At 42.4% G+C, this 249,388-nt stretch overlaps 1 protein-coding gene across 1 annotated transcript; it reads left to right on the plus strand.

Annotated features, from left to right (window-relative positions):
- Positions 1–128,900: 128,900 nt before the first annotated feature.
- HS3ST2 (heparan sulfate-glucosamine 3-sulfotransferase 2) lies at positions 128,901–236,762 on the plus strand. Its single transcript, XM_032157108.2, has 2 exons — positions 128,901–129,834; positions 235,369–236,762. The coding sequence occupies exons 1-2, from the start codon at positions 129,350–129,352 to the stop codon at positions 235,985–235,987; spliced, it is 1,104 nt and encodes a 367-aa protein (XP_032012999.1). The 5' UTR covers positions 128,901–129,349; the 3' UTR covers positions 235,988–236,762.
- The last annotated feature ends 12,626 nt before the right edge of the window (positions 236,763–249,388 follow it).

Consider the following 249,388-nt stretch of genomic DNA (forward strand, 5'->3'; position numbering starts at 1 on the left):
TGATTGAGTCTCTTTTCATGTACATATGTCCCATATGTATGTCTCCTTTGGTGAAGTGTCTGTTCAAATATTTTGGCCATTTTAAAAATTGGCTTGTTTTCTTAAATTTTGGGAGTTCTTTATATATTTGAGATATAAATTTTTTATAAACTATATGATTGATCAGACATATGATTCTCTAACTCTGTAGCTTGTCTTATATTCTCTTCACAGTGTCTTTTAAAGAGTAAAAATTTTTTAATTTGATGAAGTCCAGTTTATCAGTTTGTTCCTTTTTGGGTCATACTTTTGATGATGAATCTAAAAAATCTTTGCCTAGATGAAGATTAAATTTTTCAATGCCCTAAATGTTTTATAATTTTAGGATTTATATTTAGATCTACAATCCATTTTGAATTAAGTTTTATATATGATGTGAGGTATGGATAGGAGTTTGTTTTTCTTTTTGCATGTGGGTATCTAATTTTCTCAGTACATTTTTGAAGGAATTTTAATTTCTCCACTGAATTGCCTTTGCATTTTTGTTAAAAATCAGCTGTCCATATATGTGGGGCTATTTATGGATTTTTGTATGCTATTTCATTGGTCTATTTATCTTCTTTTATGCCAGTATTACACTGTCTTGATTATTATAGCTTTGTAATAAGTCTTGGATGGTGTTAGCATTACAACTTTGTTCCTTTTTTTTTTCCAGAGGTATTTTGGCTATTTTAGGTCCTTTGCAGTACCATATACATTTTAGAATGCATCAATTTCTACAAAAAAATGCTTCCTGGAGATTTCTGTTTGGATTTCATTGAATCTATACATCAAGTTGGGAAAATTTACATAATCTTAAGAATATTGAGTTTTCTTGAACTTATAAACATAGGTTCAAGACCAACATTTTATTTATTTATTTATTTATTTATTTATTTATTTATTTATTTATTTATTTTTTGAGATGGAGTCTCTGTTGCCAAGGCTGGAGTGCAGTGGTGCACTCCATCTGGGCTCACTTCAACCTCTGCCTCCCAGGTTAAAGCGATTCTCCTGCCTCAGCCTCCTGAGTAGCTGGGATTACAGGCATGCACCACCACACTCAGCTACTTTTTGTATTTTTAGTAGAGATGGGGTTTCTCTACGTTGGCCAGGCTGGTCTTGAACTCCTGACTTCAAGTAATCCACCTGTCTCGGTCTCCCAAAGTGCTGGGTTTACAGGCATGAGCCACCATGCCTGGCCTATGTTGGTCTTTAACTTCTCTTGGCAGTAGTTAGTAATTTTCATAGTATAAATTTTTCACATCTTTTGTCAGATTTATCTCTAAGTATTTAATATTTTTGATGTTATTGTGAATGGTATTGTTTACTAATTTCAATTTCTGGTTGTTTATTGGCATCATATGGATATCTAATAGGTTTTTGTATCTTGAGATTGTATCCTGCAACTTCACTAAACTCAATTATTGGTCCTAGGAGCTTATTTGTTGCTTCTATCAGATATTCTGCATAGACGACCACGTCATCTGTGAATAAAGAGAGTTTTACTTTTTCCTATCTGAATGCGACTTTTTTCTTTGCACTATTGCACTAGTTAGAACCTTTGGCACAATGTTGAATAGAAGCAGTGATAGTGAACATACTTGTCTTGTTCCTGTCCTCAGAGGAAAGCATTTATTCTTTCATTATGATGTTTGCTATAGGTTATTTGAAGATGCTACATAGTTGAAAATGTTCTCTTCAGGTTCTACATTGCTGAAAATTTTTATTAGAAATGAATGTTGTTAAATATTTACAAATGAGTTTTTTTGCATCTATTGAGATAATCTTTTTTTTCTTTTTTAGTTTGTGAATTTGGTAAATTACTTGAGTTGTTTTCGAATGTTAAACCAGCCTTGCATCTCTGGGATGAAGCACTACTCGTCATAATGTATTATCCTTTTTATGTATTGTTGGATTCAATGTGCTAATATTTTGTTTTGCAGTTTTACATGTATAATTATGAAGAATATCCATCTGCAGCCTTCTTTTCCTGTAATATCTTTGTCTGATTTTAATGGTAGGGTGATAGTGGTCTTATAGAGTCAGTTGGGGAGTATTCTTCCCTGTTCTATTTTCTGGACGACCTTATGCAGAATTGGAACTTACCAAGTATGTGAGCTTGGGGAACATGCATCTGAAAAACTGAGGAATAACAATGCAGTAGTGCCTACATAATAAAATTGTTGTGAGAATTAAATGAGATGATGTATATATTCAATAACTTTTACTTGTTATGATTATTACCATGAGCCAGTGTCTCCGAGACAAGACTAAACTGGAGAATAGGATAGAAAAGGGTTTCAAGGAAGGGTATGGACTGTTTTAATCTCCAGATACGGTCTTACTTGGGCCTTCATGTCCCTTACTCCTTAAGGTCATTGGAAAGAAAAAAACTGGCCCCCCTACTTAATCTCTGCCCACATTAATTAACTTCTGCTAGCCTTGTTTTCTTCATTCACAAGGAAGGGATATTATTAATAGCAAATATTTGTTGGGCACTTTCTAGATGCCAGACACTGTCCTGAGCACTATCCATGTGTCATCACTTAATCTTCACAACAGCTTATGAGGTAGGTACTATTATGATCCCCAATTTTGGTGATGGGAAACTGAGGCAGAGAGCTGTTAGTAACATTTAAAGTCACACAGCTAATAAATGGCAGAACTGGGATATGAACCCAGGCAGTTTGGCTCTAGAGTGCACTTTCTTACCCCTTCTCTCTTCTTACCTTATAGATGTTGTTGTCATTGGTGGTGGTGGTGGTGGTGGTGTGTGTGCATGTTGATTGAGATAACCTGGAACACATGAAAGATGTCAATAAATGTCACTTTACTTTCCACAAGTTCTACAAAACTCTGGAAGGAATAGCACACTGATTATTTTGTCTTCTCTCAACTTCCATCCCCATGCCAGCCCCAATCCAGGGCTGACTCCAATTAGAAGAGGCTCTGTTTCAGCAGAGAGGATAAGCTCCAGCCCCAGAAGAAGCCTGACTCTCAGGGTAGAGTGCAATGCCAAGGCCCTCTGGCCCTTTGCTACTCAAAGTGTGGTCCTGGGACCAGCAGCATTAGTATCATCTGGGAGCTTGTTAGAAATGCGTGATCTCAGGCTTCACTATGACCTACTGCACCAGAATTTGTATTTTAACAAGATCCCAGGTGATTTGTGTGCACATTAAGTCTAGGAATCACTGCCCAAAATCAATACTTTTTCTGCTTGATCCTTCCAAGTGGTCACTCATTTGCTGAGGTGATGGGGGGTTCACCAATGCATCCCTTCACAGATGTGATGTTTATATTGAGTACACATTTATCTTCCCTGTGCAGGAGATGCAAAGTCAAATCCCTTCAGTTGGCCAGATGGGAACTCTGGTAGAGTGTGCATGTTCTGTCTAAAAGGGACAGCTACCATTTCACTCCAGCCAACTGCTACATGGAAACACAATCCCAGTGTTTAGATCTTCTGCTATTTTCTTTTAAGATGGGCCTCACTCTGTTGCTCAGGTTGGAATGCAGTGGCATGATCACAGCTCACTGCAGCCTCAACTTCCCAGGCTCAAGTGATTCTCCTGAGTCAGCCTTCAGAGTAGTTGGGACTATAGGCATGCACCACCATGCCTGGCTTATTATTATTATTATTATTTTTAGTAGAGACAAGATCTTGCTATGTTGCCCAGGCTGTTCTTGAACTCCTGAGCTCAAATGAGGTGTGATCCCCACACCTGTTGGGATCTTCTGATATTTTAATCAAAGCTGGAAATGTGGATCTTCATCTGAAATCTCTTATTTGTTATATGTTAATAACTGATTCAAACTAGTAAAATAACTTTGAGGGCCAAAGAAGCATGTGTGCTGGCCATATTCTCCAAGGGATGCCAGCTTATGACCTCTGGCATAAAAATGACTTCTAAAGAGTGCAGCTTCTCAAATAAATCAAGTATGTATTGTACATGACAGTCTTTTGAATGTTCAGAGGTTTTTGCAAAGCATGCAAGACTTTCCATTACTTGGTTGTCTCTACTGTCAGCTACACTCAACCACAAATATTTAATTGCTGTTTCATCTTCTGTACTTTGGCATGTATCTGTTCTCTTTGCTTTGACTATCCATTCCCCTTCATCCATCTAGCTAGCTTTGATTCATCCTTCAAGATGCAAACCAAATTTCACCTCCTCTGTGAATATTTTCTGGTTTCCCTCTATTACAGTTGACCACTAGTGCAATTCTCCACCCTGGGCCATGTTGTGCTGGAATCATTTGTTTATATCATTGTTTCCCCTATAAATGCTCAGATGTCAGGGACCAAGTCTTATTCCCAACATCTAGGAAGTGTTAGGCACAGAATAGATGCACTCACTAACTATTGCAGCATAACCAATCACTCCACAACTTAGCAGCTTGGAACAGAAAACATTTATTATCTCAGTTTCTGTGGGTTAGGAATTTGGGCATGGCTTTCCTGTGTATCTCTGGCTTGAGGTTGCTTACCAGGTTGCAGTCATACCTCAAAGTATCTCACCAGGGTTGCAGTCAGAGTACAGGCTGGAGCTGTGGTCTCATGTGAAGGCTCAGCTGGGAAGAATCTGTTTCTAGGCTCCCTCCCATGGTTTTTGGAAGGTTTCAGTTATTTGTAGGCTGTTGGAGCTAAGGGTCTAGGGTCTCGGTTTCTTGCTGACTGCTGGCCAGAGGACTTCCTCAGTTCTTTGTTACTGGGATCCCTGGACAGCTCACAACATGGCAGCTGGCTTCCCTTGGAGTGAGAGTGAGAGAGTGCTCCAGATGGAAGATGCCATCTCTTTGTAATCTAATCCCAGAAGTGATATCTCTCCTCTTCTGCATTCTGCTTGCTAGAAGTCAGCCACTAAATAAAGCCCACACACAAGTGGGGAGGGAATTACACAAGAATGGGGCTACCAGGAGGGCATCCAAGAAGCTGCCTACCGAAATGCCCTACGCGCAGTTATGTGCTGTGGTTACTCAGCCTTGGGATTCAGATTGCCCAGTTTCAAATCTTAGTCCTGTTACTCTGCAAAAGTTTACTTAACTGTAATGGGCATCAAGGGCTTCTTGACCCATAGAATTGATATGGGGACTGTGTTTAACAGAATGCCTGCTTGCCTCTAAAAAGGTGACCTATAATTAATGTTGTTTTAAGAAATGATGATGATGATTTTTTTTTTTTTTTGAGATAGGTTCTCTCTCTGCCACCCAGGCTGGAGTGTAGTGCCATGAACATGACTCACTGCAGCCTGAACCTTCTGGACTTAAGTGGCCTCCTGAGTAGCTGGGACCACACATGAATGCTACCACGCTCGGGTAATTTTTAAAATTTTTATAAAGACAGGGTCTCACCGTGTTGCCCAGGCTGATCTTGAACTCCTAGGCTCAAGGAATCCTCCTGCTTTGGGCTCCCTAAGAGTTGGGATTTCAGGTGTAAGCCACCGTGTCTGGCCAAAGAAATGATTATTGAATGTATCATAGGTATCTAGGTAAGAGAGTGACCATACGAAAAAATGGAAGAAGCATGGCTGGTTATATGCTCAGTTCTCTGAATCACCCCCTCTGACTCAAGTTCCTCATTTCTAGATTTTTTCCTTCCCTTCCTACAAATTAGCTTTATCTTTCCCTGGTATGACTCCTACAACTCTGCCCCGGCCTCCAAGTCTAAGTGAGCTCTCCTTATTGTGCTCAAATCCTGTCCTTTTCCCACACCAGATTGTTTTAACCCTTGCCATTCTTCAAGCCAACAATTTTCCCAACAATTTATTTCTTCCGCTCCCACCTCTCCAGTGCTCAGTCAGTGAGTGATTCTGGGAAGAGTGGCCTGGCTGGGTTGGATGGCCAGGTCTATTTCAAGTTCATCTCAGCCGTCTGGTCATTTAAAAAAAACAAAAAAAAAGCTTTGGGAAGTAGTCTATTTAAACACAGATAAGCAGCTGTTCCTCCCTTTCCACCTGCTTGCATCCCTTTCTCAGCAGATGGGATCATCATCTATTTTATTGAAATAATAATAATACCCCCAAGTTTTGTTTTGTTTTGTTTTGTTTTGTTTTTGAGACAGAATCTCACTCTGTCGCCCAGGCTGGAGTGCAGTGGCACGATCTTGGCTCACTGCAACCTCCGCCTCCTGGGTTCAAGCGATTCTCCCAGCTCAGCCTCCTGAGTAGCTGGGATTACAGATTCACGCCACCATGCCCGGCTAATTTTTGTATTTTTAGTAGAGACGGGGTTTCACCATGTTGCCCAGGCTGGTCTTGAACTCCGACCTTAAGTGATCCACCAGCCTTGGCCTCCCAAAGTGCTGGGATTACAGGCGTGAGCCACCGTGCCCGGTCAATACCCCCAAGTTTACTGACCTCTTAACTATGTTAGATGACAATCTAAGCCCCTTTAGTGGATTATCTCCATTGTCACAATAACTCCTACGAAGATAGTACTGGTATTATCCTATTTTACATATAAGGAAAGTTAGGCTCAGAGATATGGAATGATTGACAAATGTCCAACAGTAGAGCTGAGATATGAATCCATGTCAACCTGATCCCCAAGTTTAAGCTCTTATCCACTTTTACTGAAAAGCCATTTGGATTCTTTAGTCCACCTACTTTCTATCTCTGCTTAATGGGCTGCAAGATGCCCATTTCACTGAACTTGTTTCTCTTAAGGACCTGCATTGCTGAATGCTCCTCCTCCTCCTTGATCCTGCTTTGGCATTCCAAACTGCTGGGTTTGTGATCCTTTTTGGATCTCTTCTCTAGTTTGTGGGGCTCTGCATGCTCCTGGCTCTCCAACAACCACTAGAACTTTTTACTGACTGGCTGTTTTCATTCCATCCCTTAAATGTCAGCATGTTCTGAGGTTCTGTCTCAGCCTTCCTTGCAGGCTACACATTCTCCCTGGGTGACCTCATGTCCTCTTGTAGCTCCAGAATCATTGCTTCATAAACAATCTCTCTGTTAATTTTTTAGTCCCTGCTTTTATTTGAAGCTTCTGATCTGCCTTTCTAACCAGTGGGTGTTCTGAGAGTGCTTCAAAATCAGTTTGACTCAACTCAATGTCATCTTTCCCGAAATGCTCCCTTCACCCTTGTTCCTCAGCCTAGTAGTAAAACCAGTCTACCCAGTCCGGACTTTAGTTAACAAATTCTGTTTATTTCTCTAAAACAGTACCAGTGATTATTCCTCTGGAAGGACCTCTGTCTCAGCTCGGTTTCCCATTACCATTTGACGGGACTGTTGCAATAATTTCCTAAGGGTCTCTCTGCCTTCAGAATCTTCACTGCTACCCATCTCCAAAGACATAGACCTATTTATGTTGTTTGGCATCTTGAATTTTTCCCGCTATATATTTCATAAATACCAGATTTCTTGGACTAGCATTCCATGACCTTCTCATATTGCCCAAACTGACTTTGCTAAGTTTGTTTAATTATTAAAAGTACTATGTGGGGCTGGGTGCAGTGGCTCACTCCTATAATACTAGCAATTTGGGAGGCTGACGCTGGAGGATTACTCGAGCCAGGAGTTTGAGACCAGCCTGGGCAACATGGAGAAACCTCGTCTCTATGAAGAAAAATGCAAAAATTAGCTGGATGTGGTGGCTCGCCTGTAGTCCCAGCTACTTAGGAGGCTGAGGTGGGAGGATCGCATGAGCCCAGGATATGGAGGATGCAGTGAGCTGTGACTGCACCACTGCACTACAGCCTGGGCAACAGAGCGAGATCTTGTATCAAAAAAATAAATAAATAAAATAAAAAGTACTATGTGATAATTACTGGTAGAAAAGCTCTTCATTTTTATAGGTTTATCTTACAACCATACAGCATCTGAAATTTCTACTTTAAGTGGTAGATATAATGGATCACAGTGATAGATTCTCCTGCATCAGCCTCCCAAGTAGCTGGAATTACAGGTGCCCACCATGATGCCCAGCTATGATGTTAAGCCATTCTTGTGCTCCTAATATAAGTGTATTATTCTTTTGATGAACTGATGGGCTTAATTTTCTAATATTTATTTACAACTATGTGTCCGTATTCATAAATGAATTTGTCTGTGGCTTTCTGTTTTTGTGCTTTCTTCATCAGGCTTAACTAATAAGGTGATTCTAATTTCATAAAAGTAGTAATATCAAACATGTATGCATGTGGGCCTTAATACGCACCAGACACTATTCTAAGCAGTTATTGTTATAAACTTACTTAATCTTCACAACAATCTCTATGAAGTAGAGTTTCCTCATCATTTAACAGATAAGGGAGCAGAGAAAGGAAGAGAATAAATAATTTGCCCAAGGTCACACAGCCAGTAAGTATTATAGCCATGACTTGAACGAGGCAGAATGGTTCTAAGAGCTTTGTGCAAAGTGCTTTGCTAACTTCTTCGAAGTCATAGTCAACTTGGGGAGTTTCATTTTTTTCTGTAGTCTAAGATACTTTAATAATATAGGAAGAATTATCTTTTTTTTAAAGGCTTGATAAACTTGGATGTAAATCTATGCAAGTGTGGTGATTTTTAAAATGGTAGATCTTTACCTTTCCAATCGTTCATGTTATTGATCTGTTTAGGTTTTCTTCTTCTTTGGTCAATTACTTAAGTTTTAATTTTGTTAGACTTTCTTCAATTTCTCTTAGATATTTAAATCTGCTGCCATGGACTTGCACAGATTTGAAGATATTGCTCCGTTGTTTTCCAGTTAATGTTTGTTATTAATTAAAAATGTGATGCCAATCAGATTATTGTCTCCCCTATACTTTCTATATTGGTTTCTTTCTTTTTCTTTCTTTCTTTTCTTCTTCTTCTTCTTCTTCTTCTTCTTCTTCTTCTTCTTCTTCTCCTTCTCCTTCTCCTTCTCCTTCTCCTTCTCCTTCTCCTTCTCCTTCTTCTTCTTCTTCTTCTTCTTCTTCTTCGAGTTTTCCTCTGTTGCCTAGGCTGTGATCTTGGCTCACTGCAACCTCCACCTCGAAGGTTCAAGCAATTCTCCTACCTCAGCCTCCCGAGTAGCTGGGATTACAGGTGTGTGCCACCATGCTTGGGTAATTTTTGTATTTTGTATTTTTTTTATGGAGTCTAGCTCTGTTGCCCAGGCTGGAGTGCAGTGGCGTGATCTCGGCTCACTGCAACCTCTGCCTCCCAGGTTCAAGTGATTCTCCTGCCTCAGCCTACTGAGTAGCTGGGATTACAGGCACCCACCATGATGCCCAGGTAATTTTTGTATTTTTAGTAGAGATGGGGTTTCACCATGTTAGCCAGCTGGTCTTGAACTCCTGACCTCAAGTGATCCTCCTGCCTTGGCCTCCCAAAGTGCTGGGATTGCAGATGTGAGCCACTGTGCCTGGCCTAATTTTTGTATTTTTGGTAGAGATGGGATTTTTCCATGTTGGCCAGGTTGGTCTTGAACTCCTGGCCTCAAGTGATCCACCCACCTCGGCCTCCCAAAGTGCTGGGATTACAGGCATGAGCCACTGCATCTGGTTTCTTATATTGGTTTCATGTTGATGCTGTAGCAAATTACCACAAATTTAGTGACTTGAAACAACACAAATGAATAGGTGTGTAAAAGTCTGAAGTGGGTCTCACTGGGCTGAAGCCGACAGGTAGGTAGGGCTGCATTCCTTCTGGGGGCTTTAAGGAGAATACATTTATTTGCCTTGGTCAGTTGTAGAGGTGATGTATCTCCAGCCCAGAAATAGGGCTTTATAGACAGGGAGTTACCCTCTCTGTCTCTCTCTTTTTTTTTTTTTGAGACAGAGTCTTGCTCTGTCACCCAGGCTGGAGTGCAATGGTGCGATCTCAGCTCACTGCAACCTCCTCCACCTCCCAGATTCAAGCGAATTCTCCTGCCTTAGCCTCCTAAGTATCTGGGATTACAGGCACCCACCCCGACTCCTGGCTAATTTTTGTATTTTTAGTAGGGACAGGTTTTCACCATGTTTGTCAGGCTAGTCTCAATCTCTTGACCTCAAGTGATTGGCCCACCTTGGCCTCCCAAAGTGCTGGGATTACAGGCATGAGCTACCGTGCCCAGCCTATCTCTTAATCTCCATTACTCTCTAGGGCAAATGATACGAACTTGGTCTTCTCTTCAGGGTTCATGCAGTTATTTCCGTAATCAACTTATCCCATAAATCACATGACCTATTTCAGAGACCAAATAATTACAAATAAAAGATTCCCCCCAAACCATAGATTCTTGTTGGCAATGAGCATCAGTTGAGCTCAGATTCGGTAAAAAGTAAAAATGAAAAAAGATCCATAGCTATAGATTTCTGTTAGCCTTTTTCCTATGGTTTTTGATAACCACCGTCCAAAATACCAATAATGTAAGTATAAACCCTTCCCAATGCAAAAAGACCAGTCTTTTTTGTTTCAAAAGCCAATTTCTACCTGGTGGGATTTTTTTTTTTTTTAAACAAAATCTAAAGTCTTCTCTTTTAAATATTTCTGACTTGGAAAACTGGTAGGTAGAATAGCTGCTGGCAGCCCAAATGCTCAAAATCACTTCTTCATTCTTTCAATGGTTGCTTTGTTCATTTAAAACACTAACAACCACTGCAAACCATGATGGAGTGCCCACTGTGTTCCATGTGCTGAGGTTACAGAGACGATGAAGCCTGAAGGCCTTGAAATGCCTATAATCATGCATGACTTCCCCTTCCACCTTTCTCTCTGCCACTGCCTTCCTTTGGAGCTATTATACATTGGTCTCCTCTGAGTTCCTCGAAGCATCTAGATCCCTTTTGCCCAAGGCCTTTGCATGGAGAAGGTCTATTTTCTTGAAAATCCTTTTCCTTTCTCCTGTCATCCAGGCCTCTTTCTTAGGAAAGCCTTTCCTGAGCCTCCAGTACCCTACACTTTACTCACTGGGCACCCTGTACTTCTCCTTCCAGGCATGTAGCTCAAGTGTAATTAACAATGTAAATAACTTTGGTTTGTTGTGTGTTCCCTCCTGAACCCAAGTTTCATGCAAGCAGAGGCCATTATGTCTTTTTTGCTACTGTGTCTCCAGTGCTTAGCACAGGGCAGACCATTGGTGCTCAATAAATGCTTGACAGGGAAGGAATGTGGCCAGTTTCCCTACCCTTGGGATGTCCCCAATCCCGTGGGTTTGCTTGTCATCACCTGAGTGACTGTAGATACTTTACCTCCTTCTCTGTGCCTCAGTTTCCCCTTCTGTGAAAGGGATGATAACAGTACTGGTCATAGAGTTGTGGTGAGAATTCAATGAAATAATGCACGTGAGCTTCTTAGAAAGTGTGTCATGCGTAGGAAGTGAAATGTTCAACTAATCTTAGTAATTATGATGATGATGGCAAATACACAGAGTTCTGTACATCTGTGAGGAAGAAGCGATCTGAGTCAACTTTGGGTTGGGTCTCGGAGGATTCACTAACAAATACACGTCCAAAAATCTAATCCTAATCCAAAAATCTGAAATTAGAAATGCTCCGAAATTCAAAACTTTTGGAGCACCAACATGATGCCACAAGTGGAAAATTCCACACCTGACCTCAGGGGATGGGAGCACAAAATTACTAAAAATATTGCATAAAATTACAATAAAAATTGTATAAAATTTAAATATTGTATATTTTATCTGATATACAATTGTATCAGGTATGTATATAAAACAGATGAATTTCATATTGAGACTTGGGTCCCATTTCCAAGGTATCTTAGTATGCATGTGCGAATGTTTCAAAATCCGAATTATCTGGAATCGGAAACAGTTCTGGTCCTAAGCATTTCGGTTGGATATTCAACCTGAAACATTAGACTGGGTGGTCAGGGGAAGGCCGCTTTGAGGAGAGGACTTTTGGGCTGAGACCTGAGTGGCAAGAAGGAAGGAGCCATGGGTAGGGCTTGGGGATGAGCCTCCCAGGAAGAGAGAACTGGAGGTGCCGTGGACTTTATGAGGAACCATGTTGGGTTTGCTCAAGGAGTGGCAAGGAGGCCAGGGTGGCTGCAGCAGAGCAAGTGAAGGGGAGAGTGGCAGGAGAGGAGGTCAGGTCAGGTCATTCAAGATTCTTCAGGTCATGGCAAAGAGTTGGGATCTTATATTGGAGAGTTTTAAGAAGGGGCATAACACAATCCAATTTTAAAAGGGTCATTCTGATCACTCTATGAAGATTGCACTGCAGGGACAGGCTTGGAAATGTGAACAGAATATGCCAGCCAGAGAAGGGCATCTCAGGGGGAGAAAATGGCATAGTCAAAGCCCCTGAGTTGGGAATCAACATAGCTTGTTTTGGGGGACTGAGAAATTTCAGGGGGGCAGGAGATTAGTGTCCCTAGAGGAAGATATGTCTACAAATGTGACCCAGTCCTGCGTTGCAATAGGCCTGAAGGACATTCCAAGGTGTTTGAATGCAATCATGGAGAATATCAGTTGCTCAAGATCCAAGAAGAAAAACATAAACCTCCCTAGATACTTCTAACAGAGGCCATTTAAGGGAGGGAATTAGCTACGCAGGTGAAGGAAGAACTGAGAAACCAGCCAGGGCATGTGAAGCAACTCATAGATTATTATCACCAGTAGGAAGCCAGTACCACTGTTTGGGCTGGGGGAATGATGAGGGAGGAGGTGGTGTTAGTAGAATCTAGGAGCTGGGGCTGGTCAGTGGGATTAGATTCACTTGGGGGCTGTCCAGAAGGAACCATTAGAAACTAGATATATGATGAGGGCTGTCCAGTAGGCGTTAGTAGGAACTAGAACCGCAGTGGGGACTGTCCAGTTGAGCTTAAACCATGGGAAAGATGCTGCAGCTTCCAGAGTCACTGCCTGGTGCACTGAGACTGGGAGATAAATGCCCTGACTTCTTCCTTTCCCACCGTGACTCTCCCACTCATGCCTCCCAATGGCCAAACCCGGCCATAAGTCAGAGATCAGGAAGCCGGAGAAACCCAGCTCCAGGAGAAGGACAAGCATGGGTCTGTAAGCAGCAGGACATGGCTGGCCCACAGGACCAGGTCTGTTTTCTAGGGAGATCCCAGTACTGACTGTGTGGGAAGGGCTGGCTGGCCTCAAGGAGTCAAATTGGTTTTGAAGGATCCATAATGAGAATAGGGCATGAGCTCTACCATGAACTTGGGCAAAGGCAGTGGAGATGGAGAGGAGGGGTGGATTGAAAAGACCTGCCTAAGTCTAGGTGACCACCTAAATGTAGAGAGGGAGAGGGAGGAAAGAGAGCTGGTGTTGGATGTTTCATGTTTGGGCAGCTGCACAGAATCCAGGTGCAGAGTGGGAGGAATGATGAGTAAAGAAGTCCATTTCAATGTTGTAAGTTTGAGGTTCCTACAGGTCACCCACATGAAGGGGAAGCCCGTGTGCTTCTCTTCAGACCTCTGCTTAATGATGATGAGTAATAGTAGATAACATTAATTAATGTTTATTATGTGCCAGACATGACTCTAAGCACTTTATGTGTAGTAACTGATCTTTACAATACCCTTATGAGGTTGATAATATTGCTTCCCCCATTTTACTCATGGGGCAACTGAGACACAAAGGGATGGTGATGCCTGACTACACTTACCTAGCTTGTAAGGGTGATGATTTAAACCCAGGCAACCTGGATTCAGCCTCCTAGTGCTGTTGTGAGAATTAATTGAGATAATGTAGATCACTTGTTTTTTTGTTTTGAGACAGGGCATCACTCTGTTGCTAAGGCTGGAATAGTACAGTGGCTATGATCATAGCTCACTGCAGTCTTGAATTCCTGAGCTAGAGCGATTCTTCCACCTCAGCCTCCCAAGTAGCTTGGACTATAGGCACATGCCACTGTGCCCAGCTAAATTTCAAAGTTTTTTTTTTGTGTAGATATGGGGTCTTGCTATGTTGCCCAGGCTTGTCTTGAACTCCTGGCCTCAAACAATCCTACTGTCTTGACCTCCCAAAGTACTAGGATTACAGGTGTGAGCCACCACACCCTGCCACTTGTTTTTGTTTTAATATTATTATTGGAATATGTTAGTGTTTGTGAGAATTTTTGGCCCATACAACTTGACATTTAAGATCGTGTTAACATCACACTGAGAGAGGGATCGGGTGTGAGGACGGAAATAACAGAGTATTAAAAGTTTGATAGACTTGAATTGAAATATGGTTACCTTTCTTGACATCTTGGTGATCTGGACAAGTTGACTTGAACTCTTTGAGCCTTAGTTTATTTATTGGTTAAAGAGAGCACGATAACACCTCACTTGGCTATTGAGAGGGTTTAGCAAGGTTAAGTATGTGCAGTGCCTAGCTGGTGCATGGTACATAGTAGGTGGGCAGCAATGTAAAGGTCTCCTTTCCTGGGAAATCTCCTGGTTTAATGGAGCAAGGGAATATGGGGTCTAATCCAGCCTCACTAGGGACTTGTCTTTGGTGAGTCCCTCCTATACTTGATCTTGGTTCCTCAACATCAAAAGAGTTGGACGGATCTCCAAGGCTCCAGCTCTGGAAGCCCAGTAAGTAACCTGTGATTTCATGTCCCCAACATTCCATGCTGTCAAGTGGAACTATAACATCAATCTCCAAAGCAGACTGAGTGCTGGGGGCCAGGTAGAGGACACATGGTCTTTGGGGACAGTGGTTTGTTCTCTGAGGGCATGGATTTGACATCATGAGAGCATCCTGAATCTATTCAAGGTGAAGGAAGAAGGCTTGGGGCAGGATCAGCGCGGGGATAACATCTGTAGGAGGTTTTTTTGTTTTTTTGTTTCACATGGAGTCTCGCTCTGTTGCCTAGGCTGGAGTGCAGTGGCATGATCTCAGCTTAGTCCAACCTCCACCTCCCAGTTTCAAGCAATTCTCCTGCCTCAGCCTCCTGAGTACCTGGGGTTACAGGTGCACACCACCACTTCAGCTAATTTTTGTATTTTTAGTAAAGATGGGGTTTCACCATGTTGGCCAGGCTGGTCTCAAACTCCCGACCTCAGGTGATCTGCCCACCTCAGCCTCCCAAAGTGCTGGGATTACAGCTGTGAGCCACTGTGCCCAGCCACATCTGTAGGAGTTTTAAGCATTTTTGAGAAGAGTGTTCTGTTCATAAAATGTCATATTAATACTCTGTTAATTTGGGCATGGGCCAATAAATCAAATTGCTTTTGCCTTTCTTTATTTGCTCATGGAAAAATGATTGAGGACCTATTATGTTGCCATGCATAGCAAAAGGGGCTGCAGCTACAGCAGCAAACAGGAGTCCTCCTGGATCTTATAGTCTAGTAGGAGAAGCAGTGAACAAATCAACACATAAGACAATTTAGCTTGACAAGAAGTGTTATGCAGAAAATGAAATAGAGACAAGGAATTGTGGTCAGAAAGGAGTGGTCAGGGAGTCCTTTCTGAGAAGGTAATGTCTGAGCTGAGACCTGAACAGTGAGGGGAAGAGAATTCCAGGCAGAGGGAACAGCAAGAGCTAAAACCCCAAGGCAGAATAAGCTGGAAGCCTGTGATAAAAAGGGAGTGAGTAGGAGCCAGATTCTTGACGTCTCCTAAGTAGAGTTTTGCTTTTATTCCAGGTGTACTGATCGCCACTGGAATGCTTTTAGCATGGAAGGGGCAGTCTAGGTTGAGACTTCATTTACGTTTTAAGAGTGTTCAGAAATCTTTGGAAGCTATTTTCTCTGCTGACTTAGGAGAATTAATTAGCTAATATCTGCACAACACTTGATAATCTTGGAGGAACAGAGATACATTATGATTATTTCCCCATTGAGATTTTCTAAATGGAGGTCTGAATACCTGGGATTCTCACCCTTAGGAGACTGAATGAGAAATGGCACGCCGTTCCCTGCTAAAGAAAACATTTCTTTCTCCTGCCCTGCAGGGAAATCTCACTTCCATTTTTATGAGGCCAAAAAGGGACTTGAAAACAGGGCCAGTTCTGACTCTGTAATTAATTTCAAAGAAAGTCTTTTACCTTTTCTGCCTATAAAGATATTACAAAATAATTTTTGTTTAGGTAATCCCTTTCTCTAGAGAGCTCACACAAGGAGTTTGATCTTCTCACCTTGCTGTGAAGTAGGCAGGAAACTTACTGCCTTTCAATTTTTACTTTTAAAACGGGCAGAAAAATTACACAAAAGGGTTCCCGGCAACCTAGGGAAATCCAGATCTCAGAAGCTCCACCCTTCACTGTATCCCAGATCCTTGTCCCTGACTCCATTTCATTTCTTTTGAGAATTTGGATTTTTGCTGATTTGCATCCAGTTAATCTCTCTCCCTGCCTTTTCCTAATAACAGCTAAGGCTGATGGTGCTCTTGCCCTAAGCCACACACGCTGCATGCATCCTCTCATTTAATTGAAAATTTACGGAGGTAAATTTTGTTGATACCACCAATGTCACAGATGCAGAAACTGAGGCTCACAGGAGCCAAGCAACATCCTGAAATCACATTATTTGTAAGAGTCAGGGTTGGGGCTTGGACCCAGGCAATTTGACGCCAGAGTGCACATGCTGAAACATTACCATCTATTGCATCCTTAGACTTAAAACCCTAAGAATAACTTGGATGTCTTTGCAGATTCTTTGTGCAGTACCATATTCAGGGCACTGAAGGCATACTCTTTATTGTTTATTTACTTATGTTTTGGGCAGCAATATCATTTTATTCTTTTTCTTTTTTTAAATGTGAAGTGCTGGAGGTGGGAGGTGGGTGGGTACCAAGTGGAAAAAAAATGCCTTTTATGGATTGTCTGTTAAGCCTTGTGAAGTTGGAGCTATGTCTCAGTGCCAGACAACTGTGCCTGCTGACTTAATGGCTCCGAAAGATGACAAGGCTTAAAAAATCGACTGTCACTGCAGCACTTGGAACAGATTGAAATAGAGCACTTGAGTCATCTGTTAAAGATGCCACTCTGGGCCCCTGTCATGCAATGCCCAGTTAGAGGCAGGAATGCATTTTAAAAAAACTTTTATTCAATTCTGATGGCTAAGGTGCTCTGTCCCAGGTGAGGGGACTGTGGGATGGACACTGCTGCTTGGCAAATACCCCACTTCCAGTAGCTGCTTGCAGCTGAAGGGTGCAGCTGAGTTGCTGTGGTTAGTAAACAGTGATGTTCCCAGTAGAGCTCATGACAAGGGCTAGGAGATACATACTGTATTGTCTGCAATGCCCCTGTATCTACTCTGTTTGAAATAATCCTATAATCCTTGGCATGCCACATAGCCCAGTGCCCACATGTGTTCCCAATGCTTGTACATCTGTACCCACAGCCCCACCCACACTCAGCCTCCTGCCAGACTATCTCTAACCCAAACTTCACACCAAGCCTTGTCTAGAACTCACCTCCAGTGTTATGGAAATTATTAAGAGCATGGTGTTTAGAATCAGAGGAGCTCTAAATGGAAAGTCCCCACTGTTCCAAAGGTACATAAAACAAACCCATACAAACTGAAGAATGCTTGACTGCATCGAATCAGGATGTCAGCGGAAGCCAGTATAGCTCAGATGGTATATTTGGGTTCCTTAAGTGTTATTGTGTAAGGGGTGCAGTGTGCATTTTGTTGAACAAGGTGGACGAGGGCCTTTGGGAGGTAGAGGTGGGTTTACAGATATGATGGCAGGTAGGGCTGGAGGGCAAATGTATGAGAAGACCAACTGGCTTTGAATCCAGCTCCATTAACTACCAGCTGTGTGACCTTGGACAAGTTACTACCTAACCTCTCTGTCCTTCTATTTCCCCACCAGCTCTAAAATGTCGAGATGAATAATAGTATCTAACTTTTGAGTTGTCATAAAGATTAGATCAGTCAGAAGTGCAAGTGTCTGGCACTGTGTAGTGCTTAGAGAACTTTAGTTAAAAAAAGAAAACCAATAAACGGAATGTAGGATCTTATTTTCAACCCGGGAAGATGGAGAGAATTGGTACAAGTGGAGGTAGCTAGATGATATGGAATAGAAAGTCCCATGAGCTTCTATAGCCATTAGCCTGGGGGAATTGATAGCCTTGTCTTATATGAAGTATCATGACAGCCCCAATGGGTATTATTGACCAGAAGGAAAATCTATAATACTGGAAGAGGGAAATGCAGTAGGGAAAATAATATGTTTTTTTTTTTTTTGAGACGGAGTCTCACTCTTTCACCCAGGTTGGAGTGCAGTGGCGCAATCTCAGCTCACTGCAAGCTCTCCGCCTCCCGGGTTCACGCCATTCTCCTGCCTCAGCCTCTCCGAGTAGCTGGGACTACAGGCGCCCACCACCACGCCTGGCTAATTTTTTGTATTTTTAGTGGAGACGGGGTTTCACCATGGTCTCGATCTCCTGACCTCGTGATCCGCCCGCCTCGGCCTCCCAAAGTGCTGGGATTACAAGCGTGAGCCACCGCGCCCGGCGGAAAATAATATGTTTGTAAAAAGCAATTTATACAAGGTTTGATGATTTGGCAGTGCCACTTGAGGAATGTTCTGCATGTTATCTGGGTTTCTACTGTGGAAGTATAGTAATATTAGTGGGTTTGAGAGGACAAGTCTTGATTGGAAGGAGAGTTGAAGACTACCATGAGATGAAGAGGAAGCTCTGGGGAATTTCTTTCTATAATCATAAGAATGAGGTAAGCCAAGGACACGGCTGAAGTTCATCCATATGGAACAGAAGGCCCGGGTCTTGTCAAGTTGTGTGGATACCACTCCTGGATTACAAAGCCCGGCTTCCCGTTAATGAAATTATACTGACACGTGTCACAAGCTAATGAAGAAAATGTTAACAACAGGCAGGAAAAAATGTGGACTTGCCTGAGCCACTGTGAGAGAGGGTCTGCAGGGAAATTTGAGAGGAGCTCATAGGGAACAGTGAGATCACAAGCAGAAGGCTAGCGCCATGCATAGTGGATATGGAATGGGCGGCAGCATTCTGTAGAGCATCTTGGAGGGTATGTTTAACTGGCATCATATTTTGAACCCAATAGTATAGTAATTTGGGGAAAATTAATAGAAGAACCCATACATATACAGACACACACACACACACACACACACACACACATGCAAAGATATGTAATTAGATATTTTGATCAACACACTTTTTTTGTTGTTGTTGTTGTTGCTGTTGTTTTTCTGAGACAGGGTCTCGCACTGTTGCCCAGGCTGGAGTGCAGTGGTGCAATCACAGCTCACTGCAGCCTCGACCTCCTAGGCCGAAGCTAGCCTCCCACCTCAGCCTCTTGAGTAGCTAGGACTACAGGTTCATGCCACCACACCTGGCTAAGTTTTTTTTTTTCTTTAATTTTTAGTAGAGACAGGGTCTCATTATGTTGGCTAGGTTTTTCTCAAATTCCTAGGCTTAAGTGATCCACCAGCCTCAGCCTCCCTAAGTGCTGGGATTACAGGCACGAGGCACTGTGTCTGGCTGATCAACACACTTTTTAATCAAGTATATTTAGTATTTTGTTGAAGCTTCTAGAATCTTATGGGAGAGAAGTAAAACCATTAATAAAGTCTTGGTACTTAATCAGACTTTTAAGCAAGTACATGGTCAATAAACAATAATTTGTGCAAATAGCAATAAGGCCTGGCCGGGTGCAGTGGCTCACGTCTGTAATCCCAGCATTGTGCCAAGGCAGGTGGATCACCTGAGGTCAGGAGTTTGAGACCAGCCTGACCAACATGGTGAAACCCTGTCTCTACTAAAAATACAAAAATTAGCTGGGTATGGTGCTGTGTGCCTGTAATGCCAGCTACTCAGGAGGCCGAGGCAGGAGAATTGCTTGAACCTGGGAGGCAGAGGTTGCAGTGAATGGAGATCACGCCATTGCACTCCAGCCTGGGTGACAGAGCGAGGCTCTGTCTCAAAAAAACAAAACAAAACAAAGCAATAAGGCCTAAATTGAAAACAGTGAAGTTGAGGATGAAGAGAACTTGGATGGCAAAACAAACAGAATCCAAATCGGACCTTGATAAAACCAGCACTAGGTAATGTTTGTTGAGTCCTGTGCACGGGATGAGCCTTTTACATGTATCAATCCTCATAGCGTCCAATGACATAGGAATTGTCCCCAGCATATCAGCTGGGGAACCAAGGCACAATAGCTGCCAAGTGGTAGAGTCAGAATTGGAAAAAAAGCCTGGGGGGCTGAGTATGCCACCATCTTATCCTTTACTATTTCTTTTATAGAAACAAAAATCAGAACTGCAGGTGTAAATCATTCATACTTTTGTTGTTTTTGGTTATTTCCCCATTTGGAGTAAAATGTATATAGTTCTCATTCCTTGGTGGAGACTATATAATTCTAAATAAATCTTTTTGTGGTCTTCGTAAAGTCTTGCACTGAAAAATCCCTCCAGGTATAGTAATCGGTGGAAATATTGGCAGAGTGGACCCTATTTATTCTGCTGTTGTAGTGAAAATTCTGTTGCCCAAGCAATATATCTGAACAGCCTACTTCACAGATCCATCAAGATGTCTCAGGCACATCAGAATAATATGTCCAAGGCTGTACTGAAATGTGTTCTGAAGCTTTTTTTTTTTTTCAATCGGTGGCACCACTGTCCTTCTGGTCACTCAGGATATGAGCCTGGGATCCTTGATGTCTTCTCTCTCTTTCAATTTCCACACCTATGTCCAGTTGGGCATCAAGTCATTGGGTGCTAGTTCTTAAAGGGCCTCAGACAGGGCTTTAGTTCCATCCCTACTGCCTCCACCTCAGTTCTGGCCCTCTCAGACTCATGACAATTGGAACAGCCATTTTCTAACTGGTGATCCAACTTGTGTTTTGTCATCTTGTTTTTAATGCTTCTTTTTTTTTTTTTGAGTCAGGGTCTCACTCTGTCACTCAGACTGAAGTGCAGTGGCATGATCACAACTCACTGCAGCCTCCAATTTCTGAGCTCAAGCAATCCTCCTGACTCAGCTTCCTGAATAGCTGGGCCTACAGGTGCACACCACCATGCCTGGCTAATTTTTTTTCTTAATATTGTAGAGATGGTGCATCTTACTATGTTGCCCAGGCTGGTCTTGAACTCCTGGCCTCAAGTGGTCCTCTGGCCTCAGCCTCCCAAAGTGCTGGGATTACAGCCATGAGCCACTTCACCTGGCCAATGTTCTCTTTCTTTTTCTTTTTCATTTAATTGTTTTCTTCAATTAACTGTTTTGATTTCTGTTACCTTTTGAAAAACCTTGGGAGGCATGCACTTTGATTGTAATCCCATCAATAGATACCTTTAAGATTTAAAAATAAAAAATTAAACCTATAAAATGATCAAAATCAATTTCAGAACCACAACTTAGGGGGTCTCCTTTCTGTAGAAGATAAGAAACTAGTTTTGAGACTTTTCCCTTCCCCAGTCTCTGTGAATTTAATTCCATCACTTTTTTTAATTATTAAAAAAACCATTTGGAGGAAAATCAACCTTGTATCCATACTAAAACAATATTCTAGAGTTATGTCTATTCCACTGTATCCACACTGAAACAGTATTTTGGAGTCATTGGGTCTATTCTATTAAACTTGGCTTCAGTACTCACAACATGTTCTTTTTGGCCACTGTTTCCTCATTCTTGAGTATTTATCTTTGATTGCTATTTCATTTTTCTGGCGTGGGTCTTCAAGAACTTTATTCAGGATGGATCTTTGCATGTCAGTGTTTCAGAAAACTCTTTGGTGACTTCTCCCCAAATGACAACTTGGCTGGACATAGAAATCTTTGGTCATAACTCTTTAGTGCTTTGTAAATGATGCTTCATTTTTTTTTGTTTTACCATTTAGTATTGCAGAATGCAAGTCTGAAGCCAACATGATATTTCTCCCTGAATACTAACTTTTTCCCAATTATTTCTATGTGTGGATCTTATTTGCCTAAGCAAAGTCCAGTCTTCATTTCCAAGCTATTGTCTTCATTTAGATCCAGAGTTCCTCTTCTTTTATTTGGCAGTGTGTTTGCTCCTTTTGAGATTTCTGTTACTTGTTTTTGGGTTTGCTCATACTTTTTGTCACTTTGCTATTTCCTCTGAGTTCAGTGCGAGAGGGGAGTGAGTTTTCTCAAGTGTATCTTCACTGATTCTGTCTTCTGTGTGGCCTTCTCTCCTATGTGCAACCTCCAAAGTGGCTTCTAATTAGATTATTGTGCTTTTCATCTTTAGATAATCCTTCCTGACCTACAATTAATTTCTCATTATGACTACACACTCCAGTTCCATAGATTAAAAAGACTTATTGGATCTTGTTGAGATCACACATCAAATATTAAAAAGGTGCTTTTCTCTTCCCCTTCTGCTCTCTCACCTTTATCTTCCTCTTCTTCCTCTTTCTTTTTCTTCTCACTTCTTTCGGGCAGTAAGTTAGTTTTCCTTGACTCTATAGAGAGGTTTCCTTCCTTTGAACTGCAAAATGTTTTTCTATGCCTCATACTTCTCTTATTTGCCCAGATGGTTATAAGAGGAACCTTCCAGTCCACACTTAAGGAGAAAAGGCAAAACAAAACCCAAAGGAATTCAGAAGCTTAGGAGGTATTCAGTCTGGTGGGAAGAGAAGACTTAAGAATAATGGAAGGAACAGAGTCTTTGGGAGACCTCTGTATGGGGCTTTGTCATAGATGCTACAGACGAAACCCAAGTCTCTCTATGCTACATCCTGGACCCAGAGGTGTCATGTGTATAACACAAGGTATAAAAGATGACAGAGGTTTTCCCCAACAATATAAAAGGATCTCACCAAACATGGATCTGCAAAGGAAAGGTTTTACTTCATCAATCACCAGTTGAGAGTTGGTTCAGCCAGGAAGTCCTGAGTTTGGGTTTTGAAACCCACTCTCCCATCCCTGCTCATCTAGGGAAGCTGGATTCTAAGCTTAGTCTTCAGCCCTTTTAAGTATACCCCAAAATATGTTCAGTGACACTGCTGTAGGTGCCAGGGCTACAGTGGTGAGTCTTTGCTCTCAAGGAGATTACAATTTATGGGGTAGTAATTGGATGTTAATCTAAGAATGATACTAATAAATGCAAATAAAGGCTAATTACAAATTAAGAGTGTGTAACTGGGAGTGGGCAAGGAGCTCTGGGATGCTTCATAGAAGAAGTGATATTTGAGCTGTGATCTGAAGGGTGAGTAGGAATTAAGTGAGCTAAGTGGATGGGGATGGGGAGGGAAGGGCACACAAGGCAGAGGATGTTTGCATGCTAAGTATTCCCGGTGGGAGGAAGTGGGGACTATCTGAGGACTCTGAATACACAGCTCCTGTGGTTGGAGTGCAGGTGCGGAAGGAAGGCTGCAGGGTAGGTGGAGGGGAGGCAGAGGTTCAGATGCTGTGTCATAGTTATGGGCCTAGGTTTCCTCTTGAGAGTAAGGGGGGCCCCTGGAAGGGCTTCCTTGAAGGGTGGAGCTGGAAGGGAGAAATGACTCATTCAGATTCTGCCTTTTGGTAAAGTTAATTCTGGAATCAGAGACTCTCCTGGCTAGGGGAGCAGGTAATGAGGGGGAGGAGGAATAGATTAAGAAACACCTAACAGCACATGAGCATCAGCTGTGCCCTTGTAGAAGGGAGTGATGTTTTTTGTTTTGTTTTGTTTTGTTTTTTTAACTTTCTTTGTGAAAACCAGGTGGTTTGTCCAAGCATGGGTCAGGATGGGTTGGGGAAATTGGTTACTTATTTGGGCTTCTTATCCACCCCGTCTTCGTAGGGTGGGGGAGGACAACCTCCCCTGCTGAATCCACAGAATTGAGTCCATGGGCTGGTCACAGCCCAAGGAAGCCTGTGCTACAGGTGTAACCACCCAAAGGGTTCATTTTGCCCACTGCCCACACAGGGCCAATTTCTCAAGACAGGTGAATTGCAATAGAGAAAGAGTTTAATTCATGCCGAGTAGGCTGAATAGGAGACTGGGGTTTTATTATTACTCAAATCAGTCTCCCTGAAAATTTGGAGACTGACCAGAGTTTTTAAAGGATGATTTGGTGAGTAGGGGTCCAGGGAGTGGGGAGTGCTGATGCCAATTGGTATGGTCAGGTGAAATCAGCTGAGTTGAAGCTGTCTTCTTGCGCTGAGTTGGTTCCTGGATGGGGGCCACAAGACCAGATGAGCCATTTCGTTGATCTGGGTGGCACCAGCTAATTCATTGAGTGGAGGGTCTGAAAAATATCTTGAGTACCAATCTTAGGTTTTACAATAGTGATGTTATCCCTAGGAGCAATTGGGGAATTTCAAAATCTTGTGGCCTCCAGCTGTATGACTCCTAAACCATAATTTCTAATTTTGTGGCTAATTTGTTACCCTACAAAGGCAGTTTGGTCCCCAAGCAAGAAGGGTGTTTGTTTCGGGAAAGGGCTGCTATACTCTTTGTTTCAAAGTTAAAGTATAATAAGTTCAACCCAAAGTTAATTTGGCCTATGCCCAGGAGTGAACAAGGGCAGCTTGGAGGTTAGAAACAAAATGGAGTCAGGTCAGATCTTTTTCACTGTCATAATTTTCTGACTGTGAAAGTTTTTGCAAAGGTGGTTTCACAGGAACCAAGCCTCTCACCCTGCCCTTGCCTGCAGCCCAAACCCTTCCAACTTAGAAGATACTTCAGGGACTGGGGGGTGGATGGATGTTTCTAGCAGGTTCTCTCCATTATGCCCCCAGTACACCACCTTTTCCAGAAGGGTAATGGCATATCAGACTTCAAAGAACTCTTTTAGTCTGGTTTTGCCCACACTGCGCTGTGCAGAAATTCTTTGAAATTCCTGCTATGTCACTTGCATCCCATCTGTGTCTTCTATTAACCACTGGTGAGTGGAGGAGCTAGAAAGCTGTGCTCACACACACAAAATAGATCTTTTGAAATGAACCTCTAAATAGCCTTTCCCAGACCAGTCTGGGCAACATAGCAAGACTCTCTCTCTACAAAAAATTTTTAAAAATTAGCCAGGCATGGTGTCCTGTGGCTGTAGTCCCAGCTACTCAGGAGTCAGAGGCAGGAGGATCACTTGAGCCCAGGAGTTCAAGGCTGCAGGGAGCTGTGCTTGTGCCAGTGCACATCATCCTGGGCAACAGAGCAAAACTCAAACAACAACAACAACCAAAAAACACCACAACTACCACCAACAAAAAACCTTTCCAAAAAAGTAAACCAGTTTACATTGCTCAAAACAATAAGCAAGAATGCCTGCTCTGTTCCTTTGCTGGGTATTTTCGGGATGTCTGCTACTTTTTGGGATGAAAATATTGTGTCTTCTTCCTTGGATTTGCGCTTCCTTCTGTGAGCTTGCATGTGAATCCTATTTTCTCTTTCATCAATGTCTGTTCGGGCTGCAAAGGGTTAATTTAAAATGGCAGGTCTCCCTGCAGGGGAGAACTGCCTTTGAGATACAACTAATTACACTGGCTCTGGGAGATCTCTGAGCTCATTCCAAGGTAGATCAGAGATGACTTTTGAAAATGTATTCATTGCTGGGTGGCTTTTGCAGGAGAAATGAGGGAGGGACCTGTTCTTCTTCCGGACTAATTGGTTGGCCATGTGCAATGTGAAAAGTAGTTCTTGGAATCTGTTCTGTTGTAGGTTTTTATGTTTTATTCTATAGCTGAGAGACTTATCACTAGAAAATTCGATAAATTAATGGACTCTGCAAATCAATAAAATAATTAATAGGACATTTCTGGGTGAAAAGAATTTTTTAAAATCGGAAGTTAATATAATTGATGACAGGGGTTAAGCAGGTGACAGAGTGAGGCCAGCCGGGTCACGGAAGGGAATAGTCAAGGTGTGACTGAGGAGAATCCGAAAGTGGATTTCCTGATAATGGGATTGCTGGGTTGAATCGTAGCTCTCTTTTAAGTTCTTTGAGATATCCTCACATTGCTTTTCACAATGGTGAACTAATTTACATTCCCATCAGCAGTGTAGAAGCATTCCCTTTTTTCCACAACCTTGCCAGCATCTGTTATTTTTTGACTTTTTAAAAACCGTTCTGACTGATGTGAGATAGTATCTCACTGTGGTTTTGATTTGCATTTCTCTAATAATTAGTGATGTTGAACAGTTTTTCATATGTGTAGGAAAATAAATCATTCTACCAGAAAGACAGATGCGTGCGTATATTCGTCGCAGCACTAGTCACAGTAGCAAAGACAAGGAATCAACCTAAATGCCCATTAGTGGTAGACTGGATAAAGAGAATGTGGTACGTATATGCCATGGAATATTATGCAGCCATTGAAAAGAATGAGATCATGTTGTTTGCGGCAACATGGTTGGAGCTGGAGGCCATTATCCTAAGCAAACTAATGCAGGAACAGAAAACCAAATACCACATATTCTCACTTAGAAGTGGGAGCTAAATGTTGAGAACACATGGACACAAAGAAGAGAACAACAGACACCAGGGCCTACTTGTGGATAGAGAGTAGGAGGAGGATTAGAATGGAAAAACTATTTATGTGGTACTATGCTTATTACCTAGATGATGAAATAATGTGTACACCAAATACCCGTGACATGTGATTTACCTATATAACAAACCTGTGGGCCGGGTGTGGTGGCTCACACCTGTAATCCCAGCACTTTGGAAGCCAAGGTGGGCAGATCATGAGGTCAGGAGTTCGAGACCAGCCTAGCCCACATGGTGAAACCCTATCTCTACTAAAAATACAAAAATTAGCTGGGCATGGTGGCGGGCACCTGTAATCCCAGCTACTCGGGAGGCTGAGGTGGGAGAACTGCTTGTGAACCCAGGAGGCAGAGGTTGCAGTGAGCCGAGATTGCGCCATTGCACTCCAGACTGGGTGACAAGAGCACAACTCTGTCTAAAGCAAAAAGCAAAAAACAAGCAAACAAAAAAAAACAAAAAAACAAAACCCGTGCACGTAACCCTGGACCTAAAATAAGAGTGTTTTAAAACAGAAAGCATATTTCCTGTCAGCTGCAGCTGACTCTAGCCATGATGGAATGTGGGCCCAGTGTTGTCTTGTCTTTCAGTTTTTTTCCAATGAAGCTGAAATTCTGGATATTTATGTGAAATTAGTTGGCAGCCAAATTCAAAATATGTATGAAGGCCAATCAAAACACACACATTATAGCCCACCAATTTGCAGCATAGAGTCTAGATTGCAGAGTGAAGAAACGATTACTATTATTTTATTTTTATTTTTATTTTTGGAGACAGGGTCTCACTCTGTCAGATCACTGCAACCCCTGCCTCCCGGGTTCAAGTGATTCTTCTGCCTCAGCCTCCCGAGTAGCTGGGACCATAGGCAGCCACCACCATGCTCGGCTAATTTTTGTATTTTTAGTAGAGACGGGATTTCACCACATTGGCCAGGCTGGTCTCAGACTCCTGACCTCAGGTGTTCCACCTGCCTTGACCTCCCAAAGTGCTGGGATTACAGGCATGAACCACTGTGCCCGGCAAAGAATATATTTTATCTCAGTGATTTACATCTACTTGGTACCCTCACAAAAGGAGGGAAGATTAAATATTGGGCCCCTCAACCTCAGGGCTTTGTTTTTCTTTTGTTATTGGGAGAAGACTGGTATTTTCAGAGCTCTGTTCCTGAAGGACTTGATAAGTAAGTGTGGAAACATAATCTATGTTTAACCCATCAACCTAACAGGGAGTGACCACTGGGGAAACCACCATGTGAGCCATCGGGGTGACAGCTCCAGCCTATCATTTTCTTAGCTGTACATGGGGTCCAGTGGAAGAAGCCATGTAAGGTTGTATAGGTTGTGTACTGTTCAACTGTAGAGAGTCTAATTTATACTGCAGATTATGTAAATGACAACCTGGGGGGTTGTGCAATGAAATCACACAAACCTTGTCAGACACCAGAATTCCCGTATTTAAGAATGGACAGTGATGTATATGTTTGGATGTATGCTTAGTATAACTGAAGATATTTAGATTTAACTTTTTCACTTTATTGTGAGCTTCTTGAGAGGAGGAAATTTGCCTCATTCATCCTTCTATTACTAGGATTTCACACAGTGTTTGGCACACAGTAGATGTGACAGTTTTTTTTCTGCATAAAATGTCCAGCAAGCAATTGAAAGTGTGCTGTTGGAGATTGGGAAAAAGTTAGATTTGGAGGTAGAGATCCGTGAGTCATCAGTGACTTCTTCAAGATATTGGAGTAACTGGCATTGGTAGGAGAACATGGGACACAGGAACCTGGGGTGATGGAGGAAGAGAAAATGTATTCATTAAGGAGATTGAGGAGGAAGGGTGTGAGGTGTGCAATCAGGAGATATGTGGTCACAAAAAGCAAAAAATAAAAAACAACAAACAACCCCCCCATTACTGCATCCTCATGGTCAGCACATAATATTCTCAATAAATATCTGGCAAATAAATAAATGAACAAAATAGTGAACAATGGACATTGCCAAGTCCTGCAGAGAAATCATGTAGAATGCAGATTGATGCAAGGTCATTGGGTTAAAGAGAGTCATTTATAGAGTTGTGGGTGACTTTGAGAAGAGCAGTAGCGGTCTCACTAGAGTGATAGGGGCAGAACTTTTACTTGAGTGGGTTAAAAGAATGAGCTTAGCTGTCTCTTCTTCCAGAGAGCTGTGTATGACTGCCTTAGTTGCCCTGTGACCTCCTGATTGAATTTATGTTCATATATGCCCTGCCATAACACTCTGTATTCAACACCTAATGAAATAATTATTACTCAGTATTACATTTGTTGGCACTTCTCTGTAGGCTTCATGAATCTGTAAGCTATGTGAGCACTGAGACTCTAACCTGATTCCTTTTACATCAGCCCTCATGGTTTAAGTAATGGTGTATAGTTAAGGTGTTCATAGATATTTTTTGAATAGCAATAACTAAGAAAACAGAGAAAAGTAACTGGCATACCATATAATAAATGTAGGCTTGAGAAACACACAAACCTAAATGGATGTAGAGTGGAAGGAGAAGTTGATTATTCCTGGTAGGGACATTACTAAGATTTCACAAGGAGATTCACAGAGATCATTCACAGCAGGAACAGCTGAGAGAACAAAGTATCCATTTTGGACTTCTTAAAATGCCACTTAAAACACAGGGGCATGTTTTTCTACCTTTTTCAGACCTAAGAAGTGAGAAGAATAACTTTCTCAGCAGTAAGAGTTTCTGAGGTAAGGGCAATCAGGGAGGTTTGGTAAGTCTGACCTTCAATAAAATAAAACTGGAGGTTAGAATCCAACAGGGCTTCCAGCCAGCATACAAATATTTATCAAACATAGAAAAGTGTTCAAAATATATTGCTAAATAAACAGCAGGCTACAAAATAATATGTACCTTTTTTTAAATGCATTTTTCTTTTCCTTTCTGAGAACATGAGTATTTCTTAGAAATAAACAGATGTGTAGAAAATAAAAGATTGCAAGGGCATTCACTAAAATGTTTACCTGGTTACAGTTTACTTTGGTGCTTTGTTGTTTTTTTTCTGGGGGCTCTGTGTTAAGAATTATTACTTGTGGAAGAAACCCATAATGTATTCAATGAAGTCTTTGAATAACATGCTTAATAACATGGAAAACGATGATCATATTTGTTAAGTGAAAAATGTAGGTTGAAAAATTTGTTACATGTGAAATAATGCCATGGTTATAGCAATTTATGGGTCTGCACATCTGTGCACAAGAAAAGATAGTGGTTATCTCTAGTTTTTGAGCCTAGGGGTGACTTTTGTTTTCTTCTTTTCTGCATTTTTTTGTTATAACAGGTATAATTATTGCTGTAATAAAAATCATCTAAATTAATAAAATTTTGTTATAATATTGATGTGTTACTTTGAAATTAAAATGACTAATAAACATAAATACCCACTAGGATGTCAGGAGAGGCAGAGATCAGAAAGTATATCTGTCAATATCCTGTAAGATGTTACAGCTCTAAAAATTAACATTTGTTAGCTGTTTGTGTTTTCTGACTATTTGTTTTTATTTTTTTTGTAGAGACAGGATCTTGCTCTGTCACTCAGGCCAGAGTGTAGTAGTGTGATTACAGCTCATTGCAGCCTCAAACTTCTGGGTTCAAGCAATTCTCTCACTTCAACCTCTGGAGTAGCTGAGACTACAGGTGCACGCCGTCATTCCCGACTATTTTAAAGAAATTTTTTGTAGAGACAATCTGGTCTGTGTTATGCAAGCTGGTCTTGATCTCCTTGGGCTCAAATAATCCTTCTGTCTCAGCCTTCTGAATAGGAGGGACTATAGGCTCATGCCACCATTCCCAGCTAATTTTTTTATTTTGTTTTATTTTTTTGTAGAAGCAGGGTCTCACTTTGTTGTCCAAGTTAGTCTTGAACTCCTGACTTCAAGTGATCCTCCTGCTTTGGCCTCCCTAAATGCTGGGATTACAGGCATGAGCTCCCATCCTTGGCTTATTCCTGACTATTTTTATGTGGTAATTACCATAAAACATGAAAAAATATAGTAATGAGAAAGGAATATTTTGATCATGTCACTCCCCTGCTTTAAATCCCTCCATAGCTTTCCATTGCTTTGGAATAAGGTCCAAACTGCTTAGGCAGATTTATTAGGTTGGTGCAAAAGTAATTGTGGTTTTGCCATTGCTTTTTTAAACACTTATTTATATTTTATTTTATAATTATATATATATATATATATATTACAATGTATTCACTAAATAAGGAGTGCTCTGTCCTGCTATAGATTTCTTTCTTTCTTTCTTTTTAAATTTTACCTCAAGTTCTGGGATACATGTGCAGAACGTGCAGGTCTGTTACATAGGTATACATGTGCCATGATGGTTTGCTACGCCTATCAACCCGTCATCTAGGTTTTAAGCCCCGCATGCATTAGGTATTTGTCCTAATGCTCTCCCTCCCCTTGCCCCTCAGCCCTCAACAGGCCCCAGTTTGTGATGTTCCCCTCCCTGTGTCCATGTGTTCTCACCATCCAACTCTCACTTATGAGTGAGAACGTGTGGTGTTTGGTTTTCTCTTTCTGCGTTAGTTTGCTGAGGATGATGGCTTCCAGCTTCATCCATGTCACTGCAAAGGACATGAACTCATTCTTTTTTACGGCTGCATAGTATTCCATGGTGTATATGTGCCACATTTCTTACCCAGTCTATCATTGACGGGCCAGAATCCAGCAGCACATCAAAAAGCTTATCCACCACAATCAAGTCAGTTTCATCCCTGGGATGCAAGGCTGATTCAACATATGCAAATCAATAAATGTAATTCATCACATAAACAGAACCAATGCCATTGCTTTTAAAAGTAATGGCAAAAACCGCGATTACTTTTGCACCAACTTAATACAAGCCCTTTGATGACCTGGCTTTGCTTGTCTCTCTGCCATCTCCTGACCCTGCTTCCTCACCCCTGCACCACTCTGATCATACACCCACTCTTCCTCCAGCCATGCTGGACTTCTGCACATGCTCTACTGTTCTGGGACAGTCTTTTTTCTCCCTCCCCCACTGGCCTCCCAAATTCTTACACAAAGTTGAGATACCAGCTAAAATGTCACTTCCTTTCAACTCTCTCAGCTTCTCTGTTTAGTCATTCTGATTTATATATTCTCTCAGCACATGGTACATCTTCTGCTTAAGTTCCCATGACACTGTTGTCATTTCTCCTTTAGCATCCACCTTGCTCATTAGATTGTGTTTTTAGCAACTTGCTCACTATGGTATCTTAATGCTTAGCACGGTGCCTGCAAAACCATAGGTGCTCCATAAAGATTTATAGAATGAATGAATGAATGCATGAATGCATTCAGGGGCATCACAGAAAGGGAGAGCTCAAGGGTCCCATTCATTGGTCAGCCTTTGGGGATGGAATAGGTGGTGACAGTTATAAAGGGACCCAAGGGTCTAAAGCCTGACAGAAGAAAAGCCCAGGGAACCAGCCTGGGCTGGGAACAGTGGCACTAAGCTTCACACTAAAAGGCTGACCCCCAACAAGGTGATGTTTCAGTTAGGCCTTGAATGAAGAGATTGCCTGGGGAACTTGCACAGGTAAAGCCTATAGGGTGGAAAGTGCTTACTGTCCAGAGTGACAAAGGGCTTAGGGTGAGCAGAAATGGAGGAGAAGGGTATGACTGGTAAAGTGACATAGGACAAGATTGTAGGTCCAGATTGCAAAAGCCATTTAGCCAGTCACTTTGGGCTTTAGGAAACACAGAGCCATCCAATATTAGTTTTGTTTTGTATGAATATTTAACAAGCAGCTTAATAATTGGAAACAATGCCAATTAGTTCTCTGTCATCGTTTCCATGTCACGTTTGCAAATTCAGCACACACAGACATGCCATGAGCTATGTCAAATAAAACCCAAAACATGCAAACAGCTCATCTGATCTGAAACTCTAAGCTCTTCTATTCAAAAAATGTTACAGGAAACAAGCTTATAAACGGTATTTACAGGCAGTGTCATTTGGGAGCTAAAGCATTTCTGTTTTGCTGAAGCTCTTTAAAAAATTTATGGCAAGATCAACATTATAATGACAATAAAGGGAATTTTAAAAAGGCTGAATAAATAAAGAAATGTGACCACTGGTTAAACACAGGAGAACATGACAAGACTTGGGCTGAAGAATTGTTAGACTAGAAGAGCTTTTAAAAATTTTTAAATGAAAATAATATATGTTCATTGTAAAAAAGAGGGGGGGAGGGGAAGAAACAAAACAATACAAAATACTTATTTTTTTTGTTTTTGTTTTTGAGATGTAGCCTTGCTCTGTCACCCAGGTTGGAGTGCAGAGGCGTGATCTTGGCTCACTGCAACCTCTGCCCCAGGTTCAAGTGATCCTCCCACCTTAGCCTCCTGAGTAGCTGGCATTACAGGGACATGCCACCATGCCCGGCTAATTTTTGTATTTTTAGTACAGACGGGATTTCACTGTGTTGGGCAGGCTAGTCTTGAACTCTTGACCTCATGTGCTCTGCCCGCCTTGGCCTCCCAAAGTGCTGGGATTACAGATGTGAGCCACTGCACCTGGCCAAAATATTTCTTCTAGTAGTTACCTCCATATCTCTACATAATATGCAAAAACTGTTGTTTCTTGATTTATCAATTGTGGACATTATGTATTGACTGCCAGCCGTGATGGATGGGGATTTAACTGATTTTTCACTACATTCCTTTTTGTTTTTTTTGAGACAGAGTTTCACTCTTGTTTTCCAGGCTAGAGTGCAATGGCAGGATCTTAGCTCACTGCAACCTCTGCCTCCCGGTTTCAAGTGATTCTCCTGCCTCAGCCTCTCCAGTAGCTGGAATTACAGGCATGTACCACCACGCCCGGCTAATTTTGTATTTTTAGTAGAGACAGGGTTTCACCATGTTGGCCACGGTGATCTCAAACTCCTGACCTCAGGTGATCCGCCTGCCTTGGCCTCCTAAAGTGCTGGGATTACAGGCATGAGCCACTGTGCCCGGCCACATTTTTTTTTCTCTTCCCTCTCTTCCAATGATTATCTTATTTTATACATTTACCTTTGCAATTTTAGGGACAAATTTAGGCTAGAGTTGTACATTTTAGGCTGTTATAAAAGCAACACTTATGACAGCCCTGGGGAAGGAGGCCAGGTGGCCGCAGGATGGGTAGATGGCAGGTGAGGAAGGACAAAGCCTTGGGGGCATCCTTCATGTTTCTCTTTCTTGGACAGTCCATGTCCATAGAACCAGATGATTCTCTTGGCTCTGCCTTCAAAATATATCCAGTTCGACTGCATCTCTCGATGCCTGCGATGCTTCCATTCTGGTCTAAGCCCTGTCTTCTCTTGCCTGCGTTATTGTAATTGCCTTCTGATGGGTCTCCCTGTTTCTGCTATTGCCTCTCTGCCAAAGGAGACATTTAAAATGTAAGTCAGAGCACACCACTTCTATTCTAGCCACACACCTCCCCCATCGCCCCCATAGCTCTCCACTTCATTCAGAGTCAAAGCCAACTCCCTGCTGCCACATCTGGACCACAGCTGCTGCCTGGGTTTCACTGCCAACACGCTCCTCCTTTCTCACTCTGTTCCACACTGGCCTGGATGTTTGTGACTCAACCAATCCAAGCACACTCCCACCTCCGAGCCTGTGCATTTTGATCCCTCTGTCTAGAATATTCCAACTCCAGCAATCTGCATGGCTCATTTCCTTTCATAAGCTGCTCTGGAGGGAGTGGCAGTAAATCCATGAAATGGCAGGTGTAGATCAGCGTTTGAGAGAGCTTGACAGGTGGGGTAGGAGGAGAATCGGCCACCAGGAAGAGGTAGGACCCAGCTATGTCTCTAACAATATGATGGCCTCAGGCCTCATTTTTGGTTGAGGTACAAGGAGCAATGGGAAAGAGAGAGGCTAGAACCCGAAAAAGAAGGAAAAGTGGACCGCGCACGGTGGTTCACGCCTGTAATCCCCGTGTGTCCGGAATTGGTGGGTTCTTGGTCTCACTGACTTCAAGAATGCAGCCGTGGACCCTCGCGGTGTTACAGTTCTTAAAGATGATGTGTCCGGAGTTTGTTCCTTCTGATGCTCGGATATGTTCGGAATTTTTTTCTTCTGGTGGGTTCGTGATCTCGCTGGTTTCAGGAGTGAAGCTTCAGACCTTCACGGTGTTACAACTCTAAAACCAGCGCGTCCAGAGTTGTTCATTCCTCCCGGTGGGTTCGTGGTCTTGCTGGCCTCAAGAGTGAAGCTACAGACCTTCGCAGTGAGTGTTACAGTTCATAAAGGCAGTGCAGACCCGAATAGTGAGCAACAGCAAGATATATTACGAAGAGCAAAACGACAGCGTCGAAACAAACCTAAGCACGTAGCTAGGGCTGGCTCTGGCAGCTACTGCTGGCTGCTTTTATTCCCTTATCTGGCCCCATCCACATCCTGCTGATTGGTCCATTTTACAGAGAACTGATTGGTCTGTTTTACAGAGAGCTGATTGGTCTGTTTTGACAGGGTGCTGATTGGTGTGTTTACAATCCCTGAGCTACACACTAAAGTTCTCCAAGTCCCGCTAGATTAGCTAGACACAGAACACTGATTGGTGCATTCACAAACCCTGAGCTAGACACAGGGTGCTGATTGGTGCATTTACAATCCTTGAGCTAGACACAGAGTGCTGACTGGTGTATCTACAATCCCGTAGCTAGACATAAAGGTTCTCCAAGTCCCCACTAGACTCAGGAGCCCAGCTGGCTTCACCCAGTGGATCCCGCACCGGGGCTGCCAGTGGAGCTGCCCACCAGTCCCGCGCCTAGCCTGTGCCCGCACTCCTCAGCCCTTGGGCGGTGGATGGGACCGGGTGCCTCGGGGCAGGGGGTGGAGCTTGTCAGGGAGGCTCTGCGGCACAGGAGCCCACGGCGGAGAGGTGGGGGTAGGCTCGGGCATGGCGGGGTGGCAGCTGAGGCTCAGCGAGAATTTGAGAGCAGTGTCGGCCGGCGGGCACTCCTGGGGCACCCGGCGCACCCTCCGCAGCTGCTGGCCCAGGTGCTAAGCCCCTCACCACCTGCGGCCAGTGGTGCCGCCCAGCGGCTCAGAGTGCCGGGCCGCTGAGCCCAGGCCCACCCGGAAGTCGCACTGGCCCGCAATCGCCACACGCAGCCCTGGTTCCCGCCCGCGCCTCTCCCTCCACACCTCCCTGCAAGCTGTGGGAGCCGGCTCTGGCCTTGGCCAGCCCAGAGAGGGGCCTCCACAGCACAGTGGTGGGCTGAAGGGCTCCTCGAGCATGGCCAGAGCAGACGCAGAGGCCGAGGAGGGCTGAGAGCGAGCGAGGGATGCCAGGGCTGCCAGCACGCTGTCACCTCTCACCAGCACTTTGGGAGGACAAGGCGGGTGGATCACTTGAGGTCAGGAGTTCGAGACCAGCCTGACCAACATGGTGAAACCCCATCTCTACTAAAAATACAAAAATTAACCGGGTGTAGTGGCACACACCTGTAATCCCAGCTACTCCGGAGGCCGAGGCACGAGAATTGCTTGAACCTGCATGGAAGAGGTTGCAATGAGTCAAGATTGCACTGCACTCCAGCCTGGGTGACAGAGCAAGACTCCGTGTCAAAAAGAAAAAAAAAAACCAAAAAGTTAATGGGGGAAGAATGTCCCTAAGGAGGGAGAGGGCGCAAGATGAAAGGGATAAGGGTATGAAACAAAATTAATTTACAAGTTCATGTCTGAGAGCCATACTTTTCTCTACGAAATAGAAGGCAGGGTCCAATCCAAGGGGCCTGGGGCCAACTTAGGGGACAGAGAAGTGATCACATGGGTTTCAAGCTCATCAGCTGCTGAGGGGTACAGGAGAGGGAGATGACAAGGGGAGTATAAATGGATTTCCCAGGGAGGGTTAGCATTAGGAGAAATACCTAATGTAGATGATGAGTTGATGGGTGTGGCAAACCACCATAGTACATGTATTTCTATGTAGCAAACCTGCACATCCCGCACATGTATCCCAGAACTTAAAGTACAGTAAAAAAAAAAAAAAAAAAAAGTGAAAAAAAAAAAAAAGATGACGTTTCCACAGAGACAGCACGAATTGTGAGCAAAGTAGGATCATGGATAAACATCAGCAGGTAGGTTTTGCATTCGCTCAGTGTGAGACAACTATTGTATGCCTACATAGTGCATGGCCTTGTGCTTCATGACCCATTCTTCATGATTCCCTTGCTCTATGTGTATGGCAGGTCTTCACCCCTGCAGGTAGTGTTTCCCTGGCTACCTTGTCAGCTAAATTTTGGCAGCATATGGCCCCTATTAAGAACTGGCTGGAGCTTGGAAGGCAGAATAAGGCAAAAAGGCGAGTATTTCTCCCTTTTTTTTTTTTCCTGTACTTTAAATGTGTTTTCCGTCAGCAGCTACTTCTCTTCCATGACTCCAGGTCCCTCCACGCAGTTCCGGTTTGTCCTTATTTATTCCCGTCCAGTAACTCTGCCTTCTGCTTTTCCCCCTGCAGTGAAAGGATGGCAAAAACATCTCCTCTTAGCTGAGGCTTATCAGCTCTTCTAAAATCTGTATAAACAACTTCATAAATTAAATTATCTCTATTTCAAATTAAAAAAAAAAAGGATTTCCCTGAATGCTGAGCGACCCAGCAAAACTGGAGTTGAATTTGAAGTCTCCACATTTATGCTTGTATGATGTATGCTTTCCCCTAGCAATGCTTGGCAGTATGTTGTAATAATAACAATAACAATAATGATAACTAACATTTAGTAGAGGATTATTATTTTCCCTATTTAAAAAATGAGGAAACTGAGGCACAGAGAGGTTACATAGTCAGTGAGTAGTCACTGTTAATCAGGGTTCTCCAGAGAAACAACAGAACCAATAGGATATTCATTCATTCATTCATTCATTCATTCAGAATTGGCTCATGTGATTATGGAGGCTGACAAGTCCCAAGATCTGCTGTCAGCAAGCTGGAGATCCAGGAGAGCTGATGGTGTAGTTATAGTCTGAATGCTGGTAACCTTTATAGTCAGAAAGAGCCCATGCTGCACTTTCAGTCTGAAGATAGGAAAGAACAAATGTCCCAGTTGAAAAAACTGTCAAGCAGAAGGAATTCCCTCTCACTTGTGGAAATGCCAACCTTTCTATTCTATTTCTGCCTTTAACTGATTAGACAAGGCCCATTCACATTAGGGAGGAAAATCTGCTTTACTCAGTTTGCCTATTCAAATGTCAGTCTCATCAGAAACACCCTCGTAGACACTTGTAGAATAATGCTTGACAAATGTCTGAACACCCCATAGACCAGTCAAGTAGATGCATGAAATTAACCATCACAGTGGTAGAGCCCCAATTCAAACCCAGGCAATCTGTACCCATTGGAGTCTGAGGCTCAGCAATTTTTGAGATAGTGGCTGAAATACTGTGGAGTGATTGAAGTAGTGGAAGAGTAAGCTAGGAAATACTAGTACTGATGATATTACTACTAATAATTATTGCTTTTAGAGATCAAGCCAAGATTACGGTTTGGGAGTGGGAGGTATTGGAAGTCTCCAGGGGGCTTAGGAAACAGTTGAAACAAAAGTGCTAAAAGGTATATTTTGGAAGGTATAGGAGAAGCTGCTGCAACGAAAGGACCAGAAAATACAGAGGTTTAAACAGAATGGAAGTTTATTTCTTCCCATATAACAGTTCAGAGGTGGGTGAGAAGGCTTTGCCAACCCCAATACATAGTTTCCATTTCTAGCCCAGCTCTTCCAGTTGTTAGCATCTCCCAGCCAATGAGAAGAAGGACTGCACAGAGCAGTGCATGGCTACCTTTTCAAGGATCTGCACCTGAGCTGTCTGCCATGGTGACCATCTGTGGCTATTGCACACTTGAAATATGGCAAGTGAGAATGAGGAAGTGAATTTTGTATTTAATTTCATTCTAATTAGTTTAAATTTAAGTTTTGAAAAATCATACTCTATTCAGTTATTGTAAAGCTTTTAAGTATGTTTGAATAACTTGGATATATTGAATGTGCTTTTTCAACTACAAATTTTATAAAACTGAAATACAGATCAACTTTCCCTCCCTCCCTCCCTCCCTTCCTCCCTCCCTCCCTCCCTTCCTCCCTCCCTCCCTTCCTCCCTCCCTTCCTCCTTCTTTCCTTCCTTCCTTCCCTCCCTCCCTCCTTCCTTCCTTCCTTCCTTCCTTCCTTCCTTCCTTCCTTCCTTCCTTCCTTCCTTTCTTTCCTTCTTTCTTTCTTTCTCTCTTTCTCTCTTTCTCTCTTTCTTTCTCTTTCTTTTTGAGACAGGGACTTGCTCTGTCACCCAGGCTGGAGTGCAGTGACACAATTGCAGAGCACTGCAGCTTTGACCTCCTGGGCTCAGGTGATCTTCCCATGTCAACCTCCCTAGAAGCTGGGACCACAGGTGTGCGCCACCATGCCCTGCTAATTTTTGTATTTTTTGTAGAAACGGGGTTTCCTCATGTTGCCCAGGCTGGTCTTAGACTTCTGGGCTCAGGTGATCCACCTGCCTTGGCCTCCCAAGGTTCTGGGATTACAGATGTGAGCCACTGTGCCTAGTGAAGATTTCTGATGAAAATGTGACATCTTCATTGAAATGCGCTGTGAGCGTAAAATACCCACTGGATTTTGAAGACTGAGTATGGAAGAAAACAATATAAGGTATCTGATTAATCCTTTCTTATATTGCTTACGTGTTGAAATGATAATATTTTGGATATTTTGGGTTAATAAAATATATTATTGAAGTTAATTTCCCTTGTTTCTTTTTACTTTTAAAAAATACAGCTACTGGAAAATTCAAAATTACATATGTGGCTCACGTTATATTTCTGTTGGACAGTGCTGGTCTAGACAACTGAAAAATGTACACGTCACTTGAGCTCACATCCATTGAGCAGGAATTAGTCACATGTAGGCACCAACCTGCAAGGGATGCTGGGAAGTGTAGATGTCATCTCAGCTAAGCAGCCAAGTATCTGCAGAGAATTAGCAGTGATGGACAGTCAGCATCCTCTGCTTTGGAAAGACCAGAAGTTATGATCAGAGATGGTACAGGCAAGACAAGGTCCAGTAATAGAATGTGAATAGTTAATCCAGAGGAGGAGGTTAAGCAATTGTGGATAATCATTTTGTCATTAAATGCAAGATACTTATCTTCCTATTTAGTCTAGCAAAAAGACACAAATACAATTCTTTTCAACAACTGTCTTGGACACTATTACCAAGTTGCACCTTAAATTTTAACTGAGCATTACAGTTTTATACATATCATCATATAATCCTTATAAGAGCCAGCACTCAGCACAATGCCTGGCTTATTGTAGGTCCTCAACAAACATTTGTTGAACAAATATATGAATGAATTAGGCCATTTAGATGGAGATAAAAGAAAAGGAAGTAAAAAATACATAATTCATTTATTCAACAAATATTTGAGCATTTACTGTGCTAGGCACTGGGGCTATAGCAGTGAACAAAAGAGACAAAGAATTCTCTTCTCTGGAGGAACAAGGCTTAAAATAAACAAGCAAGCATACAAATATTGTGATATGATATCAGTTCACAATAAATACAGTCATGTGCTGCATGACAATGCCTCGGTCAATGACAGACTGCATGTGTATGATGATAGTCCCATAAGATTATAATACCATATTTTTACCGCATGTTTTCTTTGGTTAGATACACAAATACTTACCATTGTGTTACAGTTGCCTACAGTATTCAGTACCACAACATGCTGTGCGGGTTTTTAGCCTAGGAGCAATCGGCTATATACCATGTAGCCTAGATGTGTAGGAGGCTCTACCATCTAGGTTTGGGTAAGTACACTCGATGATGTTTGCACAATGACAAAATCACCGGACATTGCATTTATCAGAGTGAAGTAAGGTAGAATTGGAGATGTCTGTGGGAAGAGCATGACAGGCAAGAGGAACAGCAAGTTCAAAGACCCTGAGGCCACAATGTGCTAGTGTTAGTGGAGTAATAGCCGAGAAGCCAGTGTGGCTGGCAAGGAGTGGGTTAGAGTGAGAATAACAAAAGGTGAAGTCAGAACTGGTGACAGACTACTTAGATTGTATTTGATTTTTATCTTCAGTGAGAGGGAGACCTGCAGAAGAGTGTCCTTCTTTGAACTTGTTTAAAATTGTTACTGCACCTTTTTGTAAACAATTCCTGTCACAGAAGGCAAGGAGGTGTGAACAACCTTGTGAATAAGAGCCCAGGTAGGGAGAGAGCCAAGCTTTCTCTGACTTTTGCTAAAGAGCTTTCAGAAATTGGTTTACTTAGCTGTGTTTAGCATTCCCACACTTTCTCTTTGGCAGACTGAAGAGACAGCAAAGTGTTATTTTGGGCTTTCTTCCAGACTTGGAATTAGTTTGTTTTCTGTCTTTCATCACAAACATCCTGCTGCCCTTTGACAGTATTCCTGGTAATGGAACCTTTTTGTTTTGTTATATTTTAATCTGCTTAGTGCTTGTGGCTTGTCTATCTGGCTTCACAAATCACTGGTTATCATCACAGTCAATGGTCTGTGTCCAGCCAATTTCACAGACAAACACCTCTTTCCTGGTCACAGTCCCTGATGTGGGGAAGTCTGATTTACAAAGTCAATAAAAATGCATTCAGGGAATTACTGGGCCCTGCTGGCTTAATATACGAGATTAAAATCTCCAAGTTTAGGACAATGAGAAGTCATTTAACACACGTAAGATGGCAAGTGGGTTATGGGAATGTCAGCTGGTCAGGGTCAGGCGCCACTGGGAGGGGATTTATTGGAAGATGAAGAGACTAATTGATTAATTGCCTTCAGTATTTTTCCCAGTGTGACCTGGGGAAGATATCATACTACATCACTGGTCACTTTGGAGAGTGGACAATTTTTCATAGTGGAAGGTCATCTAGACCCAAACCAGGAGGGTATTTTTAAAGAAAAACAATTTTTTAATTAACAGTTTTACTCATTGCCAAATTAGTAAGTGTTCCTTTTACATGTTGTAGTTTGGCTAACCTGGAAAGTGGACTCTAAGAGGGGAATTTGCATACAGTTTACTAGGGAGTACCCTTGGAATCACACAACTCAGGGAGGGAGGGAAGCAGGCCTGGCAGAGGAAGAAATTGGGCTGTGATGCAGTTGCAACAGAGGCTTAAGCTGATCCCGGGAAAACTCGGGAGCTGGGATTAGGGAAAGGGACCAGTTATTGGATGTAGATATCCCCAAGAAAGGTGTGTGACCCTGGGTGAGGCTGCTCTCAGCTGAGGACAATTCTTGGAAAGTGTTTCAGCTGAGAGTTGTTAGTGGCTAATGTCCCCAGCAGCTGAGGAAGGAGTTCTTCAGGCCAGCAGTGGGGATTTGGGTGGCACACCACAGCACCCACTACAATAAACATTTTAGAAAATAGAAGCAAAAGGAAGAAAATAAAAATGACTCCAGATTCCACCATGTTGAGAAGAGGATTGTTAACTTGTTGGTGTGTATCTTCTGAATCTTTTATATCATAAATATATAGATAAAGGCATGGATACCTATATCTATGTACAGATACATATATAGGTATATACATAGAAATATATGTACATATATAAATTGCGTATTATGCATTTTCTTTATACATATGCAAAAATGAATCATGTTATTTCATCTTGTTTTTTCTTAACATAAACTTTTTTTCTGTGTTAATGTAGATTAAAACAGATACATCTAGTTCTTGACCCAGAATTTCACAGCAAAGAATTTTCACTGGGGAAATAATCCGAGATGCACATACAAGATGTTTACTGCCGCATTATTTATAACACTTAAAAAATCTGGAACAACCAAATGTCCAACAGTAAGGGTCTAATGAAATTACATTATAGGATATCCCTACTGTGACCATCAAAGTTTAGAACAGGGGTCCCCAACCCCTGGGACTGATACCGGGCTGCATAGCAGGAGGTGAGCGGCGGGTGAATGAGCACTACCATCTGAGCTCTGTCCCTGTCCATCATCAGCAGAATTAGATTCTCATAGGAGGGCAAACCCTGTTGTAAACTGTGGATGCGAGGGATCTAGGTTGCACACTCCTTATGAGGATCCAATGCCTGATAATCTGAGGTGCAGTTTCATCTGAGAATCCTCCCCCAACCCTGCCCCAGTCCATGGAAAAATTGTCTTCCATGAAACTGGTCCTGGTGCCAAAAAGGTTGCGGACCACTGATTTAGAAGTTTATTTTAATGATGCGAGAAACTGTGACCAATCTATGGCTAATTTTTTAAAAATATACAAACATTAGCATTTTGTAGAAAAAAGCTTATGTGCATTGAAAAAGAAATAGTAGAAGCCAGGCACAGTGGCACATGCCTATAGTCCCAGCTACTCTGGAGGCTGAGGAAGGGTCACTTGAGTCCAGGAGTTCAAGGCCAGCCTGGGCAACATAGTGAGACCCGGTCTCAAAAAATATATATACAGAAATAGTAGAATATCAACCAAAATGTTACCAATGGTTATATCGGGTCTTGAATTCCTGGCCTCAAGTGATCTGTCTGAATCAGCCTCCCAAAGTGCTGGGATTACAGGCATAAGCCACTGAGCCTGATCCCAATGGTTCTGGCTAGTGCCTTTTCTTTTCTTGTTTTTAAAAATTGTTTTGCATTCTTTTTCTTTGTCAGAATGTGTTCTTATTATTAGAGTTTATAGATTAATGCAGTTTTGTTACATGGATACACTGTGTAGTGAAGTGTGGGCTTTTGGTGTAACCATCACCTGAATAATGTATATTGTACCCAACAGGTAATTTCTTATTCCTCACCTGCCTCCCCACTCCTCCTTTTTGAGTCTCCAATGTCTATGATTTCACTCTGTATGTCCGTGTGGACCCACTGTTTAGCCCCCACTTATGAGTGAGAACATGTGGTATTTGACTTTCTGTTTCTGAGTTATTTCACCAAGTATAATGGCTTTCAATTCCATCTTGTTGCTGCAAAAGACATGATTTCATTCCTTTTTTAGCTATATATGTATCACACTTTCTTTATCCAGTCGTCCACTGATGGACACTCAGATTGATTCTCTATCTTTGCTATTGTTAATAGTGCTGTGATAAACATATGAGTGCAGATATCTTTTTTATGTAATGATTTCTTTTCCTTTGGGTAAATATCTGGTAGTGATTGCTGGATTGCGTGGTAGTTCTATTTTTAACTCTTTGAGAAATCTACATACCGTTTTCCATAGAGGTTGCATTAATTTACATTCCCACCAATAGCATATAAGCATTTCGTTTTATCTGCATCCTCGCTGACATCTGTTGTATTTTTTGACTTTTTAATAACACTCACTCAGAATTATTATTTTGTAATTAGAAAAAAGCATTTAAAATATTTTTGGTTGGTTCCCCAATATTTTTAACACTACTTAAAAGTTAAACCAGTAATTAATGCACATGGCACAATAGTCAATAAAACAAAATGCCATACAATGAAAAGTTGTCTCTCGTTCCAGAAACCTCCTTCTTCTCCAGTTCTCTCCCCAGGAAGCAACCGCTATAAGGAGTTTCTTATCCATCCTTGTGGAAATGGCATATGTAACATATACACACACAACAGCACAGTCTTTACACTGTTCACCCCCCCCCCCCCCCGATTACTTACCTTGGAGTTAATATACCTTGGAGAACCTTCTAAATCACAAGATATACCTTGGAGAACTTTCTAAATCACAACATATAGATCAACTTTATTCTTTTATTGCCTAAATAGTATATTACTATATGGCTATATCATACTATGGATAACTTTTTATTTTTGCAAATATTGTTGTAATGACCATTATTCTACAATGTTAAAAAATACTCATGTACAGGTTTTTGTTGGATAAATTCCTAGAAGGAGAATTGCTGAGTCTGTTGGTAAGTGTATTTTAAATTCTGAGAGGTATTTTCAGACTTCTCTCCAAAGAGGCTGCCTCATTACCAGGAATGTGTATGCCTATGACTTCACACCCTTGGGATATCTTGTTCTATCAAAGTCTTTGTTTTTGTCAATCTGGTGGGTGAAATGTATAGCTTGTCAATGTTTTAGACTGCATATCTTTATAAACAATCATCTTTAAGGGAAGGACAATAAAGTAAGGTTGTGAGAGCTTTTGTATTTTAATTTTCCTTTCTTTCCTCTCTCATCTCTGCTTTCCTTCTTCCCTCCCTTTGAATTTGAGATGAGAATGTCTACAGAGGATGTAGGGTAAGGGTGGAGGAAGAAATAGAGTTAGCAAATAATGAAGAGAGAAGTCCTGTAGGTAAGGAAGGAGGGAATGGAATTTTCTCTTACCTCTGAAGTTAGCTCATTCATCCAACAAGTACTTCTTGTGCATCTACTGTGATATTAGGGAGTATCATTTACTCTCATCTGCCTCCCTCTGTTGCAAGGGAGTTTACTTTTCCACCTCATTGATGTTGAACTTGACCATGTGACTTGCCAGTGAGGAAGTAGCAGATTTGATGTAAGCTCAGGCTCTGTACTCAGTTGCACCATTGATGTGACTGCATTTGACTGTGTCCAGTGATTTACCATGACAAGAGCTTTCTCCCACATGGATGCTGCCCCTTTTTCCTGGGCCCCAGTACAAGTACGCTTGGTCAGACCTGAGCTCATGCACAGCCTGGAGCCAAGCAAGGCTGAGCTGCAGCCTGAAGCAGAGCTTCCTGGGTAACCTGAACTCCTGTTGGCCTGCAGATTCATGAGCTTGAGAATACATGTTCCTTGAATAAATCATTGAGCTTTGGGGTAGTTTGTTGTGCAATATGGTGACTGTGGCAGTAACTGACTGAAATACCCACTCTGTGCCCAATGTTCTTTTAGAATATTCCAGTAAACAAACAAAAGTAAGTAAAAAAACTTTCTTCTACCATTGAGTTTACTTTCTTGTAGGGGGAGATGGACACTAAGCAAATATGTCAGATGGTGATAGGTGTCTTGGGCCTCTGCTGTCAACACAACGTGTTCATTATTCAGGCCTCCTTAAGGTAGTCTCTGGTTTCTCTCTGAGGACATAGTTGGGCTATCCCTGCTATGGCCTCCAGGAAAGGCCCACCTTTCCACTGTGCCTTCTCCTTCCTGTGCTCCCTGTGGTCCTGCCAATTTCTCCCTGGCAACACAGGGCAAGAGCTGGCATGAATTAATAGCCACCATTCATTGAGCATCAAGTTCTATGTGCCTGGCACTGTGATAAGCATTCTATATGTTTGAATGTGCACAAACTTTTATGAGATAGCTACCATTATTATCTCCATTGTACAGATAAGGAAACTGAGAACCACAGAGAAGAGGAGGAGTCAGAATTTGAACCATGGCAGATGATCTCAGGAGTCCATAATATCTTAACTGTGATACTATAAATGCGTGTCAACAGAAAGCAAATCTTTCTGTTTCTTTTAAAAAGTTGGATATTTTGACTTTTGGAGTAAATATTCCTAGGATCACTGATTTTTCACTCACTGGCTCTTGATTTTTTGCAACAGTTAAACTCATAATCAATTAAATTATTTAGCATATAAACCTAATCTGTTCCAGGAGCTCTCTACACTTTAGGGATATAAAAATTAGGATAGACTTGGTATTCTAGTGAGTCTAGAAGTTCACAGTCTAATAATAAAGATGTTAAACAAATGACCACAGCAGGCTGCAGGTTGGATTATATAAAAATATAACAGTAATAATAACATAGCAGATAACATTTGTCGAGCACTGACAACATGCTAGACATTGTGTTAAGTACCTTACAGACATTATCTTGCATGAGATTCTACAGATGAGGAAACTAAGGCTTAAAGAACCATCCCCTGCCCATGGTAGTGCCGCCAGATGAAATTCAAATTTCAATTAAACTTGTCCCATACTTATACCGAAAAATTATTCATTGTTTATCTGAAATTCAAATTTAACTGTGTATTCTGTGTTTTTAGTTGCTGAATCTGGCAACCTATGCCCAAGGTCACCTTTGGACCCAAAGCTGTTTCACACTGGAAATGAGGCTTGCCATCCCCACCACACACTGTACCTAAAACACCCACACAACCAACAGGCAGCATGCTTTCAAATGCCCCTTGGAGGCGGGTAATCTTCAGACCTTACTGGCCTTCTAGAGTCAATGCACCAGAATGGTATAGGCAATCAGAGAAGTTAGCGGTGTGTGTGTGTGTGTGTGTGTGTGTGTGTGTGTACAGACATGGAGACAGGAGGTAAGGGGGAGTCTTGCCACCTTTGCCCTCCAGGTGCCGAGGAGACAGCAGCTAAGCAGCAAAATGAGTAGCTCATCTCTGGGCTGCTCCTTCCGGAGGGAAATCAATGATTTAGTTAAAGCCTCGTCTGCCCCGTGCTGCGGATTGGGGCCATCCCGAAGGAGCTGCTCTGCAGAGCCTTTTTATAAACCGGCATCAGTTTACACTCCAAATGAAGTCCTAATAAACTGCTGCCGCAGCCCTGCCAGGAGTAGGCCGGGTAAACACTTCCTTTTAATAAAACACATGCGCACTGGTCTCAGCAGGGCTGGAGCTTTTGTGCGCAGAGCGTCGGAGCCAGGACCCAGGGGGCTGGGAGAGGAGTCCCTGCACAGCCCATTGGTGTAAGTTCCTCTGTTCTCACTCGCCCAGGTCGCTGCTCCTGGTCTTTAGATTCCCAGGGTGGGAGAAGCCTTAGATTTCCACCAGGACAATCCCACACTGGATGCTGCTGGAACTCTAGTGTTTCCCAACAATCCGTCCACCAATTCCTCACCGCTTTCCTTGGGGGAACAGTGAAGCCATGCTTGTTAGGAACCCTGGTGTAGAGTCAGGAAGTTTGAATTCAGGTACAGATTTGATCTCTTGCTATCTGTGTGACCTTGAGTATATTTACTCAGCTTCTCTGTGCTTTATCATTTATAAAATAAAGATAATAATAGCATCTACCATTTAAAGTTGTTGCACAGTGACTGGCGTAAATACTTAATTACAACTGTTATTGTGATTTTATTACTGAACTGGCTTTATATATCATGATGTGACATTGTTAGCACATAATGAATGCTCAATAAATGGTATAGTATTTGTATTATTATATTTAGTATGATTACAAGAATTGGTAAGCCATATCAGAAAAACCTTTATAACTTTGAGACAAGGTTATGTTGCTATAAATTCTATCTGTTGTCCTAACTCATCCTCCTGAAACTAAACAAAACAAATTTAATCCTAACAACCTTCAAATATTTGCCCCACTCCCAAATGTGTCCTAAATTCTGTTTCATTTAGGCGAAAGTGCACCAATTACTTCAGCTACTGATCCAAAGATGCCCTAGTTTTTTTCCTAGGAAGCCTCATGTTTAAAATGGGGAATCAAATACTTACTTTCCAGGAGGGCCTAAGTTAGTGCACATTAAAGCTCCTAGCAAGTTTGTAGCACAAAGTAAGTACTCTTTCCTTCTGCCTCCCATGTGAAAAGAGAACGTCATAGTCCTACCTCCCGAAAGCCAGCCTAGCTAGTGATTATGACTGGGGTAAGTTTGCCTGGGTTCAAAGCTGGCTTCATCAAAGCTGTCTGACCTTGGGCAAGTTATGTAACCTCTCTTTGCTTCACATACCTCACCTGTAAGATAGCAATAATAACACTGTGTGCTTGTGTTGATTTGCTGGGACAATCTGGGTAAAGCACGTAGCACAGTGCGTGGTGTACAGTAAGTTCTCAATCCATCTTGGGCGATTATTATTCCAAGTGAGCCACACAGAACTAAAGGTAGTGCTCAAGAGGAGAGCATTGTTTCTGCCTTAGTCCATTTGTGTTGCTGAACAGGAATCCCAGAGCCTGGGTAATTGATAAAGAAAAGAGGTTTAGCCAGGCGCGGTGGCTCACACCTGTAATCCCAGCACTTTGGGAGGCTGAGGCGGGCGGATCACAAGGTCAAGAGATCAAGGCCATCCTGGCTAACACGGTGAAACCCCGTCTCTACTAAAAATACAAAAAAATTAGCCAGGCGTGGTGGCGGGCACCTGTAGTCCCAGCTACTCGGGAGGCTGAGGCAGGAGAATGGCGTGAACTCAGCAGGTGGAGCTTGCAGTGAGCTGAGATTGCGCCACTGCACTCCAGCCTGGGCGACAGAGCGAGACTCTGTCTCAAAAAAAAAAAAAAAAAAAGGAAAAGGTTTATTTGGCTCATGGCACAGGAAGCATGTACAAGAAGCATGATGCCAGCATTCGCTTCTGGTGAGAGCCTCGGACTGCTTCCACTCGTGGTGGAAGGGAAAGGGAATTGGTGTGTGCAGAGACCACATGGTGAGAGAGGAGGCAAGAGAGAGGGGAGGGAGGGCTAGGCTCTTTTTTAAGTAACCATCTTTCATGGGAACTAATAGAGCAAGAACTCACTGCCCCTCCTCCCCTGCATGGAGGCCATTCATCTATTCATGAGGGATCTGTCCCCATGACCCAAACACCTCCTGCTTCCAACATTGGAAATAAAACTTCACCCTGAGATTTGGAGGGTCCAAACATCCAAACTACAGCAGTTCCCTAACCCTTTCTTTGGTCCAGCATCAATCCACCCTCCTTGGCCATTCCAGCATCAATCTGCCCTCGTTGGCCATTCCAACATCAATCTGCCCTCCTAGGCCATCTTCTCCCACTGTTGACTTGTTTCAAGCTTATACTCTTTTCTACACAAGCCATCACTAAGTGTCAAAACTCCTACCTTATCCTCTACCACCTGTTATTTCCTTTGGGCTCAAATGTAGGCCTTCCCATTAATCTGTATTGAATTTCATCTTGTTAGCTTTGTGCCATGATTCCAATTGTTCAAGAAGCTTTTGGATGCTCCGTCTGTCACCAAACACTGGCCAGCACTCCTAGTGTCCTGGCTCACAAACAAAGTGGATGTTATAAAACCTGGAGGAAGAGCCAGAGCTTATAGTGGACTTCTGTTGCTCCTGCCTGCCCAGAATTCATGCCCAGTTTTTGCTAACTGCCCTTCAGTATTTCTTTAGTAAATCATCCCTTTCCCATGGAATGTGGTTTTGTTGGGGTTGTCAGTCAAGGTGCTGGAGAAGGGTCCAGGTCCCAAGCTGGGCCAATAAGAGTATTTCTCTGGGGTTTAACTGTTTAGAAGAATGATAGGAGGAACACTCCCAATCCCAAGGAAAAAAGAGGAGAAAAGAGGCCAGGCGTGGTGGCTCATGCCTGTAATCACAGCACTTTGGGAGGCTGAGGTAGGCAGATCACCTGAGGTCAGGAGTTTGAGACCAGCCTGGCCAACATGGTGAAACCCCGTCTCTACTAAAAATACAAAAAATTAGCCAGGTGTGGTGGCATGCACCTGTAATCCCAGCTACTCGGGAGGCTGAGGCAGGAGAATCGCTTGAACCCAGGAGACAAAGGTTGCAGTGAGCCGAGATCGCATCATCGCACTCCAGCTTGGGCAACAAGAGCAAAACTCCACCTCAAAACAAAACAACAACAACAAACAAACAAAACAAAAGAAAACGGTAGAGCTGGTTTATTCTGAGGACAGTAGACAGTGGACAGGAATTTGTTGACTAGTTCCTACCTGTGGATCCTTCGTGCTGCCTTTTTCCTGTCCTTTTGGGGGCATACTTCTTCAGTTTTGCCTTGATGTCATATATCAGTTATTTATTGCCACAAGAATGCTGTGTGACAAACCATCACCCAATCTAGTGACTTAAAACACTAGCGTTTATTTAGCTCATGAATATATGGAACACCAAGGGGGTTTTTCTGTCTTGGTTAGGTTCACTCATGAATCTGCAGTTAGCTGAAGGTCAACTAAACAACTCTACTGGTCTTGGCTGGACCCTATCACGATTGTAGGGGGTCAAATGGGAATTGGGTCAGCTGGTCTAGGATAACCTTCACTGGGACAGCTGGGGTGACTCAGCTGTGTTCAACATGGCATCCTCCAGCAACTTAGCAGGGCATGTTCTCAGGATGCAGGCAGAGGAGCAAGAGAAAGAGTGGGGAGTGCCAGGGCCTTTCCAAGCTCCTGCTTGTCTCACCACTGCTAGCATTTCATCGGCCAAAGCAAGTGAGAGAATCCACAAAGTCACAGAAACTGTGGATACAGAGAGGAGCTGGGAGTTGAACATGCTATTGGATCAACCACATGCCATGAGCTACTCCAAAACCTGAAAAGTTGATTTTACACCCAGTGTTTGTTTTTGTTGCTTGCAACTAAAGAGCCTTCAGTGATGAAGAACTGGAAGGTAAAATGGACTTACATCCACATCCTAGTCTTGGAAGCCAACAGAAGAGAATGTTTCAAAATAGAAGCCATGTCAACACTTTGGCTTCCCTTGTTCTGGGGCTCTTGGACTTGGACTGAACCACACAACCAGCATCCCAGGTCTCCAGCTTGCAGATGGCCTGTTGTGGAACTTCTCAGCCTCTAATCATGTGAGCCAGTTCCCCTAATAAACCCCCTCTTTATCTATCTATCTTCTATCTATCTATCTATCTATCTATCTATCTATCTATCTATCTATCTATCATATCCTATCATCTATCTCTCATCATCTATCATCTATCTGTAATATCATCTGTTATATCTATCTGTGTATCTATCTATAACATCATCTGTTATATCTGTCATCATCTATCTATCTGTCATCTATCCATTTAGTCCTCTATCCTCTTGGTTCTGTCTCTCTGAAGAATCCTGACTAATACACCTGGCAAACTTTGAAAATCAGACAAGGAAAACTTACCTCTTATGTAACTAAACTACATCTGGGGAGCAGCCCTTCTAGAGGGCAGAGTGGAATGAAAGCCGGTTCCAGGGAAAAGAACTAGGAAACGGAGGACAACATCTTAATTTAAGTCCTCTGTGACAGCTGGAGCCAACTTATGTAATAGGGTCATCCAGCTCTACTAGTTACTTCTGTGTGACCTTTCATGGGTGAATTGACCTCTCTGGGCTTCATCTTCAAAGGATTATGAGACTTGAATAAAATTCCACTCGTAAAGGATTTGTAAAGCATGATGTTTGCCTAGTAAATTGCCCTTTCTTTTTTCATCCACTGTGCAGCTACTAAATTACTGTCTCTTGGCTCCAAACCCAACTTTCCATATTCAGCTTTGTGATGCTGGGACTGAGACTCACATTTCTGCAGTGCCAGCTGCTCCCTGTGAGGCTCAGTCCATAAGGGGCACTAGTGGGAGACCATGAAGTGGGAAGAGGAAGTAGAGACCTGCTTCTTTCTGTTGGCTTCCTGATGCTGCAAGCGTGTTCTTAATAAGCTTCTTCATCCCGGGTCCAGCTATAGTTTTTCCTAAGCTCACAAAACCAGTCTCACTGGAGACTCCAACACTGGCACCAGCTGGCTAGCTGCTCCCTCTCCTCAGAGATTTGGGTCCCAGACCCAGAGGAACTCTCCTCTGAGTTTCTGAGTTTTTTTTTTTTTTTGACAGAGTTTCGCTCTTGTTGGCCAGGCTGGAGTGCAGTGGCACAATCTTGGCTCACTGCAACCTCTGCCTCCCGGGTTCAAGTGATTCTCCTGCCTCAGCCTCCTGAGTAGCTGGGATTACAGGCATGCACCACCATGCCTGGCTAATTTTGTGTTTTTAGTAGAGATGGAGTTTCTCTGTGTTGGTCAGGCTGGTCTCAAACTCCTGACCTCAGTTGATCCGCCTGCTTTGGCCTCCCAAAGTACTGGGATTACAGGCATGACCCACCGCACCCAGCCCGTGTCTTTTTTTTTTTTTTTTTTTAGACAGAGTCTCGCTCTGTCACCCAGGCTGGAGTGCAGTGGCGCAATCTTGGCTCACTGCAAGCTCCGCCTCCCGGGTTCAAGCCATTCTCCTGCCTCAGCCTCCCGAGTAGCTGGGACTACAGGCACCCACCACCATGCCCGGCTAATTTTTTGTATTTTTAGTAGAGACGGGGTTTCACTGTGTTAGCCAGGATGATCTTGATCTCCTGACCTCGTGATCCACCCGCCTCGGCCTCCCAAAGTGCTGGGATTACAGGCGTGAGCCACCGCGCCCGGCTGTGTCTGAGTTTTAATAATTCCAATCTCTTCTTTTGGTGCCCCAGTCTCTGGTGGCAGCTGCTTCCTGCAAAGGCTACTTCTGTGATACCTCAGAGTTTTGTTTATCATCTTGCAGTTACCTAGTTATCACCTTTATATCCTGTTAAAAATAGATCACCATGTACCCCATAAACATATACAGTTATTCTATGTCAGTATAAAAGAAAATATAGCATAAAAGATTTTTTACACTAAATTCCTCCTGTTCTAATAACTAGTATGACTCCTATCTCCTGACTGGACCCTGACTGAGAAGCCCGTTTTCTCTTTCACAGAACCTCATATGAAGTGCTACCAAAGGATCCTTTCCATTATCCTGAATGTTTCTTTCCTCCTATTTCCATTGAAACAGATTTTTGTCTTATAGTGATCACTAAACTTGGTTGTGTCAGAATCCACTGGGACCTCTGTTAAAACATTTTTGGGGATGGCACCTCTAGAGAATCAGGTGAGAATCTGGAATCTATACTTTTATTTTTATTTATTTATTTTTTGAGACAGGGTCTCACTCTGAACCCAGACTGGAGTGCAGTGGCACAATCTTGGCTCACTGCAGCCTCCACCTGCCAGGTTCAAGTGATTCTCCTGCCTCAGCCTCCCGAGTAGCTGGGACTCCAGTACATACCACCACACCCGACTAATTTTTGTATTTTCAGTAGAGACAGGGTTTCACCATGTTGACCAGGCTGATCTCTAACTCCTGATCTCAGGTGATCCTCCCACCTCAGCCTCCCAAAATGCTGGGATTACAGGCATAAGCCACTGCGCTCAGCCTGGAATCTGTATTTTTAATAAATGCTCCAGGGAACACTGAGGCATAGTTTGGTTTGGGAAGTCACTTTTCTGCAGGCAGGGACCAGGTTTTTCTGTCTTTGTTTTCAGGACTGTGGCATTGGGCAGTCCTCAACATGAGTGCTTATTGAATGAGTAGATACATGTTGTAGTTGCACGACTCTGCAGCTATTTCCTCCCCATAAAATTGAGAACCAAAAAGAACTGCAAAGGACTTTATTTTTCCCTTAATGAAAGCATGTATAATGGTGGTCAGTAGAATAGAAGATACACTCAATCCTGCTTGCTTCTAAGATAAGATGCTGGACCAAAAGACCCAGGCCTGAGTTTATTAAGAAAAAGTGTAACAAATATTTTGAGAAATTATCCTGTAAAATAACAGATCATTATTTTTTATTAGTGTTCATCTTTTTTTATTATCATACTTTAAGTTCTGGGATACATATGCAGAATGTGCAGGTTTGTTACATAGGTGTACATGTGCCATGGTGGTTTGCTGCACCCATCAACCCATCATCTACCTTAGGTATTTCTCCTAACGCTCTCCCTTCCTTTGCCTCTGACCCCCTGACAGGCCCTGGTGTGTGATGTTCCCCGCCCTGTGTCCATATGTTCTCATTGTTCAATTCCCACTTATGAGTGAGAACATGCGGTGTTTGGTTTTCTGTTCCTGTGTTAGGTTTGCTGAGAATGATGGTTTCCAGCTTCATCCATGTCCCTGCAAAGGACATGAGCTTATTCTTTCTTATGGCTTTAGGAAGTACCGAGCACTTAAATGGTGGGCTAAGCTAACCTGCTTAGTTAATTGACGTAAACAATGCTGTTGGGAAAAGGTCTTTTTTGTTTTTTGAGATTTACTTTATCCAATTTAGTGAAATCAGGTGAAAGTAGATTACTAGTCCCTTCACCAGTAAAAACTGGTTTGGAGGCAGCTGTTGGGGAAGCTCATCATGCCATGAAAGTTGGGAAGAGGAAGATGATTTTTTACTATTCACCTCTCATAGAAGGGAGAAAAACTCTGAGAGGTTAAGAATGAACCAATATACAATACTTATCCCTAAGTCAAATAGATGGTGTGTATCCAACACTTGTTTCAACTATATTACATGAATATGTAGGAAAAATGACTATTAATTGATGGATCAATATTACTTTCTCCTACAGAAATGATTCTTGGAGATATAACAACCCTCCACGTTCAGATGTCTCCAGGTAAAGCTTAGCCAATCCTGGAATGTTGGACCTCAGGTGTAATTATGAGAGTTATAAGCACACAGACAATGTAGGGGCAGAAATTATCAGTTGATAGTAGCTAGAAAGTCTCTATTTAGCAACTGTGATAGGAGGAGGAACACATGTTGAAGTATATCCATACTATTGAGGCATTGACCCAATAGGAAGAGTACATTTCCTAGCATAGTGTATAAACCTAGGAGTTCAGAACTGGATACCCTAACATTAACTGGGATTCCTTTGGTTGGCCCATTTCTCAAATATGTTTTTTCCTTACTGTCAAAGAAGAATCTTGACAGGCAATTCATTTCCTAAAACCTAGCCTTTTGCAGATGAACCTGACAGATCAATGTCTGTTTGTAAAACCTTGTCCATCTTATACATTACAAGAGAGGCTTGTGGGTCACTGGGAGGTAATATCTAGGAAGTTACCATGTCTGGAAGGAGGTTTAGGATTATAGAGCTGTCATTGCTGCCTGAAGGACACCATGGGAGTTGGGTAAGGCTCATTCTTCTGAATTAAATTAATTCCATATTGTCAACTAAGTCTTTTTGTGAGAAAATCTGCAGGCTTTTTTGGACTTGGCTACCTGCATAACGAGAAAGCTCAATGTGAAGCCAAGGAAAAAGAATGTATAGTATGCCTGAGGCAGAAGGAATAAATGGTAAGGAACAGCCTCGGGGGCCAAGCCTTTGGCAGAGGGGAAATTTGAAAGGCATCATAACTGCAAAACAAAAGAAGTAGGGAATATGATCCGTTAGTGAAAGATAGTTGGGTAGATTCCACAGGCATATGAAGGGTGGCTTAATTGGATAGCACATCATTAGGCTGTGGAATTGGCACAAAGGCCTAATCTGTTTAGATATTATTTAGCCCATGATGTAAGGACTCACATCTGCCTCAGATATTAATAATAGTCCCTGCCCCCTGAGGAGCCACACAAAGGAATATGGGTAGAAACAACTCTACTCCAAGGCAAACACAGGGGCCTAGTAACACACTCTTGTCCCCAGAAGTTGAAGCTTTTGCTCTCAGTCAGTCTTAGTCATGCTGTTTGCCTAACCTTGATAATAAGAATGTGCTGGTATTTCAGTCTTTTCAGGAGTTGCACTTTGAGGCACGGGAGAGGGCATTTCTGTTACAGAAACTATTGAACTGGTCATTGTTGGGCATTTACTTAGAACAAATGAAACAATTATGTTTGTTGCCAACAAAACACAACCAAATATGTAAGCAGTTTGATGATAGGGCATCAATGGCTTCCCAAACCTGTGCCTATGTTAATTGGCTCTTTGGACTGGCTTTGGGGCTCCTGATCACAAATGGCCCCCATGAGAATTCTCCAATGTCCTGGCATGGCACAGATCAAACCTATATAATGTGCTGTTTGTTTCTACCAGGTCAGGTACCAGACTACAGGAGTAGTTGTGACAGTTTATAGGGACCGTTGATCATGGTAAGAAAACCAAATTACCTGGTATATTAGTCTGTTCTCATGCTCCTATGAAGACATACCTAAGACTGGGTAATGTATAAAAGAAAGAGGTTTAATTGACTCACAGTTCTACAGGGCTAGGGAGGCCTCAGGAAACTTACAATCATGGTGGAAGGGGAAGCAAACACATCCTTCTTCACATGGCAGGAGGAAGAAGAAGTGCAGAGCAAAGGTGGGAAAGTCCTTTATAAAACCACCAGATCTCATGAGTACTCACTCACTATCATGAGACAGCATGGGTGAACCACCCCCATGATCTAATCACCTCCCACGAGGTCCCTCCCCCAACACATGGGACTTACAATTTGGATTATTATTCAAGATGAGATTTGGGTAGGGACACAAAGCCAGACCCTATTGCCTGGGCTAGTGAGTGATAAAAAATAATAAGTTTATACTTGTAATAGGGAATTTTTGCTAGCTAATTCTGGTAAAGAAAACATTCAATCTCTTCTTAACCACCCTCTCTCACCACTCTGTCCCCATCTGTCTATATCCATTCACACCCATAGAAGCTTGTTTTATTTTTTATAATTTCAACTTGTATTTTAGACTCAGAGGGTACATGTACATGTTTGTTACATGGGTATATTGCATGACACTGAGGTTTGGGGTATATTTAATCCCATCACCCAGGTAGTGAGCACAGTACCCAATAGGTAGTTTTTCACCCCTTGCCCTCCTCTTGCATACTCTCCTTTAGTAGTCCCCAGTATCTATTGTCATATTTATGTCATGTGCATTCAATGTTTAGCTCCCACTTATAAGTGAGGAGATGCAGTATTTGGTTTTGCGTACCTGCATTAATTCACTTAGGATAATGGCCTCTAGCTGCATCTATGTTGCTGCAAAGGATATGATCTCATTCTTTTTTATGGCTGTGTAGTATTCCATGGTGTATATGTACCACATTTTCTTTATCCAATCCATTGTTGATAGGCACCTAGGTTGAGTCTATGTCTTTGCTATTGTGAATAGTGCTGCCATGAACATATGAGTGTACATGTCTTTTGGGCAGAGCAATTTATTTTCTTTTGGATATATGCCCAGTAAAAAAAATTGTTTTAAATGGGAGGAGGGAGAAGGAGTTGATAGGGGAAAGAGATCAGAGAAAGGAAGAGGATGGAGGAAACAGAAGTCCCCCATTCTAAAGTTAGGAGTTGGATTTGGGAAGTCACAGGGCTGTGGAAATGAAATAGGTCTGGGTGACACCTGAGGTTATGCACTTCCAACAAGTCCTCAGAAGATGCCCCTTCTGCTGGTCCTTGGACAACATTTTGCATAATTCTTTTTCAAATAATTTTTTGATCACATGCCACAATAAACATATGTTTATTTATGTCTAAATTATACAAATATGATATTATGTATATCATAAAGCACACAAAAATAGGAAAAACTAAAATGAGATCATACTAAGTAGAAATAGAAATCTGCATATTTCCTTCCTATATCTCAGTTAGTCATCTTGTCATTCCTAAGGAGGTGTGCACAACACTTTGGGGAGTCACTACTCCAGAGGGGTGATGTACAAACTCACTATGGAGAGCCCTTAAATTTTCCTGACTTCTGTTCTTGCCAGGGATTAGATGTCTGAAACATCCATGAACTACCTGATATATCAGTTATTTTCCGATGGTTTCCCTACTGGGTTTTCTGTTACTTGCACCCAAAGGAACTGCAATGGACTGAATGTTTTTATTTCCTCAAAAAATTCATCTGTTGAAATTCTAACCTCCAATGTGATGGTATTTGGAAGTAGGGCCTTTGGGAGGTAATTAGCTCATAAGAGTGGAGCCCTTGTGAAAGGGATTAATGCCCTGATAAGAAGAGACACAAGAACTAGCTAGCTCTCTTTCTGACATGAGAGGATACAAGAAGATGACCCTCTGCAAACCACGAAGAGGATCCTCACCAGCCACTGGATCTGATGGCACTTTGATCTTGGACTCTCCAGCATCCAGAACTGTGAGAAATAAATGTTTGTTGTTTATGCTACCCTGTCTGTGTTAATTTGTTATAGCAACCAGAATGGACTAAGGCAGAAAACTTGACTAATAAATGGGCAATTGGAGTCGCCACACAGACAGAAGGAAAATATGAGTTATAGGCAGGGAAGAGGGCAAAAGAATGCCCAGGGTCAGGTACAAAAAGAGACATGAGGCTGTACATGGGAAATTGAGTCAGGGAGCAAAACAGGCTGTGGAGCATGAAACTGATTAGGATAGGTGATTTAGTTCTAAGGCCCTGGACAATGCAAAGATGTCAGAGATTGTTTTCCTCCTTCTGTCTGCTTAAAGAAATGGGCAGTAGCAGCAGCAACCAACAGGAGAATCTACCTCTGTTCTACAGGAAACCAATTAGCGATAATACCAGTACGGGCACAACTATCCTTAGCTTTCATAGTCAGGGAGGAGGTACGGGACTCTGAGTGTTAGGGATTCTACACTCTTACAGAATCCTCTGAAATGATGTCTGGTAGGAAGGTAAATCAATTTGATACTAATCCCACAAGAGGTGGACTGGTGTGAAAGAAATTTTGAAATTTAAAAGGTGAACAAGCATGTGAAGAGGTGCTCAAACTCATTAGTAATAAGAAATGCAATGACTGGGCATGGTGGCTCATGCCTGTAATCCTTGTATTTTGGGAGGCTGAGGCAGGAGGATCGCTTGAGACCACGAGTTTGAGACCAGCTTGGGCAATGTAGCAGACCAGACTTTGTCTCCACAAAAAATAAACAAAAAATCCAGGTATGGTGACATGCACCTGTAGTCCCAGCTACTTTGGAGGGTGAGGTGGATAGATCGCTTGAGCCCAGGAGTTTGAGGCTGCAGTGAGCCATGATCATGTTACTGCACTCCAGCCTGGGCGACAGAGTGAGACTCTGTCTTTAAAAAAAAAACAAAAAATCAAAACAAGAATTCCAGAAGATATCACTTTATACTATAGACTGGCAAAGTTAGAAAGCTGGGTTATACTAAGTTTTGGTGCAGAAGGGTGGTTTCTAGGAGCCTTAGTATGTTGAAGGAAGTACAGACTGGTCCAGCTGTTCTGCAGAGCATTCTGGCAATACTGAAGCAAACAGAATATTCACTGAACCAGTGAGCCTGCTCCTAAAGAAGGTGTCATGGATGATAATGATCCACACAGCATGAATGCTGGCAGCAGTCCTGGTGTCACTGGCAGGATGGAGAGGCAAAGCCTGGAGGTCTATACAGCAGTTAAAAGACTAGTTACACAGAAAGCAATATGGATGCATCTTAAAAAGAGTGCTATGTTGTCTATGGTGTGGAAAGGCAGTGGGGTCAAAAGGGGGTACCCCAATAAACAGGGGAAGGGACTTGCATAGATCAATGATAGTATTTCAGGCTGAAAGATTTATTTATTTTCTTATTCTTTTTGTATTTTAGAGACAAGATCTCACTCTGTCACCCAGGCTGGAGTGCAGTGGTATGATCACAGCTCATTGCAGCCTTGAATTCCCGGGCTCAAGGGATCCTTCTGCTTCAGCCTCCCAAGTAGCTCAGACTACAGGTGAGCAGCACCATGTCTGGCTTGAGATTGAAAAAATTTTTTAATCTAGAATTTTTTTTAGACTAGAAATTATTTTTGAGACCAGAAAAAAATTCTTCTATCTAATTAAGGCTTCTTTGTTGTACTTCTGCAGAATAGTGGTGGAATTCAACAACTTGACTGTTAGTTCAAACTAAACCCAGTGTGTAACATGTAAAATGGTGAGTGGGTGATCTTCCTAAAAGGATTTTCTTGGTTCCAACTTCACCACACACCACACCACACACACACACACACACACACACACACAACATTCACACACACAGGCCATTTCTCCCTCTATTTCTTGAATGCTGTTGCTTCTAACATCCCATTTTTTGTGTGTTAATACACCATGTGGACTTGTCTTCCTAGGAGAGCATTTTAACTTGTGAGTTAATTAGATCAGTAGTCCCACTGGATATTCTAACTGTCAATTCCCAAGGTCCATCCAAGACCTGTTCCGTCAGCATTTTTCATAGTTGAGGACCGTGAATCTGCACTTTTATTAAAATAGATGGTAAAATTGGTATTTCAGCACCCTATGTGATTGTGATCATCTGGCAACTTTGGATGTCAGGGTACTAGCCAGCATTTCTCAACATGGGTGGCATGGTACTGTCAGCAGGAGAGCTAAAACAAACAAAGCAACCTAAGGAACAGCTAACTAAACCAACCAACCAACCAAACAAGCAAGCAAGCAAGTAACCAAACAGCTAACCAACCAACCAACCAACCAATAAACCGACCAAGCAAACAAACATCAAAGCAACCAAGCAACTAACCAACCAACCAACCAACCAACCAACCAACCAACCAACCAACCAACCAACCAACCAACCAACCAACCAACCAACCAACCAACCAACCAACCGATCAAACAAACAAACAATAAGAACTGGCCCCAGACCAATAAACTAGAATCTTAACAAATGGGTCCTTTCTAGGGGATTCTACTGTGCAGACGGTGTTGAGAACCACTGTCTCTGGGCAATAGTCCCCAAACTTCTCTGCTGATGTGAATCACTTGGGGTGCTTGTCAAACACACAGCTTCCCAGGACTCTCTGGAGATTCCGACACCCATGCCTCTGGTTTGAAGCCCAGGAATTTGTTTTTTAACCAGTACAAGGCTTGATCTTGCCTACAATAGTGAGATAAAAATAATCATCTTCTACCAATGTGAAAAGGAATCCCCTTCACTGTCCTCTTTCTTCCCATATCTAACTCTGGGAAAATGTCTCACTCAAAACAGGTGCATTTTTGGACACATTTTTGGTAGCTTGTTTACCAGTGTTCACCACCGAGTAAAAGGTATTTAGTCTTTAGACCTGTGCCTTTTTATGCAGCGATGGCTTTGTTCACTGTCCTTAGGGGCGCCCCCCGGTATTTTTCTCCCATGTAAAATGTACATTTTAGAATGTAGCCCTACTACATTCCCGGGAGTTGATATGGTATTGACATTCCCTGTCTGTAGATCCACTAGTGTGGAGATTAGGAAAGCAACGTGACATGGAGTAACTACTGTCAACTTACAAGGAGGATCCCAAGGTGGTCTTTGAATGGCCCTCCTGGCTTATGTCAATCCTTTTTTTGAGACCAGCAGGTAAGGACTCTGGATTAATCCATTCTCATCAGCCATATCAACATATCTGGGAGATCTCCATTCTCTCTCTGGACCAGAGATTCTTCTTGAAATTCTTTTGGGGGCCATTCTCAACTCTTGGCCTTATCTGAGTTAAACTTATCAATATATTTGACAGATACTACTATCTATCCCTTCTCCCAAATGGGCAAAGGTCATAAACAAATTATAGGAGACAAACTACAAGTGACCAGTAATGATAACAAATGCAAATAAAAGGACAATAATCCACTGAGTTTTCACTTGGTCTGTCAAAGATTAAAGATTAATAATAGTATGCATTGTTGATGAGGTTGCTGTGAAAAAGGCAATTCCCACTGGTGGGAACTCTGAATTGGTCCAACAACTTTGGAGGAAAATCTGGCAGTAGCTATCAAAATTTAAAATATACATATCATTGAGAAAGCAATTCTGGCTGTAGTAATTTGCTTTATAGAGCTATGCACAAAAGTATGCAAAGATAGACAGACAGACAGACAATTTATTGCAGCACTTTTCGTAATAGGGAAACATTGAGAAGCAACATAAATGTCCAGTTAAATAATCTATCGTGCGTCCAGATACTCTGCAGCTGTTAATGTGAGTGAGGTGGATCTGTAGGTGCTGACGTGGAAAGACAACTATGCCATTCACTAAAAAAAGCAAAACTTCTACTAATTAAATAGTGAGGAATACCCAGCTTGCTTATAACTTCTTAAAAACATTTGTTCTGAAGTTATAAGAAATAAAGCTATAAAAGCAAAGGCTTAAATCTCATTTCCATCACTTATGAGCTGTGTGATTTTGGCCAAGTTACTTAACTTCTATGAACCTCTATTTCTCTATATGTAAAGTGGGAGTCATAACAGCCACTTCACAGAATTCTGATGATGTTTAAAAGAGATCATGTATAAAACCCTTGTCACGAATAACACTCAGCAAAGGTTAACTCCTATTCCTTTAAAAGCAAAAATTAAGGTGATATACATGAAGATCTGTATAAACGGTAAGAGTAGATCAGTTCCTTATTGATACAGTTTGGATATTGACCCATGCCCAAACAACATGTTGAATTGTAATTCCCAGTGATGGGGGTGGGGCCTAGAAGGAGCTGTTTGGAGCATGGAGGCAAATCCCTCATGAATGGCCATCGCACACCCCCATACTTCAAGTGAGCTCTTGCTCTGAGTTCACATGAGATCTGGTTGTTTAAAAGTGTGTGGCAACACCCACCCCACATACTCTCTGTTGCTTGCCCCTGTTTTCACTATGTGACATGCTTGCTCCCCCTTCACCTTCTGCCATGATTGGAAGCTTCCTGAGGCCTCCCTAAAAGCTGAGCACATGACAGCATCATGCTTCCTGTAAAGCCTGCAGAACTGTGAGCCAATTAAACCTCTTTTCTTTATAAATTACCCAGTCTCAGGCATTTCTTTATAGCAATGCAAGAACAGCCTAATACACTTATCAATCATAGTTATCCTCTATAAACTATGACAAAGTTTTCTAGAATTGGCCTAGCTTTTTTTTTTTCTTTTCTTGGTATCTGGGTTTCAGGGAGGCTGCAGCTCAGGGGTGGGAAAATGAGAAAATGTGGGGTATAGATGGACTTATTTTAAGACCCATGTAGCCCCCCCTTAGCCTGATTCAGTCTTAATTCGTTTATTTTCTGTCATTCTGAGCTCTCATTTGAAGCCTTTAAGACAGGGATTTACCTAAAGCTGTATTTCAAGGCCCTAAATCCAAATGCTTGCCTGAGTTTGAAAGGTAACAAAAAATGAGTGAAGTGGGCAGGAAATTCAATATTAAAAACTAAGAAAAGTCTATTTCTAAAAAGAAATCTGTTCATTCTGTCCTCTGCCTATCCCCATCTAGTTTTTATTTTCCTTTTTTTTTTTTTTTACTAGATATAGGAACAGAACATGTTTTCTTTCTTTTGTAACTCTAAGAAAAACAACACAAGTACAATGATAAATGGGAACTGAAATGCAGTCTCAATATCGAGGAGACTATAGGGAGTGGTGGAGACTGCAGCAAACAGGAAATGCTACATCCTGGCTTAGGGTGGGCAGCTGACACTCAGCTCTAGCCCAGTGATGCCATGCAGAATCATAGGCCTAGTGCTGCCAGCATTTCTACTTTTCAAGAGAAGTTGGAAATTTGTTTTTTATGTAAAAAATCTTGATTTTATTTTTTTAGTGGTGACAACTATTCTCTCAAATATAAAAGCATATGAGATCCCAACATGGAAAGCCCAACAACACATATCTGTGGGCCAGATGTGGCCTGAGGGACTGAGCTTGCAACCTTGGTTTTTGCTTCTTCACAGAGAGTATCAGAGAAAAGAGTGACGACAGTGAGTTTATTAGTCAGATTGCACTCAGAACACGGATGGAACACCCAAGTTAGCCTAATTTGAGGAGGATTTATTAAGAAGGAGACTGAGCACAAGCATGTAAGTAGGGTCATGGGGGATCTGAGGCATGGTGCAAGACCTGGGACTGGTGGTGGTGGAGTTGCCACCTCCCACACATCAAAGGGATGAGGGGAGCTGGAGTTGAGTAGAGCAAGCCTCTTTGAGAGGTACAGTGACTTTCTCAGAGATGGAACCAGAGAAATAAATATCCTGACCACCTTCCTTCCAGCCCATGGGTGTAATGCAGCCAGCTTAGCCCCTGGGGCAGAGAGGAGGATGCAAGGAAGTGGAGAGGAGATCTGGTAGGACAAATGGAGACATCCGTCATAGGGAATGCAATCAACAGATGTTTGAGAATTCCTAAGGCTTCTTGTGAGTCAGGTCCCAATTCTCAGAGTCAAATCAAGTCACAGTCAAGTCACCAGCCCTTCCCACATTTTAACTAAGGAGGAGGAGAGCCTGGGAAGAAGGCATCACTGGGGGCAGCCCAGAGGACGGCTGCAAGGGAACTTGGCTGGGGGTGGGCGGTTCAGGCCTTCTGAGAGGATCCATCCTCTGCTGGAGGAACACAGGATTGGGAGTGCATGAGGCTTGTTGGCAGCTCCACAAAACAGAGATCTGAATCTGCCTTGTTCCTTTGTTCCTCAAGCAGAGTCTGGCATAAGCAGTTGCTCAGTAAATGCTTCCTGAATAAATGAGATGTTTGGGTAAAATGTGACAGTCTGATTACATTCTCAATGTAGAACCATCCTGCTGCATTTCTGAGCAGATAGACCACCGGGGACTGTTGGGGTATCCTGGTCTTTTTAGGAACTACTCTTGGGGATACCCCAACATCAGAAGGGCCCGGATGGAGCAGCTATATCCCAGTATCACTCTGGGATTTCCTGGTTCAAGGAACAAAACCTAAAATCTCTTCTCCAGCTGCCTCCCACTCACCAGCTGGAAAGAACTCTGGGAACAAGTGGCTTGTGTCTCTGCATAGTCCTCACTTGGCAAATCAACAAACAGTTGGATTAGAGGATTAGCCATTAAATGAATGGCTAATGGCTTCTGTGAGACACTGCACAGAGGCCATAAAGCAGGTGGCAGGGCACAAGCTGAGCTGTAGGCCTGAGGCCTTCATCCTGGAGAAACTCTGAGAAGAAGGAGAACACAGGAGAAGACGGATCTGTTCCTCCTTCATAAGGCCCGGCTGAGCTGATATCTTAACCCCTGCTCTATGGATGGCTAAATCAAAACAAAGGATTTGGTTCAGAGGCTTGTTTTCCTTCAGTCAATTGATATTTTTAAAACTTATACCATGTGGTAAGCTTGTTCCAGGGTCTGAAGACATAGACATGAATAACATTGGCACTCTTCCTACCTTTACCTGAGCTTATAGTTGAGAATATATATCAGAATTGCATGGAACTTATAATGCAGAGTCCAGGGCCTCATTACTAAACTATCCTGACATAGATCTGGGGCAGGTATCAAGAACCTGCACTTAAAAAAGACAAACATCCTGGGTCCTTCTAATGCAATTGGTCCAACCATATCTTGAGAACCAACTGGTCTACCAGGAATCTTACACATTGAGAAAGAGTGCCCTGGCCAGACAATTAATACCCAGCTCCCCCAAACTGGAATTCTGCTTCACCTTAGGGACTCAAGTAAGCAGAAGAGAAAAAACATCTCAAGTAGGAAGAAAAATAAAAATAAAAACAGTTACCTTGTCAAAATTACTCTTGAAAATCACTTAGGAAGGTACCATGTTGGAGGTTGTTCTATCAATTTTAAAAAGACCAGCCCAGCCATTTTCTCTCCACTATAGGAAGAAATCTGTTTCTTCAGTTGGACACCAAATGAATGGCTAGATTAGAGGTCCTGCTGTTTTAAAAAGTTAATAAAGCTGAAAAAAAGAGCACCATTCTTTAAATACTCCATATGGTGTGGTATTCTCTTTATAAGAGGCACACAAAGAATAGCAGATTTGAAGCCCCATTTCAGGCTCACTATGGGGTGTGCACATATTGAATGAAGTGGCAGGCAGAATTGCCTGTATTATTTAAGTTATTATTTCTTTTTCTTAATTTTTTTCCCAAATCAAAGTGGTTGGATTTGCAGAAATTAAATGTGCATGTGATACAACTCCACAGTTCTAGATAGACCATGAAAAGTGCCTGCCACTTACATTTTCCCATCCTGGGAAAGCCCAGCGTGCCTCCAAGCCCATCACTGTCTTTGGAGGAATTCTTGATGACTGAGTCCCTATTCTTTGCATCACATGAACAACGGGTTATTGCACCCAGATTGTGTACTGTACAACCTTTGGGGGTGCCATTCACAAAGACTGTAGTGTGAATGGTGTCCCTGGAATTATGAAGTACACAACCTGCACAGCCTAATGTGCTGGCCCTTATTGTGCCCAAAGGCAGTCAGGAAGCCCCAAAAATCTGCTCCAGGCTTTTCACTGGGTGTGTGGAAGGTACACTTATGTTATTGTTTTCAAATAACACAGCAGTGAAAAGCCAGACAAATGAAATACCCAAGAGAATCTGAGTATCCGTATTTCCAGTTACACTGAACATGCCTTCTTCACCCACATATGTGCCAATTTGTATTATTCTAAGTTCCACTGAAATTGGCCCAAGCCCCTGGGGCACTTCTTGCCTAGTTTCACTTGTTACCCTGGGATAATTGGTTTAAAACTGATTACTGGGTCACTAATTATGGAGCCTATTGACAGTGTATTTCAGCTTAGGGAAGCAATTAAAAAGTTCACCCTAATTAATCAGGGGTAATTAACAGGTCTTAAATTTCATCAAGAGATTAATTATCAAGAAATCCAGAACAAATCAATGTGCATTCCAGGAAGGTGAGAGAGGACTTCATGATTGGAGCTGGAGGTTATTTGGATGATCCATTCATTCATTTAACAAATGTTTACTGAGCACCTACATGGTGCCAAGCACAGAGCCTAGTGGCTTTGCAGTTCCAGTAGCTTTGCTGATGTGACTTCCTGTTAGACAGGGAATGGTGGAACACGTGACCAGGCACTTTTTCAAATGGTTGCAGAGAGGCTCCCTGAAGGCATAATCACAATATTTTGAGTTAATTGTTTTGAGCACTTATTACGCGCTATGTGCAGGACTAAGAGCTTCTATCTATTATTTCATTAAACCTTCACAATGACCGTATTATGTAGAAGCTATTGGTTATCATCATTTAACAGGTAAGGAAACTCAGGCATAGCTGGATTAGGAAACTCATCCAAGAACACACAGTTAGGAAATAGTAGGGCTAGGTTTTGAATCCAAGGAGAGTGAGACTATGCTTTGGTACACCTCTCAATGTGTCAGTGTTCTGAGAAAGGATCAGGTTAGCCTTTCCCCAAGGGAGGTTAGTGGAAAGACAGTCAAATAAAGTGAAGTGTGGGGCTCTAGAGTCAGACTACCTGCGTCAAATCCTGGTGCCACTGACTAACCACATGAGCTTAGGCAAGTTCACCCCACCTCTCTGTGACCCCACTTTCCTCTTCCGTAAAATAGGCATGTAATGGTACCAACTACACCATGCTATTTTAAGGTGATGCATGTAAAGCATTTCAGATCGTTGCTGGCACCTGGGAGCTGTTGAGGCCATTTATTACTGCCTTCTTGCTGAGCCAGGAAGTTACTGTCTTAGCTCTTTTTCTACCAGCTGGCATGATTCTGCCATACAGATCCTTGTTTGGGTTTTAGGAATGATTTTCTATTTAGTTTGGGAGTGTGCTATGATCTGAATTGTGCCTACCCAAAATTATGTTGATGTCCTGATCTCCAGTGGGATGGCATTTGGAGACGGGGTCTTTGAGAAGCAATTAGGTTTAGATGAGGTCACGTGATGGAATTCATGTTCTTATAAGAAGAGACATTAGAGCATTCGCATTAATGTTCTCTTTCTCTCATTTCTGACCATGCTGGCACTCTAACCTCAGACCTCCAGCCTCCAGAACTGTGAGAAAATACAGTTTTATTGTTTAAGCCACCCATTCTAGGGCATTTTGTAGTGGCAGCCTGAACTAATACAGAATGTTTGCTAATTTTTCAGAACTGATTGCTTGGGGCCACTTCAGAGGTTAAGGTACCAGGCATCAAAGTGTCATTCCCATCACTCTAATACAAAAATTCCCTGTTTCCTGCAAGGCAGCTTTGATAACAGGGAGTATGGCAGTCCTAGAGAGTGACACCTCTGTAAATTCTATGCTTGCAACTTTTCTGGGGCTGAAAAGTCATAGGTCAGGCACTCAGAGGTGGAGGCAGTGGGCTCTTCCCAATGCAATGCTTTGGTAATGTCCAGAGACTTATAGAGGTGAGAAATACTGAAGAGGACATCTGCCATTTTTGTCTGTCTAGCGTCAATCCTAATTCCTGTAACTACACTCTGGTTTTTCTCTAATGATGTTAGAATAGTATCAGTAAGGAGATGTGGGCTGCAAATAGGGCCCAGATGTCCTTGTGTTCATCTCAACCACCAGCCTGAGACTACAAAAATAAGGATGCACTTCCTAGATCTGACCGACAGCCACAGAAAGAAGTATATAGAAGTTATGGTGGTCAGGAGTGTGGCAACTGGAGTCAGACGGCTTGGGTTCGAATCCTGTCCCTGACACTGCCTAGCTGGGTGACTGGGTAGGTTACTTAACCTTCATGACTTAGCTTCCTCCTCCATCAAATGGCGATTCAGTTTGCCAAGAGGATTCAGACGTTGAGTATGTAAAGTGAATAACTCAGTGCTTGGGACGTAGTGATCACCCCAGATAGCCTTTGTTGTTACATAACAATCCCTGGAAGCACTTGCCAAGATGAGGTGAACGTTCAATTTACTCCTGGAGTTGCTTTCCCAAAGCAGTCCTGAAGACTCTTAAGGTCTTCTCCCCACTGTTTTCTGCCTTATGTATCAGGGAATAGTCAGAAAAATACTTATGAATAGAGAAGGTCAATAAACTTAGAATGACTTTAAGTTCTGTAGTCTCTGAACTTTTCCCTTTGGTCTTGTAAAGCAGCAGTTTCCCACCTTCCCCTAACTCCTTGGTGGAAGTGCTTTATATGAATATTTTTTCCATATTGAATTAAGACATTACTACAGTGCTAAGCTTTGGTGGAAGACTTTCTGTAGGGGCAGGGAGTGTAGTTACAGGGTTTTTCCAGGGCTATGCACCTGGAAAAGAGGTATGCCTTGCAGACCAGAAGAAACTGGGAAAGAACTAAAAGGATCATTCAGGGCTGGGCTCACTTTCTCTTGTTATGTACGGTGAGGATGTCTAGCAAGATGGTCCTTGGTGAGGGAAGGAGAGTCTGAGTCGCACCAGCCTCTGTGGTCCAGAGACTATCTTGTTGTGTCAAGACAGTGTGTGAAATGCTATAAGGCTTAAGAGTTCTGGGAGCAAGCTAACTGTGGCAGGATTATACACTTTGCTTGTTTAGCTAGAGTGTTTTTCTAATTTTTCAGGGGAGTAGGGGTGGGAGTTTCTTAGTGTTTGCTTCTCTTTTGTTCTCTCTTAGCACTTGGCAATTTGAATATCCCAGCTAGCTTAGCTCTGCTACAGGGCTCGGGTGGTTATATCCATGTTGGAGCAAAGCTTTAAAAGGCAGCATGATGTTTTTTTGAGGTTAGAGGTGAAATTCTTTAATTCTTCCTTTCTTCCTTCCATCCATCCCCATGCATCCATTCATCCATCCATCCATCCATTCATCCATCCATCCATCCATTTGTGTACCCATTTGATAACCCATTTATCCTTGCATTCATCCATCCATTTACCCATTTAATAACCCATTTGTCTGTTCATTATTGCATTCATCTATCCATTTGCTCATCCTTTTATTTACCCATACATTTAGCCAACGAATATCTCTGAGCACCTGCTGTGGGCCAGGCACTGTTCTAGGCATTGGAGATACAGCAATGAACAAGACAGAGACTTGCTCTCAAGGAGCATACTTCCTACTGGTAAAAGACAAATGACAAACAAATGCAATATGTAGTATACCAGGTGGTGACAAGTGCTTTGGAAACTATAAATAAGGGAAGGGAAATAGGGAGTGTGAGTGGTGAGCAATCAGAAAAGGAATTTGGGAGGACAAAACCATGGCCACAGATTCTAGCAGTTCTTCCCTACCAAGAGACTTTTAAGAACATGTGATATTACCTTAGCGACCTCCCGAAGCTTATTATGTTATAGAAACAGAGGCAGCTCAATGGCAGGTGGTTGCCCATGCACGGAGTCATTTAGCTTGTGCACGCATACTTGAAGAGGACATCTGCCATTTTTGTCTGTCTAGCATCAATCCTAATTCCTGTAATTACACTCTGGTTTTTCCCTTGGGGAGCCAATCTGCTCCCTTTCTCATGGGCCTTGGTTTAAAGGGGGCTGATCTCCCTCCCAAGCTTTATAATGAACATGTGACCCAGGATTGGCTCAGTAGGTTCATTTTTCCTGGCCACGTGGATGGTGTCAGGCATTACCTGACCATGTAAATCTAAGGAGAATTCCCCTGGACTTTGATTGGAGCCAGTGAAGAGGAGGTTCCCTCTTTTTTGATGGTTATAATTATAATGAAATGAGTTATAATTTAAACGTCTACAATTGCCAGTGGCCACCTTTGCACCTAGGGAAGAGGCTACCTGAGAATGAAGCCAGCACAAAGGTGACCTGGGAGATGGAAAGAGATTAAATCTTGGATCTATCTGAGCCTGGTCCACCTATCCCTACATCATCAGCTTTGTGAGCCAATAATTTTTTCAATAAACTTAAATCATTTTTGTTTTTAACTTTTAAGTTCAAGGGTACGAGTGCAGGTTTGTTAACATAGGTAAACTTGGGCCATGGGGGTTTGTGGTACAGATTATTTCATCACTCAGGTATTAAGCCTGGTACCCATTAGTTATTTTTCCTGATCCTCTCCCTCCTTCCACTCTCCACTTTCCAGAAAAACCCAGTGTGTGTTGCTCCCCTCTATGTGTCCATGTGTTCTCATCATTTAGCTCCCACTTGTAAGTGAGAACATGCAGTATTTGGTTTTCCATTCCTGTGTTAGTTTGCTAAGGATAATAGCCTTCAGCTTGATCTATGTCCCTGCAAAGGTCATAATCTTGTTCTTTTTTATGGCTGCATAGTATTCCATGATGTATATGTACCACATTTTCTTTATCCAGTTTATTATTGATGGGCATTTAGGTTGATTCACTGTCTTTGCTATTGTGAATAGTGCTGCAATGAACATATCATTGCATGTGTCTTTATAGCAGAATGTTTTATATTCCTTTGGGTATATACCTAGTAATGGGATTGCTGGGTTGAGTGGTATTTCTGTCTTTAGGTCTTCAAGGAATTGCCACACTGTCTTCTACAATGGCTGAACTAACTTACACTCCCACCAACAGTGTATAAGTGCTCCTTTTTCTCCACAATGTGGCCAGCATCTGTCATTTTTTGACTCTTTAATACTAGCCATTCTGACTGGTATTAGATGGTGTCTCACTGTAGTTTTGATTTGCATTTCTCTAATGATCAGGGAATGTTGGGCTTTTATTCAAATGATTGTTGGCTGCATATATGTCTTCTTTTGAAAAGTGTCCCAAGAATTCTGATTAACATGGTGCTCAATGAATACTTATTGAATGGGTAACATCAGAACTTTGCTGGAAGGAATCTTAAGAAACTGGAACTCTGCTCACGTTGTCCCTATTTTTCACATTGAGAAGTTCAATGTGACCTCTAAGGTGACATCAACTGGCTCTTCACGGGTACCTTTAAAAAGAAGTTTGATTTATGTTCAGAATCATGATGCATAGGAATTAGACATGCCTTCTAAGTATGTTCAGGTATGATTTCAGTATATTTCAAAAGTAATACATGCTCAATACAGAAAACAGAAAAGCACAAAGAAGAAAATAAAAATTAAGTATCTAACCAGCCCCTAAATAACTTGGCACACCAAGTTTTTTCTTTGCATCCATGTTTTTAAAATAAAATTTAGAATATGCTGAATAAATCTGTATTTAAATCTGTATTTATTTTCACTGAAAATATATTTTTACTATTTTCCACGCCAGCGATTACTCTGTTATAACAACATATTTGACCACAATCTGGAAAGAATTTAAAGTTCTAGAAAAGTGCAAAGAACAACTTAATAGACATCTATACTCCCACCCTGTGCAGTTAACAACTATTAATATTTTATTATATTCACTTTCAGTCATTTTCAAAGGGAAAACATTACATAGGTAGCTAAAATCTCCTACCAGTGAGTCTTTATTTATTTTTCACCATTGTAAAGGCACTCTGAAGAATATCATTATTGAACCTGTACACAATACAAAATTATACGACCTTTGTGTACATCCACCACTCCCTCAGGGTAAAGTCTTAGAAATGGTGGAACTGCTGGATCAGTGGGTGAATTTGTACTCTTGCCTGCCATAAATGATAACTCCCCTGTCCCTATATTCTAGCCAACACTGGATCATTCTAACTCACCTTAAAAAAATTTCATTTGAGAAAGGTGACATTTTATTATTGCTTTATTTTGTATTTCTTTGATTTCTAGTCATGTGACATATACACTTAATAGGTACCAGCCAGTTTATAATTTTTCTATTATTAATTGCATTTTCACATCCTGTGTGTTTTTGTTTTTGGGTATTCATTGTTTCTTTTTGAGTTAAAGGAGCTGCTTCGATATTAAGGATATCATCATAAATGGCAAACATATATTCTGCTGTGTATCAATTGCCCTTCAGTTTTATTAATGATGGTTTTTGACATAAGTTTTTACTGTTTTTTATGTGTTATAATCAAGTTTGACAGACTTTTCCTTTATGTTTTCTGCCTTTGGTGTCATGCTTAGAAAATCCTTCTCCATCCCTAGTTTCTAAAATTGTTCACCCATGTTTTCAGTGTCCTTATGGTTTATTTTTACATAAAATTTAAAAAAACCTAGAATTAATTTTGGGGTGTGGTATGGGCTAAGATTCTTACAAACTTTTCACAAATGGGCATGATGTTGTCTCAACATAATGATGATTGATTTAAAATGCCATATACTACATTGACTTTTATAGATCTATGTCAATTTCTGGAAATTTTATTCTGTTCCATCAATGTGTATGCCTTTGCTACACATCTCTACAGTGTTTTAATTATTATGTCTTTATAATATAGTTTCCTATCTATTTTAATGAATATCTCCTCTTCTTAACAACTTTGGTCATACTTGTGTTTTTCTTTTTCTAAATGAGATTCTTAACCAAGGGTGAGCATAAAAATAATCTGTGGAGGATTTTAATTAATCTGCTCAGGGCTCACATCCCAGAAAATTCTGATTCACTGGGTCTGGTGTGGGAGCTGGGCATCTTTCAAAAATAAACAAATAACACATGCATATACACATAATATATGCATTATATATAAAAGATGCCCTAGTTGATGGGGAGGCCCCTAGATTAAGAACCACAGCTCCCACGTGAGAACACATGGACACATAGAGGGGAACAACACACACTGGGGCCTATTGGAGGGTGGAAGGTGGGAGAAGGAAGAGGATCAGGAAAAATCACTAACGACTACTAGGCTTAATACCTGGTGATGAGACAAGTTTACCTATGTAACAAACCCGTACATGTACCCTGAACTTAAAAGTTAAAGTAAATAAATAAGAAGGCAAAACCAAATAAAAAGAACCATAGCCCCAGCTTCAAAAGATTTTTATGATTTCAGAATCCTGTGTCAGAGTTCCCCTCTTCTCCCACTTCTATCCTGTTTCCAAGTGCAAGATGCTCTCTGGGGGCCACTTGGGGTGCTCTTATGTAATTGGCCTTGAGGATTTAGCTCAGGCTTTGGGGTTTTTGAAAGCTTCCTCGGTGATTCTAACGTGCAGTCAGGGTTGGTGATCACTGGTTTAGAAACTCCTTCTCCGTCCTGACCACTAAATCCTTGCTCTACTGTACAGATAGAACTCTATCTGTGAATTAGTATGGATTTCAATCCTGGTTATATATCAGAATCATCTGTGCTTCTTAAAAAACAGACTGAGCTGAATGAATACATTAAATATTGACCATCAGCATTAAAAAAATACAACTGGGTGTGGTGGCTGACACCTGTAATCCCAGAACTTTGGGAAGCTGAGGTGGGAGGATAGCTTTAGGCCAGGAGTTTCAGACCAGCCTAGGCAACATAGCACAACCCCTGCCTCTACAAAAAAAATTAAAAAATTAGCTGGGCATGGTGGCATATACCTATGGTCCCAGCTACTCGGGAGGCTGAGATGGGAGGATGGCTTGAGCCCAGGAGGTTGAGGCTGCAGCGAGCTATGATTGGACCACTGCCCTCCAGTCTGGGCAATAGAGTGAGGCCCTGTCTCCGAAAAAAAAAGAAGAAAGAAAATAAGTCCAATTTCATAGTTGATTCTGATGCACAGCAAGACTAAATAGCCATTCTCCAGGTAACGGTCCTTTTTAAATGACTAACTCTATTTTTCAGGTGAGAGACCCCCTGTTTAAATACATGCATGTAGAACTGATCCTTATTGATATAAATGTTTCATCATGTTTTAATAGAAGGTGGTTCTCAGACTTAAGCATCAGAGCCACCTGGAGAACTTGATGGGCCCCAGCTCCAGAGTTTCTGAGTTAGTTTATGTGGGCCTAAGAGTTTGCATTTAACAGGTTCCCTGATGCTGCCCCAAGGACCACACTTTGAGAAACACTGAGCTGTGGCATTCATACAAATTTTAGACTTGTTGTGTCATGGAGAGATTACTCCATAGCAATGATCTTAAGCATGCTCTCCAAGCTGTGATCTGAAGACCCCTGAGAAGTGATGGCAAGGGGTATCCAAAACTCTCTGTGCACCTATCACTGCTGAGAGTCACTGCTAAAGCATCTTATTAAACTCCTAGGGCTGTACCTTCAGTCTGACTTTATTGAGCTTCTTACACATCCCCCTCCAGTTCCAATGTTGCCATCATTATTGTGAGTGTGTAACCCCTGATGAATGACCTCAGTGATTGTGGTGTTGCATGACATGGTGTATAGGGTGAATGACAAGGTGTTCCCTAAAGGGTAAGACCTTGCCAGGATTATCTGGGGAAGGGCACATGTCTTAGAGTGGGGTGGGGACACTTAGATGGCCAGAAGAACTGCCTCTATACCCAACTCACTTGGAAGCATCATCTTCCAAACCATTATCTCCAGAGGAGCCAATTAAGTGTTCTACAACACAACTCCAATCATGTCACTCCCTTGCATAAGCCCTTCAATAGTTCCCCAGTGGCTCCTAGAATAAAATCCAAAATTCTGGACATGGCAGTATAGGTTGGGGTCCCCAGAAAACAGATGGAGTTTGGCATGAAGCATGCTCATTCTTAATCCCTTGGGACAAACACTCATGGATGCAGGAGATGGAAACACAAATGGGCAGAAAGAGTTAAGCCACGATATGGGCCCAAAGACAGCCTCAGCTGGTCCCATGGGGAGCTCTGGAGTTGGACTGGTCCATCACTGTTTTCTTGAGTTGAGTAAAGATGGTTACGCCTTTACAGTTCTACTGGATATGAATTGCCCCATAAAGGGTGTGACAATGGATGAGGCAGCCGTCTGCAGTTGAGACAATCCCTGAAGGTCCTGACCATGGACAGCTGGCCACCACAACATGCCTAGCATCTGGAGTAACAAGTTCTTCCTTAGAATAGGGCCTGAGTGGTAGCAGTGTTCACCACAGATGGCCACAACATTCTTTGCAATCTGGAAGTTGCCTACCTCTCTAGTCTCATCTTTTGTTATTTTTCCCCTTATTTTCTCCTCTTCAGGCACATTGCTTTTTCCTTCCATCTCTCAAATTCACCATGTGCCTTTCTGCCCCAGGACCTTTGCCCATGCTCACCTTCCTGCTTGGAATGTCCTCTGCATTTCTGCCCTCCTCACCTCCCATGCAGATATTCAAACTCCTTTTTCAGGTGTTTGCTCCAGAGTTGCTTTCTCTGGGGAACTTATCTGACCCTCCACCTGGGTAGGATGCTTGGTATATACTTGCAAAGCTTAGGAACCTACTGGACTTGAGCCAGGAAATGAGGGACTCGTGCAAAGCTGCCTCTTTCCTTGGGGTTCCATGTTGAGAGAGATGGGCCTGAAAGCCACGGTGAGCTGGCAAGATGGGGTACAGTTAGATTCTTTGTAAGTAGTGTGCTGACTTGCCTTAAAATTTAGCAAAACTTTTTGAAAATTCTGCCCTGTTTTCATTATGCTTTTTTGGGGCTGGAGCTGAACAGGAGAGGCAGCAAGGGCCAGAATCAGAGTGAGGGTCCTCAAATGGAAAGTGACATTTAAGAGGATCAATTCAAGGGCCCTTGATCAGGCATCCCTCTAAACCAGAGGATCCCTCTTCTTGTATTAAATTGTGGAGATTCAGAGTTTTGTGTTGTTGAATAATAGCAATATAATAACAGCAGCCATGTTGCCCTGTACTGAGCATTTACTGAGTAACACCATGCTATGTATTTGCTTGCCTTACCTCACTAATCCTCATATCAGCTCTAGGAGGAGGAAACTATCATCTGTCTCTGTTGAAGAGATGAACAGAGGTTAAGCAATTTGCTTATAAGGATCACACTAACAATTAGTGGCAGAGCTGGGCTGTGAAGCAGTGCTACTGTAGGAACAGAATCGCCCCGCCAATGCAGCATGCATCTGGCCTTTTTGACACAGGTGCCTATCTGAACCTTCTCGAGGATTTGGTGCCTGTGGCCCAAGTCCCTGGTCCTTAGCAGCCTGCGGAGACCCAGCCTCTGCTGCTGGTTCCATGTACCCATCCCCCATCGGGGCTTCCCCCTCCTGCCAGCTCAGCCCTGGCTGCTTAAGTCCCAGCATGCCTCGGGCTGTAGCCAGCCTGAGTTATGACATAACTCGCCTGAAAATTCCCCTGTAAAGGGAAAGGGGCCAATCCAATGTGAGTTATTTTTATTGTAAGCTCCCCAAAGCCAGGGACCTTATATGATTTATCTTGGTATAACCCACAGCACTGGGAACAGGGCCTGGCACACAGCACACAATAAATGTTTATGGAATTGACTGAAGTTTTCAGAGAGACGAGGGCGACACACACACACACGCACATACACACACACCCTGGCACACAAGTGGCATATGCACAAGTGCACACACACTATACCTACAAATCCTTCACACCCACATACTCTCTTTACACACAAAGACACTCTGCACACACATACACTGATTTTGTGTGCTCTCTGAGTGTGAGTTTGTGTTTGTGATCGTTCTCTTCCTGTGATATGTCATGTGTATAGCTCCGTCACTCATTTTAATTACATTATTGTGGGCTGTGTTTTGCCTTTGGCTATTTTTGAGGCCAGATTAGAAAATTTAAAAACATCCATCTTTCTTCTGGAGAAACTTATAACAGCAATTGCCCTGGGGTGGGGAATTGGGATACAAAAGTAGGGTTGGGGGAATTTACTTTTCATGGTCTTCCCTTTTGTTCTGTTTAATTTTTTTAAAAAACCATGTGCATGTGCTATCTTTTCAAAAAATAAAAATAGAAACATTTAGGAAAAAAAATAAGAAAGCTACCTTGCTTCCAAAACAACCACTCACTTACATAAAAGCTTTTTATAACTGGGTTAGAGATTACAGTTGAGACCGGTTCTGGACAGGTTCACAGGCCGCTGGAAGCAGGTCACCACCACCCATGCTGCTGACAGCCCTCTAGGGCTTGGGCTCCGGACGTTGTCCAGGATGAGCCCAGAGGGATGTTTCTTCTCCCAGGGGCTCCCCCGTGGTGACCCCCAAACACTCATTTAGTTATTCTCTTTGCTAGGTCAGTGACAAATCTGCAAGGATTAGGCGAAGTAAGCTCTGAAATCTACTCAGTAAGATGAAAATCTGTCCCCTCATTCTCAGGCTTAAGGGGAAGTGATTAAATCCGAGGAGTTGGGCTCAGGGGGCAGGGGGCTTGCTGTAGCCTTTGAGTTCGAAGTTCTGCTGCGTCCTTTCCTGTGATTTTAGAATCACTGGCATCTGGTCCCCAGACACAGTGGCAGCTGTTTGGAGCCTCAGAGTCAAACCCAGGGAGGACTGGGGCCTCCGAGGTGGACTGGATACTTAAAACCAGCTAATGAGAGAGCTGGGGCTTTCTTCTGAGTCCAAGATATTCCTGAAGGGATTAATTTTTATCAAATGACTTCTTAATGAGAGTCCGCTTACCTCCAAATTTGGAGACTTTAAAGCTCTTGAAATTTAAAACTAATCAGCAGGCTGGTCTGCTCTGAATGTGAGGAGTTCACACAATTAGAAACTCAAAAGGGAAGAGAACATGTTAGTAACAGCCAGGAGCTAGCAGAGTGGAAAATATTAGCTTGAAATTCAGCAAATGGCCTTGCTCTGTATCCTTGCAAGTTCAGGATAGGTTGCTAGGTTGGGATCTGAAATTGAGGTTCTGGGAGCTGGATCTGGCTGGCAGATATGTTTTCCTTAGCCTACAAATAATTTAAAATTTGGGGAAATTTCATGGACAAATGTGGTTTAAGGAGCTTCTTTGTAAAGTAAGAAATTCTGGCAGGAATAGGACTGCATTCCTGCATGGACAACAATCTCCTTGAGCTGCCTGGCAGCAGTCCCTTTATGATGGGCCATGTGTGGTCCAGTTTGCTGCAGTCTTCAACTTTCCTTTAAGAGGAGACCTGTATGGCTTATGTTACCTGCTCAGCCCTTGTGGATATTTGAGTCTGAGCTTCCTGCCCCAGATAAACTATACTCATGCTTAGAAGAACTTATGGGATGGACCATTTTGCAAATTTGGGGAAGATTTTTTCGACAGTGAGGCCAAGACAATGCCACTGGACTCAGTTTGGGGAATTCTCCATCCCAACCCACACCTTTGATTTGGCTTCCTCTATGACTCAGCTTCAGTGAACTAATGTTTCTCTCCTTTACCCTGTTGTGAACAGATTCTAGGATTGTTTCAAATGATCTCTGCCTCCTGGTGCCTTTGTAGAATCTTACCCCTTGCAGGATAGGAAGGACCTGTGACTTCCTTCTAACCCATATAATGGCAATGGTGACAGGATGACACTCTCATGATTATATGACAGAAGACCATAGGGTCTGTCTTGCTAGCAGACTCTCTCTCTTTCTGGCTTTGATGAAGCAAGTGAGTATGCTGTGGAGGCCCATGAGCAAGGATCTGAGAGAGGCTCCTGGCCAACAAACAGCTGAGAACTAAAAGGGACCAACAGCCAGCAAGAAACTAAGCCTGTCAGTCCAACAGCCCACAAGGACCTGAATCCTGCCAACAACCACATGAACTTGGAAGTGGCTTCTTCCCCAGTCAAGTCATCAGATGAGATCACAGAGCTGGCTGACATGTTAATTGCAGCCTTCTGAAACTCTGAAGTAGGGAACCCAGGTAAGCCATGGTCAGACACCGAACCACTGTCAGAAACTGTGAGACAATAAATGTGAGTTATTTTAAGCTGCTCAGTTGGTGGTATTATAATATTGTTATGTAGCAATAGATAATTAACACACATGCCTTTTGGTCTTGGAGTTTCAACAATTACATTACTTCTCAGTTTGATCCTATCTCTGTCCCTAAAAATTTTACTCATGGTTTAGAACTGCTAATTGCTGCTATTGATTCTTCCAAATCTGGATCACTTGCCAGGATAGACTCTTTTTTTTTTTTTTTTTTTTTTTTTGGTGGGGGAGGAGAGAATATGGCCACATTCAGTTCACACCTCTGTTGTATCATTAACCAAATGTCTCCCACAATAAAATGGCAGTTTCTTGATGGAAGGGATTGTATTCTGTTCATGTTGATGTCAGCAGTGCTGAATATTGTGTATGAGCTCAGTGAGTAGTTGTTGAGTGAATAAACATGGTTGAATGGCTGAATTGTCAATTGCAGGCACTTTTGTTCCCCTCCAGTTCCATTCTTAATGACTGGATCATCTTTTGCTGTTTGAAGGCACCAGAGTTTGATTAATACAGTTGACTAATATTCTTTTTGTATTTATCTTGTTTCTGCAGAATTTTTTGCTAATATAACTAATATAATAATAATAATTCTTCAATTCAGCATTCTAATAGCCAAATGTTTGTGCTCATTTATGATTGTTGTTGGGCCAAAACATATGTGTAATGTTATGGTTTTTAATACTTACTGGAAAGATATTTACACTCCTAAAAATATAGCATATAGGAATGTCAACTTTTCCACACATTTGCCAGTATTGGTTAGTGTTTTTTCTGGTTAACCTTTGCCAATTTAATAGGTGGGGATACTACCTTGTTGTTTTATTTGCATTTATTTGCTAGTGGGTGAGGTAGAATTTTTTATTAACTGTTTGTATTTCTTTTATAAATTTATATTTCATGTCCATTGACCATTTTTCTGTTGGGAAGGTTGATCTTTATTTTATTGATTTGTAAGAGTTCTTTATATATTAGCTCTTAAGATGAAATATTACATATTATATATTATCATATATATGTTTTGGAACACATTAAAAAATTTTATTTGGTGAAATTTACTAGTTTTTTATTTTACAGTTCCTGCCTCTGTTTTCACACTTAGTTATTTTGAGAAGCATCTGTTTATATCCTTCACCTACTTTCTGATGGGGTTGTTTGTTTTTTTTTTTTTTTCCTTGTAAATTTGTTTAAGTTCCTTGTAGATTCTGGTGAGGCTGTGGAGAAATAGGAATGCTTTTACACTGTTGGTGCGAGTGTAAATTAATTCAACCATTGTGGAAGACAGTGTGACAATTCCTCAAGGATCTAGAACCAGAAATATCATTTGACCCAGCAATCCCATTACTGGGTGTATATCCAAAGGATTATAAATCATTCTACTATAAAGACATATGCACACGTATGTTTATTGTAGCACTATTCACAATAGCAAAGATTTGGAATCAACCCAAATGTCCACTGATGATAGACTGGATAAAGAAAATGTGGAACATATTCACCATGGAATACTATGCAGCCATAAAAAAGAATGAGTTTATGTTCTTTGCAGGAGCATGAATGAAGCTGGAAACCATCATTCTCAGCAAACTAACACAGGAACAGAAAACCAAACACTGCATGTTCTCACTCATAAGTGGGAGTTGAACAATGAGAACACATGGACACAGGGAGGGGAACATCACACACCGGGGTCTGTTGGGGCATGGGGGGTAAGGGGCGGGCGAGCATTAGGACAAATACCTAAGGCATGCAGGGCTTAAAACCTAGATGATGGGTTGATAGGTGCAGTAAGCCACCATGGCACATGTATACCTATGTAATGAACCTGCACGTTCTGCACATGTATCCCAGAACTTAAAGTAAAATTTAAAAAAGAACAATAAAAAAAGAAAGTTATTTACCACCTTCAGCATTATATGCTCATTCTCCAATCTTTTTTCTTTTCTTTTTTTCTTTTTTTTTTGAGACGGAGTCTCTCTCTGTTGCTCAGGCTGAGGTACAGTGGCGCAATCTTGGCTCACTGCAACCTCCACCTCCTGGGTTCAAGCAATTCTCCTGCCTCAGCCTCCTGAGTAGCTGGGATTACAGGCACAAGCCACCATGCCCAGATAACTTTTTTGTATTTTTAGTAGAGATGGAGTTTCACCGTGTTAGCCAGGATGGTCTGGACAGGTTTACAGGCCCCCGGAAGCATGTCACCATCACCCATGCTGCGGACAGCCCTCCTGGGCTTGGGCTTCGGACGTTGTCCAGGAGGAGCCCAGTGGCTACCGTTTTAGCCAGGATCCTGATCTTGTGATTCGCTCGCCTTGGCCTCCTAAAGTACTGGGATTACAGGCGTGAGCAACCTTTTTTCTAAGGAAATGGTTGATCTTCTGAGGACTTTTTACTAAATGTTGCAACTGATACAAGGGCTTTCTCTGTATCAGTAATATTTTGACCAAGCATAATTGAAATCTACACATATAGAATCAGACTTGATCTTTCAGCAGACTCACGCTGATAGATTCTTAACAAAATCTGTTTCCTCTACCCAAGACTCCAGAGGCTCTGCATGCCTTTGCCTATCCAACTTCTTACTCCCATATTCTTCCCCTTTCAGTGGTGGAAACCACTTCATATCTTTAGCTAAGCTCTAGGAATAAAAGTTTCCTTGGAAGACAGACTCAGCAATGAGTGTTGGGAGGCAGAACATGTTATTTTGACAACAGGTGGTAGATTGAACAAGTAATCAGTGCTGGGTCCTACAGGAAATGGGAGCATCCTACAGGTGATCAGAAACATAATGGGATCAGGAATTGCTCAAGTATGGACTCAGTACCAGCAACTGTGTTAGGGTACTAATATCTATTACATAACTTAACCTTTTTAATAACTCTATGATGCAGACATTTTCAGCCATATTTTGAAAATGAGGGAACTAAGACTCAGGATCTTGATTCAGGTTTGTCTGACTTTGAGGTCTGTGCCCTTTCCACCACCCTACAATGCTGCTTCATGTTTCCCTGCATGGCAATAGGTAATATTTAGGGATTCAGGCAGCATCAGGAGCAGAATAGTCAAGCTGTGGGGCTAGGTTTCAGGTGAGGTGATGGGTGAGCACCGATTTGGTATCTGGGTGGATTATTATAAAAGAATGTGAGAGCCTCATGAACTCAGCCTTTGGCAGAAATGGACAGTCTAGTGCCTTGACCTACAAATGCCCATTTAGATACTTCTTAGAGTTTTCTAACCCTGCATTTTCTTATCTATGCATGGGCTCACCCTGTGTTAACTTGTACTCCTTGTAGCAAGTTTTCTTTCACCATCCTCCTTTATTATCTGTAAGATCCCTTGGGGGTGACCCATGTATAAGCCTAATGTTCTCCTTAGCATTGGGTGTTTGAAGTGTGCTGGTATATATGCCACTTTTCTAGTGCTTATAAGTAGGTATTTCACATCTCAAGATCATAGAGGGATAAGATAACTTCATCAGGTAGAATCACTGAGAGCAATTGTCTCTGAAACCATACTTCACTAATGTATTCCACAAATATTTATTGAGTGCTTACTATGTGCCAAGCACCATCCTAGATGCCTGAAAGATAACAAGTGAATAGAGTCTTATAATATATTAAATGGACCAAGCTGAGAAAGAACCTGCCCTCAGTGAGCTTACATTCTAGCACAGCAGAGTAGAAACAATACACACAACAAATAAACAAATTATATGGTACCTCAGCAGAAGGTAATAAGTGGTATTAAATTAAAAAGTGGAGCATGTAATTGCCAGAGATGGACAGCGGAGATGGAGAGGAGTCACAGTATTCAATAGGGAGGTCAAAGTGGGCATAACTGAGAATGTGATATTTGACCAGCTACTTAAAGAACGTATGGGACTTAAAGAAGCAGATATTTTGGGGAAAGGCGTTCCAGGCTAGAAAGAACAGCAGGAGCAAAGTCTATGAGATTGGAGTGAGCCCAGGGTGCAAGGAGACAATGTCCAGAGAAAAGGGAGTGTAAGTCAGAAGAGATGAGGCTGGAAAGATAATAGGGTGGGAGGAGCATGTAGGACCTCGTAGGACATTGTAAGTGCTTTGGTTTTTCCTTTGGATGAAATGGAGGTCCATTGTACGGCTTTGGGCAGAGATGGGACATGATCTGATCCTTAGTAGGATCTGGTGGCTGCTGTGTTGAGAATAGATTATAATTAAGCAAGAATGGAGGCAGTGAGGTCAGTAAGAAATCCATGCAAAAAACCTGAAATGATGGTGGCTCTGATCAGGGCGATAGGAGTTAAAGTGGTGAGAAGTAGTTGGATTCTAAATATACTTTGAAGGGAGAGCCAATGGGATTCCCTGGTGTAATAGACGTGGGGTAAAAGAACAAGAGTAGTCAAGGTTGACATGCTCAAGTCAAAGGATAGAGTCGCCTTTAACTCAGGCAGGGAAGGCTGTGTAGGGTGCAAGTTTTGAGGGGGAAGATAAAGATCTCTGTTTCAGACAATTGAAAGGTTATTCTTTTCATATTATCCCTTGATAATAATCATAATATCCCTTGATTAGTCACGGAATGTGGCTTGAGGTGATGGGAGTTGAGATGACTCAAAAGGGAACTGAGGAAATGTGCAAAGAAAGAGAGGGTTCTTCCCATATCATCCTTCTCTGAAAGTGTTTAATGAGTAAGTTAATAAGATTCCCCTCTAATGGGAGAGATTTCTGGTGCCCAACCTTATGTGATCCTCCTCTTCCCCTGGGCACACCAGAGGATGACACAGCCTAACCCCCATAAAGTGGGACAGGGCTATGTGGACAGTGGGCTGGAATGGGAGTGACGTGTCACCTCTAGACCAGAGCATTGAATTATCATGATGACCCTATCCCTGTCTCTTCCTCTGTCCCGGTGACCAAGGAAGGCTTCATATTCTAGATGGTCCAGCAACAAAATGTCAGAGCCTGCATCCATCATTCTGGGTAGCTCTATGGAGCAGAGTTCCCCCACTGACCTTGCTGGATATGTACCGTGAAGAGGAAATAAACCCTGTTGGATTGAAGCCACTGAGATTGTAGGGTTAATATGTTACCACAGCAAAACCTAGACTATCTTGACTAAAACAACCTTACAGACAGAAGTAAATTACAGCTTACTCTATTTCCTCTTTCATCTCTTATCCTTTTAAGAAATACAAAAGCTGCTAACACTTTCCTGATGCTCCTGATAATACATCAGTACATCAGAACCCCCACCCATCCTAAGAGACTCAGCTCCGTATGAAGCCTTCTTCACCCCCACTCCAAGCAGAGTGAGAACATGCCTCCTTTCTGTTCCCACGGCGCTCTTATCATACCTCTATTAGAGCACTTACCACATTGTATTGAAATGATTTGTGTATGTCTGTCTTTCCCACTAGACTGTAAGTATCAGAAGCCCCCTCTATTTCCCTCTTAAGAAACAGGGGAAATATACCAAAGGAAGGATAAATACAGATAAAAGGCAGCTGCCCTTAGTCTCTCCCCAGCCTTTATCTTGCACTGTTTTAGTTGAGGCTGTTTTGATTGCAGGCAACAAAAACCTAATCTTCCCAGTTTAAGTGAAAAGAAAGAAAATTTGTCGGAAGAATATAAGGATATAGTCACTCTTGGAATCCAAGGAAAAGGTGAACAATACCTCAAGAAATTACAGGAGCCAGGGCAGTCTTGGGATGTCAGTGAGGGACTTTATCAACCTTCCCTCTAAAGCTCTACCATGGCCTGACACAGCTGCCAACTCCAAGACTCTGCATCCATCAGTGACGTTTTTCAGGACCAAGAATCTGATTGGCACAATTGGGTCAAGTGTCTGTCTCTGGCCCTGTCCCCAGTGGCCAGAAGATGTGTAGTGCAGTAGAAACAGAGCCATGGCTTTAGGTATAGGGGCAATTCTCAGAGATAAGAGTCAGGCGAATCCTCTAATGGATGCTTATGTCAAGTAATATCTTGTCCAACCCTTGGTAGATGCATCTACCTGCCTCACAGCTCTCTCTTGACCTGATACTTTCCGATAAGTTTCAACCAAGGTAGACTCTCTCTTGACCTGACACTTTCCAATAAATTTCCACCAAGTGCCTTCCTGGAGCCTGCCTTAATGTCCCAAATGACCCTGACCATTTGCAGAAATTCCAGGACACGCAATCTTCTTCTGGAGACCAGAATACATCTCAGAAGTGTAGGTCACCTGACTTGCTTTTACCTGGCTGCCCTATTGCTCTGTTGCTTTTCTCCTTGATGGTTCACAGGCACTAGGCTCTGCTCGGGGGCTTTATCACCCTCCTTTGAGGCTGATTGCTCAGCCAAACTGGACTGTTAGCTGGAAACAGACAATGAGTTTACCCATATTAAGCCCATAAAATGCATATTAAATTAAATGGAAGTGGATTACTAAAAGCTAGATTGTGTCTTCTCTTACCAGCCTTCTCTGGAATGGAAAACTGGAGTCCTGCAGGGAAGAGAGTGTGTGGCATCAATTCTGGAAACAGATTACCTCAGTCCTGAGGGCTGATACTCAGATTCTCATGTATTCATTCACTCACTCATTCAGCAAACATTTCTGGGGATGCCAAGCACTTTCTTAGGACTGGGGATATTAAGATGAAAAAGATCTTATCTTGCCATTACCTCAGGTCTAGTGTAGTGGGGGATGAAGACATTTACCTTCTGGGTGATAGAACAGGCAACAAAGTCTTATTAAAGAGTATCAGTGTTTGTGGGACTGTAAATTAGTACAACCAATAGGGAAAACAACATGGAGACTTCTTAAAGAACTAAAAATAGAACTCCCATTGGACCTAGCAGTCCCACTACTGGGTATCTCCCCAAAGAAAAATAAATCATGATGTAAAAAAGACACCTGCCCTAGTATGTTTATCACAGCACTATTCACAATAGCAAAATCGTGGAATCAACCTAAGTGTCCTTCAATAGATGACTGGATAAAGAAGATGTGGGGCATATACATCATGGAATACTATGCAGGCATAAAAAAGAATCAGGCCATGTCTTTTGTAGCAACATGGATGAGCTGGAGACCATTATCCTAAGTGAAATAATTCAGAAACAGAAAATCAAATACCACATGTTCTCATTTATAAGTGAGAGCTAAACAGTGGGCACACATGGACATAAAGATGGAAATAATATACACTGAAGACTCCAAAAGTGGGGGAAGTGGAAGGAGAGTGAGGACTGAAAAATTTCCTATTGGGTGCAATTGCCTATTTGCATGATGGGCACACTAGAAATCCAAACTTCATCATTATACAATCTATCCATGTAACAAACCTGCATATGCACCCCCGAATCTATTTTTAAAAAGAGAATGTGGATTACAAAAAGACCTCAATATGAATGCTCTCTTTACCACTTCCTAGGCGCAAGACCCTGAACAAGTTACCTGACTTTCCCAGATCTTTGTTGCTTTACCACAAAAGAAGGCAAAAATAATGTCAGCTTTGCAGTGTTGTATTGAGTACTATATATAATATGTAAAGTATCTGGCATATAATAGATTGCTGGTAGATGGTAACTATTAATATGATTATGAAATCCAAGTTTTTTACATAGTTCTAATTTTGTGTAATTTCTGGTGTCTATAACAGTGTCTGGCACATAGTAAGACTTCAGTACATATTTTTTTGAATGAGTGGTCATTTCTCTGGCACTTACCCTCTATCAGGCATCTGTATGTGTGTCTGTAAAATAATTCAATTTAGAGAAAGACAATGCAGTCAATATAGAAGCTAAGACCTTCATCTCCAGTGTCAGAAACATTTGTGTTCTGAGCGTTACTATGATTTGGGCTCTGTCTTAGGTCAGGTGCCTAGAAGCAAACCTGAGAAGGGGCTTCCTGTGTAAGTGATCAGACTCTTCTTGGAAGAAACATATAAGACAGTGATGGAGACAGGTGAAAAGCTAGACAAACATGTCTGGTGGTTTCTGGTGCCTCAGTCTGGCTTCAGTCCAATCTCATAGAGAGCTGCAGACTGTGAATTGCACAAGAAAGGGGGCTCGCTCTGGTACCCCCAACATCAGTCAGCTATTGGAGGCAGGTGGCCCTGGGGAGGGGGTTTGTAATCTCTCAAGCATCTCTAGGCAGAGTGCTCCCATTGAGAGAATGCCAGTATGAACTTATAGTCATCACCACCAGAAGCTGGGCGCTGTAAAGGGGACCTGGTGGGGAACCAACAGCATGTACTATAGGCTTGTAAGCACTATCATCAAATATGGCAGCACCCCCTGCAGTTTATGACACTCCAGGGAATCGAGGGATTGAGAACTTAAAATACTCATCCAAAGTTATTTAGCTCTAAGTAAAAAGTGAATTCCAACAACTACTCGTATGTCCATAAAAAATATGGACATACACATATATGGGACAGAGAGGGAGAAAGAGAGACAGAGAAAAAGAAAGAGATAGAGAAAAAAAGTGAGACCTACAAAAAGAGACAGAGAGAGACAGAGAGAGAAAGACAGAGACAGAAAGAGACAGAGAGGGCCGGACATGGTGGCTCACACCTGTAATCCCAGCACTTCGGAAGGTTGACGTGGTTGGAGCACCTGAGGTCAGGAGTTCTAGACCAGCCTGGACAACATGGTGAAACCCCGTCTCCACTAAAAATACAAAAATCAGCCAGGCATGGTGACACACACCTGTAATCCCAGCTGCTTGGGAAGCTGAGGCAGGGGAATCGCTTGAATCTGGGAGGTGGCGGTTGCAATGAGCTGAGATCGTGCCATTGAACTCTAGCCTGGGTGAGTAGGGTGAAACTCGGTCTAAAAAAGAAGAAAAGAAAGAAAGAGACAGAGATACAGACAGAGACAGAAAAACGAGATAGTCTGACAAAAAGAGACCGAGACAGAGAGACAGAGATATATAAAGACAGAGAGAAAGGCAGAGAGAGAGAGAGAGAGAGAGAGACAGAGAGAGAGACGCAGAGGAAGGAGAGAAAGAGAAAGACAGAGACAGAGAAAAAGAGAGAGACAGACCAAAAGAGACAGAGACAGAGACAGAGAGCTAGAGGAAGAGAGAGAGAGAGAGGAAGGAAAGACAGAGACAAAGAGAGACAGACAAAAAGAGACAGGCAGAGACAGAGAGAGCATGAGAGCACTTTTTGGATCCCTCAGCAGCAGAGATCTGACTGATCCTCACTTCCCAGGAGCATGGATGGGAGCGATCACAAAACCTCAGAGAAGAAAGACATGCAGTGCTTCCAGGCAGATGAGACCCCAGGAAGGCTCACAAAAGATTCTCACTTTCTAAGCTTTACAAAGAAGCACTGAATAAATGGATGAAAAGAAGCCATGCGGACAGGGACAATGGCTGCATCCATGGCAGCTTGTGTAGACAGACGACTGAGAATCAAATTCAGCTACTCTTTGGGTGCAAAAGACATGGATGTGACATGACCCTTGGAAGAACCAAAGTTTTTTTTTTTTTCCTACAAATCAGAGGGATAGGGAACATGCAGTGAAATAATCACTTTGGGCCAGAAAAAAAGAAAATACATTTATTGCACTACTGACTTTGAAGTTTGAAATGTATACCTATAACAAATGGAAAAACAATTTCTTGGCTTCAGGGAACGGGGTGATAGTGCCCTGGGTTATGGTGACTGGGTTATAGTGGGTGGATTATGGTGGTTTTATACTGAAGTCAGCATTACTGCTCACTAAAAGGCAAATTTTATCTATTCATTTGTGTTTCTCTACTCACTGTTCCTACTAGGATGATGGAAAATATTGAAAATTGAGGTCTAGGTAAACTAAAGCTAGAACCCTGATAGGGCTATTGTCTCAGTGAAAGGGGGACTAATACATTGTGCCCACCTGTCTGGAGAAGCAAATTGAGGAATTTGTCACTCACCAGGGCTCTGGGTTGGAAAATTACAAAACGACTCATCCATGAGAAACTGAAATGCCAAGTCTGCACCACACGGTCATGTTGAAAATCAAGTTTGCACTACTGGTAAGTGCAAGGATATCTCTAATGTGATCAATTAACATTATAAGCTTGTCTTAGACTGGTAAAACACCCAAGGTTCTCTGCAGACCAAATGCAAAAACATTCTGTAAAAACATTATCAGAACACTAGGCTCCCTGGGACTCCCATGGTATAAAAAAATCCCTGATAGGATTTAGCAATCATTCAAAAACTACAAACCATGGGAAGAAATTATCAACCATAAGGAAAAGTCAGCAGACACTCAAACAGTAAAATTAGCAGTCTCAGGAACTTCAGGTAACAGAATAACAATGTGAAAGAGACTATAAGTCAGCTTAAAAATATTAAGGCAATAAAAGCAAAAGTAGACATAATCTCAAAAGAGCAGAATGATGTGAAAATAATAAGCAGAATCAAACAGAATATCTGCCAATAAAAATAAAACCTCAATAAATGTGTTAGACAACAGATTAAACACAGCTAAAATGAGAATTGTTGGTGTATAAGACGGAGCTAAGAATATTACCCAGAATAAAGGTAACAGAGAGGAAGAGGTGGACAGGATAAAAAAAGATATGGGGAACAGGATGTGAGAAAATGTTCTAGAAGGAAAGAATAGAGAGGAATATGCAATGATAGTTTCCAGAATTCAGGAGGCACACTGCATTCTAAACAGGTACATAAAATTAAATCCACAAATGGATACATCGAGGTAAAACTGAAAAACAAGAAAGACAAGGAAAATCTTAAAAGCCACCAGAGATAAAAGATAATGAAATTACCTGCAATGGAAAAACAGATTGATAGTCACAATAGACACTCAGAAGAATGAAACAGTCCCTCCAAAGTCCTGATAAAGAATACTGTCAATCTAGAATCCCACATTCAGTTTAAATATCAAGAATGAAGGTAATAAAAAGACATCTCTAGACAGAAAAGATGGAGAGGATTTAATAATCCCGGGGATGTGTTTTCGTAAAAGGATATTGAACACAGAAGGAAGGAGTGGGGGACACGGAGTATTATTGAGCTGACAAACTGGTGACATTTGTGGGTAACTCTAAGAAAGCACTTATCTTAAAAAATAGTAACTAACATTGGGGGAGGGAGTAAAAGCAAGGTGGAAATAAAATAACCAGACAACAAAAGTAAATCAGATGGGAAAAGAACAATGAGAGTTAAAACTTTCTAAGGCCCTCGTGTTGCTCTGGAGGATAGGAGAAATAGTGATTAACTACAGAGATGACCTATGCACACTAAAAACTTAAAGGAACTACTAAGAGAATAGAAATGGAATGCACAACTTCCAAACAAGTAGGGGGGAAAATACCTAATTCAATAAAAGTAGGAGATATAGGCCGGGCGTGGTGGCTTATGCCTGTAATCCCAGCCCTTTAGGAGGCTGAGGCAGGTGGATCACCTGAGGTCAGGAGTTCGAGATCAGCATGGCCAATACGGTGAAACCCTGTCTCTACTAAAAATAAAAAAATTAGCCAGGCATGGTGGCAGGTGCCTGTAATCCCAGCTACTCGGGAGGCTGAGGCAGAATTGCTTGAACCCGGGAGGCGGTTGCAGTGAGCTGAGATCGCGCCATTGCACTCCAGCCTGGGTGACCGAGCAAGACTCTGTTTCAAAAAAAAAAAAAAGTAGGAGATACAAACTATAGAAAGTATATAATATAAAATAAAAATCACAAAGCTAGATTGTCCAAATAAACCCAAAGATGCTAGTAATTACAACAAACATAAATGGATCATTGCCATTTTTTTTTTTTACGTGAATAAGTTCTTCAGTGGTGATTTCTGAGATTTCGGTGCACCCATCACCTGAGCAGAGTACACTGTACCCAACATACAGTCTTTTATCCCTCACCCACCTCCCACCCTTCCCCTCTAGTCCACAAAGTCCACTGCATCATTCTTATGCCTCTGTGTCATCATAGCTTAGCTCCCACTTATGAGTGAGAACATAGGATGTTTGGTGTTCATTCCTGAGTTACTTCACTTAGAATAATAGTCTCCAATTCCATCCAGGTTGCTGCAAATGCCATTATTTTGTTCCTTTTTATGGCTGAGTAGTATTCCATGGCATATATATATACCACAGTTTCTTTATCTGCCTGTTGATTGATGGGCATTTGGGCTGGTTCCATATTCATTACCATTAATTAATATATAGATATGCTTAAGTTGGATTAAAAACCTGAATGTACCTACATATTATTTATTAAAAATATACCTAAAAAGTAATTTTTGAAAGTAATGGAATGGAAGAAGATATCCTAGGCAAATGCCAACCAAATATGTACAATATGTACAACTATCAGCATCACATAAAATATCATTCAAGATGATAAAGGATAATTAGGGATTAAAATGATCATTATATAATTATTAAAGGGAAAATTCATCAGCTACGTTCAACTAACAACACAGCTTCAAAAATAAAAAGCAAAGATGATAGAATTACAAGAAGAATTTGACAAATCTACAATAGTAGCGGGACATTTTAATAGACATTTTTCAGAAATTGATGGATCAAGGAAATGAAAACTGAGTAAGGATATTGACGTTCTGAACATCATAGCTAATAAGCTTGGTCTAATGCACATGTTGAAGATGTACAACCTAAAAATTGAAATATATTCTTGTTAAACACACAGGGAATATTTATCAAAATATCCCAAGGCTACAAAGTGAGTCTCAACAAATACCAAAGACCCAATATTATGTAGACCACTTCCTCGAGAATGCAATAAAATTGAAAAAGAAATGCAGAAAGGAAGTCAAACCCTCTCCCCACTACATTTGGAAATGATAATACTTTTAAACAATTGATGCACCGAGAAGAAATTTAATGGAATTTAGGAAATATTTAGACAAACAACACAAACCACTGTCTATTACAGCATGAGGATCTTGATTCCAAAAATTCATGTGGAAGAGTAAAAGGTCAGGTCCAGTAGGAATTTGGGAAATACAAATGGAAACAGCAATGAGATTCTTTGATGCCTATCAGTAGGGTAAAAACTTAGAAAGTCTGACTCAAGCATTGGCAAGAATGAGTGAGATGATAGGAACCCCCAACCCTGCTGCTGGAGGAGTAAACCGCAGAGCCGTTCTGAAGAGTGGCCGAGCACACGGATGCCCTTCAACTCAGCAAGTAACCTCTAGGCATATACCCTGGAATGTCTACCCCTCGTTAGTGGTTGTGAAACCCAAGGGTCTTAAACAGCTTTAAAAGTAAAGAAAGAAAGAAAGAAAGAAAGGAAGGAAAGGAAGGAAGGAAGGAAGGAAGGGAAAGAAAGAAAAGAGAGAGAGAAGGGAGGGAGGGAAGGAAGGAAGGAGAAAAGAGAAAAAGATCAAGGAAGGAAGGAAGGAGAAAAGAGAAAAAGATCAAAGAAGGAAGGAAAGAAGAAAGGAAGGAAGGAAGGAGAGAAGGAAGGAAAAAAGAGAAAAAGATCAAGAAAGGAAGGAAGGAGAAAAGAGAAAAAGATCAAAGTGTATTACACATAGTAAGATTAGGTATTGGTTTTGTAAAAATTGTGCACAAGTAAGTGTATGTGTGTGTGGCAATGTAAATACATTTTTTTCTGGGGGTTGTGGCAAAAAAAAAATTTTGTAGATACTACTCTAAAGAAACTCTCACATTTGTACACAAGAGATAGAGCTAAGGGTACTCATTGTAGTGATGGTAGTACTGAAAGCTGAAAAGTTCTAAATGTCTATCCATAATGTAATGGAAAAGAAAAGCTGTCTTTATCTGCTCAGTGGAATACTATCCTGCAGTTAAAATAAGCTAAATATACATGTGTCAACATTTGAAAAATCTCAAAATCATAATGTTGAAGATATGTCTTCTATGTCTTCAAGTAGCATGTCTCTAATTTTTTTTTGAGATGGAGTCTAGCTCTGTCGCCCAGACTGGAGTACAGTGGCACAATCTCGGCTCACTGCAACCTCTGCCTCCTGGGCTCAAGTGATTCTCCTGCCTCAGCCTCCCGAGTAGCTGGGATTACAGGCGCCCACCACCACGCCCAGCTAATTTTTGTATTTTTAGTAGAGACGGGGTTTCACTGTGTTGGCCAGGCTGGTCTCGAACTCTTGACCTCATGATCCACCCACCTCGGCCTCCCAAAGTGCTGGATTACAAGGGTGAGCCACCGCGCCCGGCCAGCATGTCTCTAAATTTTAAAGATGCGTATATATTTGTGGTAAAAATATTGAGATATTCATGGGAAAGATCCACACCAACTTCAGGGTTGTGCTTACATCTGAGGCGGAAGATGGGGAGGAGACTAGGGCGGAGTATGCGCCTGGGGTGACTTTTGCTTTACCTGTAACATTGTAGATGTAAACAAATCTGAATCAGATGAGGGAAAATGTGAACAGTGGTACAATTCGAGTGCTAGGTACACAGATGGCTATAATCTTATTTACTTTATGTTTGAAATTGTTCACAAATAAAAACATCAAAATTTAAATGATCACAATAAAAATACCTTCCGAGCATCCCCTACCCAGCAGAGGCTCCCATCTCAAGCCGAATGGCCAGTGTGGACTCAGCCATTTGGAAGGGGATGCTTGCTGGCATTTAAGCTTGAGGCCAGGCAGGCAGAATATAAATTTATATCACACACTCTGATGAAATCAATAGAGGTAATTTCCTGATTCAAACCCATAGATGTGCACAGAATCATCCAGATCTACAGAAAACTACACAAATGGAGAGGGAGCTCAGGGGGGCAATTTAGGGCCTGAATTATTCAGTGTCTGTCTCACGTCCCCATCACTTTGGGCTTTAGTTGGGGCGTGGTGGGGAGGCATGAATTCTGCTGCTGGACTGGCCTCAGCTCAGATGCTCTGACAATAAAGACCTGTGATGAATGATAATTGCATTTTCTCTACATCAGTGTATGGAAATCTGTTTATAGATTTGGATTACAGATTCTGGAAGCTTTATATGTTGAATGATTTTTTTTCACTGACCTTAAAGGGCTCTGTACTATTTCAACCATGACTCTGCTTAAATTCAGGCCACTGCTGAATTAACTCTGATTTTGCCCTGTGGAATTAACTTTTGTGATTAAGTCAAACTGGAAATGCCACTTATCCCACCCCCAAGTTCTTCCTGTGATTTAGAAAACAGGTTGGGAAGGGAAAAGACAGACATTTGGGAAGGAATGGTGAATGGCTGTTTTTCTTCCTTAGGCTTATAGGAGCCCCGTGATTCTAGACTTCATAACTGAAATCCCTGTTGGGCACAGAGTGGTCCATTGGGTCTCATTTGTGTTTCTCAAAGACCGAAGCAACTGGCCATGAAGTTCAGTTCTAATAGGATTAAAAAATACAGCAGCAGGTAGATGGCTACAATATCAAAAGGTGCTGAGTGACATACACATTAGAAAAAGAAAACTGAATTAGCAGTGACATTTTTTGGCCTGAGGGCTTTTTTTTTGGACTGTGGAAATAAAGACACACTTTGATCTATTCTACTTAGAACCTGACAAAACATCAAGGCCAGAATATTGCCTCTAATCTTATTAGTCATTTCCTGACTGTATCCCTTCAGCTCCTCTGTTCCTTGCGGATAAGGCTGTGTGTTTCTCTGAATGGACATTTCATGCTTCTGTTACAACAACCCCAGCAGGGAAGTCATGCTGGGTACTTGTAAGGGGTCCCGTGATTGTTGTGGGAAGCAGCTACTGGATTGGCCGTGACTCTGTTAGATTTATGAGATTTAAGTGTTCTTCCTCAGTGTGGAAACACCATCACCAGAGGAAGTGAAATGTAAAAGATGGCAGGGAAATGACAGGCAAGTGAATATAAAATTATAAAAGACACAAGCAGCAAAAACTCTCCTGTTCATTAATAAAATGCTTCATTATTTTCTTAGAAAAAAAGTAATGAAATGGGACCTACCATTAGACACAATCTAAAAGTGTTTTTTTACATTTTGAAGATAAAAAATTATGCCACAGGCATTCAAGCAAGTAAACAGTTACCTTTGAAAACAAACACAAACACAAAAGGAAAACAACTGGCACAAGACAGGGATGCCCTCTCTCACCACTCCTATTCAACATAGTGCTGGAAGTTCTGGCCAGGGCAATCAGGCAGGAGAAGGAAATAAAGGGTATTCAATTAGGAAAAGAGGAAGTCAAATTGTCCCTGTTTGCAGATGACATGATTGTATATCTAGAAAACCCCATTGTCTCAGCCCAAAATCTCCTTAAGCTGATAAGCTACTTCAGCAAAGTCTCAGGATACAAAATCAATGTACAAAAATCACAAGCATTCTTGTACACCAATCACAGACAAACAGAGAGCCAAATCATGAGTGAACTCCCATTCACAATTGCTTCAAAGAGAATAAAATACCTAGGAATCCAACTTACAAGAGACCTGAAAGACCTCTTCAAGGAGAACTACAAACCACTGCTCAATGAAATAAAAGAGGATACAAACAAATGGAAGAACATTCCATGCTCATGGGTTGGAAGAATCAATATCGTGAAAATGGCCATACTGCCCAAGGCAATTTATAGGTTCAATGCCATCCCCATCAAGCTACCAATGACTTTCTTCACAGAATTGGAAAAAACTACTTTAAAGTTCATATGGAACCAAAAAAGAGCCTGCATCGCCAAGTCAATCCTAAGCCAAAAGAACAAAGCTAGAGGCATCATGCTACCTGACTTCAAACTATACTATAAGGCTACAGTAACCAAAACAGCATGGTACTGGTACCAAAACAGAGACATAGATCAATGGAACAGAACAGAGCCCTCAGAAATAATGCCACAAATCTACAACTATCTGATCTTTGACAAACCTGACAAAAACAAGCAATGGGGAAAGGATTCCCTATTTAATAAATGGTGCTGGGAAAACTGGCTAGCCATATGTAGAAAGCTGAAACTGGATCCCTTCTTTACATCTTATACAAAAATTAATTCAAGATGGATTAAAGACTTACATGTTAGACCTAAAACCATAAAAACCCTAGAAGAAAGCCTAGGCAATACCATTCAGGACATAGGCATGGGCAAGGACTTCATGTCTAAAACACCAAAAGCAATGGCAACAAAAGCCAAAATGGACAAATGGGATCTAATTAAACTAAAGAGCTTCTGCACAGCAAAACAAACTACCATCAGAGTGAACAGGCAGTCTACAAAATGGGAGAAAATTTTCACAACCTACTCATCTGACAAAGGGCTAATATCCAGAATCTACAATGAACTCAAACAAATTTACAAGAAAAAAACAAACAACCCCATCAAAAAGTGGGTGAAGGACATGAACAGACACTTCTCAAAAGAAGACATTTATGCAGCCAAAAAACACATGAAAAAATGCTCATCATCACTGGCCATGAGAGAAATGCAAATCAAAACCACAGTGAGATACCATCTCACACCAGTTAGAATGGCCATCATTAAAAAGCCAGGAAACAACAGGTGCTGGAGAGGATGGGGAGAAATAGGAACATTTTTACACTGTTGGTGGGACTGTAAACTAGTTCAACCATTGTGGAAGTCAGTGTGGTGATTCCTCAGGGATCTAGAACTATAAATACCATTTGACCCAGCCATCCCATTACTGGGTATATACCCAAAGGACTATAAATCATGCTGCTATAAAGGCACATGCACATGTATGTTTATTGCAGCACTATTCACAATAGCAAAGACTTGGAACCAACCCAAATGTCCAACAATGCTAGACTGGATTAAGAAAATGTGGCACATATACACCATGGAATACTATGCAGCCATGAAAAATGATGAGTTCATGTCCTTTGTAGGGACATGGATGAAACTGGAAAACATCATTCTCAGTAAACTATCACAAGGACAGAAAACCAAACATGCATGTTCTCACTCATAGGTGGGAATTGAACAATGAGAACACATGGATACAGGAAGGGGAACATCACACTCCGGGGACTGTTGTGGGGTGGGGGGAGGGGGGAGGGACAGCATTAGGAGATATACCTAATGCTGAATGACGAGTTAATGGGTGCAGCACACTAACATGGCACATGGATACGTATGTAACAAACCTGCACATTGTGCACATGTACCCTAAAACTTAAAGTGTAATAATAATAATAATTTAAAAAAAAGAATCTGGCAGGCTCAGACCTTTCTGCTTCAGCGACAAACACCATCACAGACTGAAGTGATGCCTCTACAACTTTGAGAAAAGAAGATTATAACTTGATATGCATCCAAGTTGGTATTCAGGTATGAAGAAAACAGAAAAGCATTTCAGAGATCCTCTTGTCAGGAGAAACAGGATTGCAAAGATATCCAAGTGAAAAGACCTCAGCATGTAGGACTTTGAAGCCCGCAGTAAGCATCTGGAATTTTTTCTATGGATTTTAAGCAAAGGAGTGATGTGATTCAATGGATGTTTTGAAAATATTAATCTAGCTTGCTGGGTAAAGAACAGACTAGAAGGCTAAGTGTAGGAGTGGGCATATGAATGAGGGGGTTTTGCACCCACCAGGTAAGAAATGATGAAGGCCTGGACTGGTGCAGTGATTGTCAAGAAAAAGAAGTAGTTGGATTTGAGACCTCTTTTCTAGGAAGGCCACACAATAGGAATTGTGGATAAGTTGCCTTGGAGGTGGTTTGGGGTAGTGAAGGACTCAGAGAAGGCTTCAGGTTTTAATTGTGAGTACTGGGAAGCTGGTGTTGCAACTTATGGAAGTGAGAAGGACTAGTGAAGGCATAAATTTAGGGTTGAAGATCAATGGACTGGTTCTGAACCAGTTTGAGAGACTAAAACTTCCAAACAGTGAGGCCAAAGGAGTAATTGGATATGCAAGTGTGGAATCATGAAAGATGTTCCCAGCTCCATACCTCTCTGTGCATCTGCTACTGACCCCTACTGATCCCTCACATTCTCTCAAACCTTCCCATTGACCCTCTAGGGCTCCTATACTGTGATCAATAAATGCACCATCCTTCAAATATTACCTCATCAGTGAAGCATGTCCTAATCCAATATAAAGCAACATAGTTCCCCTCCTTGGCCGTCACCATCTGGCTTACTTTCTATGTTTATTTGTTTGTTTGTTTCGTCACACTAGAAGGCAAGTCCATGAGATCATTGACTTTGTTTTGTTCACCAGTGCATCCCTACAGTCTAGAACAGTGCCTTGCATGATTGGGTAGGTGCCTAATCAATACTGTTGCTGGTGACTAGAAGCCCAATAATCTGGATTTTAGCCTCCATTATAACGTCATGAAACCTCCCTGAGATTATTCTTAGTTGTAAGGTGGGGATCTTAGTATCTGCCCTGCTAGCTCATGGGGCTGCTGTGACCATCAGGTGAATTATTGGACCCCATGGCTTAACTGTTAGACAGAAAGATTTTGACATTTTCACAGGCCATGGCCTCATGCCAAAAATGCAAAGCAGACTGTGTGAAACTCAATAAGGGGATGTTTGACAATTTTCTATATGATTTCCATGGGGGAAAAATGGGGTGGGGGATGAGGGCCCTAAAGAAACGAGTGTGTTCTTATAGGGAGTTCTCTAGTGAGTTCTGATCTTAAAATGATCAGTACATAAAAGATGGAAAGAGGGGCTTAAAACTAAAGGTGAATACAAAAGAGTGGTGAGCATGGACAAGAATGGTCTCAGGGAGGTTGTGGCAAACAAAAAGAGCTAAGACTTGCAAAAATGTTAAGGACGAGAAGAATTGATTTGGGGGCACATTTGAAGCAAGAAGATAAATTACAGGATCGTGCCAACACATGACAGATTAAAAGCAGAACTTGGGTTTTAGTTTGTTTCCAGCAAAGAAAATGGTCTTCAGATTTGAAATAAGAAATCCTTAAAAATGCAACTTAGAGAGCAAGGGAGGTATGAAAAGAGACAACATTTTGTTTCGTTAAATAATATTGAGCCCCCCGAACCTGGCATAACTGTCAACTCAATCTCCTTCTCTATTTCTTGGGCCTTTTATTTTCTCCCCCAAGCTTGGCACTCAGGTTACCTATTGAGTTCTGGGTGTATTTCCAGCCAGTTCTTAGCTCAGTCTGATGAAAGAGAGATTAGGGAACCACATCAGGTGAAGACTTGTTAGACAGAATAACTCTGCTCTAGAGGGGCCTCTCCTAATCCTTATGATCAGGCTAGAAGAGGCATGACCAGCTGAGCATGTGCATGCTTGGTTGTGTGTGTGCACATGTACGAGGGGTATTTCTTTACAAGGGAGGTGTCTTCTGATGATAGGAAACTAGACTTTATTGTCACCATCTCCTCTGCCAGAGATAGGAGAGTTTGGGGAACACAAGGGCTGTGGTTCCCCTGCTGCTAAGAAGTACAATATAGACATACTTTTGGATTTTCCAGCCTCTTACTAAATACTCCAACGAAAGTGGATAAGGCTTTGCCTTCTCTTCTGGGAGCCCCACAAAACATTTTTGAGATAGAGAAAACCCTGGGAAGGTTGTTGGAGTTAAACCCCAAATAACAATTGCTAATCTTATTCAACAAAGTAATGTTTCTGCATCATTGTTCTTGGATAGCAATATTGACCATCTCAGATCATAGTTCTGACCTAATACAATATAGCAAATTTAGCCTTTATCTTGGTTCTTAAAATGCTAATTCTGCATCAAGATCTCTCAATACCCTTTTTCCCCTGTGTTAGGTCGTTTTTGTGTTGCTATAAAGGAATACCTGAGACTTAGTAATTTATAAAGAAAAGAGGCTCAATTGGCTCACGGTTCTGCAGGCTGTACAGGAAGCATGGTGCTGGCATCTGTTTCTGGTGAGGCCTCAGGAAACTTATAATCATCGTGAAAGGTGATGGGGTGCCGAAGTGTCACATGGTGAAAGTGAGAGAGCAGGAGAAAGACAGGGAAGCTGCCAAACTCTTTTAAACTACCGGCTGTCACGTGATCTGAGCAAGAACTCACTCATCACCAATGGGAAGGCACTAAGCCATTCATGAGGGATCCACCCCCATAACCCAACAACTCCCACCAGGCCCCACCTCCAATACTGGGGATTACATTTCAACACGAGATTTGGAGAGGACACACATCGAAACTATATCACCCCCATTCTTTATAAGGCCATTGGTGGAAAACATCTTTCAAAATTTAACTATCGCTTGAAACTTGGGAATGACTCATACCCATGTTGATATGCTTTAATCCACTTATAAATGCTTTGTTCTAGAGCCCACTCCCCTTTCCCCTGCTGACCTGACCTTAGTGTGTTCTTCTTGACCTCTCTTTTTCATAGTCCAAACTCATAATTTACCTATTATCTCCCTGGTGGAATGACCTTGGCTGTTGCACTCTGGACTGGACACTGGGTTTCCATGTGGTCATCTGACTATTGGGATCCGACTCTGCCCCCAAGGGGTTCCCATTTTCCCAGTTCATAAGAATGGGATTCCATTTTGATTTCCATTCTTTGCTCTTATTCTTACAAATGGTTTATGCTTTCCATCTCCCATCCCCATGGGGACCACTGTCCTCACTCTTGCTGGGGGCTGGGTCCTGCCACCCACAAGGAGGCTTCTCAGACACTGCCTTTCTGTCTTCCTGGGCTTCTGAGCACTGTTCCTCTGGGGGCTCTCCCCTGACACCCATATGCCATTACTCTTCACAGCAGCCAGGGCGCCAGGCAAACACTTAGTTACACCATGACCACGGAAGATTGTACAGGCATACACGCAGGAGACCACACCTTGCTAATTGAACCTGGGAAGTCAGCCCGTGCTACTTTCCATGTCTTTTCCTTACTAGAAAGAGAATCTAGTCTAGATTATGGTCTGTCTGCCCTACCTACTTGATCTTGCTGTGAATTCTCTATTCTTCCTGACTCCCTTTGAACGATAATAGTTCTAAAACTTATAAATATGGGATTCCCAAACAACTGCCAGTAACCACTTGACTTTTTGACAGGCAGATGCTGAGTCTCATTCATATCTCTAGCCTGGGGCAGCGAGCAGCTACAATGTTTATAGGAAGAAAAATCAGGAGACTAGAACAAGATGCTAATCTTTGTTTCCAAAAAATGGCAAATTCCAACAAGCGAAATAGAGTTAAGTGGTGAAACCCTAAATAAATCCTTGCAATTTTGGTTTGTGGTACTTGGGAAAGAATGACAGTCACCAAGTGAGTCATATGAAATTGACCTAATTCCCTGATTCTGAGGGGATAAGTCTCGGGGATATAATATAGAGGTTGTGTATCTCAATCTTTTTAAAACTATATATGTTTATATATACATAAATATGTTATGTATGTATGTGGTAAATACAATTCTCCATTTTAACCATTTTTAGGTGTACATTTCAGGGGCATTAAGTATATTCACATTGTTGAATGACCATCACCATCATCCAACTGCAGAACTTTTTCATCTTCCCAAATTGAAAAGCTACCCAGTAACTTCCCATTCTCTCTTCCCCCAGCTGCCGGCAGCCACTGTTCTACTTTGTCTCTATGCATTTAGTGAACCTAGGAACCTCGTATAAGAGGAATCTTACAATATTTATTCTTTTGCTACTGCCTTATTTCACTTAGCATAAGGTCCTCAAGATTCATCCATGTGTAACATGTGTCAGAATTTCCCTTCTTTTTAAGGCTGAATAATAGTATATCTCAGTTTTAAAAAGACAGAGTTTCTCCCACTATCCTATAGGAATTCAGACAGAGGGATGAGATACGGAGACATCGCAGAATCCATGCATCTGGAGGAAGCTGTCTCGGGAATTTCCAAAATACTCTTGTCCAGGCTCTGCCCTGACTTAAGTAAGGCCGCAGGAGGGCTGCCAAGCTAATAACTTGTGAATGACACAAAATTGGGCCAAATAGCTCTTCCGTTGAATGAAGAATACAGATTCAAAATATGTAGTATACTAAAATGGTATACTGAAGCAAAGGAGATGAAATTTAACAGCAATACATGTAATTTACTAAAATTAGGCTAAGGTGCACATGCGCCTATGTGTGCATGCACGGAAGTGCGTGAACAAACACACACACACAACTGCAGAAGCACGGGATGCACTACAACTGCCTAAGAGCAGCACAACCAAGAGTTGTGGGTTTTAATTGACCACAGACTCAGTCTGAGTCAACAGTGGGATGTGGTTGCCAAAAAAACAACTAATGTGATCCAGAGGGGCATTAATAGAAGCACAACATTCGGAGCAAGGCAGGAAATAGCTCGTCTGCAGGCCCTGATGGTTAGGCCGCCCCTGGAATGTTGTGCTCAACTGGGTACCGCAGTTTATGAGGGATATAAAAAAAAACTGGAGGGCATTTGGCAGAGGGTGAATGGTCTGGAAAACGTGCTGCATAAGAAGCAGGAAGCAAATCAGGAAATTTAGCAGATAGAAAAGAGAACTTTGCAGGGGCCACACAGAGGGTGGCTTTGCAATTTGGAAGTCCTGCTTCTGTGTAGCATTAGGAAATGGAACTGTTACTCATGGATGGAAGTTCTGGGCAGGGTAATTTCCACATAGAAAATAAACAACTTCCTTATAGTTGGACCTATCGAACAATAGAATGGGCTCTTTCAGGAGTGAGTTGCTCATCACTGGAGGCAATTACTCAGTTGTTTTAGAACAGTGGTTCTCTTAACCACGTGTGGTAGCTCCTGCCTATAATCCCAGCTACTTGGGAGGCTGAGGCAAGAGAATTGCTTGAGCCCAGGAGTTCGAGGCTGCAGTGAGCTATGATCACGCCACTGTACTCCAGCCTGAGTGACAGAGTGAGACCCTGTCTCTAAATTTAAAAAAAAATTATTTAAAAAAGAACAGTGGTTCTCAGGGGGCAATTTTGCCCCCCAGGGAATATTTGCCAATGTCTACAGACATCATTGATCTTCACAAATGGGGAATGGGAGGTGCTGCTGGCTTCTAGTGGGATGCTGCTACAATGCACAGGACAGTCCCTGTGCATTGGTTGAATGCACTGGTTGAATGCAAAGCTTGAATGATCCAGCTCAAGATATTAATAGTGCTGACCTCTGGCTGTAATCCTAGCACTTAGGGAGGATGAGGCGAGTGGATCACCTACAGGAGTTTGAGACCAACCTGACCAACATGGTGAAACCTCGTCTCTCAAAAAATACAAAACAAAACAAAACAAAAAATAGCCAAGCGTGGTGGCAGGCACCTGTAGTCCCAGCTATTTGGGAGGCTGAGGTTGGAGAATTGCTTGAACCCAGGAGGTGGAGGTTGCAGTGAGCTGAGATCACACCACTGCACTCCGGCCTGGGTGACAGATCGAGACCCCCATCTCAAAAAAAAAAAAAAAAAAAAAAAAAAAGGTGCTGAGCTCAAGAAACTTGCTTTTGCTTTAGAGGGAATCCTATACTAAAATATTTTATACCAGAGGACCAAGGCTGCTGGATCTGGCCTGCAGATTATTTTTTATTTTTATGTCATTTGTCAGCATTTAAGAATCCTGAGATTTAACATAAATATTTGGACTTCCAGCCTTTTTTTTTTTAATTCCCATATTTGGCAATATCTGGCCCACCTGCCTGGAGGTGAGTAATTGCCTGGAGCTGAGTAGTTGGTGTCTCTTTTGAATGAATCAAGAGCTCTCTAGTTCATCACAGTCCTCATCTGATTACCTGTCTGACATTGCAGGCATTTGAGTTTGTGACCTCATGTGCCTTTCAGCCAGTGGATCTCAACTCTGCCGTGCATTTGATCATCTGGGGAGTTTTGAAAACCCCAGTGCTGAGGCTGCACCCTCAACCAATTATATCAGACTCTCTAGGGGTGAGACCCAGCCTTCGGTGTGTTTTATAGGTCTCCAAGATGGTTCCAAGGTGAAGGCAAGGGTAAGAACCACAACTGTAGATAATGTAACACTATAACCTGCAGGAAGAAGTTCTAAGGCAAGCTGACTCATACCTAGCAGATAGAACTTTCTAATAGTTAAAGAATTTAAGGCCGGGCACGATGGCTCATGCCTGTAATCCCAGCACTTTGGGAGTCCAAGGCGAGCGGATCACAAGGTCAGGAGATTGAGACCATCCTGGCCAACATGGTGAAACCCCGTCTCTACTAAAATAGAAAAAATTAACCCGGGCATGGTGGGGTGTGCCTGTAGTCTCAGCTACCTAGGCGGCTGAGGCAAAGGAATTGCTTGAACCCAGGAGGTGGAGGTTGTAGTGAGCCAAGATCGCGCCACTGCACTCCAGCCTGGCGACAGAACAAGACTCCGACAAGATAATAAATAAATAAATAAATAAATAAATAAATAAATAAATAAATAAATAAAAAAAATAAACAACTGATTGGGCTGCTTTGGAAGTGACCTCCAGAAGAAATCCTGACTTTGGGATGTCTGAAAGGGAGAGAGATGGAATGAAAGCAGTTTGTTACCCTGAATGTGGATGCTCTGGGCAGTATCCCCAAGTACCCAGGTCCAGGTGCCATCCTGGAAGATTATAATCTAGTAAAGTCAGGTGGGCTAGGCAGGTATAAGTTGAAAAACCTCCCCAGATGATGAGCTTGTAAGAGCTCTTAAAAGAGAACACTAAGTCAGATGGATGACCTCTACAAACCCCCAACCTCAACCTTGGCAATGACTCAGGTCCTTAAGAAAAAAATCTACGTAAACCTTCAAATGCACACTGAAATAGAAGCATAAGTAACATAACCATTATGGGTTGGGGAGTATTTTTACTGAGGTTAAACTTGAAGCTGCAAGATTCTCTGATTTGATCTAACATTAAGGCCTAAAGGATGCCAGGAAATAACTGTTTTTTAGGTTCTAGCTCTTTTTCTGACACACTTGACATGTGATGCTTGCTTAAATAACCTCTCAGAAAGCAGCTTATGTACTTGTGTGAGAGTTCTTAGCTTCAAGCAACAGATATGATGCTTGATGCCGCCTGCTTTAAGCTAAAAGGAATTCTATTAAATGGATGACAGTGTAAGAAGGTTTTTTAATATGTTTGCTTTAATAAAGTATGATACATCTATGCAATGGCTCATTTTAAAGCCATTAGAAACTATTAAACAGATTTAAACTTTTTGGTATGTAAAGATGTTCACAATAGTGGTCTTTGTGATAATATTAGGTTACACAACAGAATGTAAGCTATGACATGATTTATCTTTATAGTAGCATATTATATATATTGATAGTTACATACAAAACCTGGAAAAAAACTGAACCTCAACCTAAACCTCATAACTTATTTAAAAAATATCTCAAGGACAGAAAACGAAACACTGCATGTTCTCACTCATAGGTGGGAATTGAACAATGAGAACACTTGGACACAGGAAGGGGAATATCACATACCGGGGCCTGTTGTGGGGTGGGGGGAGGGGGGGAGGGATAGCATTAGGAGATATACCTAATGTAAATGACGAGTTAATGGGTGCAGCACACCAACATGGCACGTGTATACATATGTAACAAACCTGCATATTGTGCACATGTACCCTAGAACTTAAAGCATAATAAAAATATACATATAAAAATAAAAAAATAAAAATTAACTTAAAGTAGATCATAGTCTTAAATATAAATCTATAAAAATTTTAGAAAAAAAAATCTTAAAGATCTTGGTTTTTAGACTTAACACCAAAGGCACAACCTGTAAGAGGAAAGATTGACAAATCTAACCTCATCAAAATTAAAAACTTTTGCTTTGCAAAAGACCTCATGAAAAGAATGAAAACAAAATGTGCAAACTGAGAGAAAATACTTGTAAACCACATATCCAACAAAGGACTAGTAGCTAGAATATATAAATGATTCTCAATACTCAACAGTAACAAAAAATAAGATTAGAAAATTGGCAAGGACATGAAGAGACATTTCAGCAAAAAGGACATACATTTGAAAAATAAGCATAAGAAAAGATGTTCAGCATCATTAGCCATCAGGGAAACATGTTAAAACCACAGTAAGGTATCACCACACATCTATTAGAATGGCTGAAATAAAAAACAGTGACAACATCAAATGCTGTCCAGGATGTGGAGAAACTGGACCACTCACACACTGTAAGATTGTATGGCTGCTCTGGAAAACAGTTTGGCTGGTTTTTTATAAGCTATTGGGTTGGTGCAAAAGCAATTGCACCATTGACTTTGCATTTTGGAAGGCCTGCTTCAGTGTAGCATTAGGAAATGGAACTGTTACTCATGGATGGAAGTTCTGGGCAGGGTAATTTCTACTTAGAAATTAGGTTGCTTTTGCACCAACCTAATAAACATGGAATTACTATTTTATCCAGCAGTTGAGCTCTTGGGCGTTCGTTTATCCACGGAAATGAAAACTTATGTCCACACAAAAACTTATATACAAATATACATATCAGCTTTATTTGTAGTAGGGAAAAACTGGGAACAATCCGAATGTCCTTCAGTGGGTGGATGATAAGAACCTGTGATACACCCATACCATGGAATACTACTCAGCAATAAATAAGAATGAACTACTGATATGTGTCACAATTTCGATGGATCTCCAGGGAATTATGCTAACTGAGAAAAAGGCCAGTTCCAAAAGATTACGTGCAATATGGTTTCATTTATGTAACACTGGTGAAAAGATGTAATTTTAGAAGTGGAGAACAGATTAGAAGTTAGGGATGGGGAGTGGGGCAGGAGAGAGGTGGGTGAGGTTATTAAAGGACACATGAAAGATCCTTGTGATGATGGAACTGTTCTGTATCTTGACTGTGGTGGTGGATAAATGAACACAGTAATACCGTATTCAATTAAATACACACACAAATGAGCACAAGTAAAACAGGAGAAATCTGAATAATATCAGTGGATTAATGTCAGTATCTAAATTTAAAAATTAGCTGGGTGCATTTGCCTGCATCTGTAATCCCAGCTACTCAGGAGGCTAATGCAGGAGGATCGTTTGATCCCAGGAGTTTGAGGCTACAGGGAGCTATGATAGCACCACTGCACTCTAGACTGGGCAACAGAGCAAGACCCTGTCTCAAAAAAAAAAAAAAAAAAAAAAGGTCAATATCCTGGTTGTGATACAATAGTTCTCCAAGATGTCACCACTGGGAGAAATTGGGTAAAGGATACATGGGCTCTCCTTGTATTATGTCGTACAATTGTATGTGAACCTACAAATTACTCAAAATAGCAAATTGAATTAACAAAAAGAAAAATGGGTCTGGTACAGTGGCTGACACCTGTAATCCCAGCACTTTGGGAGGCCGAGGTAGGCGGATCACTTGAGGTCAAGAGTTCGAGACCAGCTTGGCCAACATGGCAAAATCCCGTTGCCATCAAAAATACAAAAATTAGCTGGATGTGGTGGTGGGGACTGTAATCCCAGCTACTTGGGAGGTTGAGGCATGAGAATCGCTTCAACCCTGGGGGTAGAGGTTGCAATGAACCGGGATCACACCACTGCACTCCAGCCCAGATGACAGAGTGAGACTCTGTCTCAAAAAAATTCATAATAAAAATAAAAAAAGAAAAATGCATTGGCATGTAAAGATGTCCACAATATAGGGTTTTGTGAAAAAATTAGGTTGCAAGTCAGAACATACTCTATGAATTATTTTTGTAATTTTGTATGTCTATATTAATGGTTAATATAAAATCTGGAAGGTTATGCTGAAATGATAACAGTCAATTCTTCAGGGTGGCAAGATTGTGGGTAACTTTAATTGTAACTTTCTTTTATTTCCTTGAGTGTTCTATTGTTTTTTCTACTGGACACATGGACTCAAGGGGTGGAAATAAGTAAACATTTTAAAAGAGAGAATAAAATGCTGTTGGGTAGTTCATAGAATTGCTGAGATGTCTGGAGAAAGGGAAAAGTGGAGACAAGCAAAAAAAGAGGCTGACCGGTAGAAATCTCTGGCCATATCCCCTTGAAAACAGTCTAGTTAGGGTACTGCTGCTGCTGCTACGCCAGCAGTAGATGCAGCTTGCCGTCAGCACCACCAGCAATGGACTCTGGAAGACCCCATTCTTCCTGCTACCACTTGCCTTTGGAATGTTAATCTTGCTGCAGCTGCCACTGCCACACAGACACACACAGCCACAAAGACACACACACACTGCCACACAGACACACACAGACACACACACACACTGCCCCCCCCCACACACACAAACAGTGGTGGGTGGAGACTCTCTGTAGTCCTTGCTTCCTCGTGTCTTTTGCTCCTGATTCAAAGACCAGAGCAGGTGCACAGACAATTCCTAACATTTTCAGGGCTTAGAGCAAGAGCACAATTGAAGGCCAACCTACTGTATGCTTAAGCATTTAAAAGTTATAAACCAAACCTAGGAAACTATTACATAAAATATGTTCTATAATATGCCTTCAGAACATCCTGAAAGGCCCAGTTCAAATGAAGGTGATGGCAGAGGGAAAGCCAGCCTGGTAGGTGGCTCAACCCCTTTCTCTTTCCACCACTGACTCATTCTCCACTTTAGGTTGCCTTATACACAGGCATGTAAGCATCCAAGCACCATCCACACACTACCCCATCCTGCCCTGCAAACAGTCACTTCATGGCCACCCTTTGAGTCTCAGGATATGCATGCAGTCCACCCTCTAAATAATGGATTTGGGGAGGAGACTGTACAGGCTTGGAAATGAATTGAAGCTGTTTGACCAGATATTCCAGGATCCAGGATACCTGGAATGTGGTCTATAAGGTGGGCGGGGAGGGGGTCATAGATGAACACATCTCCTTGGCTCTGTGGACTCCTCACCCCATGGGAAGGGACACAGCCAGAGTCTGGATTTCCCTAGCTGCAAGGGAGTCCAGGAAAGTGAAATCTGACACTTTTCAGCTTAAGGTTTTGCTTGCCACCAAGACTTAGTGTAGGGAATTCCATAAACATAGGAAAGGTGCTCAAAGCTGAGCAGCTTAAAAGAACAAATGTCCACTATGATATCATCCAATTGTTGGCTCAGAGATTCATAGATTGATGATGATGACAATGCTATTGATCACAATAAAGGCTAACCTTTTTTGAACATTCCTTTCTATCAGGCAGCATGCAAATCTCTTTACACTTTTTACTCTCATGACAACTCTAAGATATAGTATAGTCCCTTTTGTTATTGCCACCCCCAACAGAGATAAGAAAACCAAGATGGTAAGAGGTTAGATCACTTAGTCAAGGTCACTTGGGTAGCAAGTAGCACAGACAGGCTTGAACACAAGTATGCCTGGTTCCAGGAACTCCAAGGTTTACCTCTACACTGGACATCCTCTAAAGAGTAGGCTGGTAGAGATCACCTCCAAATCAAGATATATGTTAGCAGCTATCTGCCTTAACTACAGAAAACCTGACAAATGCTCCCTACAAATGTTTGATTCTGAACCAGAAAACCCATTAGGATGAGTTCACTGGATGGTGAAAACATCCTAGGGTGCTCTGTAAGCTGAGTTCAATGATATTTTAACACTGTTGGCCTGCTACCCTCTCCTCTTACCAGCCTTCTTTAGGACCAAGGATTCACAGAGGTTGAAGTTGTGGAGATAGGACTGAGGAATCCCAGTAGAAACTGAAAAAACATGGTGAGTGACTGGGAGGTGAACATATGTTACCCTTGTGGTGGAGAGAAGGCAGGCATTCTCTGGTCTCTTTCTTTTCTTCTCCCCCTCTCCACATCCCAAGTGTAGGATTAGGGTGGGATGCTTTTAGGGATTATTAATAAAGAACAGATTTTTCAGTTTTGCAGGAAGATGATAAGAGATGAGAGAACCTTTCACAGCTGAGGCATTTTAGAGGAATTTAGTTTGGGAGCACTTGAGCAGAGTGGTTGAGGGGAGGGTGAAGTAATCCAGGTTCTACTGGGGATACTGGCGTTACCTTGCTGCTTAAGGATAGATCCTAGGCAAAAGTTTCCCAAAGCTGTCTTCCCATTGGAATCACCTGGTACACTTTTTAGAAATACAGCTTTTGAGCTGCGATTCAGACCTACCAAGTTGGAATCTCTCAGGGAGATTTATTGGTCAATAGATGGTTACCCTGGTTTAAAGGAAAAAGGATCCAAAATCATATTCAAGCTTACTTTTGGGTCCAGCTAAGATAGGTAAAGAGGCATATAAAGGCTCTCACTAGAAATAAAAGCAAACATTGGGCTAGAGCAATGTTTCTCCAAGTGTGGGGTGTTTATGAGTACCAAGATAATATTAGGTGTCACACAGCCATCAACTCACAAAGAAAGTTATTCTTTTACAAACCTCTTGCAGTCCTTCTGATTACATCAAGAACTATCAGTCTGGTGCTAAAATGTCTTTAATGCTTCTCTTGCTTATTCCTCTTCTAAACAAAGAGAAAGCAAATCTCAAATTCAGCTTCTAGCAGATAACAGGATCTAAAGAATGTTATAACATTGTGTTGTCTGTATTGAATGTGTGTGGTTTTTTTAAAATTATATTTTAAGTTCTGAGATACATGTGTGAAAGTGTTTTTAAAGATTTTATTTCGTGATTACTTTTTAATTGTCACATAATAATAGTACATATTTATGGGATACAATGTGATGTTTTGATACATATGCACCTTGCGTAATAATCAAATCAGGGTGTTTAGCATGTCCACCACTTCATACATTCATCATTTCTTTGTGGTGAGAACATTCAAGTCTTCTCTTCTGGCTATTTTGAAATATGCAATACAATATTGTTAACCATGCTCATCCTACTGTGGAACAGAACATTAGAACTTATTTTTTCTATCTAATGTAACTTTGCATGCATTGAGCAATCCCTCTTTATCCCACTTCTTCCCTTCCCTTCCCTGGTGACCATTATTCTACTCCCTACATCTATGTGATCAATTTCTGTAGATTCTACCTGTGAGTGAGATCATGTTGTATTAGTCTTTCTGTGCTTGGATTATTTCACCTAACATGATGTCCTCCAGGTTTATCCATGTTGCTGCAAATGACAGGATTTCATTCCTTTTATGAATGAGTAGTATTCCATTATGCATATCTACCACATTTTCTTTATGCATGAATTCATTGATGGACACTTAGGTTGATTTCACATCTTGACTATTATGAATAGTACCATGCTCCTAGTTACTGGGAGAATTAATATTGTAAGAATGTCTATACTGCTGTAGTGATCTACAGATTTAGTGCAGTCCCTATCAAAATACCAATGACATTCTTCAAAAAAATAAAAAAAAAAAACCTTAAAATTCATATGGAACAACAGAAGACCTCAAATAATCAAAGCATTCTCGAGCAAAAAGATCAAAGCTGGCAGCCTCACACTACCTACCTTCAAATTATATTTCAAAGCTATGATAGCTAAAATAGCATGGTACTGACATAAAGACAGACACATCGAGCAGTGGAGCAGAATAGAGAACACAGAAAAAATCCGCCAACTTACAGCCAGCTGACTTTTGAGAAAGATACCAAAAATACAAAATGGAGAAAAGGCAGCCTCTTTAATAAATGGTTCTGGGAAAACTGTGTATTCACATTCAGAAGAATGAGGCTAGACCACTATCTCTCAACATATACAAAAATCAACTCAACATGAATTAAAGACTTAAATGTAAGACCTGAAACAATAAAACTCCTGGAAGAAAATATAGGAGAAATGCTTCATGGCTGGTCTGGGCAAAGATTTTTTAGTAAGACCTCAAAAGCACAGTAATGAAAGCAAAAATAGAAAAATGAGATAACCCCAGCCAAAAAGCTTCTTCACAGCAAAGGAAATAATCAACAGAGTGAAGAGGCAACTTAGATAATGGTAGAAAATATTTGCAAACTATGGATATGACAAGGGATTAATATCCAAAATATTTGCAAACTATGGATCTGACAAGGGATTAATATCCAAAATATATAAGAAATTCAAATGACTCAATAGCAAAAGAAAATCTGATTAAAAATGGACAAAAGATCTGAATAGACATTTCCCAAAAGAATGCGTACAAATGGTCAACAGGTATTTGAAAAAAATGCTTAACATCTCTAATCATCAGAGGAATGCAAATCAAAACCACAATGAGATATCATCTCACACCTGTTAGAATGACTATCATCAAAAAGATAATTAAAATGCTGGTATGGATGCGGAGAAAGAGGAGCTCTTATATACTCTGGGTGAGAGTGTAAATTTGTACAGCCATTATAGAAAACAGTATAGAGGTTTCTCACAAAATTACAAAATAGCTGGATATGATGGCTCATGCCTGTAATCCCAGCACTTTGGGAGGCTGAGGTGAGCAGATCACATAAGGCCAGAAGTTTGAGACCAGCCTGGCCAACATAGTGAAATCCCATTTCTACTAAAAATACAAAAATTAGCCAGGCATGGTGGCTTATGTCTGTAATCCCAACTACTTGGGTGGCTGAGGTACAAGAATTGCTTGAACCAGGGAGGTGAAGGTTGCTGTAAGCTGAGGTTGCACCACTGCACTCCAGCCTGGTGGCAGAGTGAGACCCTGTCTCAAAAAAATAAAAATAAAAAATAGAACTACCATATGATCCAGCAATCCCACTATGGAACATATAGCCAAAGGAAATGTATCTGATATGTTTTAAAGGTTACCTTCAATTTTGGTAAATGAGACTGCTGTTTTATTTTGAGTAATGATAAGGTTCACTTTTGAAAAATCATACACATATGTATTTTAGAGTCAGATAACATTAAAAAGTTACATAAATAATAATACTATTTGTACATTGGTGGGGGAGAAATCATGAAGGTGCAATGTGAATGACTGAAGTTTGGGAAACATTGGAATATTCCCTAGTCCCCGTTTTCTCTCTCTTGGGAATCAGAGTGTGGTGGAAAGAGTACAGAAAATTAGACTCCCAATAAACAGTAGCCATGTATTTTCTTCTTCTTTTTTAAGTCTTTTATCTTATACTCAGAAAGAGGGACTCAAGACATTAATGCATCGCTTCCTTTAATACGTTAATACATTATCTGAGATGAACTATAGTCCTTGCAGCTCACAATGTCATTAGATAGGTTGAGGAGGTTGGGAGTCAGAGACAGAGCCATGGGGGGGATTAGGGAAGAGGCAGTTGCTGATGAAAATAAAAAAGCCTTTTCATGGTCTGCAGCTAAGCCTCAAGCCATCACTGTGTGAGCAAGGAAGTGCTAGAAAGTTGTTTGTGTGAAATGGAGTGTAAACTGCAAACGTGTTATTGAGGTGGAGGAGAGGGGAACAGAGACTGAAGGAGTAGAAATGGAAAGCATGGACAGAAGGAGGGACCCACTTAGGAAGCATTAGCACCCCCTGCAAGTGGGAGACTTTGTAGCAGTTTGGCTGTCCTTATTTATACAATACCAGATAAGGCTGCAGTTCACACTGTGTGTTTGCTGCCGCGTCTCCATCAACAGATGGAGGTAATAAAGAGGCTAAAAATGGAAACGTGAACTGGTGTGTAGCTTTGTTGTGGCAGTTTGTCACAGAACAGTCAAGAATCCCTTGCTGGTAAGTGTGCTTGTCAAGGTCACCCATGACCTCTTTGGTATTAAATCTAATAGACAGACACTTGGCTGGCTGGGCTGTAGCACAGCCAGGGAGGCCAGTCTCTTGGGGCATGAGGTTGGCCGCTGCCCATTTGTGATCAGTTGGACTCAAGCAATGGCGTGGCTTCCCTGGGGTTTCTTGAGGGCTGTTAGTTCCAGCTTTGGTCAATAGCCTATATAATTAATCAACTTAAAGGGAGTGCTGGTTAGCAATGGTTCTTGACCCTGGCTTCACATTAGAATCACCCAGGGAGCTTTAAAAATAATACCAATGCCTAGGCCCCACCCACGACCAATTGAATCAAAATCTTGGGAGGAGGAGGGAGCCTCAGATATTAGCATTTTTTTAAAGCTCTCCAGGTGATTCTAATGTGCAGCCAGGGCTGAGAATCACTAGGTTAGATCATTAAGGGGCCAAGTTCAGACACACATGCCTAATACCAGTCATGTATTGGTTCTCTTCCCAGTCAACTCTGAATTGGGAGAGGGGGTTGACATTGAGAGAGCAAGAGACCATAATTTATTTAAGCAATAACCAGTTAATGCAGCATTAAGATTCTTCCAATTTTATTTGTATAATGTGGCAAACACTAACCTTATGCATAAACCTTACTTTGGGAGGCCAAGGCGGGTGGATCACGAGGTCAAGAGATTGAGACCATCATGGCCAACATGGTGAAACCCTGTCTCTACAAAAAATACAAAAATTAGCTAGGCATGGTGGTATGTGCCTGTAGCCCCACCTACTCAGGAGGCTGAGGCAGGATAATCACTTGAACCCGGGAGGTGGAGTTTGCAGTGAACTGAGATGGCGCCACTGCACTCCAGCCTGGTGACAGAGCAAGACTCCGTTTCAAACAACAACAACCACAACAACAAAACCTTTGTACATATCTATAATCTATTTTCTTGGAGTACACTTCTACCCTGAGTGAAAAGGTATGAATACTTTCTAATGTGTGTTATACACACTGCTAAATTGTCTTCCAGAACGACTGCTCCAATGTAAACACTCAAGTATGTATGAGTGTGCCCTTTTTATATAGGTTTGATAGCCTGGAGCTTATCATTTTAAAAATATTGGCCAATTTGATATGCAAATTCTATTGAACATTAGTTTATCTTGTACTTCTTTAATGTTCAAGTTTCTCATTTGTATGTTAGTCATTTCTTCTTTACTGAAATGGCTACTCATATGCTTTGACCATTTTCCCATTGTGGTGTTCATTTTTTCTTACTGATTAAGACTTTACATATTAAGGGTATTAAACTTTGTCATATGTTGCTGATATTTTTCTTGGTGTCATGAGTTTTTAATTTAATTTTATTATTATTATTTTTTAATATACAGATGTAAAGTGTTTACGTAGTCAAAATTTACCATCTTATCCTTTATGGTATCTTCCCCTGCTTTTATGTTTAAAAAGTTCTTTATCTCAGAATGTTATTATAATATTTTATGGGTTAATTTCTTTTTTATTATTATACTTTAAGTTCTAGGGTACATGTGCACAACGTGCAGGTTTGTTGTATATGTATACATGTACCATGTTGGTGTGCTGCACCCATTAACTTGTCATTTACAATAATATTAAATGTTTCAATTCATTTGGAATTTGTTTTGTTTTGGCAAACTAATTGCCTCAACTCCAACAACCAAATGCCTACCCCATCACATATTTAACAAATATCGAAGGCTTATTACTTGACTTTCTTTTTCATCCTTTTGATCAATTTGTGTATTCTGTCTTAGGCTAATATGACACTGTTTAATTATCATGACTTTATAACTTATTTTAAGATCTGGGAAAGTACAACATTCTTCTTTTTATTTTCAAAAGCATTTTGTCTATTCTTTATGATTCTTCTTACGTAAATATTATTTCTAAAAAATCTTACAAAAACATTATAAAATTAAAGCATGTTAAGACCATATTGTTTGTAAATATTGAAAAATGGATCTATGGAATCAAAGAGAAGTCCAGAGATTAGAAACATAGCATTTTACATCAGTGAGAAAAGAGAAGATCATTCAGTAATTGATTTTGGACAATTACTTATCCAATTGGAAAAAAGTTAGTACACTACTTCAGATTATAAACAAAAGTAACCTCCAGGAAAATTGGTAAAATCTGTGAAGAATCAGTTGACAAACCAGAAATCAAGTATGGTCATGAAACATATAAAAAGATTCTCACCCTTGGTGACAGGGAAATGCAAATAAAAACAACAATTTGATATCATTTTTTCTTCCATATGATTGGCAAAATTATTTTTAAGATATGATTTCTTAATATGTAGAATTGTTGAGGTTGGGGTGGTATTGCTGGGGTGGTGTGGATTAGCATAGCTATCTTAGAAGAAAATTTGGGAGAATCCGTTAAAATTAAAAATATGTATACCCTGTGACCCAGTGAATCTTCTTCAGAGACACACTGCCACGTGTACACTGTAAGGAAAATATAAGCAGGCCTCTACCAGTTTCTAAAATATCGAAATGCTTCTCCTTTGGTTGGTAGATAGCCCCAACCTCATGTTGTTTAAGTGCCCTTGACCCTCACTCACTGGACCGCTTCAATCCCTTACCCTTAGCCCTGCACTTTTCTGTGATTCGGCAACTAGAGTTAATGACTGGCACAGAGGGACCCTCCTCTGACCATAGAGCCAGGGTCTGTTCTAATTGGCTGGGGATATTTTGACTGATCCTTGTTGTTAAAAGATGCTTATTGAAGCATTGTTGTTAGAATAACAGAGTATAAACAACTTGAAGCAGAAACTGCAGCTGTCTACTTCCTATCCACTTCTCTTTCAAAACAACAGGACCAATGAACACTACTGCTCATCAAAAGAGTACACACCCTAGCTTTCCTTGTGGTCAGATGTGGCCATGTGGTTAAATTCTAGCCAATGAAAGGGGATCAGACATTTGTGTAGACTTCTGGGAAATCCTCTTAAGTGGGAGGAAGAGTACCCTTCTCTGCTTCCTCCACACAGCCAACAGGATTGGGGATGTGATTGTGGGCATGTCAGGTGCCCATCCTCAACCATAAGGAGGTGGGATACATCCAAGGTTGCAGAGAGATGGAAGAAGCATGGGTGCCTGATAACGTCATACAGCTGCCATACAGACCCAGATTGCTTCCTTTTGTACTTCCGTTAAATGACATAGAAATATTTACATCCTAGTCAAATTGCTATTGTTTTGGGGTTTTCCATTATATGCAACCAAATCTAATCCTAAAGGAAAAGGATAGAAATTTAAATGCCCATGAACGCTGAAATGGATATATAAACCACAACACATAAATAAATATAAACTGGAAATAACTTGAGGTATCATATATGTGACGGAAATACCCTGAAGAGCCTAAGTTAAATCTATAGGCATTAACATGTTCAGTGAAAAAAGCAAGTTGCAGAATACCCTCATCATGTCTGTACACTCCTAGCAAAACCCCCAACAAAATATGCTGAGTTTAAAATTTTTCTATTTTCTGTACATGAAGGCATAGGAAAGAGATTAAAAGTATACTACCTAAACTGTAATAGTGTTAATAACTTTTGGGGAGAAGAAGAGAGCACAAAAATTGCTGGGGATGGTTGGTCAAAGGGCACCTTATCTTTGGCTGCACTATTCTACATTTTTACAAAAGGACTGAGTCATGTACTACTTGTATAGTACAAATTAATTAGGTTTCCCTCCTACCTACTGGCTGACCTTCTTAAACTGTTTACTTGCTCGCTGCTTGCCACCTGCAGGGTCCACATTTGAAAACGGCCAGAGCTGAAGACTCAAAATTGGAGGAGTTGCCTCTTTGGTACAGAGAGATTAACTCAAGAGCCACCCCCTGAGTGCTTTTTGTTGGTGAAGTTCAAGGTTCTTTCAGAACACTTCTGTCACATAAATTGTATTTCTCACCATACCACCATGTCTAAAGGAATGAAATAAAGGTATTAATTTACAAGGACAAAGAAAGTGACAGGATGCAATGAAAAATGTAAGATTACCATAAAATGTTGGAAACATTACCCAGCATAGCAGACGAGTAGGTTGCAGCTGACTGCCTACAGTAGGAAATATTGCCTCAGAAACCCTCAAAAGTCTCAGCACTTGGAGACATCAGGTACTGTGGGAAGCAGGAAAGAGGCACAAGGTTGAGCAGTTGGACCCCACATGTATCCCTTGCCATGCACACAACCAGAAAACAGTGCCACTCACTCTGAAGTCACTTATTCTACAGGAAAATTGATTAAGAGGAGCTTCAGACTGGGAGACTTCAAACGTAGTGGTGGGAAAAGTCACAGTGTTAGCATGAACCAAGAAGAATTAGGTTAAAATCATCCTCTTATGTAGTATTTATTCATGGATCCCATGCTGGATTCTTCTGATTATTTTTCATTTTCAAATGGGGTCAGTTCTTTGTCTGCATGTTGCTTAAGAATAGTGTAGGGTCAGGGTGGAGGTGAGTGATCTGGGCAGTTGGCAGTATTATTTTGGATTATTGTCCTAAAAAATTTCTTACCAGGTTGACAAGTCTTTAGCTCCAGGAATAGATCTTCTATTTGAGTGATATTAGAAGCCATAGAGGGCTTTAAATAGAAGGATTCCTCTTTTTGGTACTGGACTTTAGGAAGATCTGTTAGAGGACTGTATCAGTCAGCATCTGCTCGGGAAAACAGAACAGCTCTAGCTATTTCAAACGGAAAGGATGTAATAGAGGGAATTGGTCCCAAAAGTGATGGAAGGTTTGGAAGAGCCAAAAGGGGAGAACGAAGTTACTTAAAAATTAATAACTGCAAAAACCACACCTAGACTGAAGGATCAAAGGGAAAGTGGTGTTAACAGAGCCCATGACTGCTACATCACTGTGATAGCTGGAGCATCTGCTGCTGTTAACCGCTGCCTTAGGAACCATGACCACATCCGCCTTGCAGGAAGCCAGAAGGTCACACTTCCGCTAACATTGCAGGATCCTGGGGCACCCAAAATTGACTGAGAGGTAGAGGGTCCATTATACCTGTGGGAGCCAGGACCTATGAATTCTGTGCTGTTGAGGCTATAGGAATGCCCACTTCAACCACCATGCCACATGAGAAGGAAATTATAAGTCTGCACATAGCCACCCCCTGCTGTTGCTGCTAATGCTATATGAGATATCTCTAGAAGTAAAACATGATTTCTTCCTTCCGTCTATTTTTCAGTCTTCTGCCAGGACCTCCTGTGGGTGAATCTAACTGGAAAACCAGCTGGCCAAAGATTCTGGGAAATGTAGTTTTCAGACTGCCAGCATCTTGCAATTCAAAGGAAAATATGAAAGAGTGAGAATAGAACCCAGAGGAAAGAAACGACTGATAGTAGCTGTTGCAGGAATTTATATGAGAAAGGATAGTAACTTGGACCAGGCTATTGGCAATGGAGACTGTGAGTCAGTCAAATTCAGAACAATAGTCCCACTTTATCCAAGAGGGATATGTTCCAAGACCCCCAGTGGACGCCTGAAACTGTGGATAGTGTTGAACTCTATATACTATGTTTCTTCCTATATATACATACCTATGATAAACTTTATAAATTAGACACAGTAAGAGATTAACTTATCTAAAAACACAAAAAATAACTAATAATAAAATAGAACGGTTACAACAATATGTCAACATCACTACTCTTGTGCTTTGGGGTCATTATTCGGTAAAATAAAGGTTACTTGAACACAAGCACTGTGATGCTGCAACAGTTGGTTTGTTAGCCAAGAAGGCTATTAATGATGAATGGGTGGGGTAGCATCTACAGTGTGGCTATGCTGAACAAAGGCATGAATCACGTCCCAGGCAAGACAGAGCTGGATAGGTAGAGATTTCATTATGCTACTCAGAATGCTGTGCAATTTAAAACTTACAAATTGTTTATTTCTGGAATTGTTCACTTAATATTTTCGAACCATGGTTGACTGTGGGTAACTGAAAATGCAGAGAGCAAGACTGCAGATGGGGAGGGATGACTGTACAGACTTTTAGGGGAGATTTAACAGGATTTGCTCACAGTTCAAGTGTGGAGTATGAGAAAGAAAGGAATCAGGACTAACTCTAGACTTTTCTTGGCCGGAGCAAATGAAGATTAGGATTATCATTTATTTACATGACTGAGATTATGAACAAAGCAGGCTTTAGGTAACTCGTAAGAGTTCGGTTTGGGACATGTTTATTTGAGATGTCTATTAGGCATCCAAGTAGAGATGCTGAATAGACAGTTTAGGGAAAAGAAGATATGCATTTGAGACTCAGTAGCATGTAAGTGGTATATCAAGCCATGAGACTTGTAATATCACTATGAGAATGAATGTAAGTAGCAAAGAGATGATGTCTCAAGACTAATCCCTAGGATACTACAAGTTAGGGGTCGGGGAGGCAAAAAGAAATCATCAAAGGAGACTTAGAAGGAGAAGTAGAGAAGTGATAGAAACACTGGAGGAATGAGGCATCTTGAAATCCTGGTGAACAAAGCATTTCAAGAAGAAAAAAGTGTCACCTGTGTCAAATGCTGCTTTTTGGTAGGACCAACGAGGATTAAAAATTGACTTGAGTTCAACAACATGGTGTTCATTGGTGACCTTGAGAAGAACAGTTGTAGAGGAGAGGGGAGAGGTGGGAGCAAAAGTTGATTGGAATGGGTTCAGGGCAATCGGGAGCACTAAAGATCATTCTTTTGAGGAGTGGAGCTGTAAAGGGAAGCATATTAATAGAGCACTAGAAAGGCAGAGGTAAGGTCAAGATAAGGTAGTTTCTTTTCTTTTTAAGATGTCACAAATAACAACATGTATGCTGATGAGAAGGACCCAGTGGAGAGGGGAAATTGATGATAAAGGAGGAAAAGTGAAGGATTTCTGGGGTCATGTCCTAGAGAAGACAAGAGTGAATTGGATGTGTGTACAAGTGGAAAGTTTGGCTTTATCTAAAAACACAGACAATAAAATCATATTAATAGGCACTTGCAACAACATGGGTGGAACTGGGGATGATTATGTTAAGTGATCTTCAGCCACAGAAAGAAAACGTCTCATGTTCTCACTGATTTGTGGGATCTAAAAATCAAAACAATTGAACTCATGCACACAGAGAGTAGAAGGATGGTTACCAGAGGCTGGGAAGTGTAGTGGGGTGTGCATGGAGCGGGGAAGGTAGGGATGGTTAATCGGTGCAAAAAAGTAGCTGGAAAGAATACATAAGACCTACTATTTGATAGCCCAAAGGGTGACTATACTCAATAATAACTTAATTGTACATTTCAAAATAACTAAAAGAGTGTAACTGGATTGTTTGTAATATGGAGGATAAATGCTTGAGGGGATGAATACCCCATTCTCCATGATGTGATTATTACATATTGCACACCTGTATCAAAACATCTCATGCACCCCATAAATATATACACCTACTATGTACTCATAAAAATAAAAAATAAAAAAACAAACGGACCATAACAAAATCATACTAACAAGAGAGAAAATAAAGTATATGAACACAGATGCAGGTAGGTGAGTAGAGGTGGTCGTAAAAATCCTCTTCTGATTTCTTCTATTTTACCACTAAAGTAAAGGCAAGGCCATTGGCTGATGGGGATAGTGGAGAAAGCGTTAGAGGTTTGCAAAGAGGAGGGAGGGTGCTAAGTAGCGATATAGAGCCTGAGAATGAATGGACTAGGAAACGTAGTATGATTGCTAGGAAGTGTTAAGGGCCCTCTTGAGAATAGAAATGATGAATTTTAAGCGAGGCTAGTCCTCATGCTTGTACATTCGCTGTGTTCAGTTTTGCAGGTGCCGACATTGAGTGGGAAGAAAGTTGATCTTAACCCAAGAAATACCGCACAGTGAGAGAGGGTCAAGGAGTTGGTGGTTATAAGTGAAAAGTTGATTATTGTGTTTATCCATGGAATCTTGACTGAATAAAGAGAGAAGACAGGACATGAAGGAGGTCATCAATAAGCAGAGAATTTGGTCCTTTAAGATAAGTTTACCATGTCCCTCATGGCTAAAATTGTTGTCTTTCAGGCAAAGGGGTGTTCGAAGGTATTATCTGTCTATTTATCCAATAAGCACTTATTGAACACCTGCCATGAGCTATGTCCAGAGAGGATATTTGGTTTCTTCCCTAGAAACATTTAAAATACCAAGGAGATACATTGGACTCAAAGCAAGAGGGGTCTTAAGTAATTACTGAGAACAGAAAATGATTTTATTTTGTTTTTAATAAAATTTTCAAGTTGGTTGAAAGATGTATGTCTAGTTGAAAAGTACATACCTATATCAGTCAAAATGGCTTAAGCCAAAAAAAATTTATTGATGGATGTAATTGAAAAATTTTCAGCATGATAATGGCTAATGTTTATTGGGGGCCTATTGTTAGCCAGGCTGTGTTCTAAGTGAATGACATTTATTACCCTGTTAAATCCTAGCAGCAGAGCCAAGATTTGAACCCAGGCAGTCTGCTTCCAGAGACTGCACTCCTAACCACTATGCTTTACTGACTCTTAAAGAGAGAGCTTTAGGCAAAACTGGATCCAGGGATTCAAGCATTGTTTCAAGACAGCCTTTCACTGTCACTCTGCTTACTTCTGTACTGAGTTAATGCACATGCAGGTTAGATTTTCTCCATTTGTGGTAGCTGCAGACTCACATCATCCTTACATCTAGCATTTTCATTATAAAATTATTTTCTCTTTCTAAAAGTACTAGGCTCATTATGATATAAGTCTGTATTTAATGGCATAGAATAGAGTCACACTATTACAAAGCTTAAAAAATCAAAACTTTACAAAACAGTAGGTATGGGCTGAGCCATAAGCAAACAAATATACAAATACATTTATAATTGGAAGGATGTAAATAAAATATTAGCAATAGTTATTTCTGGGTGTTATGATTTAAAGGACCTTTTTTCTTCTCAGTATTTTCATTGTTTCTACACTGAAGATATATTACCTATATAACAAAAATGTTAAAGGGAAACAAAAAAAGTACAAAACAATAAAGATATCTCCCTATATTGTTCTCTGTAGCTAGATATTCCTCCGTTCATTCCATCCTATACCATTAAGGTCTGTATTTTAGGAAATTGATGACAATTGTGCTCACCCCTTTTTCAGTAGTGTCATTTTTATCTGCTTCCAGATAAAAGGAAAATTAGAGGAGAGGGTGCATTACTAGGTCAGCACTACTATAATATTGTGCAAGTGAACAGGCTTAGTATCATCTTTGCCATTACAAATAACCCACGCTGGATATATTTGGAAATGAAATGTTAGTTCTTCCTTGGAAGCCTCAACGTGGGTAATAGTTAGTGGTCCATTGAAGAAGGAGAAGGGGATAAAGAAGCCAAGGGAGGAGTCCCAACATGAATATGAAGCCCAAATTCCAAGAGCTAGACTGCGTTGGAACTTGTCATTTTGTCCCTGTCCCCAAGGAGTTCACAGTTGCATTAAGAAGACAAGATGGTAAGATTGGGTGAGATAAGATAGTGTGGTTTAAGTAATGCAGGATAGGAGATGGAGGTGCTAAACAGTACTGACCCACGAGAAGATTATAAGATGAGTAAACCTGATCCTGGATCTCCCCATTAATGCTTTTTTTGAACTAATTTCCCCCTCCCTCAGCCTGTAACATCTGTAGAACATGGAAAATTCAACCCACTTGAGACTTTCCTTATTTATAAAATAGGAATAATAATAATAATGCCTACTTTATTGGTTTATTGAGAGTATTAAATTAGGTAATGCATCTAGCACCAGTCCATGCTGCAGAGTAAATGCTCAATAAATGGTACCTATTATTTTTGGCAAAAACAGAAGTCACCCACATGGAGAATAACAAAGGGTTTGGAATCTTACAGAGTTCTTAAAAATAAACCAGGTCTCTGGTCTTCTAGATTTGGGTCATTTCTACAGGCAGTACCTGGAAGCCCCTTGAGCTTTTACCCTCTGATTTTATCCAAAGAATGAAGCACAACTGAAATCTTCTCTCATTCTCGCTCTCAACCTCTTTCCTAAATGTAGCAGATATATGCACATCCTCTGATTCAGATGCAACCTTTGTACCTCACAGACTCTGCAGACCATGTGGCTCCACTTCACTGTCCTTTGCCTCATAGGAGTCACCCTCTTTGGGACATTTTCTCACATTTTTGCAAAACTCTGCTTTAGGGAACAGATTTGAAGCTTACACACTGAAATAAAACTGAATAACAAGGCTTGATTAGTCCCAAAGACTGAAGGGGAAGAAAATTTCCTGTTTTATAATTTTAAATTCAAAGTCTTGAATGCAGGGCATTAGAGTGGGAAGGAAGATTCAAGAGAATGCTAATGCGAAAGATAAATGGACTCAGAAAAAGAAAAGAGAGTGTAATGTGCTCTGTGGTTGCTATTCTATTTGAGCCCAGTTCTCCAGCCTTCTTCTTAATTCTGTGAGCTACCCCAAAGTTCCTTTCCTGTGTAAGCTATCCCAAATCTCTTTTTTTCACTTCTAGTAACCCTTACTATTTCATAAATAAAGAGCAATGGCAGTTAAGAATGAGAAGCAAAATAAATAAGATACAAGAAAAGTAGAGGAGTTGAAGAAAGTAACTGGATCCTATGACTGTCTCAAATTTGGAAGGGTTGCAGTCCTGATACGTGCATATCCTTCAAAATAAGCCCCCCCCACCTCCACCACTTTTTATTAAAATGGTACCTATTCCTTGCAATTGAGGGAGCAACTTTTTTTGTTTGTTTTTTGTATTGGTCAGCACTTTTTCAGTTGCAAGTGCTAACAGAAAGATAGCTAATCACTGGAGCAATAAAGTCCAAGGTCCATGCATTCAGCATGGCTAGATTCAGAGGTTCAAGGGATATTATCGGGAATCTAATTCTCCCACCATCAGTTCTGCTCTCCTCCTCATTGGCTTTATTGTCAGTTTCTCCTCTTGATGGCAGAGACGACCATTGAAAGCTTCAGGCTTATTTTAGATTAATTCATCATCTCAGAAAAAGAAGTTTCTCTTTTCCAATAGTTTTAACAAAAGTTGTGTGGTTAATTCTCACTAGAAATATTTGAGTTACTTTCAGTCCTTGAAACATAATTAGAAAGTGATGATGTCAGGCTTGGTCACAAACCTGTCTTTGAACTATGTTCAACCCATACAAACCACATGGGAATAAAAGAGGGAAAACTGTTTGCCCAAGGATAGTAGGGATTACTAGTTGTCCTCCATAACCATTCTTTAGTTCTTTCTTTTTTTTTTTTTTTTAATTATACTTTAGGTTTTAGGGTACATGTGCACAATGTGCAGGTTTGTTACATATGTATCCATGTGCCATGTTGATTTCCTGCACCCATTAGCTCGTCATTTAGCATTAGGTATATCTCCTAATGCTGTCCCCGCCCCCCCCACCCCCCACCCCACAACAGTACCCGGAATGTGATGTTCCCCTTCCTGTGTCCATGAGTTCTCATTGTTCAATTCCCACCTATGAGTGAGAACATGCGGTGTTTGGTTTTTTGTCCTTGCGATAGTTTACTGAGAATGATGTTTTCCAGTTTCATCCATGTCCCTACAAAGGACACGAACTCATCATTTTTTATGGCTGCATAGTATTCCATGGTGTATATGTGCCACATTTTCTTAATCCAGTCTATTGTTGTTGGACATTTGGGTTGGTTCCAAGTCTTTGCTATTGTGAATAGTGCCGCAATAAACATACGTGTGCATGTGTCTTTATAGCAGCATGATTTATAGCCCTTTGGGTATATACCCAGTAATGGGATGGCTGGGTCAAATGATATTTCTAGTTCTAGATCCCTGAGATAACAAAATCTCAAAGTGTTAGCCAGGCATACAGCCATCCGGAATCAAGACTACATTTTGAAGCATCTCTTGAAGCTAGAGATGCTTCTAGTCAAGCATCTCTTGACTAGAAAGTCAAATGATAAAATGCTGTCAAGTTGAATATGAGTTGAAATAATACAGGCAACTTCCAAGAAATGTCCTTAAAGAGATATGGCATGTCTTTACATATTTACTAATGACCAGAATGTGAACATTCTGGCTGTAGATGAATAAGTCTTTGTAGACTATGTGGTGACTTTAGAATGGAAGAAATGCATGGTAAAGTAACAAGATAGAGGGAGCCTGGGTCCCAAACACTTTGGAGCTTCCATACAAGCCCTGAAGTACCTTCATCTGGACTTTCATGTGATACAAAAATAAACATATACCTTGCTTAAGTGGGTGTTAATTGACAAACTACACCACCCAACATAATCCTACCTGATACCCCCAAAGCAGAATCACGTTTGCTACTGTAAACAGATAAAGGTATAGGAGACGGGCAGGTATGTCCACTGTCTCACTTCCTAAAAAATTCTATCCAAGTCAGTCATTACTCTGATTGGAAATTTGAAGAGGAAAATCTTCCTGGCTTTGATATATGTGAGTACCCAGGGATATCACAGTTTTTGAATTCAAAGATTAAAAATTATTTAAAAATTAAGCCAAGCACAGAATTATGAGAAATCATTATATTCATGTTTTATTTTCTAAGGGAAATAGTACTCATCACAGCAGATGACTCCACATTTAACCTTGTAATTGTAACAATGGAATACAAAAATAGCAGGTTCATGATGTGAATAATTGTTCAAAGTATATATAAGAGCTCCTTTCAGGCCAGGCATTGTGGCTCATGTCTGTAATTCTACCACTTTGGGAAGCTGAGGCAGGAGGATCATTTGAGCTCAGGAGTTCAAGATCAGCTTGGGCAACACAGTAAGACTTCATCCCTACAAAAAATTAAAAAAATACCTAGGTGTGGTGGCACATGCCTGTAGTCCTAGCTGCTCAAGAGGCTGAGGCAGTAGGATCCCTTGAGCCCAGGAAGTGGAGGCTGCAGCATGAGCTATGATTGCACTACTGCAAGCCAGCATGGTCAACAGAGTGAGACAGTTCCCCTCACCCAAAAGAAGAAGAACTCCTTTAAGTATATTTGTTTTGGCATTTTTATTAACAATTAGAATGAGGAATTAATTAAATTGTGATCAACTGTGGAAATTACATGATGCCAAGCGAGTGGTTGATGCTTTGGATAATGGAATCATAGAATTACACAACATCTAAACTTTGAGAGGCATTTAAGGTGAATCATAACTTCCCATTTTACAGCTGAGGAAGCTGAGGCTCAAAGGGGGTCCACTTGCCCAAAGTACACCTGGAATAAAGGGCAAAGCTGGGATACAATCTTTCTACTTTTTCTTTTTGAATAAATGAAAGCTACCTCGTGGTTTGACTTCAAATAGACATTTGAAAAAAACTGGAGCAGTGAACTGATGAGACAAAATGAAATGTAATCAAGTCAAATCTATAAGGACCTACATATTGGGTCCAAAAAGGCCCACTGTACAAGCACAGTATGGGGTAGCTGTGCCTTAATCAGCAGCACTTGTAAGAAACATTTAGAGATGTTACTTGGCTGCAAGTTTGAGATGTCAGCAGTATGATATAGCTACAAGAAAAAGATAATGGAGTCTTAGGTGGCATTACTAGAAATAGAACTTACAAAAGAGAGGTGAGAGTCCTGTTGAACTTTTCAATCCATATCTGAAATTCCTTGTGCAGTCCCAGTTGTGAGATTTTAGAAGAGACATAGACAAATTAGCTTACATCCAGGAGAGGAGCCTAGGATGGAATTATATGAATAATGGTCAAAGGAAGTTAGGAAGCGGCAAAGTGCTGTAACTAAGAGCTTGAATCTTGGAGTCATGACTGCCTGGGTTTAATCCCAGCTCTGTCAGTTACTGTGTATATGTTTGTTAAATCTTCTTTTCACTGCCTGTAGATTAGGAATTACAATAATACCTATCTCCAAAGATAAATGAGGTAGTGCATGTCAAGTGATTAGCGCATAACTCGCACAAAACAAGCACTCAATAAATGCTAGCTACTATTAGAATTAAGACAGCAAAGTGATGCCGGGGTAATGGTAACAACTTCATAGGTTGTGGTGAATATTTAATCAGTTAACCCATGCCAGGTTCTTGATACGAAGTTGGCAGCTATTATTATTATCTGCTGTAGAATTGGTTTAAGGTTTCTAGGGATGGAACTAGTTTGGGGACAAAATGTTTTCTGGTTTGGGCTAAGATCCACAGAACCTAATGATCAGTTTACAGCCTGAGGAAGGAAGTCAATCATACCCTGATTAGGGTGGGGGTGATGGTGGTCATCTAGACATTCTATGGCGGGGTGGTGGTGGAGGGCACTCACTTTGTGAACACCCGGACATGGTGAATTGGCATTGGCATTGTTGTTGAAGGACAACTCAGCTGTGTTCTTAGCCATGGCCATTTAGGCCTGTTCTGATGCAGGGTTCTGATCCAAGGTACCAGTGTGGTCCCTCAGGGAAGTACTGGAGATCGTCACTTGTGCCTGTTCTGGATATGGTCACCGAGAACTGTCCTGTAGGCATTCACTTAGGAATCATTCGAAGTGGAATTGCTCCTGGATACGTTCTCCTTGTACTCTATTTCCTCCTCCTAGTGTCTCTGTGTGAAGAAGCCCTCTGCACTCAGCCCTCGGCGACCCTCTAGTACCCTGGACAGCTCCCCGGGAGCAGTCTACCGCTAGGCGGCGGCTGCTAAGAGAGGAACCCTCCTGACGCGGAGTCTGCCGCTCCGGGGCTCGCTCTCCGGCAGGCCCGGAGAGAGGTGGGGTGACAATGGGTTGGGGTGCGCGCGTGCCTCATAGGTGCGAGACAGAGCGAGCCGCCGGGGTGTGAGTCAGCGCGCGGGGGGCTAAGAAGCTGGGTGAATAGTCACGGAATCTCACTCACGCTCGTCTCCTCCACCCATCCCGTCTACAGCGCGTGTCCCAGTCCTGGGCGTGCGTGCGCTCGCTGTCCGATTCCGGGCTGTGTGTGTCTATTTGGCGAGATGTGGAGAGCGGGGGGATTGTCCCTGTCCGTGTATCTGGGCCCAGGTTAGGGGACTTCTCCTCCCCGCCCCCGCGTGGGTGTGGGGGTGTGTCCGGGCTAGGGCGCGTGTGCTTCTGTGCCTGTGCGTGCGTGTGCGGGTCAGGGTGGTGGGACCGCGCATCAGGGCAGGGTGCCTGCGTCTGCGTCTGGGTCTGTCTGGTCTGGATGTCGGCGCGATCTCGACCTAGGTTCTTGTCCCTGGGTGTCGAGAGGCCAGAGTGGTGGGGGTGTCCAGCCTCCCGGAGGAGTACTATGCCTTGACACCTTCGCTTCACCGCCCCAAAGCTGGCCTGGGGCTCCGTAGGGAGTGGCCTGCGTGGGGAGGGCCCGCGTGCTGTGTTTCTGGGAGGGTAAGACAGTGGGGGCGCAGGGGGCGGGCCAGGTCCCCGGGCGCGGCGCGGGCTCGGGGGACCCGCGCGGCTGACGTCAGGCGACTCCTTAAATAGAGCCGGCAGCGCGCTCCGTTCGGCATTTCCCGAAGAGCCAGATCGCGGCCGGCGCCAGCGCCACCGTCCGGTCCACCCGCCAGCCCGCACAGCCGCGCCGCCGCCGAACGTTTCGTGAGCCGCGCTCCGAGGATCAGGAATGGGGCTTCGGGCGCTGGGCGCGCTCCGAACCCGGCGCACGTAAGAGCCTGGGACGGCCCGAGCCGCCCGGCTGCCTGGAGCCCCATCGCCTAGGACCGGGAGATGCTGGAAATGCAACCGCCTGTTCCTCGAGGAGCCGCTGCCCCCGGGACCCCGGGGCACGGTGCGCACCCTGGTCAGCAGCGCCCGGAGAAGACGGCGCCCCCAACGCCCGACCCGTGCGGCCGTGGCAGCGCCACGCGAGCCCTCTAGGAGACCGCAGGGCCACAGCAGCTCAGCCGCCGGTGCCCCCTCGGAAACCATGACCCCCGGCGCGGGCCCATGGAGCCATGGCCTATAGGGTCCTGGGCCGCGCGGGGCCACCTCAGCCGCGGAGGGCGCGCAGGCTGCTCTTCGCCTTCACGCTCTCGCTCTCCTGCACTTACCTGTGTTACAGCTTCCTGTGCTGCTGCGACGACCTGGGTCGGAGCCGCCTCCTGGGCGCTCCTCGCTGCCTCCGCGGCCCCAGCGCGGGCGGCCAGAAACTTCTCCAGAAGTCCCGCCCCTGTGATCCCTCCGGGCCGACGCCCAGCGAGCCCAGCGCTCCCAGCGCGCCCGCGGCCGCCGTGCCCGCCCCTCGCCTCTCCGGTTCCAACCACTCCGGCTCACCCAAGCTGGGTACCAAGCGGCTGCCCCAAGCCCTCATTGTGGGCGTGAAGAAGGGGGGCACCCGGGCCGTGCTAGAGTTTATCCGAGTGCACCCGGACGTGCGGGCCTTGGGCACGGAACCCCACTTCTTTGACAGGAACTACGGCCGCGGGCTGGATTGGTACAGGTAAGGACCAGGAGCTCCGCTCCGTGCGCCGGGTCTCTGATCGCTTCCATCGGGAGAGCCATCCGTCTCTTGTGTTTTCTCTTTCTTTTAACCCAACTCATTGTATGGGTTCAGGCTGACACGTGGGGCCATGGGGGGCTATAGCAGAATTTTACAGAACTTCCCACTGATAATCTAGACGGGCAGTTTCTGGAACTGAAAAGGGCGTTCCCTGTTGTCACTGGAGTCGTTGGAAAAGGATTATCTCCAGTCAAACCTAAGTGCCAGCTAAAGGGCTAACTCCCTCTGTGACCAGCCCTTAGGGTGCCCAAGGAAGGGACAGGCGAGGACCTGTGCTGCCTGAACACTGCCCCATCCTGATCCTCTGTAGGTCTTTGCTGGTACCCAGCACCTGAAGGACCCTGAGAAAGGGAAGGCAGTTCAGAGACCCCTTGCAGCAAGGCTCTGTTTGGGAAAGGTCCCCAGAGTTCAGGCCAAATGACAGTGCATCCCCAGAGGTCTCCAGTAAGAAAGATGCCTTAGGGAGTCTCAATCTCAAACCCAGGTATTTGCTACTGTACCGGGGCTGAGACACCCAGTAGCTCTGGCCCTGGTAGGTGGTCTTTGAGTAGTGGAAAGAGCCTTGGATTCGAGTCTTGGGTCTGTCACTTAAGCTTGAGCAAGTTTCTTAAACTCTATCAGCCTCTATTTTCTCATCCATCCCAATGGGCAGGAAAACAGTCCTTGCCCTGTATACCTTCCAAGGCTTTTCTAAAGTGCCTTAAAGGTGTAAAAAAGGCACTTCACCTTAAGTGATGCCTCTAAACCAGCAGCCAAAATGTGGAATTTGAAGGTGGGCGCTGCGGGTGAAGGCTACCAAGGGTCCTAGGGGCAGCTGGTCATGCATAGACTGTCTATGCTTCCCATGCATTCCAGGGAGGAGAATTATCCCCACTGGGGGTGTCAAGGCACAGACCAAAGCTTCTGTAAGGTGGCAGCGTCCACTCCTCAATGCCCATCTGCCTCCCCAGCCCTGCGTGGTGCTGAAGTGTAGGATTGGCCCACATGTGGGTGGTGTAATGTCCGGGCTCCCTGTTAACACATAGGTCACAGAATTCTCACCATTCACCTGACCCTTTGAAGACTTTCTAGAAACATCTGCACGGTAATGACGTTGGGGAGGGGTAACATGGTGGCTGCCACAGTAGCTGACGCTAAATCTGTTGTTTTTATCTACAGCTTTAGGCAGTAGAGGTCATATGCATATTGGACAAGGGACAACTTCATTAGAAAGAGGACCCCACTGGTCTTATAATAGAGGGCCCTGGATTTACCAAAAGTAGGGGGACCACAGGCCTGATTTAGCACCTTTGCAGGTTACTCCTGGCTCACAATGGTTGTAGTTGTGAGGACGAGTGGGTCACGCATCATCCTTAGCAGGCAGACACATAGTCTGTTCCCATTGCAGCCAACCAGGGGCTAGCTAGCCTGTGGGTGGCCCCAGCACCATTATGTCTGGTTAATAGGGTAGGGTGGCACAGAGTGGCAGATATGGCTTCATGCCAATGCCAATAGCCCACTGTGCTTTCCAAGCTGTGACTCATGGGCATCCCGTCTAGATGCACGTGGACACTGTCTGAGCCAGACCCCGGGATGGAGGAGGCAAACACATTGAACAGCAGAGCCTGGAGTGGGTCAGCCATGACCACATTCGAATGCAGGCCAGCATTTCCTCGATGGAAAATCTGAAGATCATTATGAAACCTTTTGCCAATGCGAAGTGCCTTTTCAGTGCAAAACAGCAAATTCTGAGCATCTGGCTTTCAGATAGTGTGCCCTCCAATAAATACCTATGCCCTGCACCCAGACTCTCCTCCCTCCCCTCTCTTCCTTCCACCACTAAACAGCATACCTCAGGCTTCCATCCTGGAGCCCATGTCATTCAGGGATGGCTGCTTTTTATTTTTAACCTTGGCTTGTGTGATTCTAAGCAAGCTTAGCTGTGAACCTTAGAGATGGGAGCCATGCCTTTTTTTTTCCTTTTTTTTTTTTTTTTTTTTTTTTTAGCACATTTGGATTCTGCTAAAATTCTCAGCTGAGTCTTGGTAGGTTTTATTTAACATCAAGCACGCTGACAGCTCTGCTTCTCTCTTCTCTCCCCCTCTACCACCTTTCCTCACTTTATATTTCTAAAAGACTATCCTAGAGGTCTGGTCGTAATTGCCCTCTCCCCATTGCTTGACCAGGAAGGCTGGGAGGCTCCAGTGCCAGGAAAGTGCTGTGTGGTTTGTGCTTTTTTCAGTTACAAATCCACACCCCTAGAGTCAAGTGTTTAGCTTGTGGATTGCCATTTCTGTGCAGGGTAATACTACCCCACTTAGATGCTGTTTCCATAACCTCCAGAACATCTTTCTGTATGCAAAGAACATTTATGTACGTTTCTCTTTATTATGGCCAAGTCATACGCATTAACTGCAGAAATCATGGGATTTCTGGAATCTTTTAAAACCCATGTTCTCGCTTTCTTCCTGAATTCCATGAGCTATGTACAGTGGGTGACAGGATGTTCCGCTCTCTGTCCACTGCCTTGTCAGTTCACAGCTTGCCATCATAAAGCCAGGGTTCACTGGGCAGACATGGCCGAAGAACCCTTGCACCCATTGGAGTGGACTCTGCTTTCCAAACGGGGAGGTGCAGAGTTGCCTGCAGTGTGGATCTTAGTATGTTCTGCCCACATCAAAGCCCCTGGTGATAACTTCCTGGTCAGGAGGCTGAAATCCAGATAGTGGAAAAATCAAAAGCTTTACCCTTAACCCAAAGGAGGGACTTCTTTCTGTGGTAAATGGAGATAAAGCTAAAAGCCGAGTGATATAGCCAGAAAGACACCATCATTTGGAGAGACCAGGAGACAGAGTCTGCACCTTCTTGTCCTTAGCTTGATCCCCCTCTTGGGAACCAGTCCAGTTCAGGCCACCACCAGAGAGCCCAGCCTTCTGCAGTGGGTTCTCTCCAATTTGCTGTCTTTCTGCAATGCCATCTCTGATGCTTACCTCAACTATGTATCTGGCCTGGGTTCTCCCCCACCCACATTTCCTCCCCAAGGTAAGAGCTGCAGGATGGGATCTCCTAGCTGCTTGGACAGGTGGGCAACGCAACGCCAGGCTAATGAGGGAACCAGGACAGGACCCACAGTCAGAAGACCAGAGGTGGTCACCTAGGTGCTGTATGATTTGAAGAAAGGTGATTCTCTCAAGTCTCAGCTTCCTCATCATGGAATGGGACCTGTAGTAACTATCCTAGCAATTGTTGTGAAAAATAAATGCAAAACTGTACATGAAATTGCCCTGGAAAATTCTATGATATATAAAGATAAGGCAGTAATGTTACTACTGTTATTGCTACGAATTACTACAACACTCCTGTGATCACTATTAGTTCTGTTAGTATTAAAAATATTAGTTTCTGATGCTGCTGCTGTTACTAAATCAGGCTGAGGAATTAATCAATTGCTATAAAGATAGTTCCATACTTTCCTCTTTATTCCTTCCTTTCCCTTCCTCCTTCCCTCCCTCCCCTTTCCCTTCTCATTTTCCTTCCTTCCCTCCTTCCTTCCTTCCTTCCTTCCTCCCTCCCTTCCTCCCTCCCTCCCTCCTTCCTTCCTCCCTTCCTTGCCTTCTTTCTTTCCTTCCTTCCTTCCTTCCTTCCTTCCTTCCTTCCTTCCTTCCTTTCCTCCTTCCCTCCTTCCTTCCTCCCTTCCTTCCTTTCTCCCTTCCTCTCTTCCTTTTCTCTTTCCTTCCCTCCTTCCATGTTAACAGAAAGTCAGTTCACGTATCTGGGTGTCAGTCTGCTCACCTGTGAGATGGCAATGATGCCTGAACTGCTTTGCAACCTTATAAAAATCAAGTAAGACTATCTACATGAAAATGCTTTTCCAAATCTAAGGTTATCTTTAGGATGCCCTCCATTCTAAGAAAGTTTGCATGTGAAATAGACTCTTCAGGGTCATCTTTTATAAACAGGTATAAGCTTTGCTGTGTGTAGTAGTTTTTAGAGTCACAGGGAAAGCTGAAATATGTCTGAAGTGTTTTCAATTTTGCCAGTGTTTCGGTATGGCAGGGGAATGTGTGTGTGGAGGAAGTGTATCTTTTCTAAATGCATTGAAATGCCAACAAGAGCAAGTTAATACGTGATAATTGACTCTGTGTTCTGGTGTCCAAATTTTGATAGCTGAGCCTGTTCTGTAAATTTCAGACTTCACTTCACAACTCTGGTTATTTATTTGTTCAGCATGGATGATGTTCTTGGAATGGTGCAAAGCAAAGAAGACAGAATATTTGCCCCAGAGGCAACAGTCTAAGTAAGAAAGAGAATAAAAAGCACAGAATAAGATCTATCGTATTATCAAGTTAATTTTCTTCAAGAAATCATATTCTAATTGCAAAGCCCAATTCTGGAAATGCAAACCTTAGAAAAAAATAAAATCAAAGGCAGAAGGTAAGAGGCCTCCTGCCATGAAGTAGTTAAAGCAGACAGTTTTATCATCTTTCAACAAATTGATCAACACATGAAACAGACTGATCTGTGCTCATTGGGTGTGCACATAGATGAATGTATGCGCACACCCACACATGTGCATCTGTATGCACAATTGCAGCACCTATGCAGACTTAGGCCTTTATATGGAAATTTCCTGTCTTGGTCCAGGCGAACATCACACACTATGATTAAATGAAACCATTGAGTCCATAAACCACCCCCATTTGTCTTGCAGCACTCTGTCAGCCTTGCAGCACTCTGTCAGCCTTGCAGCATGCTGTAGATATAATACTTAGTGCCAGCAAATGTACAGTTCTTGTCAGGCACAGAGGAACATTCAGAATGGGCAACGAGAACTGTCATTGCTCAAGGAAGTTTTTTGAAGAGCTGGTTTCCCTTCCCGTTGGAGCTGAGAAGGACTGGCAAGAGTTTGCAATGAAGAACAGGCTTACCCCAAAGCCTCGGTCTATTAATCCATTTTCACACTGCTGATAAAGACTTACCCAACACTGGGTAATTTAAAAAGAAAAAGAGTTTTAATGGACTCACAGTTCCATGTGGCTGAGGAGGCCTCACAATCGTGACAGAAGGAGAAAGGCATGTTTTACATGGCAGCAGGCAAAAGAGAAATGAGAGCCAAGCAAAAGGGGAAACTCCGTAAAAAACCATCAGATTTTGTGAGACTTATTCACCATCACGAGAACAGTATGCGGGAAACTGCCATGATTCAATTATCTCCCACCTAGTCCCTCCGACAACATATAGGAATTATGGGAGCTATAGTTCAAGATGAGATTTGGGTGGGGACACAGCCAAACCCTATCACTTGTTACAGGAGCATTTTAGGTGGAGAAGATGCCGACAGCCCCAGTACTTTCCAGCTACACACATTGTTAAGCCTGTTTTGGATGTTAACATGTGAAAATACCACTGAGAGATTCTAAGAAGCGTCTTTAACATCACCAAAATTAGCATGTATCTTATGATTGATGGTGTCTTAGATTGAAGATACAGGATGTTTCCATACTGATTCCCAAAATGCCCTCTGCCTGGGAGACCTGGCTTCCCCAGCCTAACCTGGACTCTCTGGACCTTCCAAAGAGCCAGTGACTAGACCCTGCTTCATCTCTGTAGCCAGCAGGGCTCTCTTCAGATTGGTCCAGGAGCTGAATTCATTTTATATTTTTGAATGTTACCCATGCCATCTCCCTGAAAGCAACTATCCTGAAATTAGGGAAGGTGTGGGGCTGGTACTCATAGGAGATAAGATGCGATGGTGGGCATGTCCTTCATGGCCTGCTGTACAGAGGCACTTGCCGTACCTTGCACATATCTGGAGACACATCCAAAGGGCCCTAATGGATTTGAAGCAGAGTCAATGCCCAACAGGTGCTATTACCTGCATGCTTTGGTAATGCTTTGGTAACATTCTGTGTATCTGGTGTGCAGGGCTGTAGAATAACTTTGGTTAGACCTCTATGAATCATTCCTGTATGATTGAGTGACAGGGTGGGTGGGGAGGGGGTGGGAGCACACAGCTCCCTATTGATCAGATCCCCTGGAGGACTTGAGGAGAGGTCATCTCTACCTGTGAGGGCTCAGGGCAGGTGATAGGGAGGTGGGGCTTTGGGGGATAGTGACTCAGAACTGATAAGTCACACAGATGACCTAAACCTGTGGGACTCACTGTCTCTGCTGGAGCTAACTCCAGTGCAGATTTATCCATTCGTTTGTCAAATGCTTTCCATTGGCCAGGCTTGGTGCCAGGCTGCTGTAGGCCAGTTCAGCTGCCACTTTGTTCTCCTAATGGGCTGCATGGCTGGGCTGAAGCACTGTGAGGTTCACAAGCAGCTTGACGAGGTGGGTAAAAGCCACCCGGGAGGGGAAATGACCTTGTGCTTCTGAGGTAATTGCTGCCTGTCAAGCTACACTGCTGGGCTCTTGGTTCAATGCTATGCTCCCAGTGGCTTTCTCAGTGGGATATGGGGACAGGGTGAAGACAGGGGACAGGGTAGTTATTATTAAGTATGTTTTTCCAGGGCACATGAGATGGAGTTTTGGGCTTGGGTGATCTGGAGCCTAAGCATCACATGGATTTCCTGGGCATGGGTCCACTGGGTGTCTTCCTAAGCTTTTCAAATCAGAGGAGCTGACAATAGCTCCACCTCAGTGCCCATGGCCACCAGCCACCATGAACACTCCCCAAGTGAGAAAGCCAGAAGTGTCTGCTCTAGGTGGAGGCTAAATGACCTCTCACACTGCCTTCCAAATGGTGGCATAGTTATTTGGGAGGGAGAATTTTTTCAGATTTCAGACATTCTTGTGCCACCTTCATGGCATTTGCCAAGGCCCAGCATGACCTCTTCTATTATTTTCTTAATTTTTTTTTGAGATTCATGCAGTGGCACAATCAAGGCTCACTGCAGCCTCAACCTCCCAGGCTCAAGTGATCCTCCTACCTCAGCCTCCCAAGCAGCTAGGACTACAGGTGTGCACCAACACATCTGGTTAATTTTTAAAATCCTTTGTTAGAGACAAGGTCTTGTTTTGTCGCCCAGGCTGGTCTTAAACTCCTGGGCTCAAGCAATCCTTCTGCCTCCACCTCCTAGAGTGTTGGGATTACAGGTGTGAGCCATCTCGTCTGACCTTCTTAATTTTTTTGCTTAAGTTAGCCCATTTAAAAATTATAATTTATCACAAAGAACAAGTTTTCCCCTTCAGTTTATATATTTTAGAAGAGACAAGATATTCAGCTGGGTGCAGTGGCTCACACCTGTAATCCCAGCACTTTGGGAGGCCGAGGTGGGTGGATCACCTGAGGTCAGGAATTTGAGACCAGCCTGGCCAACATGGTGAAACCCCATCTCTACTAAAAATACAAAAATTAGCTGGACGTGGTGGCCTGTGCCTGTAGTCCCAGCTACTTGGGAGGCTGAGGAAGGAAAATTGCTTGAACCTGGGAGGCAGGGGTTGCAGTGAGTCAAGATAGCGCCACTGCATTCCAGCCTGGGCAACAGAGCAAGACTCCATCTCAGAAAAAAAAAAAGAAAAGAAAGATATTTGTATTGTGCAATTCAAAAGTGACAAAGGGTATTCAGAGAAAATTAATCCCTTCCTTTCCACCTAGTCTTTCAGCCAAGAAGTTCCTCTTCCCAGAAGCAACCATAGGTACCTGTTTTTGTGTATCTTTCTAAAGATATGCTATGGATTTGCAAATCTAACACATACTGTGCAAGTATAGTTAAAATAAATATTGTTTAAAAGCAACTTTATTTTAAAGCCACCCTAAATGGAAAACCGGCAACACTTGCCATAATTAGAAAGCGATCATAAAAATAAGTTAAATTGAAAACAAATACTGCAATTGAATTTTTGCTCTCTAGTGTGGCTGGAATGTTCCAAGCCTGCAGTGTTTTCCCAAGACACATAATTGTCAGATTCACCAAAGTTGAAATGGAGGAAAAAATGTTAAGAGCAGCCAGAGAGAAAGGTCGGGTTACCCACAAAGGGAAGCCCATCAGACTAACAGCTGATCTCTTGGCAGAAACTCTACAAGCCAGAAGAGAGTGGGGGCCAATATTCAATATTCTTAAAGAAAAGAATTTTCAACCTAGAATTTCATATCCAGCCAAACTAAGCTTCATAAGTGAAGGAGAAGTAAAATACTTTACAGACAAGCAAATGCTGAGAGATTTTATCACCACCAGGCCTGCCCTAAAAGAACTCCTGAAGGAAGCACTAAACATGGAAAGGAACAACCGGTACCAGCCCCTGCAAAATCATGCCAAATTGTAAAGACCATCGAGGCTAGGAAGAAACTGCATCAACTAACGAGCAAAATTACCAGCTAACATCATAATGACAGGATCAAATTCACACATAACAATATTAACTTTAAATGTAAATGGACCAAATGCTCCAATTAAAAGACACAGACTAGCAAATTGGATAAAGAGTCAAGACCCATCAGTGTGCTGTATTCAGGAAACCCATCTCACGTGCAGAGACACACATAGGCTCAAAATAAAAGGATGGAGGAAGATCTACCAAGCAAATGGAAAACAAAAAAAGGCAGGAGTTGCAATCCTAGTCTCTGATAAAACAGACTTTAAACCAACAAAGATCAAAAGAGACAAAGAAGGCCATTACATAATGGTAAAGGGATCAATTCAACAAGAAGAGCTAACTATCCTAAATATATATGCACCCAATACAGGAGCACCCAGATTCATAAAGCAAGTCCTGAGTGACCTACAAAGAGACTTAGACTCCCACACAATAATAATGGGAGACTTTAACACCCCACTGTCAACATTAGACAGATCAACGAGACAGAAAGTTAACAAGGATATCCAGGAATTGAACTCAGCTCTGCACAAAGTGGACCTAATAGACATCTACAGAACTCTCCACCCCAAATCAACAGAATATACATTTTTTTCAGCACCACACCACACCTATTCCAAAACTGACCAATAGTTGGAAGTAAAGCTCTCCTCAGCAAATGTAAAAGAACAGAAATTATAACAAACTGTCTCTCAGACCACAGTGCAATCAAACCAGAACTAAGGATTAAGAAACTCACTCAAAACCGCTCAACTACATGGAAACTGAACAACCTGCTCCTGAATGACTACTGGGTACATAAAGAAATGAAGGCAGAAATAAAGATGTTCTTTGAAACCAACGAGAACAAAGACACAACATACCAGAATCTCTGGGACACATTCAAAGCAGTGTGTAGAGGGAAATTTATAGCACTAAATGCCCACAAGAGAAAGCAGGAAAGATCCAAAATTGACACCCTAACATCACAATTAAAAGAACTAGAAAAGCAAGCGCAAACACATTCAAAATCTAGCAGAAGGCAAGAAATAACTAAAATCAGAGCAGAACTGAAGGAAATAGAGACACAAAAAACCCTTCAAAAAATTACTGAATCCAGGAGCTGGTTTTTTGAAAAGATCAACAAAATTGATAGACCGCTATCAAGACTAATAAAGAAGAAAAGAGAGAAGAATCAAATAGATGCAATAAAAAATGATAAAGGGGATATCACCATCAATCCCACAGAAATACAAACTACCATCAGAGAATACTGCAAACACCTCTATGCAAATAAACTAGAAAATCTAGAAGAAACGGATAAATTCCTCGACACATACACCCTCCCAAGACTAAACCAGGAAGAAGTTGAATCTCTGAATAGACCAATAACAGGCTCTGAAATTGTGGCAATAATCAATAGCTTACCAACCAAAAAGAGTCCAGGACCAGATGGATTCACAGCCGAATTCTACCAGAGGTACAAGGAGGAACTGGTACGATTCCTTCTGAAACTATTTCAATCAATAGAAAAAGAGGGAATCCTCCCTAACTCATTTTATGAGGCCAGCATCATCCTGATACCAAAGCTGGGCAGAAACACAACCAAAAAAGAGAATTTTAGACCAATATCCTTGATGAACATTGATGCAAAAATCCTCAATAAAATACTGGCAAACTGAATGCAGCAGCACATCAAAAAGCTTATCCACCATGATCAAGTGGGCTTCATCCCTGGGATGCAAGGCTGGTTCAACATACACAAATCAATAAATGTAATCCAGCATATAAACAGAACCAAAGACAAAAACCACGATTATCTTAATAGATGCAGAAAAGGCCTTTGACAAAATTCAACAACCCTTCATGCTAAAAACTGTCAATAAATTAGGTATTGATGGGACATATCTCAAAATAATAAGAGCTATCTATGACAAACCCACAGCCAATATCATACTGAATGGGCAAAAACTGGAAGCATTCCCTTTGAAAACTGGCACAAGACAGGGATGCCCTCTCTCACCACTCCTATTCAACATAGTGTTGGAAGTTCTGGCCAGGGCAATTAGGCAGGAGAAGGAAATAAAAGGCATTCGATTAGGAAAAGAGGAAGTCAAATTGTCCCTGTTTGCAGATGACAAGATTGTATATCTAGAAAACCCCATCGTCTCAGCCCAAAACCTTCTTAAGCTGATTAGCAACTTCAGCAAAGTCTCAGGATACAGAATCAATGTACGAAAATCACAAGCATTCTTATACACCAATAACAGACAAACAGAGAGCCAAATCATGAGTGAACTCCCATTCACAATTGCTTCAAAGAGAATAAAATACCTAGAAATCCAACTTACAAGGGATGTGAAGGACCTCTCCAAGGAGAACTACAAACCACTGCTCAATGAAATAAAAGAGGATACAAACAAATGGAAGAACGTTCCATGCTCATGGGTTGGAAGAATCAATATTGTGAAAATGGCCATACTTTCCAAGGTAATTTATAGATTCAATGCCATCCCCATCAAGCTACCAAAGACTTTCTTCACAGAATTGGAAAAAACTACTTTAAAGTTCATATGGAACCAAAAAAGAGCCCGCATCACCAAGTCAGTCCTAACTCAAAAGAACAAAGCTGGAGGCATCACGCTGCCTGACTTCAAACTATACTACAAGTCTACAGTAACCAAAACAGCATGGTACTGGTACCAAAATAGAGATATAGATCAATGGAACAGAACAGAGCCCTCAGAAATAATGCCACATATCTACAACTATCTGATCTTTGACAAACCTGACAAAAAACAAGAAATAGGGAAACGATTCCCTATTTAATAAATGGTGCTGGGGAAACTGGCTAGCCATATGTAGAAAGCTGAAACTGGATCCCTTCCTTACACCTTATACAAAAATTAATTCAAGATGGATTAAAGGCTTACATGTTAGACCTAAAACCATAAAAACCCTAGAAGAAAACCTAGGCATTACCATTCAGGACATAGGCATGGGCAAGGACTTCATGTCTAAGACACCAAAAGCAATGGCAACAAAAGCCAAAATTGACAAATGGGATCTAATTAAACTAAAGAGCTTCTGCACAGCAAAAGAAACTATCATCAGAGTGAACAGGCAACCTACAAAATGGGAGAAAATTTTCACAACCTACTCATCTGACAAAGGGCTAATATCCAGAATCTACAATGAACTCAAACAAATTTACAAGAAAAAAACAAATAACCCCATCAAAAAGTGGGCAAAGGACATGAACAGACACTTCTCAAAAGAAGACATTTATGCAGCCAAAAAACACATGAAAAAATGCTCATCATCACTGGCCATGAGAGAAATGCAAATCAAAACCACAATGAGATACCATCTCACACCAGTTAGAATGGCCATCATTAAAAAATCAGGAAACAACAGGTGCTGGAGAGGATGTGGAGAAATAGGAACACTTTTACACTGTTGGTGGGACTGTAAACTAGTTCAACCATTGTGGAAGTCAGTGTGGCAATTCCTCAGGGATCTAGAACTAGAAATACCATTTGACCCAGCCATCCCATTACTGGGTATATACCCAAAGGATTATAAATCATCCTGCTATAAAGACACATGCACACGTATGTTTATTGCGGCACTATTCACAATAGCAAAGACTTGGAACCAACCCAAATGTCCAACAACGCTAGACTGGATTAAGAAAATGTGGCACATGTACACCATGGAATACTATGCAGCCATAAAAAATGATGAGTTCATGTCCTTTGTAGGGACATGGATGAAACTGGAAACCATCATTCTCAGCAAACTATCGCAGGGACAAAAAACCAAACACCGCATGTTCTCACTCATAGGTGGGAATTGAACAATGAGAACACATGGACACAGGAAGGGGAACATCACACTCTGGGGACTGTTGTGGATTGGGGGGAGGGCGGGAGGGATAGCATTAGGAGATACACCTAATGCTAAATGACGACTTAATGGGTGCAGCGCACCAACATGGCACATGGATACATATGTAACAAACCTGCACATTATGCAGATGTACCCTAAAACTTAAAGTACAACAATAAAAAAAAGATTAAAAAAAAGAGGATACTAGGGGACACTACTAAGAGCAGTTAAAGAAATATCAATATCAATGTGAGATGTTTCTCCTTGATGTAATCAGAAGGAATGAAGGTGAAGAAGGAGAGATAATACATCTCACTGTGTGATTTGGTGGTATTTAGTAAGTCTGTGTAGTACCTAAAATTACCAAGATGAGGCACACAACTGACGTTATGGGAAATATTGTTGGAGTTTGCTGAAAACTCAGCTTAAGTAAATCCAATGATGGGGCTGGCTGCAGTGGTAATGCCAGCACTTTTGGAGGCCGAGGCTGGGTAATCTCTTCAGCCAAGGAGTTGGAGACGAGCCTGGGCAACATAGGGAGACCTCTTCTCAAAAACAAACAAACAAACAAACAAAAATTAGCCAGGCATGGTGGCATGCACCTGTAGTCCCAGCTACTTGGGAGGCTGACATGGGAGGATCACTTGAGCCCAGGAGTTCGAGGCTGCAATGAGGTATAATTGCACCACTGAACTCTAGCCTGGGTGACAGAGTGAGACTGTTTCTAGCTTTTCAGGTTTCTTTTTTTTTTATTATTATACTTTAGGTTTTAGGGTACATGTGCACAATGTGCAGGTTTGTTACATATGTATCCATGTGCCATGTTGTTTTGCTGCACCTATTAACTCGTCATTTAGCATTAGGTATATCTCCTAATGCTGTCCCTCCCCCCTCCCCCCACCCCACAACAGTCCCCGGAGTGTGATGTTCCCCTTCCCGTGTCCATGAGTTCTCATTGTTCAATTCCCACCTATGAGTGAGAACATGCGGTGTTTGGTTTTTTGTCCCTGCGATAGTTTACTGAGAATGATGTTTTCCAGCTTCATCCATGTCCCTACAAAGGACATGAACTCATCATTTTTTATGGCTGCATAGTATTCCATGGTGTATATGTGCCACATTTTCTTAATCCGGTCTAGCGTTGTTGGACATTTGGGTTGGTTCCAACTCTTTGCTATTGTGAATAGTGCCGCAATAAACATACGTGTCATGCTGCTTTTCAGGTTTCTTTAATGTGTTAGTGATTGGAAGAGATGAGCCAAAAGAAAACTCAGAACAAATATGAGCACTAAGAGGAGAGTTTGACCTGCAATATTTGCAAGGGAGTGTAGCCTTCCCAAGAACCAGGTTCCCTGAATAAAGGGTATGGTGGGCATTTAAAAGACAATGTCAACTCACAGGGTTACAATGGATTTCTTCATTATTCTTACTGGTGGAAAGTCAGCAGTATTCTCCACAATTATCACATCTACATAGATTGTTACGTATCTGTAGGCGTCAGTGTCACAAAAGTCAGAGATAAAGTTGTTTTCACTAGGGAATCAGCAATTTATGAGACAGTGGCACAAGGCTCTTCTTTATTTTAATTTCGAGGCTCATGTGAGACAGGACGTCCCTTTTGTAAAATCTCAGGATGCAAAATACCTTTTCTTCCATTCTGGAAAACATGACGTGAGGCTTAAAAACATGACATGGGCCGGGCGCGGGGTGGCTCATGCCTGTAATCCCAGCACTTTGGGAGGCCGAGGCAGGTGGATCACGAGGTCAGGAGATTGAGACCAACCTGGCTAACATAGTGAAACCCTGTCTCTACTAAGAATACAAAAAATTAGCCGGGCGTGGTGGCAGGCACCTGTAGTCCCAGCTACTCAGGAGTCTGAGGCAAGAGAATGGCGTGAACCCGGGAGGCAGAGCTTGCAGTGAGCCGAGATAGTGCCACTGCACTCCAGCTTGGGCAACAGAGCGAGACTCCGCCAAAAAACAAACAAGCAAGCAAACCATGAAACTTACACACAGGGCAGGGTAGGATGTCAATTTTGCTTTCTCAGGCCGTTTAATTTCACCGGATCAAGAGCGGAAGACAATGCAACTTCTTTGTGTGCTTTTAACTGTGTAAAAGAAGACCCACTGCAGAAAATGGTCCCTGGAAATTCCCTTATATTGTTAACAGAGGCAATGCAGAGGGTGTCTATGATGACAGGGCTTCCAAAGCTTGCCTTTAATAGGGCTGATGGTCAATTAAAGGGAGATGGCTTTCTTCCAGCTCAGGGTGCTCCCTAGCCTCAGTGCTTGCTGCTGGGTGAAGGAACCCCAGATCAACCCTGAGGCTGATGGAGAGATGAGTGGGCATGGAAGCAAGGCCTCACAGTGGCACAAGGGCTTTTTAGGAAGCAATACAAAGACAGATCTTACTGGAGAGAGAGAGAGAGAGAGAGAGAGAAGCCCAGATTCCAAGCATGAACTCAAAATGGAGATAAAGTTGCAGAAACTACTACGGAAGACAGTTTCAGCATAGCTATGAAAAATTCGAACTCTGAGATCAGAAGGAATATGTTGGAATCTCAGCTCCACCACATGCAAGGTGTGTGTGTGCCAACCAGTGGCTTCTCTGTCTCGGTTCCTTCATCTGCACACTGGGACTAATCATATTGACTACCACATAGGGTTGCTGTGAGGATTCAATAAACAATTACACATAAAAGTGCTTGAAACATCTGTGGCACAGGAGAGGTATTAAAAGCCTGTTAGTTGTCATTATTGGCCATTGATTTCTTCATCATACCTTTATTGAGCAGCATGCTGAGGACACAGAGATGAATATAACATAGAGCCTCTGGGCTCTTCACTGTTTGGTGAGGCTATTAGATGTTCATGGAAAGTTTGCACACAAGTCAGATGAGAATAGTTACCATATTAGAGATACAAGGAGAGCTATAGTAAGTAGCATGGAAAGGAGAGAAAATTCATTTAGGGGAATTTGGGAAAGCTTCCTGGAGGAGGTGGTATGTTATTTGGACCTCAATGGCCAGAGAGGATTTCCTTGGATAGAGATGTTTTTGGTCGGGGGCTAATGAGGAGGGGGACCCTATTGGGATGCTGTTTCTAAATACATTCACTTCATGATTTTACCTCTGTTTACAGTCGAATCACAAAATAAAGTGGTTGCTGGGAGTGGGGGCTCACACCTGTAATCCCAGCACTTTGGGAGGCCAAGGTGGCGGATCACCTCAGGTCAGGAGTTCGAGACCAGCCTGGCCAACATGGTGAAACCCCGTCTCTACTAAAAATGCAAAATTAGCCAGGTATGGTGGCAGACGCCTCTAATCCCAGCTACTCGGGAGGCTGAGGCAGGAGAATCACTTGAACCTTGGAGGCAGAGGTTGCAGTGAGCCGAAATCATGTTGCTGCACTCCAGCCTGGATAAAAAGAGCAAAACTTCATCTCAGGAAAAAAAAAAAAGTTGTTTCAGATCACTTTAGTTCCGCATGAATTTATTGGCCACCTGCTATGTGCCAGGCAATGTGCTAAGCCCTGGAGAAATGAAGATGAGAAAGAGAATTAATCTCTCTTTTAAAGAGAAGAAGGTACAGAGAAATTCAGTAGTCAGACTTACTGAGAGAGAGAGAAAGCTCCCAGCATTTGTGGGGTCGTAGAGGAGAGGCCCCCACCCAGGGTGGGCCAAAGAGGCTTTCAAGAGAGCTGGTGCCTATGTTTTGGGGTGTTTGCATCTGCTGTTCCTCTACAGGGATCATTCTTCCCCCAGAGCATCTCAGGTCTGGCTACTTCTCATCATGCTGGTCCCAGCTCCAATGTTACCTCCTCAAAGAGACCATTCTCAGCCACCTAGTGTAGGCTGGCTCACCTCCTCACCACTCTCTATCTTTCCTCACCACCTTGCTTTATTTGCTTCTTACTTCTCGCTGACATTTGAAATTATTGTGTTCATTTTCTCTTTTATTTACTCTTTCCCCGCTAGCCTGAAAACTCCCCTAGAGACCAGGAACCTTGTCTGTCTTATTCACGGCTGTATCCCTGAAGCTCAGAAAGGTGCCTGGCACACAGTGGGTGCTCAATAATACTCTTAGCTATGAGGGATGATTAGGAATTGATGAGTCTGTTTGGGGCTACAAACTTGTCCACCCCTTTACTACGCTTGTCACACCTGGTTCTGAAAGAATATGGAATGTGGATGCTGGTGACTCAGTCATCAATAGGTACTTATTGAGCACCTACTGTGTGTCAGCCACATAGTCACTGGGGAGAGAGGAACAAAAAAACCAGACAATAATTTCTGCCTTCATGCTGCTTACTTTTCTACACGGTAGGAAGGAGATAGTCAATAAATATGTAAGTCAAACATATCTATGTCAGATGGTGGTAAGTGCCATGGAGAAAATACAGGGAGGAGGAGAAAGAATACTTGGTCTGGGGAGGGTGTTGCAGTTTTAAACAGGGTGGTTAGGGAAGGCCTACCAGAGAAGGCAATATTTGAGTGATGATCTGAAGGAAGTGAGGAGGCAAAACATGCTGTGATCTGGGAGAAGAATGTTCTAGCAGAGGCAGGACACATGCAAAGGCCTTGAGGACAGAGGGTGGCTGGCATGTTTGAGGAAAATCCCGGGGCCAGTGTGTCCAGGGTGGAGTGTCCAAGAAGTGCACAAGGGATGGGAAATAAACTTGGAGAGGTAACAGGGGCCACATGGTGCAGGACCTTGTAGGCCTTTGCAAGGATTTTGTCTTCTACTCTGAGCAAATGTGGGACTATTGGCTAGTGTTGAGTTAAGGCATTATATGATCTGACTTACACTCTACAAGGATTTCTTGGGCTGTTATGTAAGGCAGTAAGGATGGAAGGAGGAAAACTGGTTAGGCGGCTGTTGCAAAAGTGGTTGCAGCAGTAGTGGTGGAGAGAGACGGGAGAGGGGACAGATGCTGGATACACTTTGAAGGGACAGTGGCAGGATTTGCTGATGATTGCATGGGGCAAGTTGTGAGAGAGAGGACTCAAGAAAGATGGCATTGGTGGTGATGATGATGATGGTAGCAGTGTTGCTGCTGAGGTTGATGATGTGATAGTATTTCTTTCTTCTTCTTTTTTTTTTTTTTTTTTGAGACAAGGTCTTGCTCTGTTGCCCATGCTGGAGTGCAGTGGCACAATCATGACTCACAGCAGTCTTGACCCTCCAGGCTCAAGCGATCCTCCCACTTCAGCCTCCCTAATATGAAACTACAGGCATGAGGCACCATGCCCAGCTAATTTTTGTATTTTTTTAGGGACAGGGTGTCACCATGTTGCCCAGTCTGGTCTCCAATTCCTGGGCTCAAGCAATCCTCCTGCCTTGGCTTCCCTAAGTGCTAGGATTACAGGCCTTAGCCACTGTGCCCAGCCCAAGTTCCTATTAAGGACTTGCTATCTTTCAGGCTCTTCCTTACAAGTGACAGGCTGGAGTCTGAACCAAATATACTTCCCAATACCTGCGCCTGGCTTGACTGGTCCTGTCTATCTATAGATGTCCCTAAACTAACCAAAGAAAAGAACATTATGTTCTACTGTAGCTTGGAGTCTTCACTCCCAAATAGGTGGGAGATGGCAGATTCCTCATTTGTAGAGATCTTTGAGGCCCTTTTTATAAATACAGAGTTCTTAGGTAACTTCTTGAGATCTGTTAAAGGTGAAATTAGCCCTCTTCCAACCCAGAAAAGGCATGTGTCACTCAATGGGAGCCACCCTGCTTCTCATTCTTGTTCCAGCCTCATCAACATGTGTGGGGAGGTGGCTGCCTTGATGACACTGCCAAAATTAAGGGCCTTGTGAGTGTGGCTTCCCTTAAGCAGAATTGAACATGATAACACCTTCCTGCAAGATAGTCACAATCTGAATCTCTCTGACTTTCCCAAAGCTGCTGAAGCATGGGGAAATGTTCTCTGCCTTGGCAGCCTCTTTGCAGTGTGTTTCTGCTTTGATGGTTTTAATGAAGATATGAAATCATCTAACAGCTTTCATTTTGCTCAGGCGAGATGGCTTAAAGTGGAGGTAGCATTTCCTAGGATCAATCCCCATTTTCAGAAGTGGTTGGTTAAACTCTCTGAAGTTTATGGCCACTTCTAGCTGAAACACTGTAGGATCTGAATTATTAATTCTGTGAAAAATGAGTTAAGTCATTGCAAAGCTCTGTGGTGGCACAGTCCCTACTTTAGGCCCCCTTTCCTGTATTTTCTCTAGCACAAACATCTCCATTAACAAGAAATCCTTGGGTAACTTGGCCACATCTTTGTCTGTCACTCATTTCATGGAGAGGGAAAGAACTTGACTTAATTCAATTGTTCTTTCCTACCTAGGATGAAGAAGAGAAATAACCAGAAGTGACTCTGGGAAGTACTCAGGTCAGAGCCACTTACAGGTTCTCAAATTTGGGCACCATTCAAATGGCAATTGTGCAAGCAAGGTAGTCTCTAAAACAGGAACCTCTGAGCACCTCCTTGTATCCAGGTGGCTGGTGCCAAGGGAGGTGTGTAGAAGGATGGGGAAGTTCTGAGCTGTTCTGAATATGTCCTTTTCACCTGGGGACAGTGGCCAAGCTGCAGAGAGCTCCTATCCCATGGAGAAGCAGTTGGAAGTACTGATGGCATCACAAACTCAACATCCTTAGGGATTCTGTGGGCACATAAATGAATGAATGAAGTTGGCTGTGGGTTATGCAGAATAGGTGGAGACTTGTCCCATTTATACAAGTCTTATTTAAATAGGGTATTTTGTCCCACTTAGATAGGGTATTGATTGTCCCATTTAGAAAGGACAATCAGTAGTCAGTCCTAAACAACATTTTTGACATCTCTGCATGGCCAGATCTCCCAGTTATAGCTTTTTTTAAAAAAAGAAAAAGTTGAATATGGCATTTTAAAGAAAGTGAACTCTCAATTTATAATCACATCTTACTGATTCATAACTGTTATAGAACACTTGTGGGTCAAACAGGACAAGTCTGTGGGGTGGATGTGACCTACAATGTTCCCTCTTATGACTCTGGGAAGGTGGGTCTTAGAAATAGGTACTGGTGGCTTCTAATCCTGCTTCTGCCATGGCTGTGGGGTAAGTTGCTTCATCTTTCCAAGCTTTGGCTTCTCCTATATAAGATAAGGATATGATGAAGAGTTCCTGCCTTATAGGTAGTTGTAGTGATTCAATGTGATAAGAAAGTGTTTGATTTTATTATTCCTGCCTTGGGTCCTGCTTCCCTGATTGTGTTTGAAGGAGGTGTAATAATCAGTAAGCTGATGGCTGTGCTTGGAAGACAAGAGGCACTCACTGTCATCACATGGACCTTGGTCAATATGAGGGAAGCTGGGGTCTTAATAATTGGGTCAATAAGGAGGAGAAGAATCTCAAGCCAAGATGACCCATGCTTGGAGAAACCTGTTTGGTTATAGAACTGGGCCCCAGACAGACAGCCAGCAATCTCCACCCCTCTTTATTGTCATTCATGTACATGCCCACAGACTCCCTGTAGGATGTTGAGTTTGTGATGCTGTCACTGCTTCTCCGTGGGATAGAAGCTTTCTGCAACTTGGTCATTGCCTCCAGCTCCCAATGACATATTTGGAACACGAAGAGAAGAGCCCATACACTTCTCTTGGCATCAGCTACCTGAATTGGGTAGAGGTGCTCACAGGTTCTTGTTTTAGAGATCAGCTTGCTTGCACAGAATGTGAGTGCCTCTCTCATTCTAGTGGTGTAGATGAAGTCTAACCTGGAGCATGTGGTATTGCTAACAGGAGGAGGCTAAGAGATGAGCAGGGGTGCACCATAAAGATCAGCCGGGAAGAATTTCTGTTCACCCTTGATCAGTACTTTGCACCTGCAGAATGACAGAGGCACATTGGGATGGTGGGACAGAGTGCTGGAGAATGAATACCTGCCAAGTTGGCCTCAGAGATTACACAATTCCCTTTAAAGCCAAGCAAAGCTTTGATGCAAATGAAGGTTTGTTGGGATTGGTTCTAAGTTCAATATTGAGAGCCTGGATGCATGAATCCTTGGTGCAAGAGCTGGGAGACCATCCAAACTTTGCCTTGCCTCTGGGGCAACCTGTCTACAAATCTCCCCATTCATGGGGTCATCAATGTCCTTTACAAAATCTAACACATTGCCTCCCATCCTTCAGTCATTTGTGTGCCATCTTCATGATTTGTTTCTTTGGACATATCTACAAATAGTTCCATTTACTTTACATTATATTGAGGTCCACTCATAACTTTTACTCAAATGCATTTACCTAAAATTGAAACTTTATATCACCGTCCTAAATGAGGCTCCTCATCTCTTGCCAGAAATAGAATGTAGTCATAAAATGAATGCAGTGAAAACCAAACAATGCAGTTCAATTCCAGCCCGATACAATTGCCTGTGCTTTGTTCTACATGAGGCAGCCTATTTCTCTGTTCCAGAGAGAGATCAAAAACTATTAGAAAGGTGTTAACGACATTCTAGCACCCAATGAAGACTTTCTCCATGATGGAATAAGAAGACTTGAATAGAATGGAAAAGGAAAGATAATTATCTTCTAATGATGTGATTAGATGACGTTTAAAGCCATATCATTTGCCACCTAAATTTGTTTTTAGCCACTAGTGGTACATATCCCACATCTTGGGAAATGCCCACTAAGATTCTCCCTGCTTTGATGGCACTATACTATTTTATCATATTTGGTTGTCATTGTCTATCAATAGCCTGGGAGGGTCTGGCTGACATTACAAAGTCTGGGTGGTTTAAAAAGCTGTGATTCCAATTTCAATTGCAAATGGATGGGGCATCATGGGAAAGCAAGCGCAGACATGAAGAACTGGAGGAAAAGATTCAGCTCCGCAGTATTTTTAGGTCTCCTACCCTGGATCGGTTTTACATAATTTGTATCTGGATTGTAGGTTTGATAAGTTCTGATATCTGCTCTCTAATATGTTACCTGAGGGCTAACCCATTTTTTTTTTTACAATCTCAGTTTAAATCACCGATGAGAAGTCTTTGTTTATTGTTCTTTAAAAACTGTAACTTGGATGAATCTCAAAGGCATTATGCCTAGTGAAGAAAGGTTATGCACTGTATGTTTCCATTTCTATAACACTCTCAGGCACAATGAAAATGACAGAGAACAAATCAGTAGTTCCAAAGGCTTAGGGCAGCGGGGAGGGGTGGCCACAAGAGGCAGAAAAGCGAGTTTTCTGGGTGCTCTGTAGGGACACCCAAAAGGAACTCTGTACCTGATTGTGGTGGTGGTCACATATATCTATACATGTGTTAAAATTCATAAAGTGAATACCAATAAAAAGATGATTTTACTGTAAGATAATTTTAAAAGATAACATTTTTTATTTTGTTTTTATTTTTTAGACAGGATCTCATTCTGTTGCCCAGGCTGGAGTGCAGTGGCGCTATCTCAGCTCACTGTAGCCTTGGGCTCCCAGGCTCAAGTGATCCTCCCACTTCAGCTTCCCAAGTAGCTGGGACCACAGGCATGTGCTACCATCCCCAGCTAATCTTTTTTTTTTTTTTTTGATTTTTAGTGGAGATAGGATCTTCCTGTGTTGCCCAAGCTGGTTTCAAACTCTTGGAATCAAGCAGTCCTCCCACTTCAGCCTCTCAAAGTGCTAGGATCACAGGCATGAGCCACTGTCCCTGATCTGAAGATAAAATTAAAAAATAAAACTTTATTCAAGAAACATCCCTGATTATAGAACTCAGCAGCTGGTGAGCATCCTACACCCCTCAACAGAGTGTGGTTCCTAACAATCAAAGAGACCCAGCCCTCACATTTTGGGGGTTCACAAGCTTCCCTAAACTTTCATCCTTATTATGAGTTAGAATGTGGATGTGGGTGGTATTCAAGTCTTCCCCATCCCACACCCACATTCCTGAATGATGTTGGGGTCTGAAGTAAAGGCTGGGAAGACTCCACTGTGGTCTGAGGCCGGGGTGGCCAGCATAGATGTCCAACCAGGCTTCTACTGAAAGGCATCAGATCAGGATACTGGAAGGCAGCTATGGGAAATGCATCTCATAAAAGGAGTGAATGCTGGTGCATAAAAAGATCCAACTGAAGGTCCTGGGGAGAGTTGAAGGGGATATGAGATGAGGAAAGATGGGCCATGAGCCACAGTGGAAGGGATATCCGAGGGTTTTCCCCAAACAAAACAGTTCACAATCTACTGACAGCACCGATGACCTCCTGCCCACCAGACAGCCTCAGGACTGAGCAAGAAGCATCCCCATTGCTCACTCCACCCACCCTACATCCGGAGCCAACTCAGCAAGGATGAAAACCTTCCTGATGCACCCTGCCCAGTCAGAACACCCCCAGAGCTGGGGGAGAACATCTACCCTGGACTGTTGATACCCTCAGTTCCTTCTTCTCAGTACTGTGTAGAGAACCCATGCTTCCCAGAGGCTCGTGTGCTACGAGACCTCACTCCCCAGCCTCTGCTAAAGATGGCCACCAATGGTGTCCATCTGAAATTGGACACAGAGACTATGCATATGACAGAGAGAGTAGCCATTAAAATCTGGCTGTATTGCTTGCACTTTGTATCCACAAGGCACCCCTGCATTCTTCCATAACCCCCATTTTTCACTTGGGTGAGGTTGAGTGGGTTTCTTTCCTTAGGTGACTCAGACACTACCTGTGTGGTTCTCGGTGCACACACTTGGGTGATTGTGCTGAAGCCACCTGGACTGGAGACAAGAATGTGTGTCTTGCTAACCCATGGATGATAATTAAATTCATGGAAGCAGCAGCAATGACCCAGGAGCACGTATAGCTGGAGAAGAAGATCAGAGGTAGGGTGTGACCAGAAAATAGATTAACAAAATGGGAAGGAGGGGCAGAGGATGGTGTCACTTCGTAAACCATCCTCTGTGGTAGAGGGGAGGCACACCAGGCCTGTTTGGGGAGCCTACTATTCTAAAGGCTCTTCCTCTGAGCCAGCCCATGAGAGAAAGATATTTGTTATTTCCTACCATTTTTCCATGGTTATTGGTTTATGTGGACTCTTGCAGGGTCAGTTTTAGTTATTTATATTTGCCTATTTCCAAAATAGTGACAATCACACTACATATTGAGAAGTGTGGGATCTGCTACTATCATCATTGTCTCCAACATATACTTTTATCTTTTCTGATTATAAGAATAATTAATTTACAAATAATTATTTAAATAAGCAAACAAAAAATAAAGAGACATTCACGTGGCAGAATCCAGCATAGCAGATAAAAGAAAATATATACTCCTATGGGAAGTTCTCAAGATATATTGTTCAGCTAAAAGAACAAAACAAAACAAAAAAAAGCAAAGTAAAAAACATATTATCTTTTGTATAAAGGGAGGAATAGATAATGTATATTTAACTCATCTTATTTATGCATAAATAAATTTTGAAAGCTTACACAGGAAACTAATAACAGTTTTCTGGGTGTGAAATTGGGTGCATGGAAAAGCAGGGATAGGAGAGAGACTTTTCTGTATATTTTTCATTTTTTGTGCTGTGTGAATATATTCCTTGAAAAATTAAAATGGAAATTGTGCATTGTTGAAAAATTAGGAAACTGATTAAAAAATTTTAAAATTACCCAAAGTGTACCCACAGTTGTAATCAATGTTAAGATTTTGCTTTTTACTATTTTAGACAAATCATGTGTGTACTTAATATACCATTTTATACTGCTATTTATATCAGTATATATAGTAGATATCATATGCTTTATATTCCATTTTATAACTTGCAATTTTATTTAACAATGTGATGCAGATATCTCTCCATGCCAATAAGTATATCTAGAGAATCATTTTAAATGCTCAGAATTATTTTAAATAGCGTCTAGTTGGATAGATATACTATTATTTATACAATCATTAACCAAATCACCTACTGATAGACATTTAGATTGCTCCCACTTTTTGCTCTTTAACAATGAAAGGACAGCAGCAAGTATCATACCCAATGATTTTCCTCAGAATAAATTTATTTCAGAGGAATTTTGGGGTTTGAGGGTAACCATGCTTTAAAAAGTATCCATTTTTTGATACAAATTACCAAGTTTTCTCCACCCCTATGGCAATATAGCTGAAGCATTTATACTTCCCTAGCACGGTCTGAAAGGACTTTTTTCCACATCCTCATCAACATTGACTATTAGCAACCTATTCATTTGCTCTTTGTCAATCTAATGCATGAAAACTGTCTCCTTTTAATTTGAATTTTGGGGTATTTAAAAATATTTATTAGCCATTTGCATTCATTTTCTGAAATTTTTGCTTAATTTTTTCCCTGTTGGAGGTATTTCTTTCCATTTTTAAAAGAGGATGTTTAATGATTAGTGATGCTTATACTGGATTATCTTTATCTTTTAGTGTTTTATTACTTCAGATGTTTCTAGTGAGCTGAATTTGGCTTGGTTCTACATTTTCATCCAGCGTGATCATCTTCATCTTTCAGTAAGAAAGTCTTAATTTTTTATGTGTTCGATTATCAACGTATTTGAACTTTTCAAATATTCATTTTGTTCATTTTTTTTGTTTATTTTTTCCTCTTCTCCTTACTCTTCAATATTGGATTGGTGGAGCCTTCTTTATTCCCCTCTTTCTCCCCTCTGAGGTGGAAGTTATATAGGCTATTTCTGTACTTTTTGTTTGTTTGTTTTCTTTGTTTTTGTATTTTTAATAGCACTTGTTTATCTGATCACACTAAGACTTAACAAAGAGTAACTTAGAGAACGACTCCGAACCTCCCTATTCCCCAATTCTATCCATGTTATGGCTGCCAAGTATTTTACTCCACTTTGTTTTTGTGATTTTAATGCTTATCAAAACAACAATAACATGTCTACATAGTTTAAACAGGTAAATAATATTATAAGGCTTATCACAAAACAGCAGCCTACTGTCTGACTACCCTGTCTTCTGATTCTTGCTTCACTGAAGCAAGATTTTCAATTCTTTGGGCTCTCTCTCCGCTTCTGTGTTCCTCCATATTACTAAGTAACCTGTTTATATTGAGAAGTCTTACAAATCACAAAAAAGGATAGCCTTGGGAGTTAAAATTGCAGCTGTCTGTTACTCAGGTAAAAGATAAGTTTCAAAACGGCAGTTGTACAACATATTGAAAATAATGATGTGTACTGAATGGTGTTACTGAAACAAGTCAGATGTAGCCAAAGCTACACTCAGCAGCAACTTAGCTTCTTTATTAAATGAAGAAAATGAATTGGCTGAGGATTCAACCACAAAAGTGAGTGGAATGTTAAAGATAAGGAAACAAGGAAGTATTTTTGAAAGATGAAAACAGAAATTAATGAATAGAGGGAAACAGAAACATTGACTCTTAAAAAAACAAATCCAAGACTTATTCTTTGAAAAAAAATAGACAAACATTTATGGTATTTAATTAAGAATAAGAGATAACAAAAATAGACAAAATTAGGAATGAGAAAGAGGATATAACCACGATCTGTGAAGGGCTGAAGCATCTTTATGATACTGAAAAAAAGGATTAGATAAAATCTAACATTTAATCCTCATAAACCACTGGTTATGTGTTAGAGATATTTTCTTAGCATGATTTAAAAAAATAATTTTCAGCTAATAGAGACATGCCATCTGTATTAGTCTGTTCTCGCACTACTGATTAAGAAATGCCTGAGACTGGGTAATTTCTAAAGAAAAGAGATTTAATTGACTCATAGTTCTGCAGACTATACAGGAAGCATAGCGGCTTCTGCTTCTGGGAGGCCTCAGGAAACTTACAACCATGGCAGAAGATAAAGAGGAAGCAGGCATGTCTTACATGGCTGGAGGAAGCAGGAGGATGTTACCTTTGATGCTGCACTTAAGTCTTATAACTGTATCAACCATTATGTCCTTGTTTACTGGCTCTGGTTCTCTCCTTCCTGTCTCCATTAATTTATACCTTTCTTTAGCTGCGTGTTTTTATTTATCTCTTAATCAGTTGATGGATTTTTATGAGTAACTATTTTTTTTCAGTTAGCGCTTTAACCTGACTGCTGTGCAAGTTTAAGAATATCTTTCTGCTTTTGTCACACATGAGCAATAATTCAACTGAATTGAAATGTTTAGGATGGCTCACTGCAACCTCTGCCTCCCGGTTTCAAGTAATTCTCCTGCCTCAGCCTCCTGGGTAGCTGGGATCACTGGCATGCATCACCACACCTGGCTAAAATTTTTTTGTTATTTATTTATTCACTAGTAGAGATGGGGTTTCACCATGTTGGCCAGGCTGGTCTCAAACTCCTGGTCTCAAGTGATTCGCCCACCTCAGCCTCCCAAAGTGATGGGATTATAGGTGCGAGCCACCATGACCAGCCAGGACAAAATCTTTTTAAAAGCACCTCTGAAATCATGGATCTGTTGTCTTAGGTCATCTATGTGTGTGTGGCAGAGGAGAAGACTGATGTCAGCTAGTTTCATTTTTTTTCCCCTTTGTTGGCAAACTGTTTTGCTTTGTTTTCCCTTCCTGGATGCCTATACAGTTTTTTTTTCCATTATTTAAGTAAAAATGGAGCCTCTAAAGTCAGACTGTCCTGAGTTCAACTCTCTGCTCCTTTGCTTAGTAACCTGTGTCCTCTTGGGCAACTTATTTACATGCTCTACATGTCATTCTCCCATGTGTGAAGTAGGGGTAATAATCATACTGGGATGATATGAAAAATGAGGAATTAACTGTGCAAAGTGCTTAAAGGAAGGCTGAGCCCATAGCAAGTACTATATAGGAGTTTTCCACCTTGATATTGCAGTAGTCATCCCTTATCCAGGGGGATATGTCCCTAGATCCCCAGTGGATGCCTGAAACTGCCGATAATACCAAACCCTATATATAAAATGTTTTTTTTTTCCTATGTGTGTGTGTGTGTGTGTGTATACACATATGGACATATATATATAGACGTATATGTATATGTGTATATATATATACATATATATATATATATATATGCACACACACATATCTATGATAAAGTTTAAGGTCCAAATTAGGGATAGAAGAGTTAATGCAGAATTAGGCACAGTATTGTTGTTAAGGGATTAACAACAACTAATAATAAAATAGAACAATTATAACCATACTATAATAAAGTTATGTACATGTGATCACTCTCAAAATATTTTACTATACTCGTTCTTCTTGTGATGACGTGAGATGATCTCTAACACACTAGTCACAATTTAATGTTTTCAAAAAAAAAGAATTTCATCTTTTCAATTCTCTGCATATGCTTTTACATTTGTCTACTGTTTTTGGCAAGAGGTACCAGTTTTCCACTTATGTGCCTAACAAAATTGTAGGTAAAAAATTGTTCTATGTAAGTGAAAAAAAAGTGAGTGGAATTCAAAGAAAAATATAAAGTAAACAATAGTGCAAGGATATGGCAGGAATTGTGGGAGTTGCATGCGAATGACTGAATTTGGAGAAAATAGACTTAAAGATCCTTTGTTCAGCTCTAGAATCTGTGCAAAAATCCCTCTGTGTGGTACTCACAGGGATTTTTGCACAGAGATTCTAGAGCTAGACAAAGGATCTAGCTCCTGAGCTCAAAGGGGGCTCAGGATGCACTATTCCACGGCCCAGGATTTTGAAGGCTCCCTTTTGGATTCCTCTGGAATATGTTCGAAGCTGACCCGCTGAGTATGCCTGGAGTTGCACCTTTCAGATGCAAGCATGCCTGCCACACTGGATCAAAGAGGCTTTTTTTGACAATTGGTGGAGGCCTGTTTCCTCCAGCAACCGCAGAATGAGTCCTTAAAAATCACAGACCACAAACGGCCTCTTTGGCTGATTTGACATTCTTATTTAGTTCAATCCAGGTGTATGGTAGCTGAAGAGTTTGGACCAGAGTCCTGGCTGGGGAAAAAATCGTTATGAAAAGCTATCGATTAGGTGTCCACAGCTGCTGAAACTCAACCGCGGAAGCTCCTGGAGCTGCATTTATGAAAGGGCAGGGGGCATGGAGAAGGGCAAGAATGTGATGGGGCGAGGAGGCAATCTGTTTAAAGGACAATGGTGTGTGAAGGCAGGCAGCCAATGAAAAGTCAGTTCTTCCTCGTACTAGGTAGCTGGGTGGATCATCCAGTGTCTGCCAAGTTGTGCCTTACGACCTCTTGAAGCCTGGGAGAGAGTTCAGGGGATGCTGCTTCTTCCTGGGAAGGCCTGCCTTGGATCTCATTACCTTCCTTTTTCACCAGTCCAGGCCATTGCTGCCCTTCACTGCCCAGCAGCAAACACTCAACCCCACACTTCCCTGCAGAGTCCAGCCTGCACAGCACAAGCCAACACTGTTTCCCCAATCTGTGAATGGCACTGGGCTGCGATTAACATGGTGCATATCCCTGCATTGCCTCTGACAACCCTGTAAACTTGCTCCTTCACTGTACTGAACATCCTCAAACACCTGAGCATTACTGCAAAATAAAGCATATCCCGGCTTATGCCTCCAGTTTCTGTGCCTAGAAAAGTGCTTGGCACATAAAAAGATTGATACATATTTGTCAAATGAATGAATGAGGGTTTGCACCAGATGGATGGGGCAGGACTCAGCAAGGCTCACAGGCACCCACTGAAAACATATCAGACTGTTGACTTACAGTGGCAAATGCATGAAAGACTGAAAAGGGCTCAGAAAACCTGGAAGGAGCTCCTGACAAGAACAAAAGTATAAGTAGCAAAGGAGGAGTAGAACAATGCTCCTTCCTGCCTGGAGCTTCAGAATAGTTGTAATTTTGAATGGTCTGTCAATCACACTTGATAAATTAAATCATACCTTACAGCAGCATTTCACAACATTGTTTTCTTCTTGGCTCAAAAGCTGCTGCACAGGTAACTCTGAGAGTTATGTGAAATTTTCTTTCCTGGGTAGCAGTAACTTCAGTCTTTTTCTTCAATTCAAGTCAAGATATTGTATGCTTTTTTTTTTGAGATAACATACAGTTTTTTCCCCTTTTACCTAAAGATTCTGGTATCAGCCACCCACCTGCTACTCTTGCTAGTTAGAATTAATGCCTTGGACGCGTCTTGCCCTCGTTTTGTTCATAAATTTCTCCATTAATATGATGAAAATTACATTGCCATCTCTTTCCCCCAAATTTGTAAATACATGTATGCAACATTTTGCAGAGAATGCATCCTATTTCCGTGGAAGACGATTGCCTTCAAAACCATGCAGTATGAATCTGATCTTTACAAAGAGCCTTTTCACCTCAGCTTTTTAATGTAAAAATAAATGGTCACATTCTGGAAAATAATATAAACTCAAAGTTGTGCAAAATAAGACCAAAATTAGCCTTTAACCTTACCCAAAAGGAAATTTCAGTGATAATGTGGCTGATGTTTAGCTTGCACAAGGAGCTGGAATTGTGGTGCAAAGCACATGCCATCTTTGACATCAAATCAATTCTGACTTTTGGTTTCGATGGTGACAGTCACCTGACTTACAAAGGTAAGTAGACGCAAATCCAGCCAGAGGATTCCATGGGCACTTTTGCCTGATAAGGGTGGCCATAGGTCAAAAGGCACAAGATTTCTCCAAGACTTCTTAAGATGAATTCGTGCCACATCATTTCCTTCATACTTGTGTCAGGGAGGTCGCTTCTAGCCCAGTCTGCATATTCTTTGCTGGGTAAAGGAACCTTTGCAGTTTACCAACAGGAGTTCACAAAATAGGAATCTTTTTTTTTTTTTCTTGAGACAGAGTCTCATTCTATCACCCAGGCTGGAGTTAAGTGGCACAATCTCGGCTCACTGCAACCTCCGCCTCCCAGGTTCAAGCGATTCTCCTGCCTCAGCCTCCCCAGTAGTTGGGATTACAGGCATGTGCCACCATGCCTGGCTAATTTTTTGTACTTTTAATAGAGACAGGGTTTTGCCATGTTGCCCAGGCTGGCAAAATAGGAATTCTTTGATGGTGTCAGGGTGCATACAAGAGGTGAGTACAGGCTCTGGCTGCACTGGGAGGTAGCAGCAATTTATACAGCTACATGCTAGAAAGAATGGGGGACTTATCATTTTCTCCATGACCATCCTCATACTATTAGGAGAAATGCCAGTGGTTCTGGAGTAGGTGATGACAGTCTATGGAGGCAGTCCCTAAATTTCTTTTCTTTTTTTTTAATTGTACTTTAAGTTTTAGGGTACATGTGCACAACGTGCAGGTTAGTTACATATGTATACATGTGCCATGTTGGTGTGCTGCACCCATTAGCTCGTCATTTAACATTAGGTATATCTCCTAATGCTATCCCTCCCCCCTCCCCCCACCCCACAACAGGCCCCAGTGTGTGATGTTCCCCTTCCTGTGTCCATGTGTTCTCATTGTTCAATTCCCACCTATGAGTGAGAACAACCGGTGTTTCGTTTTTTGTCCTTGTGAGGGTCTCACATTGTCACCCGGGCTGGAGTGCAATGGCGCGATCTCAGCTCACTGCAACCTCTGCCTCCTGGGTTCAAGAGATTCTCCTGCCTCAGCCTCCCGAGTAGCTGGGATTACAGGCACCCACCACCATGCCCAGCTAATTTTTTGTATTTTTAGTAGAGACAGGGTTTCACTATGTTGCCCAGGCGGTCTCGAACTCCTGACCTCATGATCTGCCTGCCTTGGCCTCCCAAAGTACTGGGATTACTGGCATGAGCCACTGTGCCTGGCCTCACTCCCTGAATTTCTTTTGGCACTACCTGCATTTCTTCCTCTGCTCCTAATCACAAACCAGCTTGACAGCCTCACTGACTTCTCTCCTTCAGCTACTTGGGAAATTGTCTCTTTTACTTATATTCTTTAGTGGTTATTCTTACAATGTTTACTTGACTTAATAGTTCAGAATTCATCAATATTTTACCTTCTTCCCAAATAACACAAGAACTTTAGCACAGTAATTCCTATCACCACCCTCACTTACCATGCAATTGTCTAGGATTTTAATTACACTGTGTTTGTATCAACCAAAACCATATCATCATTATTGCTTCGTTTTTAAAAAACAAGACTGTAGATTTATCCAGAAGTTTTCCTAATTCCCCTGCTTACTATTGCTTCTTTCATCTACTTCATCTTCTGTCAGTTTTTTTTTAATGAAAATGTCTCTGTTTTGCCTTCTCTTTCAATTAATCATTTAGCTCAGTATGGAATTCTAGGTTGGTGATTATTTTCTTATAGACCCTGGAAGACATAATTCCAGAATCTTCTGAACTTTCCTATCGTTGTTGAGAAAACTTCTCTGAATCTAGACAATCTGTCTTTTGTTTCTCTGGTTGCTTTTTGCTGTATCTTTGGTGTTCTGTAATTTCTTTTTTTTTTCTTTTTTTTTTTTTTCTGTTTTTGAGACAGCATCTTGCTGTTACCCAGGCTGGAGTGCAGTGGTGCAATCCTGGCTCACTGCAAGCTCCACCTCCTGGGTCCAAGTGATTCTCCTGCCTCAGCCTTTGGAGTAGCTGGGACTAAAGGCATGTGCCACCACACCCAGCTAATTTTTATATTTTTAGCAGAGATAGGGTTTTGCCATTGTTGGTCAAGCTCGTCTCGAACTCCTGACCTCAGGTAATTCACCCGCCTCAGCCTCCCAAAGTGCTGGGATTGCAGGTGTGGGCCACTGTGTCCAGCTGGAGTACTGTAATTTTATTGCAATGTGTCTAAACATGGATTTGTTTATTTATTTATCATTTTTCAAGAATATAATGTATTGTTATTAACTAGTCGCCATGTTGTACAATAGATCTCAAATGTATTCCTCTTATCTAACTGAAATTTTGTATCCTTTGACTAACATCTCCCCACCCACCCCCAGCTTCTGGTAACCACCCTTCTACTTATTTATATTTTTATCAGAATACATTTTGCTTCCACATTCTGAGGATTCATGCCTTTTATCAATCCCGGAAAATTCTCAGCCGTCATCTTTTTGCTTATTTTCTTTTCCATTCTCTCTACTTCCTCCTCCCAGAGCCTCCTGTTAGACACGTTACACCTTTGGATGCATTCTTCCCATCTCTTAACCTTCTCCCCAGCTTTCTTTCCTTCAGTCTCTCTGTGTTGAGCTATAGAAAACTTCCTCTATGATTTTTCATTTGTTTAGAGCATGTATTTTTAACAAGAAAAAGGCTCGATTTGGAAAAGCTAGAGCTTTTGCCAAAACTGGGATTTGTCTGTCCCATTGTGCCATGTAATGTGCTCTTCTTTCATTAGTGTTTCTGGTTTTTTAATCTCTTCAATTATGTTAAATACACTTATTTTATAGTTTCTTTTAAATTGCTCTAGTAGCTCAAGTTTTGAGGAAGATGCCATTCTCTTTTTGACATGTTGTGTAGGGAAAAACTTTCTCAAACAATGTTTTTCTTCTGCTCTCACACTACAAAAATCATAATCACAGAATAAGATCTCTGTGACTAAATGTATGTATGTGTGTGTGTGTGTGTGAACACATTGCCATGTGAGTGCCATATATCCCAAGTGTGGAAGCCACTGAGTGGCTCTACGTTTTGCTTCTGCTCTACTAGGACAAACTTTTGGGTTAATTTCCCACTACCAAGCAGCAGACGCCAGCTGGGTGTCCTCTAATTCAATTCTGACATTATCTACCCAGAAAAAGCATCAGATCCCACGGGTTGAGGACTCAGTCCCCAAGACTGCTCCCTCCTGCCCGCTAGTTGCAAATTTGGGCCTCCAGAACTTCTGACTGATTGGCTTCAAGTTTGACTGGCTTCAAGTTGGGGTTCCCATGACCTCCTATTTGAGATTGATTAATTTGCTAGAGTGGCTCACAGAATTCAGGGAAACACATCTGCCAGTTCATGAAGAAGGATCTTTTAAATGACGCAAATAAATAGCCAGATGAAGATATACACAGGGTGAGGTCTGGAAGGGTCCCGAGTGGGTGAGCTCTGTCTGCATGGAGGCGGGGTGCTTCACCCCCAACCCAGCTCGTGGATGAGCTCTTCTTCACCTTCCTGTCTGCCTCCGTGTGTTTAGCTGTCTGGAAACTCCCTGAATCCTGTTCTGTTGGGTTTTTATGGAAGCTTCAGGATGTCAGCATTCCTTTCTCCAGCGTATAGGGTGGAGACCCTCTCTGGGGAGGGTCTGAAGACCCACAGTCAGAAAGGTGGGGAAGATTAGAGTCCTGCCTTGGGGCAGGCAAGAAAGGAGGGCAAAAAACAGACACTGTTTCCTAAGGCCTAAGGCACCCAACATTATAACAAAAGACTGTAACAAGGGATATGGGAGTTATGAACTGGGAATCGTGGATGAAAACCTACACACACACACGCACACACACACATATCATAACACCACACATGTCTTCTTACTTTCCATTATGATGAATCATGTCCTGGCATGTTTCATAATTTTTGAATTTTGAGCTCATTTTAGCTGAGTTTCATTTTTTATTTTTTTGCCATGTCAGTGCCATGTGTCCCAGCTGTGGAAGCCTTTGAGTGGCTTTACATTTTGCTTCTGCTGCACTGTAACAAACTTTTTGGTTTATTTCTCACTTGGGATTCCTGCATCACACTAGACACAAGCTCAGGGTTTCAACTTCTCAAGACTTAGTTTTTCCTTAGAGCCCTCAGTAGAGACAAAGCTCCTTACAGTTCCCAGGGGCTAGTGGGAAGAGCTTCCCTAGTATTCTTCCCCCGAGGTGGCAACCTTTATAAGATTCCCAACTCTATGCAGAGTCACAGTTCCAGGTAACCTCTTCATATAAACTGAGGGTGGCACCTTCAGTCCTTCTGGGAGGGATATGGTTTGGATCTGTGTCCCCACCCAAATCTCATGTTGAATTTTAATCCTCAGTGTAGGCGGAGGGGCCTGGTGGGAGGTGATTGGATCATGGGGGTGGACTTCCTCCTGGCTGTTCTCGTGATGGTGAATGATTTCTCATGAGATCTGGTTAAGTGTGTGTAGCACCTTGCTCTTCTCTCTCTCTTCCTTCTGCTCCCACCATGTAAGACATGCTTGCTTCACCTTCACCTTTACCTTCACCTTCCACCATGATTGTAAAGCTTCCTGAGGCCTCCCCAGCCATGCTTCCTGTACAGCTTGCAGAACTGTGAGACAATTAAACCTCTTTTCTTTTCTTTTCTTTTCTTTTTTTTTTTTTTGAGATGGAGTCTCGCTCTGTTGCCCAGGGTGGAGTGCAGTGGCGCAATCTCAGCTCACTGCAAGCTTCACCTCCCAGGTTCACGCCATTCTCCTGCCTCAGCCTCCCAAGTAGCTGGGATTACAGGTGCCTGCCACCATGCCTGGCTAATTTTTTGTATTTTTAGTATAGACAGGATTTCACTGTGTTAGTCAGGATGGTCTGGATCTCCTGACCTCGTGATCCACCTGCCTCGGCCTCCCAAAGTGTTGGGATTACAGGTGTGAGCCACTGCGCCTGGCCTAAATCTCTTTTCTTTGTAAGTAACCCAATCTCAGGTAGTTCTTTATAGCAATGGGAGAACAGACTAATATAGGGGGCAGTACAACTTCATCCACTAAGGCTCTGTAGACTACTGTAGCATCATTCCAGCTACCAATGCTCTCATCACTTCTGCCATTCAGGAATTTCCTTTTTTGTGTGAACTCATGTCTTTATTGTGATTTTTTTTTTTTGAGATGGAGTCTCACACTGTCGCCCAGGCTGGAGTGCAATGGTGTAATCTCGGCTCACTGTAACCTCCACCTCCTGGGTTCAAGCAATTCTCCTGCCTCAGCCTCCTGAGTAGCTGGGATTACAGGCACCTGCCACCATGCCTGGCTAATTTTTTGTATTTTTAACAGAGATGAGGTTTCACTATGTTGGCCAGGCTGGTCTCGAACTCCTGATCTCTTGATCTGCCTGACTCGGCCTCCCAAAGTTCTGGGATTACAAGCGTGAGTCATGCACCTGGCCTATTTGTGCTATTTTATCAATCGTTTCTATTGATACAAAAATCCATGTTAGGTCAGGCTACTTTGCTGTCAGGCCTCATAATGTCTCTTTCATCATGGCAACATTTGTTTAGCAACACAAGAAGCAACTTAGTAGGATGCTGAAGATAAGGCTTTTGTGTTAAAGCAAATGCAACTTCTGGGAAAAGTTCCAATCTTTTCATATTGAGTTTTCATCTCATGACAAAAGGCCCTTATTGTCTGATGTCATTACAAGATGGGAAGACAGGAGTTGATACTTCAGATTGGTTGCTGCATTAAGCCAAGAGGCCCAGTCAACACTTGTTAATATATTATTGTTGGTTATGAGTCTGGGCGTTGTGGCTTATGCCTGTAATCCCAACACTTTGGGAGGCCAAGGCAGGTGGATCACCTGAGGTCAGGAGTTCGAGACCAGCTGACCAACATTGTGAAACCCCATCTCCACTAAAAATACAAAATTAGCCAGGCATGGTGGCGAATACCTGTAGTCCCAGCTACTCGGGAGGCTGAGGCAGGAAAATTGTTTGAACCCGGGAGGCAGAGGTTGCAGTGAGCCGAGATCATGCCACTGCTCTCCAGCCTGGGCGGCAGAGTGAGGCTCAATTTCAAAAAAAAAAAGTATACGTGTACGTGTGTGTGTGTGTATATATATGTATATGTGTGTATATATATGCATATATGTATGTATTATTGTTGGCTGTGGTCAGTGGTATGCCCAATAATCTCATTACAGGCGTAAGCCACAGCGCCCAGACTCATAACCAACAATAATATATTAACAAGTGTTGACTGGGCCTCTTGGCTTAATGCAGCAACCAATCTGAAGTGTCAACTCCTGTCTTCCCATCTTGTGATGACATCAGACAATAAGGGTCTTTTGTCATGAGAAGAAAACTCAATCTGAAAAGATTGGAACTTTACCAGAAGTAAAGTAAACCCTCTCTTTGCTCTCACCTCTAATGCCTCCCTTGTTATTTTCCTGGTCTTATTTTGTACCTTCATGTAAGCTTAGTGAGAGTCTGGGCGAAGTCATATGTGTGTTTCACATCACCTATGGTGTCAAGCACACAGTGAGATGTTTAAAACTCTGGATGTTTATGTGAACTCCTCTATAATCAGAGATATTAAAATTACCACCATTTGAGTTGTCATTTCACACCGATTAGACTGGCAAAAATCAGAAAAATGCCGCATGTTGGAGTCATGAGAGGTTCAAGGAACTGCCATATACTGTTGATGAGAAGGTGGACTAGGGCAATTCCAAAGAGCAATCTGACATTGCTGTCAAATTAAACATATCAAACCCCAGAGATCCACTCCTAGGCATGTAACTCAAAGACAGTCTCATAAACCTTAATTAAAAAAAAAAACGTGCCAGGAAAGTAACTGTAGGGTGGTTATGAGGGTGGGGAGTTGGAGACAGTCTGGATGTCCATCTCTGGCAGAGTCGGGATACAAAAGTGGGGATACACAGCGTGGAGTTCCTCTACAGTGCTGAGAATCAGTAAATGTGATGAATACAAAGCAACACGGATAGATTTTTTTAAACTTTTATTTTAGGTCAGGGGTACATGTGCACGTTTGTTATGTAGGTAAACTCATGCCACGGCAGGAGTTGTTGTACAGATTATTTCATCACCCAGGTACTAAGCCTAGTACCCAATAGTTATTTCTTTCTGATCCTCGCCCTCTTCCCACCCTCCACCATCAAGTGTGCCCCAGTGTCTGCTGTTCCCCACTTTGAGTCCGTGTGTTCTCATCTTTTAGTTACCACTTATAAGTGAGAACATATGGTATTTGGGTTTCTATTCCTGCATAGTTTGCTAAGAATGATGGCCGTCAGCTCCATCCATGTTCCCACAAAGGACATGATGTCATTTTTGTGGCTGCACAGAATTCCATGGTATATATGTATACCACACCTTCTTTACACAGATAGATTTTAAAAGCATAGTGCCTAGTGAAAAATGCAAGAAAGGAAGTGAGACATTTAGATGAATATCATTTATGTAAATTTTTAAAAACCCATTTGCAAATTTATTAAAGCCCATATGTAAGTTTTTAAAAACTCAGTGTATATTGCAAAACAATATACGTGTTGCAAGATCGTACTGAAGCCAAACAATATCCATTAGATATATGTTTCCTCATGGATTGCCTATAGAGGAGGGGAATGGAAGAGAAGAATGAGGATAAAACTGAAAACATGAATTAATAAATATATTTTTTAAAGGAGCTGTGCAAAGGGCATACACGATAAGCTATTAAGCCATAGAGTCAGGAGTATGATTAACTCTGAACACCTGATGTTAAAAAGAAGAGGGAGAGAAAGAGAAAGAGGAAGAAGAATAAGAAAGAGGAGAAGGAGAGGAGGAGAAGAAACAAAAAAAAAGAAAGAAAAGAAGGAAGGAAGGAGAAAGAAAGAAAAACAAAGAAAGAAGGAAAGAGAAAGAAAGAAGAGAGAAAGACAAAGCAAGAAGAAAGGAAGGAAGAAAGGAAGGAAGGAAGGAAGGAGGGAGGGAGGGAGGGAGGGAAGAAAAGAAAGAGTGAGAAAGAAAAAAAAAATTTGTTCAATTAATAGTCTCATTTTCTTCTTCAATTCTTGCCTGATCAGGTCAGCCTCATGTGTTTTCTGAAATCCTGTAATTCTTATTTTAATGTGTCCTTTTCCTTCAACTGGCTGGTAAGCCCCTTAATTGCTGGTGTTATGTTTCATTTGTTGTTTATTGTTACATGGCTGCAGCGAAATGTAGCTGGAAGAGCCTGGATTTGGGGGTCAGAGGAGCCTCTACCACTTATTGCCTGTTTCACCTTAGGCAGGTCACTTCATCTTCTGAGCCTCAGTTTCCTCACTTGGAAAACAAGGGCAAGAAGACCTCTGATGGCTGTCACAAGGACTAAATGAAATTTGGACTATTGCCAATACAGTACCTACAGGAGGCATTCAGAAAATGCTAGCTTCCTCTCCTTGATTTTATTTCCTATAATCCCCAACACATTATAGGTGTTCTGTCAAGATTTTTTGAACAGACATTAACTGATGTTCACCAGAGACTGGAGCAGAAGATGATGGCTTTAGCTCAAGCTGAAAAAGAACTTCCATACAGCATTTTTTAAAAAGCCTCAGGATTGCTTCTGAGTGCAATTGTGAAATATGCTCCTTTGAATACCTTTAGAAAGGAATTCTCTACCTTCACATACGCCTCCACCACTGCAGTCCCTGGCTCTGTTTCTCTGCATTCAGTCTTGAGCATCCTGTGACTTCTCACTCACCTTCCTCCCTGCTGGTCTCTTGGAAAAGTGCTCTACATATTCAAGTTGATTTCTCTCTCCCTTTTGTTCTCTGCTGTCTGTTAGAGAGACCATAACTTAACACGAGGCTCTATGATTATCCCCATGCTGACTGCCAAGGGAAGGAACCCTGACACCGTACCATGCATGGTGGTGATTTTCTGAGGCCCTTAGATTGTTTGCATTCATCTTACCAGCAGGTTATACCCGCCTTACAATTATCCAGCTGCTTTTATAAAATCTTGCATTCAATGTGAGAGTCTTTAAAAGCTTTCGCATTTAGAACATTTAAAAATCCAGCAGGTTTGGACAATGAAACTGACTCACTGTGCTTTGGGTGGATATTTTTACATCTGTATGCCTTGTTTTTCTCATCTAGGAAACGGGAACGATCTTCCATGTGGCATGTACACCCAGAGGGACATGAAGCATGTAATGTGCCCTAAATAGCAGGTTTCACGAATGTAGACCCACCCTCTGGCAGTTATGGCTCCCTCACCCTCTACAGGAACACACTCATGCTGTCTCACTGTTTCCAGCCAACAGGATCTCACAGATGTATGCACTTACTTCCTTAAAGTAACCCAATACTCTCTTTAAAACAAGCCAGCCCACCCAGAGACTAACAGTATAAATCAAGGGCAAACAAACCTCTTACTAAAATGTCTGCAATACAGAAATGTTACAGCTCATCTTCTATATATGGAAATACTATCTTTTTTGCGGGGGGGAGGGTCTAGTTCTTATTCTAAATCTATTTAGGTGGACAAAATAGGCTAAGTTGTGCTGCAGTAACAACCACAGCATATCAATGGCTTAACACAGCAAAAATGTGTTTCTTGCTCATGCTACATGTCCTACAAGTATCAGTGTGCTCACTGTGGCCCCTCAGGGACCCAGTTGAGAGACACTTCATCTAAACATAGGCTTCTAAGGTCATCACAGAAAAGGAAAAAGAATGGAGTAAATTGTGCACTTGTTCTCAACATGTTTGCCTGGAGGCAGCTTCAGGCAAGGCTTGATTCAGGACACAAACTATACCATTATGCTCCATCTTTCAGATCTGCTTCCTCTGGCTAATCTCTATTCTTGGCTTCTACTCGATAACCTCACAGCACCTAATTCAGCCAAAGGGACAGGATGATTTTGAATAGTTCTCACACCAGTCCTGGGATTCCCTCTCGCATTACCCTGGATGGGGTAATATAGCCATCCTGAAGGGATAACTGTAGCTAGAGGAATACAGTGCATTACTGGCTAAGTGTAAGTTCCTCCTCGCTCCTGGGGCTGGGTATGGGAGTACAGTTGCTCCCATACAATAAAATACACGATTCCCAGCTAAATTTGAATTTCAGATGAATCACAATTTTTTTTTCGTATAAGTAAGTCCCAAATATTGAATGGGACACGTTTATACTAAAAACATTCATTGTTTATCTGACATTTAAATTTAACTGGGCATCCTGTATTTGCATTTGCTATTAATAAAATGCGTAACCCTTAATGGGACCCCCTTTCCAAAACACATGTAGGGAAAGGGTGGTTCCCTCCAATGCAATGGTATGTAGCATTGTCAGAATGAAGGACAGTGGCAGCAACTGTAACTGTTCACTCTAGTAACTATGTTAGGGCTTGAATGGGTGTAATACTCTCTGTAGGTATATATGTGTGATATCACCCTAAAAAATAAAACCTTATAATGGCATGCCATTGTTCCAGTTATCTATTGGTATGTAACAAACAACCCTAGAATTTAGTTGCTTGAACCATAATTTATTATTTCTCATGGTTCCATGTGATGACTGGGCTGAGCTGTTCTTATTCAGAATCTCTCATATAGGCCGGGAACCGTGGCTCACGCCTGTAATCTCAACACTTTGGGAGGCCAAGGCAGGCAGATCACTTGAGGTCAGGAGTTCAATATCAGCCTGGCCAACATGGTGAAACCCTGTCTCTACTAAAAATACAAAAATTAGCCAGTTGTGGTGGAGCTCACCTGTAATCCCAGCTACTTGGGATGCTGAGGCAGGAGAATCCCTTGAACCCGGGAGGCAGAGGTTGCAGTGAGCTAGGATTGTGCCACTGAACTCCAGCCTGGGCGACAGAACGAGACTCCATCTCAAACAACAACAACAACAACAACAACAACAAAACAAAATACCAAAAACACAACAACAACAACAAAAACAGAATCTCTCATACAGCTGCAGTTCTGCAGTTAAATATCAGCTGGGCTCTAACCATCTGAGGGTTCTACTGGGATGAATGTCAAGGATGACTTACCCACATGGCTGGGAGCTGCTTCTGGCTGTCACCTGTGAGCTCAGCTTGGGCTGTCAACCAGAATAACTACCCACGGTAGGGCCTGGGCTTCCTGCACATGGCAGCTGGGTTCTGGGAAGGAGCATCTCAAGGGCAAGCATTTCCAGAGGTCCAGGCAGAAGCTTCAGGATATCTTATTACTTGGTCTCAGAAGTCCTAGAGCATCATTTTTGCCTTACTAGTTAAGCGAGTCATTGAGGCCAGTCTAGATTCAAGGGAAGGGGAATGAGACCCCATCTCTTATGTGAAGAGCATCCTGTGTGTACAGGGAGGGGAGGAACTGATGGGGCACATATTACATCATGTATATAAACCACCCACATTTTATGTGCATGATGTAATTTAATGCTCACATCAACTCTGTTGGGTAGAAACTGATTTTGTCTCATTTTATACGTGAGGAAACCAAGTCTTATTGGAGTCAAGGGGCTTGCTCAGAATCAAAGAGCCAATAATTGGCAAAACAAGAATTAGAACTTAGTCTTCTGATTCTAAGTTGATGCTATTTTTTTTTCTCCATTGCAGCCCAGCTGTCTCCTCATTGGAGTGGTATAGCCATAAAATATGGGTTTAAGAATAAAGCTGAAAAATCTATCCTCCTGAAGGAGGGAATCTCAGATATAATCCATACTTTCCTTACTCCTGGGAGTTTCCCATCACCTAGTTGTTTATCATATATCCTGGGTCTCCTCTAGGATAATTTAAGATAAAAGGTGAAGGACGCCTTAGACTAATATAATTTCAAGCCAATTGTGGTGTTGATGGCTGTGATAGTTTAGATTATTATTCCATAAATATTCACTCCCATATCCCCTCCACTGGGGCAAGGTGTGCTTCCTCACTCCATCAATGTTGGGCTTGACTGCGTGCCCTAGGGATGTTAGTTGATGTAACATGACCAGATGTTTGAAATGTGCTTGTGGGGTTGTCCTTCTGCAGTCACCTATGAGAATACCCTGAGCCATCTGTTTCCTAAAAGATAAGAGACACGTGGAGCAGGCTTGGACCCAAACTGAAGCTTAGACCCAAGCCCAGGTGAGCCCAGCCTAGACCAGTGGTTCTCAGCCTAGACCAGTGGTTTTCAACTGAAAGTGATTTTTGCCTATCAGGAAACATTTGGCAATGTCTAGAGACATTTTTGATTGTCACAACTAGGAGAAGGATGTTATGGGCATCTAGTGGATAGAGGTTACTTCTAAACAATACAGTGAGCAGGACAGCCCCCATCATAAAGACTTATCTGGCCCCAAATGTCAATAGTGCTGAGGTTCAGAAACCCTGGTCTAAATGAGCTCCCAGTGTAGACACAGGAGCAAACATAAGTGATTTCTCTTTGAAACCTCTGAGTTTTGTGGGAGGTTTAAAAATGCAGCATGATTGTGGTAGTAAATAGCTGATATAATGGCAAATGTGAGAACCATGTTTTATGAGGCAAGCTCAGTAAATGGTTCCTTCTAGTGAAACTTTGCAGTCTCCCTGCTGGCTCTGGTCCCCAGTCATTCCTTCTGGCTCAGGTGGTCCTGCAGGTGAGCTCAGATGTGTACTAGTTCTTAGACACCCTGGGAGAAGAAGGCACCACCTTGGACCCCAAAGATTCCTCCCTCAAGCTTTGTGTCATGCTCTTTCTTGCCTTTTGAAGCCCTTAATGACTCTCTGCCTCGCAAGGCCTGCCCCTTCCCCTCTCTGTCACATTCAATTTGTCTGAAGAATTTTCTCCAGCTGGTTATTAATGCGTGTTTCTCCTGCAGAAAAGCTCAGCCATTTCTCTCATCATTCCAGGCTTGACTTTCCAGCCTTGAGGACCACATACCCTTGATGGTGACTCGCGTTCACCAAGGAACCAAATTCATTCTGTACTTTTCCAGAGAAGATGAAAAATGTTCCTTTTGGTCCTTCATAAAATCCCCATATCCCTTAGGATATTTTTACGTAGTCTTGGTTTCCAAACTGAGAAAGGAATCGGGTTCTGACTAATCTACATGAAAGAAATTATAGAAACATTTTTTTCTCTACTGAACATGCCATCCCATTTTATATCAGCTTACCTTTTTCACCCACTTTGAAGAGTTTTTAAGAATTGAGGTTTAACTTTGCGTATAGCAGCATGCACAGATTGGAAGGGTACAGCTTGATAAATTTTTACATCTGCACATACCTGTGTGACCAGTACCCAGATCAAGGTCTGGGACATGCCATCACCTCAGAAAGCCCCCCATGCACCTTTCCAAACAGTCACTACCCCCACAAATCTACCCTATTCTGTCTCCTATCACCAAAGATTAATTTTGCCTGTTTTCAAACTTCTTACAGGTGGACTCATACAGTGCATCTTACAAGATATGCACATCGGTGTCGGGGTTCTTTTGGTCAACCTAAAGTTTTGAAATTCATCTATGTTGTTGGGTATAACAGTTAGAAGATTCTAAATGGCATCTTCCACAGAAAAGAGGAAGGATTTCCTAACAGTTTCTACCACTGCTATTTCAGGAACCTGTGAATGGGTAAAAGAGAGAATTTTGGCCTCCTAGGGAAGATGGGAACTTGAACATAGGCATCTGCATCTTCCTCTCTTCCTCCCCTCACTCCCACAATAATGATAAGCGCTAATAGGAGGATGATCGGCATTGGTTTTCAGATGCTAAGATAGCTTCACCTGTATGGTAGAGACTTCAAGATGAGATGGGTCTGAAGGTGCCACGGAAGTCAGCTTCCCTCTTTCCATCCTAAGAAGAGGAGAGAGCATTGTGGGACAGGCAGAGGTCCCTACAGCAGAAGTGTCTGGTCCTCCTCCAAGACTGGAAGACTGCCATGATCACAAAAATTCCAAGGCAGGCATCACCCCAGCGTCCGCAGCCAAAACAAATAAAAATCCACCGAGGCAGGGCATCCTCTGAGGCTGACTGTCTGGTCAAGCAAGAATCCTGGCACACTTATTGGCAGGTTGACTCTTCTTGAGTCAATTTTGGTGATTTATCCTTTCCTAGAAAAGCATCTACTTCCTCCATATTTTCAGTTTCTAAGCATGGACCTACGTGCTCTCACGATTGTATTTTTAATCAGCTGATGATTGGCTGGAACATGATTTCAGTCATGTAGAATGTGGGTATTGAACTTCCTGAGCCCTTAAATGTCTGAGAATATCTTCCCATTGTTGTGCACAGGGGAATGGCAACTTGGTTGTGTGTGTAGATTTCTGGGGTTGCAGGCTTCCAGAACCCCACAACTCAACATCGTCTTTGATGTCTACTGTTACGGAGGTAAAGTCTGACGCCAGGCTAACTTTATCCTTTATAAGTAGGCTTTTCCCTGAGTATTTATAGAGTTCTTTTCCTTGAAGTTAGAACTTTGCCAGGGTACGCATCTAGGTTTTAGTCTCTTTTTTATGAATTTTTTTCTGATGTGATTTATATTCTTTTGAAACACAGGTTTAGGTTTTTCTTTAATTCAGGAACTTTTCCCTCATATTGAATATTACTTCTATTGTACTTGTTTTGGTATCTTGTTCACAGGTATACATTTTCTATGTGTTATATCACATTATCTGCCTTGATTATCACCACTTCCCTCTATCCTTTTCCTCTGAATCCTAAGGAACTTTCTCAAGCTTCTTATTATCACTGAGTTGCTTTTCTGCATTGTTAATTTATCTGTTACTGTATTAAATGCTTTTTTTTTTTTTGAGACAGGGTCTCACTCTGTCATTCAAGCTGGGGTGCAGTGGAATGATCATAGCTCACTTCAACCTCAAACTCCTGGGCTCAAGCAGTCCTCCCACCTCAGCTTCCCAAGGAGCTGACACTACAGGTATGTGCCACCATGCCCAGCTAATTTTTAAAAATTTTTGTAGGGACAGGGTCTCGCTTGGTTGCTCAAGCTGCTATCAAACTACTAGGCTCAAGTGATCATCCCACCTTGGCCTCCCAAAGTGCTGGGATTATAGGTGTGAGCCACCACACTCAGCCTCAAATGCATTTTTAAATGGTTTAATTTCTTTCTGGCTTTAAACTACAATCACTTTAATCTCTTTTCTTCTCAACTCGTCTATGTTTTTGTGTCATGGAGTCTGCACTGAAAAAGAAATTTATGAAAAGTAGAAAGCAAACGCTATTGGAATTTACTCTATTTCCTGCAGTAAATCATTTTCCAAACCACATTTTTCCTCTGCCAATTTTATGACATAGGCATTTTTCACAGTCCTCACATTTCTCCCCTTGTTTATTGCTTTTAATTGATGAGAGTTCTATTTGGGTCTGGCATGTCCTCCCAAGCAGAGGGCAGTGGATTCTTCTAGTAGTTTCCCCCAAAGTGGGCCTTGAGCTGGGGGGTTTTGCAAGTTGAGGGGATGAGCATCCTTGGGGACACAGAAGAAAGGTGAGGCCACAGAAAATCCCAGCCCTGGCTTGTGACTTCTCCACATTTGACAAGGTCACCATAGCAGGTTTCAAATACCTTCAGCTTCCAGGCCCTGGCTGGCTGGCTGCTTTCACCATGCCTGCAAGAATTCCTGCTGCTTTGGGAAATTTCCCCTGTCCAGCTGCAACTGCCATGCCCCTGCTGCTCTCTAAAAATCTGGAAGGCTCTCCTGCCACCCTGCTCTTGAACTCAGAAAGCATTCCATTTCAATCTCTGATCTTCTCCCACCTCCAAGCCATCTGGCTTCTGGGGTATCAGGAACAATGCATCAGTTCTTTCTCTCTCTCTCTCTCTCTGTCTCTCTCCTCTCCACTTCATATGCTGACTTCATTCTCAGACCCCTTATGTTGCCATGATGCTTCAACCCTTATATCCTCACAATTCCAAGTGCAACAGAATTTTCTTTTCTCCCAGCATTCCCAGAAAAAATCTAGTTGTGACTCATTGGCTCTGATTGGGTCACCTGCTCACCTTCGGACCACTCATCAAAACTAGCCAGTGGGATGTTCTGCCTGGTTTGGGCATGGGTCATATACTCACTTCTTGAGCAGGGATTTGGATCTGCCCCACTCAAACTCTAAAAACAAATGTTGGGATATCATTACTATAAGAAGGATGAATACTTGGTAGCTGGCACAAATAATAGACATACATTACAGAAGAATTCTCCACTTAATTCTGCAAAAGCACTCTGCTTCCTAAGTATGGTAGATTGTGAACTGGCTCAGCAGGGATTCCATGTGAGACTGGGCAGGTTGTGCACTGCACAACCATGCATATCTAAGGGGCCCAAGTTACATCATAAACACTATAGATTTGCATAACTTTTACCGTTTTCCAGCAGATGGAAGAAGGGTTTTGAGGAAGGGACACATTTTGCTAATCATATAAAGGTGCCATGTAGACTGGTGACAAGTGACAGTCCTGTCAAGATATCTTTACTCAATATTCATTTCCATGACCTGCAATTCCTTTCCCTGAGCTGCCAGTCCTGATGCAGTTTCTTCAGATTATTTTTGCATCTTTAAGTCTGTAAGTCCTCAGTCTCCTGTCTTTTCCTAGAAATAGAAATCCTATTGCTAATGTAGGATTGTTCTTCTGTCTTGCTCCCATGCTTATCCCCAAAACACATAACCTCCACTAAGAAACCCAGCTCTCCCCTCCTTTATCTTTTGGGTTTTGAGCATTTCTGATGGGAAAGAGTGTTGGGAGGTCCCTCCTGGGGTAGCTGGATTTGACTCTGGAGGAGCAGGAGAGGCTGTGTCTGCTTCCATTCAGTAGCTGATGTGTCCAGTTGGCCGTGCCGTCAGAGGGCCCTGAGGAGCTGCACTTTGCAACCAGGAGTCTAGGCAAGGAATCGCCTGGATTTTAATCCTGACTTTTCTCGGCCTTGCACATGTCACATCACTTCTCTGGGCCTTTCCATGAGACTGCAGAGCTGAGTCATTTCTGAAGGCTTTTCCACGCTCAGATCTGATGCCTGTGGGTGTCATTCAATGGTAAAAATACAAACATTTTCAACAGATGCTACGTAATCTCAATGGCAATCCTTAATACAATGTACATATAATATATACGAGGCACTATCCTAGGTGTTTTGTATGCACCATGCTGTTTCATCTTTCCAGCAACCCCACAGATACTTGTTACCATCACGATCATTTCATAAATGAGAAAAGCGAGGTTCAGAGAGGCTAAATGACACTCGTTAAAAAAAATCAGTTAGGTTTCAATCCCATGACTTTGTTTATGATTTCCTGGTGCTGAGTATAGTGATGAAAGTAATGTTATTAATTTCCATAGTTATAATTTTAAACACAAGTCAGTATGAATGCAAATTGTTTCACAAGACGCTTCTTGCATCTTTCTACACGTATGTTACCCAACCACCGTCTTCTTTCTTCAAGCTAGTGGCCTTTTGATTATTTTCTTTTAAGAAAGCACCTCTTTGTGATTTTCACTGTAGCCTCTTGATGAGTATTTGAGATGATTTTAAAGCGTAAACAGTGGAAAACGCGTTAATATCATTTCCTTTCCAGCCTCATTTCAAAATGAAAGGGAAATGTGTTTGGGGAAAAATTCACTTACAAGTTTGGCCAAATGCCTAAACTATGCAAAGAGCCTGACAAATGGAGCAAAGTTTAACTTGCTCTAAATAAAATCTCCCTGCCTCTGATTCTGCGCTGGGGAAAGCTCTTACACTGACCCGTTTGCTAATGATAGCCCGGACATCAATAATGGAATGTGAAAGACAATCTTCTAATCAATTTTTTTTTTCTGCTGGTTTAGATTAAAGCACAGAAAATGCCCAAATGCTCCATCTGCTTCCTCTAAGATTTCTGGTAGGCTGGAGCCCAATTATGGCTGCCTTATCCATTTTTAATAATCTACTTACGATCGTGCAAACACAGGGTGTGATTATACCCACATCGGCTTCTGTTTCAGAGCTTCCATTTCCATCCATAATTAATAAGCCACTCAGTATATTGGAGGGGAGCTGAAGGAGAGATGTGAGAGATTCTTAAGTAGGATAGCTTTTGTGGTGGTTTTTCTTTGATTCATTTTACAAACCTTCACTGATGTCTACAGTGTGCCAGGCGCCGTGCTAGACCCCAAAGGTAAAAATTAACACACACTTTTGCCCTCTTTAAGGGCTCTTAGGCATTTAGAAAGAATGAATAAGACCTAGTATTTGCTAGCATAACAGGGTGACTATAGTCAAAGACAATTTAATTGTACATTAAAAAATAACGAAAATTGTATAATTGGATTTTTGTAACACAAAGGCTAAGTGCTTGAGGGAATGGATACCCCATTTACCTTGATGTGATAATTATGCATTGCATGTCTGTATCAAAATATCTCATATAACCCATAAATATATGCATCTAGCATGTGCCCACAATTTTTTTTTTTTTTAATTTAAAGAAGAGCTCTTGGACTATCAAAAAAGATGTATAAGCATGCATGTTTTGTTTGTGATGTGAATTGGGCTTTTTAACCAGAAAATTCAGCTGCTAAGACAATCAAGATGTTTTATGTTCCCAAACAATGAAGTATAGGATAATTAGATCACTATATTATTACAGATATAATTCTAAGAGGGCTTATTTTGGAATCTTTTTTTTGTTTGTTTGTTTGAAAGGAAGTGAGCTATTCTCGGGAAGTAGTCATTTTTATAAGGATGTGAGAGTAGAAAAAGACAAACTTGCAGCTAGACAGCCTGAGTTCAAGTCCCAGCTTTGTACTGTGTGACCTCAGACATGTCTCTTGATCTCTCTGAGTTTGTTTCTGTATTGTAAAATGAGGAAAATGGTTCCTTCACTGGGCTTGTCTGAGATAATGTGCATGAATTCAAGGTATGGATTGCAAAGTACTATATCAGTGTAATAAAGAAAGCTCAAAGTCTTACTTATCAGAAATATGATAAAACCACTCTGGGCCAGGTGCAGTGGCTTACACCTATAATCCCTGCACTTTGGGAGGCTGAAGTGGGAGGATCACTTGAGCCGGGAGTTTGAGACTAGCCTGGACAACAGAGCATGACCCTGTCTCTACAGAAAATTAAGAAATCAGATGGGTGTGGTGGTGTATGCCTGTAGTCCCAGCTACTTGAGGGGCTGAGATGGGAGGATCCCTTAAGTCCAGGATTTAGAGGCTGCAGTGAGCTATGATCGTGCTACTGTACTCCAGCCTGGGTGACAGGGCAAGATCCTGCCTACAAACAAACAAACAAACAAACAAACACTTTATCCTTATTTTTCTGATTATATTTCCCTGCCCAGTTCTCCCAGCCAAATGTTACCCATGCTCCAAGAAGACCAAAACCTTCACCTTAGCAACTAGTATGAAGTATTTTGCAGTACTCAAAATACAAGTTATTTTTCTTATTTGCAAACTATGCAAACTGCCTCTAATAATTTTTAACACAAAGGGGATACTTTAGGAAAGATATTGGGGCCTCACACATTTGCAGAAAGCTAGATAACTGAATTTAGTCCATGTTCTGTTGTTATTTGCTGAAAATGTAATTGAATCAGTGATTACTTATTCTCATTTTCAGTGTTATAGCTGTCAGATTCCTTACATCTTTTATGGGTCTTGTGTTAAGAATCCACTGTGCCCACTATCCTATCTCAAAGTCTTCCTTATTGGGCCAAAGGGGTTCTTTCTTGACAGAGTTGCTTTCTTAGCCCATCTTAGAAGAATTCTCTACCTCTGATTTCAAAATTCCCACTGCTAGGCTTGATGGAAAATTCCAGCAATCTATAATCTATGATTTATAGCTGAGTGAAACCTACAAACATTAATCTCCAGCAGTAACCGAGCAGTATTAAGTGAGAGTGCAGGCAACAAATGCCTATTTCCGAGGCATGAGAGTTACTCTGATCTGGTTTGGACCTGGTCCGAGGGGATTTCTGACTTGGGCATGTAGGGGTGATTGGCAGTGGGGTGGATACAGAATGGGAGGGGTCTGAGCGTGTGCACCCCAGCTCCCTGACATCCTCCTCAATGTGAAGTCCTGCCACATTGCTCTTCCTCAAACATGTCAAGTTCACTCTGCCTCAGAGCCTTTGTACTCACCCCTCTTACTGGAATTCTCTTTCCCCAGAAGGCCACTCTCTCCCTAACAATTCTATTTAAAATGACAATTGCGCTCTCCCGGTGTATTAGTCTGTTCTCGTGCTGCTACTAAAGACCTAGCTGAGAGTGGGTAATTTATAAAGGAAAGAGGTTTAATGGACTCACAGTTCCACATGGCTGGGGAGGCCTCACAATCATGGTGGAAGACAAAGAGCAAAGGGACGTCTAACATGGCGTCAGGCAAGAGAGAGAGCTTGTGTAGGAGAACTCCCCTTTATAAAACCATCAGGCCGGGCACGGTGGCTCACGCTTGTAATCCCAGCACTTTGGGAGGCCGAGGTGGGCGGATCACAAGGTCAGGAGATCAAGACTACGGTGTAACCCCGTCTCTACTAAAAATACAAAAAATTAGCCGGGCGTGGTGGTGGGCGCCTGTAGTCCCAGCTACTCGGAGAGGCTGAGGCAGGAGAATGGCGTGAACCCGGGAGGCGGAGCTTGCAGTGAGCCGAGATTGCGGCCACTGCACTCCAGCCTGGGTGACAGAGTGAGACTCCACCTCAAAAAAATAAAAAATAAATAAAAAAAAAGGACCATCAGATCTCGTGAGTCTTATTCACTATCACGAGAACAGCATGGGAAAGACTTGCCCTCATGATTTAACTACCTCCCACTGGGTCCCTCCCATGACACATGGGAATTATGTGAGCTACAACTCAAGATTTGGGTGGGGACACACCTAAAGCATATCACCCGCATACACATCAGAACTCCCCATCTGACTTCTGCACTTTATTTATTTATTTATTTTTGAGCAATGATCACTTTTTACTATATCACTTGCTTTTGGGGAAGGAGTCTGTCTCCTACCTCTCGGCAGGAATTGCCATCTATTTTGTTCACTGCTGCAATCCTCAACACTTACACCATTTTAGGCAATTGTTGGCTCCCAATAAATATTTCTGGAAGGAACCAATGAAAGCCATAGTCTTAGATATATAAATTGCCTTTATGTATCACAGTTATGAATATATAAAAGTATGAAATATAAAATATCATACATATTTAATAATTTAATACCCTTAAGGTATATTTAACGTCTTACAATATATGGTTGAATATATAGTATATTTAATATAGTAATAGATAAATATATATTTAATATAATTATATATAGACAGATAGGGTCTTAGTTTGTCACCCAGGTTGGAGTGCAGTGGTGTGGTTGTAGCTCAATGCAGCCTCGAATTCCTGGGCTCAAGCACTCCTCCTGCCTCAGCCTCCTAAGTAGCCGGGACTGCAGGCAAGCACCCACCACACCTAGATAATTTTTAAAATTTTTTTATAGATATAGGGCCTCATTATGTTGCCCAGGCTGATCTTGAACTCCTGAGCTTAGGCGATCTTCCTGCCTTGGCCTCCCAAAGCACTGGGATTACAGGCATGAGCCACTATACTTGGCCTATAAATATATTTTATATATCATAGTTGTATATCATAGTTTTGATGTATAATGTTCTTTTCTGGCCTCTAGAACCACAGCCCACTCTGGGGGGTCCATCAGAGACTCTACACTTGTGGGCTCATCTCTCTACTTTAGTCTCTGCTTGTGGCCTGGGGGCAGCTGCCCTGACTGCATCTGAACCAGAGTTGAACCCAGTTGGCTACCAGCATAGACAGCACCTATACTTGCTGGATAGGAGTTTCTTGTTTCTGAGAGGCCTGGAGGACTGGGGGCCATGCCCTGGAATGGCAGTGGGTAGGTGAAGTGACCAGAAGCTGAAGGAGCCACTGTCCCCAGGACCAGCCTTGGCCCTCTCCTCTTCCACAGGCATCTGAGCTGTCATCTGAGTACTAAATGGTACATGGAGATGTTGACAGTCAGAGACTTTTAGAGCACAGTAACTAAAAGAAACACAATTTTGAATCCAGAGCTGGGGACTTCCTTCTAGAAGTCATGGGTCAAGGGAACTTAAAATAATAAAATGCACATCTCTTATTGTGGTCTCCAGCATCTCATGTGATATGGCTGCTGCAATCCTCTGTGGACCTCCTACTTCCCCCTTGCTCACCACCCTCCAGCCACTGTGCCCTCTCTGGCTTTTGAACCTGCTGAGCCACTTCCCTGCCTCGGGACCTTTGCATTGGTCTCCTAAAGAGCTCTGCTCCCCAATCTCAGCCTCCTCTCATCATTCATACCTGAGCCTAGTATATCCCATTGGACAGACCTTTCCTGTCTAAAATAGCTGCCCCATCCTGTTTATGTTTTTCATAGAGAAAAGTAAATGTACTTATTAAATATTCACTGCTTGTCTGTCCACCCTAACTGTGGTAATGTGAGCTCTATGAGTAGGGGTTTTTCTCTGGTTCATTTACAGCTGTAGTCTTAATGCCAAGTACAGCACCTGGCACTTAACAGGTGCTCTGTAAGCATTTGTTGAATGAATAAATGAAGGAATGCACCAACAGACCAATTAGGCATTCCTGTTTTAGGATCTAAAGGCAACTGTGTGTGTGTGGGTGTGTGTCTCATTCATGAGGCAGGCTTCTCCTCAGCATTTTTTTTTTTTGGTAGGGAATCGGAAGCAAAGGTTGCAAACTGGCAGACCATGGGTTAGATGGAGCCTGTGGATCTGTTGAAGTGGTTTGATTGGCCTCCCACCATGTTTTAAGGGCAAACTAACCAGGCACCTGTTATACTTGCAATCCCAGCTGTTCAATACAGTCATGTTATACCATTGCTATGTCACACATTTCTGTTATCTGCCTGGCTCCTGCAGCATGTAAGCTTCACCCACCCTGGACTATTGGATCATTTGGACTCAGATCATTTGATGTGTGGGTTCTGTAGCTTCTACTGCTGTCCTGTGGATCAGAGTTCATTTTCAGGAACCTGGGTGGCAAACCAGTCTTCTCACCTGGGACTCAGCCAGGTTGCCAGTCCGGGACATGTCTACCACATTCCTAGGCTCAAGGGGTATTCAAGGCATGGCTGATGGCTTTCTTCTTTCCAGAAAAGCCAAGCAATTTTGACAGCCAAGAGAGAAGCATGGAGTGGAGGATAAAGATTTGGAACATCTCCTATGGGGATGCAGGGGGCAGCCCTCATGGGCAGGATCCAGGTCTGTTTTGTTCACTGCTTGTGTCTTCAACATCCAGCATAGCTTGGAATGCAGTGAATATTAAGGAAACTCTCCCCAGCTTAAGGTTCTTCACTTAATCACATCTGCAAAAACTGCTTTTCTTAATGAGGTCACATTTCCAGGTTCCAGGGCTTAGGACCTGCTGGGGACCATTCCTCAGCTGACTACGGAGTCTTCCCAGTTGTCCTGGGCCACCAATGAGGCACTAGAAATTGCAAATAAGCTTGTGTGGGACCTTCTGGATTTTCTGGTAGCCCCACTAGTGCCTCCAAATGAACAGAACTCATGATAGATGTTTGAGAATGATGTACTTCCAGAATCTTGCCCTTTGGGATAGCACATCAGTAGACGTCGTTGCCGATTTGTTCCCGCCTTGGGGCCATCACGTTGGTCTTACTCTCATGAATGTGCTCATAAAAATGGTTCCCCATTCACTGCTGTTATTCCACACATGTGCATGTCCACTGATTCAATGACCCTCTTCCTCCAGGATGCCGTCAAAAACCTCCCTGGCCAGGGCCCTTCTGAAGGACCTTTTTACTCTCTGTCTCTTTTAAAAAATAATTTTAACTTTTATTTTAGATTCAGGAGGTACAAGTACAGGTTTGTTACCTGGGTATATTGTGTGATACTGAGGTTTGGGATACAAATGATTCCATCCCCCAGAGAGTGAGCATAGTACACAACAGTTAGTTTTTCAACCCTTGCCCCCAACCCCGCCCCGTATTAATCCCGTGTCTATTGTTGCCGTTTGTATGTCTTGGGATGTCCTGGGACCCATCTTCTGGCTGCCCCTAAAATCATCAGCTCCTGTGACAGTGCCTCTGGCCCAGCAAGCTGTCTTTGCTCACAAGGCTCACACACAAGAGACTGCCTGGAAGTCCCATCGATGAGGGCCATTCTGGCTCTCTTAGCATAACCCATAGCTCTCCAGGCCGTGCAAGAAGCTCAACGGCAATTACTTGCCACCCTCTCCCTTCATCCTTTGTGGTTCCCAACACTCAGTGCTCCACAGTTCCTTCCCTTGTTGAGTTTGGCAGGTTCTCCACCCTATCTGAAAGCCCCTACCCTCAAGTTCGAGTGACCAGAAAACCTCAAATGTATAGGACGAACGTTCTCTTAGTAGAGTGGGAATTGAAGTGTCAAAGTAACATATAAACTTAAAAACCAAAAATTCATGCCTGGCTCCTGCAGCATGTAAACTCACCTACCCTGGACAATTGGATCATTTGGATTCAGATCCTTTGATCTGTGGTTTGACCGACAGTCACCCAAACCACCCTGCCCTTTCAGTTGAGGCTGCACCCACATGCTCAGCATATAATTTCTTCTACTTCTGGAGGAGGTGTTATGATGGATGCCTGACCCTCAGTGACTGTCTTAATCAAGGATCCTCTGGCTGCAAAGAGTAGAAACATATTCAAATTAGATAAGGCAGAAAGAGAGTTGATTATCAAGTTACAAGGATATTTCATGGAACCAAACACAGGAAATATGTCAGGACCTCATGAAGAACTGTACCTGGGAACCAAGACGATAATTATTGGTTTGAACACATGGCAGACATTAACTAGCATCTCTAATTCTCAATTCTAAGTTCCCAGGAAAGAGCGTTTGATGTAGCTTGAGCCAAGTGTGTGTAGCTGATCAAGAGGGCTGGGTTATTCAGTCCAAATGTGGCTGCAGGGGCCCCTCCTTGGGGTGAAGGGGCTGCTCACAGAAAGGGAGATGGAGACTGAGCAGAGCCCAGAGTATATCTATCCTAGTGACTGAGTGCATACAAATCACATGTTTACCACTCTCCTAGGAAGAGGGCCCTCAAAACACTGTAATTAACAAATACACCCAAGTGCTGCTGTTTTAAAAAGACAAAATAGACAGGCTTTGGCTATATAAATCAAGGATCATGCCTGTAATCTCAGCACTTTGGGAAGCTGAGGCAGGAAGATCACTTGAGCCCAGGAGTTTGAGACCAGCCTGGGCAACATAGGGAGACCCCGTCTCTACAAAAAAAAAAAAAAAAAAAAAATACCCGGGCATGGTGGTACACACCTGTAGTCCCAGCTACTCAGGAGGCTGAGGTGGGAGGATCACTTGATCCCAGGAAGTTGAGGCTGCAGTGAGCCATGACCCTGCCACTGCACTCCGGCCTGGGTGACTGAGTAAGACCCTATCTCAAAAAAAAAAAAAAGAGGAAAACAGAAAACCCTCATATGCACAATGTTAGAAAGACAAAATGCAGATTTTTTGAAACATTAAATTGCATTTATTAAAAGTTGAAACCTCATTTAAGAAGGTAGTTTTCTAGAAAAAAATATTGACTCAAAAAAAACTGAATATTCCAACAATCATTGGAGTATTTGTAAATAATGTCCAAAAAAAAGTGCTGCTAGGCCGGGCACGGTGGCTCATGCCTGTAATCCCAACACTTTGGGAGGCTGAGGCGGGCAGATCACAAGTTCAGGAGCTTGAGACCAGCCTGACCAACATGGTGAAGCCCTGTCTCTACTAAAAATACACAAAAAAATTAGCCGGGCATGGTGACGCATGCCTGTAATCCCAGCTACTCAGGAGGCTGAGGCAGGAGAATTGCTTGAACCTGGGAGGCGGAGGTTGCAGTGAGGCGAGATCGCACCACTGCACTCCAGCCTGGGCGATAGAGTGAGACTCAGTCTAAAAAAAAAAAAAAAAAAAAAAAAGTGCTGCTAGACCCAAAGATTTTATATATGAGTTCATCAAGTCTTCAAGGAACCAGGCTATTTATGCTGTTTCAGAAATATAAAAAATATACTTCCTTGTTTATTTTACTACTGAGTAACTGGATTACTCTGACAACAAACTCTGAATACAGATGCATAAAATGTGAATAATATAGGATTCAAGTAAATTAGCGAAGATAAATCTGTTTAGAGAATTTAGGGAGGCAGGATGGGGGAAAATGTGTAGTAGCCAAGTAGGATTCCTTCTAAGGATGCTAAGAATGTCTTGTTATTAGGATGCCTAGTAATATAATTAAAGCACTATAGTGGGTCAAAAGAGGGGAAAATGCACAATCAAATGGATAGTTTTTAAATTAGGCATTGATGGAAGTCGATGATCATTTCTGAAAACAAAATCCTAAATTAGGACTAGAGGATGGTCTTTAATGTAATCAAGAACAATTACCTGACTGGCTCCTTACATTATGTTTAAGGCAGCATTTAAAGCCCAGAACAACATGACTGCAATTATTTAGTATTGTTCTGGAAGGTATAGCCAATGTGACAAGACAAGGAAAAGGAAAAAAATAGACTCAAATCTTGAAGAGAAGTCATTGTTTTTTGATTAGCAGATGATGGTATTGTCTGCCTATAAAACCAAAGAAAACCAACTGACAACCTGCTGGAACAAATAAAAGATTTTGGCAGAGGGGAGAATTTTGCAACAAAAACCAAAATGTTAAATATTTGAATAAATATGCAGAACGAATTTGTATGAAGGCTGGGCACAGTAGCTCATGCCTATAATCCCAGTACATTGGGAGGCTAAGGCAAGCAGATCACTTGAGCCCAGGAGTTTGAGACCAGCCTGGGCAACATGGCAAGACCCCGTCTCTACAAAATACAGAAAAATTAGCCAGACATGGTGGCATGCAACTGTGGTCCCAGCTACCTGGGAGGCTAAGGTGGTAGTATCACTGTGGTGATTGTGGACATCGAGCGGGTGGTGAGCCCAAGATTATGCCACAGCACTGCAGCCTGGGTGACAGAGTGAGACCTTGTTTCAAAAAAAGAAAGATAAAAAATTTGCATGAAGAAAACTGTAAAAGTTTGCTAGATAATATAAAAAAAAGACCTGAGTAACTACAGGGACTGGCATATACCTGGATGTTAATTCTCCTCAGATTAATCTATTCATTTTATTCAATTAAATGGAAACTCCTATAAAAAGAACACGTTGACTTTTAAAGTTCATATAGAGATTGGTGAGAACACTTGGAGAAAATCTGAACATGGAGAGTAAGATTATTATTTTAAAACATAAGTTTATAGTAATTAAAAGTATAGTACTGCTGTGGAAAGATCAGTGGGATAGAAGAGAAAATCCATTTTAAAAATAGAGTTTACTATATGGCAAGGTGGCATTTGAATCAGTGGGAAAGACTTATTTAACAAATAGTGTTGAGACAACTGGCTTGCCATTTGGAAACTAATTCTTCCCTCATATATACCAATATAAGTCTCAAAATAATTGCAGACTTACACCTTAAAAATGGAACCACTTTTTAAGTTATGGAATGGTGAAAATTTTCTAAGCATGGCACCAAAGACAGAAAACACCAAGAACAAGACTAAGAAATTGGACTACATAAAAATGTAAAATATGTTTACATTAGAAAATCACAAAGGCAAAGCAGCCAGCAAAATGGGTAATGGGATATGCAACATATAAAGTCGAGGTGTAGATATCCTGAACTTGTAAAGATTTATGACATATAAACAAGAAAGAGATAAACAACTTAACAAGTTGTGCAATGAACATGAACAAGCAACGTGCAAAAGCAGAAATTCAAATGGACAATCAGCAAGTGAAAGAAAAAATGCTTGAGTCAGTAGGCATGAAAAAAATGGAGCAAAATAATGATAGCATTTTTTGCAGTTGAGAAACATGGAAAGGATCCACTTTTAGTGCTATTATGAGCGTCAATTGGTACAACTGTTCTGGAAGGATATTTGGAAGGATATTTTGCAAAAGCTTTAGACTCAGTTACATCCAGGGTATGTTTTTAGAAAACAATTTCAAGGGAATAAAGAGTATGTGCATATCCAACCTGGAGGATGTTTAATATAGTTTTATTTGACTATTAAAAAATGTAAACAAGTGTCTGATATGGGAGATTGGTATGGAATACTATAAACTCTTTGAAAAGATTAAGTAAATGGATGTAAACAACTAATATGGAATATCATCCATTGTATATGATCAAGTTTTAAAAGGTTACAGAATGATGCACTCAATTTGTGTGATTCTGGTTTTTTTTTTAAATATTACACATGTGCAAAAATTACACAGACATACAAATAAGAACAATAAAAGTCTGGAAAGACAGGCTGGGCGTGGTGGCCCACACCTGTAATCCCAGCACTTTGGGAGGCTGAGGTGGGCAGATCACAAGGTCAAGAGATGGAGACCATCCTGGTGGCCAACATGGTGAAACCCCGTCTCTACTAAAAATACAAAAATTAGCTGGGCATGGTGGTGTGCACCCATAGTCCCAGCTATTGCTTCAACCCCAGAATTGCTTGAACCCGGGAAGCAGAGGTTGCAGTGAGCCAAGATCAGGCCACTGCACTCCAGCCTGGCAACAGAGCAAGACTCCGTCAAAAAAAAAAAAAATGTCTAGAAGGATCTACAACACACTGTTAATAGTGTTTGTCCCTCCATGGTGGGATTGATTATACAAGATCTTCATTTTTCCTTTACTTATTCAACGTGTTATTTCCATGTATTTCCATGTATATCAGCCAGAGAATGCAAAGTCAGGAAGTATTCTGAAGCCAACAGCAGTTAAGTTTCAGATCCATTTCTGAGCCTGGGCCCTACCCAGGACTGTTGTTAATTTAAAGATAAATTCATCCATGACCGTGCTCTATCTTACAATTCTGGGCATTGATTTGTTTCCTTTTGGTGTTAATTTTGCTGCTGCAGCTTTCTGAGATCCCTGAGCTGGGGGCGCCTGTTTAACTACTGGTCCTTTGTGTCTCTTGCCAGATTTATTCAGCAGTTTATCTGGTGCTTTTCCTAATTAAATAAAACCTATAATTTCATTTGTAAAATACATGGACCCATTAGTGTCAGTAATTAGATATTAACTAGTATGAAGATGGCCCATTAATGAAGCAGCAGTTTTAGGAGGCTCCACTGGTAGAGCCTACAGGGGAATCACATGTAAATGCTGTCCCTTGCTGATTTATTATGATGGGCCTGTTTGTGATCCTCTGAACAGCAGTGGGACCTACAATGAAATTAGCATTTTTCTAACAGGTATTAAACAACAAGAACTGCAAATGAGATTTATGTCGTTGTTGGAACAGCCCGGAAGCCTAGTGAAAAGGGGTGCTCTGTAAAACTAGCCCTCAGAGACAGAGCTGATCCTGACTCTCTTCCTGATAGAGACCTCCCTCATCTGGCCTGCTGGACAAATCATTGAGCAAAAGGTCTTCCAACACCCATGGGAGGAAGCATGGTGTTGTAGTTAAAGGCATGCATTTAGCATCAGACAGCTGTGGGTTCAAATCCAGCTTTGACACTTTCTAGCTCTCTAATGTGGAGGCCTCACAATCATGGTGGAAGGCAAGAAGGAGCAAGTCATGTCTTACATGGATGGCAGCAGGCAAAAAGAGAGCTTGTGCAGAGAAACTCCCCCTTTTAAAACCATCAGATCTGTGAGACTCATTTACTAACATGAGTACAGCACAGGAAAGACCCGCCACCATAATTCAATCACCTCCTACTGGGTTCTTCCCACCACATGTGGGAATTGTGGGAGTTACAATTCAAGATAAGATTTGGGTGGGGACACAGCAAAACCATATCAAAAACCTAAGATCTTCCACCTCCTGTTAATGTAGATCAGGGAAGCAAAAGGAGCCCTCTTTCAGCACCTATGGTCTAGCTCAGGTTGAAGGCAAAGCCTCAGAGCTCAATCTCAATTTGGGTCACAGACTCCTTGAGAAAATTGGATGGAAATAGCTCATGTAGATTGAACACTTCCTATGAAGTGTTATGCAAACATAGTCTTAAATTCTCACATTGAATTTAAAATGTAGGTATAATTATTAATATCTCTAAGCCTACAGGTAAGGAAACTGAGACTTAGAGAGAGATTTATACCCCCTTCTAGGGTTACAGAAAGTGGCTGATGTGGAATTTGAACTTGGGCCACTTCACTGTGGCACTCTGGGATACACTGCCCTCCTCTGACTCGCTCATGCATATATCATACACAAAACAGCATTCCATGGTGTTCTGGACCCCCTCAAGCCCACCCAGGAATGCCTAACAACCTGGGAGGGGGGCAGGAATAATTCCAGGATTAAAATGTATCTAGATATGACAACTGCTCACCCACTCTCAGCCAAGCACCATCATCTCTTTCATGGATGACTGTGTGCAGCTTCTAATTGATTAGTGCTCTGCCCTTTCCTCTCTTCTGTCTGTCCCCAGCAGAGCAGCCCACAGGTCTACTAAAGCATAAGTCGAATCACGTCGTTCCTCTGCTTCTCATCTCATTCGGAGTAAACGTTGAAGTCCTATACAGCCTCCAAGCTCCTACACCCAATGCCTGTTCCTGTTTGTCTCTCTGATCTCCTCCCCCACTACTCTCTTTTGCCTGTTCTGTTCCAGCAACACTGGCTTCCTCCCTGTCCCCTGGAAACACCAGGTGCATTCTCACCTTGGGGGCTGTGCACTTGTGTTTCTCCCACCTGAAATGTTTGCTCCTCTGAGAGCCTCATGCCCAGCTCCTTCACTCCTTGTAAGTCTTTACTCAAACTCCCCTTCTGAGGGAAGTTTTCCCCAGCCACCCTTTGCACAGTCTTAACCTCCCTGGCTCTCCATCACTCCCTTATTTTTGCTGCTCAGGACTTATAACCACCTAATGTGGTTTAACTGTTAGATATAGCTGATCCCTAACTTACAATGGTTCAACTTAAGATTTTTCGACTTTATGATGGTGGAAAAGCAATAAGCCTTTGGTAGAAACCATACTTCAACTAGTCATGCAGGCACCCTGTTGTTCACTTTCAGTATAGTATTCAATAGGTCACATGAGCTTTCAACACTTTTCTTATAAAATAGGCTTTGTGGGCCGGGCGTGGTGGCTCATGCCTGTAATCCCACCACTTTGGGAGACCGAGGCAGGCAGATCACGAGATCAGGAGATGGAGGCCATTCTGGCCAACATGGTGAAACCCTGTCTCTACTAAAAATACAAAAATTAGCTGGGCGTGGTGGTGCACGCCTGTAGTCCCAGCTACTTGGGAGGCTGAGGCAGGAGAATTGCTTGAACCCAGGAGATGGAGATTGCAGTGAGCCGAGATCGCGCCACTGTATTCTAGCCTGGCAACAGAGCGAGACTGTTTCAAAAAAAAAAAAGGGGGGGGGTGTGGAGAGGCTTTGTGTTAGATGCTTTTGCCAAACCATAAGGTGATGTAAGTGTTCTGAGCATGTTTAAGGTCAGCTTGGCTAAGCTACAATGTTCACTAGGTTAGATGCATTAAACATATTTTTAACTTAAGATATTTTCAATGTGGATTTAGCAGGATGTAACTTCATTTTAAGTTGACAATCATCTGTACTTTGTTATGCATCTTACCGTCTGTATCCCCACTGAAACACAATCTCCATAGGTCAGAGATTTTGTTTCTTCTGTTCAGTCTATCTCTGGGCTCGGAAACAGTACCTAGCACATAGTAGATGCTCAATAAATATTTGACAAATGAATAAACCTGACCCAATGCCCTTCTATCCATGTCTGTGATTTGACATGGGCTAAGGACATGCACAGACAATTCTCAAAAAAAAAAAGATATACAAATGGCCAAGAAATATATGAAAAAATTCTCATCATCACTAATGATCAGGGAAATGCAAATCAAAACTACAATACAATACCACATTACTTCTGTGATTTGAAAGGCAAAGTCTCAGGGAAGCCAGAAAGACTCCTACATTGAGGGCAACTGCTAGCAGTAACACCTTGTGGGTTAGAAAGCTGTGTGACTCCAACGCCAATATTGGCAGGGAAAGGATTCATCTCCAGGGCCAGGGTGGGCTCACCTGGGAGGTGCAAACAGACCTGGAATAGCCCTGCAGGGAAGTGACCCGGCATACATGCATTTCTTTTGGTATCAGTGTAACGATTACAGATGGTGCCAGTGCTTCTCCAGACAGTCTGTTTATTGTTGATAGAAATGAGATCTGTATACTTTAGATACCCAACGAGCCCATAGTACAGCAGGCACTTTGAGATGAAAATTTCAGAACTTGGCTTATAAATCTGCTCTCTACACAGAAGTGGGACAATCTTGTGATTTGTCAACTGAGCATTAGGATTTCAAATGGCAGCCCTAGAGATAAACCCAAGTAAAAGACTATTTAATAATTTACCTTTCACTTCTCATATCCACCCTAAGGATGATTATTCCAGACTTATTTTCAAGGAGATAAGTTCCCTCCTTCAATGCATTCTGATTTTTATTGTCATTTACCCAGAGCTTTATCTCCTATACCAAATATAGCAAATGCTGTTCTTGGATAATATTTGATCCAGAGAAGTTTTGTCGGGCTAACAGGGTATTTTGAGAAAAAATTATTTTATTGGGTGCTGATTTAAAAATCAAAACATACCAAAAATTTATAGTTCTATCTTGAAAAATGGGAAATTGGGCAACACTGGACCTATATTCCTGCTTGTTAATGATCAGCTGGAAAGAAGTGGTTTCTTCTTTAGATGGAGCACACCCTCTAGGGTTCCCCACCAGCCCCACCCAGCCCACTGCACTCATCTGTTACCTGCCTGGCCCACGTAAGTACCTCAACCAGCAACTCTGACGTGGACCGCTGGGTGATGGACTACCTCATTGAGGATGGGGAGGGAGCAGCCCTGGACCTGAGAATACAAGATTCTCCCTAACATCATCCCAGAGAACCCAAAACATGGCCTTATTTGGCAATTGGCTTCCCCACCTAGAGCCCTCATGTTGGTTTATAAGAGTCACATTGTATAAAAGCTATTTATATAATGACTTCCAGACTTTCAACCACCAGTACTGAGATCTCTGGCTGGAAGTGTGGGCTCTGGAGCCACAAAGCCCTGTGTCAAATCATGGCTCAACCTCTCACCAGACATATGACCATGAACAAGTTTCTTAACCTTTCAATGCCTCAGTTTTCTTATCTGTAAAGTGATGATAACAATGCTTACTACTGTATTGGGCTAGAGTTGAGGATTAAATTATTCACGTAAAGCATCTAGAAAAGTATCTGGCATGTAAGTAGTGGTTAAAAAGAGAAATCCTGGGGTGTTAGCAAAACAGTTTAACTTCGGAGCTAGCAGAGTGGAATTCAAAGCCTGGCTCTATCACTCCAAGGGAAAACCAGCACCACTTCTCTGAGCCTCACCTTCAGTATGTGTAGAAGCAGAATCTATTTCACAGGTTATTAAATGGGAGTGCTGGGGGCAAAGGAAACCGAGGATTCTTTAAACACCAAGCTCAAAGGCTGGAACAAGGCAGACATTTAAATGCTCACTAAATCTTATCTCACGTTAATTACAAGTTTCTTGGACCATTTTCTCTACCTCTAAACCCGCTGGGTAACAGATAAACTAGATTAGAAGAGTGAGAGCAATGAGAGATGGTTTTTTGGTTTTGGTGCAGGAATTTTTGAATATATAGTCACTGTCTTTGTTAAATTTTACAAATGACCATTCTGGGATGTTGTGGGAAGATATCCTAGTCTACCAGGATTAAGCCTAGTCTATCCTGGCAACCTCTGACAAAACAAAATCCATGTGTTTCAGTTTGCTTTTGTTGTGTAACAAACCACCCCAAAACTTAGTGGCTTAACACAGCAGCCACTTACGGAGTCCAGCAACTCTACCAACTGGCCGTTTGGCTTGAGTTCACCTGGGTGGTTCTAGACTAAGCCTGGTCTAGCTGAGCTTCACTGGGTTTACTCATGCATCTGGGATCAACTAGTGGGTCGACTGCGGCTGGCTGATGGATGGCAGCTTGGTCCAGAGTGCTTGAGATGGTGGAGGCCCCATCTTTGAGTGATCTCCCATTCTTCAGCAGGCTTGCCTGGGCTTACTCAATGGAGATCACAGGGTTCCAGGAACAGCAGGAGGGCAAGCTTCAGTGCACAAAAGCTTTTCAAGTGTCTGTATGTGCCATGTTTGCGACTATCCTGTTGGCCAAAGCGAGTCTGGAGCCAAGTTTTGAGTCAACCTGGGAGGGCACTACCAGGGGGGTTAATACAGGAAGGGGACTTCATGTAGCCATTTTCGCAAACAGTAGGCCCCTTCAGGACCATAAGCCAAGCTAGAAAACTGTTCCTTCAACTTCTAGTTGTCAACTGAGCATTAGGATTTCAAATGGCAGCCCTAGAGATAAATGCAAGTAAAAGACTATTTCATAATCTACCTTTTGCTTCTCATATCGACCCTAAAGATGATTATTCCAGGCTTATTTTACAGGAGATAAGTTCAGAAGGTGAGATTTCCTCCTCCACGTCCCATCTGCAAGTTCTCAGATTTGCGTGGAATTTATTCACTGGCAATTGCACTAACCAGGCTTCCAGCAAAGCCTAGATGCCACTGTCCTCAAGCCTGGTTTCCCAGCGATCCCGTCTGAGTCTCCCAATCCATGCTTCCCTGTGTGGCCTGGCTTGACCATAGGCAGTGAGCCCATATGGCTGTGAGTCTGTCTCCTGGGTGCCAAACTCTGCCAGGGCCATATGCTGTCTGGAACGATGCATTATTCACTGTAAGTGTCACTGCTGAGAGCTGGCAGAGGCACCTGCTGGGGCTGGAACCTGTTACAGTCAAGACAGTACTGGGACCTGGCATACCTCCAGGCCCCAGGAAGCCAAACCACTTGACCCAATGACAAATCTCCTGGTTCTCCTCAGATTTCTGGATCCTACATTCCCAGACCACTAACCTTAAAGGGCTGCATCGCCCTGTGAGGCTCTCCCAGGGCTGAGTCGATACAGTGGTCAGGAATCCTCTGCAGCTGAGAGTCTTTGGAGCCTGAGGGTCAATCCCAAATCACATACAGGGAAGGGCACAGGGGCCAAGGTTGCACGAGCGCGTCCTAATGGGACAATCCTGATAGCGGCCAGCATTGACAGAACACTCACCTATACAGTCATGTATCATTTATTCATGGGGATGTGTGCTGTAAAATCCATTGCTAGGCAATTCCAGTGATATTGATGATATTGGGCCTGTGGAGGCCTAGGCTAATGTGTGCGTTTGTGTCTTAGTTTTTAACAAAAATGTTCAAAAAGTAAAAAAATTTTTTAAAAAAATTAAAAATAGAAAAATGGTTATAAACATATAAAGAAAGTATTTTGTACAGCTGTACAAAGATATTGAGCTAAGCGTTATGATGAAAAAGCCAAAATGTTAAAAATAAATTTAAAAGTTTATAAAGTAAAAATGTTATAGTGAGCTCAGATTCACTTATACACTTGTTATTGAAGACAGAAAAATACTTTTAATAAATTTATTTATTTATTTATTTATTTATTTATTTAGAGATGGAGTCTCGCTCTGTTGCCCAGGCTGGAGTGCAGTGGCATGCTCTCGGCTCACTGCAACTTCCACCTCCCGGGTTCAAGTGATTCTCCTGCCTCAGTCTCCCAAGTAGCTGGGATTACAGGTGCCCGCCACCACACCCAGCTGATTTTTTTGTATTTTTAGTAGAGACTGGATTTCACTGTGTTAGCCAGGATGGTCTCAATCTCCTGACCTCATGATCTGCCTGCTCGGCCTCCCAAAGTACTGGGATTACAGGCATGAGCCACCGCAGTGTAGCCTAAGTGTACAGCATTTATAAAACCTGCAGTTGTGTACAGGAATGTCCTAGGCCCTCACATTTATCTACCACTTACTGGTTCTCCCAGAGCAACTTCCAGTCCTGCAAGCTCCATTCATAGTAAGTGCCCTTATAGGTATACCATTTTTAACCTTTTATACCATACATTTACTGTTCTTTTCCTGTATTTAGATACACAAATATTTCCCAATGTGTTACAGTTGCCTACAGTATTCAGGACAGCAGCATGCTGTCTAAGTTTGTAGCCCAGGCACAAGACTATACCATATAATCTGGGTGTGTAGTAGGCTCTAACATCTAGGTTTGTGTAAGTACATTCTGTGACGTTCACACAACAAAGTTGCCTAATGTCAGATTTCTCAGAACATATCTCTGTCTTGGAGTGACACATGTCTGTACATAATATTGCATTCCTTTCTTCCCTGCCAAGTTCAATACCAGTCGAGTCAAGAGTCAGAGAAATGGCCATCAAAATGTCAGCTATAGCAAACTGTGCATCTGACAAAGGACTAGTAACCAGAATCTATAAGGAACTCAAACAATCAGCAAGAATAAAACAAATAATCTCATCAAAAAATGGGCTAAGGACATGCACAGACAAGTCTCAAAAAAAAAAAAAGATATACAAATGGCCAAGAAATATATGAAAAAATTCTCGTCATCACTAATGATCAGGGAAATGCAAATCAAAACTACAATACAATACCACATTACTTCTGCAAGAATAGCCATCATTTTAAAAAAAATAAAACAATAGATATTGGCATGGATATTTTTTTAAAAATTAAAACATAATAGTTGTTGGCATGGATATGGTGAAAAGGGAGCACTTTTACACTGCCTGTGGCAGCGACATCACTATGGAAAACAGTGTGGAGATTCCTTAAAGAACTAAAAGTAGATCTACCATTTGACCCAGCAATCCCACTCCTGAGTATCTACCCAGAGAAAAAGAAGTCATCATATGAAAAAGACACTTGCACATGCATGTTGATAGCAGCACAATTTGCAATTGAAAAAATATGGATCCAGCCCAAATGCCCATCAATCAATGAGTGGATAAACAAAATATGGTATATATATGCCATGGAATACTACTCAGCCATAAAAAGGAACAAAACAATGGCAGTTGCAGCAACCTGGATGGAGTTGAAGGCCATTATTCCAAATGAAGTAACTCAGGAATGGAAAACCAAACATCGTATAGTCTCACTTATAAGTGGGAGCTAAGCTACGAGGACACAAAGGCATAAGAATGATACAATGGACTTTGGGAACTTGGGGGGAAGGATGGAAAGGGGATGAGGGATAAAAGACTACACATTGGGTACAGTGTACACTGCTTGGGTGACAGGTGCACCAAAATCTCAGAAATCACCACTAAAGTACTTATCCATGCAACCAAACACCATCCATTCCCCAAAAGCTTATTGAAATACAAAAAAAATGTCAGCTATATCATTTGTGAATATGGCTGGGAGATATGACTTTAGTTCTGAAGTCACAAGAGCCTGCTGGGTTAGACTCACCCACCTGGTCACCTGAATAGCTGGGTGACTGCAGGCATTCCTCAAAGAGCCTTCTCTCTGCATGGATGGCACAGAGGAGCAGGAATACCTTTGTTTGAGGTTGGCTAGTCCTAGCAGGATTGACAGGGAGGATTGCTGACCATGGCATGCTTGGTGACTTCTCCTAAATTTGCCAACTAGTTGACTCAACATGAGCAGACTGGTTACAAGTGGGCAGGGAAATGGAGCTTCCTTCTAACACACTGGTTGGCCTGGCGACTTACTGCAGAGTGGAGGATGCATGTCTTTCTTTATTGGTCCATGAGATTCTCACTTGGACAGAGGAGAGGATCTGAAAATCCAAGAGAGTTGTAGGACCATGACTTATGCTGAGAAGGGTGCAGGTTTGTATCAGCTTGGATTTCATCCCTGACCTACCCCTAACTGCAAAGTAGTAGGCAAGCAAATCATCCTACAGGATGTATGTAAGATGGTGTTTCACTCAACATTTATTAGCCCCTGATATGTGCCAGGCACTGTGCTAGGCATGGAAGTAATGAAGAGGAAGAAGGCAGTGTTTACTCTCAAGGTGTTGCTTGTCTGACCAAGTAAGACAGTGCCGTGTAATGAGTGCAACAATACGGGTATTACAAGGTATCCAGGAGGCAGAGAGAAGCAAAGGATGAATTCTTTCTTGCATAGAGGAGGATAATGAGGGCTTCTTGGAGGAAGTGATGCTGGTGCCGATACCTGAAGGACAAGCAGGAGCCCACCCACAAGACAATGCTGGGAAGCATGTTCTGGGCCAAGATGTGTAAAAGTGTGTTAAGTGCTGGAAGAAATCTTAAATATTCCTGTATTATCAGAGTCCAGGCTGCGCAAAGGAGAGTGTCTAAGATCGCAGCTAGTACCAGATCTGGAAAGGTCCAAGCGCACTGCTCAAATATATTTAGAATTTATTGTGTACATTATGATGTCTTAAACTTCTGTCTTTCATGTAGCCCCTTAGTGATTTCATTTTTTTTTAGAAGGTCAACTTTTTAACACTGCAGGAAATAGAAAACAGGGATCCTTTGTCAAAGAAATAAGTACAACAAAACCCAAATGATGTTACTCAATTCTGATTAGACACTGTTGCCTGCTGAAGGCTCGGAGCCTGAGACCTGCCCTGTCTTTGTTAAGAAGGGAGATTAGTACATGTTCGAGTCACACTAACACTAAACTGAGACTTTGTCCTCGACTAAGGGAGGAGTTGAAAGGGATTAACCATCTAGGTCTGTGATGCAGGGTTAGTTGGGCTCACTGACCACCCAAAAGCATCCTCCCTGTAAGCCAGGGGGAAACACTGAGGGACATGAAGCGGGGGCCTAACAGGGTCAAAACAAGAGAAATAAGTACATTATAGAGCATTTTAGAAGGTGGTAAGTGATGCAGAGGAAAACAAGAATTGAGGGTAAGGGGTACCAAGGGAAGGTGTTGCAATTTTAGACAGGTGGTCAGGGAAGTGCCCCCGAGAGAGCAACATTTGAGTGCAGGCCTGAAGAAGGTGAGGGAGAAGCCATGTGGATATCTGAGGGAAGCCCTTCCATGCAGGGTGGATGGCAGGTGCCAAGGCCCTGGGGTAGGCAGGTGTCTGGATGTTCAATTGCAAAATAATCACCAAGGCTGGAGTGGAGTAAGGGAGGGCGAGATGGCTGGAGATGAAGTCAGAGAAGTTAGGGGAACAGGGCAGAGGGTCTCCTGGCGTTTGCCCAAAGCCCTGTCTACATATTCCTGCAACCATCTTAGAGGGAGAAAAGTTAAAAGGTCAGCTGGCCGCTTTATGCTCTGTTTTCATGAGCTGAGCACCCATCTCCATAAATCAGTGCCAGGGCCATCTATGCAGACTGCCTGGGCTCTGGCTGCGAACTCAGCAACAGTGCTATGTCGTCACCAATACAGCATGTCTGTCTACACAACCCCAAACTCAGGCTCTGTTTTCTGAGCAAATAACCAGTCTCACTGATTATTTCTTTGGATTCCAACAGAATCCACCAGGTGTTTCCGTGTCTTGTAGATGGCCTCCAGAGCTTTCTAATAGCTAATGCCCCGCAGGCGGGACTGCTGGTATCATGAGCCCGCCTGCCTTCGGAACTGTTACTGGGCTCTCCAGGGGAAGGTAACTGAGCTCCTCTGAGGACTGTGTTCTTGCCAGGTGTTCTGCACCATGCCCTTGGAAAGATAAAGGCAGAGGGTGGGTGGGGTGGGGGTGATGAGCACACTCTGCTGGGGGGCATCCCAGTTGGAAATCCACCTCAGGGATCGGACACTGAGTGCACATGACCCGAGTGAGCTGGCCCTACTTTACATGAGATTAGCTGTGTCTGAGGTGTGGCAAAGGAAGGAAAGGTGCTCGGAGCTAATGAGCTGAGTTCCTGGCAGCATTAATGCGGCTGCACACCCAGCAGGCCTTGCCATCCATCAGTCTGTCAGCCTCTCTGGGGGCTGCTGGAGTGTAAATTAATCCGGAGGTACCAACTCCACTGCTGAATTCTTCCTCCATTATGTTTGTGTCTGAAATTGTTCCCTGGGCCCCCAGAGAAGATGAGGCAGTCACTTCTGCCTTCTGCCATCAAAGCATGGGGATTTTTCATGACCATGAACCCCAAACTGGACTCAGGGGCTCAGAGACTCAGGAAACTATGATTTCCAACCATAGACTGGGTGAGTCATGGTGAGAAAGAACAAGGAGCCTCTGCAAATGCACAAAGCTCCATAAAGCACAGAGCTCGGCCTCTGGGACTATTGAAGAACATTCTGCTAACTTAGGTATTGGAGAGTAATCAAACCACATGAGGACAGTCTCATAGCTGCTAACTCTCCTATCTTGATTTGTCTTCTTTCCAATAAAAGTGTGGGGGCCGGGGGTAGCTCATTCCTGTAATCCCAACACTTTGGGAGGCCAAGGTGGGAAGATCACTTGAGTCCAGGAGTTTAAGAAGAGCATGGGCAACATAGCAAGACCCTATCTCTAAAAAACATTAAAAAATTAGCTGGGTGTGGTGGCACACCTGTAGTCCTGGCTACGTGGAGGAGGCTGAAGTGGTAGGATCACTTCAACCTGGGAAGTTGAGGCTGCAGTGAGCCATTATCATGCCACTGCACTCCAGCCTGGGTGACAGAGTGAGACCTTGTCTCTAAAAATAAAATAAAGTTAAATTAAAATTAAAAACTGGGGGGAAAAAACTAACAAAGTATAGACAACAAATGTATACACCTTGTCACCCAGATATATACATCTGTTGTCTATATTTTCTGTTTTACCTATTCAATCCCCTATTTGGCTGGTACCACTTTGATTTTTCTCTAGGGAGACTTTTGTGCCATGTGGCCCAGGCCGAGGTGTGTATAGCACTGCCCTCCCCCCATGGAGATGGGCTCAACACCTGAGCTGGCTACTCAGGGAACTCCATGCCTCCTGCCTGCTGGGATTTCTTCAGGAATGGCATGTGACTCAAAATGGGTCAATCCAAACCTCCCTAAGATATGGTCTATGGACTCTGGTAGAAATAAGTGTCTTTTCCTCTGGGATCAAGCTGGGAGGATTATGTAACCCAGGTGCCAATAGACACCTTTGCCAGTCACCTGAAGGGAGTGATCTGCAAAATGAAATCAATGTACAGAGAACAGCAGAGTCGAATGGTGGATACAGAGAGCCCCAGGAATGCTATTAGATCTGGATGGGCTTGAGACTAGATGCATTGTTGGACTTTCAAACTACGTGTGGCAATACATTCCCTTACTGTTTGAGCAAGTTTAAACTGAGTTTCCATCATTTGCAACCAAAGGACAGATCTCTGTTCAAATTCTAGCCCTGTCAATTACTAGCTCTATGATTCTGGGAAAGAATTTCCCTCGTCTAAAGTCACTTCCCTCGTCTGAAAAGTAGAAATAATCACAGCACGTGTCTTGTAGGGCTGCTGAGAGAGTTAAAAGGAACACCTAGGGATGCCCCTGACCACTTCTTGACTTCAGCAGGTGATTTGTGAAATGCTGTTTCCCTTCCTTCTCCACCGCTGAGCGTTGAGAGGACACTCTGCCTGCTGCTGTGTGGAGCAGACATTGGCGCTGTCAGGAGGAGACAGGGCTGAGTCTACGTGGTCACCGCAGGTTCCAAGGGCTCTCCTGGGTCCTGCTTCTTGCTCTGTCTCTACCCCTTCTCCTGTTTCTTCATCTCCTCTCAGTCTCCAGAGGGCTCCATGCTCTAAAGAGGGTCCCAAAATCCACATTCAGCCATATTGGAATGGAAAGAGCCAAAAGAAGCCAGTTGAGAGAAAGTAGAGCTTTCAGGAAGCTGACAGGAGTGGGAACAAAGAGGTCAACATAGGGGAAGATGACTCTCACGACAGAATCCTAACTTCTCAGCAAGGTGAGGACAGGAGCATACTTGGGGGCCTTGGAAAGCTGGAGAAGACTCTTCACAGCATCTAAAAGACTTATGACAAAGGCTCGTAGGTTACTTTAATTTTGGGCAAGATTCACAAGGACAAGAACTGTGGGTCCTTTGCTCACTTCTCTTCTCCCGGCATCTTCTCAGGTGCCTGGAATTGAACAGGTCCTTTGTAAACATCAGCAAAAGAAAGAAGAATAGGCCAGTGGCTAAGGCATGCAGGCTGCAGACTGGCAGACAGTAGCCTGAACAATCAGGAGACACAGTTTATTTGGCTCTTATCATGTTTGTTTGTTTGTTTGTTTGTAGCTGTTGATGTTGTTTAAAAATAATTTGCCAAAATTTTATAACTGAGAAATTTTGCATGAAATCCTTATTTCTTACATCACATTTAAAAAATGATCTACAAGGTCAGGTGTGGTGGCTCACTCCTGTAATCCCAGCACTTGGGGAGGCCGAGGTGGGAGGATCCATTGAGCCCAGGAATTTGAGAGCAGCCTGGACAACATGGTGAGACCTCATCTCTACAGAAAATGTTTAAAAATTAGCCAGGCATGGCGGTGCACACCTGTGGTCCCAGCTACTAGGGAGGCTAAGGTGGGAGGGTCAATTGAGCCTGGGATGTTGAGGCTGCAGTGAACTGCGATTACACTACTGCAGTCCAGTCTGGGCAACACAGCAAGACCCCGTCTCAAAAAATTAAAAAATGATATACATAGGGTTTCCAAGAGAACCTTGGAGATCAGTGAGGGAGTGAACTTAGCTGCATTAAGATTCCCAGATCACTGGGTGCAGTGGCTTATGCCTGTAATCCCAGCAATTTGGGAGGCCGAGACAGGCAGGTCACTTGAGGTCAGGAGTTTGACACCAGCCTGGCCAGCATGATGAAACCCTGTCTCCACTAAAAATAAAAAAATTAGCCGGGCATGGTGGCACACGCCTATAGTCCTAGCTACTCAGGAGGCTGAGCCAGACTTGCTTGAACCCAGGAGGCAGAGGTTTCAGTGAGCCAAGATTGTGCCACTGCACTCCAGCCTGGGTGACAGAGTGAGACTCCATCTTAAAAAAAAAAAAAAAGAGTCCGGGCAGGGTGGCTCATGCCTGTAATCCCAGCACTTTGGGAAGCTGAGGCAGGTGGATCACGAGGTCGAGAGATTGAGACCATCCTGGCCAACATGTTGAAACTCCGTCTCTACTAAAAACACAAAAGTTAGCCAGGCATGGTGGTGCAAGCCTATAGTCCCAGCTACTTGAGAGGCTGAGGCAGGAAAATTGCTTGAACCCAGGAGGCGAAGGTTGCAGTGAGCTGAGATTGTGCCACTGCACTCCAGCCTGGCAACAGAGTGAGACTCCATCTCAGAAAAAAAGAAAAAAAAAAAAGATTCCCAGACCATAGCAACATTCCTGCTATCTATATGCTCCATTTGGGGAAAATTCAGATCACTTTAGAGTGCTTGCAGAATATTATAAAGTGCCAGCAGATGCCAATTCCCAAGCACATGAGCCATTCTTGCCTCTGAGAACCACAAGATGAAAGAAAATGATTGTAAAGAAGCTCAGGAAGTGTCCCACCAGCCCAGCTGTATCAGACAACTGTTGTCCATAACATCAGCCCCGCAAGTCAATCTGAGGGTTTATACGCTTTCAGAGAGAGCCAGAAAAAATTGGAGAGGTTAGAATGGCAAGGAAACTAAAAAACAGGTCCAATAAGAAAGAGTTGGATGAATAGGAGCTATTTTTCTGGGACAAAAGAGTTATCTAAGATAGAAGTATTCGAAAAGCTGTTATGTGGAGGAGAAATTGGGTCTGTGCTATGTAGGGTGGGTAGGAAGTCCAGGGATCCACAATTAGCACAATCCAAAAAATAAAATGAGCTCTTTTAGAAAGTCACTCTAGTGGCTAGAATAACTATGTAACTGGTTTTTGTTTTTTGTGGTTTTTTGGATTGAAGGTAAAATATTACACGATGGCTAAACTGCACACTTCCCTTCAGTTGAGGTTTGAAGTCAACAATTAATGCCTCTCTTCACTTTCTGGTTCTAAACTAAGTTAAAAAAATAGGTGCAGATGGAAATTAAAATATAATTTAACTTGCATTCCTGATCAAGCTAGATTGAAGAATGCATCTGGAACCCAAGGCCAAAATTAGGCATTCCATAGCTACTCATCACCTCTTAAACTTGACTTTGGGATCTGCCTGAAGGAAAAGTTGGGGAACCCACCCAGCCAGCCACAGAGGAGATCTAGACTTCCCTCACCCTCTCTGGGTCCTCATAGAGAAAAATCATAGATGTGGCTTCCAGACCCGCCTCTAGAAATCAGAACAATTCGGTCCTGACCCACTGAGGATAAAGGCTCTATCATTTTTCTGCAATGGGCAAGTGACAGAAACAGAGGAAAAGGGAAAGACCCAGGGTCAAGAAAGGCATTGAGCTATGCTTGACCCAGATTCCACTGGAATTCACTTGTAAATGTGAATTTTGACATCTAATACCTAAAGGGTGCTTGTTATGTGTCAGGGACCATTCTTAGGGCTTCACATGATATCATGTATCTCATTTTATCTCATTGAATCCTTGCGACAACCCTATGAAGTATTACTACTACTGTCTCTGTTTTATAGATAGGAACCCAAGGAATAGAGAGGTTAAATAATTTGTGTAAGAACACACTAGTTAGAGGTTGGGCTGACTTTTAAACCCAGGTACTTCTGACTCCAAACTGGAGCTCCTGCCAAGGTAGAAGGAAAAGCAGAAACTTCATTTACAATAGTTTACGGAGAGGATGCGGGTGTTGGCGGGACTCTCCGTAGCTTCTCATCACAGGATTCTATCCATAATAGAAGGAGCTTCACATTCTGTCTTCTTCTTCCTGAGCCCTGGGACTGGTCCTGTAGCTTCTGGGTTCAAACCTTTGCTTTGCCACCTTTGAACTGGATGGCCTTGGGTAACTTCCCTAATTTCAGTTTTCCCATCTGCAAAATAGAGGGAATATATATATATATCTATATATATATATAGATATATCTATATCTATATATAGATATATCTATATATATATCTACTCTCAGTTTTATCCCTTGTGCAAAGTTAGTCAGGCTCTGATCCCACCTAGACGTCTACCTTGACCATCACTCCTTTTGCCCTGTAGCTTTTCTGCCCTGAACCACTGCATTTTTCACTCTTTTTTCTTTCTCTCTCTCTTTTTTTTTTTTTTAAACAGAGTCTCACTCTGTCACCCAGGCTGGAGTGCAGAGTGTGATCTCAGCTCACTGCAACCTCCACCTCCCCAGTTCAAGCGATTCTCATGCCTCTGCCTCCCAAGTAGCTAGGATCACAGACACGTGCCACCATGCCCAGCTAATTTTTTTATTTTTAGTAGAGATGGGGATTTGCCATGTTGGCCAGGCTGGTCTTGAACTCCTGACCTCAAGTGATCCACCTACCTTGGCCTCCCAAAGTGCTTGGATTACAGGCATAAGCCATCGCTCCCAGCCAACATTTTTCACTCTTATGTGACATATTGCCACCCCCTCCCCCCATCCCCTGTTTTTCCCTCTTTAAGGATCTGTGAGAGGTGGCTTAGAAGAAAAAGTCTTGCCCCAACTTTGTTTCTGTAAGCCTCCAATGTAGAAAAATCTTCCAGATGTCAATGCAATCCATAGACCCTAGAGATAAAATTGAGAGGAGGCAGGGGGAAAAAACTAGGAAGAACAGAACTTTGAACTTGGGGCTATTGCTCTTAAATCTCACTCTCTGCTAGAGGACCTCACTATACGTCACTGTGGATCTCATTTAGTCCTCAATTTTTTCTTTTTTTTTTGAGACGGAATCTCACTCTGCCACCCAGGCTGGAGTGCAGTGGCGGGATCTCGGCTCACTGCAACCTCTGCCTCCTGGGTTCAAGTGATTCTCCTACCTCAGCCTCCCCAGTAGCTGGGATTACAGGCGTGTGCCACCATGCCTGACTAATTTTTATTTTTTTAATAGAGATGGGCCTTCACCGTGTTGACCAGGCTGGTCTCGAACTCCTGACCTCAAGTGATTCACTTGCCTCAGCCTCCCAAAGTGCTGGAATTACAGGTTTGAGCCACTGCACAAAATGCTTACTGAAGATGCTCCTCTGCTGGGGATAAAGTGGGGAAGACTGAGCAGAAGTTTCTGCAGACAGTTACCCAGTCCACCCACTGTGGTCACTGGTTGACAAAATGCCTGGAGTCAGAGATAGGGACAGACCATCTGGCCCAGTCCAGCTCTCTCAGCCTGTCCCCAAGGGTCAGGCCATCAGAAATCAGCCATTCTTTCCTGGCTAACGTGTGAAAGCCCAGGCTCCCTCATACCCTAAGACCGAGAGTTAAATGTACATGGCTTACATGGGATGCCGTTAACACACAGATTATCTTCTAAGCAAAGTAGCCCTGGAGGTTCATTTGCTTTTCCCTCAAAACCCTCTCCAGGCAGCTACGGATTCTGTTTTATAGCTCAAGTTAGCTGCACAATTAAACCCAAAGCAGCTCATTTATGAATATGAGATGCCAAGTTTCCCTGCAAAACATAGCAAAGTAACAGATGCTTTAGAGCAATAAACAAATTGAAATATAGCTTTTTGTTTCTTTCTCTAATACCAATGGGCAGAAAAACTTTCTTGGGAAATACGACTTGGGGAGGCGGTGATGTAAAATGCTGTGTTCACGTCTCTCCATTGGACACAGGGCCTGGATGACCCATATTTGAAGATCTACATTGGCCCAAACCCCTGGGCTTCCTGTGTGAAGTGCAGGGATGCTGCCAGCCTCAGGGAAAATAGACAGCATGTAAGCCCAGCTATAGGGGAGACAGCTTGGTAAACTAAGTGAAGACTTGATTTCACCTCCATTTCTCCCTTGGCTGGGCACCCTTGGCCAGAAAACAACTTGGCACAACTCTAAGTAGCGGGCCTGACATAATTATTTTTCTACCACCTAGAGAGTGACCTCTGTTTCATAGATTTGAAGAAACAAAACAAATTCAAGAACCCAAAAAGGGAGACATTTACTCTGTTTTCCTTTGCTGGCTTATACTTCACATTTTTAGTGTTACTGTGGCATCGATTCCACTTCTTTTTCATTTTTTTTTTAGACAGGATCTTGTTCTGTCGCCCAGGGTGAGAGCAGTGGTATGATCATGATTCACTGCAGCCTCAAGCTCCTGGGCTCAAACGATCCTCCTACCTCAGCCTCCCAAGTAGCTGGGACTACAGGTGTATACCTAGCTAATTTTTAAAACTTTCTGTAGAGATGAGGTTTTGCTATGTTGCCCAGGCCAGTCTCAAACTTTTGACCTCAAGCGATCCTCCTGCCTCTGCCTTCCAAAGCACTGGATTACAGGCACAAGCCACCATGCCGGATCTAATTCCACTTTTAAATTATGAGTCACAATTCATCAGCCTCCCTAGCATTTCCAGTGATTTATCGTGTGCACCTGGGAACCTCCCACTCCATTTCCCCAGTGGCCATTTCAAACCTTTCAGTCCACTGTAAATCTTTGACCCTGCTCTTCGGCACGTGACCTTGCTCCTGCAAGTCCTTCCATTTCCCACTGTCTTCGTTTGTTTGCGTGGCTTATAAATAACAGAAATCTATTTCTCACAGTTTTGGAGGCTGGGAAGTTCAAGATCAAGGTGCTGGCAGATTCAGTGTCCAGTGAGACCCCATTTCCTGGTTAATTAATAGCCATCTTCTTGCTGTGTCCTCACATGGCAGAAGAGATGAGGGAGCTCTCTGAGGTCTATTCTATAAAGGCACTAATCCCATTTGCTGGGCTCTGTCTCCATGATCTAATCACCTCCCAAAGACCTGACCTTCACATATCATCACCTTGGGGATTAGGTTTCAATATATAAATTTTGGGGCAACACAAACACTCAGTCTATAGCACCCTCCAAACTATTTACACAGCTGCATGCACCTGTAGCAGACATGACTGGTGCTTGGCTCAGATCCCTCTTAGTCTTCACCCTCACATGATGAAGGCTGTGACTCAGTAGGGGCATGCTTGGCCCATGAAGGCCAAGGTGGGAGGATTGCTTGAGGCCAGGAGTTTGAGACCAGCCTGGGCAACATAGCGACACCCCATCTCTATGGAAAAAAAAAAACTAGCCAGGCATGGTTGTATGTGCATACAGTCCCAGCTACTCAGGAGGCTAAGGTGGGAGGATCACTTAAGCTTCCAGGAGTTCAAGGCTGCAGTGAGCCATGATCATGTCACTGCAAGCCAAAATTCTGGAGACTTCATAAGCCTGGAGCCAGCCCTCAGTGAATAACAGACAAAGATGTGGAAGATAAATACAACAGCTTTCTTGTTCTTCAGTTGGGACAACTCTAGGTTGGATCCCACACTGCTTTCCAGAGCTCCCAGCGGGACCAAGCCTCAGTTTCCCACAGTGGTAACTGGCTTAACAGCACACCCTTTATTGGCTTCCTTTCTGTCCTACTCTCTGGTGTTTTCTTAGATCACCTTCCAAATACATTTCTTGTATTTAAATCCCTGTCTCTGTGTCTGCTTCTGGAGTGGGGACAGGAGAACCAAATCTGAACACTCCCTAAACCAGTTGCTATTCTTTCATTCATTCAAGGCTAACTGATCTGTGCTCTTACACCCACATCTTACTGAGGCTGTGTAATCTCATAGATACAAAGGCTACTTTTCAGGAATGTCTCTGGCTTTTCTTTTCTTTCTTTCTTTTTTTTTTTTTTTTGAGGCAGTTTCGCTCTGTTGCTCAGGCTGGAGTGCAGTGGCACGATCTCGGCTCACTGCAACCTCCGCCTCCCGGGTTCAAGCAATTCTCCTGCCTCAGCCTCCTGAGTAGCTGAGACTACAGGCATGTGTCACCACACCTGGTTAATTTTTTTTATTTTTATTAGAGACGGGTTTCATGATGTTAGCCAGAATGGTCTCGATCTCCTGACCTTGTGATCCGCCTGCCTCGGCCTGGCAAAGTGCTGGGATTACAGGCATGTGCCACCGTGCCTGGCTCTGTCTCTGGCTTTTCTTAGCATTAGACACCACTGACCATTGGCTCCTTCTGGAAAGTATATGGTCTGTTGTTGCCTGCCACTTCATCTGAGTGTTAGTTTGGATGTAGATTTAACCAAATTAATGTGGGCTTAACTGAGACACTCTTGCACTCTCTGGGACAGAGTGAGGTGCCACTGCCTCACAAGCTCTCATTGCACCTTCGGTGCATTTCCACCCTGAGCATTTCTCTTTGTTTTGTAGCCCTTTGTCTTCTTGGCTAAAACATGAATTCCTTAATTAAGGCAAAAATTTGCTATCAGCACCAGGGACAGTGCATAGCACAAACAAGTTGCCCTCTCTGTCAACGTTGAATGAACTGGTTGATGAAACTGTACAACAACCATGGCATCGTGACAGTCGAGGTCGGCCCATCTTCCTTTATGCTTTAGCCACACACAGAAGTGTCTACCTAAAAATTCACATGCAAAAACTTGGACATACACACACACACAAACACAGACACACATTTCCTAAAAATGGACAAAGGAGTAAGCAGAGAGAACAATGAAAGCTTCAGACTCACAGACTTTGGTGACAAATTTACAATCAAAATCGAACCCATTTGCAATGATAATAAGTACAGAGGGAAGTTGCGAAGGGCATCCTATAACATGTGCCAACACTTCATATACAATTATTTAATCATATAAGTCATTCACTGAAGCCTCACAAAAGCCCTGTAAGAAATATACAGGTTGACCATCCCCAATCTGAAAATCCAAAATTTGGAATGCTCTAGAATCCAAAGCATTTTGAGCACCAATATGACAATTCAAGGAAATGCTCATTGGAGCATTTTGGATTTTGGATTTTCGGATTCGGGATGCTCAATCAGTAAGTATAATACAAATATTCCAAAATCTAGAAAAAAACCCCATCCTGAAACATGTCTAGTCTCAAGCATTTTGGATAAGGGATACTCAACCTGAATTGCTTTCTCCATTTTAGATGTGTGGAAACTGAGACTTGGGGAGCTTAAGGGACTTGCTCAGTGTCCCTCAATTTTTAGGTGATGGAAACAAGATTACAACTTAGATTTGTGTTTTTCACTAAAATAGCTTCCAGTGGGGACTATCCTTTACACATTCAACAGGTTTCTACCACAACCAGGACGTGAGATGAGATGGGAGAGTTTGGGAATTGCCTATACATTTCTGGGAAATAACAGACTTTTGACAAAAATATTTTTTAAAAAATAAAGTAAAATACAACTGACTAAATTATTGCCTTTTCATCAGTGACTATTCTTAGGATTGACTTCAAGATATAATAGTTAACCAGTGAATACTTTCCTCTATTTCAAGATTCTTGGCATGATAAGGAAAAACCCATATATCCTTCATGACAATCTTGTACAATCAGAAAAGAAAAAAGCTTCGGATATCTCTCCTTTGACCTCCTTGCTAATCCGAAGATTACTTTTCACACAAGGACTTAGAGTTAACTAATAATTAGTTACATGTATATGACAACCTGCCCATTGAAAAATAGGGAGATATGAGAGATGCCATTTAATAATCACATTAATAATCAGACTTTGGGGGTTTCTACAAGGATTTTCTTTTTAAAGGAGCATTGCTTTATTTTTTTCTCTTTGAAACCATTGAAACGTTTTTGACCATAATAGAATGATACTTTTTCTCATATTTTACCTTTAGGGATATCTAATAAGCCAGTTATTTATAAGCTTATCACAGAGGACGATGTGAATGTTCTTTGTGATTGCTTTTATCTTGTTGTTAAAGCTTTCTTTAAAGAGATCCCAGTTATATACATTTTTGTGCAATAGGTGACCTTCTTGAGGAAGGCTCTTTTAATGCAAAAACACATACATCTTTGTTTTGTCAAACTTTTTAGGTCTTACCCAGTACCAGGCACTGTACAAAGTACATCACAAGTATTACAATAATCCCAGGAGGTTAAGCACCACAATTTGACCCATTTAACAGAGGAGAAAACTGAGGCTTAAAGAGGTTAAATAGCTTACCTGTGATTACTCAGGAGGTGGGCAAGTAGAATTAGAAACCACGTCAGGCAGATTCCAGAGTCTGTAGGTTTAACCACCAAACTCTTGGGCCTTCCTAACTTTAAAGAGCTGTCAAACTGACCTATTGGATGAGAAGTACCTTTCCATGGATTAAGTAAAAGTTAGCCTTAACCATCCAATTCTCCAGGCATTCAGCAAATGACTGGAGGCACTAGTAGATAGAAGAAATCACCTGTGTTTAACAGAAAAGGGCCAGAGTTTGCTGACATATTTAGCTAATCCACATAGAGCTCGCTGATGAGGATTCTGCTTAATTAGTTGTGGAATTTTTAAAAACGAGCAGATGTGCTATGGTGAAATGCATTTTACTTCCTGAACCCTAGGGGAAAGCATTGGGTATGTTCTGAGGCTATGTACTTACCTATCTTGATTGAACATTCAGCTGCGTGTTTTGCAAGACTCAGGTATCCTGGCCTGGTTCCAACATGGATAATTACATTCTGCTTCAGTTCTCCCCACAGCTTCAGGCAGGTACCAGGTTAATCATAACTACAGCTAACAAGCGCCTACTATGCATCAGAACATACCGAGAAATTTCCATGCATCATCTCGAAGCCTTTCCACAGTTCTGCAAATGAGTTTTATTTTATCCCCTTTAGTGGGGAAACTGAGGCTCAGACTGAGGTTAAGTGACTTGCCTGAGGCTGCACAGTAGTAAGTAGCGAAACAGAAATTCAGACTTTTCCCTTGTACCATCTTCATTTGAAAAAAAAAAAATGCACTTGACCCAAGAAGTCAAAGGGTGCAACGAGGATATAATTTGTATTTCAAAGGATTAACATTACAAAGGATTAATTTAAACATTAATTCATAATTACAATTAAAAAATCAATTTTAAAATTACAAAGGATTTAATTTTTTATTTCTTTGATGTCTAATGACCAAATATTTTGCAATATTTCTATCTTCTTTCAGGAATTATGTCTCGCAATAAAAAATGAGTTTCCTTCCAGCCCTTAGCCCTTCAGTTCCCTCCTCAGAGACCCAACGTAATATGTTCTTATGTATCATGCAATATATTCTATGCATCTACACCTGATTTTCTCTTTGAAGTTGTTGTTAGAAGTTGTTTGGCTGAAATGGACTCTACCTCTGTACTGAAGCTTCCTATTTCGAATTTATAAGTGCACAGGGAGTAAAGCAGTGAAGGGTTTTGTATGAAAATCAAAGAATAGGCTGTTCTACACATCTTTCAGGAAAAGTCATCCAGAACTGCAAGTGGGCCGGGCACGGTGGCTCACGCCTGTAATCCCAGCACTTTGGGAGGCCGAGGCAGGCAGATCACGAGGTCAGGAGATCGAGATCATCCTGGCCAACACGGTGAAACCCCACCTCTACTAAAAAAAAAAAAAAATACAAAAAATTAGCTGGGCGTGGTGGCGGGCGCCCGTAGGCCCAGCTACTCAGGAGGCTGAGGCAGGAGAAAGCGGTGAACCCAGGAGGTGGAGCTTGCAGTGAGCCGAGATCGCACCACTGCACTCCAGCCTGGGTGACAGAGCAAGACTCTGTCTCGGAAAAAAAAAAAAAAAAAAGAACTGCAAGTGCTGAAGTGGTATATTTTATATATAGTTGGGAGAGGTAGAGAATAGCAGAGTATCATGAAAAAATTTTGTCTTCCTTTTAATATCCAAGTACACAAATACACAGACCAGTTACTCTGCATATGAAGTATTTTCTGATTTTTTTAACCCACCAATTTACACTGGCATTTTCTCTATATCTCTAGCATTTTCTAAAATGTTATTATAATCACAGCATAGCATTTCATTAAATGAATGTGCTATCATTTAATAAATATTAGTATTGTGTTACACTTAGGTTGTTTCTATTATTTCACCACTTTAAATAAATAATACTAAGTTAAGCATCCTTATCCATCTTTTTGCAAATATCTTAATACTTTGACAGGATAAATTATAGAGAGTGCCTTCCATAAAATTTAAACTTATCTGCAATCCAAATAGTTTATAAGAGTGCATATTTCTATGTGGCATGGATTGCTAAGTAATTTTTAACGCTGTGATAGGTCAAAATGCCATCTCAGATTTTGTCAATATTTTGCCAATTTTATATCTTCTTTCAGGAACAAATCTTTCCTCAGTTTTCTAGTGGGGCGTTTTTCTTATTGATTTATAAAAGCTGTGTATTAAAACTATTTATTATATTTGGAACACAGTTTATCTTTTGCATTTTCTTTCTCTATATGGTGAGTGTTTTGTCTTCCAATACTTTAAAATTTTATATGGTCCATCTAAAGTCTTTTTCTTTGCTTTCTTCTAATGATACCATGGTTATAGAGCCTCCCCAGTTCTCAAGAATGTATACATATTTATTGACATTTTAATTCTTTGCATCATTATTTTCTTTTTAACATTGAATTATTTCATTCATCTTGAATTAATAATGGGGTAGGGTATGAATGAGAAAACCTAATGCCATTTTTTCCCCAAATGATTGACTAATTGCCCTACAAAGCCCTAATAATTAATAATTTCCCAACTCATTTGAAACGCCACCTTTATCATGTGTCTTTTTTTCACGTGGCTCTGCTTATTTCTGATGTTGTATTCTCTCCTATTAATCCATTTGTCTATGCCTGAGCCAGAACCACACTGTTTTAATTACTACAGCTTTACAATATATATATTAATATGGACTATTACAATTCCATCCCCCATGGCTTTTCAAAATACATTGGCTCTTTTCATTAATATGCTGATCCAATAGAAACTTTATAATTATTATGTCAAATTCAATTTTTAAAATCCTTTTGGGATCTGGATTGGAATTACACTTGATTTATAGATTCATTTGAGAAGAATTGACGTCTTTCGAACATTATGATTTTCCATCTCTCCAGTTATTAAAGTTTTAATTGAGTTGTCCACACATTATAGAACAATATTAAATGTTAATTGTGTTAGGGGACATCTTTGCCTTGCCTAACTTTAATGAGACTCATAGCCTGGAGTTTACAGGGACAGGTACTAGAGTCAAAACACTTGAATTTGTATCTTAGCTTCACTACTCAGTACCTTGGGTCTTCAGGTGGGTTACTTCTCTGCCTAATTCCCTCAAGTGATAATAAGGTTAAAATAAAGCTATAAAGTTAATAGTAATAGCTCCTTGATGATATTCTGTGGTATTTATATGAGATAATACATGTAAAAGCTCATATAGCTATGCCTACCACAAGGCTCTCAGTAAATGTTAGCTATTGGTATTCTTTCATCCTTCAATATGCTAGTGCCTATGGAGTTGAGATGGATATTCTGTTTCACATTAAAGATGCAGCCTTCCTGCTTTCTTAAGATTATTAGTTTTTTTCCTTAATGAGTAATAGATGTAGAATTTACTAAGTGCTTTTTCAGAATGTGTTGAGATGATAATTTTTTCTTTTGACCTATTTCTGCACTGAATTATAACTGGATTAGATGCAATGGTATTGATCTTGATGAGATTTGGCAGCTTTTCTTTTTTCTTTTTTCCTTTTAAAATTTTTTTTTTAATTTTACTTTAAGTTCTGAAGCTCAAAGCCATCATTCTTAGCAAACTAACACAGGAACAGAAAACCAAACACCGCATGTTCTCACTCACAATTAGGAGTTAACAATGAGAACACATGGACACAGGGAAGGGAATGCTTTTTCCTTTTTTGAAGCAGGGTCCCACTGTCGCCCAGACTGGAGTGCAGACACACGATCATGGCTCACTGCAGCCTCAACCTCCCAGGCTCAAGCGATCCTCCACCTCAGCCTCCCAAGTAGCTGGGACCACAGGCCCCTGCCACCATGTCTGGCTAATTATTTTTATTATTTTTAATATTTTTACAATTTGTTTTTGTTTGTTTTTTAGAGACTTGGTCTCACTGTGTTGCCCAGGCTGATCTTGAACCCCTGGGCTCAAATGATCTGCTGGCCTTGGCCTCCCAGAGTGCTGGGGTTCCAGTCGTGAGCTACCACACCCATCCATGCTTTTCTTGCAATACATTGTGCTCTGGTAGCTTGGACTCAACACTTTGACTGGTCAGTTTCTCTTGAGAGGGCTCCTCCACTTGTCAGCTGGGAGTAGCTACACTGCCTGCCAGCGTTCTGGCTTGGTGCCTCACCCCGTTCTTCTCTGTTCCCTGTGTCACTGACCCTGGGGGCTCCCTGGTTCAGTATCTCCAAGACATAATCTTCCCTCTGCTGCCCTAATAGGTGCAGGGCAGCAGCCTGGCTGTAGGTAGGGGGAAGGCTTTGTGGATGTAGCTCCTCTTTCTAGAGGCCTCTAACATTGATTGTGCCTTTTCCCGAAACTCTCACCGCCACTAGGGTCCCTGGTGCCTCCAGTTCCTGAGCTTTTGGAAGCTTCTGTGTCAAGAACTCACTTTCTCTTCCTTAGTAACACCTCCTCTCCCACAGCCACTTGAGTTTCAGCCTTCTCTTCTTTCCTAAGTCCAATGCCTCTCACAAATCAGCCTCAGGGCTGGGTGCAGTGACTCACACCTGCAATCCCAGCCACTTTGGGAGCCCAAGGTGGGCGGATCACTTGAGGCCAGATGTTCAAGACCAGCCTGGGCAACATGGTGAGACTCCGTCTCTTAAAAAAAATAAAAATAAAAAAAGGAGTTGAAGGCTGCCGTGAGCCATGATTGTGCCACTGCACTCCAGCCTGGGAGACAGAGTGAGATCCTGTCTCAAAACAAATAGTTAAATCAATAAAAACAAATTAGCCTCCCTTCTTCCAAAAATATACCTATATTTGTTGTCTGACACCAACCCTTCACCATTTCTCTTTGACTTTTGATATTTGTATTTTTTTATCCACTTATTATCAATCTAGTGCTAATCAGAGAGGGAGTGGAAGTAAATGCTGGGTTTGATTCAGCATGTTATGTACAAGTTCCAACTATGAATTGGTCCCTTCTTCCATTCTTTCTTTCTTTTTCTTTCTTTCTTTCTTCTTTCTTTCTTTCTTTCTTTCATCTCTCTCTCTTTCTCTTTCTTTCTTTGTTGTTGTTGTTGTTTGTTTGTTTTTGTTTTTGAGACAGTCTTGCTCTGTTGCCCAGGCTGGAGTGCAGTGGCACGGTCTCAGCCCGCTGCAAACTCCACCTCCTGAGTTCAAGCAATTCTCCTGCCTCAGCCTCCTGAGTAGCTGGGATTACAGGCGCCTGCCACCACGCCCAGCTGATTTTTGTATTTTTAGTAGAGACAGGGTTTCACTATGTTGGCCAGGCTGGTCTCGAACTCCTGACCTCAGGTGATCAGCCTGCCTCAGCTTCCCAAAGTGCTGAGATTACAGGCGCCCTTTTCAATATTGAATGATTCACTTTGTCTCATTTAATATCTTTTTTCCTTTCTTTAGAATTACATTTTCCTGATGTATCTTCACCTCTCCATTTTCATATAAAATGTTCCTGCCTCTGTATTCTGGGGTGGTCTTGTGAACACAAATGTTCTTATTGTTGTCATTTTGAAAATTATGGTGTTTGGCCTATTTCCAACAATTTTATTATTTTTTTTTGAGACAGAGTCTCGCTCTGTTGCCCAGGCTGGACTGGAGTGCAGTGGCGCAATCTCGGCTCACTGCAAGCTCTGCCTCCCAGGTCCATGCCATTCTCCTGCCTCAGCCTCTCTGAGTAGCTGGGACTACAGGCGCCCGCCACCACGCCCAGCTAATTTTTTGTATTTTTAGTAGAGACGGGGTTTCACCGTAATACAATCCATCTTTTATACTTCTGTCAACTTGCTCTAAAAGTTTTGCTTTTTTTTTTTCGCTTTCCTATCCCCTGTGTCTTTTGTTATATGGCCACACAATTTTCTTTTCTTTTCTATTTTCCAGTATTTTGGAAGATATGTATCCTGTTTATAAAAGTTCATTTTATAGTTTTCTAATAGAGTAAATGAGTAGACAGTATCTCTTAGTAAAGAGACTTGTGTAGTTTTTCTCTGTTCCCTCTCCTTTCCTTCCTGTATTGCCAACTTTTCGGTCTTCGTTAATGTGGATTTGACGTATCAAATTATTAATTTTTATCTTTTTTTTAAAGAGAGAAAGGGTCTTACTATGTTGCCTAGGCTGTACTCAAAATCCTGAGCTCAAGCAATCCTTCTGCCTCAGCCTTCCAAGTAGCTGGGAAAACAGGTGCACTCCGCCATGCCTGTCTGTATCTTTTTTAAAAGCATAATGTTGACATTGGAAGGTACTTGTATTATTTATTTGGGGTTAGTGTTTGTTTAACCCCATCACTGTCCTTTTATATACAACTTTTCCATTCTTGAGCTTTTCCACACCATCACTCAGGATGTTGTTTTTCTTTTCAAGGGATTTTTTGAAGAGCAGGATCTAATGCTTTTCAAGATGTTGCATGCCATAAAACACTTTTCTTTTGCCTTCACAAGCACGTTACCTCACGGATGTGGGTTTTATTTCATTCGGACTAGGCTGACCTTTTAATGTACCCACATAGCCATCTTACATCTCTGGGAAGTTCTCTTTAATGAAATCTTTGCCTATAGCTCTGTCCAATTTGTTTTGGGTTTCTTCTTCAATAACATCAGCAAACTACAAGTTGCCTATAACCACTCCATCTTCCATCCCACTTTCTCTCTCATCAGCTCAATGTTGTGAATTTTATTTTAGAAGCGTAAGACCAGGCTCCGGTTTGTTCTGATGTTTATTTTTGACATCACTAATTCTGCTCTTTACTGCTGTCAGTGTAGTTGTGTTTCTTTTTTATTCTTTTTGGTACTAGCTCACTTAATCCATACCTTGTTTTTTCTGTTCTTAAGTGTGTTTTCCTGTCGTGTTACTGTCTTTTCTCTTTCTTTTGTTTTCTTTCTTTTCTCTTCTTTTTTTCTTTTGTTAATTGAGACAGTCTTGCTTTGTTGCCCAGGCACTGGAGTGCAATGGCACAATCTCAGCTCACTGCAGCCTCGACCTCCTGGGCTTAAGTGATCCTCCCACCTCAGCCCCACCAAGTAGCTGAGACTACAGGTATATACCACCATACCTGGCTAATTTTTGTATTTTTTTGTAGGGACACAGTTTCACCATGTTGCCCAGGCTGGTCTCAAACTCCTGAGCTCAAGCAATCCAGTCACCTAGCCCTCCCAAAGTTCTGGGATTACAGGCGTGTGCCTGTCTTTTTGCTGAAGCCTATGCTCAACTCTTGTCCTTCTGCTCAAATGTGCCCCAGGGTTTCTCTGATCACTTACTTTCCTCATTACACTTGTCCTCTTTCTTTTCCTTTATCACAAGTTGTAATTTTTTTTTTATTTTGCCCATTATCTCCTCCACCAAACCAGAGGCCCCATGAGGGCAGCAAGTACTACATCTATGTTATTTATAGCCATGACCTCAGCACTTAGCAAGATGGCTGGCAAAGACAGGGCGCTCAGTAAATATTTGCTAAGTGAGTACATGTCCATATTACGCTGGTTTGGATTCCCTTTGGCTGCACCAATATTGTTTTGAGTCAGAGGTTCCCAAACTTCAGTCATTGAAGGATCAACTTTTTACCATATTCAAGGACTTAGACTATTATTTACTTAATATTTGTGTTTAGATCAATTTACATTTTCTACCTTCACTATGTGTTTAAGCTTCATCCTAAACGATGAAGTCGGTTAAGTAAAAGTGATGACCTGGTTCCAATTTTCTAAAATACATTAAAATAAACATATAACTGTAAAAAATATAAATTTCATCCATGAATCACTTGTGAGCCACAAAGACGATAAGTAAACACACTTTGGGAAATTCTTTCTAAAGATCTCGGGCTGCTGTGTTTCCTCCAGGAGCTCATGTCTTCTTGATTTAGGCTTTGATTCCTTCCCATCTTATTCATTTAATAAGCACAATATTTGGTGGGTATGATTCATTCTCTTTTGCCTGCCTATGGCACAGTGACAAGGACTGAAGATACCACAGCCAGCAAGCAAGACACTGTGCCTTCCTGATGGGGTTCACAGACTAACCAGGAGGAAGGCAATAAACAGATATGCAAGATAATTACAGATTGTGCTTAGAATGATAAGGAAATAAGCCAAATAAGCCACTTCAGAGAGTGACACCATGCCTTCCTGATGGGGTCCACAGTCTAACCTGAGGGGAAAGGCAATAGATAAACAGAGAGGCAAGATAATTACAGATGGTGCTTAGAGTGATGAGGACATAAGCCACTTCAGAGAGTGACATTTGAAAGTGGTGACATTCTAACTGAGACCTGAGCATGAGAAGGATTGAGCCACAGGAAGAGCCAGGGTAAAGTGATCCGGGCAGAAAGAACAGCACAGCCCTAGAGACAGAAAGGGAAAGGACTGGGGGATTCAAGAGTGTCTGCTAGTTCATCTTGCTGGGTTTTGCAAATGCCTTCCAGAACTGACATGCAGAGCTGGACCATTCTACACCAAAGCCTAGAAAAGAACTCACATGTGTATAGTTTAGGCAGGCTGTGAACCTGCAGGAGTATTAGTGACCCAACAACTACCCATGTGGTTTTAGGCACATCTGAGACACGAATTATATGTAGGCAGCTGACTTCCCAGTGCATGGCCTTTGCTACCTCTATGATGAGAAAGCCAACTCCTGCTCACCCCTTGCAATCATGGAGCTTAATGTATCCTGATACAACGACAACATTCGGGAGGCAGATGGAAAGCATTCCTATCATTGGTTAATTTCCTCCAGGGAGGCAACAGGTAGGTGTTGGCTCCAACCACTGCAATTGGATCACCACCAACTACCCACTAGGGGGCGCTGCTATGCTGCAAGAAGTGGGGCAGGCTTGCGGAACTCATCCCTGCAAAACCATTAATACCCCCGGGGGACTCTGAAGTGTGAGGTTGTAAAGCTTGGTGTTAGCAAACGAAATAAACTCACTGACTCATGCAGTTGTTGGCTGAGGAGTTTGCCTGGGAAACATTCAGATCTGGTGGGAAAGGATGAGGGTGCAGATGGTGGAGGGTGGGGACTCCGTGGACAATTCAGGCAGGAAACTGGGAGGTGGAGGAGGTTTCAGAGGAGGGAAGCTGGCATCAGGAGACGGCTGGGTTGACCTGCTCCATCCTAAGCCTTGTGCTGGGCAGAATAGAAAACGTTATGTGCTTGGTAGCAGGATATTGAGAGCACTACATTCTAATGGTTTCTATATTCTCTGTGGAATGGGATGCAAGGTCACCTACTGAGAGTGGCAGGAAAGGGCAGGGTTTGGTCATTTGCAGAGAATAGGAACGGTCTGAAATAATCACGCAGAGTTAGAAAGCCAGTTGTCCAGAGACACATGGCAGAATTGTGCTGTGTGCTAAAGGCCCCTGAATTAGTCTGTTCTCATGCTACTAATAAAGACATACCCAAGACTGGGTAATCTGTAAAGGAAAGAGGTTTAACAGACTCATGGCTGAGGAGGCCTCACAATCACGGCGAAAGGTGAAGGAAGAGCAAAAACACATCTTACGTGGCAACAGGCAAGAGAGAGAGCATGTGCAGGGGAATTCCCCTTTATGAAACCATCAGATCTCATGAGACTTATTCACTACCATGAGAACAGCATGGGAAAGACCCACCCTCATGATTTAATTACCTCCCACCAGGTCCCTCCCAAGACACACAGGAATTATGGGAGCTACAATTCGATATTTGGGTGGGGACACAGCCGAACCATATCAGCCCCGTTTGTGTTGGCAATCAGGTATCTGGAGTGGAACCAGCCTTTGATTTCAGGTGTTCTCCAGCAGTGCTCTGCCCTGCTGAGTACAGAGAGAGGGCAGTCAGGTGCTCCTGGCTCCCAGTGTTGCCTCAGGAAGCTTCTTGTACAGGTTCCTGGCCCTTTTTGAGGGTCTCCTGCAGGTACTCAGGGATGATCTGTCATTCTCTCTGGAGGTGGTGGCTCCAAAATTTCTATATGGAGGAAGGGGTAGGAGTGGCCCCATCAGTGGAAGGATAGAAAGCTTGTCTGGGAGTTGCCATGCATGCTATTTCGTGGCATGCATTCACTCTGATTGACTAACGGAGACTAGAGGGGGATAAAGATCCCTTTGGCCTCCACTTGGTACCATCACTGTCCCCATGTGCCATTTTGTTTCCTAGATGCTAATGTCACTGGGGAACATCTCATGAGAGCAAGCTGACTCAGGCTGGAAGCTAGAAAGTAGAGCCTAGCTAGAGATAGGCACTGAGCTGCTCCCCACAGTTCTGATCATGAGTGAAGAGAGCTGTGGTGGGTGCTGAGCTGGCTGGGACAGACGTCGGAAGGGAGTGAGTGAGGAGAGGTCACCAATTGAATTTGGTTATAGATTAGACGTGGGTGTTGCTTGGACAACTGGTGAATGGTGGGGCCATTAACTGAGACATGAGAAGTGGTAAGTTGAGGAGAAATAACTGAAATGTGTATGGAGAAAGAATGGTCAGTGGGGGGCAGGGGCGGGGAGGAAGAAAGTACGTGTTCCCAAAGGAAGAAAAACAAGTTTCAACAAGCAGGGAGTGGGCAAGTGCTTCAGAGGCCACAGAAAAGTGAAACAAGACCAAGATTCGAGGTGGAGTTGGCATTTAGGGTTGTGTTCAGAGAGTACCGCTTCAGAAGGTGATGGGGTGGGAGGAGATGGAGCAAGAGGAGGATGAATGTGAGGTGAGGAAATGAAGCCATGCAGCTTTATTTCAAGAACTCTGGCTGGGAAGAAAAGGAGATATACAGGACTGTCGCAGGAGCAGGTGAAGGGATAAATCGCTGGCTTTTTGAAAATGAAAAAGACTTGAACTAAAGGGAGAAATCACGTAGAAAAAGAGGAACCCGCTAATAGATGGTCATGGTGCATTACACTTTATACGGGACTCTCGCAGCTAAGACCTCACAACAGCCAGGTGAATTCGGCATTACCATGATCCACACGTTGCAGGTGAAGAAACTAACATGAAATTCATATGGCCAGGAAAAGGAAAAGCTGGGACTCCAATGCAGGCTTTCTGAATTCAAGTCATCCGCAAATTTTCATTCAACATCAATTAGCCGATTCTGATTAATGCAATAAATATTCATTGGCTATGTCCTTTGTACCGGTATTGCCAGGGCTGCCTTAAGACCTTGCAATTCAACAGATGGCCCAAGGAGCAGCAAAGTCAGCCTCACCGTGGAGCCTGCTAGAAATGCATACTCTTAGCACCCATCCCTAGACCTACTGAATCAGAATCTGCATTTCAACAAGACCCCCACATGTGATTCAAATGCACATTAAAGTGTGAGAGGCACAGGCTTATGGGGCCCACTTCCAGGGAGAAGGGAGGGCAGGGAGAGAAGTTAAGCCCAGACCACAGAAGAAGAGCTATCCTGGGAGTTACCTCCAGATAGTGTCCCACAGTCAGCTGCAGAGAGGACCAAAGAAATTGAAGTCCAATTGCCTGGAAACTTACCAGAGCTGTACATGCAGCAGCAAAAACATTCCTTCAACACCCACGATCACCGTTCCTCCTTTCCAAGCAAGCTTCTTGAGAAAGGAGCTATACATTTTCACCTTCCACCTCCTTCCTTCCCGCCCACACCTCAGCCACTCCAGACATGTTTCCTCCCCCTCACTCCACAGTAGAGGCTTTCTTCATCCTAAATAATATCAATGGAGACTTTTAAAAATAGCTTTTCATTAGCTAGTTTTTTTAAAAACAACAAAAAATACATGCTCATGGCAAAGAGAAAAATAAATCCTAATGCAAAAAGCTAAAGGTGAAAATAAAGTCCCATTCTACGCTATGGCCCAGCCCAGATCCCCCAAGGTTATTTTTCAAAGATAATAACTGTTAAATGTATTGTGTATCCTTTTAGAAGATGTCTATGCATATAGGCACTAGCACACATGTGTATATTTTGTATGTAAATAGGGACATATTAAACTCACTGTTCTGCAACCCGCTTTTTTCACTTAATAATATGTTGACCCCTTTAGATGTCAATATTTGTAGATCCACCTCATTTCTTGACAGTCAGATCATAATCTATCACATGGCCTCACTGTGGTTCTGATAGAAACATGGGTTGTTTCTGGTCTTTTTTTTATTACAATGTTTCAGTACTAAGTTAATGCTAGCTGCTATAACAAACAACCCCCTAGGAAAAGTTTATTTCCTGCTTAGACAATAGTCCAAGGGTGTGGTTTTCTAGTTGTAGGTGTCCTCCCATACCCTTTCTACCTTTTGGACCTGCCCTCCAGGAACAACCTATGCAGGTGTCCTTGGGAGATGCCTCCCCATGTCTACTGCAAATACTGCAATGAACACCTGGCACATGAGTCTATATGCACTTGTGCAAATACATTTCCAGGAATGGAATTGCTGGGTTAAAGGGTATGTGCACTTTACATTTTGATAGGTAATATATAATTGTCTTCCTAAAGACTGCATCAATGTATATGCCTACCAAAATTAGGAGAGTGTTAGTTCTTTACATTCTTGCCATCATAATTGTTAAAATTTAAAAAAAAAAAATTTTTCCAGCCTTACAGATGAATAATATTATCTCATCATGATTTTAGTTTGTGTTTCCTTAATTTTAGAGATTTATCTTTTCATATGTTTATTTTCTATTCATAGCTCTTTATTAACTCTTTTATCATGCCTATGATCCTTTCTTCCACTGGCTGGTTCTCCTTTACTTATTGATTTGCAATGTGTCTGGAAAAATATATAAAACATAAAAAGGTATGAAAAATAGATATGAAATCAGCTCTTTGTGTTTATAGTGTAGGTGCTGCAGATATTTTTCCAATTAGTCATTTTCCTTTTATTTATGGTATTTTTCTATTCCAGGGACTTATTTTTTTTAAGAGTCTAACTTTTCCATCTTTTCCTTCATGATTTTTGTCTCATGCCTAGAAAGGCTGTCCTCATGCCAAGATTCATTTTTATATTCTCACGTTTTCTTCTTGTGCGAGAGTCGCACTTGAATCTGGATTCTGCAAACTGGCTGTGTTGCTTTGCTGATTTACTTTAGTTCTCTGTGTCCTAGTTTCCTCAGTACAAAAACTGGAATAGCGTGAGTTCCTACTTTGTAGGGTTATTGTGAAGATCAAGTGAGATGATTTAGAGTTTAGAACAGCATGTGGCCCACAGTCACTGCACAGTAAGTGTCAACTATTGTCTTATTTGTGTCCAAGGCACTGATAACCACGTGTATGGCTGATGACTGCTGCGTACCCATTTTTTATGGTTAGCAAGTGACAAGACTCAGGTCTCTGATTCCAAATTCTATACTCATACCCAGCCATTAAAGTAGCCGGTAGCTGAAAGTAGCTGAAAGTGGGGATCATGACTGTCACACCTCTATATTGGCAATGCTTAGTCCTGTGCCTGGCATGCAGTAGTGTATTCATTCCCTAGGCAAGTGTTTACTGGGCACCTACTATACACCAGGGATACAAAGATAAACGAGGTGCAGTCTATTTGCTCAGTGGTCCTCTATGTGGACATACCATGTAAGAAGGATCCCTTTGTAGTCTCCACTTGTCACACAGCAGGACTAGGGATAAATTCCACAATACACAAGGGGTGGATAAAGGAATAGGCTTTACTGGGGAAACTTGCAAGCCGTGGATCACAATGGAAGAGGCAGAAGGACAGCATTAACCTTTCTTCTCACCATCTCATTGAGAGTACTGCCAGGGCCTGGACCCAATGTGGTTTATGCCCCAAGGATGAAGGCACTCTGCCCCTTCAGCTTTATCAACTTCCCTCTTATAGTGCAGGGATTAGAGCAGCCTTGTCAGTCGGGGAATGATCAAACAACTGGCTGATTGGATTTAGATACCAGCTATTTACAGGAGTTATCTGGGACAACCAGCTGCCCAGCACCTGAATACCTGAGGACCTATGAGAAACTGGGTTCAGGGATAACCTTTCCTGTCAGAGGAAGAAAGCTACCACTTCTCACAGGAAGCCAAGTTTAGGTGCAGCCCCTCACACTAGGAAAAGGGGACCCTGCGACCTCCTGTCCCAGTTGGTCCACAAAGCTGTTAACTCCTTGAGGAAAGAGACTGCAACTCACTTATCTCTGTATCCCCAGCATATAGTAGGTGCTCAATAAATGCTTGTCTCATGAATAAATCCATGAGTGCATACCAGCAGAGGACTAGACACTGTCGATATAGAGATGCCACAGTCATGATCCCTGCCTTCAGGGACACTGAACTCTAGAGGGATGATAGACTCAGATAATGTATCAAAAATGGGTTACGTCTATAGTGGGTACCACGGAATCACAAGAGTAAAAAAACACTTAACTCCTCCAGGAAGGGAGAAATAATAAGGGCACAGTCAGGGAAGGATTTATGGTGGAGGTGATGATGAGCTGAGAGATGTTTTGCCAGGCAGGTTAAGGAGGGCTTCATGCAAAGGATACAACATGTCAAGGTTCCCTTAGCATGAAAAATACAGTTTTTGCAGGAGTACAGACTGGCTTCAAATAATCTAGTCTAGCCAGAGCCCAGGAGGGGCCATGGGCACGATCAGGAAGAGCCACAGAAATCCTGGTAAAGACTATCTTGTGAGCAATGAGAATGGTCGCCGTAGTTTGAGGTGAGACTTAGTGGCCTGTTCCAGGGTCACATAAGTATAATGATTTGGGGCTGTGGACTTGGAAGGGAATGGTCCCACAATATGAGAGGGGGCTCATGACTACGCTCAACTAGACGAGGATAAACGGCCACAGGTGCTGTGCCTGCCACGTGGCTCAGTGTGTGGGGGTTCAGCAGGTTTAGTTTTAAGAACCAGTTTCTTGCAATAATGCCTTTTCCCTCCTCTTCCGCTCTTAATTATCTCTCCGGAGACTGCAATGATTTTCAAGGAGCTTAGTTGCCCAGTTAGAAGCTAATAAATCACCACAGGCCTCCAGGCAGCTGGGTCTTCCAGAACACATACAAAGAGTGTACAAATTCAGCAGAAAATGAAATATTCCAGAGAATCCTATCAGTAATAATCAGTGGTGTGCCAGTTCTGTAAGTTTCCAATGATGGCCTGACATCAGGCAGGTTCCCACTTGCTCACATGTGCAAGGGATGCCCCTTGGGTGGACAGTGGGTTCCAAAGGAGCTGTCTTGTGTTCCACTGCGCAGCCCACTGTGGGTCAAAAATATAATTTCCAGAAAGCCTCAGGATGACAAGAGAGTACTTGAGTGTTTTTTTGTGTGTTTTTTTTTTTTTTTTTTTTGGGAGGGGCTACAGGAAGTCTGTGATGTTTCCCTTAGGGTGAAACAGTATAGACTTTTATAGCATGAGAAAGAGGGACACATCTTCACCAGTACAAACAATATGATTCTGCCTCATTGTTCCAAGATTAAAGCCTTGTCTTTATTATTTTTTCTCTCTGCAAGTATTTTCTGAATGCTTACTAAGTATCAGCCTTTGTCCAGGTATAGAGAATACAGCCGTGAATAATATAGACAACAATCTTCACTCTCAAAATTTACCATCTACTGTGGGATGGGATGGGTGTGGCCAGGGACAGTAAACATGCAAATCAACATCAAATATATTAGGTAGTAATGAGTGTGCCCATATTACTTATGAGAATACCTTTTGTTAAGGTTGTATGCTCCAAGCTTCTCTGATCGTAAGAATCATGGGGGAATCTTGTTTAAAATGCATATTGTTGAACTGCACCCCAAACCCACTACTGAAACTGGAATGTACAGAAGAGGGACCTGGGAATTTTTTCTCCAGGATGCACCCAGTTAATTCTCATGAGCAACTGTATTAAGGGACACGTGTCTAAAGGAAGGTGCAGTCTGCCACAGTGGATCTCAGCACTGGTGGCCCACTGGAATCATCTGGAGAGTTTTAAAACTGCAGGTACAGGCCAGGCGCGGTGACTCATGCCTGTAATCCCAGCACTTTGGGAGGCTGAGGCGGGCGGATCAAGAGGTGAAGAGATCGAGACCATCCTGGCCAGCATGGTGAAGCCCATCTCTACTAAAAATACAAATAATTAGCTGGGCATGGTGATGCACATCTGTAATCCCAGCTACTCGGGAGTCTGTAACAAGAGGATCGCTTGAACCTGGGAGGTAGAAGTGGCAGTGAGCCGAGATTGCGCCACTGCACTCCAGCCTGGCAACAGAGCGAGACTCCATCTAAATAAATAAATAAATAAATAAATAAATAAATAAATAAAATTGCAGGTCCCTGGGCCTCGTGCCCAGAGTTTTTGATTTAATTAGTCTGATGTAGAACCCAGACATTTGCATTGCTCCAAAACCCCCTCAAGTGGTCCTGGCATGCAGCTTAACTTCACCACCCCCTCCGCACCAGCCACAGGGCAGAGCCTTGGGCTAGAGACGGTGTACAGGTGGCAAAACAGAAATGGCATGAGATGTTCCTTTAAATCTCATTCTACCTTCCTACATTTGGAAAGTTTGGTGGAAGCAGAGCTTGGACTCCCCCTCAGTCGTGAGCGAGAGCCCCTGTGGGCACAATGAAATCTTAAAAACAACAGAAAAGTTCCCTCCAGTACTAGCTGCCCAAGGCCAGAATGCTAAAGAAGGGCTGAGCTTTATAAATCAGCACTGACAACTTCTGAAGACTCAAGGGCCACTTCTCAATGGGCATCTACCTCTGACACTGGATCTTTGATCCATTTATTGAGCACCTATGGTATGCCAGGTATGATGTGAGGGAGGCAGAAATGAACAAGAAACGTGCAAGTTGCTGAGAATCTGTTGGTGTAAATGGATACATAACTAACAATTCCCACACACAAGGGCATGAGGGTGCCAGTAGGCGGTTATACAAAGTGCCATGAGGTTACACAAAGAAGGGTTTACAGAGGGTGTGTGTGACTTTTGGTTTGGATTTGGAAATGTGAGTAGGCATTCACCAGGGCAAGGGAGACAAGTAAGATGGACCAGAGTCTTAAAAAATAAAAACAAAACACTTGGCAAGTGCAAAACACACATGAAAGGGCAGGTTCATGTTTGCGGGGGGGGGGATTTTATATTCAGCATGGCATAAACATCAGGCTACCAAGGAAGTGGCAAGAGATTAATTCTAGAAAGGTAGACAAGGGCCTCAAATGCCAAGCCAAGGAATACAGACCTTATTCAAAAGAATCGTTGATGCCTGACTTAATTGGATTTGCTCCAGAAAGTTTAGAATCCATGATTGGATTCCCTAGTGGACATGAAATGCAGAATGAATTGAAACGGGAAAAAAGAATAGGAGCATGGAGGGCAGAGAGAAATCTGTGATCTGAGGAAGACTTGACAAAGGCCTGCGGCTGTGTTCATGGACTAAGGGAGGAGGCTAGAGACTTCAGAAGGTTGGGGAGGTAAAACTTACAAGAATGAAAGACACTGGATTTGAGGAAGAGTTAAGAATGATTCTGAAGTTTTCCTCCTTTCGTGATGATATTTGCAAATGCAGGCAAAAGAGAGAAAGAAATTTGGGGAGGAAAATGTTCAATTGTTGAAGTGAGGTATCCAGTCCACAGACAGGCATTCCAATTAAGAACATAGGAAAGCTTTAAGTTGGAGCTGCAGTTACAGATTTGTGTGTCAGCATCTCTCAGGTGATGGTTAAAGGCTGGGGAAGGAATGAGGTCATCCAGGAGGATCACATAGAATGACAGAAGTGGGCCCGGGTGCAGTGGCTCACACCTGTAATCCCAGCAATTTGGGAGGCTGAGGTGGATGGATTGCTTGAGCCCAAGAGTTCGAGACCAGCCCGGGCAACATGACGAAACCTTGTCTCTACTAAAAATACAAAAAATTAGCCAGGCACCTGTGGTCTCAGCTACTTGGGGAGCTGAGGCAGGAGGATTGCTTGAGCCTGGGAGGTCGAGGCTGCAGTGAGCTGAGACTGTGCCACTGTACTCCAGCCTGGGAGGCAGAGCGAGACCCTGTCTCAGACAAACAAACAAACACAAACAAGCATGAGAGAAGTGGAATGTAGGCCATTGAGAAGATCCAGAATGGTTTGGGGAGAGTCAGGAATTTGTAAAGGGGATGAGGGCTTCAATGTGTAAATGGATTAGATAGGTTGTTGGCTTCATTTAAACTTCAAAGATATTGATAAAGACCTTACATGTGCCATGGATTGTGGTAGACTCTGGAGATACAGCTGCAAATAAGATACACCCTGCCCTGCCCTCATGGAATTTATAATCAAGTGCAGTGGGCATAGCTTCAACAGAAAATAAGTGTCTTACTCCATTTTCTGTTGCTCATAACAGATTACCTGAAACTGGGTAATTTATAAAGAAAATGAATTTATTTCTTATAGTTATTGAGGTTGAGAAGCCCAAGGTCAAGGGGTTCCATCTGGTGAGGACCTTCTTGCTGTTGGGGGCTCTCTGTAGAGTCCCAAGGCAGCACAGGGCATTACATGGCAAGGGGATTGAGTGTGCTCACTTGCTAGCTCAGATCTCTCATCCTCTTCTTATAAAGACATCAGTTCCACTCCATGATAAACCACTAATTCATTAACACATTAATTCTTTAATTCATTAATCCATGAATAGATGAATCCATTCATGAAGGCAGAGCCCTCATGACCCAATCATGTCTTAAAGTCTCCACCTCCCAGTAGTACCACGTTGAGGATTAAATTTCAACATGAGTTTTGGAGGGGACAAATATTCAAACGATCGAAAGAGGCCAGACTGTAAAAGATAGGTTAAAATTCTTGGATTGCAAGCAACAAAAACCAACTCTAACTAATTTAAAATAGTAGAAGCTTACTGGAAGGATGTGTAGTAACTCACAGAATCCAGAAGAAAGGGGAAGAGCCAGGTCTCAGAAAGGGCAAAAACCTAGATAGCTGCAGGGATTTGGCAACAGAAACTAATGAGGAATCTCTTCCAGGGCTTTATATCTGATTGGAATTTCAATCTTTATGACAGCTTTTTAGTCTTTGTAACACAATTGGTTCCTAATAGCCTAACTTTGGACATGCCCCTCCACCCTTGGCCCACCAAGATTTTGTCCAAAGCAGGAGTGGTAGTCCTCAAGAAAAAATCTGGGGCTGTTACCAGATGTAGGGAAAATAGTTCCTGAGCAAGTTAAAATAACAGATGGGAGGAAAGTCCGAACAATGAGCATTAGATTATTCTTTCAGTAACTTTTGCAGAGCTACATAGAAAACAAAGGAGGCAGAAGCTTAAAAGGGTTGCAGGGTGAGAGAAAAGTTCAGCTGTTTGCTAGCAGCTGGAAACAAGTAAGCAAAATTTAAACAGTGACATAAAGAAGAAAGATGAGCCCCAAGGAAAAGTCTAATCACGCCTTCCTCCAATGTGCACAGGTCATGGGAAGGTATACACAGGACCTTTGCACGTTATCATCACACAGGACTCCAACACTCTATACCAATGACCCAAGGAGAAATAAATATTCAAGTGTGTTTTTTGGTGGGATAGAGAAAATTTGAAGTACCCAGGAGCCCTTTGACTTGTGGCATGACTACAGTGTGTTTGCAGCCTGATTCTTGTATCTTCCTTAGTATTTGCCATTTGGTTTTGCAACGGATAACACCAATTAGAAATTAGAAGGGTGGGCCGAGTGCGGTGGCTCATGCCTGTAATCCTAGCACTTTGAGAGGCCAAGGTGTGTGGATCACCTGAGGTCAGGTGTTCAAGACCAGCCTGGCCAACATGGTGAAACCCTGTCTCTGCTAAATACAAAAAATTAGCTGGGCGTGGTGGCACATGCTACTTGAGAGACTGAGACAGGAGAATTGCTTGAACCCGGGAGGCAGAGGTTGCAGTGAGCCGAGATTATGCCATTGCACTCCAACCTGGGCAACAAGAGCAAAACTCTGTCTCAAAAAGAAAAGAAGAAAGAAAGAAAAAGAAAGAAAGAGAGAGAGAAAGAAAGAAAGAAAGAAAGAAAGAAAGAAAGAAAGAAAGAAAGAAAGAAAGAAAGAAAGAAAGAAGAAAGGAGGAAGGAAGGAAGGAAGGAAGGAAGGAAGGAAGGAAGGAAGGAAGGAAGGGATAAAGAAAGAAATGAAAGAAAGAAAGAAAGAGAAAGAAAGAAAGAAAAGAAAAGAAAAGGAAAAGAGAAATTAGAAGGGTGGAGCTTCACTTTAGTGCACAGATGGGGGAATAATGTGATACTTTGGAGATCACTGGATTTGGTCAGCATTTTCCAAACTGGTAACAAAAAGAGATGTTAATTGGTGCTTCACAGCTCTATAGTCAAGTAAGCTTAGAAAATCTGTCCTCAATTCCTTTCTTGGATATTCTTTAGTGTATTGAAGGATATTGCAAAGGAATCTGTTTAATGGCAAGTCAAGTCAATTTCCTTGTGCCAGGGAAGACCTTTATTTCAATAGCCCCTGTAGAGTTTGGGATTTAAATGCACTGTTACACTTATGTAATTTCATCTATTCCTGTCATACAGGCCAACACCTAATTACCATATATGCCACAGTGACGATATAATATATCCAGATTTCTAAGAAAATCCAGCCAAAGAATTCTATTCAAGTGCAGTTGTGATTGTTTGCACATAATGCAAACAATCTACTCAATACTTTTTTTAAAATTAGTTCTCAATTTTTTAAAAATTTTAGCAAAGGTCAAAGAACTGTGAGGCCAGGGTATTGGGTGGAGATAGTGATAGGAGCCGGGAAGCAGAAAGCTAATACTACTCAATACTAATAAATACTATTTTTTTAATTGTCCTACTCAATACTAGTAAATATGATTTCAACTTTCAACCAAAAAGAGTCCGCATAGACTTTGGCCCTGGAAGAAAAAGATCAGTTGTATCAGTCTAGCAATGAATTAGAAGGTTCAAGGCACCAATGGGTGGGTTTGCAGGAAAGGTAGAAGGGGAAGGGATCTTAAGCACAGGTGGATGGGTGAGCCCTTGCATACCTTGTTCTCGGAGACTAGCAGGAGGGGCTCAGGATGGTTGCACATAAGGATCAGCTTTAAGATCGAGGAGAGGCAGGTTGAAGGAGTTGAGGCGTTAGGTTGAAATCTTATGCCTTTCTAGTGTTATGGGTGACTAGCTGCATGTTAAGGGTGGATGACAGGATTCAGGCTGGGAGTGTTTGATGAGAATTTGAAACATTTACTATGAAAAATGATGGAAAGGGCCTGAAAAGACAAATATAAGATCACTGAACAGTACTGAGGATTCAATGGATGCTAGAATCCATGAACATATTAAGGATATATTTGTAAGTACCAGCAATTTTCTCCACTGCTGTTTGGCAACCCAGGGACAGAACTGGAAAGGATAAAAGGCTGGAACGGTGCATTATTAGAGACTGGGGAGAGCAATTAGAACAGGAAAATTGATTAGGATGAAGATGATGCTATTGAAATGATTATTCTTTGGGTCCAGGGACGGTATGGAATAAAGTGAAATCAAGGGAATCCCAGATGAAGTTGAAAATGGGTATAAGAAGTCTGAGACTTGGAAAAGGTAGAAAAGGACAAGGTTGTAATCTGTAGTTTCCTGTGGCTGCCATAACAAATTACTGCAAACTGGGTGGCTTAAAACAACAGAAATGCATTATTTCACAGTTCTAGAGGATAGAAGTCTGAGACCAAATTGTTAGCAGGGTTGGTTCCTTCTGACTGCTCTGAGAAGAATCTGCCCTGTGCCTCTCTCCTAGCTTCCGGTGGCTGCTGGTGGCAACCCTAGGTGTTCATGGCTTGTAGACATCTTACTTCACACTCTGCCTTCATCTTCAGGTCACTGTATTTCCTGTGTGACTCTTCTTCCCTTCTCTTACAAGGACACTCGTCACTGGGCTTATGGCCCACTCTAATCCGAGATGATCTCATCTGCAAGTCCTTAACTTAATTACATCTACAAAGATCCTTTTGCCAAATAAGGTCACGTTCAAATTTTCTTGGTGGGCTGGGTGTGGTTGCTCACACCCGTAATCCCAGCACTTTGGGAGGCCAAGGCAGGCAGATCTCTTGAGCCCAGGAGTTCAAGACCAGCCTAGGCAACATGGTGAAACCCTTTCTCTACAAAAAATACAAAAAGTAGCTAGGAGTGGTGGCGAGTGCCTGTAGTCCCAGCTACCTGGGAGTTCTGAAGTGGGAGGATCACCTAAGCCAGGGGAGATTGAGGCTGCAGTGAGCCCTGATGGCACCACTGTACTCCAGCCTGGGCAACAGCGTGAGACTCTGTCACACACACACACACAAAACCCCAAAACAGAACAAAGGTTCTGGGTGGACACATCTTTTGGAGGGTCACCATTCAAACCTCTACATAGTCTTACAGTGAAATTTCTGAGTTAACCATTTCAGAGTTAGGGAAATTTTAATGGCATGACCCAAGGTATGGCCATAAAAAAGAGTTGGTGAAGGGAAGAGAAAATGGAAATACTTGGAGTAGCAAAGGTCAAAGAACTGTGAGGCCAGGGTATTGGGTGGAGATAGTGATAGGAGCCGGGAAGCAGAAAGCTAAGAACCAGGAGTTGATATTCCAAAGGATGCGAGAATGAATGTTCTGGGGGTTGGTAAATCATAGTGTTAGTGATGCAGGGCAGGCGAGCCTTGGGGAGTTCTTGGCTTTGCCCAGGAAAGAATTCAAGGGCAAGCCGGTGTTGTTAGACAAGCAACTTTTATTGAAGCAGCAGTGTACAGCAGAAGCAGAGGCACTGCTCCTTGCAGAGAAGGGATACCCTACAGGGGTATTGTATAGGCAATGTATCCAGTGTAGCAGCTCGGAGGCAGTTCTGCAGTCATATTTATACCCACTTTTAATTACATGCAAATTAAGGGACAGATTATGCAGAAATTTACCACCCTATGAAAAGGTTGGTAACTTCCAAGTCATCAGGTTGTTGCCATAGAAAGGGATGGTCACCTCCGGGCGTTGCCATGGCAATGGTAAGCTGACAGGGCACACAGGTGGGCACGTCTTATGGAAATCTGCTTCTTCCCCGCCCTGTTTTAGCTAGTCCTCAATTTGGTCCCATGTCCAAGCCCTGCCTCCAGAGTCTAGACCCGCCTCCTACCTCATTAGGATTGGGAAAGGTGTTTCTCAACTCTGCCTTCCCATTAGAATGAGCTGAGGAACTTTATAGAAGTATATCCCCTCCCTGAATATTTTGAATCAGTTGTTCTAGGACAGAGCCCAGACATGTTTATTTAAAAAAGAAAGAAAGAGAAGAAAGAAGGAAAGAAAGAAAGAAAGAAGGCAGGAAAGAAAGAAGAAAGAAAGAAAGAAAGAAAGAAAGAAAGAAAGAAAGAAAGAAAGAGAAAGAAAGAAAGAAAGAAAGAAAGAAAAACGAACGAGAGAGAGGGAGGGAGGGAGGAAGGAAGGAAGGACTTCTCGGGTAGTTCTAATGCGCAGCCAGGATTAAGAAAAATGCATGTAAGGGTCAACTGTGACCTTCATCAAGAAATAGCAGTTGGGAACCAGGGATGCTCCCCTCCATTAAGCCCTGAATGAGATGCTCTCGGGAAAGAGACTTCAGTGCTTCCTCCCAAATCTCTTAAGGTCTCAAGCAGAGCCAGGAAATTAAAAAACAAGAGAAAGAGAGGTTACACAGCCTGGCTCCTGACTGAGGTCCCAAGCAGCCTGGAGTTCTGTGCTTGTTCAAGCCTACACAAAGGATGTATTTCAAATGTTTTTCAGCAGAAGAAGACGTCAGAACTCATATCTAAAACAGTTGCTATTCCTGCAAGACAAGACTTTTTCCCCAAAAAAAGATTTTCTTAATATATTTGGAGAAATATCTTTTGCCAGAACAATATTCAGTGGCTTACTTTGTAATTTTTGAATATGTAATAAATGCATTAAAATTTTCAAGCAGTTTAAAAGGTTATACAATAAAAAGTAATTCTTAGCCAGGTGCAGTGGCTTGTGCCTATGGTCCCAGCACTTTGAGAAACCAAGGCCGGAGGATCACTTGAAACTTGGAGTTTGAGACCAGCCAGGACAACATAGTGAGACTCTATCTCTACAAAAAATGCAAAAAATAAGCCAGGCATGGTGGCTTACACCTGTAATCCTGGCTGCTCAGGAGGCTGAGGCAGGAGAATCACTTGAGCCCAGGAGTTCAAGACCACCCTGGGCAACACAGTGAGACCCCACCTCTATAAAAAATTGTTAAAAATCAGCCAGGAGTGGTGGCATGAGCCCGTAGTCCTGGCTTCTTGAGAGATTGAGGTGAGAAAATCAATGGAGCCCCAGAGTTCGAGGCTTTAGTGAGCCATGATTGTAACCCTGCACTGCACCTTGGGAGATAGAGTGAGGTGAGACCATGTCTCTTAAAAAAAAAAAAAAATTCTCATTTATCCCTCATCTTCTAATTCTGCACTCACCTCGAGTTTCCTCCCTAGAAGCAACTGCTTTTATTGGTTCCTTATTTATCCTTCACAAGATATACAAGCTGTATCTTGCCTGTTTTCATTTAACACTGTATGTTGGAAATCTTTCCATATTAATGCATACGGATCTACCTAACCCTCTTAATTGGCTATTCCACAATTTATTTAGCTCACAGTGATGGATGTTTAGATTGTTTCCAGTCTTGAAGCAAACAGGTTAAAGATTAAATAAGAAAAAAAGGCTGTAATCCCAGCAATTTGAGAGGTTGAGGTGGGAGGATTGCTTGAGCCCAGGTGTTCGAGACTAGCCTGGCAACATAATGAGACCCTGCTCTACAAAAAATAGAAGAACTTAGCCAGGCACGGTGGTGCACACCTGTAGTCCCAGCTACTTGGGAGGCTGAGATGGGAAGATGAGAAGATAGCCTGATCCCAGGAGTTGGAAGCTGCAGTGACCTGTGATTGTACCACTGCACTCCAGCCTGGGCGACAGACTGACAGCTTGTCTCAAAAAAAAAAAAAAAAGAAAAGAAAAGAAAAGAAAACAAAATCAACAAGATTTAAAGTGAGTCCCTCACCAGGCGAGAGCTTTGAATGGAACAGAGGCCAGGAGGGGGATGCAACAGGCCCCTGGGTGGAAGGGCTGATGTAGCCGGGCCTGAGGCCTGGCCCCAGGGAAACCTATTTGATGATGTATTCCTTCTGCCCACACAGGAGCCTGATGCCCAGGACCCTCGAGAGCCAGATCACGCTCGAGAAGACGCCCAGCTACTTCGTCACTCAAGAGGCTCCTCGACGCATCTTCAACATGTCCCGAGACACCAAGCTGATCGTGGTTGTGCGGAACCCTGTGACCCGTGCCATCTCTGATTACACCCAGACACTCTCCAAGAAGCCCGACATCCCGACCTTTGAGGGCCTCTCCTTCCGCAACCGCACCCTGGGCCTGGTGGACGTGTCGTGGAACGCCATCCGCATCGGCATGTATGTGCTGCACCTAGAGAGCTGGCTGCAGTACTTCCCGCTAGCTCAGATTCACTTCGTCAGTGGCGAGCGACTCATCACTGACCCGGCCGGCGAGATGGGGCGAGTCCAGGACTTCCTGGGCATTAAGAGATTCATCACGGACAAGCACTTCTATTTCAACAAGACCAAAGGATTCCCTTGCTTGAAAAAAACAGAATCGAGCCTCCTGCCTCGATGCCTGGGCAAATCAAAAGGGAGAACTCATGTACAGATTGATCCTGAAGTGATAGACCAGCTCCGGGAATTTTATAGACCGTATAATATCAAATTTTATGAAACTGTGGGGCAGGATTTCAGGTGGGAATAAGCCCACGAGAGGAAAGGGCTCTCAAGGGCTCTTCTGCTCATCTCTTCCAGGAGATTTGCTCCCAGACCATCTGATCTCCCTCCAACAAACCTTGGCTCCAGCCCCCTTTCCCAACTTGAGTTGCATCATCTTGGAACCAGGAAGCCCAGCTAAAGCCAAGAGACCAGAGTCCCTGCCACTAGTTCTCATCAGCCTGTTCAAGCAAAGTTGATCTGCTCCTGGCATGTCCAGTAAATTCCAGAATAATTCTCCTTTCTGCCCATAAGGGGCCTTGGGGAATTGCTTTAAGAAGAGTGAATGTTCCAGTGATGATAAATATTATAAGCGATGATGGTTCTGTTGCTACGAACACAGGAGTCGGTCCCTGTCATTGTCCACGCAGGAGTGGCCTTGTTAATTCCAAGTGGCATGTTATCTTCCCTCTGAGCTTCATTTCTTCAAGATGCTCTGGGTGGTGGGATGGGAGACCATCCTCAGCCCTCCTCAGACCTTAGCAATTCATTGAGAGATTGCAAAGCTGAAAGCACCTCCGGCCACTCCTGGGAGACAGACCCTTTGGTGACGAAATAAGCCAGCGACTTCAGAGCCTGTGGTTTGAACTGTGCTTGAAAAATACTGTCTCTGAAAACAACTTTGTGACTCTCCCTGCTCCCTGTGGACAAAAGCACACAATTCTGCTGTTACGGGTACTTTGCTCATACGAGCTTTCATGTTCAGCATGCAATGGAATCATGCTTGTCCATGTGAAATAAATATGGCTCTCTCGTGTCCTTAACACTGGGCTTTTCTCTGTAAGCTGGTTCTGCAGCACAGTTCATTAATTAAACTTCTCCCAGTGCAAGAAGGCAGCTGGTGCTGGGGGTGGTCTGGGGAGTCAGGGAGGAGGGCAAGGACTACATGGGGCAGAGGCAAGGCGGTGGAGATGAGGAAAGAAGTTCTTGGTGGCAGAAGCTGGGGCAGAAAGATCACATGAGATCTTTGGGGACACCCTCTATCTGAAACATAAGTCTGTGTTCATTCTCTGCTTAGAAATTTTAGATCAGAAGTGCCACACTGAAGGTCCGAAGGTTGATGGGGCATCAGATATCTTTTTGGTTGGCCAGCATGGTATTTTGAAATAACTGTCAACAGTTAGAAACTGGGAGCATTTGTATGTAAAAAATGTGGACTTCCAGCTTCTTATTAAAAAAAAAAAAAGAGAGAGAGAGACTTGGCTACACTGAGCCTGTCCCCCAGGGTTGCAACAATTGGCTGCTGCCTTTGGATGGGGCCTGCACTCCCCAGTTTTACAACTCCCCATGTAGGCATCCTCCCTTGCTGATTTGTGTCATTTGCCAGGCTCCTGTAGGCATTTGAGTTCCCAGCCCTGCCTTGACTGTGTCTCATAACTCCAGTAAAGCCCAAATCCTGCCTCAGGGCACCCAAGATGACCAACCCCAGCTTACAGTTTCTCCTTCATCTCTGCTCTAACCTTACAGAATGATGTGCCTTTTCTTGAGTTTTTCAAGTCTCCATAGCTATTCCCATGCCATTTCCTTCACCTGGAATGCTTTCTTCCCTGACACATCTCCAGCTAATGGAAACCCATGCTCCCAGTAAGACTTCACTCCAGTGTCATTTGCTTGATATTTGTGAAGCCTTCTCCAGCTAAGCTATCTGCTCACTCTTCTGTTCACTTGGGAGCTTGTACATGACTCAATGGCAGCTTTTATCACACTAGATTATAATTATTTGTGTAAATGTCTGCCTCCGTCATAGACCTTGAACTCCTCGAGAGTCAAGACTGTATCTTGCTAAGATGTAGTAGGCACATAGCAGATGTCTGATGGTTGAATGTGTGAGAGGGTGGATGGAGGCTGGAAGTCTGGGGTCGTGGATGAGGGTGTCCCAAGGAAATGCATTTCTGGGGGATGCTTCCCAGATAGCTCCATGTATCCCTAGGAAGCAAGGAAGGATTGCTGAACATCTGGGGACCGCTTGGATTTTGTGTGCTCTGTCAGGCACAGTAGAAGCTCCCTGAAGATCAGATTTGACTTATAAGGGTGGAAGACACTAAAGTGTAACACAACAATTCTGCATCTTGGCCCATCTTCCTTACCCAGGCATCTTACACGGAATCAAATGACTGGGTCCATGGCATCAAGAAATCAATTCTGCAAGTCTGCCTCTGTGCTTCCCCTGCGGATCTGGAGAAGTGACAGGGTGGAAGCTGTTCCTGCTTCGAAGTTGGGGCCCTGACCCTCTGGTGATCAGAAGAAGGGCAGATTGTATATGTGCATTAATTAATTACCCTTATACATTTCCCATCCAAAAGCATTTGGTATTCTGTAACTCTGGGCCTTATAGGGGCCAAAGCCATATCCAATGGGAGACAGAAGTGCATTGAGACACAAAGGAATCACCTAAGAAAGAGTCAATGAAATTTGCTTGTTTATTCTGAAGAGATCAGTCAGAATTGATGAAAATTTTGAATTTTTGAATTTTTTGCGCATAAATGCAGCTTTATTCTTTTGCATGACAAGCACTCTCAGACTGCCCGGACTAAGTAAATTTCAAGTATTAGTGAATAGGTATGAGTCTCTCGTAATTAGCATCTCAATCATTGTACGCAAATGAAAGATGCTTAAAAATTCTGGTTTAAATGAGTAAAATCTGGAGGACATGAATCTGCTCAGCAAACTCTGATTTTTTTAACCCAGTGCAAATGGACCCTTTTACCCAGGCTGCCTCAGGGCAAACTTGCACAAGTTCCAAATTAGTATGCTTTAAATAGATGAAGTTTGAGTGGTCAATCTGAACTAGAAAGGCTCCTCAGGGTGTGTGTGTGTGTGTGTGTGTGTGTGTGTGTTTGGTTAGGTTGCTGAAACAGACACAAAATGGCAGTGTCTTAAAAGACTGAAATGTATTTCTCTCTTACTAACAGCCCAGAGTGGACAGCAGTTCCATGGCACCAGCGACTGGAGACCCTTGCATCCTACTACATCTGCATTCCACTCAGCAGGAAGAGGGTGTAGAAATAAATGAAGACTATCCAAAAGAGAGCAAGCAGAGGTCATTGATTCAGAGCTTGCTCTAGCAGGGAGTCTTGCATTTGGCAGAAACTCACAGGCTGGCAGAACAGTGAGAAAGGTTCACACTGGAAAAGAAAGAAGGCTTCAGGGGTGCCTGATTGGAGGTAGTTGGCATAGGAAAGCTGGAAGTGGGCTCATGAGAAGTGGGGCATCCGGCTGGGTGCAGCGGCTCACACCTATAATCCCAGCACTTTGGAAGGCTGAGGCTGGCAGATCCCTTGAGCCTAGGAGTGCGAGACCAGCCTGGGCAACATGGCGAAACCCTGTCTCTACGGGAAAAAAAAAAAAAAGAAAAGAAAAGAAAAAATAGCTGGGCATTGTGCTACACTCCTGTAATCCCAGCTACTCCGGAGGCTGAGGTGGGATGATCACCTGAGCCCAGGGAGGTTGAGGCTGCAGTGAGTTGTGATCACACCACTGCACTGTACCCTGGACATCTAAAAAAAAACAAAAAGAAAAACAAACAAAAAAAACAAGCAAAAAACAAAACAAACAAAAAACAACAACAAAAAAAACGGTCATCTTATGTGATTGATTCAGAGGCACATGTGACTTTCTGTAGTTGGTCCTGAGTTGGAAGCAGGGACAAAAAAATGGAGAAGCTGGCAGTTATTGACCAAGTCTTGCTCATTCTGGGCCAGTTGCTGCAGGGATTGTGGTCTGGCTTCCCAAGCGGGTTGCTGAAGAGGTTGTGGGTCAGAGTTCTATTGCTGTTGTTCATTGGTACATTCAGTCTCTTAGGAGGAAAAACGGGCCCACGAAGAACATGCCTCTTCCATTTGAGGTTGCAACATCATTTCTACTCACAGCATCTTCATATTGTGAATGGTGCTCCTATGGTTGTGCAAAGGCAGTGGTACCACTTTGACTTACATCCTCTTGGGTAGAACATAGTTATTTGGTCACACTTAGATGTGGGGGAAGCTGGGAAATGTAATCTTTAATTTGGGTGTTACTATGCCGTGCTAAAAATAGGGCATTCTATAAAAGAAGGGGAGAACAGATATTGAGGGATATCTAGCTGTCTGGGCCACAGAACCTTTTCCACGTAGCAAAGCCTCCAGGTGTTTCTGGTTCTGTCTGTGGCTTTGTGTAGTACGTGAGTATGCTTCTCCCCACATATTGGAACGTGTCTGTACCTGTTTCAGCCCCTGCTTTCTTTCCCCTGCCTCTGTCTAAGGACAATATGGTATAGAAGCAAGCACAATTTGCTCAGACCCAATAGGTCTGAGTTTGAATCCCACCTCTGTTATTCCCTAGCTACATGACCTTGGGGAAATTATTTAACTGCTTTGAGCCAATTTTATCATCAGTAAATTGGGACATAAATTTGTACCCATGATAAGGGGTTTTTGTTGTGAAGATTAAGCGAGAAAACACTTGCCTCACACACAGTAGGCAGTCCATTCATATTCCCTTTATTCCTGGCAGTGGAATCCACCACTGCTCTGATTCTCCTGTTGGCTGAGATCAGCTGCAGCTCTAACAGAACTACAGAATTGCTCATAGCAATTTCCTTCTTCCTATGAATGGGTGAATTAAATCACTTTCACAACCCAGGATCAAGTGGCTCAGTCTAAATGCTGGGCTCCAGATTCTCTGGCCAAATAAACCCAATACCTATGGCCCCTAGGGTAAGGTGCTCATTCACGCTGATTTTCCCAGCTCAGGCCTAGTTTATACCTGTTGTCCTGGCATAATTATTAACATTGCCTCTTTCACTCTTAACTAGGCCCCACTTGGGATGGTAAATCTCTGGGTGTCCTTATTGTCCCTAAACTCTGACACCAACTTATTCTTCCTACAGGGCTAATCCTCAAGATTTCATGGCCATCCCTTTCTTATCATCCAGTTCTCAGCTCAAATACCTACTCAAAACTTGCCCTTCATCTTCCCCAGTCACTCTCTATCTTGTAATTCTTATAAGTCTATTATAGCATTTATCACTATCTGACATTATGTATTAGTTTACTTGTTTGATATCTGTTTCCTCTAGAGGTCTAGGAGCTACATGAGAGTGGGGATTGTGCCCATGTTTTTCAGCATAGTGCCTGATGTACATAAATACTTAATAATTATTTGAGTACATGAATGAACTTCTGGGGCTCTCTAACCTGAAGGTTAGCCTTTTTGATCATTGCTTAACCACAAGAATAGACCCTGTTCCTCGCCTCTATCTTCTGCCTGAGATCCCTCAGGTCTCTTGGGATCTTTATTGCTATCATTAGCCTTTGTGAGAGTTAGAAAAAGGCACTCCTCATTGGCAGATAAATGAGAAAAGGTGCGTCTTTGGGGTGGACACAGTGTTTTGAGTATACAGCATGGTGAATGGAGTACAGATTGGATATCAGCCCCCACTCTGCCCCCCAACCCACAGCTGGCATCTTTTTGTAAGGCACAAAGTGCAGTCTTGCATGGCAGCCCTGTCTGCAGTTCCTCCCCATTCACTGGGATTTCATGTCCCTGAATGCTCTGGAAATTAGCACTGAAATACTTCTGCCTTTGGACATCCAAGACTCTTTCTATTTTTCTAGCTCTGCCTTTCAGAGCTTCTCCAACTCTGCTGGTATCGTGATCCTTAGTGATTCCTCATACTCCACATTCAGTCCTTTTGGTATGCACACTTGTATCTCTCCATGGATGCACACTTATGTGTGGGTTTGTGTCTTCTTGTGTGTATGTGTCTCTTTATTATATCCTCATAAACACCTATTAACACTCAAAACTATTCAACAAAAATTTACTGAATGTGTGCAAAGGGGAAGTACAGATGTAATGACAGCTAACATTTATTCAGTGCTTTTTGTATGCCAGTGATTGTGTTTTCCGTATCTTACAATAACTCTGTAAGGCAAATACTATTTCAAAGTGTAGCAAAAGTAAAGTATTGGGTGTGGTGGTTAAGAGCATGGATGCCTAAGTTCTAACCCTAGCTTACTACTCTCTTACTCTGGGAACTTAGGCAAGTTATTTTAGGTTCTTGTACCAGTTTCCCCATTTATAAAATAGGGATATTAAGAATTGTACCAATATCATAATGGTTTCATGAGGATTCAACAAATTTAATTCATATGAAGTGTTTGGAATCACACTCAAACGTGATAGCTGATATTGATGCTCTCCTCATTTTGAGATGAGAAAAGTAAGGCTTAAAAAAAGTAAATGTCTGAAGTTCTCACACCTGGTAGAGCCAGGAGTCAAATCAGGCTCCAGTCTCAAGGCCACACCCTTGATTGCCACAGTACGAGCACTATCCTGGAGCAAGTCACATAGGAGACACATGAGACAGTGAGCAAAGTGCAATAATTGAAGCAATGCAAGAATTTAAGTTCATGTAAATGAGGAGAACAACACAGAATCAGCAAGAACTTCATGAAGAAGGCCATGGAACACCTTCCCACTCTTCTCCCACTTATGATAAATCTCTTAACCTCTTAGAAGAAGTTCAGCTTGTTACCCACACAATGGATGAGTTTGGTAGCTTGGCCAGTGACAGCCCAATGACCACAACCAAGAGGGGTTTAACAAGGGGGTTTTTATTACTTGCAACAAGTACAAAGAACACCAGGGATAGCTTCCAAAGCAGTGCCTCCTCGAGCTGGGGCTGGGTCAGGTTTTATAAGCATATGGTAATGAGGTGCAATCTGATTGGATCTTGAAATGAGGTGATGTCAGGAGGCCTGATCTGACTGGGTGCTGCCATGAGGTGACAGCAGAGCCTGATCTGATTGGATTCGGGATCCTGCCATGTGATACCTGCTTCTCCATTCAGTCCCCACTCCTTGGTCTGAGCACTTAGGTGCCCCCAGAAGTTGCAAGCTTGGTTCATCTGAGCATGCTTAGGTTACATGAGCAGAGGGTTTGTGGCAGCTGAGAAACAACTGACAACTTTGTTACATAAAAGTTGAACCAAATTGTTCATTGGACAAGCTTGCCCCAGAGGGATAATGAGGTTATAATTTTTCCTTAAACTTGATGAAGAACCTACTAGATGAATTTTTAAAAATGAGTAATTGATGGGATTTAATCATTTAACCTTAAACACTTAGGTGTACTTGCCAGGCTCCAGAGATGCACAGTTATATTGGCCTTCCTTCCTGCACCCCCATGGAGCCCCCAAACTAATGAGAATTAGAGTTGTATAAACAAATAATTACTATATAATGTAATAAGTGGAATCTATGTGATGAAGGGCACAGAGAAGAGAGTGGAGACTTTCCTGGTGAAAATCAGGACAGGAGCAGGTGACAGTGGAGCCCTGTCTTAAAAAATGAGAGGAATCTTCATCTTTTGGAAGAGTGTTACACGCCAGTCTGAAAAGCATCTGGAGGCATGATTGTTTTAGGTGGGGGAAATTGGGACCAAGAATTAAGGCCACTGGGCTAAATTCTGGTCACAGGATTTGACCCCAGACCCATCTACACCATATCCCAGTCCAGGGAATATGCTCAGCTTTCCCATAGATTCAAGGTGGATCTCACACCTGCCTACCTGTACTAGGGGCAGAAATACAAACCCACTTTTCCTGGGATAAGATGGGCTGCTGGTCTCCTTCCTGCTTAGTCCCCTTCCTAGGTAGACATATGCAATCTCCTCACCCTCTCACCCCACCTCCCAGTGTTCAGCACTAGAGATCTGAAAAACCAACTTAGGCCAATAAATAGTTGTCTCAGTGGGGCTCCTCACATTGTGACGATGAACTTTGCCTTTGGTTTTCTGGTAAATACTGAGAACATGTTGCTTTTATCACTTGGGGGGAAAAAAGCAAGCCCCCTCCAAACAACTTATAACACATTTTATTCCATTTTTCTAGTGTGAAATGAAAATATGAATGTGCCTTCTAGGAACTGTATTCCTAACTGCTTTTTATTGACAACAGTGGCTTAAATAAATCAGCGATTTAGTCTCTCAAATCAAAGAAGTCTGGAGTCGGACAGTTAAAAGTTGGTGCAGCAGCTCCATTATGTTATCAGGGACTCAGCCTCATTTTGTCTTTCTGCCACACCATCCTTATTCCATGGTTTCCATCCTCCTGGTCCAAAATGGCTGCTGGGGCTCCAACCATCATATCTATGTTCTAGCCAGAAAGAAAAGGAAAAGAAAGAAGTTACTCCTTCTAACTAAATCAATCCCCCTTGAGGATATTTCCCAGACATTCTACCCAGTAACTTCTTTCTTTCTTTCCCTCTTTCTTTCTTTCTTTCTTTCTTTCTTTCTTTCTTTCTTTCTTTCGTTTGTTTTTTGAGACGGAGTCTATCTCTTGTTGCCCAGGCTGGAGTGCAATGGCATGATCTCAGCTCACTACAACCTCCACCTCTGGGGTTCAAGCAGTTCTCCTGCCTCAGCCTCCCAAGTAGCTGGGATTACAAGTCGGTGCCACCATACCAGGCTAACTTTCGTATTTTTAGTAGAGATGGAGTTTCACCATCTTGGCCAGGCTGGTCTCGAACTCCTGACCTCAGATGATCCACCTGCGTCGGCCTCCCAAAGCGTTGGGATTACAGGCGTGAGCCACCGCACCCGGCCCAGTAACTTATATGTACATCTTTTTGGCCACCTCTAACTGCAGAGGAGACCAGAAAATATAATCTCTTAGCTGAACACATTGCTTCCCTGACAACCCAGAATTGGAGTTTCTGCTAAGGAAGAAGGAGAGAATGAAGACTGGGGAAAAATTTAACAATCTGTGTTACAATGAAACTTCAACTATTTGAAAAAGCTGTCTCTTAGCTTACCAACATTTTCCAACCAATCTTCAAAATGTCTCCAGCACCTGCCACATTAAAGACCTCCAATTTGTCTCACTATCCCTTCCACTTGACTTCTCAGGGCAAATGCCCCCAGCACCAACTTCTCCCTGCCTTTATCTCCAGCTAATAAAATGGCTCTCTGAGGGAGTATCAGGGGAAGGAAAGACATCTGATTTGCAGCACCTGCCAATTTCCCTGGTGTAAATACACTCACCTGGGCCAATTTCAAGCTACCAAAGTGGCATCACTGCATGCAAATTAGGAAGAGTCAAGCACAATCAGCTCTCAGGAGACAGAACTAGCAAGCTCAGGCACACCACTCTCCCTGCTTCCTGTAGCCAGGAAACACCTGAGAGAATACATCAAGGCCCTGGAGTTTCCTTATGCACTTTTGTACCTGGTGCCTGGATTTAGCCTGAGCTCTGGGCACTGGACCAAACACATTTTCAACACCTCTAAAACAAATCAGATTGCATTTCATCTGATGATGCAATGGAGTCATCTCATAAAGCATTTAACTCACCTAAATCCAATCCTATTCTATCGAACTGAGAAAAAAAGAGATGACTTAAATAGTATAAGCAATTTTACCTGCTATCTTGTTCATGAACATATACTGCAGGACAACCATGAGAAGAGAGGCATAGATCTTTTGTCCTTTCAATGTCGGCATACCCTTCACAGTGTGAGCATTTTTCCCTACTAATTGTGATTCTAATGTTAGTTATTATTTTTTTATCCTCCATGGTCCCTAAATGCAAGCCACCTACTTCCTCTGACCAACTGAATAGAGAGAAATGTGCAGCAATGATGGAAGGCAGTATGGTTTGAGTGTTTGTCCTCTCCAAAATTCATGTTGAAGCTAAATCCCTAATACAACAGTGTTAAAAGGTGGAGCTTTGGGGAGGTTTGGCTCCACCAAAGCTCCATGGGATTAGCACTCTTATAAAAAGGGCTTGAGGGAGTGGGTTTGGCCCCTTTGGCCCTTCCATCCCTTCCGCCATGTGAGGACACAGCGTTCAGCGTGCCATCTTGGAAAGGACCAGGCTCTCACCAGAAACTAAATCTGTCAACACCTTGATCTTGAACTTCCCAGTCTTCAGAACTGTGAGAAAGACATTTCTGTTATTTATAAATTGTCAGGTCTGTGGTATTTTGTATAGCAGCCCAAACACACAGTAGGTAAAACTGGTAAAATTGGACTGAGGGGATTTCTCAAGGCGATTTTGCTTCTGTGCCTTCGTCGTCTGACCTGTTCACTCCGGAACCCAATCGCTGAGTAAGATGCTGCTCCACTTTCTGTGTCCCCCACCATGTGGCATCTGCTGAGTACAGAGCACACTCAGACTGCAGGAAAAGGGACCAGATGGTAATGAAAGGTGGTAAGAGAAGAGCCAGGGAGGATGGAAGGGCTTCTAGCAACTTCTTAATTCTTACATCAGCGTGGGGCACAGTGGCTCCTGCCTGTAATCCCAGCACTTTGGGAGACCCAGGCGGGCAGATCACGAGTTCAGGAGATAGAGACCATCCTGGCTAACACAGTGAAACCCTGTCTCTACTTAAAATACAAAAAATTAGCCGAGCGTAGTGGCGGGTGCCTGTAGTCCCAGCTACTCGGGAGGCTGAGGCAGGAGAATGGCGGGAACCCGGGAGGCAGAGCTTGCAGTGAGCCGAGATCGCACCACTGCACTGCAGCCTGGGCCACAGAGCGAGACTCCGTCTCAAAAAAAAAAAAAAAAAAAATTCTTACATCAGGCTGTTTCTTGCATGCTGCTAGGGGCACGTGGTTTGTGCCCCTTTCTCATGCAACACAGTGTTTGATGGAAATGCACCCAGTGGGCATGTGTGTGACTGACGTTTATTTTACTCCCACAAGCCTCGAAGAAGTGGAGATGAGTCTGTGTGACTGACATATATCTGGCTGATCCACATCTGACCAGAACATGATTGACTATACACGACTAATTAGATCGTGGCTGACTGACACATGCTTAATGGATAGCGCCCACCCCAGCACACCTCAGTCTGCAGCTTGTCTGTGGAGTTCCAGTCAATTGACATATGCTCAGCCTTGCAGCAGGGCTGGCATCTTGCCATCTGTTGATGGGCTTGCTATCCTGCCCTCAGGCTTCTAGGAAGGGACTCTGTTCCTCTCCAGGCCTAGAGGGAAGGATGTATTTATAGCTTGACTGTAGCTGCAGCTCAGCTCCTGACCTAGCTGCCCTTCCACGCTGGGCATTTTGCTGTGTTGCAGATCAGCACGGGCTCTGCAGCTCACTGTACTCAGATGAACCTGGCCCTCGTGGGGTAGAGTTCCAGGGTCCTTACTGTGGCTTTAAGGGCAATTCACGCCACCGTCAGAGTCCCGGATCCTTTTCCAAAAGCTGTAGCCATTCAAGCCCTTGAGCAGAGGCATAGCAAGGAGCTTCTGGGTAATAAGAAGAAACAAAGATAACAGAGGCAAAGTACTTAGGGCACAAAAGTATTTTATACGGGACTTCAATTTTCCTACTGCCTTTGAATAATTGTAACATGACTTGTATATTGGCTCAAGGAAATAAAGTCCTTTCATATACTTTATATCATTTAATATTTGTAAATAACGAAGATTTTTATTCCCATTCTGCAGAGGGAAGAAATTGAATCCCACGAGTTTTTTTAGAAGTGACTTGTCTGAGGTTACATAGCCAGCTCAAATCAACAACTTCTAACTCTAATTTCTTATCTTTATGAGGGAAAGATTTATGCTGCAACAGTAAAATTTAAATTGTCTTTTAAGAAGAACTTGCCATCAGCAAATTTGTTAGACCTGGGAGTAGAGAACAGATGTACATTGTCTTTTTCCTACTGTTCATTAAGTCCAGTATATTATTAACTGAGAAGTGGAGCTCATACTAAGATATTAGACACAAATCCTGGTGCTCTGTTTGTAGCAACAACAACAAGCAGACAGGGGTATAGAATGGGAATGTGACCAAGCCTGCTCTCCAAAACTAAGCTGACATTTGTGGGGTGGAGTTGCTACAGGGGTCAACACAAAGTTCCAGACAAAAAGTTAAGTAATTTTAGATTCAACCCGTCAGAGTAACTAAAATAAATGAGACATTACAAGCAGATGGCTATCTCATCTAAACTTCTAAAAGTTTATATTATGTTAAGACTTATGAAATAGCTACTTTTGTAAGTCAAAACAGCTAAGTATTGGCAATTTCATGTGGAATCAAGAGGGAGGTAGAATCATATAAAGAAATACTATAGTGAGAAAAGCTCTCTGATGATTGAGCTCAAACATAGATGTGAGTTTCCTAACAGTAAAAGCAAAGAGGAAAACTGATGCATGATGTGTCTCTTACGATATCATGTGGTCTAATGAAGTGAGCTCCAAGGAGACAGGGCTCATTTCCTCTTTATATAAGAGATGCTGGTCAACATAATGAATCCTCTATAATTATTTTTACAGGAAATCCTAGGATAATCCCCATATTGCTATTTTCTATATAAACCCTAATGATAAGTATAAATTAGAAAGCGTATGACATAATGGTTCTATTAGGGTGATTCTATGTGGGATCAAGGCGACATAGTGCAAGAACTGCAAATTATAGGTGGTATGGATTGATAGAGTGAGAAAGCCTGTAGAATTCCAAGAGGTGAATAATGATGATCTTGTTCTTCCTAGACCCTCCACCATTTGATTTTGGCACTAGCTGGAGGCAAACAATTCACCACTAATGTCACTGGTGAGTGTATGAAAGACAAGTATTCTACGACATCGTATGAAAGAAGATCTGTCTACTAAAAAAATTGGGCAAATAGTCAACAGACATAATTTCTAGTTATATAATCATAATTGAAATATGAAATCACTTCACATCTTACTGGTTAAGATGACCCTACAACAGAATGTGTACATCCAACATTTCCATGACACCGAGAGTCAAGAGCCAAGAGTTTGTCTCCCAAAATGTTCTCAGTTAATTAAAAAATTCAACAAGCACTCCGCTGAATCTCCAAAATGCCATCATGGCCCTAGCCTTAAAGATTCTGAGGTCAGAAACTTCCAAGGTGCCACTTTCACCTTGTAGCATAAACGCCTGCCCCCACTAACATGATCCACCATTTTCCCAATGATATTTTTTAAAGTATTCTGCCAATTTGTGTTTGTAAAGTTGAACCACATGAAATTGCCAATACTTATCTCTTTTGACTTACAAAAGTAGCAATTTCATATGTTTCAACATAATATAAACTTTTAGAAATTTAGATGAGATAGCCATCTGCTTGTAATGTCTCATTTATTTTAGTTACTCTGACGGATTGTACTTAAAATTACATTAATATATGAATTTAAAATACTGCTTTTCCCCTCAAATCTTATGAAATGATATTATTTACATGTTCATTAATCTTTGACATCAGGATCTTGTTTTTCATTCTCTAACAGCTGTCTGGGAAGCCCCAGTTTTCAAATCCATGTATGGTGACACCAGGGAAATTTTCTCCCAGCCCCATGCACCCATTCCCAAGACGTTAGGACAGTTGACCTATCTGGTGGGTGGTCAGGAAGGGGTGGAGTCATG

The sequence above is a fragment of the Hylobates moloch genome, unplaced genomic scaffold (genome assembly GCF_009828535.3).
Source record: "Hylobates moloch isolate HMO894 unplaced genomic scaffold, HMol_V3 SCAFFOLD_6, whole genome shotgun sequence".
Classification (NCBI taxonomy): Eukaryota; Metazoa; Chordata; class Mammalia; order Primates; family Hylobatidae; genus Hylobates; species Hylobates moloch.

Coding starts and splice junctions, on each gene's coding strand:
- HS3ST2 (XM_032157108.2), top strand. CDS start 129,350: ATGGCCTATAGGGTCCTGGGCCGCGCGGGGCCACCTCAGCCGCGGAGG. Junction 129,835..235,368: donor CGCGGGCTGGATTGGTACAG/GTAAGGACCAGG, acceptor CTGCCCACACAG/GAGCCTGATGCCCAGGACCC.